The 246,625-nt window shown below is 38.4% G+C and overlaps 13 protein-coding genes, 2 long non-coding RNA genes and 1 other non-coding gene across 30 annotated transcripts in view; 8 read left to right on the plus strand and 8 right to left on the minus strand.

The window, feature by feature from the left end:
* The window catches only part of LOC137183459 (ras-related and estrogen-regulated growth inhibitor-like protein), an 11,160-nt gene extending 4,333 nt beyond the window's left edge, over nucleotides 1-6,827 (minus strand). The window contains exons 1-3 of the mRNA XM_067590542.1: nucleotides 5,965-6,827; nucleotides 2,177-2,233; nucleotides 1,485-1,558 (exon numbers count right to left, since the gene is read on the minus strand). Of these exons, the coding sequence (XP_067446643.1) occupies nucleotides 1,485-1,558; nucleotides 2,177-2,233; nucleotides 5,965-6,016 (183 nt within the window). The 5' untranslated portion in view covers nucleotides 6,017-6,827. The remainder of the gene's footprint in view (nucleotides 1-1,484; nucleotides 1,559-2,176; nucleotides 2,234-5,964) is intronic.
* Nucleotides 6,828-15,744: 8,917 nt separating this feature from the next.
* LOC137183460 (E3 ubiquitin-protein ligase TRIM33-like) lies at nucleotides 15,745-28,200 on the minus strand. Of its 3 annotated transcripts, XM_067590544.1 has the most exons (11): nucleotides 26,589-28,200; nucleotides 26,231-26,432; nucleotides 25,738-25,923; nucleotides 25,480-25,616; nucleotides 24,402-24,582; nucleotides 23,853-24,119; nucleotides 23,144-23,751; nucleotides 21,502-21,625; nucleotides 20,288-20,362; nucleotides 19,032-19,184; nucleotides 15,745-18,010 (listed from the first exon to the last, which is right to left on the minus strand). In XM_067590544.1, exons 3-11 carry the CDS (start codon nucleotides 25,903-25,905, stop codon nucleotides 17,807-17,809), a joined length of 1,917 nt encoding a protein of 638 aa, XP_067446645.1. In that variant the 5' UTR covers nucleotides 25,906-25,923; nucleotides 26,231-26,432; nucleotides 26,589-28,200; the 3' UTR covers nucleotides 15,745-17,806. The 3 variants fall into 3 exon arrangements, with proteins under 3 accessions (XP_067446645.1, XP_067446646.1, XP_067446644.1); XM_067590545.1 differs by lacking the exon at nucleotides 26,589-28,200 and having other exon boundaries at nucleotides 26,231-26,582; XM_067590543.1 differs by lacking the exons at nucleotides 26,231-26,432; nucleotides 26,589-28,200 and having other exon boundaries at nucleotides 25,738-26,224.
* A 90-nt stretch (nucleotides 28,201-28,290) lies between these two features.
* Nucleotides 28,291-33,103, plus strand: rpl27a (ribosomal protein L27a). Of its 2 annotated transcripts, none has more exons than XM_067590546.1 (5): nucleotides 28,291-28,368; nucleotides 28,998-29,061; nucleotides 29,154-29,229; nucleotides 31,443-31,617; nucleotides 32,924-33,103. In XM_067590546.1, exons 1-5 carry the CDS (start codon nucleotides 28,366-28,368, stop codon nucleotides 33,050-33,052), a joined length of 447 nt encoding a protein of 148 aa, XP_067446647.1. In that variant the 5' UTR covers nucleotides 28,291-28,365; the 3' UTR covers nucleotides 33,053-33,103. The 2 variants fall into 2 exon arrangements, with proteins under 2 accessions (XP_067446647.1, XP_067446648.1); XM_067590547.1 differs by lacking the exon at nucleotides 28,291-28,368 and adding an exon at nucleotides 28,768-28,788.
* LOC137183872 (small nucleolar RNA SNORA3/SNORA45 family) lies at nucleotides 30,615-30,744 on the plus strand. Its single transcript, XR_010928569.1, has one exon. It is a non-coding gene; the product is annotated as a small nucleolar RNA SNORA3/SNORA45 family (small nucleolar RNA).
* A 1,228-nt stretch (nucleotides 33,104-34,331) lies between the features above and the next one.
* On the plus strand, nucleotides 34,332-38,178 carry akip1 (A kinase (PRKA) interacting protein 1). 3 transcript variants are annotated; one of them, XM_067590549.1, is made up of 5 exons: nucleotides 34,332-34,442; nucleotides 35,802-35,990; nucleotides 36,113-36,187; nucleotides 36,269-36,385; nucleotides 37,722-38,178. In XM_067590549.1, the coding sequence occupies exons 2-5, from the start codon at nucleotides 35,832-35,834 to the stop codon at nucleotides 37,869-37,871; spliced, it is 501 nt and encodes a 166-aa protein (XP_067446650.1). In that variant the 5' UTR covers nucleotides 34,332-34,442; nucleotides 35,802-35,831; the 3' UTR covers nucleotides 37,872-38,178. The 3 variants fall into 3 exon arrangements, with proteins under 3 accessions (XP_067446650.1, XP_067446651.1, XP_067446652.1); XM_067590550.1 differs by having other exon boundaries at nucleotides 34,355-34,525; XM_067590551.1 differs by lacking the exon at nucleotides 34,332-34,442 and adding an exon at nucleotides 34,598-34,683.
* Nucleotides 38,179-38,246: 68 nt separating this feature from the next.
* On the minus strand, nucleotides 38,247-39,632 carry c5h11orf16 (chromosome 5 C11orf16 homolog). The gene is made up of 2 exons (XM_067590548.1): nucleotides 39,049-39,632; nucleotides 38,247-38,470 (listed from the first exon to the last, which is right to left on the minus strand). The coding sequence occupies exons 1-2, from the start codon at nucleotides 39,548-39,550 to the stop codon at nucleotides 38,247-38,249; spliced, it is 726 nt and encodes a 241-aa protein (XP_067446649.1). The 5' UTR covers nucleotides 39,551-39,632.
* Nucleotides 39,633-46,489: 6,857 nt separating this feature from the next.
* Nucleotides 46,490-53,223, minus strand: LOC137183467 (nuclear receptor-interacting protein 3-like). Of its 2 annotated transcripts, none has more exons than XM_067590559.1 (7): nucleotides 50,488-53,223; nucleotides 49,664-49,840; nucleotides 49,082-49,164; nucleotides 48,782-48,921; nucleotides 48,591-48,643; nucleotides 47,738-47,826; nucleotides 46,490-47,197 (listed from the first exon to the last, which is right to left on the minus strand). In XM_067590559.1, the coding sequence occupies exons 1-7, from the start codon at nucleotides 50,653-50,655 to the stop codon at nucleotides 47,173-47,175; spliced, it is 735 nt and encodes a 244-aa protein (XP_067446660.1). In that variant the 5' UTR covers nucleotides 50,656-53,223; the 3' UTR covers nucleotides 46,490-47,172. The 2 variants fall into 2 exon arrangements, with proteins under 2 accessions (XP_067446660.1, XP_067446659.1); XM_067590558.1 differs by having other exon boundaries at nucleotides 46,490-47,200.
* A 121-nt stretch (nucleotides 53,224-53,344) lies between these two features.
* Nucleotides 53,345-65,779, plus strand: znf143b (zinc finger protein 143b). Of its 5 annotated transcripts, none has more exons than XM_067590555.1 (15): nucleotides 53,345-53,476; nucleotides 55,728-55,843; nucleotides 57,046-57,234; nucleotides 57,474-57,554; nucleotides 58,307-58,503; nucleotides 58,930-58,998; nucleotides 59,087-59,203; nucleotides 59,361-59,436; nucleotides 59,834-59,959; nucleotides 61,176-61,355; nucleotides 61,469-61,696; nucleotides 61,940-62,088; nucleotides 63,104-63,256; nucleotides 64,135-64,302; nucleotides 65,418-65,779. In XM_067590555.1, exons 2-14 carry the CDS (start codon nucleotides 55,738-55,740, stop codon nucleotides 64,288-64,290), a joined length of 1,827 nt encoding a protein of 608 aa, XP_067446656.1. In that variant the 5' UTR covers nucleotides 53,345-53,476; nucleotides 55,728-55,737; the 3' UTR covers nucleotides 64,291-64,302; nucleotides 65,418-65,779. The 5 variants fall into 5 exon arrangements, with proteins under 5 accessions (XP_067446656.1, XP_067446657.1, XP_067446653.1 ...); XM_067590556.1 differs by having other exon boundaries at nucleotides 64,135-64,298; XM_067590552.1 differs by having other exon boundaries at nucleotides 64,135-64,263.
* Nucleotides 65,780-67,255: 1,476 nt separating this feature from the next.
* On the plus strand, nucleotides 67,256-74,652 carry wee1 (WEE1 G2 checkpoint kinase). Its single transcript, XM_067590557.1, has 10 exons — nucleotides 67,256-68,208; nucleotides 69,010-69,224; nucleotides 69,689-69,755; nucleotides 70,528-70,700; nucleotides 71,131-71,399; nucleotides 71,823-71,912; nucleotides 72,045-72,130; nucleotides 72,234-72,404; nucleotides 73,020-73,165; nucleotides 73,388-74,652. The coding sequence occupies exons 1-10, from the start codon at nucleotides 67,738-67,740 to the stop codon at nucleotides 73,542-73,544; spliced, it is 1,845 nt and encodes a 614-aa protein (XP_067446658.1). The 5' UTR covers nucleotides 67,256-67,737; the 3' UTR covers nucleotides 73,545-74,652.
* Nucleotides 74,653-77,127: 2,475 nt separating this feature from the next.
* swap70b (switching B cell complex subunit SWAP70b) lies at nucleotides 77,128-110,059 on the plus strand. Its single transcript, XM_067590563.1, has 12 exons — nucleotides 77,128-77,357; nucleotides 80,751-80,891; nucleotides 91,798-91,971; nucleotides 93,142-93,369; nucleotides 94,741-94,887; nucleotides 95,249-95,357; nucleotides 96,339-96,520; nucleotides 101,504-101,611; nucleotides 102,726-102,892; nucleotides 105,230-105,428; nucleotides 106,293-106,389; nucleotides 108,256-110,059. The coding sequence occupies exons 1-12, from the start codon at nucleotides 77,262-77,264 to the stop codon at nucleotides 108,372-108,374; spliced, it is 1,767 nt and encodes a 588-aa protein (XP_067446664.1). The 5' UTR covers nucleotides 77,128-77,261; the 3' UTR covers nucleotides 108,375-110,059.
* Nucleotides 93,263-96,359, minus strand: LOC137183474 (uncharacterized). The gene is made up of 3 exons (XR_010928476.1): nucleotides 96,271-96,359; nucleotides 94,711-94,836; nucleotides 93,263-93,351 (listed from the first exon to the last, which is right to left on the minus strand). It is a non-coding gene; the product is annotated as an uncharacterized lncRNA (long non-coding RNA).
* On the minus strand, nucleotides 96,395-157,191 carry LOC137183473 (uncharacterized). Its single transcript, XR_010928475.1, has 4 exons — nucleotides 156,728-157,191; nucleotides 149,927-150,047; nucleotides 108,218-108,320; nucleotides 96,395-96,502 (listed from the first exon to the last, which is right to left on the minus strand). It is a non-coding gene; the product is annotated as an uncharacterized lncRNA (long non-coding RNA).
* On the plus strand, nucleotides 128,973-132,494 carry admb (adrenomedullin b). The gene is made up of 4 exons (XM_067590560.1): nucleotides 128,973-129,215; nucleotides 129,624-129,739; nucleotides 130,492-130,626; nucleotides 130,897-132,494. Exons 2-4 carry the CDS (start codon nucleotides 129,636-129,638, stop codon nucleotides 131,177-131,179), a joined length of 522 nt encoding a protein of 173 aa, XP_067446661.1. The 5' UTR covers nucleotides 128,973-129,215; nucleotides 129,624-129,635; the 3' UTR covers nucleotides 131,180-132,494.
* On the plus strand, nucleotides 135,524-156,502 carry ampd3b (adenosine monophosphate deaminase 3b). 2 transcript variants are annotated; one of them, XM_067590561.1, is made up of 16 exons: nucleotides 135,524-135,766; nucleotides 141,514-141,587; nucleotides 145,624-145,843; nucleotides 146,006-146,183; nucleotides 146,506-146,671; nucleotides 149,194-149,413; nucleotides 149,558-149,687; nucleotides 149,855-150,049; nucleotides 150,439-150,570; nucleotides 151,347-151,510; nucleotides 152,167-152,293; nucleotides 152,523-152,686; nucleotides 152,961-153,081; nucleotides 153,856-154,029; nucleotides 154,618-154,728; nucleotides 155,644-156,502. In XM_067590561.1, the coding sequence occupies exons 2-16, from the start codon at nucleotides 141,530-141,532 to the stop codon at nucleotides 155,818-155,820; spliced, it is 2,337 nt and encodes a 778-aa protein (XP_067446662.1). In that variant the 5' UTR covers nucleotides 135,524-135,766; nucleotides 141,514-141,529; the 3' UTR covers nucleotides 155,821-156,502. The 2 variants fall into 2 exon arrangements, with proteins under 2 accessions (XP_067446662.1, XP_067446663.1); XM_067590562.1 differs by lacking the exons at nucleotides 135,524-135,766; nucleotides 141,514-141,587 and adding an exon at nucleotides 142,933-143,270.
* A 1,530-nt stretch (nucleotides 157,192-158,721) lies between the features above and the next one.
* Nucleotides 158,722-168,576, minus strand: rnf141 (ring finger protein 141). Its single transcript, XM_067590564.1, has 6 exons — nucleotides 168,457-168,576; nucleotides 165,582-165,782; nucleotides 164,691-164,799; nucleotides 162,462-162,643; nucleotides 161,467-161,574; nucleotides 158,722-160,938 (listed from the first exon to the last, which is right to left on the minus strand). The coding sequence occupies exons 2-6, from the start codon at nucleotides 165,716-165,718 to the stop codon at nucleotides 160,788-160,790; spliced, it is 687 nt and encodes a 228-aa protein (XP_067446665.1). The 5' UTR covers nucleotides 165,719-165,782; nucleotides 168,457-168,576; the 3' UTR covers nucleotides 158,722-160,787.
* A 4,263-nt stretch (nucleotides 168,577-172,839) lies between these two features.
* Nucleotides 172,840-238,092, minus strand: LOC137183475 (alpha-1,3-mannosyl-glycoprotein 4-beta-N-acetylglucosaminyltransferase C-like). 4 transcript variants are annotated; one of them, XM_067590567.1, is made up of 6 exons: nucleotides 237,914-238,092; nucleotides 223,666-223,764; nucleotides 180,555-180,656; nucleotides 174,674-174,816; nucleotides 174,392-174,539; nucleotides 172,840-174,260 (listed from the first exon to the last, which is right to left on the minus strand). In XM_067590567.1, exons 4-6 carry the CDS (start codon nucleotides 174,800-174,802, stop codon nucleotides 173,092-173,094), a joined length of 1,446 nt encoding a protein of 481 aa, XP_067446668.1. In that variant the 5' UTR covers nucleotides 174,803-174,816; nucleotides 180,555-180,656; nucleotides 223,666-223,764; nucleotides 237,914-238,092; the 3' UTR covers nucleotides 172,840-173,091. The 4 variants fall into 4 exon arrangements, with proteins under 4 accessions (XP_067446668.1, XP_067446670.1, XP_067446666.1 ...); XM_067590569.1 differs by having other exon boundaries at nucleotides 237,906-238,092; XM_067590565.1 differs by lacking the exon at nucleotides 237,914-238,092 and adding an exon at nucleotides 232,793-233,121.
* Between the last annotated feature and the right edge of the window lie 8,533 nt (nucleotides 238,093-246,625).

The following is a 246,625-nucleotide window of genomic DNA, read 5'->3' on the forward strand; positions in this document are numbered from 1 at the left end:
TAAAGATGGCAATCGTTACAAAACATACCTTTTTTTTTTCTTGATGGTCCTTATTATAATGCACAGCAACACGTTCTGATACAGAAAATAACGGACTTGGTCAACAACTAGTGCATTATTTTCTCATGTAGGACACTTTGTTGTGTTCTTTATCTCACTAATCTGCCCGAGCAACATTTCTTATAGTTAATTCTGTTCAAAAAGGTGATTCAGCTTTAATTTATGACATATCAGGAATATATTCAAGCTAGAACCTCACAGTATTCACTACATTACCTTCTGTATGTACTGTATGGTAAGTATACTGTGTATTACACTTCTTCCAGAGCTGTTTTTACTGCTGTTCTTCCCTGAACAACATGTGCAGAACAAGAATAGGAAGAAGTTTTAGTGACCTTGAGGAGAGGTAAACAGTGCAGGAGGGACGAGGAGCCCGAGGACATGTCTGAGCCCTCGACACTGTAAAAACCCACTCATCCTTCTCGCTTTATTGACTCCACAGTTTCTTTGTGCACCATAGGTCAGAAGAGCAGGACATCGACAGTGTTACAGTGAGTTTAACCGATAAACACAATGACCAGCTCTTGTTCTGCTGAGCCTGAGGGTATTCCAATAAAACACTAACTTTGTAGTAAAAGTCCTCTTTGGTCTTGTTAAAGGAGAAGTAGGCAGGTTGGTGTGGCTCTTTTCTTCAAAGACACAGCCATTGCCACACATCGCCTCGGGATACTCTCATAAATCCCCTTGGATTCCCGACTTTATGTGCAGGACGAATCGTACACGTGCCGACCCAAGGTAAATATCTGACCACAGTTCATTCCAGGTCATGAGCGTGAACCGCTGTTTTCCCGGCAGCCTGGAGTCGGTCCAGTGTTTTACTGTTGTTATGTGAGACCCTTGTAGCTCCAGAACCAGACATTACTATGTTTTTGCCAAAGAGTTTTATCATATTTGGTGGATTGAGAAAATTCTACCATACTTGGGCTTTAAAAAGTCTTTCAACAACAGTGGATAAACTGAAAGATAACGCTAATTATGGGAGAGCTTCACTTGGCCCTCGACTAGCTGGAGATGGCAGGCTTTTCCTCAACAGTGAGGATTTGTAGACATTTTATATTGGCAATGATGTCATCATAGGGAAAATTAATGTTAATTAATGTGGAGATCTGGCCTCTAACTGTTGACAATCATTCAAACTGTATATTAAATTTACCTTCATAAGGATTACTTTGGTGTACACTAGGTTCTTGGAAAACGTCAGTCAGATACTCGTTGGTTAAACATACTGTACTGTGTTCCTTTTTAGGGTCAACCATGCACGCAAGGCAGGAAGCACTGAGTACATTTCCACCCCCATCTGATGCAATGTAAGAGGAAACAAAGAACTCTGGGCTCTGCTTTTCCAATTAAAAACAAAATATGTAGTCAACCTATCCTATAAGTTTAGATAGCTTAGCAATGTTAGGTGTGTTGTGATGTTGTACCTGAGAGCAGGGGTCAAAAACTTCCAGATTCAGCTGCCTGCCATCGATCGACAACCTTTTATGGTAAAGGGAATCTGCAAAGAGGATTAGAAATGGTCAAAAATAAATAACCTTGCAATATTGATTAAAAATATTGAGTGATGTACATGAATCTATTTTTGTGTGTTTTGTACTCTGTTGTTTTTTTTAATCATGTATAAATTTATAGATATGCTACATGTATGTTTTGTTTGGAATTTTTGTCAACTTGAGTTTAACTTGGCTTGACAGATACAATGTTAGAAATAGTAAAATAACAGGAGATGTATTCTGATGTATTATATAATTAACAATTTTAGTGAGATTAACAGATTAACATTAACAGAAATTAGACCAGAAATTCATCTGTGTCTTGAAGGAATAGTTTAACATTTTGGGAAACATGTTTATTTATTTTGCCAACAGTTAGATAAGAAGATTGATAACAACCAGGTATCAATCTTCTCATCTAACTCACAGCAAAAAAGCAATTAAGCTTAATTCCCAAAATGTCAAACTATTATCTTTAAACCCATGGATGCTCAGATAAAATGTATGCACCTCTAAGTGACTGAAGCAGCAACATCGGTGATGTCTGCTGATAAACTCTGTGCTCCGGGATCAAAACCAAATCCTCACCAAAGTTTCATTTCATCAAATCTGGAAACACTTACTGGCGTTTGAGGCATATTCGCCGATGAAGCGTCTGGTCAGGAACCGCACAAGGACAGCTGGAGGAAACAGACGAAATTGAAAACAACTAAGTGAATCATGGCATCATTACACTCATCCCTCACAGGTGGCAGCAGTGGGGAGAAAATGACTCTCATTCACTCCTGCAGGCTCAACACCGTGCCAACAGTCTCTAGGACTGGAGGGGTGAAACTGTAGCCTCACATTAAAGAGGCTGCATGGCTTTACTGGAAGGTCTGTGTGCATATTTGGCAAGAGGAATGGTTATATTTCCCCTCTGTTTCGCCTCCAGAATGCGAGCAATACATAAAACTGACTGTGTGAGCCAGTTTTGGTCCCACAGACAATCAGTTTCAATTAAAGGCTGAAGTTTCAAGTGCTGAACCCTGGAGCACTGTTGCTGATGATGGTCATGGGCCTCTGGAGGGGTTATACTTAGGCTATAGAGACACATAAATATGGACACAGAGTAAAACAGGTGCAAGGAATTCACACACGCCTTCTTAAAAAAGCAAAGGCAATGAAACATGCAAGACATTAAGACCCATTAGCAAATATTTTTGGGACATTTCTTCATGCTAAAATTGATTTATTTGGAGAGCAGTGAGCAAAACAGCATAGCAATAGCAATAAGTAAAAGCAGCAAAAGGCACAAAAAAACATACAGGACGCACACGTGCACACACAGCATCTCCACAGTAACAACTCTGCTTCACTGCCACGCAGCGAGACTGGGGATGTCCCATTGTTTTATGAAGCTCTTACACAGCAAGGAGCCAGTCAGTCTTAACCACCACCACAGAGATTGAATACTGATACATGCAACAAGACGCCAGGCAGCAACAAAGGTCCTATAACTTCCACCTTTGCGTGCCTCGACAGCATTTTTCACTACAAGTTTAAAAATACAACGTGGAATGTGCTTGACCTTGCAGATTTCAGGTACAGTCACATTAACTGTTGAAAGTCCTGGAAACATTTTACTTGAAGTCCCCATTTTTTGCACTTACAGTCTGTGTATAAACTGTTAATAAATGACATATAACACACTATAATGTAGTTGTAATCAGATATAAGTGTTTAATTAATTAAACATTTATTTAACTTAATTAAATTATTTGTCAGCAACTATAACTCCTCCTGTGGGCATCTATAACTTGATGCTGATGTATAACGAATGACATTTGTAATAATATAAAATATGTCTTCATAAGAGAAGTTATAATGGTTGACACTAAGTGGTTACTTAAAAATGTCATTATATCTGTTAATGGTTACTTTATATGTTAGAGACCATTTATTAAATGTTTTTATTGCTTATAAACACTAAATATGGGGACTTAAAAGGCTGATCTATTTAGTCACAACATAAACTAAACCAGTGGTGGGGTATTTTAGATCGCCTACAGAAAAGAGTGCCGACTCTGATGGATAAAACCTTAATACATCGTAATTTCCTTTCTCCGGCCTAAATCAGCTCTGTGACAGATGAGTTTTAATTTTACAAAGGTCTTCCAAAGGCAGAGATTTCCTGTAATTTCATTATTTCAGTTAAACCTCAACGTCTGAAGCCAATAAATCATTTTTTCTTGTTATGTAACATGAAACTGAAATCCATGGTGAAAAGGGAAGTTTAGCTTACATGAAAACATGCAGCTAGTTAGCTTAGCTTAACATCCTCAAACTAGCTAAATCAGCCTTTAAAGATGATTTTTTTATTTTTTTATTTTTTCACTTTTTTCACTTTAGGACCAGTTTTTCTTAGACTGCTGTTTTTAAGGTCAAGAACAACCTAATCACCAGAACAAAACACTGGCATTGAACATTTCTGCAAACCACGGATACGTTGAATGTCTATGTTTCAATGTTGGCCATAATAATGATGTTATATGATGTGGCAACGCTATGGTTAAGGTCTGGTTAGCTTTAGGCACAAAGACCACTTGGTTAGGATTAGGGAAAGATCATGGTTTGGGTTAAAATAAAATAAAAATAAAATAAAAACAGCTGCAAATGTCCCGACGTCTCACTAAAAACACCTGGTTTTGTCAGTTGAAACAGGAAGCGGGCATTGTTTTCGAGGTGGTCTTGATCTGTGCTCTCTGCTGATTTCCAACTTTCTGCCAAGAAACTTCCTAACCATCCACCGACCCCTCCTCCTCCTAATAAGAAAGTCAGCTCATATAGATCTCATGTGAACTACGTCACTTTAGAAATGTTGTTATGATACATACTGATGAAATGTTAATATGCTATGTATTTCACATGTTGAAGCGTAGATACTCAACGCTTCTGTGGTTTGCAGAAACGTACAATGCCAACGTTTTATTCTGGCGACCAGGCTGTCAAGAATGAACTTTAAACAATGAACATTGTTAGCAGTTAGTTAGTTAACTATAGTAACTGTATATTCAGCCACCTGAAAACACTGTAACATGTTCATCTAAGGATATATCCATAAGCCTCAGGTTTCCTTTGAGAGAATGATAGAGGAAGAAATAGAAACCAATGCCATCATTCAGATAGACCTGTACAGGTTATGATGTGTTACAGTTACTATATGAGCAGTATCAACAGGTTTTTCGACCAGAAAGTTACAAATCTCTGGAGCTTCTGGGAAAATATGGAGCACTTTGTTTTGTCTCAAAAAACATTCACACAGATTTCCTGGATAAATTAAATCTTAAAATCCCCCAGACAGAGCAGATCATGTTACATTATTATGTCATTCTGGACATTTAGTAAAACATCAAAACAACCGCAAACAGCATTAAGCATTCCACCTCACCCTTTGGTCCATCTTTAATTCAATGTCCTCAATGCTGTTCAACACACATTTGGAAAGTTTTGTCTTAAATATTTATACACACTCACTCAGACATTGAGCTCAAACTGATTTTTACTCCCTTTTTTACATCTGTGGTCGACACACAGTACAGAACAGTCACTGCTTGTTGAAGGAGACTCTGATAAGACTAAATCCTCCCAAAATATGCAGGACAGGATCATACACAGATCTGTGAGATGGATTCATGTTTATTACATCTAAACAAATCACCAACCTACAGTCCCATAATTGTAATGAAACTCATTTATCTGGAGGAGAAACCAAGCGTGTTAACTCAGGTATAGCTACAGTAATTTGTCAGTTAATTGCTTAATCGACCGGTGGAAGGTTAATCAGACAAATCTAATAATCAATTGATATCCATTTGATTTAACTTTTTTTTTTTTCTTTTCTGTTTTATATTCTTGTAACAAATTAATATCTTTGAGCTCTGGATTGTTGGTTGGACAAAACAACTTGTTTTTTCACATCACCTTGAAATCTGGAAACTTTTAGAATATTTTCAGACATTTTGGTGACTAAATGACTAAGCAAGAAAATAATCTGCTAAAATCTGTTAGTTGCAGCATAAAAATTAGGTGTGATGCCTTTCAGCTTCCTTTCTACTTTTCAGGAAGCTCACTACACTTATAAGCTCCCTGCACGTAATTTTTACTCAAATAAATGTAAACAAGTCTAACACTACTGTTGTTCTGTTTCAATATACAATATAAGGTAAAGGTAATACTAAAACAGCTATTTATTATGCACCAAAATAATATATTTACCTTTTGAAAGACTCTTGCACACTGTCAGCACAGATTAATAGCAGCTTACAGCATTTTTAAAATGCATCATATACAGTACAGTGATGTTGACTGATGAACCAGAGGTATTTTTTTCTTTAGCTGTTGAAAATAAAAACCACTTCTAGCCTCTCACCTGATTTCCCAGCCCCCTGGCTTCCCAGCAGGGCCAGCTTGATGTCGTTCATGCCTGTGGTCTGTCAGGTCCTCAGCTGGCTCTCTGGCTGCAGCTCTGTGTTGTGTCTGGTATCTGGGTTAGCGTCGGCACACTAAATGCTCCTAACAGTCCAGGCTGGATGGGAATACAGGACTGCCCCCCTCTCTTTTTTCTCTTCAAAGGGCTGTTTCACTTTTTAAAGCCAGAGGGAGAGGCGAGAGGGGAAAACAAGCACCCCCCTCCTCTTTCTCTCTCTCGCTCTCTGTCCTTGCTCTCTCTCGATCACCTCTCTTTTCTCTGCCCCTCTGTTTTCTCTCTCTCTCTATTCTGTACCCAGCATATCTCTCTCTCTACCCTCCTTTTGCCCTCAATACATGTTTTACTTCTTTCTGTCCTTTCTTGCGCCTATGTATCTGCCTTTTTCTGTCTCTTCTCCCTCCTACAGAGAGATTACTCAAAGGTCATGACTGAGTAAACCTACTGTGTGCTGTTCCTTCTCTTGTAACTATGGTCTGGATGTCATCTATGGATATGTATGCTATTCTTCATAATCTTATGGAAGCCCATTCATGCCAGGAAAAGAAAAAGTGGAACAAATGAAAGGTTAGGAATGATAAATATATATATAACTCATGTTAAGTCAAAAATATGAGAAATATGAGAGTCAAATTAATACTTTAGAGAGATGTGATGCCACCTGAATTCCAACATCATGAGGAACGTATCTGCAAAGTTGCAAAATGTACAAACAAAACCTATCTGCAAAATCCAAAATGTAAGTAATGCATGATTAACATTTTTTTGTGGTTATAATGGTACCAAAATCCTGCACATTGTATCCGGTCAAATTGAGGAGACACTACTGTAAGTTAAATTTATGACATAAAAAGTCACATTTTTGACTTACTAATTCAAATTATGAGATTTACAAGAGCAAATTTACAGATACTGAGTAAAAATCAGAACTTTTCAAGTCAAAATTATAAGACAGTTTTGACTTACTATAATGATTTTAATATAAAACTTTAATATAATATAAAAAATAAGTATAATATAAATGTTTTGACTTATTATCTGATAACTATTACTTAGTATTTCTCTTACTATGTAATAATCTTTACTTGAAAAGTAAAAAGTTTGAATTATCTTAAAATTTATGACTTTGTGTCTCACAATTTTCAGCCCTGTCTCCCATATACTACTAATGAGATGTAATAACTGCAAATACATTTAAAGAGAATGTTATGCCACCTTACCTTACATTTTTATCAACACAATAAGAAAATATTTTAATGAACATACCTGCAATCTTGCAAAATATTCATACTGATCATATCTGCAAATCATCCACTGATAATGTATTTTATTTGTTTTTCCTAGTTTAGTATATGCTCTTGCAATACGAGATAAGAAGTTTTTTATGGTTATGTTTTGGCACTCAAAGCACTTTTTTAAGGGTTAAGTATTGAGGAAAATCACTGACTTGAGGTGTGAGACACAATCAGTTTATTAACATTTAACCAAAACTAAAATGTTTTCTTGACCTTAACCAAAGTGTTCAAACGTGGGATGTGAACCCCAGTCTCTGGTGTTAAAGTCCTTCACTTCGTACGGACTCAGTAAGTTAAAATCATTACTTGTAATATGAAAATATGACTTAGTTTTCCCATAATTATAACCTTACAATTATAATGTTTTTATTTTTTATCTTTCACAACTTTTCATCTTTTTTTCTTCTTTCTGGCAGAAATGAGCTTCCATATAATGTGGCTTCTTATTCAGTTAAAATCAAGAAAGCGGCATCTTTATTTCCTTAGGTGGCGGAGTTATTGTTGACCTCTCTGTGATAAGATCTGACAACATCCTGCTGAGTCCAGTGTTAATAAAACTCTGGCTTGAAGAAAAAGTCATTTTACTAAAATAGTTTGATGTATTTTCATGAAGGGAAGGCAGTGATATGATGGGGAAAAAATGTTGATGACTTTGGTTACGTACTTTATCATCCATACAGTCCCAGCTCACCAGACTGAAGCAATGTAGTAAAGTCAGGGCTTGGGGTATGGTGTAAAAGCAAAACCATGAGTGGGCCTGCAATAAAAACACTGATTAGAGCATCAGTCATATTCGACATCAAACTGAATAGATTCAGAGAAGCAATCCATCTCCTTCAGCTTCAGCCGCCACACAAAATGTGGCACATACAGCCAATAAATCATCTTGCAGTAGCTTCGATTTCACAGACACAAACATGAGCCAACAAAAGGAATATTCTTTAGACTAAAAACACATTTTTTGTTCCCCCCTCACCCCTCTCACGTGCTTGTTCTGGGCATTTTGGGCCCATTTCCAAACTGGCTCCATTTGATCTTGTATCTGTTTGCGTGCAAAGTCAGTGACCCTTTTCCAAAAGAAAGCCTTAATTTTTACCCTCGTCTTTAGAGAGGGATAGCATGACTTGCCTTGGTGTTAACAGCATTTCACACAAAAAAATTACAGCACTGTTTTAAGCCTAAATTTGGGGTTGGTTTAGTCTATTTACATAGTTTCTTTATGATTAGAATGGTTGGATTGAATACCCCAGAATTTAGGATTGTGAGGCCCAGTCCTCTCCAGCATTTCAAATGTAAACAGGTCTTCATCCACATGTTAGTCAATGCATTGAGACCCCTGTCAGTCAATTTCAGAGTGAAAAATGTTTCCAAACACCACTTTTTTGGAGTATGGGCTACTCTCTTTTTGTTGATTTTAGGATCATACATTTAAATCCCATGAAACAAAAGCCCTAACAATGAAATGAAAACAGCCTGACCATATTATTGCGTCGAAATCAATATGCACAACATGTAGACTGGATGGGCTTTTGAAATGTTTACCAAGTTATGCTCTTTTCATTCAGTGATGTTTAGATATCATATATACTCTGCAAATCAGCTTGCATGAGGCAAAGTAATTGGTACCAGATAGCTTTACATAATACTGGGAGTTCAGATAAGGACTGAAATCAGCAGCATATCACCTACATTTTTGTAATGCTTCATGAGAACACAGGAAAATGCTGAGAAATAGAGATTAATAATGCTTATCGGAAAATATGTTTGACTGCCTCAATCAAGTCTAATTCCATACCATTCAAGTAAGAACTTTAATCAGCCCTGAATGCTGAAACACTTGAGCTTGATGACCTCAATCAGCTGCATTCGCTTCGGATCAGAAAAACTACATGATCCATTGATACAAAAATTAAAATAGAACTGCTTTTCCTCTCATGCTTCTCATCACAAAACTTCTCAATGGACATTCCTGCTGTAATCAGGAAGGATCAAATTCGTCTGTTTTATTTCCAGGTGAGCACAGAGTGGAAGGCCCAGCCATCCATAGCAGCTTTTAATCAGACAGAGAGGGAGAAAACGTTTCTCCTGAGCTGATCAACACGTGGTTGCAGAGGGGCTTTCACATGGGACGACGTCATGTGCCCACAAAGTTACACACTCCAAGAAACATGTTATTCTCACCAGCTGCATACACACACACACGCACACATACACATACACACTCGAAACTTCAACAAATCAACATCAAAGGGCACCACAGCACATCAGCAACATCATTACATAACGTCTGTGCACCAGGAATCTGTCTGGAAAGTTTCTGTTTATTCTATAAAATGAGATTATCTGCCAAGTGTGGCATGGGGAAAGTTATGTTAGAGGGGAGATTTCTACATGGCTGTGAGCCAAACGGGAGATGTCATTTCACAACTAAAGGGTTACTGTGACTAAATGTCATTATTGGGTCGTTTACCAGAGATCCTGTAAAAATTAATCATCAGCAATTTTATTTACATAAATCTCCAAATGTGTCTTGTATAGTTTTAGTTTGCTTTGGTGTATTTTAGCTTGTTTTAGTTTAGTTTAGTTTACCTTCTGGTGGTTTATTTTATGTTAAGTTAGTTTAGCCTTAGCTTAATTTAGTTTAACTTTACTCAGCTCAGTAACTTTGTGATGTGATAAAAACAAAATAATAAAATAAACAAAACAAATATGTAAATATGAGAAGTTAACTGGTTGAAACTTCCCTGTAGTGTAGCTTAGCCATCTTAGCTTAGCTTAGGTGTTCAGTTTACTGTCGGTAAACCTAGCCCAATCTTCGTTCAGTGACTAAATGATGTGATGAAAATTAATTAACAAAACAAATATGTAAACATGCAAAGTTAATTGGGTGAAGCTTGTTCATTGTAGTGTAGCTTAGCCATCTTAGCTTAGTTTAGTTGTTCAGTTCACTGTGACTTAGATCAGCCCTAGCTTAACTGGACTTAGTATAGTGACAGTGATCTGTTGATCTGTAGTTTAGTTGTTCAGTTCACTGTGACCTAGATTAGCCCTAGCTTAACTGGACTTAGTTTGTTGACAGTGATCTGTTGATCTGTAGTTTAGTTGTTCAGTTTACTTTAGGTTAGCTTAGCTCTTAACTTAGTTTAGTTGAACTTGACAGTGCCATGCCATTGGTCTGACGGCCCGTTATCCCGTAAACAAAAGCCCACTGCTCTGAAGGCCCGTTGCTCCAAAAATACACACTCGCCCTTGACATGCAAGTGATCATTTTAACCCAAACTATGATCTTTCCGTAACCATAAATTATGGCAGTATGTCATTATTGGTTATCAGACACTGATGTTTCTTACCTGACAAAACAGGTTTCACTCAGTAGAACTCCAATTTAATAAATCAGCTATGAGAATGTGTAAACTGTGTCATTAAGGCAGACAAGCATCATCTGGGAAACATCACATTTATTCACTTTACATGGAGCTAAAACTAATATCGAATTATGTTAAATGTTTGCCAAATGAGTTAGTGTCTGTTTATGAGTCGTAAGGTATTAAAAATTATCTTTTAGAACCGGTTAGCTCGGCACTGTTAGCAACAGGCCTTCAGGGCAGTGGGTTTTTGTTTTTGTTTTCGGGATAATGGGCTGTCAGACTATGGGCAGTCCCCAGCTTCACTTAGTTTAATGACATAGTTATGTGATTTTTTTTTTTAAAAAACGAATTAATAAAGCAAATATGCAAACATGCAAAGTTAATTGGATGAAGTTTGTTTATTGTAGTGTAGTTCAGCCATTTAGTTCAGTTGTTCGGTGTGGGTTAGCTTAGCCTTAGCTTAACTTAACATTTTACCTTAACATTTAGTGACTCAGTGATGTGATAAAAACTACATAATAAACAAACATCCAAAGTAAATTTGGTGGAGTTAATTTACAATCCTAATAGTATTTAAACACGAATACTTGGTAAGAATCTGGCTTACCTCAATTTTATGATTAAAAAGAGGCAACTTCTACCAAAAAAATCAACAAATTTTGAGACAGATGATCACAGAGAGGACAGACTTCTATCAGTCTCTACATGGCATTTTACAATGTGTGCCAGAAAGTCATTTTTGGGGGTAAATACTTTATTACTTAATGGCACAAAACAGGCAGAGGTCACTGTTCTTCAAGTTCGAACTGTAAAAGCTTTCAGGGTTTCCAGCAGCTGCAGATGGTGGAAGGAGTGAATACATGGTAAAATCCCAATTAGGCCTATTTATCAAACAGTAAAAACCTTTGATTTTGTGACAGGAAATGATGGGATTTATGGGAAATATGGTCTTAATTTTGAGGACTTTCTCTGGCTTGAGATGGCAGCTATCGATCATTTTGACGGAGGTCTCACTCTGTAATTGTTCCAAGGAATCACAGTCAATGTGACTTTGATGTTTAATATCACACCTTTGCATTCATCCCATGTTTAACCTTTACTGTCCCATGCTTTTTGGTTCTGTTGTAGTCAATCATTTCCTTTCAGAAATTCACACAAACATCTTGAACATGTTACTGTACTGAACCGTCATCCTCAGAGTAACAGGCACAGGCTGGATTGATGAGGTGCAGAGGCAACGGCTGTCCGACCCCATGACATCATAACACCCTTCATTCTCGTGCTTGGCCCTTCTTCTTCTTCTTCTTCTTCTTCTTCTTCTTCTTCTTCTTCTTCTTCTTCTTCTTCTTCTCTTCCTTTCCCTGATTTGATTCCCAAATTTGGGCATGTTTCGACATGTTTCCAGGGAACAAAATTCAGCCCTGGATTTTTGTCCAACAATTGGATGACACATGCGGCCAATACACAATATTAGCACAACAGTAATGTCCTCCTCCATGTACATACTTTGTCCTCCAGAGGTTTCCAAAAAACAGAGATTCTCACGTCATGACTATCATTTTTTCTTTATTTTTTTAATAGATAACGTTGCAAACGGCTGAATGAATCTTGAATATACATCTGCATGAATAACGTTATTCTTACCACAGCAGCTGGTTCATGACCATTGCCACCTGCACAGCTGCTAGCCTCAGCAGCCTCCACCAGTGGCTGGTCTGCGACATCATGTTTGATGTGTGTTGAGGTTGACACACCTATCAAATGACTTTTCTTTTATATTTAGCTGCCTCTACCTCTACCTCTGGCGTTTTTTCTCTCTTACTTTCCTTTTCGCTTGTCTTTCCAGGCCACATAGTGTCAGTGTTGCAAGTGTTACGACTGTTGTTACAGTTACAAGCCACACAAAAGTTCAACTCATACGGCATGCATACATACCACCCAATCAGAAGACACGTCGAAGTAACGAGTACTAGCCAATCACAGCACAGGAGGCTGGGACTTGGCGAAGAACCGGTGAGGAGAAAAATAACACTGGTAAGCTTCGCTTCTGTCTCACCATAACATATACGGGGCCGCCCTGCAGCCCAACAGGGCCGGCAGTAACTACATATACATATATATATATATATATATATATATATACACAATAAAGAGTTAGAAGAACAGCTGATTCTTCTCTCCTGGTTTGATTTGAGGTTTATGGCTTTAAAAGCATCCAAATCTGTCTTCATCACACAAACATTGTGTGAAGTGTGAGTGTTGTGGATATTCCATAACAGTGAGTGAAATACAAAAATTATGTGCAACATTATCTTGTTTTTCTGTTACATCCCAGATTTTTTTAGGCCGAGATACAGTCAAAAAATAAGGTAAAATACGACTCTGCAGAGTCCTTACTCCTACCATCAACTTTGGTCATAAACTAAAAAGTGGTGAAAACTTTTCCAGAAGGCTCCAACAAACTATCAGCTCTGCTCTTAGTACCATCCAAGTAAAACATCATGCACTTATCCCACTCCCAGGCACGATAATTTAAGAAATGCATGTTTAGACAGTAAGTGAGGAAATGAGTCTTAATGACCCTAAATGACACGGAGAGCAGAAAATCTTGGTCGGCAGTGTTTTGGAATAAGTATACGTCTTAAACAGCTGCTCCAAAATGATGACGCTCCTCTGCAATGAATGAAAAATATTGTGTGTCTAATCGTAGTTAATGCGTGCTCTTGAGTTTGGCCTAAACATTAGATGTAGGTCTTATCTCAATAGAAGATGTTCTCCTGTGCAGCTGGAGGAACGTCAGCCTTTTTCCTCCTTTTTGTGTATATTTGTGATTCACCGAACATCAGACCAGATCAGACAGACAGAGTGAAGGAGGGCTTTTGATGTTCTTAAATGAAACATCTGCACATCACAAAACAGAAAAAAGAGGGAGAAACATGAAGAAAAACTAGAGAGAGAGGGAAAAGAAAGAGAGCAGACATGTGACTGAAGTTTACTGGACTGAATAAAGTGGGTTTAAAAGACACAAGAGGGGAATAAACCTCCCTTTGATAGCATCTCACGGTCAATTTCCCCTATTCTATCTTACATTAGCCACAGGGCTGCTGGTCCTTAAAAGCTCCCTCTCATCTTTCTCTGTATGTCTTCATTCAATGGCTGTACACACAGATCAAAGACAACATATAGTGTTTATGACTGGACCAGAGTGGGTTTTATCAGTGGTTGCACCAGATTCTGTCCATTGGAAAGTCTTTTTATGGGTTCACAAAGTAAGAGCACTCATGGTGCAGCTTTCTTGACAGATTATATTACAAAGAAGTGCATTTTTGAAGTTGACAAAGTGTATGAAAGTATGAGCTGTCTAGAACAAACGGGATAAACTGTCCAAAGCAGTCACTTCATGCTGTTTCTTGTCTGACAAATTACGCTGGACCTGGATTTTGGAAGAACAAAATGTCCTGAAACGCTTGAAAAAGAGAAATCATATTTGTATGATGAAAATTGAAATCCGCAATTGAAAGCTGACAGCAACAACACACAGTGAGCAGACCACCAAGAACTCCTCCAAAGAAAACACAAGAGGAAATCAACATGTCCTCCTTAAGATATTAGACTGACACTCAGTTTAGATATTCTAATAGTAAAAATTATGTATTAGATTCCTGTGGCATTATTCCCACCACAAAAATCTAACCAGGGACTACAGATGAAGACTATTTTTAACCATATTTGTTGCAATAGTGTATCTTGTTAAAAGAAACATGTATGGAGCGCAAACACATAACCTCAACATCCCTGGTTTGACTCGGGCTAGGGGTCTTTGTTACATGTCATGCCACTTTTTCACGCCTTCTTTTCACTATGAATTGTCCAATAATCATGAAAATGCCCAAAAACAAAACTTGAAAAAAAACACATTTCTTGTTTTAATGACGTACCAAGTCATCTCATTAAAACAATATGTGTTTTCTTATCATAATTTGATAAATTGGTATATTCTTATGACAGGAAAACTTCCAGGTAAAGGCCAGAATGTGAGCAAATGTCCAGATAAATTAATTTTGTTTGATATGTATGATTTTTGTTGGTTGGTTGGTTTATTTAACAGGGACAGTACTGATTAACACTGTTACATCTGTAAGAAGAAGCAATGCAGCAGATGAATTGTATATAAGGCGTCTAGTTGAAGCTAATTAGCAGTTTCTGTCCTTGTTAGACTTTTAAATTTAAGTTGAAACAATAAATTGCTGCAGCAGATTCAGGATAAAAACAGCCAACTAGATAAAGTACAGTGTATGTTCATGTGTCTGTCTTCCCCCCACTGACGCCTTATCATATCCCTAACAAGATATATAGTTCATGTTGACGTAAAGCATTTCATCTAAGCCATCAAAGTGTTTTAATGATATTGCTCTGGTTGATGTTGTCCAGCACTCATAGTTGGACGACATAATCATAGACAGAGACATTACTGTCCAGACAGAATGATGAAGTTAATAGTTATCAGCTTCCATGGAAAAAAGAGTAAGAAAGTTTATTCTACTCCAGTTAGTGTCAACCTGCTTTGATGGAGAACATTACTGTCAGATTGAGTTATATTACTGTTATTTACTGTCTGTAATTTACGTTTCATTTCATTTTTCAGTGTGGGCTGTAGGCCTGTGTAAATTCCTTGTTTTCATTCATTTTTAAAATCCAGATCATGTGGTGTCAGATAGAGATGAGCTGCTCTGCTGGTCAGTAGAGATGCTTCAAATGGAAAGAAAATGAATGTGAAGGTAAGTTTCTGAGGAGCCATAATTTCCCAGAAGTTATCTTCATTTTCATTGCTGTTGTTGTCAGGTAGTTGGCTGGAAGCAGAGTTTCAACATTTTTCTGTAGTTTTATCTACTTTAACCTGTGTCCACAATGAGACAAGCCCACCATCAAGCCTCTATCATCCAATCAAAGACCCTAAAGAGTCCAATAAGTATGCTGGCACCAAGGTGCAAAAAAACCATAAATGTAAAACCAAAACACAATAAAATAGAAAACACAACAATATTTAAGAAAACACAAAAACCTTTTACTGAACATAAAAAAACCAGACAATTCAACAACTTTAATTGTTGTTGTGTTTTGCAGGTTTAGGACATCGTAAATAAGAAGTCTCTAAATCCAAAGACTGATATGAACACAGTCCACTCGGGCACGATGAACAACAGAGAACTGAAGCAAATTGTGGCTTCATATTTATTGTCATGGATTGTCTGTCTCTGTGGTACTTTTTTTGCCATTACAAACAAGAGTGAATGACCATCTTCTAAGAGGAGGAAAACAGATGATCCTCCAGATGTGCTGAGTGAGTTCAACTGGCAGGAAAATAAGAAAAGTGAAGTAGTAATCTAAATATGTATAGAAAAAAATGAAAGAAGACAATATTAAACATAATTTTCCTTCAAAAGTCTCACTGACTGCAAGTATTGTAACTTCAAACCTTTGACTGAATGATCCAACATCAGTGTGAAGGTTCAGATACAAGCACACCCCCTGGTGGTCATTTATATAACAATAACCATAATAACTATTTTTTAAAGCACCTTCCATACATTAGATAAAGCTCAAAGTACAAAGTATATAAAATTGCAAAAAAACTGACAAATTTAAAGGTTGCAACAAACAATAAAACAAACAAACTAAAATATTTCAGTAGGATACAATAAAATAGGATATATGTATAGTAACAAAAAGAGGGAATTTGGTAATAAAAAGATAGTAACTTTGCAAGATATTAACTCGATTTGACTAATTTGGATGGCTGAAGCTTCATATTAGCTTCGGGTAAACTTACATTTTTGCACAGAAGGAGGACTATGGATTTTGTCCCCAATCACTTACTATAAAGGCACGTTTGGAGGGGATCCTCTAACAGCCGGTATGTACAGGAAGAATGATTACAGCAAGAAAAACCTTCTTGCTCAGACTTGAAAAATTGTGAACCCGCCCTTTAAGTCTTATTGTACTAGAATTAAGACGTTTTACAGCTGAATTCATCTTGTTGAAATTAATTTAGTGGCTACCTGCTGCAGGAAAATACAGATCATTTATCCACATTTATTCAACAAGAATCAGTATTTCTCAGCCTGGAAGTTACCTGTAAATGCTGCTTTCACATCTTGTCTTCCTCCTACTCTCTGTCTGTCTTTTGCTATCATCCTTTTAAACAGGTGATCCCATTGTAGGGACATACAGCACATGTAGCTGCTGATAGACACAGATCAATTGTATTATTTCATATATTAGGTACAGCAGGTGATGGGTTAGGGCCTGAAACACAGGTGTAAAAGGTATGCTGCTAGATGCATGATATGCACTATATTATTTAAAGAATTTGAATCTCCTTTATAATCAAACCAAAAATTTAAAAAAGCATTCAGTTTCACTACTGCTCGTGCAAATTCTGAACATAATTAAGAACCATGTATCTAGTGGCAAATCTTTTTCACCAGAAAAATTAGTCTTAAGAGTCTCTGAAAGTGTGCAGGATTAAGAGAATAATTACTAGATATACTTTCACATGGGGATATTTTAGGTTTTTCTTTCTCCTTGTTCTCAATCATTCCTTATAGTAGTTTCATCATATAAACATCTAAAAACCCTGTATGTAACTGTGATTATACACACAAATACACTTTACTTTGGTTGTGAGTTTTGACGCCCAGAATGAATCTCAGTGGAGTTAACTGAAGTCAAAATTCATATTTTTCAAATGTTACCTCATTTCCAGTCAGTTACTTTCAAACATGAAAGGTTTAAATCACCTTTGGTGAGATGTTTTTGACAGTCTACAACTCAGAAAAACAGGAATAATTCATTTATTTCTAATTTGAAGAGTTTATTCTAAAACAGTAAAAAAACAAAAAAACAATCTACCTACTAAAAATTCTGCATAAATACCTGAAATGTGAGAAAAACCCACAACCTTATTAGTTCCTGAAAATGTGATTTTTTTCATGGAAGCAATCTCTTTGTAAAATAGCAAATGGTCGAAATCTGCTTTTGGAATGAAGTACATCACTTCCACATGTTTGATATTGATTAAACGGCTTTAACGTACAACTCTGCAAGTGTTGTTTAAACTAGTTACACATAATATTTTTTCCCTCTAAACACACATCTCTTCTTCCTGTAGTTTTCCTTCCTCTTCCTGTTGAACCACTGGAGGCGAGCTCTGTCCATTCTGTCCTGGCTGGCCGATGGAAACGTCCGGTCAGGAAAAATATCCTTCAGTTTGCTCAAGAAAAACACCTCCAGGTTTCGACCGGCCTGGGCCACCTCTGAGTCTGGCTGCACAGCAGAGGGAGATAGATGTACATACAGGTTTAATTCAAGGAGAGTTGACTCAGAGGACAGGTTCACAATTTTTCAAGTATGTCTTGTCCAAATGATCACTGAAAGAGGTTTTCCTCGCTGTAATCATTCCTCCTGTTCATACTGGCTATTAAAAGATCCCCTTCAAATGCGTGATGGGGACCAAAATCCACAGTCAGTTTGTGTGGAAATGCATTTAAAAGTTTATCTGAAGCTTATTTGAGGCTTCATCAGTCCAAGTTAGTCATAACAAGTGGATATCTGCCACATTTACAGTCTTTTTAGCATCAAATTCCCTCTTTGTGTTTCCCTGTTGAGCTGCAGTGGAAGTATAGTAACAAAAAGAAGGACTTTGACACTAAAAAGACTGTGACGTTGAAAGATATCTACTTGATTTGACTAATCTGGACACTGAAGCTTCATATTAGCTTCAGATAAACTTTTAAATACATTTTTGCACAGAAGGAGTCTCGTGGATTTTGGCCTCCCATCACTTACATTGTAAATGCATTATGAAGGGATTTTCTAATGGTCAGTATGAACAGCAAGAAAAACATGTTTCAATGTTAATTTGGGTACCTGACTGTTGTTTTAAACCTGAAAAATTATGAATCCATCCTTTAAAATAGGTTAGATCAACCTGATAAAGTCACTTCATTTCACATTCCTACATACTTTACATTCATCAATAAATATTTGCAGATTTTGGGACAATCAGGGGCAAAACAGTCCCTAAGAGTTTCAAAATTAGACCATAAACCAGGTATTCGTAGAGTTTTAAATGTTGGATCATTCAGTCAAAATGTCTCTTTCTTAGTGGCAGATGGACTCAACCTGATCAGACCCCATGTAAGGAAACTATTGGCATATTATATCATGGCCTCGTTTTCTACATGTGGAACTTATTCCCACAGGCTATATGGCGCAGAAATAATTCAATTACACCAGTAGTTAGATTAAACTGGAAAATCCACTCAGATTCTTATGACAAACTTACGTAATTGAAAGTAGCGCAGTTCTTGAACATCAGCAGGACGTCATCGACAAACTGCTCGGCGGTGAAGTAGTGGAGAGTGTTGCTCTTGTCCAGTTTCCTGCGGATCACTGAAAGGTCAACGGGCCTCTTGATGATCTGGTAGTAGTTTCGGGCCTGGAGGACATTTACAGACATTAGATCACTGTAGTGGAGAATGTTGTCATACTGTATTAACATGACCGTTTGCCATGAAAGTGAAGTGGAACATTTTACATAGAGTCCACTGTTTTCTCTACTTCGGTATGTTGTTATAACAATGACATACTGCTGTCAGAGTTTTAAATGAGGCCAGCAGTTTAACTCTTCCCTTTGTTATTGCTGGATGGATGTGATGGGTGTTATTTATCAGGATAAAAAAAGAAAAGTGAATTTGTTGTTTTCGATTATCTTTCTGACTTTAGGTTTATGTGTTGAATGTTCAAAAGCAAATGTTCTTATATATGTTGTATAAATGTTTTGAAATTTTGAATATGGACACTTGAGTCATGTGATTTGGAGTGACTTGATTTTCTACCCAAGCCATTAGATCCTAAATTTTACATAATAAGTTACAGACAATTACCCAGGTACATCTGGGATTTCAGACAAGCAGACAAACAACAGATTATTATATTCTGAGTGATTAATCAACTTATCAAATGACTGAATAGTTAATTAATTGACAGTTGATATGAATAGATTTCTTTGCCCAGAGACTACACATGGAAATTAGTTCTTAGCTATATCTGGTGCAATGAATGTATTTGTGGATTCATAATAATAATAATAATAATAATAATAATAATAATAATAATGTTTTAAATGTGATACTGATGTGATACTAAATAAGACTTGCTGTATTTTTTATGTATTTTTAATAATAATAATACATTTTATTATAGAGCACTTTTCAAGGTACTCAAAGACGTTTCACACAAAAGAGGAAAAAGGAAAAAAACTATGTATAAAACACACTGAAAGTACATTAAGTAGAAGGGGACATTAAATCAAACATTAAAGTAGCTCTAAACAGGTGAGTTTTGATTAGTTTTTGATATTTAACTAAGTGACTAATGTCTATAAGAAAAAGACTATTATCTTGTTACTGTTGCCTGTATTTGTATTGTTTGTACCGATGTGTTATTCCTTACTGCCAATGGTGATTCATCATTTGATGTGATTTCTGTAAGACACACGTGTTGCAGTAAAAATATTTAATATAAATCTGCAGGACTGACCAGAGGACTGACAGGTTCGTGGAACGGAGCGCTGAGCAGGTGACAGTACAAGAGTAGAGTCAACTTCTCACACCTCTGCAGAAAGAAACACACATACATAAATAAACTGACTTAAACCAGGACAACTTCCACCACCAAACTTAGTTCTCATCTGACACTACGAGTCCACAACAACTCTTGTTAGAAAGAGGCTTGACAGCATGTAACAAAACTGCTGCTGTAGTACAAAACACATACTGTATAAAAGCATTTACTTCACTTTAATTTAGTGATCACAGAGGATTTCATTAATGTTTAAACCTGGTTTTCATCCTTTTTTTATATGGTAATTGTTTCTGTTGGTTCATGTAACATAAATATGTTTTAATTTTCAAAGCTCTCAAAAAGACATGTACAAACATTATGTGTGATAAGAGCTGAACATCAGTACAATTAATCAATCTTTATTTGTACAGCACCTTTCATACAGATTAGTGCAATTCAAAGCGCAGTACAGATGACTGACAAGCCGCTAATAAGTCAGAACAAATGTAAAGAGTAAAACAATTTAAGACTAATGCACACAAGAAAACTATTAAAAAGATGAAAATGCAATAAAACCAATACAATATATTTAAAATTAAATAAGAACTAAATAAAATATATAAAAGACAGTGATAAATAAAACAGATCAGAGGGAATATAACATTTTAAAACATGAATACAATAAAATAAATAATTAAATTAAATAAATAATGGCCATAAGATATTCTAATTAAGTTTATGTTTAATATCAATATCTTTCAGCTGCCATCAGATCCTCAGGCAGACTGTTTTCAACAGCTCAGAGCATAAAAACTAAATGCTACCTCACCAAAAGTTTTTGTCCTGCACTTTGAAACAACTAAAAGACTCGTACCAGAGGACCTGAGAGACCGTCCTGGTTCATACATGGCAAACATGTCAGACAAGTAGGCTGCAAGGCCATGAAGTGCTTTTAATTAAAGAATCAATACAGACACTGACAACCAATGTAAGGTCTTTAAAACAGGTGTTCTCACCAATAAGCATTACTATAGTGCAGCCTGCTGGTAGAAAAGTGTACATTAATCTCTCTGTATCACCCAGAGAGAGAAATTACTACATTTTAGTGATATTTTTGAAATGATAAAAAGCATATTTGGTGACAAACCCCACATGAGCTTCCACATGAGTATAGAAACCAAACTGCTCACCCTCTGGTCCTGGTTGGACAGTGTGTACGGAGCTTTGAATCCTGCGCAGGAGTGCATGTTCTCACAGTCGTAGGCCTCCGCAGGTTCATGGTCAGTTCTGCACAACGTACAAACCCAGTCGCCTCTGTAGGACATACAGTACAGAGCCTCTGTTATTCACAGCTTGGACATGAAAAAATACAGTAATTCATTACAGGGAGCACTGCATGTGAAATACATGTGTAACATTTGAGTATTTTAGAGGATAAGGCTGGAGTTGTTTTATCTTTTTATTGTAATCATTCCATAAAAAGACCAAAACCAACAATTACTTTATCCTTCTTACAAGTATCACTGTGTAGTCAAAGCCTGATGTATCTTCCACTGTTCAAAAAGTATTAAAACATGTCAAAAAGGTCAAAACTCCAGCAATACTTGTATAAAGAACAACTTTATTGTGAGACCAACTTGTTTCAGTTTGCAACCCTCATCAAGGTCATTCCTCTCAGATATTAACAAGGAACCACCAGCATGATAAGTGAGGTCAAGTCAAGTCAAGTTGTCAAAAATACTAAAAAGATGTAAGAACCCCCTTATCTTTTTAAGCTTTTATCTAAAGCTGCTCCAAGCCGGAAGGTTACGTACCACAGTCACAAAATGTGACTGCGTGATGGAGAAGTATGAAATTATTCTACAGATTTCCAGTAAATCCCAAAAAGGAAGCTTTGGTTTGTGGTGAGTTCACAAGCAAAAAACCACAGAAACAGACAAATATCAAATATTACAAATATTGCCTAAATCAGAGGATCCGAACCGGGGGGTCGGATATGTCAGGCCTACAGGAGATTATAAACTATACATATCTTCACCCTTTTGCAACACAAATTTTGTTTTTTTAATGAAATATGACTTTTCTCTTATATTCACTCTTTTGTTGCTAAATACAACTTTACATAAATGTTAAAAGGTCTACTGAGATACATTTATGACTCTAAAATCATTCAAATCAAACAATCTGAGAAGTTAGTCTTGAAAAATAAGCAGTGTCACTCAGGTACGTGTACTTTACTTGAGTATTTCCATTTCAGAGGGAAATATTGTACTTTCTACGAGAAAATGATCCAATATTTCACCAAAAATCAAAAATTAGAGAAAAAGTCCAAAAACTGAAAACAGATTTTTGTATCAGAACTGTGTTTTTTTCTTCTTTCCTCTCCCATTAATCATCTCACAACCCCTCAGATTTATCTGGTGACCCTTTGGAGGGGCCCAACCCCTAGGTTGGGAACCACTGGACTAAACTAGCTAACTGTATATAAAGTAGTTGAAACTAGCTCCACCTCCAGCAGCTACAACAGTAACATGCTGCTCTAACACTGATGCTTCACTATTAATAATCTAATGATGTCATATATAATAATATATCAGTCAGAGGGACCAAACCACTACTTTTACTGCAATACTTTAAGTACATTTTGCTGCTAATACTTATGTATTTTTACTCAAGTGGGAGTTTTCATGGAGGACTTTTACTTGTAATGGAGTATTTTTACATTGCTGTATTGGTACTTTTACTTAAGTAAAGGATCTGAACACTTCTTCCACCACTGGACTCTACTGAAACTCTGTGACACAGGCTGCATATGTGTGTGTTCATACTTACAGTGGGAAGCTGATAAGTGGAGGTATATGACAGGCCAGGTGATAAACTTTAGGGCAGCAGTCGCAGCAGAGCAGATCTCCTCCGTTCAGACACACGGCGCAGAAATCTTCACTCTCAATCTCCTCACTCGCAGCTCCAGTTTCAGGCTTCTGGGTGGATGAGTCGATCACTTCCTGGGTCGGTGAGCAGCTCCGCTCTCTTTGATCTTCACTGTTGTTCATTTGAACTACATTCGCTTCACATTTGGATTCAGACTCATCTTCTAGCTGCAGTGACTGATCCTGATCTGATTCTGGCTCTGGATCCAGTGCGATCACCATGGTCGGTTCCGGGTCTGGATCCAAATAAAGTGTTTCTGAATCTGTTTTCCCGTCCGGGTCCCATTCTTCAGATCCAGAATCAAACAGGATATAAGGCTGATCTGGATTAGAGTCACAGTCGAAGCCTGAGTCCTGCTCTGGTTCTGGAGACGAGGAGCTGTCAGGACAGTACGGCTCAGTCCAGGATGACATTGTTGTTTCTGGGAGATCAAAGGGCTCTGCTGGGTTAGACTGAGGTGTCTCCTCCTCGATATCCAACATGTCTGCCTCATTGTGACTGAATCCATTCTGTGAGCAAACACAAGGAGACACAGTGGTAAAGAAAAGAGTAAAATAACCAAAAAATGATTCAAACTGATCTTTACCCTCCATGAATGAACTCTAAATACCTTGGAGTCCACGTCGACAACAGACTGGACTGGAAATGCAACACAGAGGCTGTCTACAGGAAGGGACAGAGCAGACTCCACATCTTGAGGAAGCTTAGGTCCTTCAATGTGTTCAGTAAGATGTTGCAAATCTTCTACTAGTCCGTTGTGGCAGGTGCAGTATTCTTCGCTGCTGTCTGCTGGAGCAGCAGCATCAGAGCCAGGGACACTAACAAACTCATCAGGAAGCCTGTCTCTGTGCGGAGGACTCCTCTGGATATACTGGAGCTGGTTGTTGAGAGGAGGATGCTGCAAAAACTGTTAAAAATCATGGAGAATATCTCCCATCCCCTCCATGGCCAGCTGGTCTAACAACTAATACTGTATATACCTCTTTGTTTTTGTATTTGATTTGATTTATGTCGCTACTGTGGCATTTTAATTTCCCTTTATATAATTAAAGTATCTGTCTGTCTATCTATCTATCTATCTGTCTATCTATCTATCTATCTATCTATCTATCTATCTGTCTATCTATCTATCTATCTATCTGTCTTTCTGTTTCTGTACCTGCTGAGGAGGATCCCAACAGCAGACATCATTGTGGAGCTCGACACATGCTGATGGCAGTCGTACCAGAGACACCACCGGCTGCAGAGATGATAAGGACACAGACTGGAAGTTCAGACGCTCCAGGCTCACTACAGCTATGGAGGAATTACCCAGAATCCTCTGGGCCTCTGGGTGAATCCTGTGGAAACAGGTAAAGACGGACTTCCTGTGAGCAGGAGAATATTTGACTATATGGCAGGCAGAGGTGCCTCAGTTTTGTTTATGACGTCCCAAATAGTCCAAATCCTAAACTATGTGTTTCAAGTAGACAAATAATTATTAATCTGTCACTTACATAAATATTTTTTAAATATTGCTTTTATAAACTTTATAACATTTAAAAGTAAACTGATCAGGTGTGCCTTGTGACACATTTACAATGTATAGGATTATTTTTTAAGGTATTGGATGAATCATTTGGTCTAATAAAAGGCCAATCATGCTTCCTCAAATCACTTGTTTTAGCAACGCAACAGTTCAAAACTCAAAGATGTTCAAATTACAATAACATAAAACTGAGACAAGCAGAAAATCCTCACATTTGAGAGGCTGGAACCATAGAATATTTGGCACTTCTTGCTTAAATATAACTTTTTTACGATTATTATCTATCAACTAATTCATTAATCAGCTCATTCATTTAAACAGTTGATCAAACAACCCAAATGTGATTATCTGAGGTGTAATTTTATCAGAAAAATTAAGAGTGAGACCTAATAGCTTAGTCAAAAGACTGAAGACCTCGTTAATCCAGGTCATTGGTGTTAAAGTCAAAGTTGAGTTGCAAATATTTTTGGATTTTGTAAAGTCTAAATTCATCAGATTCATGACTCAGGTCTGACTGGAGTCCAAGTCATGTGGCGTGAGTCCACACTTCTGACTGCAGTATGTCTTTCTTAATGATATTTTATGGTCAATAGAGAAATGTTTTACACATTTTATCATCCGACATGCATCATTTTTCATGATTAAAAACATGTTTTCTTGTTGTGTTGTCATGAGAACATGTTTCCCATGTTGTAATTTGTTTTATTACCTTATTCTCTTCAGTAAAGCTGCAACACTTTTGTCAGGATGTTGTTGTTTTTCAGATGATGGAGAAGCTGCTGTGGTTTTTCTGTTGCAACACCAGTTTGGCTCCTTCTCCGTCTCACAGAACTCAGTACTGCTGAGCTATTGAAAAATAGAATCATACCAATAATTGAATTACATTTTAATAACACTTCTCTCTCTTTTTCATCCCTTTTTTCTCTCAAGCCATTTTTCAAAAACACTGCCTATGTCTTTGTATTACGTGTTCTGTGGGGAGGCTTGGCTCCTCTGCTCTGGATGCTGGAATTGGACCAGTCTCAGATGACATGGCCTCCAGTGCCAGCTGTGGTCTACACTTGGCTTCCTGTGGCAACAGGGTGGCCCGCCTTTGGGGAAAGTTGCCATGGCGCCTGTGAGGCAAGTCCTCCATATCCAGGAGATCAGGCCTCTTGGGGTAAAAAAAAAAACAGAAAACAGAAGAGAAAATACAGAAGAAGCTGCTGGTTTGAAATCTCATGTGTGCTGAGTGTTGATGTTAAAATAAACAAATCAAAACAAACAGAATACCGCCAAAGAAGTGGTTGAATTAATTATATTTGTCTTAAGATGAGTGCTCAGATTGCTGCATTCCCTCAAGACAAAACAGTAACGCCTCAAATGTGTAATGATAATACGCACAAAGAAAAAAAGCATTGATGTACTTAACATTTAAACATTATCATCTTGCAAGAATAAAGTCTAAGTTTAAATCTTACCTGAGCGTGAATGAAAGCAATAAAAAAAAAACACAAGATGTCTGCTTCAGAAAGGCAGGTGAATGTGTCTCCAGGTGGGTGAGAGCCGAGGATGACGGGGACGGCACCGTTCCATGAGTCCAGTATCAAGGGGGACACGACAGATTTGATTGGTGGAGAGCTGCTGATCCAACCTCAGCCCCTTGACATTTCACCACTGTACCTGCAAGCAAATGTATCACCTTCTTTCACCCTCACCTGAGGATTTTAACTTAAAAAACAAAGCATGTAGGGAAAAAAAAACTACATGAACATATCTAAAGCTCAACGAATGTAGTACAACATCCATTAGTGAATCATTTAAGACAAATTCCCTTACAGGTTTGATGGATCCCTTCGAGGACGTTTGTCTTTTCTTCAGCTGGAGTTTGAAGTACAGAGTTCATCTCCCGGAAATCCTGACCAATGACAAGTGCCAGGCTGTAATGTTGGTTCATGTTTTGAATAACAGACCTATGTAAATCAACTTTGTCTGATGTAGTATCACCGCAACCCGATAACCTATGCAAAAATGCAGCACATTCCACTTCGACGTGTCACAGTTCATAATGTGTTTTTTATTGTCAGTCACGCAGCCTTCTAGTTATCATATTAATTTACTTCTAGGCTTACTATACTCCATAAAATAGACCCTAAAAGTGTATTTTATTCATGTTATCATGTACACATGCCAACCTCTCTGCTCACTCTTAGCTTATCATCTCTACAAAACATGTCCCTGAAATTTCCTTTCCCCCCCTTGAATTTCTGCTGTCAACTCAACCATGTTTTTTTGGAAATAACTGCTGCCAAAGACATGAATTAATACAATGTAGAAATCCTCCCGTGAAACGTATTGCTCAGTAAATGGCTGTACTCTTTTGTTTGAGGTGGTTGTTGAATGTGTTGCGTCAGCTGTGGAAATCCTCCAGTGATGACTACACTTGATGCTTCCATCCTGTAGTAGACCAAAGGAGTGCTAAAATACGACCATAAGAAGGATTGTACATGAAGATTTATTGACGGTCAGGGGAAGGCAGGTGAAGAAATTCTACAAAAATAATGTAAAACACTTTCAGAAGTTGTGCAAAAACAGATAATTTCCAACATGCGTATAGAAGCTGCTGAGTAATTTTCAGATATAGCTGAATGAACTCTCATGTTTTTATATTTTAATTTTCAATATGTTTTCTTTCCATCTTTTGAGAGCAATAAAAGTGTTTAGATTGATAAGATCTTTAGTTAATTGAGCACAAATTAACTCATTCAACTGATTTATTGTATGAAAATTATTCAAATTTTCATTACTGCATCGAAAGTAAAGCAACACCTCTGAGCTCTGCAGAAAAATATATGTAAAAGGGACTTTGTATTTGTTGAATGAAATGGTTAAGTTATACACAATCCTTTAAACAAATTCTGCTGTGCAAATTTTCAGACGTTTTTCTACAGAAATACCTTTTTAATACTGGACTGGATATCATCATCATCATTGTCGTCATTTTTGCATTTCTAAATTCTTCAGTTACAGGCTTCATGTATTGTAGTCAGATACTAATAAGGTCCAGAAAGCCTTCGGTAAAGATAAGATCTCATCAAACAAGTTCATTCCTGTTAATCTGACCAAAGATAAAACTCCAGGCTGTACTGCTGATTTACAATTTCTAATTCTGTGTAAATCATCACTGACTGTCTGAGTTGGCCTTCACTCCTATAAACAGCTTAACAGTGAGGTGAACATGCCTAGATAACCTGATGATGCAGAAAAAAGCAACACATCCAACTGGTTTTTATCACAGCTGACCTGGTTTCTACTGTATTTTCATATTTGACACAAATAAATTCTGTTTTGGTGACTGTGTAGTTACGTTTCCTCTTACATAACGCATTTGCATCGCTGCGTATGGTGTTGTTAGAATATGAATAGCCAGATTAACCACTTTTTCTCTCCTTTAAAATAATAAATACTGAGATACAGCCTAAACTAACACCCACCACTGGGCGTCGCTGTTGGTTTCTTTGGACTTTTGGAGTCAGGAAGATAACTGATAACTGGCAAATCTCGCACAAAACCGCGTGGTTTCCAAATCCCGTTCCTCTTTCAACTAGCCTCCAAGATGGTAGGTGCTATCACGTATCCCTCCTCTGTGAAATTCAGTGATATCTATGCCCATCCTTGTTCGTTTGTACAAAAAACCACCATCCGATGGCGTTTTATAGTACAATTATCTCTCACGGTCAATGAGCGGCTGTTATTACCGTGATTTTTAAACATAGATGGATATTTTGTGAGGCTCTCCCGGGGCCTCCGGCAGCAGCAGACAGACCGGCGATTTCTGTCTAGTTTAGCATGTTTTTAACCGCGTATACAACTCCTCTTCATGTTTGTCACAAATATGAGAGTGGTAGTAGCTGTTAAAATGCTAAAGTGTCTGGAAGTAACCTGTTCAGTCGTTAAAGTCTGCCGGTTGAAACGGTTGAGTTAGCATTAGCTTCCCGGGATGCTAGGCAGCATGTAAGTTAGATGGATATACTGAATGGTATGTTTAAGCTCGTTTAAGGTGGAAAACTCGCTTTTAGTGTCCGTTTTATAGAAGTTTATAGTAGATATTTATCCAAACTTCTAAGCAGAGGTTTCTTGGTTAGTGTAGTAAGCTAGCTAGCTAGCTCCATGAGTTACGATTCAGACCATGGCAGTTGAAGCTTGCTATAGATAAGATAATCTTTTTATTAAACGTTTCTTTGACAGCCTACCAAGAAGACCAAGACCAGGAAGCTCCGAGGACATGTCAGCCACGGACATGGTCGCATTGGTGAGTATAAACTTGCCTGCATATCACTTCCATGTTGATTGTAGCTGATGTGGAGTTTTGTCAGGGTTAATGAGAGCTTATTCTCCCTACAGGCAAGCACAGAAAGCATCCTGGAGGCCGTGGTAATGCTGGTGGTATGCATCACCACAGAATCAACTTCGACAAATAGTAAGTGCTGAATAACCTGATTTCAGATGTACACATGAACTACTAGCAGCAGCAGCAGTCTGTGCCTCATGTATCAGTAGACATTCATTGTCACAGAGGTAATCATCAGTGTCTCTTAGAGATAATTAATCTGCACAGGTGGTTGTTTAAAAACACTTAGTGTTGTTCTGAAGGTATTTCAAGAATCCCTAAAGACACTTCAAACCATCTGGATGAAAAAATATTTAACCTGCTGATTCATAAGAGTGTATTAAAACAAAGATACCTGGATAGGAAACATCACAATTTGCAAAATAAGTTAAAAATCTTCTATTGTGCAGCAGACAGTTGGGTTTTTTTTTTTATCCAGGTGATTATAAGAGTCTTTAGGGATACTGGAAATACTGTCAGAAAAGCAGTATGAGTTTTTAAATGATCCTCTGAGCTTTTTAAACATTGATCAGAACAGAATCAGGTTTATTGCCAAGCAATTTTACACTGAATTTGCCCTGGTGTTGTGGTGCATAACAATCAAAAAATAGAAGGTAAGAGAGAATACAAGTATCTATTCAAAGTAAGAAAATACAACTGTCTCAAATTACTGGTTAATTATCTGCTGGAGAAACCGATGGTTACCGCTGTAATCCAGATGTATGTTGATACATGAGAAGCACAAACCTACCTGTATGTGTGAGGGATGTGCTGGTATCAAATGGTCACATTACGATTATCGTAGGTGAAAAATGGTATCACGACAGTCATTGTTCTCTGAAGTCCAATTAGTGTTAAAATATAGTTAAATTACTTCACACCATGATCGCCTGGGATTTATTCACTGAGCTATTGTTCAACACTGTAAATAAAAGTTGGTTGTTCAAAGTTTAAGACAGTTGACTGCAAATTGCTTTATATTTTGGAAATCCATGAAATTTTCCTGATGAAACTGATTTTATGGAGGGCGGTAACTTTTTAGTAAGTGTTAATCTCCCCGGTGTTAACAGTCAAATTAATTTTTAAAAGGCATTTGTAAACACATACAGAAGTTATACTGAGATCTTACAGACCACTTGTGGCTAAACAGAATCAAACTGCTAATAGAGGCAGGAACACTGCTGCATTCAGTGTCCTCTGAAAACAACAACAATCACAGAAATGATGGTAATGGTTGGTAGTATTGATACCGTCAATGTTTCACCACAGTCTTTACAGTAAAAAAGGTATATCGGCACATCTCTAGAAGTGTTAAGATGCTCAGGAGGGAAATGTATCTTGAATGTATTTATGTTCTTGTTCATACTTTGGTCAGTGCTGTGCAAAGTTTCAGTTTACTCTTTCTGGGGAAAGTGAGGTCCAACACCTGTGGCCTTGGTAGTGTGTTGGTGTATCTCTGCTGTTAGGATCATGGTTTAGAGACTAGAGTCTCATCTTGACACATATCATTGTCTTGGTGTGCTTGAGTCCTCTTAGAGTAAAGACTGGTCCTATTCACCGACTGCATCTCCTGTAGGTCAGTCAGCCACATGGGCAGTTACAATATATTTATTATAGCTCGATCTATCACTGCTGTCATCGGACTCATTCTGCACTCACATCACACCAAAATCAGAGATACACAGTAGTCAAGAATGTGCTTGTAGAAATATAGAGCCCACTTTGATAAGTGACATGTGCTCTTTAAACAGATGTCTGGAATAATGTGATTTATAAGACAGAATAATGGAGATGAAGCTGCAGCGATTAATGAGTTAGTTGATTGACAGAAAATTATTCAGCAGCTGTTTTCAAGTAAAAATGCCAAATATTTGCTGGTTGCAGCTTCCCAGATGAAGATTGACTCCTTTTTTTATATCTGATAAACTGAATATCTTTGGGTTTTAGTCTGTACAAGTGGTTTGAATAAATCACTTTTGACTGTGGGGAAATGATAATGGATTATCTAACATTTTATTGAAATGAGTAATCAGGAAAATAATTGTCAGACTAATCGATCATAAATAATTGTCAGCTGCAGCCCTAAATGGAAATGAACTTATGGTTGGTGCAAAATTTAAAATGTGCATTCAGATTGTTAGTCTATGTGTTTGCATTTAGAAGAAGCAAAGTTTGGTTTTCATATTCTTAGTATAAAATGAATCTATTACAACAGGAACACCTAAACATAATGATTGATTACCTGTCAATGTGCTAATCTTGCATTGAGTTTAATGTCTGTCCTCCCTGTGTGTCTTCTTCAGCCATCCTGGGTACTTTGGTAAGGTGGGTATGAGACATTACCACCTGAAGAGGAACACAGCCCACTGCCCCACCATCAACCTGGACAAGCTGTGGACTCTGGTGAGCGAGCAGACCAGGCTCAACTATGGCAAGAAGCCCGAAGGACCCGCCCCCATCATCGATGCCGTGCGCGCTGTAAGTTTTAGTCGATATCATCATTACTGACTTGTCTTTAGTCTTCATCACTATGAAATAAAGGGATAGATGGGGCCTGTAAAACCACACTGTGCATGTATCAGGCCAAGCAACAGGAAACTAAATAAACAACACTCTAATGTTGATGTTCATGACGACTGCTGAACATTTGGCTGCACTGGTCTGGCTGCAGTGTGCATGTCGTAGCATAGCTCAGACTGGAAACAGGTGATTTACCTTAATCTGCCAAAGGTTTAAAAATATGCCTTCAAACAACTTTAAAGCCTTTCTGTATTTTATCTTTTATAGTTGCAGATATGGAAAACAAAACTCTAGGTTTTAGGAGTGGATAGTTTGAGCCATTTCTCAATTAACAAAGCCTTATTTGATCGCTATAACTGAACAAAGCAGAGATGATTCTTGTGTGTATTTGTGACAAACTCATTAAAAAGTTAGATATGTTAAGACATTTTTGAGTTTGTTTGAGTTGTATTTTTACTTTAATGGAGATTAGTTTCCCTGCCTGTTCCCAGTCTTGACCTAAACAAGGTTAAATATGTCTAAGATCCTGGATGCAGAGATGCAACTGTAACTGGTCTCTAACATCTGGCTTGTGTAGTTTTCAAATATATTTATTTAAGAATCGAGGTTTCATTTAGTTCTGCCAAGTATTTTTATTCCGAAATATTTAGCATGCATAAATCTTGACCTTTTTTCATTTTTACTTTTCACCAAACTAATTTTCTCCACATTGTCACAGAAGCTTTAATTTTGTTATGTTAACATCAGTATAGTTTATTGTCACGCTTCACACTGACAGGTGTTGCAAACAAACACGACTGAACTGCATCAGCTGACACTGAGACATTGTTTCATACACGCTTTGTTTTGCTGTAGAATCGCTAACATGCAAATGTTTAGTGGAAATTTCTGAAATACATAGATTTATTTTTTTCTAAAGAAAGTCTTGAACTTTTCCATTAATAATACAGTTAGTGGTGTGTTGGATGACCAGTGTTAAAAGGAGGATCGCTCCTAATATGTCCTTTTTTTTGAGGATCGTCTAGTGTGTCACATACTGCATCATTGCGTGGCTTTGAATTTTAGTAACACCTCCAATGTGTCGCTGTATATGAAATATCCTGGAATTTGTTTTGATTTGTCTTTTTACATTTGAGGTTTTCACTGTTCAGTTGTTGCCCTTTTGTTCTTGTATGTTTGAACGGTGTATTATTGTTTACTGGAGTTTGTCATGTAATACAGTGGTCTTTGCCGGTTGCATTAATGTTTGTTTTTTACTTCACAGGGCTACTACAAAGTTCTTGGCAAAGGCAAACTGCCCAAGCAGCCCGTGATCGTCAAGGCCAAGTTCTTCAGCCGAAGGGCCGAGGAGAAGATCAAGGCAGTGGGAGGAGCCTGTGTGCTGATGGCATAATGCTCCTGTCAGTGTGTTTTTTCAAAAATAAACTGTATAAATGGGAGATAAGAGTTTGTCATGTCTGATTTTAACTAGATCTTTGAGTTTTTCTTTGAGTAAAAATGCCAGCAGTTTGTTTGCATATTTTAAAATATAATGCAAATATAAAATTGGCATGTCTCGTCAGATAGTCTTATGCTGAGATGAATGGTCACACTGTTAAAGATGTTAAAAGTATTTGTATTGGCCAAGTTTGGTCGTCAATGAGTCATCTCAAGGTCACTGCAGGTCTTGAATTTGAAAACTGACTTGAACTTCTCTCAAACACTTGATCCTGATGGTCAACTGAAGCAGGTTAAAGGATTTGGCCTCAATAATCAAAAGACTTTGGGAAGTCTTGAAAGTAGAAATTAATGGCACTTCATCCTGGTTAAGCTCTGAAACATGATAAATTATGTAAAATTTATATTTTATGCACACCGTTACCTCTGTTAAGCAGTGATCATAATAGTGCAAAGAGTAGCTATTCCACTCTAATCTAATGAGCAGCTACCACAAGAGATTCAGAATCGTTTTATAAGCCAATGTAAGAATACAAAGAATGTGTCTTTGCATTTGGTTGCACAAAAGACAACATAGAAGAACAAAAATAGAACACAAGAAGGTATAGTGATGATGAAATGAACAAATATCAAAATTATTTACAGAACGAAACAGTTTTGAAATGGGATTTAAAAACCGTACAAAGGAAATATGGACAAAGAAATGAAATAAAAGAAGGTAAAGGGTAAAAAATTTAAAGTGACGTGCATAAATAAATGATGTAACAGTGAAGGTTGGATGCAATGAACAATATAAAGATCAGTTTGATGAAATAAAGTGACAAGTGCAGAGATTAAATGAGGGATGTCAAATGTAAAATCCAGTTTGATAACAAAGCAGTTCAGCTATTTGCAGCGGTAGTCACTGATAGACAGATAGATAGATAGACAGATAGATAGATAGATTTGTGATATTCATTTCTCTAAAGGAACAGAAATGGGAATAATAAATAATGAATACAATAAATAAGACTAAAAATTATATATGTGTATCTGTAGAGTATTAAATAACAGAAGAACCAGTATCTGCAAATTACACTAGAAATTAAGATAACATTTCCAGCACACGTGATTTAGTTTGATGAGCTTCACATTCAAGGAGGAGGAAGGAGAAGAGGAGAGGGAGAGGAGAAGGAGGAGAAGGAGGAGGAGGAGGGAAGGAGGGGAGGAGGAGGAGGAGGAGGAGGGGGGCGGGGTCTTACGTGCAGGATTTCCTGCCCTGTCATTTGAAAACAGCAGCACGGCCGCGGCTGTGTGAAACTCCTCAAACTAAACATGGAGATTATGAGAAGAACCACATTTAAAAGGTAACTATGAAGAGGTGTTGACGTCTGTTAAAGCTCGTGTTTAACTGCTCAGCTCGCGGTGCGCGCGCCGAGGTAAACAACAGGTAAATAAGCTCTTAAACCTTGTTGACTTGTTGGCGCGGCGGTGATCTCATTATGACGAAACGACCACAGAACGTGACGTGAGCAGTTTGAATGTTTTGGCGTCTCTGTGTTTGTGTTGATCAGCTGCAGTAAACGAATGTCTGTCTCAACAGAGAAAGTGAGTAGATCCAGGAAAGTGATAAGTACCTCCTTGTGTGCGCGTTAATCTTCACGCATGCGCTGTTTCACTGCATTTCACACGTTCATTTGTAGGAGTACATGAGGTACATCTCAAGTCTCTTAACTGCATCCACGTTTCCCTCACTTGCGTCTTTTCCTCGCGACTGTGGATACGAGGAGAGACGAAACGAAGAAATAAGTTTTTAGAGAAATGAGACGTCCTTATTTCCTCCGAAGCGTCACGTGAAGCGACGTCCGTTTGTGATGACATCTGATCACAGCTGGATCAGCTGTCAGTCGCCTTTAACAGCTGTAGAGACTTTTGATGGAGTTTGTATCTGCACACATGTTCACTGTGCTCGCACTAATAAAAGATGCACAGTTATCACTGCCAGCAGCTGTTTACTGTGTCCTGCTCAGAGACACAGGAGCCATTTCTACTGGCAGAATGTGTTTATATTATTTATTAATTATTTGCATCTGTATTTAATGATATTCTTACTGTGAATTCATTATTCAATAACCCACAATATGAGCAGGGTGTCTTTTGAACACTGGAAATTATTTATTCGGCTAAATGTTTCAGGGAAAATTGAAATGATGTAACTCATATCAAACCTGACGCCCAGGAATTTTCAGCCTCACATGTGACTAAATGGAAATGATGTAAAATATTAATGTGTTTAAAAAGTGTTTCTTGCTGACTGACAGACTCTCCCTGACTTTAATTTTATCCGTTATAAAAGTTAATGTGGGAAATAACAGATCATGAAAAGAAAAATATTTATAATGAAGGAAGAAAGTTGTTTATGTTTCTTTTGTTGATCAGATTAAACCTAAAGATATTCAGTTTAACATCATAGAAGACAAAGAAAACCAGCAAATATTCACATTTGAGAAGCTGGAACAACTTAATTTTTGGCATTCTTACCTAAAAACGGCTGAAACAATCATCAAAATAGTTGCTGATTAAATTTCTGTTGATTGAATAACCGTTTCATCAAGTTGTTAGAAAAGACAGGTATATTTAGAGCAAAGTCTGTTGAGCTTCACAGTGAGGTTTGTGATACCAGGAAACAGGCTGATTGAGTGCATTTTGTTTCTTCCTTCGCTCAGGTGAAGGTCACCTGTGTTTAACTCAACTTCATGGCAAGCCAAACCTGGCTGGAGTCTTCCCTGCGGCGCTCTGCCAGCCTGGGCCTGGAGGTGCTGCAGCGGGCCTCTAGGCGGAGTGTAGACTGGACGAGCACCAGTGCATCCCAGACCCCCACAACCACAGATGAAGACACACAAACACCTGTCGAGGTTCCTGCATGTCTTTTATATATATATGATCCCCACTTCCATGAATGGATTTTGAATCCTTTGCTGGGTTTTATATCTGCTCATCTCGGCCGTCATGATATTTTCTTATGTCGCTTTTTCAGGGAAGACACATAGAGCTCGATGATGCCTTTGCAACCATCGCAGAGTTCATGGCGCAGACGACCTATCAGTGCAAAGTCAGTAAGTGTTTTCCTGCATCCCAAAGCTTTTAGCTACAGACTTGAAAGACTAAAATGTGACTGTTGTTTGTGCTGCAGAAGTTTTATGAGTCTTGCACTGAGCCCAGCGACAATGAGAGGAAACACGTGTCCAGGTTCCATACACGACCAGCTGCTGGGACGACAACAACATCTGCGCTGCCACCGAGGAAACATGTAAGCACTTTGTACAACAAAAATACCCTGATGATCTGTAAATGTTCAGGTGTGTTAATAGCTCTGTTAAAGCTGCACTACAGGGCAGAAATGCTCTTAAATGAGCCGTGTCAGCTTTTTAAAGTAATCATGGCCGACCTGTTAGCAAACACTGAAACAGTAACATGGACATACTGCTGGAGGTGTGTCTGTCACCATCTTATGAATGCCAGATCAATACTCACTGACATTTTTAGCCTTAGTTTGGTCCCCTAGCCCCTGAACTATACAATATTTAACTCCATTCAATACACCAGGTACTTGTTTCCTTCAGTACAGGCACAGCTTTGCTCAGGACAGATGGCAAATGCTCAGTTTTTGTGAGCTTTTGTGCCTGGAGTGGCTGTGCTGGAGGGTCGTGGAAAGCTCAACCATATGACCAAACAAGCCAGCAAACCGAAACATCAAATGTTGTAGGAAGCCAGTACTGACAGATCTTTCACATCATGGAAAAAATATTGCTTAATGCAGCTCTAAAGAAATTGGTTCTTGAAAGAACAGTGGCCAAAACTGTAGATTTGGTTAATCTAGAATGACACATTGAAAACACCACAGTTGGCTGTGATAGACTGAGACAAATCACATCAAAACATACAAACATATGCAAAAATTTCTAGTATTTCTTTTTAGGTATCAACATCTCCTGAGAATAGTGACTCTTGAAATCAAAACACACACGAGCACATGTGCAATTAACTACTGAGTGCTCAACATCCTGTGGGGTTAAAAAAAATAATTCTGTATTTCAAGAAGAGAGAGAGAGACAGAGAAGTTGGGACTTATTGAAAGGAATTCTATTGCAGATTTCTTAGAGCCAGCAACTAGTAGTCAGTAGAAAAACTTTACAGTAGCTGCTTTGTTAGCAGAAATATCACGGCGAGATGTTTTGATGCCTCACTTCACCCCAAATGAGGCCTTGTTGTGTTACTCTTGTATCAGAGAGGTGTGACTGGATACGAGTTGTGCTTCTCAATCTGCAACAGTATTTAAAAACAGAGCTGTAGACTCTGTTTAAAAGTGATCTATTCTAATAGTATAGACTTTATTGAACAAAATAACAATAATGAAAGCAGCAAGACCAAAACTGTTTCATCATGATCTCATATTAAATCCATCCGTACAAATGCAACACCAGTAGTTTCTCAGCAGATGTCGCTATTTTACTGAATCAAATCTCAGAAAGTTTCCCTCATCACTACCTCACATCACTTCCACATCAGCTTCACTCATCAGCTGCACTTCCTCTCTGGAACCAAAAAGAGAAAACTTCAACATTCAAATCTCGTCGTGTCTTTAGGGTCGTGTGTCGGACGCAGGTGAAGACTTCTACATCGAGGTTTCACCTGGAACGTACGCCATCACTGCCAGCATGCCTGAGTCACATCAGCAGACGCAGCTGGTGAGCATCAATGCTGGGGAGAGTGTCGACCTCACCTTTAACCTCTGACCTCTCACCTGACCAAACTCCTCACCCTTAACCTTCAATTACAAAACCGAGCATTGCTTAAGCTGTGTGTGTTTTATTGCTTCTTTTATACCAGTATCTGCAGTAAGAGTTTACAATTTATTTTTATATCAAAATGTTTTATTTGCTGCACATTGAGACGCCATATTTTGCTGCATTTTACCTGAGTGTTTTATTATGTAGATTGTGTGTCGAAATTCTGCCATAGAACATCATGTACTGCACTTAATATTTGTACCTGCACTAATACCACATCACTGTATTAAAATAAAGTGTTTTTTAATTAATATTTCTGGTGTTTGGTTTGTTTTTCACCAGCTTTATATGGATACATGGTCAACCATCTGTAGTCTGACATTATGTGTAAACAGCACTGGCTTTGTTGGCTGAGAAAGGCCGCAGTCCCACCGGTGGTCGAGGTTTAAACTTAGTCATTCCAAAAACATCTCTGACGTTCGCTCTTCTTCCTTTAGCAGCAGGAAGAGTCTGAAACAGAGAGCTGTGATTGGGCGAGGCGCTCATCTGTGGGGCAGGGAAGCTGAATCTTGCAGGAGGTGATGCCCTTCTTGGCACTGAACCCCCTGGAGATAAATATAGAAATATATAAATATGATCAGACTTCATGCAGATTGAATGGGAGTAAGACACCACTGTGCATTTCACACTGTGCACTGTAACAGCTTTGAGTATAGAGCTACAGATTAGTTGATTAATCAATTAGTTAATCACCAGAAAATTAATTGGCAAATAAAATAATCCAATAATTGCTTTAGTCATTCTTTAAGGGAAATTGCCAAACATTTTTAGGTTGCAGCTTCTCAAATGTGAGGATTTAAACTTTTTTTGTGTCGTATATGATAGTAAATTGAATGTTGTAGAAAAATGGAACAATCCCAGTGAAAATTAGCCTATTCTTTCAGTTGCTTTCCATCTATTCTTGGTCTGAGTCTCCCGGAGGAGGATGATTGGTAGTCTGGTTGTCTCATGCAGGTTGTATCAGTGTGTTTTCCTCAGAATTGAGAATAAAATCAGTCTGTTTATTTAAACTACAGCTAATATGACAATTGTGTCATTGAAATCAAGTTTGGTGGTTTTGGCTTTGAGACTTTAAGAGGAACTTTAGTCAGTGTGTGTGAGTGTGTGTGTGTGTGTGTCCCACCTGGCTGTCTGTGCTGAGGCTCTGGGCCTGTTCTCCTCCAGTACCTCCAGGGAGGACGCTGTTGTTTACTCCCCAGTTTAACTGCAGGAGGAAATGTTGCTCTGGTCTCATCCTCAGAAAGATATGAGGAGGAGGAAGACGGCGCCTCAGGGTCACTTCTCAGTACATCTGTATCTTTGAGTTCCACCTGTTTATCTCGCTCTGCCCTGTCTAATCCATCCATCCTTCCAAGGCTAGACCTGCAAGTGGGTGGAACTATGCAGGACCAGGGGTTTGTGATTGAACAGCAGCAAGATGAAGATGCTGACTGACAGTAGTCGGTGCAGAACAGCTGGGGAGTGCATGAGGAGCTGCGACTGCAAAGCCAAGAACGACTGGGGGCTGATGTTGGGATCTGGAGCTCCCTGACTATTCTGTCATGGTGAGAAACTGAAATGGGCAAAACCAGGCTGTCAGGAACCAGAGACACACAGCTGTTCCACATCAGCACCCGGAGGCTCATTACATCATCAGCTGTAGGAGAGAAGAAGGAGACATGAGAGTGAATTACTGATGATCATAAATAGATATCAGTGATTTTTAACATGAACAATAGTAACTGTATCCTGTCATGGAGAACTTTTAGAAATATAAGTTCAAGACAGAAAAACATGAAACCAACAGAAAAAGTGTTGAAAGTAAGGCGAGAAAAATGTATAAATGGTCCATTTATTGTCTTTCTCTGGTGGTTTCATCAACATTGATGAAGCTCACAACACAGCTAATATGTCAACAGATCCATCTCCATGACAACTGAATAAAATCCATCTGTGGGTGAAGACAATGTGATATGGTAGAAAACCCCAGAAAAAAGCAGACTTTGAGTTTGTCAAACAACTATTAATCAGTACATTTCATTAAAGTTAATACATTCATGTAAACTTAAATTACTTATTATTTACAGAGGAACTGACAAGGATTATCCAAGATTTATTAAATTAAAATGTATCTACTAGAATTCATCAAAAAATACAATCTCTACAGTCATCTTGGATTTTTTACCTCAATTGACACCACTAATATCATAAAAACCGTACCTCTAAAACTATCTCTGTGTTCTGTGGCGGCCATCACTCTCCCCGGCCCATATCTCCTCAGGTCTGGTTCCCATGGCGACAGGACAGTATCTCCAGGTACCAGACCAGACTCACAGTGTGTGTGATCCCTGGTGTGGTTCAGCATGTCGAGGGAGCAAACAAGTTGCTGCTTAGAGGAGACGAAACCCAAACTAGCACTTCCTGGTTGGTCAAACTCGACGACCCAAACTCCTCTGCGGCCCTGAGTTTGGACACATGGGAAGAAGATGTTGACATACACAGCGATAGTTGTCCTCTGCAGGTCAGTATGTACAGTGTACAGTAATCTGTGAGCATCTGGACAAAATGTTTGATGAACTGACTCTGTACTCAAGCACACTGGATTTGAAATTGGATATTGATCAGGAGGCTGGAATTGTTGACTTTCGCCTTTAATCTGAGGATGTTTATGTCCACATCAAAAGGACTGTGTAGAAATGTAGTTCCTGATGGATTCACAGTTGCCCAAGTGAACATTGAAACAGGTTTTTCTTGCTGTAATCATTCCTTTTGTTCATATTGACCATTAAGAGAAATCTTCATAATGCACTTTCGATGTAAATGATGGGGGACAAACTCACATCCCTGCTTCCATGCAAAAAAATATTTAAAGTTTATCTGAAGCTAATATGAGGCTTCAGTCATGCAAATTAGTCAAATTTCACTAAAAAAGTACTTTTAATCCCAAATTCCCTCTTTTGGTTATGATCCTTCCACTGCAGCTGAACAGGAAAACACTGTCCATCAAGACACAAAGACTCATTTTGAAACAAAAAATACTGTAACTGTGGAATTTATCCACTTAATCTGACTAACTCAGACGGCTGAAGCCTCATATTGTCTTCAGATCAACATTTAAATACATTTTTGCACAAACTGAGGACTGTGGATATTGTCCCCCATCAGTTATATTGAAAGTGTACAGTCAGTATGACCAGGAGGAATGATTACAGTGAGAAAATCTATTTCAGCATTCATATGGGCACCTGACTGTTGTTTTAAGACTTTAAAATTATGAACCTATCCTTTAAAATGCAGTCCCTCCATTTTAATGGGCAGAGTAAGTAATTGGACAAGTTAAATTTGTATTGTATTTTAATATTTGGTTACAAATCAAATATCACGAGGTACAGTATCTGATGCTCTGTCAGGCCCGTAATTAAGCCATTTTTTACTTCTTGCTCATTTCAGGGCTTTTTCTGCCTTCAGTCTGGTCCTCAGCAGTGAAACACATGAACAGTTGGATTGAGGTGTTTGACTTGGCCAATCAATAACATTTTTTGTTCCCCAAAATGCTTGTTGGCTGCTTTGCACTGTCCTAAAATTGGTAGACTTTGTATAAAAAGTATTGACCCAATACATTAAACATCATTGTCCTTTTTTAAAATTAAATTCACTGTAGTGGAGTATGCCTAAAACACTAATAATGTGTTTCAGTGGTCTATCACTGTACGTATGTTATAATACACAGGCGTTATATCTTTTCACCTGCACTTGCTGTATCACAGTGCCCAGATAATAAAAGCCGTCCATCTCCCTCCTGGCCAGCACTCTGCCTCCTGGTAAGAACTCTGAGCTGCTCAGAGTTCGACCAGACAGCACGCAGGAAGTAACCGGGCGGTGAAGATTACACAGACTGCACCTGAGGGACCACAGGAAGTCAAAAGACAGTTGAAGTATTACTCATATACAATATGCAATACAGGTATCTCAATGAGCTGATGAGTCTATCCACATCACTCTACAGCACGTTGTGTTTATGTTTGTGTTGTTAGAAATATCACACGTTCAAGACACATCAGATTATTTTAGATTATCTGCTAAGAAGCTGTAATATTGTTTATACTGCATTGTTAAAGATGGTGTAGCCATGGAAACCAACCTGAGCAGAGGTGAGGATGTGTTGTGCTGCTGCGGGATCATGACAGAGGCAGACGGACAGCAACACTTGACCGGAGAGACGTTTGGCACTGATGATTGACTTTTAGCCACATACAGCGGAATCAGCTGACAACATGCATGGAAACACACAGTCACACATTTCTCTGAATTTAAACATTTAACATCACAATGAAGCCCTTTTGATGTGTTGGGGTTACGTTTATTATTATATGTATTGGTTTATTTTTAAGTTTATTATTCAGGTAAGTATTCAATATGTTTTGTCAAACTCTTTTTAAGTTTTCAAAAATGTCAGATTCTCTTCTGAGAAACAAATATTCAAAGATAAGAAAGGCACTGTAACTCTTAAAGACAACAATAACAAAGATTTTGGATTAACTGAATCCACTGGGGAGTACAAAGCTTTTAATTTGACCTTTATGGAACAGAATAAATACCCCTTTGGTGAGTTTACATAAGTTTATTCACCCAAAAACTGATGTAAAGTGGGACCAAATATCTTATTGTGTATTTTCTAGATACATTTTTCTTAAAGTCTGACTCCAGATATACCGAACTCTGTGAAGTGAAGTGAAGTGAAGTGAAGTGAAGTCAGTGTCTGTGCAAAACCTTCTGAGTGGCTGGAAGGCAAACTGGATGAGCTGAAACTTAAAGACAGTTGTCTTACAGTTAATTAGGAGATTTATCTAAAAATGGCGTAACCTGTTGACTTTATTTCATAAAATGAAAGTGTAGATTCTCCTAAATGTCATGTTTAATGTTTAATGTTATGTTTAATGCATGTCAGTTATCATGGCATCAGTCTTCATGACTCCAAAAAGCAGTGCTGTTTCTCCTCTTAGTTTCAGGGTCAAAATGTTGTATTTGACCTTCTGCTTGTGTCCAATAGAGTGTTTTGATATTAATATCACAGAATAATCACAAATTCTTAACTAGTCCTGTCTGATACCAACCAAATTCACTCATATTATACCTTCTCCAGCGCTCCACTCGAATTGACTGAAATCATATAACAGCTCCCTCTTGTGGCGTGGGTCAGACACAGCAGGTAGTCTCGGCTGTTGCTATCCAGCTGGCTGCCCGAGTCCTGCAGGTAGAAGATGTTCACGGGCCTCCAGGCTGCCAGGGCCGGCAGGGCTCTCAGCATGGCCTCCGGCTGGTCGGGGACATCTGTGGTGAGCAGGTGGACGGCCTGGCAGGTAGGGTCAGTAAGGGCCAGACTCAGGGCGGCTAGGAGATCCTTGCCGGGGCTGCAGCTGACAGAGTGAATCCAGGACAGAGTCGTGTACACTGTGTCAGGAGTACAGGGAAGCATGTGGCGGGACCAGCAGTTCACCTACCACATAGGAAGAGAGAATCAATTAATTAAAGTAAAGGTTATACCTAAAATGAAATTTTATTTGGGCTGAAGTGTTGTGTTTTTTTATGTTTTTCAATCAAAGCTTGAAAATGTGGATATTTGCTCAGTTTGATTCCTTCAAATCTAAAGTTTAGAACATAATTTCCTGAAATCTACCTGCCTTGAACTTTGATACAGATATTCATGGTCCTCTATGTATTCAGATGACCTCCTGACCTTTCATCTAGCTGTAGTGACAGCTCAAAATTTCCCCTGGATTAAAACTGCAGTCCTTGGCAAAGTCCGTCTCAAAATTTACAGGCTAGATTTCCATGAGATTCATTGTGGATCTTCATGGTCCACAGAGAATAATTCCTGAGGAGTTTGGTAACAAGATTTTCACTTTGGACAACATTTTCATATTCGTACAACAAATATATAAATGTGTACTGGACAAACTGCCATGAAATGGACTGAGTGCAGTCACGCTCGACAGTTGATGAACTATGGACGCCCCATGAGTTTTCCCTTTGTACCAACCTTAAATGTCAACTTCACACACAAGATATCTCATAATGTATTTGGCAAATTACCATGAAATTCACTAAACACATTCCATTACCCAAAGAAATGAAGCCTTTTGATTTAACAGCCACCTTTTATCCTCAGAAAACTAAGACTTTGTTTTGCAGGTATTAAATCAAGGTACTTTACCAAAGTCAAAGAATCACCAATGTCATTAGCATACATTATGTGGGAACCATGAATGTTGGTACAAAATCTATCTCCACTCCATTAAGTAGATGTTGAGAGATTTTTCACAGGATAGATGAAAACTTTGACCTGCTGGTGGCGCTATATGTAAAGTCAGGGGATCACCAACGTCAGTAAGATTCAACCTCTGGGGATCATGAACATCTGTACAAATTTCATGGCAGTCCATCCAATAGTTGTTGACATATTTCAGTCTTTACCAAAGTGACAAATGTTGCTGTCCATCAAGTCACGCCGCTACTGTAGCTGAAAAACATTTTAGCTACTTGATCTCAGAATATATTAATTGTTTACTTTTTTATCATGGATTGTAATGAACACTTAAACCTCTAGAGGGAGATTTTCCTCATCCTCCGAGATGAAAGACCCTCTTAATGTAGCAGTATCTGGTAGTTGGTGTTGTAATGAGCTTTTAGTCTCACCTCACCTTGCCTGAGAATGTCATGATGTTGAAGAGAGAGTCCCTTAGAGAAGCTTTAGTCAGCAGAGTCTGGATCAGCAGGCGTTTCACTGACTCCAGAGCAGCTCTCATGTTCTCTGAGCTGTCCAGGACAAAAGTGATGTTGCAGCGCCGCTTGCCCAGAAACAGTGGAATTAGTGCAGCCTCAGAGGCCGCTGTCTGCCTGGATGTCATCCTTACACTGTAATTATGTGGGCAGACAGCACTATTTTATTTGGTTTTCAATAGCTTTGGATAATTTGGTAGTTAAGTGACAGGAAAAAAAGCAAAATAGAAGAGCAAGACGACGAAGGATACTGCTACAAATAACCAGCAACACTTTAAATATGTAATTGTTTTGTAAAAATAAAGATGAAAACGTATTAAGGATGTACTATACTTTTAAATAATACTTTTTTCTTTTTCTTTTTAGCCCATTATACGCAGGCTGTGTCTGCTACTATCAGATAGTCTGTAATTTTACAATACATGGGTTTGTTGTTGCCCCACACCTCCAGAGCAAACATATGAACAGTATACACACAAGAGAAACAGAAATATGGACTATAACAACTCCCACGACTCCCCAACCCAGACAACAACACCACAAACAGTTACAAAGAACATGCTCAGTCAACACTCTGCAACAAAAACAAATGCACAAAAAGATTAATCAAGTGATCTTCTTTTCTTATATAACTAAGAATCTGACACATGTTCTTGCACACTGTTCCCTTGTGGTACATGGTTTACAAAATATCTCCATATTTGACTAAATTTCCATTCACTCCCACTCATGACTCTTTAGAAGAAGAATCCTAAATATTTCATTATGCCACGTATGAACTGTAGGGGGCTCAGACTCAAACCCATTTCAGTAACATTTCCTTGCAAGCAACAAAAGTTTTTCCAATTTATTTAGGTTTAATGTTATAAACACAAAGGAGAATAGATTTATGAACATTCATATTTTGAAACTGAACTAATTTCCACTGAGTTACTATGGGACAAGACCAAAAACAATGTAGAAGATGCTCAAAAGTTCATAAGAAATACTGTAAGTTAACCATTTAAGTAATTTTAATAAAAATGGTCATATGTAATCTAAAGTTCATGTTTTTGTTTTATTCTGTTGCTTCCTTAAAATTGTTTTTCATAAAGTGGTTTAATAATATTTTAATGTTTAATAAAACATTTAACTGCCTTTGTGAAGTTTTCAAATTATTCAAACACTTTTCTCTCTCTTAGAGTTCAGCCCCCAGGACGACTTAAAATATGTATCCTCTAAATAAAACATTTCGTCCTCCTTAAACAGACAATAACAACTATTATGTTTCTGTTTCTGTCACTGGAAACAACACAAACAATAAAGGAAGCAGCTAAATACATGACTCCTTTTTTTAATTCTTGTTCTCTGATCTGAAACACAGTGATAAGCAGTAAAGACGAGGTCAGTACATTACCTACAAGTTTAAATGTTTCTCACAGTCAGCTGCAGACGACAACTTCACCTCACTGTTGATGTTGGTTTCCATGGAGAACTCTGAAGGACTGTGGCAGTCTTCTTCATGGCCACTGGAGGGGCTGCTCACCTGCCAATCAGCTAACCGTTACCAAACACTGTTGTCACTTTGTGGTTGCTATGATGAGAAATGACACACATCCCTGCTGGTGTTTTTTTTTTTTTTTGTCCATGTCAAACCTCTTCTTGCTTTCTCTCTTCTGTGTTAACTCTTATTAGCAGCTTTAATTATGTCAACCTTTTGCTGGCCCAGTTTCATAAATGATGCTCGAAATAGCACAGGCACTTGTCTCATTATGTAAGATTTCCTCTGACAAAAAACCCCCCCAAAAAAACACAGAAAGACTCACATCATTTGAGATTTTATTTAATATTCAGTGCTGCACTTTGCTACAGTCAAGTGATAAAACATATCACAAGTGTCACTTTCTCTTTGTAAACATTAAAAGGCAGTGACCTCAATGCAAACACATGTTTCGGACTAGAAAATACATTACAACATTATAAAATACAATAGCTCAACAGTATATATATGTATATATATATATATATATATGATAGCTACTGTATGTGCTAGGCTTATAAACTACATTTCACATGAAATAAAAATCATGCAACCTTTTTATCTGCAAGACTGATCCCCAGTTATAAATGTAGTAATACTTTGTCTGGCAGAACAATACTAATTAGTAGAATACGAGAGCTATAAATCACAATTCTACAAGAATCTTAAAACCTACAGCAACTACATGTTCTGTCAATAATGTGTTTACTAGCTGCACAACACATACTACTGTAGTGACAGATCATATATGATCATACGCTAAGCTACGAGAAATCATTGCCAGTGCTACATGACATGAGGAACTGTTTGTGTCCGCCGCTGCCGATGCCTGCAGCAAACAAACAAACAGAGTGTGAGAGAGTTTATGAAATGAGAAATATGAACTTCTCTAATGAGGCATCTAGTTGTATGAGGAAATAATTCTATTGCTTCTGGTCACTGTGTGTGTTGGCAGCAGGGAAGTCAGTATTACAGGTTTCTGTAGTTAGAGAAACTGCTGTGCAAAAAGGAGAGAAGAAGAAACAGGAGGGATTTGATTAGATTGATTTGTAGAGCATCAACTTCATAGATATCAACTGTCCAATAATGTTGCACATATTGATTAAAATAAAGTCGTCTTGTAGGAACGTTAACAAATCTAAGATACAATTTTTAAAGGAATATTTTGTGTAGAAATTCTACCTTTGCTTCAATTTTCCAGAATGTCTTTCAACAACCCCCAAGAAACCAGTCTGCATTCAAACTGTTCACAACAATATGTTCACGCCCAGTGATGCACAACACTCTCCAACTGTCTAAAACACGCAACTTCCCCAAAACATGCATTCTAAGCACAAAGTGAATTTGACCACACAATTAAAATTTGCACCATGTAACTGTTTGCGCAACAATATGCTCCCTGAGTTTCTATAAAGTGCATTTTGTTCCACTGGTTAAGAATTATTCTAAATCAAACTTGACTGTGAGGAACTGTGTGAACATAAAGGAGGGTATCACTAAAAAACATTTACATGGTCAGCAAACATTCTCTTACCTTTCACTGAATGGCTTTTTGGCAAACTGAACTTGCTCTCTCATGGCTCTCCCAAACACCAACATCTGCTTTTCAGTGTCAATTACACACTGAAACAGAACAACATAAGACACATCAGACAAACCTGCCACAAGTTTAAATTGAAAGAAAAATGTCAGTATTTTAACATCTGTCCAGTGTATTTGTATCTTTTTTTTCAGGTAATCATTGGTCCTTTGGTCCAACACAAACTGAAATGTCTCAACAACTACTGGACTGATGCCATGAAATTTGTTACAGACATTCATGGTTCCAAGAGGATGAATCCTTATTTGACTCGTCCAACATTTTAGTCTGTTAATATCGACATTAGGCTCTTAGGAAAGTTAAGCTAAGCCTGAGAAAGTAGAAGTGAGACTTCTGCCTCTCCGTAACTTCTTTTAAAAGGGTTTCTATTCCTTTAAATTTGCATTTCACTGTTTTATTCTGTTTTGCTTTTTTATGTTGAAATGCAATATATAAAGCACCTTGAATTGCCCTTATGTGTTAAATGCACTATACAAATAAACTTGCCTTGCCTTACAAGCTTGGTCTGACCTCTGACCTTAGTCTGACCTCCTAAAATGCAGAATAAACAATTTTGATTTAGGCTACGTGAGTCCCTTTTCTGAGTCCAAACTCACGGTTTTTCTCTTACTAGTCACAGTCTATCCATCACTTGTATTTTCTGATGTGTAATGAGCATTATTACCTGGTGGAGACCTGATGGATTTGGATTTTTAGCCGTATATCTTCCATTTTTTATGTATCTATGCTGTTGATGATCTTTGTGTTTGAGCATTAGCCAGCAATAATGGAGAGGAAGTAAAATTACCTTGAGTGACTTTAATGTCTTGTTTCCCAGAGACATCAGTGGCTTGTTACAATCTGCAAATAAATCAATGCAATATTGTTGGACATTCATTTTATTTCAAAATACGTCAAATCTTCTTGAAATCCCTGACTACAGTCACAAAATTAGTTGTAATCTTTAATCCCGGCTTTAATGTTACTCTTCGTCCTTACCCACTACAGCAAAGGAACACATTATCCTGAGCTGTCCGATGTTTAGACTGAGTTCCTCGATATAACCGTCGATGTGGAGTTTCCGCTGAAATGGAAAGCCGTCCATCTCCTGTTTGTTCTCCTCGATCAAATCTTTCAAACTTTGAGAAAAACATTAAAAAAACAGTCAAGTGAAGGAAGAAGAAACAATCTTCTCTTCTCTTCTGACACGTCTGCATTCATTGCATACTGAACATTGAAATTGACCCGGTGTCAGTCGAATGGACACATAATGAGCATGTGTGCTCTGAATCATCTCACCCCAATCTGTCCACAGTCTGAGAGGACATCAGGTTCAGTTTGCAGCCAGTGTCAATCAGCACATTCACTTCGTGTCCTAAACACTGTAAACACACAGATAAGGTCGAGGTTTAAGTGGATGTGTGGTGGAGACAACAAGGTGGAAAGAAACACGACAGAAACAGAGACAAAAACATGTTAAGGAATATTTTCTATATTTGAAGAATTATTCTAAATATACAAAACATGTTTTCTATCAGAGTAAATCATTACAACCTCAAGGGAAGCTGCTTGTTTAAGAAACCAAAAATCAGAACAGATATAATAGAAGCACGTATATAACAGGAGTTAATATATGGTACAACCTGGAAACTGAAATAAAACTGTGTAACACAATCACAAAGTTTTTAAAAAATGTATAAAATGTCATTATTTTCATTGCTGAATGAAAGAAATAAAATGTTTTTAAAAAAAAGGAAATGTTTGCTGTTTCAGTCATTTTTGCTTTAGCAGCTGTTATGGAGTACATTTTTAAAATAATCTACCCAGTCTTATTTATATGCTTTCTTTACCAGCTGGTTGGAATAATAACTTGTTGGTCACCTGGCAGGGGACATAGATGAAGTCTTCCTCCTCTTCTTCCTCATTCTCATGTGAATTTAAATGACTGCAGGTCAAAAGCACAGCGTTGTTGTTTGGTGTCGTTACCCCACACATGCTTATCCTTCCTCGGGTCAACTTGGCTTCAAGCAGGCGCTTCTGTAGGATGTGATGCGGCTGCTGCAATAGAAATAAATATTAGAACATGTAAACAAGCTTATAATGCAAAACAAAACTATAATCTATAATGATGACATCTTCAGAGATTCTCAGTGAACATGTAGATGAAAAAAAAAACATATTGATGGTGAATGTTGCATAAACAATATTGTGTATCTACCTATTAACAGTATAAAAAGTACCAAATTTTGATGTCAATAGACTGTAATTTGTCAGTAATGTCACTGCTCGGGATAAAAAGTCAGGGACCATCTCTGAAAAACATTCATTTATTTATTAATTTTCATTGTGTTAAGGTTTATTTTGTTAAAGTGATTAAATATGAATTCAATGCATTTTAAAATATCTCCCACATACTGTCAACACTGTGGCCAATTCATTAGTGTGGGAGCTTATTTTTTCTATTTTTAGTCATCAGGTAGCCTTTTCTCTCATGTATCTGTCACGTGTGCAAACATGCTTTACTTTGAACTGAAACATCCATTTTAGACCATTTATTTTGTCCTTATAGCCACATTAAGCCGCAATATAGCCAAATTCAGCAAAACACATTACTCTCCCATCGTCATCACTTGTATTAGTTTAATATTAATTTGGCTAAGGTGGCTAAACTGTGAGCATTATAAGGCCTCTCATACGGGGCTCACCCCCTGTTTGGATGTCCCAAGCTTCTTCAGTCCATCCAGAGGCAGCAGATCAGCAGAGTCCTTATGGAGGAACTGGATCGCCTGTTTCAGCCTCCTCTGCTGCCTCAGAGCCGCAGCATCCAGGATCCCGGAGTCCCCGCGGTCCTCCGTCCGCATCCCGGTGAACATGTCGGCGGGTATGTGAGTGTAAATATCCTGTCCTGTTTCTCCGGTTCTGTACCTTTACTCAACTGCGTTTAATGAGGAGTCCCCCTGTGATGCGTTCAGCTCAGCGGGGAGGAGGAGACACCCCCATCATCATCATCATCATCATCATCACTGAAGCATGAAGGTAAAGTCAGACAGGTTACAGGTACGACTTCTGGTTACGTATTTCACAATAAAACCCAATAGTCTATTCAAACACATGCATATTTCAGTTAAGCCTCTCTGACATCATCCTCCTTTTAAATAACAGGAGTGGAAAGCAACACAAGGGTTGTTAAACTGCTTTAAAGTCAAAAATCAGATCATATTACATGTGCCTGTTTACAGATATGAGAACTTTAATAAACTGATCTAACAGAAGAAAGAATATAATGACATTTTTTGCAACTAAAAACACAATTTATCTGTCTTTCTTTCTAATTAAACTCACCGCAGAATATGGGCTACACAGTCAGCCTATACAAGATGTCATTAAAACAAAAAGACAAACTCAAATGTATTTGTATAGCCCAATATCACATATTATACATTTGCCTCAGGGAGCTTTAAAATCTATACAGCAATACAACATCTTCTATCCTTAGATCATTGATTCAAATAAGAACTAATCCCCCAAAAACCTTTAACAGGGAATGAAAGGAAGAGCATCAGAGAAGGGATCTGAAATACAGGATGACAAAATTATAGATGTGTTGACAACATATAACACTGTACCATATGGTACAGAAAAGACAATAATAACATGTTTTTGTTGTACTGCCTCTAGAAGTAATTGTTTAGGACATGTAAAGACCCCCTCCACCTAAAAAATATAGGCTGTGTTGCTTTTTGTCTCTCATTCGGATGATGTATGTGTTTGACACTAGAGGGGTGTTTTCACATTCATCCTGTGAGGCTTGTATGTACACGTCTCAAACTCAGATTTATGGTGAGATGAATGTGAAAACAAACTCTGAACAAACATTGTTCTGCACAGAGAAGCTCAAACATCCAAGTGAGGTGACAGAAAACAACACACATTTTTTGGGGTGGAGGGGGACTTTAAATGCACTAAGCAATGAAGCTTCACAAGGCAATACAGTAAAAACATGTTATAATTCACCCCCAGTCTTTGCTGGACTGTAAGGTAGGGTGTCAGTTTAAGTGTTGAATAAGGGCTTTAAATTTACAGACACACACTTCCTGTATCATCCTGTCTCTTCCTGTCTGTTTTTGTGTCTCTTGACCAGACACCTGCCTGAAAATGATGCTCATTGAGACCAAAATACGTCATTTTATTGAATCGTGACTCCCTCAGGAAAAACAAATATGATAGACATGAAGTTTCCTGTTTTTTGAATGTTAAATAGAGCTGTAACTTATGTACATTTCTAGAAATTCAACAAGTTTTAGAGGGATTTTTTACAACATAGATATGAAAACAGATAAAAGGTTTGTGTAAAATGTGTACACAGTCAAAACTGCTAATAAGGGCTGAATAAAAATATAGTTATATTTGGGAATAATACACTCTTATACTATTCTATTGTTGTTCCCCATTATTATACACATCATACGGACATCACATTAAAGAAAGAGGAAAGAAGAAAAAAACAAGTTCTGATACACAAATCTGTTTTCAGTTTTCGGACTTTGTCTCTAATCTTTGATTTTTGGTGAAATATTGGATCATTTGAACATTTATTGAAATGAAACCATGTGACAAGTTTGGAGGGAAAAATCACTATTTGTTGGAGCTGTTAACAACTCATAGACATGTGAAATGTGACCCCGACTACACACTGCTTTTTGTAAGACGTCAAAAGCCAAAAAGGTTGGAAACCACTGGTTTCATCTTTAACAATGTGTTGTATTTTAAAAGCTTGTTATATTATCCATTGTGTCAAATCTTCATCTGAAAAGTAACTAAAGCTGTTAAATAAATGTAGCGGGGTAGAAAGTACAATATTTCCCTCTGAAATGTAGTGGAGTGGAAGTATAAAGTAGCATCTCAAGTAAAGTACAAGTACCTCAAAACTGTTCTTGAGTAAATGTATTTAGTTACTTCCCACCACTGTTTATTTCTTTGCTTATCCACCCTCTTGAGTGTATTTATGTTGTTTTTGTTTGTGATTGATGTGACTTGACTACTGAACCACAACGTTTGGTGTCTATTCATGAGTTGAAATTGTCTTTTAAAGATGTTGTGGGCTTATTTATTTTCAAATGTGATGCTCTGTGTCTCTCTTGTGCGGTCAGATTGATGTCAACAGAACATTTCGTCCCCCATAGCCTCTCTTCTCTTCACTGCATTGCCCACATTCCCCCTTTTCTTCTTTTTACCCACACGACCTTGTTTTCAACATGGATGCCGAAAAACCTCCACACTCACGCGGCTGTTTATGTCGCAGAGGAACAAATCTAACCACATCCTGCGGCACACAGCACCGCGACTCGGAGTTTACAGTCTCAGCTGACTGTCGACTTGTGTTGAAGCTTCAAATATTTATTTTCCACGACGACGCGGCGCGTTTACAGTCACAAAAAGCCCGACACAATACGCAACCCGACGCGGAATGGCGGCTGCTAGGGGCCCGTGAAGCTGAATAGAAATGATGGATGGATGACTCGACCAATCAGAGTGAGGCTTGTGATTGTTCCAGCCAATCGCCGTGTCTGGATTGCCAGATGGGCGGGACATGAGTTGCTGCCATACATGTTCCCGGTGTGTGGACGGCGCCGAGCATTTCCTGCACTGGTGCATGGTGGTCGAACAGGAGGAATTGTTGGAAATTTTTCGGAGGTTAGTATATAAATTGGTTTTTACCCAGTGTGCATTATTCCCACAGCCATCTCTGCGAGAGGGAGTGTCGGGCTGTGCGGCAGGGATTCACAAGGAGAGCTTAACATATCATTTTAGCATGTAAAAAATAAACTTGACACTCCGGGAGTCAAAACGCTCATGTTATCATTAATTAGCTCATCTTGTTTCCGAGCTGCGTCGCTGGTTTTACGAAAGGCGGCTGGAAAAGCTTAATGGAGATAGCTAGCTATCCTTCCAGCTGTTACAGTGAGCTAACCGAGGCTCTAGATACTAAATCTGACCAGTTATTCTCCTGTTAACCTTATAATCTTTACCAAATAGTTTGTTCATAACCGCTAAAAAACAGTCGTGACAGTTAGCATTGCAGCTAGCATGGTGGCTAACCAGCACGGCGCTGAAGTTAGCTTCTGATTCGAAGTTAAGGGAAACATAAATAATCATATTTAGCGGCTGATTCTCCGTTTTTTTTAACGACTTACACTTGTGAAACAGTGTTTAGACATCGTAGCAAAAGCCTTAACGCTGTTTAAACCCACTTTCAGATTTGTGACACATTTATTTTGCTTATGAAATAAGAAAAACGGACGATTTCACTGCTCTTCTCTCCACCCAGATAAGAAACAGTTATACATAGATTTGTCACATCTGGACTAGATCAACAAGGAGACTCCAGAGACTCGTTAAAACACAGTTTCAGATTTGTGAAACCTTTGTTTTGCTTATGAAAACAGAAAAAAAGGGCGATGTCACCTTTTTACCCATCCAGGCCACATTACATCACTTGGACTTGTCAAATCTGGACTAGATAATCATCATCATCATCATTATTATTGTTGTTATTACAATAATAATCATCATCAATAAGATTTGACAAGTCTAAGTATAATCCGGATCTGAGCTGGATGTGGAAAAACAGTGAAATCGCCCTTTTTTCTGTTTCATTTTTAAGCACAATAAAGGTTTCACAAATCTGAAAGTGTGTTTAAACATCGTTGAGGCTTTTGCGACGATATCTAACACTTTTTCAGTAGGGTAAGTGGTAAAAAAAAAAAAACGGAGAATCAGCCGCTAAATATGATTATTTATGTTTCCCTTAACTTTTCCCTTAAACCCGAATCTGAAGCTAACTTCAGCGTCGTCTCCTTTATGACATATCGTTTCGGCGGCTGCAGCTGAGACTGTCTGACCATTCAAACACGCTGTCGGTGTGCGAGCTGACCAGCTACAACAGAGCCGGTCACTTCAATTGTTAGATAATGGCTCTTTACAGTGACAATTATGGCAAGTCATAGTTGTGCTACATCCTTGCTAGCTAGCCCCAAATGCTTTATTCAAACTAATAAACGCCAAAAAACAGACAGTAGACTTGGTTAAGATAAGTTAAGTCATCTTACGACAGCTTGGATAAATCGGTAAAGGTTGTAGTTACATATAAATATAGCTGGCATGTGTAGATGACACTACTGCATATTTTATTTATATTCATTACTTCATGTATCATATACATATACATATATAACCACAACTACACCTACCAGAACCTTCTGCACATATATAGCACAACTTTTTATTTTTACATCCACAAGTCAGGTCATGTATATAGCCTAAGTATTGTAATGTTCATAATGTATATCGATTGACTTCCATCCACTTGACTTCTTATTTTGTTTGCATTTATTAGTACTAGATATTATCTGTTTCTTTCCTGCACTGCTGTAACATGAATTTACCCTCTGGGGATCAATATAGTCTTATCTGAATGGTAGGGACATGTTATTACAAGTGTTGTTTACATCAATCAGTATCAGTGAAAGCAGCATGTTCCTATTTAGGGCCAGGGACTCCAAACTCTAAGCTTACTGTGCGTCAACTGGTTTGTGCTAATTTAATAGAAAACCACTAAAGCACAATGATAGGATGAGGACCTCGAAGTGATGGTTTGTTACCAAATCCTTCATTTATGTGTTTGATTAAATTATGACAGTCAGAAGTTCTGGGTTCATGTATTTCAGCATAGAACAGCTATACACAGTGTATAAGTGTATATGTGGGAGGAACAGAGTTAACAGGGACCCAGGAGTTTATTTTTTGCTTTTGAAGTCATTTGTATGCTCATAAGTGTAAGATATGTATGTCATCAACACACCACTAGCTGTCATGTTTAGCAAAGTATCCTGTGTGTCAAAAAGGCTGAAAAGTTCACGTGTGTTTCCTGCATTTTTCATTCCAGCAGCTAAAGCATGCTCTTGGCCCAGATAAACCGGGACTCCCAGGGAATGGCAGAGTTTCATGATGCTGACGGGCAGCCGGTCACTCTTTGTCTAACAGAGGCCGTGACAGTGGCAGGTAAGTTCCCGTACTTGAACTCGTCATCGTTACAATAAGATTTAGTGTCAATATTAGACTGTGACACTCTTTGAGAAGTACAGCCTGCTAAATTATTCAGTTAAATCAATTCAAACTTAACTTTTTCCAGGGATGTTGAAGTATTGCAACACAAAAAACATCTGCATTATACAACATACACCATGAGGCAATAAAAATAAACAAATAGTTAGTACATAAATAGTAACTACAAAAGTGTATGTAACACAACTACAAATAAAGCAAGAATATAAGGTAATTGCAGTAATAATAATAATAATTAAATACAATAAATTGCACCTGAAGGTAAGGAATAGGGTGGTGGCTGACATGTGTCAGCATGAAACACAGTTATTGTACTTGTAGCAGCAAAAACAAGTGTGTGTAAAAGTCTCTTCATGAAGTTAATAGTTAGGCAGCCTGACTGGCTTTGTAGAGGAATTGTTCCTCTTGACCTTACATGAACAACAATAACATGATTATAGCAGGGCAGTGATTTTAAAGAGGAAGTATATTCATTACATGATGTAAAAATACACCCAAACTGGTCTGGCAGTAAAAGAAACCAATACAAATTTCAGAGGTCTGTTATGGTCTTAGATTCTGATGCAGAAAATGAAAATTTTAAACATACAAGTGAATTCAAACTGTCTCTTAAACAGCGAGTGAAAGCTCCATCTAGAGCTGCAACGATTAGTCGATAAATCAATTCATTCAATTCATTTTTTAAGCAAAAAAAAGTCAGACATTTGCAACCTCTCAAATGTGGGGATGTGATGTTTTTCTTTGTCATACTTGATAGTAAACTGAATATCTAAGTTTTAGACTGTTTGTGATACAAAACATTTGAAGATGTCGCCGTAGGAAATTATAACAGGGTTTTTTTTTTACTTTATACTCAAAAGAAATAATTGATTTATCAAGAAAATAATAATGAATGCAGCCATAGCTCCATACACAGAGAGAAAGATTTTTGTCCTCTTGTTTCTAGCAATGATGCCGTTACAGTTGGTAAATATGAGCGTATATAATATAATAGATATCGAAGTTAAGTGTTGCATTTAGGGCTGTTACAGTCTGAAGTTTGACTTGTGCAGCCATGACACGATCTTCTCACTAGCTGACAATAAATCATATCTTATATATATATATATATATATATATATATATAATTCGTTCCCCAGATGGTGATCAGATGGAGAGCATGGACACAGTGAGCCTGCAGGCTGTTACTCTTGCGGATGGATCCACCGCATACATCCAGCATGACTCCAAAGCATCCTTTTCAGATGGACAGATCATGGACGGTCAGGTGATCCAGCTGGAGGACGGCTCGGCGGCCTACGTTCAGCATGTGTCCATGCCTAAAGCAGGTAAAACACAAATCCCTGCAGGTTCTCAGGAAGGAGAGAATTTGAACATTGCATCACAGTATATGAAGAGTTTGTGGCATGATGGGAAGCAACCGTTCATTTGTATTCTATCTATATGTCACAATGCTGTCGTACATGACCCCAAACATACACAGAGATGTCAGAATAAAACTAAAGCAGAAAATAACCAGTTCCTGTTGGTGAGGTAGTTGTGGCTAACATTGTTTCCTCTGTTGTAGGAGGGGACAGTTTACAGCTCGAGGATGGACAGGCAGTGCAGCTAGAAGACGGGACAACAGCCTACATCCACACACCCAAAGGTAAGAAAAATGTTTAACATCTCTCGCTTAATTTTCTTGAGACTTTTAAGTTTCTTTTCACCTCTTTCTTCACTTTCATTAAACTGCAAAGTGTCTAATTTCTGTAATTTTATGTTAAAACATGCTAATGTAAAGGATTTAACTAATAAAGATGCTAACAGTCTTATTTCTAATCAGTCAGAGAAATTATTAGTGATGAAGAATTTTAATTGAACAGTTTAGTGTTCCTACTTCATCTCGACCTTCCTTGTCTGCTGAGTTACTATAATGCTATTGGTCAAACTCTAGAAAAGTGGTGTTGCAGTAATGTTACTTTTAATCAAATGTCAGCTACCGAGTCAGTTTGTGCACATTCGGTGTGTTTATGATCATGTTATTCACTTTAAATTCAACATACAATGTTCTTGTGGCTGCATTCAGCTCAGATATGTTTCTGTCAGTGTAGGATAAGTAACCAACTGTATGTTTGGCTGTTTATTCATGGCAACAACAAATGAACAGAGGAATTTATATTACTAATAACTATTTACTAACAGTCTTAGCTCATATGATCTCCAAACCTCTTATGTTTTAGCAACTTCTGTCCTATTGCTGAGTGATTTTATACAAAGAAACAGTTATTTTGACTACGGCCATTCAGAAAATCCTCCATCTTCCCTGCGTAAACAACCATCTAAGGTTTCACACTGGAGCCGAGCCCAGTTTCCCCATTCGATTTCTCTCTCTACATCCTTCTTCTTATGTTTGTTCAGATGCTTACGACCAGAGCGGCCTGCAAGAGGTGCAGCTGGAGGACGGCAGCACCGCCTACATCCAGCACACGGTTCATATGCCCCAGTCCAACACCATCCTGGCCATCCAGGCTGATGGAACCATCGCAGACCTGCAGACCGAGGCCACAGCCATCGACCCCGAGACCATCAGTGTACTGGAACAATACACCACCAAGGTAAAGGTCCTTATATCATCTTGATATACATACTTGTGTTCAATTTTTATTATTTTTTTCCTATTGATGCTTTACTGCACATCCTAAAATCATACTGGAACTTTTTTGTGCTTTTTGTACTTTTTATTTATATATATATATATATATATATATATATATATATATATATATATATATATATATATATATATATATATCCTTTTAACATCTTCCATCCACAGTGTGCTTGTTTTTAGACTGAGATGACATTTATCTACTGTAAAGACTTACTTGTGAAATGTTCACCTCTTTGTTTATTCCATGAAACATTTCTTTAGATGTAGATGACATACCTGTGTGTGAATATTTCCCTATATTTACCTCGGTTGTGAATGTTCATAACACCAGCAGTCTATTAAAGGAAGTTTCCATTCTCCTTCCTGTCAGGTGGAGAATATCGAGAACCCCTTGGGGTCCTTCGGCAGAGTGGAAGCAGACAATGGCGTCCACATGCGGGTAGCGTATCCTTTTTCCCCTCCCCTGACTTTTTAATCCTTAGCTCAGGTATAACATTAGAGTCTCACTCATGTTCCTTGTCTTTCAGATTGTCTTGCAGGGTCAAGACAACAGACCAGGAAGGGTCTCAAATGTAGGAGAGAAGTCTTTCCGCTGTGAATATGACGGCTGCGGAAAGCTCTACACCACTGCCCACCATCTCAAGGTCAGTGTGGGTGGTTGTGTGTATGGAAACGTGGTCGCGTGTCTGTGCTTGTTCTTACTCCGGTGTGGGCAGATATTTACTTTACAACACATTCTTATGATGTTGTCAGCTACTTGTTTACTTTTTCAGCCTGAAAAAGCTGTTTGTGTTCCCGCAGGTACACGAGCGCTCCCACACCGGAGACAAACCGTACGTCTGTGACTATCCGGGCTGTGGGAAGAAGTTTGCAACAGGTAATAAACTACTGTGGAGTGTTTAACTTTTCACACAGGGCTCGCTCATTCATTTTAAAGCCATTTACCAGATTAAAAAAGAATTTAGACATAATGGAATGTTAGATTTATTTATTTTTTTGCCAGATTACATTATTTAGAGTACATTCACCTCTATACTCTTGAAAAATCTCAACATTTTCTCAGATTTGTTTGCTATTCTTTGTTGTTTGCTGTAATGCACTGATTGTACTGAATTACCATAGTGGCTTTCTAGACTAATTATCATTTTTAAATAAACATAAAATCAGACTGAGATGTTCTCATGTGGCTAAAACAAGTGTTTGAGCAATGATGTGGATGTGTTAATTAGGTATAAAGGCTTAGCTGAATGTGAATGTTTTTCTGGCTATTTAAGGGTACGGACTGAAGAGTCACTCACGCACACACACTGGGGAGAAGCCATATAGATGTCAGGAGTTGAACTGCTGCAAGTCCTTCAAAACCTCTGGAGATCTTCAAAAGCACACGCGGACTCATACAGGTATACAGCCACACCCAGAAACTCACTGACCAGTCATTATTATATTGCATCATAAGGTTTAAATAATGTGTCATAGGTCTGGCGCAGGGTTTAACTGCAGTTTACTGCTGCTGCTGCAGGGAGCTGAAATCGTGACTGCTAGTTGGCCTCAAGGCCTTTTGTTTAATAAAGGAGTTACTGAGAATGTGCAGCTGAACTTATGTTATTTCGGTCAAAGCCCAGCGTCATGCCCCGCCGATTTTTGAAACAACACAGATTGTGGTGCAGTGCCAGGATTGGCTGAATAAATTGCAAGGTTTTGTTGGTTGGATGTTGGAGAGCTAAATATTTTCAGAGAGCCACTAAAGCACCGGAGGAGTTTTTCAGGCATGTGGTCAACATGAGAAATATGACACTAAGATGCTGCTGCTCATTTTTGAAACGCATGATTTTTGTAGTTTTAATCACTTGTATTTCATAAAGCATTATTGCATAATAGAATAGAGTAGTATTTCACAGAATCTTGTTTTCTACTTCCTCATAAAACTTTTTTTGTGTATTCCATTTTTTTTGTTCTCATCAGGTCCATACAAGAAGTTTTGGAATATTGTGGTAATTTGAACCATGACATTAAAGCAACGATAATCAATATGTATTATAATAACAATCAGTCAAATGACAATGTGTAACAAGGTGCGGCTCGTCGTGATGAAACTACAAAGAATTCTCTCTCAACTCTGCAGCTCCCTTCAGCTTTACGAAGCATTGTAGCAAGTTTCAGCTCATTGTTTAGCTGTCCGGCTGTAACTTTACTGGTTCGGTTCACTCTCATCACTTTTTATAGCGTTGTTTTCAGACGCAGCAGGCAGCTGATTTCAGTAAAAAATCTCTAAAAATCCTCTGTACACTACCTGCTCAGCACCAAATGGCAAACAGACACAGTTAGCGACTAGCTGGTGAACATAGCGGAGCATTTAGCAGCTAAAGAGCCAGATATTTCCCTCAGGGGTTGGTAGAGAGCAAAAACAGCTAAAGAAGAGTGAATGATAATGTTGCACCCTAACTGCTGGATGTGTAAATACGAAACTGCTAACGGGTGCAACATATCAATATTAAAAGGTGATGATATGTTAGTATTATGTTCACAACTTGTTTCCGCTGCCCCCAAGTGGCATAAAAAAAATCATATAATGGATGTTTAAACCCTGACTTTTCTCCTCTTTGTCTTGTGTCCCAGGAGAGAAGCCTTTCAAATGCCCAGTCGAAGGCTGCGGCAGGTCGTTTACCACCTCCAACATCCGCAAAGTTCACATCCGAACACACACCGGAGAGAGGCCGTACTACTGCTCTGAGCCCAGCTGTGGACGGTCCTTTGCCAGTGCCACTAACTACAAGAACCATATGAGGATTCACACTGGTGAGCCCTTTTACATTACACCTGGCTTTTTATTATGTCTCCTCATGAGTCAGGAAGCCATAGTTTAGTGACTAATTTGCATTGTCTGACTATTCTTTGCCTACTTCCTCCAGGTGAAAAACCATATGTGTGCACCGTGCCTGGCTGTGAAAAGCGCTTCACAGAATACTCCAGCCTTTACAAACACCATGTGGTTCATACACCGTGTAAACCTTACAACTGCAACCATTGTGGGAAAACCTACAAGCAGATCTCCACGCTCGCCATGCACAAACGCACAGCACACAACGACACAGAGCCCATCGAGGAGGAGCAGGAGGCTTACTTTGAACCCCCCACAGGTCAGTTTAAATTAAGTTATAGAAAGAGTTTTTAATAAAGATTTACAAGATAGATACTGTAACAGTCACATCAACAGGAAATTGGATACCACAAAGAAACTAAGATTTAATTAAGTGCAGTGCAGTGAAAATTAGTAGGTCATAACACTGAGTGCTGGATAAAAAAGGTTAAAGGAAAGTAAATGAAATGTGAAATTATATACAGGACAATTGTCAAGTTAAAGTCTTCTGTTCTTAATGCAGATGCCATTGATGACCCCAACGTGAGCTACACAACAGCAGTGGTCGAGGCCGATGACTCTGGCTCGGAGCAGGTTCCCGTGGAGAGCTCAGACATGGTTGGTCAGCAGCACGTTGCCTTGGTAACACAGGAGGATGGAACACAACAGCAGGTAATGAAACGCAGTGATGAGATAAACTGTGAATATGGAGTAGTGTCCAGAATCTAAAAAAACAAGGTGTAAACAATCAAAATTATGTTTACATTGAGTGTTACTCACCCAAAATGGATTGTTTGTATGTATCCTTGAGGTCTAACAAACATGTCGAATGCTGCTCATCATTAAACATTTGCAAAGATAATTTTGTTTAAAAGTATTCTGCCTTGTTTACATCCATGTTTACTAGCTCACAGTCTTCTTCCTTGTCTTTGCTGGCGCTTGGCTGCGTTTCTTGGGGCATTAGAGCCTCCTAGAGATCATTTGAACAGTGTAAAGCCATTTGTGTAGGAGCCATTTACAGTTGTATGTACATTATATGCTTGTGTTATTTATGTTTACACGCTTCCTTGTTTTGGGTTAATTGAGAGTTGTTGGAAGTTGAGGTTGATCAGTTTTCAGGTATTGCTAATTTTATGTTTATACCTCTGTGGACAATCCTGAGCGTCATCGGTGAGTTGTAAATAATTGTATAAAACAAAAAATCTGAACTTTGACCATTTACAACCCTGACATTAATTGGAAGCACACATCATTACAAATCTCACAACACATGTATGACATCACCTGCGTTCACGTGCATCCTGCAGCGTGTTCACAAGACAAACAAAACAGTGACTCATTCACAAAATAACAGCTCCACAACGTGACTAAAGGTCAGAGAGTCCACAGGGTTTGAAATTTTTAAATGTAACCTCTCAATATCTATTTTATTGCACTGCAGAATGTGATCTTTACCTTTTCTCAAAACGTTTCTCCCTCCTGGTCACATTTCATGTTTTTCTTGGCAATCAGCAAATCACATCCCAGTTAAACAGCAGCTCTGGATCAAACAAACATCTGATTGGCTGACTGCTGTCCTGGAGGCATTTCTACTTGTGTTTGTCTGCGGTCAGGATAGTTAACAATAAACAAGCGTCGTGTTAGTTAAAATTAAATCTTCTTCACTCTGCGTTGTGTCTCACATCAGGTCAGTATCTCTGAAGCAGACTTACAAGCTATGGGTGGCACAATCACCATGGTAACCCAAGAAGGCACAACCATAACCATCCCAGCCCACGAACTAGCAACACAAGGTGCTCACTCAGTTACCATGGTAACAACAGACGGCTCAGATGAACAGGTAAATAATTGTCCAAGTTCTCTATAGACTAGAGAAATATTGTTAGACTGTCGTCGTGATTTTTTTTTTGTATAAAGGACTCTGTAAGTGATGTAACTCACCATCTGTTGGCTATGATGAAGGTTGACAGTGTAAGAGGACATATCATGCACATTTCCAGGTCTATATTTTCATTCTGGGGCTCTACTGGAAAATCTTTGGATGATTTACAGTTCATTAAACTCCTTATTTATGTTATACTGGCTCTTTATGCAGCCCCTCAGTTCAGCCTCAGTCTGAAACAGGCAGTTTTAGCTCGAGCTTGTGACCGTAAGGTCATTGGTTCAATCCCTGGACCAGCAGGATAGATCTGGGTGAGGAAAAGTGAAAAAGCAGCAGTAGACAGATTTTGCTAATTTTTTCCACTCTTTACTCAAAATGGAAACTTCCTAATACGTTATGCGAATGTGCGAGTGGACAGTGCGAACAACCTTAGCAACAGAGGCTACGGAGCCGTTTGTGGGCATGCAGCGAACAATCTGACATCAGTTCGATGGGGAAGTAGAGGTAACTTTGCAAACGGAGGGTTCAGAGCAGGCTGACTTTCACGTAGATTCACCTCAAATTTTGGAACTGTGACTATATTTAACACAGACATCCAACATTATGACAGTATATGAAGCTTTTTATGTCCCCTTTAATAATTACCTTAATTAACTAAGATGACTGAGACAAAGTGTTACAAACCAATCAAACAGCTACAACACAGTGTGTATTGTATTCAGGTGTTCCAATTCTCTGCTGGACCTTCTTGATTTTGCACCAGATGTTGTTAACTAATCGATTTGTGACCAAACACCAAACCTGTGACTTGACTACGATGTTTCTGTCTCCCTCAGGTGGCCATCATGGCACCCGACATGGCCTCGTTCCAAACTGTGGAGGAGGCAGGCTACAACCAAGAACAGGATGACATTCATCCTGTCACGTTATTGGCCACCTCCAATGGCACTCACATTGCTGTGCAGGTTGGTAGACCGACACCATGGGAGTGAATAGACTGGTGGGTGAGTTACAATCTGTGAATTTGTTCTGTTCACATCATGAAGCAGAAGACTCCGTGTTGTTTTTTTTAAATGCAGAAAATGTGACATTTGTGAAAATGGGAATGCAAGTCAAACAGAAGAGGCCTCTTAAATTCAGAAATATCACTTATAGACTGGACAGAATCTGTTTGATCCCTTTTTGTTTTTGCTTTGTTTTCATGATACTGGCAGGAGTTTCAGTCAGGACTGTAAGGGCACTTAAGTTAGTCCCCCCCCCCCCCAACACACATAACCCCTCCCCAGATCCCACCCTGTTTAGCTATTTGTTTAAATGCTTTGCTGTAAGTCATGTGAAGGTGGGGTTCAGCTAAGGGGATGTCGATGTGTTGCTGCCCTCCTGCTGGTGCATTTCATTAGGGATCCAACTAAACCGAAACTTAAAACCACAGGATGTGTGAGTTTACATGTAATCCAAATTTACAATGATCACCACCGTTTTTTTCTGCAAAAAAGGAAACTGACACTGTAATAATAATTTACAGTTGTGGTTTTAAGTGTGTGTGTGTGTTTTTTTTTTTTTTTTTTTTTGCCTTGACACCAGAACAAAAGCTTATCACTAAAACCAGAAGGAAATTTGTGGAATTTTCCATCAATTAATAGAGATTATATATTGCCAAACTTTGGTTGTCTCTTATTCAAATAAATTCAAAACACTGTAGAAAGATGATAATTAGTTTTATTTTCACAAATTCATGTGTTGTAACTATATATTATACTGTTATATAAAATGTAAGTATTATATTAACTATTCAGGCCTAAAACCCCTGAGGGGTGCCACAGTCGCATCAAAGGGAGGTCTGATGACCAACCTTTATTTATCCTGAAAAACACTGTTTCTATTTACCCCCCTCTGCTCTCTCTATCGTGGTAATTACAACACAAACACTCTTTTACCACCTATTCCCACCGTGTGACAGTCAGCAATGAAATTCAGCAGCCTGTAAAGCAGTCAGAGGTGGTATTGTCTTTTTTAAAGGGGGGGCAGAGTACATAGATTTAATCAGTAGTAGTGATCGATTAACAGCGGTTAACAGTATGTCAGTCAATGTTTGTATTATTCTATCTTTCCTCTGCAGCTCAGTGATCAGCCTTCGCTGGAGGAAGCCATCAGAATAGCATCAAGAATACAGCAAGGGGAGTCACCCGGCCTGGATGATTGATGGACACATTATGGACTATGATTTAGGTTCAAAACCATCTAAATTGGACTATATCTACAAGAGAAATCACGAGTCTTCCTCCAAGGCTTTCTTTTTCCACAAAAGAACTTAGCTTTTATCTGTACATAGGATTTTGATAACTGGAGTTCCGCCATGCTATTTTGTCCCTCGACCAAACAGATGGGAGGAGGGAAAAAATGCTTTCTAATGTTTATGATGCACAGTGCAATGTACAGCTAATGCTATTTCTAATAAAAAAAACAATGATTGTGTGATTATCTTGCTGTATTTGATTTTGAACACCTGAGTCCCTGTTAATCTTTATTCACCTTTACTGTTGTTCAGCTGCAGCAGCCCATAGTAAAGAGTACAATAGGAAAATGTAAAATATAAGTGATATATAATGTGTAAATATTAATTAATAGTATTAATTGATGAATACTACTATAAGTATTTTGCAAAATGTGTATAACTCAAGACAAAAAATAAGTATACTATACAAGTTAAGCACTAACAAATGAATATGAACAACACCTTTACAGATGTTGATGTCATCGGTATAGGTGTGCTTTTGATGTGTTATCAGCTGTCTGCCTTATCAATAATTGATAAGAGACTAGACTACAAGGCACATGCACATTGATGAGTGCATGTGAAGCAATTTATTGATTTAGTTCGACAATTTTCTACTACGAATTAATGGGAAAGTGTGTGTATGTTTTTACCACCATTTTTAGGCAGTGGTTGAAACTGGTTAAGAATATCCACTGAACTACTGTACTTCAGTACAATTTTGAGGTGCTTTACTTGAGTAATTTCTCCTTTTTTGCTACTTTATGCTTCCAGTCCACTACATTTCTGAGGCGAATATTGTATTCCACATTTATTTTGCACTTATAGTTACTACAAACAAATATTTTACATGTAATTTCATAAAATATAATGGCAGCTATGGATTAAAGTCAACAATATGTAAAGTGGTTAAATATGCTCAATATCAACTAGCTACAAAATTACAATTATTTTGATGGATAAGTAAAAAAATTGAATAATACAGTAAGTAAGACGAAAGGGGCATTTCTTCCTAATGAGTAAAATATACTGTTAATTACTTGACTACATTTTTCTGACAATAATTACTCTTAAATAAGAAATTAATATATTTGTGTGGTTATATTGCTACTTTTAAAAAAGCAGAATATTTCTTTCATCTTAAAATGTTATTTTAATAACATTTTCTGATTTCCACAAACAGTGACAACACTCAACATGTATATTAGACACACAATTACCTTTTTAAAAAACTCACATATCACCTTTAATGATTAGATTAAGAGGATTAATCCTATTTAAAGTAACATGATAAGATGATTTTGATAAAGATGGGGGTTTTCAAGGATAAAAAAGAAAAATAAATACAGTTTTTACAGTCTTTTTGACCACTGGAAGCAGTTTTATTACTGTAGAGTTGGTAAATTAAGTAATTGGTTTAAGTATATCTCTGTAAAGTATAAACCGAAATAAATTGGTTATAGTCGGTGTTTTAGCTTGATCTTCTTCTGTACCGCGGCCTCTTTGATCGAGCCGTCTAAATAATGTGTGTATTGTCTCGGAGTTGATGTAATTGAGCGACTCCGGCGACATGAAAGAGACGCGTTCGCGCCAGATTGTTGCTCTGCCACCGGTGACGTAACGCCTCCCGAAACCCCTCTGGCACGCCCATCTTTCAAAATCTTGACTCGCGCTCTGATTGGCTGCTCGGGGACATGTGACCAACGGTCGCGGGAAGTCCTTTGCCACGCGCGTGATAGGAAGACGCTAGTTCTTGACTCATTCAAACTTTTCTTGTAAACATTGGTGTGCGTTTATTGCGGTTAGACGTGTTTCTGTGTCGGTGAGCAATCACCTAGTCACTACCGGATAGTTTCAGTATTTGTTTGTACTTTTACACCGACTTCAGACGTTGTTTTTACGGTGAAATCAAGCCACTCCGGGGCCGTTTCTTCTGCGTTGGATGGGCGTGTAGCAGTTAGCAACAACACGTTAACTTTTTCTGGCATGCTAGCGGAGCTTTAAACGCTTCGCAGCGGATTTTTGGACATTTTGGAAAAACAATACCTTTTATTTCAAGGTATTTAGAAGCTGACTAGCTTTGTGAGAAACGCCACCGCAGCCGTAGTCGGGCTCCAACCGCGTGATTTCTCCCGTCGACGACGCCGGGGTTTAAATCCTGAAAATGTCGAGCTACAGCCGCCACCGACATGGATCGCCCTCTCCGAAATCTCGACCAATTCGACAAAAATTACAGTTTACATCCAGCGACGGAGAGGACGAGCCGATTGAGGACGTTAACAACAGCACCGGAGGCGAGTCTGGCTTCACGGAGCTGGACTCCCCGGTGCCAGGGCGACGGGACACCGCCGATAAACGCCTGGAGGGGAGCAGCAGCCCCCTGAACCACGACGAGCTGTGGGACGAGGAGGGCTTCGGATCCCCGTCTCATCTGCGGTCACCGAGCAGCAGCTTCTTCGCCAACTGCTCGCCGTCACCGAGAAAAGCTTCACGGTTGTACGGAGGGTCACCGGAGAGATCCTACGTCCAGGACGACGGGGAAGGATCCAGCTCACCGATCCCAGACTGCCCCGACACACCTCCGCACAAAACCTTCAGAAAACTCAGACTTTTTGACACACCGCACACACCAAAGGTTGGTATTTGTCTGTAAATAACCTAAATGAATGTTAAAGCTTTGCAAAAAACAAATTAAATGAAATAGTGGATGTATTTAAAATGTGTAATTTGTAATAACCACATATTTTAAACTTTGGGTATCATTCATTCAACCTTTTATTTATCATCTATCATCATTTATCATTATTTATAAAATCAACAAAGTCAGTTCAAACAGTTACAGGCAGGTAGTGGACAGTATTTAGTGTCCAAGAGGTATAATAATATATTCTAACACTAAAAGCAGTCCTGATATGATCTTCAGAAACACATTCACATAACAGATTATAGTGAAATTTCTTCACTAAAAGTGTCTTGAGCATGTTTACATTCCTGAAACTTTGACTTTTAGTGCTTTTTTTTAATGTGGCCAGGTGTTTTGGGTTGTCTGGAAAGAAAAGCTCCAACATACCACCTTATGCAAACAAATCGGTTACATTTTTTGAATTTCAGAGGATAACGACCCGGTGACCCACTTAATGTACAACTGTACTGTTGCATAATGCTCTCACTGTAGAGTAAGCCAGCCAGCTCATTTGGTGATGTGGAATTTTATGTCTGGGCATGTCTTTATCACCGATTACTGTATTACTCAGCAAAATATCTAGAATCTTCACTAGCCTTTTTCTTATCTCAGAACTACCAATCATTGCTTTTTAACTTTTTAGTTGTTAGGCTACTCCTTGCATTGTAAATCTTTGTGTTTTTCATTTGCTGCTGCTGCTGCTCACAAAGAATAACAAGGTACTAAATCTGTCTCTCTTTTCTTTTTTTGCAGAGTTTGTTGTCCAAAGCCAGAGGCTCCGGCCCGGGATCCTCCAGCAGGAGAGTTGCCCTGTTCAAGAATGTGGAGCCTTCAGGAAAGTCAATCACAGACAGCAGCAGGAGACAGCAGACTCCTCTGGTCAACTTTAACCCATTTACCCCCGACTCCCTCCTCATCCAGTCGGCCACACAGCAGAGAAACAACAGGAAGAGGGCACACTGGAATGAGTAAGTTGCTCAGATGTTTTTTTGTTTTTTTTCCCCCAGTCTGACACAGTTTTGTTGAATATAATCTTGTCTTTAGAGAGTGACCGTTCCCAAAACTTCTGTGCTGCTAGTTGTACCGAAACAGATTGTATTACTTTTCAAAAGACAAGCTGCAGTCAGTATTTTGATTAGGACCCTGGTCAGTTGGTGTACTTTTCATCTTTTGACAAAATAATAATGTGAAAGCAGTTAATAACATAGCAGAGCAGTGTTGGACACCCACACCTGCTATCTTGAACACAGATCAAACCCATTGTTAAAATAACCAGATTCGTTAAAGCCGTTGACTAAGGCCAGAGGGTTTGGCTGAGGACCAAGACCTCATGGTTACTGGTGAACTCTGCCGTGTGCTTGTGAACCTCCCAGTGCTGCCCCCTGCTGTACAGAATGTTAACCAACACCCTCTATTGTCTCTGATCTTTCAGCTCATGTGGAGAAGATATGGAGGCAAGTGACGGTGAGGGAGAGGAGGAAATCCTGCCACCATCCAAGGTACTAAAATGTTTCTGTGACATTTGCATTAATTACAGACTTCTTTGTTTAAGAGGATGTATCATCTCAAATTATTCATTTTCTTTTACAAATACTTTTCCTGAAGATAGTTTATACAGTAAACATGTCATAAAAGCACAAGCAGTAAAACTCACAACAGATAGTTCAGCCATATATGCAGATATTGATCAAAATACCAGACACAATAATAGTTGAGTCATAAGCACAAAATCCAAAGGTGACTCTAAATGACCACATGACGTCATTTAATTTGTTAACTCGTCACTCTGGAGTGTGAACGAACAAATTAACAACATTGTAATTCACCTACAGCTTTCTGCTTTTATTTTCCAGTTTCTCTGTGATGGTTCATTAGCATTTTTCACTGAAACCAACTGACAAACTGGTTTTGCTTGGTTTCAGTGATTGTGTTAACTGTCCACCATAGAGAATCTGGAAAACAACTATTATGATGTGACGGGGTTTTCAGCAGGGTTCAAAATTAAGGTTTTTTTTGTCCACCAGCCAAATGACTAGTGAATGTTCAAGTTTTACCAGCCACTCAATAGATTAACATTGGTTTTTTTTGGCTGGTGAGTGAAGCAAATCTACCCACTTGCACTGCACTTGCACTCATTTGCATATTTTACCAGCATGTTGTTGGTGCTAATTTTTTGCCCTGGTTTTCGGAGGAAATCAGATTAAACACAACATGCAAAGTTGTATTATGAACTTGTTGTAAAACTCTTCTCTCTTCCTGTTTTTCCTCCAGAGGATCACCATGATGGAAAGCAACATGATGTCCCGGTACACCTCAGAGTTCCTAGAGCTGGAGAAGATCGGCTGCGGGGAGTTTGGTGCTGTGTTCAAGTGTGTGAAGAGACTTGATGGCTGCATCTACGCCATCAAGAGATCAAAGAAACCTCTGGCGGGATCAGTAGATGAGTAAGTTGACTTCCTAATACTCTAAAGTACACTTGTGTAAATGATTACCTCTCCAGATTCTTTCTTTCTTCTTTTGAGGAGATTGCAACCAGATGTTCAGCTTCAGATATGTATAAATGGTGTAAAGATGACATACTTTTGTTCATCAACTACGTAGATGACATGTGATTCTTTAAACTATCATTTAAACTTTGCAAACACATGATTTTGTAATAAAAGATCACACTTTTCAAGTCTTGTACATACAGCTTTTGACCAGAGCTTATTATAATAATATGCACCCAAAAGGATTCATGTGCTCTCCTGCATAAAGAGTTGATAAAAAATTGTTTACTGGAAAGTCTTGAGGCGATGCTTTATCCTGCATTTTAACTACAAAACTTGCCTCAGACACGTCTTAATTAAAATGGTCTGTTCCTTTCCTCCACAGGCAGAACGCCTTACGGGAGGTGTATGCCCACGCTGTGCTGGGCCAACATCCGCACGTGGTGCGTTACTACTCAGCCTGGGCCGAGGACGACCACATGCTCATCCAGAACGAGTACTGCAACGGTGGCACGCTATCCGACGTCATCGCCGAGAACTACAGACGCCTCAGTTACCTGTCAGAGCTGGAGCTGAAAGATCTGCTGCTGCAAGTCACACGAGGCCTCAAGTACATCCACTCTACCTCCCTGGTGCACATGGACATCAAGCCAAGTGAGTACTTCATGGTGTAAAATGATAAATAACACTAGTGTTTGTGTCTACCTGCTCAGGGACTGCAGATGGTAATTAGCTTGAAGCTAAATCCAGCATGATACATCTGTTTTCTTTGTATGAGATGAATGTTTTTTGTCCCTGTCAAATAAATGTAAGAAACTAAACTAATTATGGCAGTAATAATCGTCAGTAGTAGGGCAACTAACAATTATTTTTATTATCCATAGTAATGTAGATGTAAAGGGCTCATTTAAGTTAACAAAAACACAACAATTCTTATTTTCAGGTGGTTATAAACTAATTTAAACATACTTATGAATATTATATTCCGATAGATGCGACTAAATTCTACACACTGCACCTTTAACGTGAATGTTTTCTGGTCAGAAACTAATGGAAAGGTTAATGTCTTTTTTCTAGGCAACATCTTTATTTCACGGAAATCTGTAGCCAGCTGTGACGAATGTGATGATGACGACGGCTTGACCACCAGTGTCGTCTATAAAATAGGTAAGCTGCTTCTACAGTCCTTTCCTTTCTGTTTTAGTTGTTTTCCTCTTTTATTCAAAGGCATTTTTTTATTGTGCTCACTGAAAGACAGTCTTCCTCAGATGTTAAGTATTTATGTGCTCCCTCTTCCAGGTGATCTCGGTCATGTGACAAGAGTGAACAATCCACAGGTGGAGGAGGGTGACAGCAGATATCTCGCCAATGAAGTTTTGCAAGAGGTTTGTCATCTTGTTAGAAAAATGTCATCCACCTTTTGAATGAGTCAAGGGTCAACAAATCTCATTAACTTTCCTCCCTTTTTGTTCTGATTTACTTTTTTAGAACTACAGTAACTTGATGAAGGCGGACATCTTTGCTCTGGCTCTGACTGTGGTCAGCGCCTCGGGGGCGGAGCCTCTGCCCACCAACGGAGACAAGTGGCACGAGATCCGACAGGGAAAACTCCCTGCTATTCCCCAAGTGCTTTCTCCAGAGTTTCTCAGTCTTCTCAAGGTAACAGTCAACACTATCTTTGTCTTTCTTTTTGAATAATTGCAGCTGTGTTAAGCTTGGAGTTATTTTTATGTCCCCTGTCAGAGGGTGTCCAGAATTGTTTTATTGATATGTTAGATTTTTTTTTTTAAGATTAAGGCCTTAAAGGAAATATTTTTTAATGTTTTTCATTTCACTCCTTTTCCAAAGGTGAAATCTTCCTGTTTGGTGTTTTATTATTGCTCATTTTAACTAGATTGAATTAATAAACATCATTAGAGCTGAAACAATTAGACAGAAAATTAATTGGCAGCAATTTCAGTTGTAATAGTTATTAATCACTAAAGTAATTTTAAGGAAAAAAATTAATTCACTGGTACCAACTTTGCAAATGTGAATATTTGCTGGTTTTATTAGTTCTGTATGATAGTTAACTGAATATATTTTGGTTTTGAACTGTTGGTCAGACAAAACACTTTGAGTCAGTTGAGGCTTTGGGAGATGGCGATGGGCTTTTTAAAAAAAAAACGTTTTCTGACATTTTAAAGATTTTTCTTTCTTATGAAGTCCTTTTTAGTGATGTGTTTTCAGTTTCTTCCCAACATAAAACTTAACTTTTCCCCACATTATTTTCAGCTGATGATTCATCCTGACCCAACTAGACGGCCATCAACCTCTGACCTCATCAAACACCCGGTACTCCTGACGGCAGCCAGAATGAGCGCCGACCAGCTGAGAGTCGAGCTCAACGCTGAGAAGTTCAAGAACGCTCTGCTCCAGAAGTAAGACTCTTGGCAAACTTTGATCACACATCCAAAGCAGTTGGACAACTTGTAACGCCAAAAATACGCCGCACACAGTTTGTCCTGTGATGAAACGTCAGATATATTCAGTATAATTCTTCTGTTCTCGCACTGCGTCATTATAAACAGTATAAATCTGTGAGACCGACCCTGAGCCTTCAGTCTCATCATTGTTTAACTCTCTTGTTTTGTTTCCTGCAGGGAGCTGAAGAAGGCCCAGATGGCCAGAGCTGCAGCAGAGGAGAAGGTTTTGTCCACCGACAGGATCCTGACCCGCTCCACGGTCCAGTCGAACCCCAGAACCTCCAGACTCATCGGCAAGAAGATGAACCGGTCGGTCAGCCTCACCATCTACTGAGACTCTAATCCACCCTGACAGGAAGTTAAAAACACGTGGGCTCATGGACCTTTTTTAATTGGACCTGTTGAGTTGAAACGGTCTTTTTGTTTTTCTTTTCGAGGAGAACCCTGTCGGTCGTGGTGTGGGCTTTTTTCTGCCCAGTTAAAGCTGTAGACTGTTGCCACACTGAACATGGACTCATCTCGATAGATTCTCATTGCCAACATAGTTCAGCCCTGTTGCCAATGGACTTTTTCTTTAAAGGGGGGGAAACAAAAGAACTCATTCATCGAAGGTAGTTACGATACCTTTCACACTCTCTCATTCCTTACGTTTGCATAGACGGCAGACTCTCTCTTCGTTTCTGTCCTTGCACTTCCTTCGACAAAGCCGAAGCCTGTTGGCAACGGATCAAAGCCGCAGTGACTCTTCAGTGTGAATGTACTTGCCGTAGCCGTGCGCACCTTACTGCCTGTCAAATGCCTGATGCTGGGTACCAGAAGATCTGAGGACTGACGATTTCTGTGTTTTGTGATGGAGCACTTTGGAGGCATCAAGTGGAACTTTCCACATTTTAAAAGAAGAAAAAAAGAAAAAACCTGCTGCTATTGATGTTTTGTGTGTATCAGGGTTTGGCCAATTTCAGGTTGGATCGTTCCAGATAGATGCCATTGGCTCTTATTTTCAAGTAGCAGGAGTCCATTTCCCCTTCGTTTAATGTCCGTTTTGTTCTGGTCAGATGGAAAATGGATCATGCCATTTGTGGAAAATAATCCAGTTTGTTTAAAGTACCAAAACCAGTGAGCTACTCATTATCTGTGATGTTAGACTTGATCCATAGTGTTTTGACTTTCCCTGTTATTGGTGCTGCCAGCCCTGTCTGTAGCATTAGAACAATCATTGTCCTGTTCTTTGGATTCTCATGTTCTGTTTTTTTTTTTGTTGTTGTTGTTGTTGTTTTTTTTTTCTCCTGCTGTCATTTCCATGAGGCTTGTCTTCAATTATCGTTTAGGAACGTATTCCTCATCTTGTTCTTGTAAACTTCTAACACACAAAAACTCTTTTTCTGTTGTTGTAACCTGTACATACGTTCTTTTAAATAAATTTTCACCATCTCTACACTTTCTGCTCTGTTCAGTGTCACGTTTTATGGTGTAGTAAGAAAATCCCTCAAACAGTTTCTCCTTGTTTTTGAGTGAAGTGATTTAGTAAAGACAATGTCCACCTTCAGTGTTATTTATCAATTTAAAACATAGTGTAGGAGGCGTTGTAGAAGCTTGAAAAACAGCTTAAACTTGGTGGATGTCATAAAATTTATAAACTTGAACAGGAAATAAGTAAAATTTGGAGTTGTGTCTACCTGCCCAGGGACTGCAGATGGTAATTAGCTAGTAGCTAAATCCAGCACGATACATTTGGATCTGATATGGAAGATCTTGTTTTTCTAGGTTTTGAAATAAACGTAAGACTTATTTCATGAATTAACTACATTTTACACATCTAAAAACAATGAATGTTAGTATTTCTAGCACTTGTTTGATAGTGCTACAGGTGAGGGTTTTGCTGAGAGGGGGGGGGGGGGATTGAGTGGCATATGAAAATAGCAACGTGACACTAAATTAAATAATGGTTTCACAGTTTTTCCAAGTCGATCTTCAATGACTGTGTGGACAAAGTGTGGATTTTGCCCCCCATTGTTCACACTGAAAGCACATTTGAAGGAGATCTTTTAAACAGCCAGTATGAACAGGAGGAAGATTACAGTGAGGAAAACCTCTTTAATTGTTCATATGAGACACCTGACTGTTGAAAAATTGTGAACCTGTCCTTTAAGTTCGTTTGATTTCTAATATATAATGAAAGGTTGGGTTAACGCTTTATATTACAGTTCCATCTGTCCAGAAAGAACTTAATATGTATGTAATTTGGCACTAATTATAGTGAAATTAAAGACAAAGTCCTGAGACATGAGTTTAGTGAGTTATGTTGAGTTGCAGCTGTTTCTTAAGTAAGTAAATACTCAGATATTCATTGACTGAAACCATATTATACAGTATATGTGTGCTGACTTGTTGACAAATGTTATGTTTTTGTTGTTCAGCTGACTCACTTTGCTCTCACTAAAAGACTTAATTGAATTACTAGTTTAGCAGTGTGCCAACTGAACATTTCCATATAATTAAAACCATCCATGGTTCTTTTTAGAAATATTGCTACGAATTGGCAGTTTTGTGTTGTTTCTTTCTTAGAAACAATGCGACTATGCAAGAATAAATCAGACAGCTCTTTAAAATTGCGTTCAAGACTCCTTGACCCGTGAAGATATATTTATTCTGTAGTTTTCTTTCCAGTGTAACCATGGAAGAAAAAAGTATTTTTGGAGCTGTGGGAACCTTGTACACATTCAGCTACAAATACCTGAAGTGAAAACAAACCCGAATCATCACGGCATCAACCTGGAAATCTCACCTCTGTGTGCTTTTTCCTCTCAAGTAATGATCATAATATTAAGAAAACTGATGTTAAAATGTATCTTGTATAAGATAAAAGTTGCATGTAGATACACTCAGTTGCCAGTTTATAAAGTACACCAAGCTAAATGTGATGCAGTCCAGCACAACATCTCTACAGTTAATTCTACTTTCACGAAAGCTATGATGGAGACATCAAGTGGAAGACCGCTTTAGCAAGGCGCTCAGTGGATCATTTGGATTAAGGTTGTAGTTTGTGGAGGTATTTAATTGTACTGTGTTAAACTGAGAGGTTTCTGATATTTACTGAACTGATATAAATGGAGGGGAAAAAATATTAGAATTGTATTTTAAATGTTTTTACAAATAGGAGAATATTTGGCCTTCAGTTAGAGCTCAGCCATATGGGGACCAAGTGTTAAGATAACACATTATGGAATAAATAATCATATGAATAAATACACACAAAGTATGTAAAGTAACCATTAATTGTGAATTGTGAATAATCCAATATTTTTTTTAACTCTATTATTAAATGTTATTTAATCCTAATCATTTTCATAGTAAAATTTGCACTTTTGCCTTGAAAAGCACTTTTCCCAACATTTAAAATTCAGTTCAGCATTTTGAACAAAGCCAACTGTGAAGTAAAAAAACTGCTGTATTATTAAAACAAACAAACAAACAAACAAACAAACAAAAACACATGACCTGCCAATTAAACTGAGATTGTGAAAATTAGCAGGATGAGATAGAATTTTACAATGTATTTCATTGTTTTACAATTTGATGGTCACATTATGCATTTTTTAATGTATTTTGTATTTTTGTATCTATATTCATTCATCCGATAATTTACTTCATTATGTTTTTAAGTGTTTTAATTTTGTACACATTGGGACTCCATACAGCCGGAACTCTCCGGGCAGTTTTATTAAACTAATAAATCAATAAACGGCCAAAGTCTGAGCCATTACTTGACATTGACCTCGCAAGGAACATAAAACACACTGATCATGCTTCACACACGGATTTGATGTATAATTTTCTCTCGCTGAGCGGTGCTGCAGCTCTTAAATCATCATCATCATCATCATCATTACGCCGAACACGCACGGCCAGTGTCTGACAGCGCGTCATGTGACTTCGCCTCATTGTGTCCAACAACAGAAACGGTTCAGACACACACGGAGAGCCAGAGAGGAAGAGAGAGACACACACACAGCAGGACAGAAAAGACGAGGACGAGTTTAATCTGAGCACCATGACCCTCCGGGACGAACTTTTAAAGTCCATATGGCACGCCTTCACAGCTCTGGATGTGGACAAAAGCGGGAAAGTCTCCAAATCTCAGCTGAAGGTAAACTTTACTCTTCTTTTCTGGCAGTGTGAGCGGCATTTTTTTTGACAAGCAGGAAACTCTCAAACCTGCCACAACTTTTGGTATCTTTTGGCAAATGTTCAAAACCTTTGAAGGCTTTTCTTCCTCCTCTGAAATTAATACTAAAACACAAAGTGCGCTTCTGTTTGTGAGCCGCCAGCAGCAGCAGAGACGCACCTGTCTGAAGGCTCAACGACTGATTACCGACGGTCAATTTCAGTAGGTTTCCACAGAGAAACTACAAAACTACAACTCACTGCGAGTACAGGAGATTAAAGGATGAATTATACTAAATTTAAAGTCATGGGAACATTCTTCTGACTTAAAAGAACCAGCATCACTACATGAGGCACCAGAATCTACTGAAAAACTGCAAAAATGATGAATTGATTTTTAACATATGTAGACAATTAAGGTCTTAAAGGACAAATTTACAATTTTTCAAGTCTGTCAGGTGCCAAAATGAACATTGAAGCAGTTTTTTCTTGCTGTAATCGATCGTCCTGTTCATACCGGCCATTAGAAGATCCCTTCATAATGCACTTAGAATGTAAGTGATGGGGGACAAAACCCACAGTCCTCCTTCTGTGCAAAAAGGTATCTAAAAGTTTATCTGAAGCTCAATCGTCCAAATGAGTCAAATCAAGTAGATATCTTTCAACGTTACTGTCTTTTTAGTGCCAAAGTCCCTCTTTTTGTTACTATAGCCTACTTCCACCGCAGCTCAACAGGGAAACACTGTCCGAGGAAACACAACAAAGGAATTTGATGCTGTAAATATGGCAGATATCCACTTGATGTGACTAACTCAGATTGCTGAAACCTCTTATAAGCTTTTTTAATAGCCAGTATGAACAGGAGGAATGATTACAGCAAAGAAAATCTCTTTTGACTGTTGTTTTAAGAGACAGAAGGTGAGTACAAAGTTAATTTAGTGCTCAAACTTAAACAGAATACTGTATTTTCATGAAGGAAGAGCATTCTGTATTTATTATTATGCTGAGTCTCCATGTCAACAACTATACTCAGCTCGTAACCTTTCATGTCAGATATGTGAACTTTAGTAACCTTAAGAGAGGAAAATAGTGAAATATTGTCCTGTTAGGGGTCAACTGGATTGACCCTTATGGAAAAATCCAAATGTAGAACAAAAGTAAACTTTTTTAAATTTCCGTTGATATCACTCAGTGTATATACAACGTTTTGACACACCCACATATTTCAAGCAAAGCTACAATGGAGCCAATCATTGTTTAGCAATGTGGAAAAAAACCCCAACATCAATTAAGGTCATGTTTTGAGGTCAGCTGTTGCTTTATTTTGCACTTAAAAGCATTTAATTATCAGATGAGGAGACGACAGACTGGCAGCCCCAACGGCCCAGAAAGTAATTCAGCTTTGAGCTTTTAAGACACGTTACATCTTTTGAAAGCAGTAAAAAAAAATCCTCTTTTCTGATTGGAAAACCTCTTGCTCATGCTTCCTCTTTGTTATCTTCATTATTTCCATCTCTGTTTACATGTAGTATTTCATGTTCATGTCATATTGCAGTTGTAATTGCAATTGAGAAGCTTTTCTGAAAGCTCTGATTTCCAACTTGGAACTTCATAAAACTGCCTGAAAATCTATTAATGTTCAGGAACGTTTATACTACTTACCAGTGTTTCACCTCATTGAGTGGACCTGTGCATTAAACATTAAATATTAACTTACACTACAAATTGAATAGATCCTCAAATGTGAAGAATGTGCTCCTTTAACGGAGTCCTTCAGTAGATTGTAATATATTCAAGTCCTCGTGGTGATCAGTCAAACTTTACAGATTAGATCGTATCATCAATCAATGCTAAAACAATAACTCAGTTAATCAGGCAAAAATCCTAAACATTCACTGGTCCCAGCAATGTAAATGTTTTAAAGATGTGCTGCTTTTTTCTTGTAAATTGAATCTTTTTGGGTTTTGGACTGTTGGTTGGAGAGAACAAGCAATTTGAAAACATCTTCTTCGGCACTGGAAAATTGTTGTGTTTTTCACTTTTTTTCCTGTAATTTTATGGACTTGACAATTAAAATCTTCCAATTTTACACATCAGAGTATCTCCAGGTGTCAGGCAGTACTGCTGCATATGGGAAAAGTAGTATAAAGCCTTTTCTGACTCCAGAGGGAGCGGTGCAAAATCAGATACATTGGCTCAAGTGATGTCATTTGAGTCGAGACTACGAATTTGAAAATGTAAAAAAATCTATTGATGTGGAGTTAGAAAGAAGGGACGTTACCGGATCTCTGTAGCCCGCTCCACATCTCTGCTTTAGGCTACATTAGCCATGACTAGCATAACACACCTGAATCTCTAACTGTACTGTTGGCAGTTGTAATGTAGGCACTTAGCTCCCCTCCAGTGCGGAGTCCCTCAGGGTTCTGTCTTTGGGCCAATCCTGTTTTCATTGTACATGCTCCCTCTGGGTCAGTTGTTCAGCCATTTTCATGAAATGTCATATCACTGTTATGCCGATGATACTCAGATCTATTTCTCTGACAAAACCAATAACCTGAACCAACTGTCCTCCCTCCATGATTGTTTAGCTGCTACCAAAGAGTGGATGACTCGAACTTTCCTCCATCTAAACCCTGACAAAACTGAAGTTCTTTTAATTGGTCCTGAAATCTCTGTCACTGCTGCTACTCAGTTTATTGGCCCACTTAACTCAAACACTAAATCCACTGTTAAGAATCTTTGTATCATCTTCGACCAGTATACGACATTGGACCATCATGTTGATAAGCTTGTCCAGTCCTGTTTTCTTCAGTTACGAAATATTGCAAAAATAAGACCTATATTGTCCTCTACTGAACAATTAATCCACACATTCATTTTCTCCCGGTTAGACTACAGTAACTCTCCACAATCTGTTAGATCTGCTGAATCCTTGGACTGTTTTAAATGATGTCTCAAAACCCATTTATATCGACAAGCCTTTCTATAGACCTCCCTTTTTCTTCCCATGTCCTGTTTTATTTCATTTTGGTTGATTTCTTTCTGTCGTGTTTGTCTATTTTATTCATCTATCCCTTTCAATTTTGCATGTGTATGTGTCTGTAAAGCACTTTGTAACTGTGTTTTAAAAAGAGCTATATAAATAAACAAATAAAGCTTACTTGTTTTGACAAGGAAGAAGATTGCATGGAATAAAAACATGATATCTCTGGTTCTGCTGATCCTTTTTAGATCCTTTTTAATAACTGTCCACCATGAATCTGACAGTTATAGAAGTGCTCTTTTAATCCAAAAACCTGTTGACAGATGAGCTGATAATGGCAATAATTGTAAGTTGCAGCACTAAAATAACATATTATTTTCCCCATCTGTCCAGGTGTTGTCACACAACTTATGCACAGTGATGAAGATCCCACATGACCCCGTTGCACTGGAGGAACACTTTAAAGATGACGACGAGGGTCCCGTCTCCAACCAGGGATACATGCCATACCTGAACAAGTTCATTCTGGACAAGGTCAGTCAACAGCAGCGAGTCTCGATCAAGTAACAGTGTAGCAACTCTGGACGCAGTCGCATGATACTTCATGTTGAGTTTAAGACATTCAGCTGCTGTTTGTGTCCAACGTGAGAATAAAGCAGCAGTTTAGAGAACAGCTGAGCCCTCAGCTGAACATTCAAGTGTTGTTGGTCAACAGCTTTGTATTTACGTTCACTTAGTAGATTCTGAAAAGGTTTATCCTCCTTCAGTTGAAGTTTAGACAAGAGCTCAGTCTTCCTGTTGGCTGTTTGCTTGATTGAACCCCAAAAACATGCACAGGTGACAATCCTGTCTATGAGTTGGTCCCTGGATGCTGCACTGTGGCCTCCTGCCATCTGAAAGAGTTGTGATGGGTCAAAAAGTTTAAAAGTAAAGCTCAAGTTCAAGTCTGATGTCTTTTAGCGTAAACTTTGATTTATAGTTTTAAGTTGAGGGGTTATTTAACTACCTGCTGGGGCTACGGCGGCTACAGAGATAACACATGGGGTCATTTCAAATGCCGATAGGGATAGTTGATGGTGAAGACAACATTTAGGAAGTTTACGGATTTTCAGTAACATGCATCACTGCTGCAAACCTTTTCATCTTCATGACCACCGCTCTCTATCACAGAACGTATTGCACAGTGGTCATCTGCTATCAGTGATCAGACAAGGCCAGATACAAGTTTCCTGGATGTAACTACAAGTTCTACAAGTGAAGTGAAGTGAAACGGTTACTGTGGGCTGTAATTATAGTACAATATATCCGTTTGGTGTTGTATGGGTGCTGTCACTATAAATAGAGCTACCGAACCGTGACAACAATTGACAAACAGTGATTTCTCCGTTTTACAGCGGAAACAATGAAGGTCATTGGGTTCGACATCTGAGGTTTCTTTGTGCTGAAAGTGACTCATCTCTTTATGGAAAACGATGAGTACAAAAACCCCACAAAAACCAAAGTTGACAGGACTTAAAATAGATGTAACACTGTCCAGAATATATCCACATAATTTCCACTGTACATAGGGGGAAACACTAAAAAATTCTTCTCTATCTGTCCACTGTCTATACAGTGTCCTCTTATTGTCCAGATGTCAAAATCCAGATAAGAGAAGCTTTATTTGACAAAAATGAATTCATCTGGGTCACCTTCAGTTACTGTGTGCTCACAGCAAGAAGCTTCAAGGGTCCAGTATCCTCCATCAGAGGTATTTTTGTCAAAAGTCACCTGGGGCAGTGCAAGTTGAAAATGTTTAAACTCGAGCGAAAAATTTTCACATATGAATCTGCTTCATAAAGAGTACAAAGACGAGAGAGAAAAGAAGAGAGACTGGAGAGAATTAACAGAGAACCTCTGAGTCTCCGGGGAGTTCAGTCAGAGGCTGAACTGAACACAATCACACAGAAACACATTCAGTGCATCCGTTGTTAGCCAGATTGCAGCAAAGGTGCAGCTGGTATTTTGGCTGTTTGGGGCGAATAAAAACAAATGGTCCAGCTGTCAAACTCGTGCAAATTATGCAGGGTGTTAATGCGTTTCACGCTCTGTCTGAACGCATCTTAAGACGCCTTCCAGAAACATTTGCACCTTTACGCCCATATTTAAACTAAATGACAGCTGACTTTTAACTTTGCCTTGAAGTGTTGCTGTTAAAATAAACCATAAACACTTTCGATTTCTGCTGAGGTCAGACAACATGTCGCATGAACCGGTCTTGATGGAACACAAACCGACCCTGATGAGTGGCTACAAGTGTTTTACAGACTTTTTCTGCCTTGTTTCCCTTCCTTCTGATTGTTGGAGCTTGTTGAGTGCATGGGTGGATGTATGCAGCCTGTATTCAGAAATAAAGTCATATAATCTCATATGCTGGATGCTAAATATAACATTTTGTTGGGTTAATTCAGCAGAATTTCAGATAACAACTATTATGGAAAGCGTAATAACTACTTTTAAATAATATGATGTTTGCTAGATTGATATAAATGTATAATTTAGGGAGATAAATCCATCATCGGACTTCTTTTTTGGTCACTTCTACTTGCATGGTGCACAAAGAGGGGAGGCAGTGTTAGTGATTCAGATTGAGAACAACTGTATCAGGAAACCAACATGTCACCTGACTGTCAGTTTAGGAATTGAATTCGTCTAAAACCACTCGACCACCAAACTAAACTCATTTATGACCACGTGTAGATACCAGACTCATGTGTTTGGTTGTCCTTTAATTTAAACCTGTTTAAGTTTAAAAGTTATGTCTCATGATCCAGCAAATCTTTTCTCAAGACGCTGGTGTCCGTAGAGCTCCACTGATTGACACATGGTATTATTATATTGAGCTGGTGTCACACTCTATTGTGTCTGTCAGTCATTGTACTGGTTTGCACTCACACTGCAACACAAACCCAGTCACTGAACACTGAGGCGATTCATTCAGCTGTCTCTGTGTGATGATGTCATAACAGGGGTCACAGCATGAATGGAGCGCTGGTGATTTAGCCCTTTTTCCCTTTTGTGATGTCACAAAAAGCCACAAGCTCCCATGGAATTCTGTTTGGCTGTTTGGAATTCTTGCTGTGTGATGTCACAGTGATGGTTGTTGCCATGGCGAAAGCTTCGGAATTCTGTTGTGTCATAAGAAGAAACAAAAAAATAAACAAACGGAAAGACAAAAACTGAGACATCAGAGTAAATAAACACAAAAAGGGGGAATTGCACATTATAAAAGTAAAAATATAAATATAAAAATACAATAAATTAATCAATAAAACTGAGACTTGATGAGATGTTTGGCAACACTTTTCCCAAACACAAGTGGGCATGTCGTAATGAATGAAAAGGGTTAAAAAAGCATTTTTCATTTCATCTCGACTATCTTTGTAATGAGATAATTCAACCAAAACTTGAACTTTGGACTAGATTTTGAAGATTTTTATATATGTAAGACAAAGTTGCCCAACAATATAATCATATTAATGTCTGTCCAGCAGTTTGGTCCGTGATGTTTTTAATGGTCTTTTCATGTTCTCAGGAGTATTTGAAGCTTATTTTGCTATTTTACTCGTTTGATATCTTCATTATATTATTGGTTGATTAGAGTCTTAAGAGTGCAACCAGAATAATTATAGATTATTTTCAGTGTTTTGTTATAATCTGTTAATAAATGTATCAAATTAAGATGGCTAATGTATACTGACAAACTAAATTAGAATTTTAACTGATGCATTACACATCTTAAAGTTAAAAAAAATCATCATAAGAGGATTTTTGGTTATTATTGATTACTTTGTCTTTAAATGATGAATTGATAGTTTAATGAGCAAAAATGAATGAAATCTGACTGGCCAAACTCCTGCCAACATGTGACACCACCTGGCCTATCAGAGCTTCTGTTTCTGTGCTCTGGGTTGGATTAAAACTCTTAAGAGGCGCGCTGCTTACATGGCTTTAAACTAAGGAGATTTTATTTTTATTAAGTATTCAGAAAATGTGATAATGTGATAGAATATCTGCAGACACATTAAAAAGTATAATAATAATAATTAAAAACCTTTTTATTTTACTTTAGAATAGTAGTAAAGAGTTTAGAGTTTTATATTTAAATGCAAATTTATAGTTTATAAGACTTCTAAAAATTATACCACTTTAATTATTGATTACAGTTAAACAATGTAAAAAGTCTGTGATTGCTCCAAATAGTTAATGTATCTTTTTGGGCTTATTGATTAATTAATTTCTCAATTAATCGATTCTATCATAGCAGGCCAAGAAAACCACAAAATATTGTAACAGAAGCTGTGATTTTTTTTGGGGGGGAGGGGGCATTTTATCTTACAAAATGACAATTGATTAATTTTCTATTTATCTCATTGATTGGATCATTGGATAAAAAATGTTTATCTGTTTACCAGCTGTGTTGTTCTTTGTGTTGCTGTAACATTTCTATTAGAGTCTTTTGTGATGTCTGAAGGGATTGTGACACTTGTCACATGACGTTGAATTTTAGGCCTATGTTGGCGTCTCAACTTAACCTCTGATGGATCTTTTAAAGTGTATTTTGTAAATTTCCCTTGTGGACAAAGACGACAGTTTTCATGGTCAATGGTGAAACTTTTTCTAACCAAAAGTGATTTGTGGGTAATTTTTATGTTTCTTTCTTCATGAATACCGCTAGACTCAGCAATTTCTGAGCAACTTTGGGTTTTATTTTTGTTTAAAAGTTGCTTCATTAGTTCCTTGTTCCAGCTCTTTAAGCAAGTGGATAGATACCAGGAAAATTGTACGACGTCTTTAACCAACATTGCATCAGACCTTGTGAGTATGACGCTCACTTAAAACTTTTAAGTTTCCCTCTTTTTTCCCTTTCAAGTGTCTTATCCACAGTGTCTCATAGTATCATATGTATTCTGTATCATCTTGTGCCAACTCTATAACGAAACTATGTTTTTATTGAGTTAAATATTCAAAGATTCCAATTCAATCAAGTGGAAATACTCTCGATGTTCCTGTGCATCATCCCCCAAATTGATCCTGAAATACTTGGTATTTTTGGAAACTTCTGTATCTCCACTAAAATTTTAAAATGAGTTTCTGTGTGTTTGAGCTAAATTTGGCTTCACAGCTTGACTATGAAATGACCCACTTTCCTGCAGGAAACAAAAATTCTGGATTTAAGTTCAGGAAGAGACATTTGGCAGACTCGAATAACCTCTCTACACACATACACTTTTTTGTACTTTTCCATACACACACACACACACACACGCACACATCTATGACCACCCCACCTCACTCACCCATTGAAGTGGAGGTGACCAGGCGACAGAGAGCGAGGGCGTCGGTCAGTGCATTCAACTGCCCTCACTCCTGAGGAAACTCCACCCGGTCGCACAGGGAAACTGTGTGACCGGGTGGACCCCCCACCACCACCCCTTCCCCACACACACACTAAATTACTCTTTTAAATTGCACTATGTGTGTGTGTGTGTGTGTGTGTATGCTATAGATAGGAAGCAAAGCTGCATGATACATAGTGTTTGTCATCCTCATCCTCACTGACTCACTCCACTTGTTGGGAACAATGCAGCAGAAAATAAAATGCACAACGCCGACAGTTCGCCTCATTCTGAAGCACACAGACAGTCACAGATGTGCCAGTGTGGTCTGATTGTTGAGCTCCGTAATCTGAAACCAAAACTCTGAAGACTGTTGATTTGGCAGACGTGGGCTCAGCACTTTGTGGTTAGATGGAGCGTAGCATTCCACAGAAACAAGAAGATCCTTTGTGACCCTGAAATACCCCGTGTCAGCATGTGTGTGTGTGTGTGTGTGTGTTTCAGAGAAAGAGAGAGAGCATCACAATGACCTGACCTGCTTTAGTTAAATGTCAGACTCTTGTTGTCATATAATTTCCTTTCATGGTTTTTGGTGCATCTGTTTGGCAGTAGTTCTGATATTTTTGTCACTGTGGCTTCATATTTAAATTTCTATACATGTTTTCTGATGTCAAATGTTCATTGTTTTAAAGGGCAAATTCACACGAATTATAAAACAACTCACCAAACTCAGTTTATAAGGTACATCTAGCTTAAACTAATGCAGCCTAAAGTAGTACGACCTATGTGCCTGTATTATAATGTGCAGTTTCTTTTGGAACTGTTTTAGAGAGATGTTGATTCAAACTTCATGGTAATTTTATAATTGTGTTGCAAGGTGAGAAGTGTTTCTAATGTTTACCTTCATTAATATAAATATAAATGAGTTGGATAAAGTATTAACACACCTCTCAGTTGTAACACAGTACAAACCAACAACAGCTTCCAAAATGACAGTTAAGTTAAATTAACACTTCTCTACAACAGTTTAAAAAACATTATAACCTTCATTAAGGTTGGGTGTTTTGAAGGGTTATTGTATTATTGTACAATATTATTGTTATTGTATTGTATTATTGCAATTGTGAGGATTTAGACCGAACACAACCCTGCGTTAAAACAATGAAAGGGGGCTGCGTTGGTGGACATGAAATAGGCTACGATCCAAGAAATCCCATTTGAGTTACATATTTGTGATTTTAAAGGTTTATCAGACACTAAAATACCAAACAGAAGTTTGTAATACTCAGAAACAGGATTTTACAACTTAACAAATTAATCACAGTAGCAACTGTGCGACCATCTGGAGGTGAACAGCAGCATGTATGTGATTGACTAATGCAACACCTTGCTGGATGATGGAGAAGGGTCTATCTGGGGTGTTGCAGTAACGACACAACCACTTCACTACACAACATCCCAACACCCACCTACCCGATATTCACACTGCTCATGCCTAAACCTAACCGAGTGGGAGTGTCATTCAGTAAAGTGAGTGTGTTGTGTAGAGTACTGTGAGTCTGCAGATAGACTTACTTGGGATGATGTTGAACAAAGTTCAACTTTTTTGTTGGAACCTCTGTGTTGACACCCTCAGTGTCGACGGACTGCCCCCGTTCAAATGACTGAGAGGACTGAGAGGGCTAATGTTGGTCTGAATGTGGTCTTAGTGTTGGCTTGGGGTACCTAATAAACTGGCAGCTGAGTGTTTGTAGCCATGCAGATAGTTTTGGTTTTATTTGGCCACATTTTGAGATCTCTATATCTTTGATTCCTGTCTCTAAATCAGCATTGAAAAATGATTTAAACAGCAACACGTCTTTACAGAAACGTTGGATAATCCACAAAACACACTGTGAACTGTTGAACACAAAGACTGTTTCTTCAGCAGAAAGCAGCTGCAGTGAAACCTGTTGAGTGTGTTGTATGGATTATCTAGAGTAAGGCAAGGCACATTTATTTGTATAGCACATTTCAAACACAAGCAATTCAAAGTGCTTTACATAATGCCTTAAAAGCTAACACAGTTTACAGTGCAGTAATATGCTGAAAGTTTCTTCTACTGCAACAAAGGAAAGTGCAGTAGAGAAATGAATCAATCTTTAAAATTTAGATTTGAAAGTGACCAGAGTCACATTTAAGATAATCAGGAAGTTTATTCCATCTGTGTGCAGTGTTGTAGCTAGAAAGCTGATTCACCCAGTTTGGTTCTGACTTAAAGTTCAACCAGTTAAATAAAGAGAAGCAGAAGACAGAAATCTCAAAGACAGAAACCTTAAAACATGGACAAATAAAACCAAAACTAACTGCTAGATACCACTAGAGTTAAGTGAGGACAATATCGTTTCTGTCTCCAGAACTTTTCATGATTTAAGCAACAAAGACCCGTTTTCAGCTTTGTAAAGATGCATTTTTTGGGGATAAATGTTTACGTGACAGAATAAGAAGGGGAACTTTCAACATTTAATCATTCTGTTTCTCCAAAAAATTAAAAATCACCAAATTTCACTGGACAGTGATGATACGTTTTATCATCTTCAAAGCCAGAAGCAGCAGCTGCATTCGTTGAACAACCAACCCAGCAGCACCTGCAGATTATTATGGTAATTTTGTGCTTTGAAGCATTCAAAAACTCATCTCATTTCCCCTTTTTAAAATGACTTTCAATACATGTCATTATTTCATCTTTGCTGAAAACTGGACTGTTCTCTGTCAGTGGTAATGAGTATTTCATCTCTAACAAACCCTATGATACACAGCAGACATCTTGTTGCACTTGTAACAAGCCTTTTCACTGTGTTACTCTAATCTGACACCACTTGTTTCACTTCTCTTCTGTCTGCGGAGCTCCTGGGCGGATTGTAAATGCTACTGCAGGTTTGGGATTCAGGAGATAAGGCCGTTTGGATCCTGAATCCTAATGAACATGTGGCACTGGAGAGGAGGCAGCGCTGACAAGGCTCTCATTGTTGATGAGTAGAGACTGTTAGAGAGAGAGAGTGAGATTGATGGATAGAGTGCGAGGAGGAAAAGAAAGGAACAGAGAAGGCCAGCGAGCTGAGAAGACAAAGACAAACAGGACGAGCATGACACAACAATGTTAGACAAAGAGCTGCTCTTTCATAACAAACCCCACTTTCACAACTTCACTACTGTCCCCTCCCTGTCTGTCATCCTGCCAGCGCCTCGCTCTGCAGTCAGTCTCTCCGCTGACTCATTCAAAGACACCCGTCTAAAACCGGCAGGATGATACAGTCGGGTCCAGCCATCATTTCTCATCCTCACATGATGAGACGCATTCATGCTGCTGAGTGCCGATAAGAGGGAGGAGATGTTTTATTTGAATCAGTTCTGTATCCTGTGTCTGAGGTGTCCACAGTTTGAAATATGATAACATTTATGATGGGAGGAGACTTTTTTTCTTACGGCTGCATGCTACTTTTAAAAACAACACTGCACCCAGAATCTATTTTTAGAGTTTCAAACACCACCTGAAGAGTTGACAGGTGGCTGTAAAGAGTGTGATGTCAGTTTAAGTTCAAGCTTTATGTCATTACAACTGTAAAACTAATACAGTTTAAATAAATGTGACCAGGGTAGAAAAACATAAAAACAACATAAAAAGCAAGTTACGCGTCTTCTAAATTACAAGAAGTCAAGTCTTCCAGATTTCTGAATGATTCATCATTGGGACATTTTCCTTTTTAAAGCTGTTTGAACAGTAGTTGACAGACTAATCTCACAGGTTCGCTCACTAGTTCTTCTGGAGCTTTCAACTGTATCATATTATCCTCCTCAGCAGATGGAGTTTGCCTAGTTGTCATGGAAATGTACTATAAATGTTCAAATTTCCATGTTTTTCTCATCCATGTTGGCTTAAAAGCTTGAGTTCAAGTCCTCAAATGCTCAAATTTTCACAAAAATATGACAAAATACACAAAATCTTCCAGTGAAGCTTCAGAACTTTGAGGAAGCGAATAGCTTGACACAGAAGTAGTGTATTCACTCATATTTTGAGAAAACAATGATTGTTCATAACATACTGAGCATATGACCAGACATAGGAGAAGTGTATTATTCAGCAATTATTTGAGAAGTTTCTATTTCTGTTTTTTTGTTGTGAATATTTGTCATCAGTGGAATCCATTTTATCTGACTGGATTCAACAGGCAATGATCTTGTAGTAAACAAAAAAAAAAAAGTTTTACAGCTACATTCCAAACCTTCAGGGGATGAGTGTTTCAGAGATTTTGGGTGGAGTATCACTTTAACATCCCGCACAGGTTTCCACACAGGCTCTCACCCTAAATTAGCACAATAGAGAGTTGCGTCAGATCCTGTGTGTGTGGTCAAAAGCCTTAGAAAAGTCCAGAGTACTTCACTGCACTCATTCACTTTGGTTGAATGTTTCTCTCTCACACACACACACACACACACACACAGAGCACAGAAAATTAACTAATTGACCAATGAGGAGACTGTATCACTCCAACTGTAACATAAATATCTCCATCACATTTTCCACATTTTTCAATCGTCTGAGGTTAGACAGGCGCTCTTTTCATTACGTGATCTTCTTCATATTTTATTGGCACTGGACCACCAACTGTTGATACAACAGAGTATGGAAATGTGTATTAATTAGCATTTCTTTTGATGATTTTCTGGAAATTTTCACTAAACTTTCGCTACCTCTGGATGGAAATTTGGCCTCTGACAGTTTCAGCTGTTATCAACTTATGTGTTCATGCATGTGTGGCGGAGACCATCTCAGGTTGTGAAACCAGGTTCTGCATCGCTGCCAGATCAAACCACAACTGTAAAGACCACATCACGTTTCTCATCGTTTACTCGTTTTAAATAGCCAAACTTAAACTGTAGACGTGATGGGTGGTGAGAACAGTTTCAGGGTTCACTTCATTTTCAGATCTGTTTTTAGTTAGAGTGAGTTTTGGGGGTTGTTTTGGGGGGTTTACTGGTGGTTTGTTCGATGGGACAACCGCCAGCAGGACGAGATGTGCTTCTAATAGTCAGTCTGCCAGGTGTTTCCATGGAGATGCTACTGTTCACCGGCTCATGAAAACATTTCCCCTCCACAGCTCCGATTCAACCTTTTCAAGAGCTTTCCTCCTATTTTGCACTGGAATTTTAACACTAGAGACGTTTCTTTTTCTTTTAAGCAGACCACCTTTCTGTTTGGCATCAACAGGATTCATGAAATATCTCTGCAAAGCAGAAAAATATACTTTCAATGCACATAAATATACCTGTGATGAGGGTCCTTTTTAATCTTGAAGTGTTTTTCACCTCATGTTGTTTTTATATTATATATTTAATATTTGGATTGCCAGGATGTGAAAAATAATTTTGGCTGTTTATATTCTCTATATTTGGTAACAATACAGTTATAAATGTTGCTAATCTATTAATAAATGTTAAGAAATCTTTTTGATAAGATGTGTTGATGGAGTCAGGGATTTTTCACAGTCTTGCAATCTAAGTTCTTAATAATGGCTTATAACTGATCTATAAAGCATTAGTTACAACTTAAACCACTAAAAAAACCTTTCCAAAAGGTGATTTAACTTTTTAATAACTTCTTTATTTTAACTTATGACCCTTTACCTCGAACAGATCTGACAGCATGTGAGATGATTAGCAATGATCAACATTCTCATTTGTGTCTTAACTATTTGAGAAAAACTCATTGTTGCCTCTTCAGGTCTCTAATAAGTATTAAAATAAAACTATGTGACAGGGGGACATCACTCTTTCAGTCTGCTCACAACTTGTTGAAATATGAAACTAATTCACTTCAGCACTGACAAGAGGAGAGGACCAGCAACAGAGCAGCGGCCTTGAGTCTGCTCATGTTTTCCTGTTTCATGAGATTATCAGCAGGGTGAATGTTTGCCAGCTCAGGGAGTTTTATCTGTGTCCTTTGCTAGATAGACTGTCTCCCTACAAACTGTTTGTATCAAAGCATGACTCACCACCACAGCTTCTGCTCTGCTCTGCCACAGGTGACGGATAACTTCGACCGTCAGGACTTCAACAGAATGTGCTGGACTTTGTGCTCCAGGAAGAACCTGGATCAAAGCCAGCTGTTCATCTCCAACGAGGACGCCTTCAAGATCTGGTGCATCTTCAACTTCCTGTCAGAGGACAGATATCCGCTGATCATCGTCACCGAGGAAGTGAGTGTGAACCACAACATCACTCCTGAAAATCAAAGTACTTATTACTATTGGTATGGCAACTGTCAGTCTAATAAACCTTCCACAAAACATAATAATATATAATATATAATATATATATATTATTATTCATGAACCACTACACTGATTAGCCACAATATGCATAACTGCTCAATGCATCAGTGTTAAATAAAGAACTTTGCTGAAATAAAATGTAGTTGAGAAAGTTTCCTGATTTAGATCAGGAACTGTCTGATCAAAGAGTAAGTACACAAACTTAAGAATCTGACCAAACATCTGGTTTTGTTTTCCGTTAAACTCCCTCTTTAATGCCACTGTCAGTGAAGGCCACAGTTTGTTCTCTTCTCTAAACTCTTTAATAAATTTTCTTCAAAACTACAGAATTGTATAATTTTCACAATTCTGATCTTGAATCAGTTTTTCAGAAATGCTGAGAGTTGATTTTAGGTCCACAGTTTAGGGTTTTAGCAGCTTCATTGTCACCAGGCACTAACCTGTACAATTAACATCTACTGGCTAATAAATCCATAAATTTAATTTACCACCCATTTTCCATAAACAGTCAGCTATTGTAGATCTAGACTGGAGAAGCACTTTCTCAAAACTTGCCAGAATGGAGGAAGACATTGACTAGTGAATAGTATTAACTTCCCACTCATTAGTCATTCAAAGTGGCTACTGCTAATTTTAACGATGACATAGATCATACACAGTAGGGAAGTTTTTTTTTTTTTTTTTTTCAAATGACAGACATGCATTCAGACCTTGACTGCCGCTGCAGTGTTGTGTTGTTGCATGTGGGGCTTGGCTGGTACAGTAACTGACCAATTGAAAATGTCTGTTGCTCAAGAGCAGAAAAGGAAGTTTCCAACTTCCTGTTCTTTAACAAACACTGGGAGATTTATTGTTGGGTATGACAAACATCAGAGCTGAATCACAGGAAGATTGTTTGCAAAAGAAATGTAAATTTATATGCCGCAAGCAGCCCTATCAAAGATGAATAGTAGGGAAAATACAGGACAGGGACTATTATCTTTTGACTGTAAATTATCAGCGGTATGTTTTAATAAAAATCACACCTTTTTTGCCTGTATGTTTGCTGTGTGTGCTTTGCCATATGCTCATGCGTTTGTGTGTCTTCATACACAGATTGAGTACTTCCTGCGAAAGCTGACGGAGGCGATGGGGGGCAGCTGGGTGGAGGAGCGCTTCGAGGACTACAAGCTTCAGCTGAACTGCAAGCAGCAGTGCCTGAACGCCTGGGAGCTCATCATCCTGGTGGGGTCGGGTCACTTCAGTAAAGGCATGGACATCCAGACGCTGTCCATGGGCATCAGCGAGGTCTACCAGGAGCTCATCCTGGACGTCCTCAAACAGGTCTGCAGCACAAAACACAATATTATGAGGGAGTTATATGCCAGACTATTTCTTGATTGGGAGCAGTTGCCAGGCAACCAGTGAAGACTCCAGGAAGTCACTAAGAGTATGTCCAAACTGAGCCGGTTAAATTTGTAAATGCCTCTTTTTCTCTTAGTTTCAGCCATCCGTTAAGACTGAAACAGCATGAACAGAGGGCATCCCAAAACAACCTCCGGAGTTTGTAAATCTTAAAATGCTGGCTTGGTGTTTCAGTGTTCCGGGTAAACTGAGCTTTTACAAAACACTGACGTAAGCTGCTCAGTGAAGGTCGGGCCTGTGTGCCAGGAAAGCTACAAAGAAGACCTTGAGTTGCCTTTTACCTTCTCTGTGATTGTTCATTTTAAATATAGCTGAATATACAGCAGAGTTGTTGTCATATACCTGGATTTATGGATTTTTTGCTGCAATATGATCACAGGGAGAGAAACCTCGTCAAGAAACAGTCCAGCACATAACCTGCATAAAACTGAATTGTTTTTACATTTCAGATTTTGCAAGGAGTAAACAAACAAGATATAACATGTTAATTAGTGAGCTGAAGAGGTGCTGATAGGCTGGGTTTGTTACTTTTGGACAAAGCCAGGCTAGCTGTTTCAGGACTTTATGCTACATATTAGAATCAGTGATTTTGCCAAAAATGTCAAACTATTCCTTTTAAATTTCTAAATGTAGAAGTAGAAAACTTTGTTCTGCATTGTGAGTCTTGTTTCCAAAGTGTCTGGCAAAATGTGCATAAGTAAAGAGGGTCTGTTATTTTGCAATTGTAGACTTTCAAACTATAGAAATATAAAAATCATAATCAGTATTGAACCAGAGTCAGAAAAAGATGCAAATCATATTTCTGCACAAACAGAAATATCACAAATGCATAAGCGGGTCGTAAAATGTGGTACTTCCAAAGAATAACTGCAACACAGACATGGGTGGACCGTTAATGGGGGGAAAAATCAGAGTCAAAACAGCCCCTTGCAATTATAAAAATGGGAAGTGAGAGTTCGTGGTCATGTGAGGCAGGGTTGTATATCTTGGCGTGACAGAGAATGTGAGTGTGTTACTAGAGTCATTTAAAGAGACAAAACCAAAAAAAATGTAGAAAACAATAATGAAAGCAAACTAAAGAGAGAACACAAACGCCTATCTTGTCACTTACTGTAGTAATTATTTTAAAACATATTTCCATTTCAGTTCAAAATGACTCCCAGAGGTTCATCTTTTACTATCATACAGAGAATCCAGTCTGTAAACTATAATTTCACCATAAAATTCAATCATATTCGAGTAGTTGTTGGCTTAATTTACCATGATTCATGTCCCTGTTTCTCTCTGCAGGGCTACATGATGAAGAAAGGTCACAAGAGGAAGAACTGGATGGAGCGCTGGTTCATGCTGAAGCCCAACTCCATCTCCTACTACGTCGGAGAGGACCTGGCAGAAAAGAAAGGAGACATCATTTTGGATGGAAACTGCACTGTGGAGGCAAGAACGTGCTGTTTTTACAAAAACTCTTCCGCCTGTCTCTCAGCTCCCTGGTCTTGATAGTGATCAGTTTGCTATCTGAGGCTGATTAACAAACAAATATTAGAAATATCACTTCCACCAAATACATAAATCTAACCTCAGAGGCAAATCAAATCATATGCGTCTACAACAACACAGTGATGATCAGCTGGCTTATAATAACATTATATTATCACAATTTGGATGTAATCAGAAAATCAACACCCGTGTTATCTTATTTAGTCTTGAGGTAATCAAGATATTTGTTGTACAACTCAATATTGTGACTTATCTTTTGTTTTCATACATTCTTTTTCTCATCAATTGTTTTTGGCTGCAGCCTTTACCAGATAAAGAGGGAAAGAAGTGCCTCTTCTTCATCAAGTCGTCACAAAAAAGCTTTGAAATCAGCGTGTCGGACAAGAAGAAGAAGCAGGAGTGGATCCAGGGTAAGTAGTGAGATGACTTCATTCAAATCTTAACACCACAGATATCATTTCTCCTGTTACTCATCAGACCATCATTGTTTAATTCTGCTGTTGTAAACCTCAATGAGGTGACTCAGTGTGCTGTATCCCATTTATATAATGATTCACTCAATCACTTCCTACCCATTTTTTTAATAGATAATGTTTTAATTTTCTCTAAATTTAGCTTGAGTGATCTTATCATTTGATCAGTGTGACTCGGTGCAAATATATTTGTCGTACAGAGCTGTTAGTTTCTAAAACTCTGCTTCCACAAAAACTTAGACGATACTGTGATATTTATGATAACAATTTAGAACAAGAGGAAATAATTAAATGAATTTAAGATTAAGTGGGGGGTTTTTCACGGCCATTTCAGGATTTTTGTCATTTTTGCCCCCTTTTTTTTTAATGTTTAACATCAACTTTAGTGTTTTCCTACAATTTTACCTCTGTTCATGCTGTTATGTAATTGTTTTAGGGATGAAACTAAAGTTTATTTTTGATGATTAATATGTTGATTATTTTCCAGATAAATCGATTAGTCATTTGGTCTTTAAAATGTTGATCAGTTTCCAAGATCCAAGATGCAACTTTTGTCCTGACCGACAGTCAATGACCCAAAGATATTTAGTTTAATGTGATACATGACCAAAGAAACCAGAAAATATTCACATTTAAAAAGCTGGAATCAGAGAATTTTAGAATTAGTTTTCTTAAAAAAATGACTCAAAATTAATTGATTATCAGAATAGTTGGCAATTAATTTTCTGTCGATTGTTGCAGCTCTAAATTGTTTTGAGGTTATTAATCGTACTTAATCCGTGGCTTCATAGCTCTTCAATTAATCCAGATTATCCAAATTAATCCAAAACACGAAAATCAAAGAACAAACCTCACAGCTCACATTCAAGGTGTAAAACACCCAAATGAGTTTCCTGTCTCGCCAACGTTTCCTCGCAGCCATCCAGACCTGTGTGAACCTGCTGCGTCAGGACCGACCGGCGCCGCACCGCGAGTCCCGTCAGAAGCGCCGCGATCTTCGTCTGAAGCAGCAGGCCGACCAAGAGGAGCTGGAGCTGAGGATGAGGGAGCTGCAGACGGCAAACGAGGTCAAGCAGCTCGAGCTGGAAAACATGAGGAAGGTGAGAACACGCACACTTAAAAAGTTTCCCTGTGAACCCAGTATGGTCAGGAAATGTCTAGTACGTCATTTCCTACTGAGACTTTATTATTCAAAACAGCTCAGTGACGGAGGAGGGCAGGAGTGAGCCATGATGACGCTGTGAAAGGATGACTTTGTGTGCATATTTAAACATATTATCCTCAGTCCAGTCTGTTTTTCAGAGTTTTTCCATATGTAGTAAAAGTCACTTCTGTCTCTACTGACTCTGACAGTGATGTCATGCCCATAAAGTCTGCTAGCTGACAAAAGCTAGATTTATAGCTGTGTTAGGAGCTTACAGTGTAGCTACAGAGCCTAAGTACATCATCACCATGTTGAGACACATTTACTGCTGCAACCCAGCTGTAACAACTGTAAACCTGAAATGACTGCACGCTTTTGTTTTAAACATGTGACCAAACAAATAGAAACGAGCTATCAGGAAGTAATTCGCTAGAATTTGTAAGTCAATGACTGAAACCTGAGGGATTTGCCCAGAGGGAATTTCTAAAGGCAATACCTCAAAGCACCGACCTAGAAAACACAAAAGAATGAGAAGGAGTGCAAAACATTCCATCTCCAGAAATCAATCATGATATGAACTGGAGGAAGAGGACATGTTGTTCCAAATTGTTTTTTGCAGCAGCACAGACGGTGCATCTTTGCAGTTTGATAAGTATTTTATGTCTTATGCTGTGTTGGTATTTAAGACACGCGTTTTCATCTTCATAGCAGACTCAGCTTCACTGTTTGGACATGAAGTGTCCGTTTAGCTGGAAAGTAAACCTCAGGGATCTGTACTCATAGAGTGTACTCTTTGTTCTCAACTTGAATCATAACGCATCAGCAGTCACAACTTGGACTCAAGTCTCAACTTTGATTTGACTATCAGACACTATCATAATGACTACGCAAGTATTCAGGCCAAAGACAGCCCTGTGCTGAAACAATGCAAGTGACTGTGTTGGTAGAGCATGTTGCCTCAGGTGAGACATGAAATATGATCCAAAAAGTCAAGTTTCAGTATCAGAGTTTGAAGCCTTATCAGATGTCAACCACTGCACAGTGATTCAATAAAAATAATTGTGAGGTAAACAGTAGAAATACTGTTTGTGTTACAACTAGGTTGGCGTTGGCACCCGCAGTGTCGGCATACTGCCCTCATCCCTCACTCTTTTCTCTCACTTCTGGTGCCGTCCCGAGTTGCTCTTCGTCATCTTGTCTTTTTCACTCTTTTCTATATATTACTTTTTCAACATCTTGCGCAATATTACCTTTCTATTTTAGTTTACTTATTTTACTAAATTTATCTTACTTCTATTGTTTATTAGACACTGGTGTTTGCATTTACTCCTTTATACACTTTACATTTATTACTCTATTGTTTTTATTCGTATATTGTAATTTTTGAGCAATCTCTTGTACAATAATTTCCTTCGGGATTAATAAAGTTCTATCTTTTTTTATTCAGAGAAATGAATGAAGGAGGGCTTGTTTTTTTTACGCAGTGCTTAAATAGCTCCGTGAAAAAACAGGGATTTGGTGAAGAATATGCATGGTCGTCCAGCAAAGAGGTCGATGTTACGACTGTCCTTAGAAAAGATATAATAATTTCCGCTGTGATAACTTCCCTGAGAACTGAAATTGTACCTCAAAATACTAGAAACTGCTGTTTGGTGTTTAGGTGTTTGTAACTGAAACTGTACTTCCTGTATCATAATTCATTGTCTCAGAAGTACCTGAGGTAACATCCTCCCACCAATGCAGCCGTGTGTTCATGCACGTCACTTTTAAAGTCTGACATCTCTTGACGAGTGCAACATGCTCAGTCACTGTTGAACAGCTGAAGATGAGTCATGAGTCCTGAGGAGCATCATGATATCATGTTGTGTTTGAAATTTTGCTTTGCTTTGCTTCTACTGAGCTAATTCTGGACATCAGAAGGAAAAATACTCAAGGAAATACTCATTTCCCAATCAGATGTATCATCACTGTAACTACAATTACTTCAGCTAATGACATCAGAACCGCAGCTCAAAGCTGATTCAACAACATTCCTTACAGATAACGTCACACCTCAAAGTAACTGACTGACTGAGAGCAGCGTTCATTGTCATTATAACGGACACCATTGTTATACTTTTATAACACACCAGTGGTTTCAGTCACACATTTACATTCATTGCTGCATTTGACACAAACACACAGGTGGGTCTGAAACTCACATGCTGCTGCCAGCTCATGAATACCAATAATAGATCAGCTCCACCCCTCCATCTAATGAATAGTCTGTCACTCACTGCAAACAGAGGAATGTGGATTGGATCAGAAAGGGAGGAGAGGTCGCCATTAGTCTCCATTAATCATGTTTTTCCAGTCAATCTTCCTAAACCTGACCAACACTCCAACCTGTTGAAACTGCTGACTGACCAGTTGTGTCAAAATTCAATGATAATGTGGATTCCCCCAAAGGCCGATGACGAATGGCTGCTTCCTGCAGATAACTGACTCTGATGTTATCAGGAAGTTTCAGCTTTACAAAGAACAGAGAGCTGATGTCATACAGTAAATTGAGACATACTGTAGCTTGACATTTTCAGCCGTTTGGTTTGGTTTATTGACACCATCCTAATATATTTACAACACATCAGACTTTGTCAAGGATAGAATAATTGAGTCCTGGATTAATTTCCAGGTTTGTCCTCAGTGTTTTCACAGTCCAACAACCTTTATCAAGATGGAGATTTACATCCCATTTAGAGCGAAGAAATACTGAAAACTTCAAAATAAATTAGGGCTGCAGCTGACTATTATAATCTAAATTGACCTATTAATTGTTTTGTCTATAAAATGTCAACACAGTGAAAAATGCCCTTTATAATGTCTTACAGTGCAGGTTGACGTCTTCAAATGCCTCGTTTTGTCTGGTCAATAGTCCAAAACTCAAAGATATTCAGTTTACTGTCAGGTATGACACATAAATGTTTCAAATCCTCACATCTGAGAAGCTGCAACTAGCAAATGTTTTGCATTTTTCCTTAAAAAAATGGCTAAAATGATTATTTGACTATAAAAAAAGTTGCAGATTAATTGTCTGTTGATCAACTTTAGAGCTGCAACAATTAAAGTAAATAAAACCTCATTTGATTAACTAGTTTGAGGATTTTGTTACAGCAAAAACACACAATCACTGTTTTGCAAATGCTTGTCTCAAGAACAAAAGCTTTAAAACAGCTATAAAAAATTGAATTTTATAATTTTTAAAATATTGATTTTTGCAGCATTTCAAAAGCTCAGGGGGTCAGAGAAAACTTCTAGGAAGATATCGTCCTTTGACTTAAGTGAAAATACAATTACTACAATTCAGTTGAAAAGATTTCCAGCCCAGTGCAATACTGGGTATGTTGCAGCCACTACTAGTGATGTGATAAACGGTGAGATGCAGCAACATTCAGCTGAGCTAGTTCTCATCATAGTTGTGTAACACATTCAGTGAAGCAGAGGGCAACAGTTTGTCTTTGTCTGGGACGCTGTGTTCTCCTCTGAATGCACAACAATCTGCCATTGAGGTGCAAGTCTCCGTCTCACATAGTTGGTTGCATGAATGCACAATGAACACACATACAGTATATATGGGCACACGCATACACACACACACACACACGTTGACCTAGGTCACCTTTGGGGACATTACATAGGCTCAACTTATTTCCTGGAGACTTACTGTAACCACTACTTGCCCAACGCTAAACCTTAGACTAACTTTTAACCACTGACCCAAAAATCAGTATTTTACCAATTGGAGACATGGCTTTTGTCCCCAATCGTCACCAATTAACTGGTCTTTAGTCTGAAATTTGTCCCCAAAAGTAGCGCATGACAGACAGACAGACAGACAGACAGACAGACAGACAGACACACACACACACACTCATTATACACACACAATGGGCATTCCAGCTCTCACACTGTCTTGCTACATGCAGTGGACTGTCGCACTCTACAGACAGCTCACAGCTGGGTGACAGAAGTCAAAAAAGGGTTACTGCTTAGTCACTCAATATACTTCAACATTTCTCCTCTTATCTCTAATTTAATGTATAAAGAGGGTTTGACATGCAACAAAACAGGAGCCTACACACTACACTGGCTTTGTCATCTTTATAAAACTAGTTTTAAAAATAGAAAATGTGACCCATATACATGCTTAACTCATAGTCACTCATGGAGACCGCAAACCTCTGCCAACTACAACTTTCCTCAATCACTCTTACATCTTAAGCGCTAAAGTCACATGAGAAAACAGACACCAACACACAGAAACGAATGAACAACAGAAGAAGACGGAAGAAAAAAACAGAAACAAAACAAAACCCACAGAGACCTGATAAAGATATGGTTCACAGGAAGACCTGAGTTCATTCTTTGCTAATGTAGAGAGTAGAAATAAGGTGGAGGTTACAACACTGTGTGTTTCACAAAGATTTACAGTTTAAAGTGTGTGACAGGGCTGACAGTATACTGGAAGATACAACAAAAAAAAAGGAACCAGCACTAAAGATATTTAAAAAAAAAAAAAAAAAGTGACTAAGAGTCTAAGTATATTTAGAGTGTCTCACATAATTGCTGTTAATTTTTCTAAAAGTGGAGTGTTAGCCAATTAAGCCAGTGAGTGAGTTTCCAACCGTATTTTAAACAATAGGTTTACAATTTTTTTTAAGTCTTCTGTATGTATAGGCTGCTGCTTGCTGCCAGGCCTTTAAACTAAATAATTACACAGTAATTCCCCCTGATAGAGAGAGGTCTTAAACGTCCTGTAACATCAGTTTAGGTGTTTCTTCCTTTTTAATTTCTGTTACACCTGAATTTAGGTGTAAATACCTTCTAATCTAGAGAAGATTCTTTTATTTACTGGGAATATTTGACCTTTTTTTTGACTGCTGTCTGTTTTTCTTTTGGCCAGGCTCTGGAGGAGGCAGCAGCAAACGCAGCAGAAGAAGAACGAAGGCGTCTCCAGACCCAAACTGAACTCCAAGACCGTTACAGGATGGATCTGGAGAGAGAAAAAATGGTACGTTGCCCTTTGTCGTTTACTAATGAATGATTACATTGGAAGCAGTGGTGTAGCAAGAACAACTTTAATACAACTTCCTCTTTTTGGTGTGAAGTGTTCTGGGAGGTCAACAGACCATGTGAGGCATTTACAATACACACTTCAACGTAACATCTATCTACAGGTGTCAGGTTAAATGAAACATAAAAAATAATAGTCAGGAGATTAACCTGAAATAGAGTTAAACTGAAGAACCACTGCGGTTCCCAGTGAAGCTGAAAATGAAACCACTTGACAGCAGATGAGTCATTTTGTGTCATTCATGTCCTCCATACACATTTAATAATAGCTATGTGGTAAAAAAGTCTCTATGTAGCTCAATTAGTACTAACGGGGTGAATTTGGTGAATCTAACCACCAAAAGGCATCTATACTACTGCTTCACTGCCTCTATTGATAACATCTTGACATGCAGAGTGCACAGCATGTTTGTGGTGCACCAGGAGATGATTTTTATCATCCATTACTGACTGTTTTCTACATCCTGTGTACAGAATGTATCTAATCTCACCTCATCTACTCCTAGTCTTAAAAAAATCTTTCACAATAGTGTGTACAATGTGTGAGCTTTACTACCACTGTCACAGTGTATGCTAAAGAGTTAGCATGGCACACCACGACAAATAATGAACCAAACATAGGCTGTTAGCTGTAAGGATTAGCTGACTAAAAGGACAATCTTTGGAAAATCTGAAGTATTCATTTAAAGGATGAGGCTGTCTCTTTTGTTATTAATCTTCAGAGCTGTTTCTAAACAAACTATGGTATCCGTTGCCTTCAGGGGAAAAGGGTCACCCACTGCAACAGTGTGGCTCATTGACGTGTTTTTAATAGTGTTTGAACCACAGAGGAATAAGATATATCAGGCTTTGGATACATACGCAATACTTGTAAGCAGGATCAATTCATTGTTAGTTTGGCTCTGCACAAGATTTGTTGACAATAAGAAAAATATATAAAATCGCCAGCCTCATATCTTAAGATAACTTTAAGAGCAAAAGGAAACAGTTCAATAGGAATGTTCATCTTGATTTCCAGATTAAGCACTGCTGTGTGTTTCCTGGTTCAACAGGTACGACAGCAGATGGAAGAGCAGGTGGCCCAGAAGTCCACAGAGCTGGAGCAGTACCTGCAGCGAGTCCGGGAGCTGGAGGACATGTACCGACGACTGGAGGACGCTCTGGAGGATGAGAGGCACGCCAGACAGGACGAGGAGGCGGTCCGCAGGCTGCAGGCACGGTCAGTAAACGAGTGGAGGAGGAAGAAATGCCTCATATTTCTAATGTTTTATATGTTTATACTTCTTTATACTACTGGATTGTGGCTGTACCGATATTTTAAAAATACATATTATAAGTAAACTATGGTTCAGTGACATGACACCAATTTTAAAATTCATCCAGCAGGCTAATATAACAAAGCAACATATAACATAAAACTTTTGTTAGGCTGCTTCTGACAATTTCTGTAACTTTTTGAAGCAAACAATCACATCCACTGTACACAGTGATTGGTCGGGTGTAAAGAGGTGTGAAAGAAGGAAAGAAGGAAAGAGATGAACGTCTCAATCAAGCTCTGTATATTTAATTCTTCGCACAATTAACTTCTGTCACTTTCCTTGTGTTCAACTGAGCACAACATCATGAACGTCTTTTAGGAGAGAGTGCACAAAAATGTGTAATCCCCATTTGTTCGATTCATCATGTTGAGACAACAAAGACGTGCAAAAAGACAGTTCTGGGAGAGAGATCTGGGAGGCAACAAACACTTTTTGCCTTTAGATGTGATTGGACGACACATAATGTGCTCTATGAAGCAGAAAGAGACTGAAAAACTATCATGAGGCTTGATGAACCCACAGAGAGCAGTGCAGCATCAGTTTTCTGTTCTATCTGTTGCAGTGTGGATTCAACCATTTAACTAGGCAGTGACCAGATACTAGCCCATACATACAGTATTATTGATTTATTGAATTTTTTGTAAGATCATTTCAATCAAAAATGAATCGAATCTGTTATGTTGAGAGACCTAAGTTGTACACTTAAGAAACACAACCTAGTTGCTCATAGACAGCTGAAATATTCCAGTATGGCCACAAGAAGATGCATTAAATATCATCCAACAGCCGTCTTAAAAGTTTGTGCTTTCACAAACATGACATCATTTCCAAACTGGGTTAGATAAATAGATAAACTTTTGCGGATGTATCAACCTGCTGCTTGTGTTGTGTTATCTGTTTGTCGCTTTCTGTTATCAGCTAGTTAATGTTGTCCACCTTAGGTAAAATAACTTCATATTTAACTGCCAGGGAATCCTTTAACATGAAATCACATCCAAACAAGCCATCTGCTGGAGCTTTTTTTATTTTCTATATTTTTGGAGTCTCACACACAGCCTGACACTGAACTTCTAGTTCCTTCTCTCCACCACATTTCCTCCCTTGTCCTTCCTTCCTCTATGCTGACATTTACTTTCCACCTCACGTTTGACTAACCAGTAGTGAGCATGTCGGCACCATTGTACTCACCATGGTGCTTAAATTATACCAATATGTTAAAAACACAACAATCAGAGTTTTAACATTAAATAATGTATGCCATCTGGTGGATGCCTTCTTCTTCCAGCCCATTGTACAAGAATAGTTCAATCTTCTACCACACTGAGTTTCACAAGCTCAAAATAGCATGATAAGCAGTTCACAGTGAGGTTAGGTTAAGAACAAGGTTCGAGTTACCAGTCTGCAGAGATGTAGCCAACGCTTAGCTTTTCCCTCTGATAATTCAATGATCATACCGAACTGAAGTGTTAACAATTGTCTCACTGTTGAAGTATAATTGTTTCTTACAGATATGATGAGGGGGAGTTTGCAGTAGCCAAGCAGGCAGTGAATGTAGTATGCAGTAACTCTTTTTTTGTAGTATGTGCACAAGGTTTAAGACACTGTGTACTTGTTCTACTTCTTTCAGTGTGTAACTGATGTAAATTTAAGCAGGTAGACCAAAGTACTGTAAATTGAGCTTGGAAACAAATGTTAATGTGCATTATTGTATTGTTCAAACATGCATAATGTGATTTTTTTTGTAAACATTGTAAACTACATTTATCCCCAATCTGTAGCTACATTTCCTTGAACCATATTGTTGAAAGTACAACTATAGCACCACCTGCTGACACACTGCCATTCCACACCCAATTTTTTTATTGCTTCATGTTATTTCTTGGACTGAGGTAACACTTTTATACTCAAGAAGCAAGAAGAACTCAGGTATTTGACAATGGAAATTGCAAAAATGCATGAATTGTACCAGAGGCTAGTAGTGTCCCTAAAATCAATCACAAATCAGAAATGTTGGTTTGCTGCAATTGAAAAAGCACAAACATTGTATGTATGAATGTTCGGTGCTCCATTACCCTCTCTATATCCCTCAGGATGGACATTAACATGTTACTGGCACTCCAGTGAAGAAGCAGAGACCAGCTCTCATTCAAAGATGGATAGGACTAGTCAGCTTATAGTTAATAGTACATACAGCATTACACTCTATACTCACACATGTTAATATCTGTGTCGAGCAGGTTACTGGAGGAAGAGGCCATGAAGAGAGCAGAGCTGGAACAGATCCACCTGCGGCAGCAGCGAGCCATCTCAGAGACGGAAGCTGAGAAGCAGGAGCTGGAGAAGGAGCGTCTGGCCAAGGAGAATGCCCTGCAGGCTGCAATGAAACAACTGGAGCAGCTGGAGCAAGACAGGCAGGGGGCGCTGGAGCAATACCAGGTCAGCTGAGAGCAGTCACAGTGGTGGTGGTGGTTTAGGGATTAGCAGTAGCAAATGGTAATATGAATGATTTCTAAAACACTATACAGTATATAATATCACAATACGGCTCATGTAGAAACTGCAGACTCAGTAGTGCAGGACTTTTGAGCAATGGATGAGAATAAAAGCAGCACATATTTATTTTATCTATCCATTAATCTACCATTTATTTATTTAGTGTATAAATGATGAGGAAAGGCCCATTGTAAATTGAAGGAACACTCCCAGATTATCACCACCAAATCTAAAAAATTTCCTCCCAGCTCACTGTTGATGTTTTTGAAAACTCGAACAGTGAACTGTGTTGTTTCACAACAGTTTCAAACTTCAACAGCGTGTTCGGAGGAATTTGTGTTGTAACAAAATGTGATAGTAATCAGAACACATGGTACAAATACCACACAGAGTGAAGGAAAGCAATGTGAGATATTTATAAAAAAGCTTTTTCCTTCCACACTACTTTGGACAATCCTAAATTTGGTTGCAAGGCATTTGACTAAATATAAAAGACACAATTTGAGAGCTGTAAGTCACATTTTTTAAACATCAAGTTTTAGTTTTGAAATTAAACTGTTGCTTTTCTTTAGGTTTTGCTGTTCGCTGTTCTATGTTTTCCTATGGATAAAATACCTCTAATGAACAACAATGTGGTCTTACACTGCATACCTGTATGTAACAGTCACAAATATCAACAGAAGCTTTCTGTCATTGCCGTTATTTAGGAAAGTTTTCATTGTAAAGTATTGTATTGAAGACATATATTGGCCTTATAACTACTGTGTGTTTTGTCTTTGTGTGTGTGTGTGTGTGTATGTAAACCAGACGGTGGTGAGGAAGCTGGAAGATGCAACCAACAACACAAAGTCCTGGAAGCACAAGGTGGCTGAACACGAAGGCTTGTTACGGCTCATTCAACCAGGTAACAACAGCATACTAAACACTGTCTGGAGTCTAGGGCTGCAACTAACAACTATTTTCATTAACGATTAATCGTTTAGGTCTATAAAACATCAAAACTGACCCAACACCCAAAGATATTCAATTTTTCTGTAATGTAAGATGAGGAAAAACAGCAAATTTGAGAGCCTGAAATAATTACAAATGCTATAGAATAGGCCTAGACCTAAACGATTAATTGATTATCAAAATAGTTGCTGATTAATTTTCTGATGATTGACTAATCGTTGCAGCTCTACCAGAATCTGAGTGTTTTTTCACTGTGTGTTCTTTTTACTTTTATCTGTGTCAGCTTTAGTTTTAGACCTTCAGAGTGAGTACAGTTTGTCTGGTGCTTTGTTCCTCAAATGGTTGTTTGGGAGTTAAGTTTAGAATTAGGTTCAGGGTTGGAAGTTAAAATTCTTAAGCGGGCCGAGCTCTGACAGTAGACCACAGTAGAGCGGACACACCCTTTGCCGTACCTGGCTGTGGGATGGAAACTGACTGTAGCTATAGTCATAGCTGTGATTGCGACTGGCCACCTACCATTATTTTTTAATGGGACCTAAAATGGTAACACTGGCCAAAAGAAGCATTGTAAAGTCAGACACTCCTACCAGGATTTGAACCTGGTACTTCTTTCCAATAGGACAGATGTGTTACATACACCACAGGAGTTCAACAGTAGCTTCACCGCAAAGCTCAACTACTTTAACAATGTCAATGCAGTTGTACAACCTCTTCTAACCTTTAAAACGTTGTGCACGGCCAGCCTCCACTTTTTAGTTTAGCATTAGTCACAGTTTTATGACTGATTTTCATTAACACCATATCAAAACAACAAATATAACCCTACCATCAACTGTAAATGTACTCTAGTTGATCCTATCCCTCCAAATAAACTTCAAAATAAGTTGACTCCTACCATAAATTTCGTAGCACCTTCTTCCTGCATATTGGCCAATAAAGTCTTGTACTTTCTCAGCCAAGTATTTACAGTGTACTCCCTCAAAGGAGGTTACAGCAAAACACAAATGTAAATGGCTGGAAAGAGAAAACCAGATAACAAATCCTGTACATACTTGAGGCTGAAGGCTTCAATCTACTAAAGAGTATTTTTAATAGACACAATATCTGTTTGAAGAATTCATCTAATATGAATGAAATCATGCTCACCTGGGAGGTTAAAATGCAGTTATGTATTTGAAGGTATGGGTTATCTTAAATGTAAAGTCATTAAACTACTAAAGACTTGTCATCACAATACATATTTGGTGTTTTTCCATTACCGTGACTGAACTGTTGTCTGACATAGCTGTGGTCGTGCTACAGCAAACACAACATAACAGTAACCACAATTCTACTTCTGTTTCTACATCGCCGAGGACGTTTTAAACTTCTTCTTTATGAAGACTAACACCTTGTTAATGTTATATGTCCTAAGAATGTTGCCTTTTCAATGACGTATTAACGCTCCTTCGTGGTTTGTAGAATACAATAGAAAGGCGAGGCAGTATCGACCACTTTTGCCCTACAAGTACAAGTACAAGCTCCAGGTTATGAGTTGTCCCTACATCCCTACAAAGTAGCATCAATGTTAGGCTGTTTAGAGGTGCAACAGAGCACATTTCAGAAGACGTTTCAGTGAGGCTATTGAAACAGCGCTTTTCTCCCTGGTATTAAGTTACTCTTTAAATTTCAAATTGGACTCTGTGATGGCTGCCGCTTTGACTTACGATCAGTATTATGTTTCAGCAGCAGATAAGGTGAATTAGTGAAGGTTGTAGTCAAGTTAAATAAAATATTCCTACCACTATGGTGAACAGTCTCTTGAATTTGTCTTCTCCAGGCTCCAAGGGGCAGCAGATGATCACAAACTGGGGCCCAGCAGCCTTTTCTGACGCTGAGCTCAGTCTAAGGCAGAAGAAATGGCAGGAAAGTAAGAACCAGGCAACTCAGGCTCAGTAGAGCCGCTGTAACCTCTGAGCCTTAGACATGTCTACAACTTGGAAGAAAAGACAAGGGAGGGCTGCTGGGATATATGGTGTCTGATAAAACATATCGAAGTCTTGGCTGGAAGCTGTTCTCTGGTAACTGGATTTACAGTTGAATCCAAATTTACTATGATAATATCAGACGTGTTGCAGAAACATGTTAAGGGGCATTAAGTAATCTATTACTTTTATCCCTTTTAGCAATCTTTAGGGCTACCATGTACTGGAGGAAACTCCTCTGGCACCCCCTTTAATTTGAGTTAGCCTGGAATGACAGAGACTTAATCCACATTTCTACATTATGAGGATTAAGCTCACTAATTACTACAGAGATCCAACAAAAATACTAAATAAAAATGTGAGAACACCATGAAAATGCTGGAATAATAATAGCTTTTTTGTTTCCATTTCTAAGTTGTTTCTTAAACGTCACTTGCTGGTTGGTTGTTTTTGTTCCAAAATGGTGTGTGGGAAGTAAAATGAATTGTAAAGGCTCAGTTGAGTCAATAATATATATATTTAATCCTAAGAACCACCACAGATGCAGTACATTAGTCATTTTGGGCTTCAGAGCAGAAAAATAACTTTAAATAATGCCTTGACCCTCTTGATTTTTCAATGGTTTTAACACTGATCCAATATTTATGTTATGTTACCTGACCTGCTGAAACACCAGTCCTAGCAAACAGTGTGAAAATACATAGAACAAACGGACAAAGTTAGAGAGACATGGAGTTCATCTACTATAGATTTTACACAAAGTTGATAGTATTTTATAGTCTATTAACTGCGAAGACTAAAATCCAACCAGGCTAACAATATAGAAAATATTTTAATCTGGTGATTTTAAAATGTGCAGCTTATCTTTAAGTCACGAGTGGAAAAGCCACCACTACCTTTTATCATTTGTTCCATTAAGTCCTGACTGTCTGTTCGTATCTGTGAAATGCACTACTTTTTACCATAGTCAGACCTGTTGCAGTTGACGGATAACAAATGGCTTCAGCATGTTTCAGGTTGTTAAGTAAAGGACAGGTAAAGCTGTAGTCCTCCTCTAAGATCTGTGAGAAAGCATGAACTACTGAAACTGTTACAAACTACTATCTTTTCTGTGATTATCGTCTTCTTAACTCTTTGGGATCATTTTAAATGAAAATAAGGGATTTTTGTAAATATTTTAAGAGTGGTTACCATTATTGGAGCCGTTTATGTTCTCCTTCTTACTAAATAGGCCGAATGAAGGCAGCATCAATAGCACCTGAGGATGACCTGTCTAATGTAAAAATCAATGTTTAACAAAGCTGTCTTCAAAAACACATCCTCTAATTAAGATACGATGTGTGACTCACTCAGTCTCTTATCATCATCATCAAGTGCCTTTTTTCCTGCAGTTTGTCTGACCTTGGTTCATCTGTCTAAATATCGAATTTTTAAACATTTCCTGCTTGTAAACACTGTGCCAGAAATAGGGCATTTTGTCAAAGTGTCACTCCAAACATGAATGCTAACTGCCGAACATTTGTACCGTGTTGTTGTACTGTAACCATCAGTGCCTTTATACTGTCATGAGTGAACGTTGTGATTTCTATTTTGTTTTTATATATATATGTAAAAAGCTGAAGACTGAACTATGTAATAAAACATGTCTTGAATAACTGGCTTACTTATACTCTCTGCATTTTTGTCTTTGCTAGTCCTGAATACAAATCACGGACATAAAACACAGAAGAATTTTAAAACTCGACAAAATACATACTTAAAGTACAATACAACACACAGCCATACATGGATACTGCACAAATCCCAGCTGCACTTTTATAATCAGCATTATCTAAAAAAAAAAAAAAACCTGCCTGAACCATATACAGTATGTACACCAGAGGGCGCTACAGTGCCATAAACGCCACATCTCACCACAGAGATCAGAACTACAGTAATCCTGACAGCAGAATACTTCCAACAGAGCCACACTTACTGTCAAACTGTAGTAAATGTGTAAACTGAAGATCATCTGGGGACAGAATCGTTGTAGAGAAATGGTGACTTCATTTCCATTACTTCACTGTCTAGACCCTCTGTTTTCCAAAATAAAGCTGATCACTGTCAGCAGCACTTTATCTCCTGTCTGGCTATGCACAATACAGACAATATCGTCAGTATTTTGTGCTGTTCTATAATTGTGTAACTCTAACAATGTGTAATTAAATTGTCAGACTCTTTATTTGTTTGGTCGATAAGAGGCTTAACAGTAATTTGAGTTTTTAGGCACACAGGGAAGTGTGAAGGGGACAGAGTGAATGAAATCTACCTGCCAAACAATTAATAATTAAACTATGAATATTTTGGATGATTTCTATTATATGTAATGTATCTTATGTGATTGTTGCTTTCAGTGGGCTGTGCAGTAATTTGGATTTATTGTATGTCGACTAGGAATCACTTGAAATTACTTTATACTGGTGCTGACAGAAAACACTTTTTTTTTTTTTTACACACCTTACCTTAAGAAATATAAACATGTTTTTCTTCTTTCGTTTTACAAAAGAAGCCAAAGTTGTCAAATGTTAATGATGTCAAAAACACAAGCTGCCGTACAGCTAAGCTACAACTCTTTAATTGGGAAAAAAATAAATTTCAATCAAGAACTATTTGATTAAAAAACAAGATGAGGGCCAAAACATTCAGTCAATTAATTAAACATCTTTGCTTTGATGCCTTTCTCTGTTTTATATCCCTTTAACTTGAGTTTTAGACTGTTGGTCGGACAAAACAAGTAATGTTAAGTTACGTCAACTTTGGCTCTAGGAAACTGATATGGCCATTTTTCTCCTGGTTTATGACATTTTACAAACTTGATGATTAATCCAAAAATAAGTATCAGATTAAGCAATAGTGAAAAAAATAGTTGCAGCCCTGAACAAGATGATTAATCTGACCAGACGTTCGATGTTGGCTTTTGGTACTTGGTACTGTTTTTGATACTTCACGCAAGTAAGCATAACACATGGATCAAAGCAAGGAAAGATTTGTGAGCCTGAAAAGTTGTCCAGGAAGAAATCTTTACAATGTACTGAATGTATTATATTTTTTTTATTGTACTATATGAATTTAGAACTGCTCTACGCCTGAAATCAAGCATGGTGCCTTTGACCCCTGATAACAGTCTAAATTTAGCATACATTTGCCGTATCATGTGTATCATCATCATTAGATAATTATTTCAAACATACTGACCATAGTCTGGATTCAGTTAAATATAACTTGATTGGTTTGTCCACTGCTCATTCGGAGCAACAACTGGGGGGGCGGGGGGGTTGATTGCTTCAGGGCATCTTAAGACTGTAAATCACGGGGAACAAAGCTGCCACTCAAAAACATTATTGTGATGAACTGAGCTGGTACATATTGGACTACTATACGATGGTGCTTCAAGCAGAAGCAAGAGGTCGTGTTGACCAGGACCGGGCAGGCAGTGCTTTACTGTCTCTGGAGTCCAACAACTACCCCCCCCCCCCCCCCTTTAAGCAACCTTACTATGAGCATCTAATTCTGACAAGCTTCAATGTGCATAAATGACACCACGAGAATAGAACAACTGTATCCCAACTTCATGCAAAACAGACCACCTCGTAAAATCTCCACTTCCAGATCAGCCCCCCTCGATAGATCCCCAACTAAGTTAATTCACTCCATTCTCCCTCCGTATCGTGCAACAGTCGTTAATTTGAGTGAGACGGGACAGACCAAACAAACACACACAAAATACGTTCCCAAAAATCTGTAGTCCAGATGCGCTCGGCACATACCACAGCTGCACTAACATTGCTTTATGCAACAAGATGGCCTGTCATTAACGCCAAGTGCCGCACCGGATGCTCTCTGTCAAACCCCCCGCCTCCCCCCACCACCCCCCATAACCCCCAGCAACGTCTGTATCCCATCATCCCTCTCTCTTTTAAACATCCTCACACTCATCAGCCTGAGGTTATGAGGCTTGTGGCACGCGTGCCGCATTCCTGGGAGATGATGCGAAACAGAAATGCATTAAATTCCCGATCTGGAATCCATCGCAGGGGGTGTATGTGTATGTGTGTAAGTATGCATGTGTGTGTTTGAGGGGCAGTTGGGGGGGGGTTTAGGTTGGAAAATAAGGATAAGGCGGGGTTATGGGGTCTCACTGCCCCCTTGAGTACCAGAGCATCTGAGATACAAAGTGTCTGAAGGCGTCGGAGGAATTCAAAATATATAGGGTTCGAAAGTTTTAGGAATTCTGGGTATTTACAGCGAATGGGGTTCTCGGGAGCCCCAGGGCCTGCGGAGGTTTACGAAGCAGAGGGGTACTCTTGGGACAGTAAAATAAAACGCCTGCAGTACATTTACCTTCCTTCGCAGTATCACATTTGACAATTCATGGACCCCAGGGGTGTGATATGGGCGTATTAAGAGTTCAGGGAAGCATCTGGCGAGAGAGTCGACAAAAATAGCATATCACTGCATCTTCACATTATAGATCTCCACAGAAGATTAAAAGGTCCCCGGAGAATTCCTGTATGGGTCAACGACGCAAACAGATGTCCTCCTCCGGCTCATAAAAATGAAAAACACCAAAAGTGGGTCCAGAAAGTAAAGAATTAACAGCAGCATTCCACTTCACACTAACTACAGTGACTATTACTGTAAACAGCGGCTCTGCGTTGCTGGTGGAATTTCACCTTCAACCTTATTTCACCTGCGTGTCATCCCGCTTGTCCACCAGCACATGTTTCTCCGCATTGCCCTCCTGACATTTCACAACATCACATTAGAGTTGGATTTGTGTAATGTGGGACTTACACCAATGACTGAAGGTTTTAGTTTAGAGATTTCGTGAGGTTCAAGGGTGCAAGGAGACGGAATTTGGGACAAAGGATCTGGCTCCAATCAGCGCATCTGACTGAGGTTGACTCCGCACCAACAGGAAGGCAGAGCCCGAGGCAACAGCGGGGAAATCAAACCCATCTTTCTCAATTGTTCACTCCAGATATAAATATCTTTTGACAACGCAAAGAGCCAAGTTAAAGGTGAGCCGTGTGCCACTGTGACCTCCCATTTGTATTTTTGCCCTCATAGGTCAGAGGTTACTGTGGATACATGTAAAAGTACACACACACACACACACAACTTCTATAGATCATATGCAATACTCACAAGCATGAATACACACACTTACCTGCATGCGTGTACTGTGTCCACACCTGGATGCACACACACATATACAAATTCATACATGCATGCATTCACTACACATATTCATGGATGAATGGAGTGTGCACATACACTGAAAAAAACACCGAACGCACACAACTAAAGATACCCATAGACACACAAGCAACACACATACACACGCGTTAACCTAAATGTGACCAGTTTTTTTTAAAAATTCATCCCGATATGACCTGAATAAGGCAGTAGTGAGAGGTGACTGGTCGTCTACTCTGTCTGCGTGGAATGCTTTACGTGACAAGACAGAAAGACTTCAAAGTCAGTGTCTCATCCTCTTCCTCCCCCATGAACACCAAAGAATGTGTGGCAAGGCGCAAATATAAAACACAAGTGTTTCTGTGGAAAAGAAAAAAAAAAAAAAAAAAAACTTCAACCCCCATGGACTGTGCTGCACTCCTGTCAGCGCATGAAGTTATTCCTCTTCAGTTGAAACCGTCTGACTTTTGACTGAGCCAAGTTTAGAGCTGGCCTCCTACCAGAGCATTGTTTACCAGCATCCTACTTAATTGCAGGGAGTATATGAAATCATGCTAAAAATACCCGAGTGCAGCAGGCTGTACGGAAGAGACGAATAAGTCCCCGAGTCAGCAAAGTTCTTCTTTACCGGGTGAAAGGCCAAGCGCTTGATGAGGCGATGCTGAGCGTAGAATTACCTGCACGCTCCTGTATCATCATCCTTTCTCTAACCACACACACACACACACACACACACACACTCATTATCTTTATCTGGGATCAGTGTATCATCAAGGTAAAACTGCAGCTGCTATTTATCACCACAGAGCAACACGATCTGCTTTATTCTCCTGTCAAAAGAAGAGATATGACTCAAAGGAGGGAATGGCACCTAATCTTAGCTGTCAAGACACAAGCCTGGAGCTTTGCCATCCCTCCGCCTCCACACTACCTCCCTTGTTGGCCATGTCAAATTATCACAATTTATCTTGAACATCCTTCTGAGTCAATGCGACTCTCCAGGTAATGATGGTGTCAGTTTTGTGGACTACATGAGCGTGTATATTTTGGTAATAAGACCCATCCGCTGACAATATAAAGCTCTTTACATGTCGGTTTCGTATCTGACTACGTGCTCGGCCGCTTTCACATAAACGAGAGCAATCTTATGTCGGACCTGGTAACGTTTCCATATTACTGTACTTCCAACACAGCATAAACTACTGTAACAATTGCCTTCAGGGAGAAGGAACATGTAATATCCTTTTAAGTCTGGACAAAATGTCATGGCAATCCATCTGTAGTTGAGTTATTTCAGTCTGGAAGTAGTGGACTGGCCGACATTGCCATCCATCCAGTAATGCTGCTAACATGTTTTCATTCATTGCCAGCTGCATGGATGGAATGAACACCAGCAATGCTTTACATACAGCATGTGAGTAAATAGGAATTAATTGAATTGAAGTTTAAACTTAAAGTCTTTCCATAAATGTCCCATTATGTCTGAATAAAACTGTGAGGAAAATTTACATAATAGACAAACCGTGCCTGAATGACAAAAAAAGGCATCACTTTAACAAAGAGATGAAGCCACTGATGTTACGTATTTTTTTATCATCTGAAAAGAGCTCAGAACCACCAAAACAAGAGGGGTGAGATATTATTTGAAAGAACATGTCTAAAAAAAGTAACATAAATTCTTGTTACCCAATCCATCCTTCACTTAATTCGAAAGTGATGAAGCATGTCTTAAACTATAAAATCCTAATGAAGACAATGTGACAGTAATCCTTTGGCTCCAACACTGGAGATAAACTCTAATGAAGTGTTATACAATCATTTAGCTCACAAGAGTGCCAGGGTCACATTTCAAAAGGTTCTGAATCACTCAGTGGGGAGACCGGGGTGAGTGATGGCCAGTGATGCTAGCCATATTTTTATTTTTTTGGTACACTATCAACAGAGCATCGGGTGCAGACAGACTGTGGCCTTTCAGCATGCAATACCTCCGTGACAGCGGATGACTCATGACAGCAGAATGTGATGGAGCAGGAAACATCATTGGCAATTACACTGTTAACTTCACAGGGATAACTATAGTAAACATGCTATTTTCGAAACACGTTTATGGGCCACTTGAGGGACATCCATCTGCAGGAATTGGAGAAGACAATGTGGAATAAAGCCCCAAACATCTTGGAAATGTGATCTATGTTTGCTCTGCTTGTTGCCTTAGTACAAAAATAAAAAGGATAATCAATTGTTGACAGTGACCAATATATCACTGAAATTATACTGAGCATACTTGTGTGTGCGTGTATGTGTATGTATGTGTATATGTGTGTGTGAGTGGTACTGGCTTTATTGGCAAAGGACGAGGAAATTATTAAGCTACTTGTAGATGCATATATGCACATGCAATATATATACAACTAGAAAACATTGGAATTAAGAGTAGCCATAAAGCGTGGTATGACTAGATATAAAACGCTGAGTATAACTAGGGGTGGGAATCGAGAACTGGTTCCAGTTGAGAACCGGTTCCAAATTGTCCAATCTGTCAGAATCGTATGCCTCCGAGCTTATCAGTTCCTCTAATCGATGCCCAGATGTGATGTTGATGGAGCGAAAAATGCAGAACTCAACTGCAAGGGAAGAGCAGCCTCCGGACTGTCTGTAACATACACACGCTAGAGTAATTTCACTATTTCTATCTTGTAATTCATCTTCAAAAAAGGCAGCGGTTACAAGCATTTTTTGATTTAATGACTAAATAATAACATTTGCGAGATGAACGTGAAGTATACTACGAACTTTCTACGCCGTCACTCCGAGACTAACGTTAGCAGAGCAGAGCAGAGCAGAGTGGAGCAGCGATCAGCAGTAACGAACGAGACCAGTTGACCAACACACATTGCAGCATTTAACAACTTAAACCAACTCTGAGGTGAGAAAGAGGATAGAAAATAAGAAGAAAATAACTTGGTGCTCAGTCTGTTTCACCTCAAAAACCCTCCGCCCACTCAATGTCTCGGACAGCGATGTCTTTCCCTGGAGCCCTCAACCCTCAAATGTGAAGTTGCTCCGTGACCATCATTTAAGAACAGGTGTGAGTTTATGAAACTTTGTATGTGAAGCAGGGTGTTGTTGGAAAACAGCAAATGCACTTAACTTGTCCCGAATAAAATGTCAGACTATTTTCACATAATTAAGACTTTTAAAGCCAATTTGTTACGTAAGCATCTTTTGCATGTCAGCGTGACTAACAAAGAGGTGTTTTTAAACCGAGTGAAAACACTAACACCCACGCTGAGAACAGAATGGTGGGAGATTTCTATAAATATTTAAAGGACTAAGTAGTAAGATACTTACTGGCAAATAACACAAGACGAACAATCTATCCGTGGGTAGTTGACAGTCTAGCTGATCAATATCAATTGACTGCTCTGCCAGGTGCTTAGACTTCTGGCTTTCAAAATCCACTTTCCATCCCACACCCCACCCACTGGAATTCCAAGACTCTCCAAATCGATCCCTGACGTATTTTCACATCTTAAATGAAATAATGAAAGACAGTGCAAGTGAGAAACCTATATTACCAGGCACGCCAGCTCTAAAAAACAAATATGTGTCAGTCTGAGGTCAAAAAATAAATATCGCAAGGTGATTTATTACCCTCGTCATCCTTTCATTAAATTTCTGCGCTAATTTATGAGGTTAATTTCTCTCCATTGTGAAAATTGGAACTTATGCGTCATAGGGTTAGGAAAGCTAAGTCTAATGACCTCTCACTAAATAACACAACACCGACTACATCAGCGATCACAGGGCGTAATACCTGGCTCATGTCATCTGCATTAGGGGACATTATTCTCTACATTTGTTGTTATTCTGTGTAAGTACATTGAGAGCCACTGAACCAGAGTCAAATTCCTTGTACGCGTAAACACACTTGATCAATAAAGATGATTTTGACACAAATAACAGTGGCAGAAACACATTCATTCCTGCACACTACACTACCTGCCTACCTCAAATGGTACACTTAATTTCAATGAACACGCAATTTTTTGATAAGTCCATAAACAGAGAATCAATCCCAAACAATTTTAATAATCGATTAAATGGGTTTTTAAGTAAAAGTGAAAAAAAAAAATCACTAATTCCAGCTACTAGAATGAGAATATTTGCAGCTTTTCCTTGATTTCCTTAGTCTTCTATGATAGTAAACAGAATATTTTGGGGTTTAAGACTGTTTAAATAGGTCAACTGGGGCTCTGGGAAATTGTGATGAGCATTTTCCTCTATTTTCTGAAATTATAGATGATTAATCTATTAATTGAGAAAATAATTGGCAGATGAATCAACAATGAAAATAGTCTTTAGCTTTAGCCCTAGATACAACAGGGGATAGATTGAAACATTCATGCAAATGCAAATGATAACTCAGATTTATAACACTGGGTCATTTAGTTAACTCCTAGTTAACATCTTAAAAATAGACATAAACAACAGTTGATTCTAAGATGCTTAATGCTTAAGTATTTTACCAAATTGTGAAATTTCCTCAGCTATCTGGACATCTGGTGCATGATGAAGTCAAAAGGTATGAAGCTGAAGGTACAATCTGCTGAAATCATGAAAACACAATTTGCCATCTGTGTTGATATCTATGTTGCAATGTTGCTATTCCCCCCGTTTCATGAAATTACACAGAAAGGCCACTATTTTGGGAAGTACTGACAATGCTTTAAAGTGGAACATAAAAGCCTGTTATGATCCAAAACTACAAAACGGCCAGAATAAATCTGATTAGCTAACAGCTGTGGCTTAACAATGTGTTGAGATTTCTGGCCTTCATAATTTTTTTTCTCTTCTTTTCTCTATCTTTTAGTATTTTTAATGTTATTTATTTAATTTAACTTTTTATTATTTGTAAGTTTTATATATTTGAAATATTCATACACACTATAATTACTAGTAGTACTGTTATTTTCTATACAGAGACAATGACTTGGTGTTCTTGTTATTGAGGCCCTCTTAGAGGCCCCTGGGGATATTCTTGTCATAACAAAAATGGGAAATACTTGTAATTTTACACTTCTGTCCCCTTTTTTGTATCCCTAAAAAAAAACAACAAAAAAAAACTTTCTGGCCTGCAGTGTCTGTTTTGGAACAAAATCCTTCCTCCACCCACCGATATTCTGACACGCTACTCAGCCACATTTATTTTTAATGTCTAATAATAGAGAAGGGTACTCAAAAGCACTTACTGGCAAACATTTTTACCTTAAATGATCTTAATGTTAGGAAAATTATACAACATCAGCTCTCATGCAGCATTAAGTTTAAAATGTGAATATTATATTTCATACTTGGTGGAGATTCACCTCAGATTGTTTAGTGACTACAGGCTCTATATGGTTATGAGTGCCAAAACAAACAGACTGGGTACCGCAGGATGTATATTTTTAGCAGTAAGACACCAAAAGGTAGATACAAAGATAACAAAGCAAAAAGTCTGAACTTCAACACCCCAGAATGACTTAACACATGAGATCATGGATACACAAAAGAGTCGAGTGGGGTAAAAGACATTGGCAAAAGTCCAGCATTCTTATCTGAAAGTGCTTACTCTGCTTTTTACATGAACATTTGGATTTCAAGTTTAAAGTCTGGCACCTGAATCATGATCTCTATTGTAAACTAGTTTGTGATGAAGGATAATGAGGCAAGTTTATTTTGGATAAAAATTCAGAACAGCTCTAAACTAACACAGTCGAATACTAATTCAATTCAGAAATTGTTTTCATGAAACGGAGCAAATGAGACTGAGGTCGTAGTATCCTGTTCACTTTTATTCGGGTGGTATTTAGTAAACTTGTTCACCTGCAGGCAGATGTGGATCATATCGCTGAATATCAAAACTAGGTCAAAACCAAGTATATGGCTGGACTGTGTATGGTCAATGTGCTAAATTGTGGCCGATGTGTTACAGGGATAGTCAGCTGTAGTGTCTATAATGTGAATTCCTGCATATTAAATGTTCATCTGCAATTTTCTGTAGTTGTCCCAGTACTATTTGCTAGTAAAGTGTAGTGAAGTAGCACATCACATGACATGGTTAAGCTCCGTTTGAGTCAAAAAAAGGTTATAAATGCAGTTGCAAAAACAATACTTTCCACTCATATCTTGGGATGTTTGATTTGAAAGAGAACTTATCTTAATCATAACTATTCTAATTAACTCCCCCTGTTCTTTCATCTGTTTCTATCTGCAGATGTCTGTAAACAAATAGTCTCATCCATATGTTTATGTAGGATTAGCATACTAGGCTAACAGCCTGTCAGCTGTGTGACTTTATATCTGCGCCATGACGTCTTTCAGAGCACACAAACATCGCAAACACATGTCTCATATCCCCATGTCCTTTTATTCTTCATCAGCCACCACAGTGATGCAGTGATGGGGAAAAAGGATACAGCTCAACATCTCAACCAGTTGGCTAAAATCTGTTGGGCCGCTCGGCGCCTGATAGGAAGAAGGAAATTTACTGGCCCCAAAGGAAAAGTTTAAGATTTAGCTTCCCATTTATTTCACAGTGAATAAATGGGCAAGATGAATTTCTGTTGCAAAATGATCACACCTTACTCTTTTTGCAAAGAATTCCTAAATGACCTGCAAACTAGGGGGACTAATCAATCCAGCCATCCGTTTTCTGCCACTTCTCCAGGTTTGGGACCTTGTTGCTGCAGCCCAAACATCAATTTCCCATTAACATCCTCAAAGTGTGATACAAAATCTCTCCAGTGTGTTCTGTGTCTGCCTCGGAGGAGCCCTTACTGGAGACCCTACAACTTTACATCATCCAGTTGGAAGAGGGACCAAGCTACAACTTTTGCTTACACACTGTTTAACTACATTTTTCTATCTCAGAATTGGTTCTTGTGACATGCTGTCTGACCACATCAGAAATCAAATATGTTATCATTGTTCTGAACAGCCTCAGTCAAAGATGACTGTCACAGAGAGGAGAGGGGGACAGGAAGATGCGGTATTGTTTCACTACAGAGATAAAGGAGTATATTTAATAATACTTGCACTCGGTCAGTGTTATGGGTCTCTCATTTGTCCTTCTGAAGGCAGCAACACTACAGGGTAACCAGGGTGACCAGGCTACCTTGGCTAAGCCGGCTAGCATACACCTATGAGCATGCTACAGCTAAGAGGTGTGCTGGGTCATACTGAACCAAGGAGATCATTTACCGAACTGAACATCCAATACCGAACGGTTCAGGACAGATACACATACCGTTACATGAATACCACCTGACTCATCGTACCTGACACCATGCCTGTGTCATCCAATCTCAAGCTGCAACTTAAACTGGGATCAGTCAACACAATATTTTGAGTCAGATTAGGCAATCATACAGTCATAAATTCTTGTCAACTCGTTGACCTCAACCAGTCATAACTTGCTGTCTTTCATGACTTGCATGACTTATATAGGTGATCAAGAAAGGAGACCTGATCACCTTTAATGAAGCTTAGCGAAAGTTAAATCAGGAAGAATATCTTCATGCTTTCTCACTCTCTCTCTCTGAATCAGCTGTCTGAGGCATACACTCTTTCAGTTAAACCAAACAGATTTTGCCATGACCTCTGTGAGCCAATCATCTTGTTGCTGTCAAACTGACTGTTCCTCTCTCTGTTGCTGTCAGCTGTCATTTCAGTATTAGATTGATAACCCTCCTCCACCCCATTCACCTCCAGTTTTCATCAGTTCCAGTGCCCTTCCACTGAGCTCATCAGATGCCTGCTCCATATTATACCCATCCAGATCTCCAGCCATTGCCCTCACCCCTTCACCACCACAGTCTATTCCTGTACAACTCATAGCATGACCTCCCCCTTTAAAGGATTACAGCATGATGGGGTCTTATTGCCAAAGACTCCTCAAATATTTCCTCAACTTTCCCTTTTCGCTTCAGCATGTTTACAGTTGTGCGTGAAAGAGCACTCTGTGTACTTCTGCATCATAGAAGTTGCCAAAATAGGCGTGAGAAGGGGAAAAAATTCTGACATGCTACTCTTTTTCTAGAAAGATGAGATCTGGAACACATGGTAATAATAAGAGCTTTTAATAATTTGCAGCAACTAACGTTTCAATGTTAAAATTAACCTCATTAAAAGCATTTATTATTACCGTGTGCTCCAGACCTCATCTTTCCAGATCTTGCCTCAGTTGTCCTGTCTGTTAAAGCACCGGCTTGAGCTTCAGTTGGCTGATGCGCCGAGACTCCTACACCTTTATGCTACTCTTTTTGCTAAGACGTTGTGAGGAGTCCGACAAGCTGCATCTGTTGTCTTCCACCACGACATGCTAAAAAGGATTTTAAAAAGGATTAAAAAAACCACTAATTTTTCTTCTCAATAACCCCGTCTGTCAAGCCATTATCAGGCTGATACTGTGTAGTCTGATCTCAGCGTTACCCTTACTTATGAACAAGCTCCCAGGATACAAGGTAACAACATCACCTGGGGGAAGTTTGAAAGCCCAAAGGTAGAGGAAGCCAGCAATGTTTCCATGTCTGATGGTTTTATTCTCACCCAAGGTGAGGTAAACAAGCCAAGTTGTAGTCCTCGAGGACACTATAGCAGGACTCAAGAGCATATTTCTTTCCAGTTGGTTACCTCGCTACTTTGTACACTGGAAACACTGAATAATATAATCAACAAGATTCAACAAAAGTTTTATCATCCCATTAGAAAACTAGATATACTGCCTTGTGGTTGTCAAGTTGCAGTTTACATCCATGTCTGTCCAGACTTTGAAGGAATTTAATAAAAGGTATTAAGTGTAATTTCCTTGTATGTGTTCACATGCTTGGCTAATAAAACCGATTCTGACAGAACACAAAGTTGTAGCCATGACAGTCGACAAAGCTTCAGATATGGATGTGGCTGCAAAAAAGCTACAAATTCTAACAACACACACACACACACACACACACACACACACACACACACACACACACACACACACACACCTTCAACCCGGCAGCACAGAGGATCTATATAATCACCACAGTTTCAAGGTGGGGACCCAAGATTAGTGTCACCAATTCAGTATCTCAGATAAATGTGAAATATGGTCACAATCTCCCCTTCTGTTCCTGAGTTATGGCGTTGAATAATTATGGCCAGAAAAGTGTTTTTGCAGAACATTATGTTGTCCCAGTGAAGTTGACCTTTGACCTTTTGGATTTAGAGGAGACTTGTGGCCAAAAAACTTGTTATGTGAGGTCACAGTGACCTTAACCTTTGACCACCAAATTCTTATCAGTTCGTCCTTGAATCCGAGTGGACATTTGTGTCAGATGTAATCAACTTCCCCCCCGGTGTTCCTGATATATTGCTTTCATGAGATTGGGAGGGACGTGAGTTCACAGTGGCCTTGACCTTTGACCACCAAAATCTAATCAGTTCATCCTTGAGTCCAAGTGGACGTTTGTGCCAAATCTGAAGAAATTTCCTCATTCAAGGCATTCCTGAGATATCATGTTCATGAGAATGGGACAGATGGACAGACGGAAGGACAGACTTACGGATGGACAGATGGACAACCCGGAAACATAATGCCGCAGCTGTCGCCGGCACGGAGGCATAAAAACAAAAATACACATGTTCTACTGGATCATGGATGGAATCATCAAGACCTTGTTATCCGTGCCAAAGTGAAATCTTTCTCTGACCTCTCACTCACAACACCGCTGGCAGAAAACCTGGAATCTCCACACATCCATCACTTGACACAACATGTAGTTTATATTCTGACTAAAGGTTCTGCCCTGCCTCATCCAGCTCTGATGGACTAGTCTCTCAGGGCAGCTGTTGAGACATTGCATTCTAAGTTTATGTGCTAGAATTCCCATGGCAAAGTTCTCAGGACTCACAGGTGTAAATCTGAAACTCACAGTCATGAGCCCGTCTCTCTCTGGGCAGGAACAGCAATATTTAGATGAGATCTTGAGAAAATCTGAGGATTAAATGTCATCTCTTAACCTCAAGAGTGAAAAAGACCCCCTCAATATATCACTGAGTAAATCTACATACAGCCATAAAATAGCCTGTGCCAGTAAGGCTAATGGAAACATCTTTGGCATTTTGTTCTTCCATATTTCCCGATATATACCGTACCAGTAAAAAGTTCCTTCCCATTCCCTTGAATGAGAAACTGTGTCCAAACTTTTGACTGGTACTGTACTTTATGAAGAAGCTCCAGACTTCAGACTTAGTGTTTTAGTTTTATAAAATATTTTAAAAATCATAATATATTTTGTCCCAATACAGTCGTGGGACAAAATGTTTTTATGAATTGTATAAAAGTCCAAACTTCATAAAGATGTGTTACATTTTGAACTAGAATATAATATAAAAACAACCTAAGCTCTGCTACCTCCAATGTATTTTCTTTATGTCTGTACCTTTGAACATCTGGCAGAGGATTCTTCCAGCACCAGCTGTCAATTAGCTCTTAATGTGAAGTCACATTTTTGGAAAGAGGGTGGCTTACTAAGCTGAAAAAAGATCAACATGACGTCAATCAGCACAACACTTCTTTTTTTTTCTCTCTCCTCAATTAATGCCAGCACATGTGCTATATGTGCTATATGCAATCTGATACTAACAGAAACTGAAGCTTGATGTGGCTGTGAAGTAACGGTGTGGAAATGTTTAATTTCTTATAACAAAAATATTAAACATCTACAGTGTATAAACTAACCCTGAGCTGTTCATCATGTTGTGCTGCTGGCTTTGAGCTGAGCTTATGCAGGGCTGCCATGCATGTTTATTACACTGCTTGTTTCTCTCCCATTGAGAAGTTGATGTCTGTTTTTTGTGTTAAATTGCAGTCTTCAGTTTGATCCAACTGAGACTACACTGTAATCTACAAACTCGGTTGTGGTCAGTCTCCATTGCTCTTACCATGTCTTGTCCATACATGTGCTTGTATATAGGCTGCCGTCCTATCGTACAGACATAGTACATAACACAGACAAAGTCGAGCCTAGTAAACAGTACAGGTTGTTCTGTTATTTCTCTAAAACCATTAACTGTCAGGAATACATGGATCCTCATCCTTCCCTCGGGCACATTTCCCCCTGTAAATGGTAAATATCTGATCCTGTATTTTTCCACTCAAAAAAAAAAAAAAAAAAAAAAAACGTACTCTGGGATTTTCCGTTGTTTGGAAAGGAACTAGGACGAATGTTTGCACCTCACGTTTAGATGAGAGCAAATCACTGCATTTCCAGAGAGTATTTTCTCTCAGACCCATGAGGAGCGCCATGGTATTACATACCAGAGGATCAGAGTTAATAAAATCGCTGTAATTCCTGCCTCTTCTATCTCAGTAGTAATAAAAACACAGAATGAAATGCGGTACTATAAATAGACACGAGTATCTAATAATATCCTATAATGGGTGCCGGCCAATGTTGAGCTCACATTGTGCTCTACTGACCCCTGACTGTGGAAATCAATCACAGCTTCATCCGTACCCTAACCAACACCATATTGTTTTGATTTCTTGTATGTGTAATATAAAAGCTATTCTTGCAGCAACGATTTGAGACAAAAAAAGATCTTGGCTAACTGATATGGATACAAAAACGTTTATCAAACCCATAGGTGCTCGGATGGATTTTGATCAGGAGTGCACCGTGTTTTGGATTAATGAAATTCTGCAGCACGAGAGGCGCCATCACGTTACAGAACAACTACTTTAAGATCTGGAAAGGATCATGTTTGAACACAGATGACTGAATCATCTTTTGGCCTGTGAAAAGTGCTGTGTTGTTGCCACGACAACACTGTGTGCATCTATTCATAGCTACCCATCCGTGACATCCCATGTGTAATGTGCTCATCAGATGTTTATGTACCACTTGGTTTTGTGAAAACACATCAAAACAAACCTGACATTGGAGCAATTGCTACAGAAATGATGATGATGATACTGGTGGCAGTTGTGGTTGTGACATCCTTGCATGAATTTGGAGGAAAAAGATTCTGAACAAAAGTGAAAGGTCTAACAAGGACAACATGGTTCATTGGTATCATAAATTGTAAGTTATTCTGAACATAAGATGCAAATCAGGAATGCATAAGTAAATCATTTTTACAAAAACTTGATAGCTGCTTAAAATCTACTCTTATCTGCAACCAGACAGTAAGAGCTAACATCAAAGAGCAGCTTTATAAAAACTTATCGAAACTCTATTAGATGTGAATTTTCTACATTTAAAAAAAAATGTAAAAATGGCATTGAAGAGAGCAGTCAAGGCTGAGTGCTGAGTTGAAATTCATTCATTCAAAGCAACAGTAGAGCTCCTGCCATCATTTTGAGTTTGAGTCTCGCAGTGCTGACGTTAACATGTTTGTTAGTAACATGTATGAAAGCATAAAAAACAGTAACCTATGTATCGCAGCATCTCTATGAAACACTGCATGAGCCAAACACAGGTCAGGACTTGTCCTGTTAAGTCACGCTCACTTTTGCCAGAGGTAACAAAAGATTCTACTGAAAGGTGTGAGCATGATTGCTGGGTGAGTTTTAGGACTGACAATCCGAGTGCACCCTTGTCTGTACAGTATACCCTGTAGTAAAACCACCACCGGACAATGAAGAAAGTCGTGTGAAGTTGTCTGTTTGACTTTCTCAAATTAGGCTCCAGTCCAACACAAACAGACGAGAACAGCTACAGTGGACATTATTTTTTTAAGCAAAACAAAGTTGCTTTTTAGGTTTAGTTCAGCAGTTGGTGAAAAGTAAACAAACCAGAATTGAACTTCCTCATATTAAAATATGTTGTCATGGAAATTAAATTTCCTGGTTAAGCCAACAAACACAATGACTCTCTGCTGTATGTTACATATACACTTGTGGTGGCTACCTGACACAGGAGCTCATGGGCTGTGTCTGAAATCACTTGCTACATACTATATAGTGCACTATATTTATTGTCTGCCATTTTATTTGATGCTCTGAATTCTAAGTATGTAAATTTATCCACTATATAGTGCCCTCAAAACTTACACAATGAAACAAAAAAATAGTGTCCATGGCTCATACACTTCATTCTGCTAACAATCCCATAAAACTATGCACTGTATTTTTATAGATGCAAGATAGATTGCTGTTGTACGACTCCACAGCTGTTAGTGATGTCACAAACTAGACTTGGGCGGTATCAAGGTATTGCAGTATACCAGGGTATTTATAAATCCTGAAGGTATGATTTTCAATACTGTCAAAAATACAGACTCTCTTATTTCTATTAAACTGATACAGAGATGCTGTATTGAAGCGATGTATTGTAGTGCACAGCACACACCACCAGAGGGCAGTCTCTTCTGGTGGAACAGGCAGCTGGGCTGAGAAAGATGGCGACTGCAAGTAGTGGGGATAACGTTACAGAACCAGTAAAAAAGAAAAATGCCTCTGCCCCTGTTTGGTGGTCTTTTGGGTTCAGTCCCGAACTCCCCATATAACTTTATCTTGAGATGACTTCTCTCAACTACAAAAGTAGTTTATTAGCAACATGATTTTATTCAACTGCCAGTCTGTCACACCACCCGCACATCATCTCCGTTCAGCCCACTGATGTCTCATCGGGTCCTCCAGCAAGAATCTATGGAAGAAGTGCTTATTTCCTATCTGTTCATTATTCTATAAGCCATAAGTATTTAAACCCAGCAAAACTTGTCTAAGTAGGCTAATTGTATATTAGACACACAGCATTGTAGGCTAGACAATGTCAAACATGCTACAAGCTCAGCTTTTACGTTTTTTTCCCTTTAAAACACAAATACCGTCATATACTGCAGACCCCAATGAAATGTCAGGAAGGTATGAAAATATAGATATCACCCAAGTCTAGCATTGAATGTCTGAAGGGAGTAGTGAATGATGGAGTGATTTTGGATACAGGCATGGTGTTTTTAAAGGAATAGTTCACTCAAATTTCAAGTTCAAGTTCCAAAAAAGGCTTAAAAAAAAAAAAGAAAAAAAAAAAAAAAGAAGTAACTCCATAGAGCTCATGCAGCATAATTTATGTGTTCTGAATCCAAAAGTTCAAAAAGTCCTCACTGAAACAGATGGAGTGAAAGGTGGCGTAATAGAGATGTGATCTTTAAAGTCTAATCTTCAGAAAAATATAATTGAAATGGAAAGCGTAGCATAACTACAGCCTAACTACAACCCAGAAATTAGTTTCTGGCTTGAGGAAAATGAGTTGTTTTTTTTTATGTGATGCAAGACTTCTAATTTAACGTCAGGAAGCATAATACAGTCAGAATTTTATGAACTGTCAAAAACACATAATTCAATTAGGTATCATCCCATAACACATCATAAAGCATTTTTAAAAAGACGTAAAAGGTCAACTGACACCACGCCTCACTACAGACGTTTTCACTTTACTTCCCTGACCATGCACGCTCGCTTTCTGCAAGGTCCTGCTTCACATTCCTACAGTCAATTTTATGCATTCACACCTTGAAGTGGCTAACTTTGATTATCAATATATTTCCAAAAACAACTTTGCCTTTTGAACCATCTTCATCTGTAGCTAATGTGGAAAGCTTTAATGCTTGTTCACCTTCACACATGCAGAACACACTGCCCTTATTCAGAATTCTTGGAAGTAACTACTGGAGTGTGTAAGTGCTTCTCAGTGATTAAACTGGTCATCTGGAGGTGCACCAGTTCAGTATTAAGCACATGTTCCTTCCTTAAATTTCCACTGTGCATGCAGTTGCTATAACAACACAGCACTGATTTAAATATACTTAGCATTTTATAGCAATTTAGAATCAAAGATGGCCAATTTAAACTGAAACAGAGCCATTCAAAAAACACATCTCCTCGAGAATTAATTCAGCTATTAACGACATTTACACCTAACTTAACTGCCTTAAAGCTTGCATGGCCAATGAACTTAGCCTCATAACCCCCACCCCCAACTCCCCCCCAAAAAACAGACTAGACAAATGCTCAAAATGACAAAAAAAGTACATAAAGGGACTTAGTGCACATAGGAGTCCCATTTGCATAACTAGAAATAAACCTTAGAGTAAAAAAACAAGAACAAAAACACAATTTAGGTCAATTGACAAAACTCTGAAATGCACAAAACCATTTGCAACTTTCTCAAAGAAAAATGTTGCATTATCATCAGAATTAACATTTACAAAAACAACATTAGTCACACTATTTTGGGGTTGCTGCGTGTTTTTAAAATCTCTATCTGCATGTTTTTGGTTTGACTGTCTACATGTGGGGTGGACGGGGTTGACATGAACTGTCCCACAGTCCCTCCCACTGGGTCTGGTATTCAGGTACAGCTCCCTCCCTCTTTCTATAAAGCCTCTCATGTTTGCAGTGTAAACTTCAGACTTCAACTCATGGTAAACTCTTTACAACCTTGGAAAAAAACAAAACAAAACACCAAAATCTGCTAAACTGTAAACAACACACTTGGATGTGCACCATAAATTCTCCTCATCACGTTGTAAGTTAGAGCCTGAGGTAAGTGACTATTTCCATCATTTTAATTTAAGTTCAGACATTTTTTGAAAGGTTTTTTAACATTTTTCCAAGGGTAAAAAAAATGCAAATTGATGTCCTGTTAAATTTGGGGTAAGGAGTTTGAAGGACAAGGGGTTAAATTTGTGGGGGGGGGGGGTGGTTTAATAATCTGTGCATTCTGATGTATGGATGTTTATGTTGGATGGATGTTCAAAACTTTTCCTTACAAATCCATCAATACTGATTTGTATTTGATTAATCAACAGATGCCACTCGTTATGAAGCTAAAAAGGCTATAAATACATTTAATACCAATTCAATGCAAACTAATCAATCATCAGTCATGTCTTTGGCAGACGTCCAGAGCTAACTTCCTCAATGCAATTACTGTTTCTTTAACACTAACAGCTCCCAGCCAAAATGAGATTAGCCCTGCACACTGTCATCTGCTGCTGTGTTTTCACCATGGTGCTGCCACTGGTTAAAGGTGCCACAGGGGACTTCAACAGCAGCCTGAAAAAAAGGTGAGCTGCCTGATAAACAAGCACATGAGAACATTGTGTTCATTCTTAATAAAAGCCTATTTTTATCTCCTCTGTAAGAGATATTTATATCAAGTCATGTCTATTATCAAATGAGTAAATTAATAAATTAAGTGAATAATTGACTTAAGTGAAGAAAATGTCCCAGAGAATTTGAGTTTTACTAGAGGTTGACAGATACTGGATTTTTGAGGCTGATACTGATATCGATATTTGAAATCTAGCAACTATATATCGACCAATATTGGTTTTTGTTGTTGTTGATAAGAATCCCATAAATTTGGTTACTACAGAATTGTGGCCAAGATATGCACTGAGTGGAACATTTTACAGTTGAAAAATGAAATTTTTAGTGTTCTCTGGTGCACAAACTGTTACAGAGACACTGTTTGTCTTTGGCTTTTCTATACTGCAATAAGTAATTTCTTGTTACTTACTGGCGGACATATATATTTGTGATAAGCTTTTATCACCCAAAATATCTGCCTGGCAGATTTTATCAGTTGGGTAATTGCTTGCTTGTCAAGAATCAAATGCTATTTTCTTGAGACAACTGAAGATCTGCAGCCTTCCATGATAATGCCAACTAAGCTAAGCTGGCATCATATGAAACCATGCCATTTTTGAATGTGCAATGCTGTGTTTTTCTCTAATGTTGTCACATAATGAAAGTACAAGACAATTTGTCTGAATTAGTCAGTTCCTTCCATCACAATTTCTGTGCTCTGTGGCAGGTTCAGAGTATGGATGCAGAGCCGTATGAGGAGAGACCTGCGCAACAGTGTCGAGACAGCCAGTGAGCAGTACTCTGACATCCACATGGGACCACAGCAGGACGGAAATGCGAAAACTGTCTCACTCTCATCAAGGTAAAAAGAGATGCTGCATTCGTTATGCATTTGAATGTGTCACAGATGCTGCTGCGAAAAGGTTTTATATTAAAAAGGAGTTTGAATATTCAAAATCCACATTTTAAAAGGGAGGACAGTCAAGATTTTGGATGAAACTTTTACATGAATCTAGATTCATCTTGATGATAAATTGGATTTAAACGCGGTTAACATAATGAGTGAACAGATCACATTTAATAACCATGGGAAGCATCAACAATCTAAAAATACAGCATCTTCTTCTTCCAGCTTTGGGTTAAATATCAGACCCAGGAGGTCAACATCAACCAAATCATCCGGCTGTGTCCTATTCACATGCTCATACCACGACCTGCTCCACCGACTGCACCAGATTAGCCAGCAGAAAGATGCCAATGCCCCTGAGAACAAGATCAGCTCGAAAGGCTACGGGCGCCGACGCCGCTCACTCCCGGATGTCACTCAGCTTGCCCTCCTGACAGGAAGACAGAGATGGAGCACTGAAGCTGGTCAACGAGTCTACATTCACAAACGCACAGGCACAGTGGCCTAAGACCGGCACGGAAAGGCAGAGGAGAATCCTTGTTGGGGTTATTTGCTCACAGCAGATGAAGATAAGTCCCCTCAGAGGTTTTTTTCCAGAGACTTACTACTAGATATGCAGAAAGAACAGCTGCTCTATCTGTACAGCCCATCAGAGGAAACTTTGCTCAGGTCACTCTGGGAGATTCCACTAATAGATACTGTGTGTGCATGCTTAGGTGCAGGTTTCAGTATGTCTGAACAAGTGTGTGATTTATGGTTGAATTCAAGTCAGACCTGTGGGACTTCACAGGAATGTCTGTCTCTTCTTTAGCTTCCAAAGTGAACTTGGCTGCTGAGACTGAAGACAATTCCTGAAGATCTTCTCCGAAACACTCATGAACTGAGGAGGAACCGAGGCTGAGACAGGGGAGTCTTTTTTTTTTTTTTTCCTTATGAAACTGACATTACTGGACCCCAAACTGTCACACGCAGGATTCTCCCAAAAAGGAACTGAATAGGATGAACTGCTTGTAAAGTGCAATTTATAAAATACGTACTAAGCATATTCATAGTTAAAAATGTAATTAACAGCTTGTATATAAGGAAATATAAAGTTTCCTTATATTTAATCATATAATACAACTATATTTTTATACAGCCAATACACATATTAAACATGTTATTTTTAACTTCAATGAAGTATCTGGTGTATCGTAACTGTGTAAATAGTTATTTTGTCCTATATTCTTCATGTGCATTAAGTATCTTATCACTGAGTTAGGTGTTATATAAACTGTGTTATTGTGTTGATTATACCTTACTGGAAATTAATCATATTAGAGACATTTTAAGGTCATTTGTTTGGATGGTGAAAGTCAAACATGAAATTGTTAAAAACAAAAACAAACAAAAAAAAACCCAACTCAAGCAAAAGGGGTTAGTTAGTTTTTGGCTGGACTTTGGATGTCATGGAAAGTGACTGAGAGTCTCTTTTTACTATAAACTAGAAGAACCGATGATCTGATCAAAGTGTTGTGCTGCCATCTAGCTTTAAAGTAGGCTACATGTTAACAAATCAAGGCCAAGCTATTTTGAAATCAATGTGGCCTCAACAAAGCACTTAGTATGTTAAATGTTTCATCTTAAAAGACTTAGTTTTGACATTTATCTGCTTCTTTATTTGAATGTAATAAATCCTAATTTAGCCATAATTCAGTTGAAATTACTTGAAATGGTATTAGGTAACATGATTTGTGTCCTCTTGTGGTAAACACAGCAGGAATTGTAATAGTTTTCAGCTGGCAGTGAAGTCCTTGTTTCAGAAATAAATGAATGAACTTAAAGCAACTTTGATGTCATTTGGTGACCTAATACTAGTAATATTCTGCTTGTGCGTGTGTGTGTGTGTGTGTGCCAGTGTTAGAGGATTCACAGGCAACACAGTGTCCTGTGTAATTTTATGATGTACGTGTAGAAAACAGGATTAAACCCTGAGTTTTTAAAGTCAAAAAAGCTGTGCATGCCATTCTAAAAATAAGAACTTCATCAGAAGAAACGTCTAAAAGCAACACATGAAATTAAATTAATTTGACTTGGGCCGACATACAATTGTGTAATCACGACATTTCAGCAATATTAATTACCCTTTGGCAAAGACAAAATCTAAGTTTTGATGAATGGACAGCAGTTTATTCCTCAGCAAATCAGGAACACTGAGGAGGACCAGATAGAAATATTAAATCACTATGGAATTTGACCTCCACTGATAGTGCAGAGTGGCCACTCTCTCCGGAAATTACACACAATTTCATCATAAATCTGGTTATTTTCATTAAAACATCAAAACCTCCACTGGAATAAGCTAATCAAATTAATGGTTTACATCTCTGGGACTTTGTACATGTTTGTTTGCAAAGAAATTTTTAAAAAGCTGTTACTTCAATCGGGAAAATCTTATTTTAATTTCCTCCATCAATAATATGTGTTGACCGCTGCTGTTTTCCACGCTATGCACTGTGCTGCAGGAGAAAATATGACACAATGCAAATAAAATATAGTTTTCTCTGCTACTTAAATGTCCCTTTATTACCCACTGACAACCCTAAAGCCCATTACTGCAGGGACGGCATTCACGGTCTGTTGACCGCTTTGGCCCAGACTGAAATATCTCAATAGCTACTTAATCACTTGCCATGAAATTTGGTGCAGACATTCATGGTTCCAAGACCAGAGCCATCAGAAGCATCTGGGTCAACTTAAACAATTCATCATACATGTACTGTACACATATAACCTACAAGGCATTACTTGCTTAGTTCTTTCTGGCCAATGGGAAATATTGTAGTCCTTAGAAATTCCTGATATCACCTACTCAAAATTACACCTACAACAGTGATATACATGTTTTTCTCACTTGTCTGGTCATATGTAAGGTCTGCATGACATGTAAAGAGCTCCCAGAGGAATCCCTGCTGTGGTGCTCCATTACTTTGTAAACTACTTCTCTGAAATCGACCCTTCAAGGGCGGAGGATCACGTGTAATGTAATAACTGCTTATGCCTTTATTGGACAGCTAGTGGAAAGCAGCAGCAAATATTTTTGTTTACATAATATTTACTTACACTTGACAACAATGGCACCAATACTTTTTGCAAATGCAATAACTTTAAAAGGACCACTGTGTAGGATTTAGGGGGAATCTATTGGCAGAAATGGAATATAATATTCACAAGTATGTTTTCATTAGTGTATAATCACCCGAAACTGAGAATTGTTGTGTTTTCGTTACCTTAGAATGAGCCCTTTATATCTACGTAGGGAGCGGGTCCTCTTCCACGGAGCCCGCCATGTTGCACCGAAATGTTTCTACAGTAGCCCAGAATGGACAAACCAAACACTGGCTCTAGAGGGGGACTTTCGCATTTTTTGCGAGTTTCGCGGTCACCGTAGGTTCTCCCACACTTAGAAGGGGAGGGTGGGGGGAGGGGCATACAGTTGGTTGCAATATGAAACCTAACCGCTACATTCCACTAAATCCTACACACTGGTCTTTTAAATCAAGTCTCTTGAATTAATTTAAATTTACTGGTGTTATTAAAATAGTCTATGATATAAACACTATATTGTATATTCTTTATCAAGAACTACCATAACTATGGAAAGGTTGAGGGCTAAGTATCAGAGAATTCAAACTCTCATCAGGGGCCATGAGAGGGTCTAAACTACTGTTGGCAGATCTTCCTTCACTGTCCAGATGGTGGTGTCATAAGCCTTATTCCACAACTCTGAAACCACACAGAATAAAGGTAGTCCACAGACATATCCGTACCACTGATGTTCATTAGAATAGATCACATAAACAATAATTTTGCCAAAACATGTATTTCAGGAAAGGTATTCTTTTTCTTTTAAAAATGATTATTTCCTCTCTAATTAAGAACTGTACCAGTAGAATTTGTACTGCAAGTAAATAAAAATTCAAAAGGTAAAATGGCTGGAATTAATGATTATTTTCATTATATTAATCTGATTCATTATTTTCTCAATGAATCATTTGGCCAATAAAATATCAGATAACAGTGAAAAACACCCATCACAATTTACTAGAATCCAAAATGACATCTTCAAATGTCTTGTTTTGTCTAACCAACTCAAAATCCCAAAGATGTTCAGTTTACAACCATTTAAGAAGATCAAATGTTTGTCATTTTTGCTTCAAAATGAATCAAAAAATTCATGAATTATCAAAATATTTGCCGATTAATTTTCAGCAACTATTAGGTCAATTGACTAATTGAATAATCTTCTGATCATTGTAGCTCCACCGTATAGTTTTGATAAGGTAACTATAAAACAAAGTAGCTCTGGAAAAGTTATTCACAAGTTGTTCATCACAAAGGAAATGATTCAAAGAAATACACCCTATGGTGCACTGTCAGAGATGTAACGAGGTGTCATCGGGTCTTTCAATACCAGACAACCTCAACACCCAGCCAGGGTCAGTCAGACCTGTGTCACAGGAGCACAGGTCAAGACAAACTTAAATGAATTTAATTCTCTTTCCTGTTATTGTGAGAACTTCCCTCTATTCATACTTTCCTGTGTGGAAAACTACCAATATTTTTTTTAAAAAGGCTAGCCTACCCTAACTTTAGATAAAACGTACTATTTATCTATAAATACTATTCGACACAGGTCTTTATGTACATTTTCAGTTTATATCCCCTGTAAAGTGACAGTGAGATGCTGCCAACACAATGAACTGCACATACATCCTAAATAAACAAAGTGGGTGTGGTCTATAATAGTTCTCTTGCTCTTCAAAATTCACATAAGTACTTGTGCCAACACAAGCTTCCTCTCGTACTTCCTCTAACACACTGAGCAACAGTGGTAGAGATCACTTCCTGAAACTCCTTTTGGGCGCTGCAACTCCATGTATTTAAACTGTGCAGCCTTTTGGCTTGTTTCAAACTGGCAGTGAAAGAGTAAACTGGCTGTGTGTCTGCATGCTGAAGAGGCTGCTCTGACAAGACCTTTCTTTTGTCGTGTGACACCTAGCAGGGGTGTGTGTAGGGTCGAGGACAGTGTTAACACTTCTTGGTACTGCAAACAGTAAGTAGACTTCTGCTTTTAAACTCTTTTCTATTCTTTGGCTTTTCTATATATGTAAATTGCTTCTTATAATTTATATCACTTTGCATTCTTTCTAGTAGCTGCCCTACTTTGTATGGTAGTATCTGTTGACAGAAATACCATTGCTGTATTTGGCCTTAGTTGTCATTACAGTTAAAATTTTCTGAGGTTAAGATGAACATTTCTGGAGAGTGGAAGATGATTTTCAGCTCTATATTTATGTCTTCCACACTAGCAAGTAAATTGACATATTGGAGACTAACATATTAAGTTGTGACTCGTACCAAAAAGTTTTTATTATTCAGCCGCAGATCTTTCTCTGTGTGTCCTGTGCATTCTACCACCTCTGTAGGTGTATTCTTACATCTTCAAAAACAAGCCAGGTCACGTACCCTAGAGACTATAAATATTCCACAGGTATGAATGTGAGTCAGTGTCTCTCTCAGTATTACCTCTCGTATATTACAGGTAATGTAAATAGGATTATGGGACAACAGCAAAAATTTGACAAGTCACATTTACTTGTTCATGTTCATGACATGAAAGGGGAACTCAACATTTTTACACATCGATGTCTATTTACAGGTCTTCGGGAACACTACTGCTCAGTGAAAAGTTGTATAAAGCCTTCCGTGGCTCCAGAGGGAGCTGCGCGAAATATGATAAACTGCCTTAAGTGATGTCACGTGTCGTGACCTTTTGTTGCAGGGAAAGTACTTGTTTGCCTTTCTGCCCAGGGCTTTGTTCTATTTTGTTGTTGTTTCGCAAGGACATAATCTTCATCTTCTCAGAAATGGCGGGCTTGACACGCCCTGGCACTTCTGCATGTCTGAACAGTTTGTGCAGTTCAATAAAGTAAATGAGCCACTGACACCCACAAAGTCTACAAATGTCCTGGGAAAATTCCCTGAACTGCCAAAGTGTGACAATTTCCTTACAGTATAATCAGTTATTTCTCCATTAAACATCTACTGTAACATGGTGACAATAAAACACTGAAAGAGGAAGACTGAACTTGAGTCTATTGCAGTTGTGTTTGTTTATGCCCATTCTGCAGATAATAATAACCATCTAACTGATAAGGTAAGAAGCACAGTCCAACCAGAGACACTGAGATTTTAAGTTTCCATCCAGTTCTGTTTACAAACCATTTTCATGTTGTTCCCAAAAACATTTGGTTTGGGAATAAATTCAGTATTTTTATGGTCTCAATGGCTAAAATTTGCACGTCCATGAGCACTTTTAAGTTATCCTGTGCCACAAGCAATGGAAGATGTTGAATAATGAAAATCATATAACAAATATAAATGCATTTTATAAAGATTTTTTTGGGGAAAACACTTTTTTTGTACGGTAATAATAAAACCATAAGTCTTGCTTTATGTATAGTACAGTATAATATAGTATAGTATCTTTGTTATCTTTGTGATCACATTTTTTCTACACTTCCACACGCTCTGCAAATGCACACAGTCATCATTAGTTGAAAAAAAACCAAAGGAAATATCTTGCAACAGCCATGCCACTTCCTTCAGTGAAACATGATGAAAACAAACGGCCATATACACTCAGCAGTTCATATCAGATTATACTATACAGTACAATTTGTACACTCAGCCATTATGTAGATTGCCATAAGTAGTGTTATGTCATTACATTCCACTATCTGACCCGGACTTTCTGTGCAGGCATTCCTCAGAGCTGCAACCCGCCCAGACATGCCTTTAAAAGAAAAGACCACCAAAACAGTGGCCTGAGATTGGCTGTATAATTTTGAAGAAGAATGATTACTGTCATACTGGCTGGAGAAATACTCACAGAAATTAGTCTACAGCATTTTAACTGTTCATGTTTCCTGTGTCAAAGTATATTCATATTTACATATTTGTTGCATGCTGGATGTTGGGAAGATTTGAATATCTAAATATACACAAACCTGATGCAGTGATCTTAGTACAATGACATAGCATTCAGTGCAGAGCTTCCTAATACTCTAAAGAGTTATGAGACTCAATGTTGCAATGTTTGGTTGTGTGTGTATTAGTCTACCGGAAAGCACAAACAGGAAATTCCAAAACCAAAATGTCAACTAATGTGAAACTCTCTCAACCACCTGCTAGCTACCCACCACAAGCCCTGAGAAGTGTACCTTAACAGATTCTGGCTGTCACCCCCCCTCCTGAGTAAAGGTACAAGGGCTCTAAATAATGTGTGAGGAATGGGACACTACTTTGTGAAATCAAACGTTATGTGGGCAGATACATTTCTGATTATATTTCATATGTACTTCCACAAAACTGAATATGTTGATTACTTCCTGAATATAATAACAGTATAATAACAAACAAATATAACTGTACCTTCATAGAATAAAGAATGAGTGCTTCCTGCTATATACCTGTTCCAGACTACAGTTGTTGTTGAGTTATTTGACAAATCTTCTTTCTTTGTATTTATCCACAGCAGTTGGTTTTACATACAAAGACAGTTCATGTAGCTGGAGTTTTAAGGAGTTTGTCAGATTAATAACCTTCTCCTTCTTGGTTTTGTTTGGCATCTTGCCTGTGTTGCAGGGGGGTTTTTTTTTCAGAGGTTCCGTTATAATTCTTAAACATTCCATAATTAGTGTTTCTATTGCAGGTGGTTTACAAATCAACAGAGGAAAACAAACAAGACTGGGTCAAAACCCAGTATATGGCTGGACCGTGTGTGGTCAATGTTATTTGGGGTGCTTTAACTGTGCACTCTCCCTCATGCCTATATGAGCCTTTTTTCTGCCTCTCTCCGAGTCGATTATCATGGAGGCTGCAGTGGAAATTGTAAATGAACGTTTTGACAGCAATTTGGGTGCAAATTCAGGAGGCTTATCTCCACCCAGTTACAGCAGTTAGTCAAATCAAGCACACCAGCAGAGCAGCCACCCCACAATAAACCAATATAATAGCCTAAATGAGTCGCCTGTTGTACCCGCAAGACTCGTGTTTTAATGCTGTTGTTCATCATTTGTGATGTGAAAATATCAGAGAAATAAAAAGCTTGCGTCCTGGTATTAGTTCAGTTATAAAATCCAAACGCACCACAGAGCGTCTCTCCTGCTGGCTGCTGACAGCGCTGTCAGCTTAGAGCAGGAAACACAGTTGCTCTGCGTCGCGCTGCTGTTCTCCGCTTCCATTATCTCGCGCCCAAGCGGGTAGCTCCCGGTCTGAGAAGTAAAGCCAATGCTGAAGTGCCTTAAACCTGCATTCCTTCTAATGGCCAGCAGGGGGCAACACCACTGGCTGCAAAAAGAAGTCCTACTTCTCACTTGATTTATTACCTCAGTAAACTGTTTCCTAGTGAGTTTATGGTCTCAATCGCTAGTTTAAAGTCTTCTTCGATACAGCATGATGTTCATTTTGTAAATTATGGTCCCATTTAGAGTAAAATAGATGATAAAGCAGCGTATGCTTTAAGGTGTGGCTACATTGTGATTGACAAGTCGCTACCACAGCGACAACGTTGATTACTCACGTAACCATGATGTAACCCCAGAGTATAGGCGTAGCTGCTGCACAGTGTGTTTTCAGTTCATGAAGTTCATTGTGACATTTTCGTCACCTAAAAAAAGTCTTGTTCAGCGTTTGGTTGTGATAAAAGACTCTCCAAGGAGTCAAATATTCAGTTTTCCCGGCGAGTACATTTTGTTTTCATGGTTTTAGGCTTGTTTTCGCAAGCGGAAATTAGCATCAGCATTATCACTGTTAACCATAGATTGTAAATGCACCGTACTAACCAAGCTAGCAGCTAGCGCTATAGTCAGCTCAACCCTCTTGTCCACATATGGTCACTTCTGGCTCCAAAAATCAAACATGGCGACGGTGAAATCCAAGATGGTGGTGGTCAAATCACTAAACTCAAGGCTTCAAAACGGCAGTTCACAAACCAATGGGTAACGTCATGGTGACTATGTCCATATTTTTTTTACAGTCTATGCTCGCGCTGAATCATTTTTGAAAGAGCAGCGGCCAATGGTGAAACTTCATCTGCACATTGACGCACACATAATTGCAGTTTTAGGTTTTTTTGTGAACTCCTCAGCTCAGTGCTACCCTCTTGTGCAACATTTCATAAATTACGTAATTGTTTGGCTACTCAAACACAAAGCAATAGGTGATTGACTACCATTGATATTGATAAAGCAACTTAGTTTTGAAAAGGACAATAAATAATTCCATTGACACTTTTGACGTCTATTTCCAGACTATCTCCATGACTTCTCCATCTCCTCTGTAGATGGAGAACTTAAGCAGAGGTCACACTACAAAGTGATATTCACCCGTCTACACATCTGGAAGCTTGGTGATGTAATGATTACTCATTAGCCAGCCCATCGACTCCTGTCTCATAATAACTGCCTGCAAACAATTGCTCTTTTGTCGAATGGTTTTTACTCTGATAAAGGAGATTAAATAAAAGTGAATGGTGCAGCACAGCTAATAAGCTATGATAGCCTCCTACATTTTGGACTCTTCAGCTCTCTGTCCCCTGAAAGATGGTTTAATATATATATATTTTTTTTTTTTAAATCCATCCTGAGTAGAGCTGCAACAATTTGTTGATTAATTGCTAAGTTAAATGAAAGAAAATTTGTCAGCAACTATTTTGATAATCATTCAAACCATTTTGTAAGCAAAGGTGTCAAAAATTCTCTAGTTACAGCTTCTCTAACATGAGGATTTACTGGTTTTGTCATTGTAAACTCATATTCTCGGATTTTGGAGTGTTGGTTGGAGATGACATCAACAAGGACTCTGGGAAAATGTTGTGGGTATTTTTCACTATTTTCAGACGTTTTACAGAACAAACGTTTAATCGTTGAATTGAGACAATGGTCGGCAGATTAATCAGTCATGAAAATGGTTAGCTACAGCCCTAATCTTCAGTATTACAAAACTTTTTTTTGAAGGACATGAAAAGATTTGGCCAAGTTTCAAGGAATTTTTGGATAAAGGGATAAATAACTTGGTAACACGGACACTTTCTGAATAAATGCACTCCTGTTGTTGATTTTGATTTACTGAGAACAGTGTGTGTGTGTGTGTATTGTGAGGAGACCTGTAGTGCATGTCGATCATTATAAACACATGTTGCGTGGGGAAGTACTCTGAAAAAGGCTCAGAATCATACCAGTTAGCATTTTGGCAATTTAACACTGCTGCAACACCAAATATTTCTCATTTCCCTCCTGCAAGGCATAAATATGTTATTTTAAGAATGCTTGGCTGCATCCTGCTCCTGGTTTACATTGCCATTCTTTCTTTATCTGAATCCTCTCACAACCTCATTAAAAACCAAACATGATCTAAATAAGGACCCCCTCTTGGCCATACAATGTCTTTTCCTATAGGTGGTTTCTTTCAGTGTTCCTGACAAACTAAAATATGAGGTTCGGGGTTTTCTGTCAATGTTCTGAATTCAACACTTGGCTCATAATTTTAGCATGTTTTAGCTTTTCAGAGTTATGTCAGGAACCTTCTATGGCAAACTATATAGGCAAACAACAGCAGATAACAGAAGTTAATCCTGAAATGGTGCAGGACTTTTGCTCTCTATACACACTTTTGAAATGTCAATTCATCATAGTACTTTACAATTTTGGGAGGGGTCACTTATTCACCCACTTAACTTTAGTTGTGTGGACTCAACTATAATTAATCCAGTTTTAATCTAATCTTTGTTTCTTCTAGGTAAATAGAGATCAAAATGAAGAGAAGGGACACACCTCTTTATAAGCAGCAGTCTACACCTTGCCTTGGGAAAGGTGAGTAAATACTCGAATGTGGTATGAACATAACATACACAGGCGTATACACGTGCAACATCTCCAACTTCTACTCAGTAAAGATCTATTTATGGTGTTCATCCTGATATGCTAAATTTAATGAATTATGCCAAAGCTCATTGGGCACCTGTTGAGAGTGTGAGTAAATCAACCATTATCTCCACTTAACATTCTTGTTCCACTGCTTTAGTACACTACAACATACTACAGTAAAAAAAAACAACAACAAAAAACTTCTGTTGCTAACATGTTACGAAGAGCTAGCAGGTTTTGAATATGTAGTATATTGACACTGGAAAAGTGACAACAAAATGATAATCAAAACAGTCAGTATGCATACTAAAAGAAAACTAAGTATTCAATATTTGGAAAAATACTTTGCTTTTAAGTTTAACTGGCAGTGACATGCCTTTGTGCAGCACACATTTGGCATCACATGCTGCTGGCATAAAATGGTTGAGTATGTTGATTTCTTGTGCACTAATTGCACAAAACAATATACTATAAAGTGCATAGCATATACATTATGCAATTAGTATGCAGTATGGAATGAGGACACAGCACAAGTGAAAAACTTCTACACCGATCCAAGTCCTCATAATGGTGTGCTCAAAATCAGTGATCCAAGTGCAACAGAACTGTAACAAAAGGCCTTTAAAAGCCTGTACCTATGAGCTTTGTGAACAGATGACAGAGTGCACCATCCACACAAACAGGTTCTACTAGTTTTCTTCAGCAATGTATTTTCAGCATCAAGTGATGAACCAACCAATTTCCTTCCCTTTTCTCAGTAAGAGGACAGCCTCTACTAATGAGAGCATGTACTTTTCCTCTGAATTTCTGAAGTAATTAGTTTACTGCAGAAAGCTGACAGTAAGTCATGTAAACACACCAACTGTGGCTGTATGAACTCCTACATGTTAGCTTAACCATGAGGGCAGTTAAAGTATTTTTAGTGTAATCTTAAAAGAGAATGATTGTTTGCTTTTGGTATAATGGAAAAAATTACAAACCCAAATTAAGACCTCAGTAAAAACTGTTTACACTGAGTAAATGGCTTTGAATGCATGGCCAGTGATTGGAGCTAAACTTACCTCTGTCATCTGGGGGGAAAAAAGTTTTTCTAATGTACTTTCCCAGGGCTTTAATATTATCTAGAGAATCATGGTATTTCACTCCCTCCTTATTGCCCCATCTCACAGAAAGCCGCTCACATGTTAACAGCCAGTTGTGACATACCAGCTTGGATTAGCAGCCCCTGTTGCCATGACGCTCTCAACACCCTAAAATAGGAGGTAGAGAGGGACACTCTAGACAGCAACAACTAGCAGCTGCATTATACATACAAGCACCAGAAGACATAAACAGAGGAGCAAAGCCTGACAGGCGCAGTCGGAGTGAAAACCCAGAGACGCATCACAGATACGACAAAGACACACACATCAGACCTGAGGACAGTCTTGACACTGTCAAGAGGTTTCAGCAACACATAAAGGTGTTCTGTGAGACCCGACATCGAGTGGCCGACATATGAAAATAGTGGCGCCAAAGCTAAGAGCTAGGGAGTCTAGAAGAGACAGAAGCAGACACATGAAAGCTGAAATACTTGATTCAACAGGCAGAGACTGAGACAGCCAAACATGGCACAAATCACTACAGAAGGTAAGAGACAGACAGAGTTACGTTTACTAAGCATGAATCTGACATGCAATGTGATGGCAATTACCGCTTATTATGAAGTTCTTTAATTGTCTACAGTCTGAGGAACTAAAGTGGTGAGATTTGACTGAAATTCACATTCTGATACTAAGATTAAATCTTACATACATACAGCAGTTTGTAGGCAAAAATGAATGAAAAAGAAGAGTGAAATATACTACTAAAATTGATTATTGTGAATTACTGTGACATTTTGATGATGTTGGCCTTTGTGTGATATGTTAGACTACATATTAATTGAAATTTTACTGCATATGTTAAAATACCTTCCTGACATACCAGGACTACTTTGTGTAGCTCAGCTTTCTATAGTTCGGGGGATGTAGGTCAAGGTCATCAAGGCACTGTTCAGCTGTTGCAGTCGAGAGAGCATACACGTGTGGAGAGGCTCTTCAGGAATGACAGCTTCCGGAATGTGCTAGCCAAGTGGCAGGCTGAAAGCTGTGCCAATGCGAGGGCAAATGTTACTGGTGTCATCTGTGAAGGCAGCAAGAAGTTGTCAGATGGATAGAGTTGCATGTAACCATTTGTTAGGATGGCGAGTCAGCAGCAGAGCAGTTTGCTATTTGATACAACGGTCCTGCATATCCAGTTTTATGCTTGTTGATTCAAAGACCTACTGGGGGACTGATTCTAGCAATGGCCGAGTGACCTACACTGGCTGCAATATTATTATTAGTAACAGCGATGAAATGATGATCAGAATAGTCACACGTCCCCATTTCTGCTGGGATGTCAGATAGCAACAGTAGTTTTCACACCAAAGGGGTTAAAAACAACTCGGCTGTCTTTCATCTGAACAGATCAAAATATCAATTCAGAGTCTCAAGTTTAAAAATAGCACCACCGTTCATGCCATGGGTATGTGACATGGCCTTTTTCCCTCTAAAAGGTCTTGAGAACCAAAATTATGGTATGCTAATAACTAGTTTTAACAACAAAGGCTCAGACAGTCCCTTTCCAATTGCAGTAATAGCTGGGAATTGTAATCCTGTGACTTATCTGGATACTTATTAGAGAATGTTTACTTACTTTACTGTTGAACATATCCTTGGCTGTTCTATTTACAGTTTCCACTAAAATGTTAAGTTCTAAATTGTATTGTAGAGAGATATAATTTTGTAAAAATGCAGCAAAAATGAAAAAGCAAATTCATTATCACGTGGGCAATCAGTTGTCAATCGAGCCTCGAAAAATGATTTCCCTCAATAAGTTGTCATATAGTAGGATAATGCAGATAAATTACAAACTCAAATTATATAGTAGCAAAGTTACATGTTGATGTCATGCCATTGGATATAAAGCAACTAGACTGATTTAACTACTGCTGCACTATGTTTCATGCCAAACAGACTGAACACTGAAATGCACCAACAGACAAATAACACACTTCCTTTCATGTTTTCAGTCTTTTCTATACTTTTCCCAGAGGTATGAGGTCCAAGAAAGGGTAATCCTCGACCCCCACAAGGGTTGAGAGGTCACATCGCCAGTCTAGTACACCCAACACAGTGATAAACTGTGTTTACTGTGTCTTGCCTGACACGTTGGCAAAACATGTAGCCAGCAGTGAAACATAAGACAGCCACTCAAGACATGTTTACTGATTTGAGTTAAGATGAGGAGCTGCAAATTGAGCCAAGCTCATCCCTTGCCCCAACCTCCCCCTCCTCAAACTTGAGGTCACAGGTCTCATGTTTATCTCACTGGTATTTGTATTTACTGCTACAATAATAATGTTATTTCTACTTTAAGTTCTGCCACACTTCATCACATTTCTAAGATGAAATATGACATTTTAGCAAGTTGCTCAAGATGATAAATCGGCATTATTACATCGGAGCTATCATCTGACTTTCTAGTAAACCTTCTAGGGAACGTTCTTCAGTAACTACTGCTGACAGCTGTGAGAAATTAACTTCTCAGTAATCTGCAATATACTGCCATAATATCACAATGCTGCAAGCATGTTGTATTTGATAAATTGTAATGTAACTTTTTTGTTTTTCTGGTTGTCAATGAACAATTACCCATTAAACATCAAACTATGTAAACGGAACAAGCAGGAAAATATACCTTTTAACCGAAAAAAAGACAGGAAACAAAAAAGCATAATCAAGCATTTACCTTAGCCCTACAACTAATCCCCTAAACCAACTTAAGATGGATCTTTGCAACTTATGAATAAATGTAACAGAAACCTTCTTCTGAGACATACTTTTAAATGTAGCCTTCCTTGGCAAAACAAAAAGGAAGTATGCACTTGTACTCACTTTTTTTTTTTAAACTCCCTTAGAGCCACGGCTTTTCCCAAGAGTGTCAATGACTGAGGTGGATGAGAAGGTACGGCTGCTAGCAGAAAAGGTTTACGCCTGCGCCCTAAAGGAGGAAGACAACAAGGATGCTCTGGCACTGTTCACCGTGCCAGAGGACTGTCCTATCGGTCTGCATGAGGACAGGGAGCGAGCGCTGAAAAAGGAGCTGGCTGAGCAGCAGTCTCAGGAGACTGCTAAACGGTATCATGTTAAGATTTTTTTGATCAAATGTGTTTGTTTTTCCTCAAAGTATTTGCATCATAAATCCCCAGGCTACAATAATACACAGTTGGTGGCAGTGTACCTTTGTGCTTTTAGTTTTTAAGCAGAGCAATGCTTGTCCCCCCGCTGTGTGTCACCTAGGAAGAAGAATTTCATGTTGAAGCGTTCGCAGTCGGTGTCTTTGCAGATGCCCCCCAGTGGTGACTGGGGCCAGTCCCCGCTGTCCCCACTGTTCTCCCCAAGCACACCTGAGCCTCAACTTCCCAAGTGTTTTCCAGACTTCCAGAGAGTTACCATCAGTGGAGACTACTGTGCAGGGGTAAACAGGATTAACACTCTAGCATTAACAACAAAAAATGGTGCCATCATTGAAACTGACTATATAAAAATAGCATGCTACAACCAGACACGAGGCAACAAAACTTAGAATCTGCTCGTGTCTCAGTGAGGCTTTAGTAGACAAAACACTTTTTTTCCTTTTTTTTAACAATTGTGGGATAAAAACATTTTGGCGTCACGTTAGGAGAGGCCTTGTTGTTGCATAAATCTAAGTAGTTTATCCTGGCCATTTTAAGACAATATCTTAAATTCTTTAATTAAAAGTCTTGTTAAGTGTAAAAATCTTTCCATGATATTTCCAGATTACAGTTGAGGATTATGAGCTGGCAGCTCAGAGTCTCCTGAAAGCTCTATTCATCAGAGAGAAGTACTCCAAACTGGCCTACCATCGTTTCCCCAGGACCATTGCCCGGTTCCTCCGCAATGCTGAAGATGAGAAGTGGCAAGAGGAGGATGAGGTCTTGCCAGGTAGGGGCATTCAGATAACAACTTTTCCTCATTGGAAAAACTCTGCCGATTCATACTCCTGCTAAGTCCTGAAGTATGTATCATACTGCAATTTCTTTGTCTAGCCTTTACACTTGCACACTTAATTAGGGGCACATATAGCTATTTCTCCAGCTCAACTGACCAGTACTGCACTCTTAAGCTCAATTCGTACTTTCCACATCTGCATGTCTGTGAGGGTCACATGATATAAATTTAATTATTTGGCCAAGTCCACAAAAGTCCACATAAAGCCCAGTGTGGATGTCCGGACTACAAGCATGCTAACTGCACATGCACGAGCAAAGAAAAATTGACGCTTGTTTCAAAGAGAGACTGTGCAAGGAGATACTGTACGTCACTACCTACATATTTATAATTCATCTTTACAGTAACAACGTAACAAAGAAACAAAATGGTGTGAAACTCCCTCGTTAAACTCAACTAAACAAAACAGAAGAAGGGGCTCTTCTTGTTTTATAGTGCACCCCTGATTGTAGTATGCATACAAGTGTGTGTGCGTCCTTTGTCCCCATGCAAGCACGCAGCCATTCATGTCCGTATTAACGTATGAAGAAACCTTTACTTAAAGTTACTACTTGAAACTTTCATTTTGTGTTGATTTTGATGGCCCCTGTGGACAAAAGTGGTAGTGTTTCCCTGAAGGAAGACCGCATTTCCCATGAGCGCCACCGCCTCGTGTCGTAAAGAACTTGATCTGGCTAGCACAAGCATCTCTTTATCTCTCTCTCTTTATTCATTCTCTAGCTCACTTGACCACCACTTCTCTCTGTCTTTTTTTTTTTTTAAAAGCGAGTCAGGAAGCCAACCCCAAGTCAAATTTTACTTTTAACGTTATCAAACTGAGAGAAATGTCCTCCCCTCGTCCTAGTAATGCCTGCGTACTCCCTCATGCTACAATGCTACATGTAATGTCAACAAAGGCAAATCCTCCGATCTGCATGCAATATAATCGTTTCATCTGATTTTGCGGGAAATCTGACCCGCAAAACCAGTTAAAAGTTCCTTGTAGTAACTTAAAGTAAGGAATAAAAACATGAGTGACTGGTAGAATCTGGGTCGAGTGACAATGAAACTATTTCCTTCCTGTGTCAAAGAGACACACGGCTGTGGTCAATTCAGATAGAACAGAAACAAGAAGAGGCAACTTTGACTAAAACAACTAAAACAAGTACTGTAATTGTACTGTAATTTAAAGTGTATTATATGATATATTTTATCAGAATCAGAAAAATGTATTGATCCCTGCAGGGAAACTGCTTTGTTACAATTGCTCAACACGCAGTTAGGAAAGAGGAAGGAAATAAGTAAAATGGTAAAAACTACTATACAATAAAATACACAGTAAGTAAATGTAAAAAATGTAAAAATGCAAAAGTGCAAAAAGTGACGTGCAAGGTAGAATCACAGTATGCAAAAGTAATATAACAGTGATTTAACAGTAAATTAACTGTAATGTGCAGAGGCAAACTGAATGAAAAGTGTAATGTGGGTCACCAGTGAATTTCAATACAGCTACTTGAAAGACATGTCCATATATGTACCAGAACTAGTGTGAATAGTCTGTGCAAGCCAAGGTCAGTCAGACAATTCATAACATGCTTCCAGAGGCTTCTGCTGAGTACAACCAAGCTAAAAGCAGCAGACAGAGAGAGAAAATGTGTAATTGATTCTTTTTTTTTTAAAATACATACATATATGAAAGTAATCTTATCTGTGTGTGTTCTACGAAGTGTGTTCTAGGAAGTTAAGGTACCATATCTGAGTTTGTATTTGAGCTGGAGGAAATAGGTGAGCTAAAGCCTGGAAAAAAGATTGGTGGACCAAGCATAGGAATTAAATTTTGGTTGGATTACAGTATACACTGCGATGTCTTAAATTGATGGAATTAAATACAATGAATAAATATAATTTATGAGCTTGTAGGGTTTAAAGGAATACTGATAGTATACTGTACAAAGAACACAATATTTAGAGTTGTGGTTCGCAGAAAAGGTGCTACTAGATACTCTGGACTGCCAGCACTGCTATAGATGGAGATAAAGGATAACAGCTTTATTCCTCTTTCTGATTAACCATGACTCGTAAATACTAAACTACAGCAAACATCGTTTGTTTAGACAAATACAGATAACTGGATAGTTAGCATATACAACAGGATAGTCATTCAATGACCACATGATCAACACCTTCATGAACACAAACGTTAGCAACAGAAAATTCACATTAACATAATATATAACATTATATCACGAAAGGATTACAGATGCAACAACGAACATTCTGACTACACACAACCACTGGCAACATGTCAGTGATGCTGGTGGTGGTCAGAAGAGAAACAGAGGCTATTAAGCCTGGTGTCAAGTTGCTCTTTAAATTATTTCTTATGATTGTCATGATGTTGTTTTAGTCCATATAACTTTTTCACCATCTATAGAATCTAAATGACTGTTTTGTTACTCTATTCCCAACATCTGTAGACATCTGGCCTTTCCCTCATGAAGGGGAGGACCCGTACTCCATGGAGGGTATTCCTGAGAACTTGAACTACGAGTTGCAGATGAAAGATGGCATAGTCCATGTTTACGACGATGCAGAGGCCCTGAAACAAGAGAAGCCCCACAGCCTCCCTTACCCAGACCTAGAGACCTTTGCCATAGACCTGAGCCATGTCCTCGCCATGATAGCTGATGGCCCAACGTAAGTAGCAATGGGCCATCTGCAAAAAAACTGGCATGGACAGTATGCCTTGAGGAAAAGATTAGTCAGCCAGGGGGTCTGAAAATGAAATATTCCTATATTTTCCTATATGATTTGATAATCTTGTGTTGTTATGCTTCACAGGAAAACCTACTGTCACAGGCGGTTGAACTTCTTGGCCTCTAAATTCTACCTTCATGAAATGCTGAATGAGATGGCAGAGCTAAAGGAGCTGAAGAGTGTTCCACACAGAGACTTCTACAATGTCAGAAAGGTTAGATGGTATTTTGTCATTTCGCCGACACTTCTTCAACCTGAGCTCTACATCAGAGGTTATGTTTTATTGACCTCAGTGTAAATGAACTTAAGTTTATGGATGTACTGCAACTCGTCCAATAAAGTCATGCACATTGTCACTGTTTTGCTTTGTGTCAAATATAGGTGGACACACATATACATGCTGCTGCTTGCATGAACCAGAAGCATCTGCTGAAATTTATCAAGACCACATACCAGACAGAGGAAGAACGTGTGGTGCTGGAGAAGGGCTGCCAGAAGATTACACTCAAGCAAGTCTTCAACAACCTCAGCATGGACCCTTACGACCTCACAGTGGACTCGCTGGACGTGCATGCTGTAAGAACAAATTTGAAAAGTCTTTGTCACAATTAAATCCACATTTTTGTCACACTTTTGAGTCTTACATCAGGTTTACCTACTATAATTTATCTAACACGACAATGTCCTTGAGGCAAAAATATCAGGTAATCACATAATGACTGTGTGCCTGCAAAGGTTTAATTTGTCATTTTCAAATATCTAAAGCACATTTCACCAACCTGTATTTGTTGACATAAGGATGCAATTATGGGTGTTCATGCATTTCATATGGTGTTGCGCAATAATTTCCATGCAAAGTCCTGTTAATGCGTGATCTGAAAATAATCAATACAGTCACTTTGTTGGAATGAGAATGTGATCATCAGTACATAAGATTCACCCTCTCTCACGAATGATTCTTTTAGGGAAGACAAACATTTCATCGGTTTGACAAGTTCAACTCCAAATACAACCCTGTGGGAGCCAGCGAGCTGCGGGAGATTTACTTGAAATCAGACAACCACATCCAAGGAGAGTACTTCGCACGTATCATCAAGGTGATAAAATACTAATATCACTTAAAGACACAGGTGTTTTCATTTATCTGGTCTAATTAGACCTCTGCTCTGGCTGAAGCTGTGCTGAAATTACATAGGGGCACCAAACTCCATGAACCAAATCAACCAAACGATGATGACGTTAACTTCTTGGCCCAAAACTTTACCCCAATAAAAAACTAATGGGAAGGTCTGGGTGACGTCAATGAAGGACAGTCTGTATACAACCATTAAGTCTTCAGAAGAGATCTATTTAGGCGAAATAAGTGAAAAATCACTCAATTTGAATTGGCATTTCAAACATTTAGAAAATGAAATATCAATTCTTTAGGATAAAAAATAAAACACATAACATGACATCAAACGTGCATGGGTGCACCTAAAAACCTGACTGCAATGAAAGAGTCTTTATTAGACTTTTTGCACATCATGTATTTAAAGTAAAATCTATCTTTCTATATGAAACATGTAATAATGTTGTGAAGATGCATCATAGACTTGAATCATAATAGTAATAATAATAATAATAACAGTAATAATTGTTGTACGGTTTAGCTGCTATATTATATAATAATAATAATAATAATAATAATAATAATATTACTAGAGTGCATCAAGCTTCTTTTATACGACTAATGTTTCTTGCACTTGCTTTGTTAGCGTCTAAACAGACATGAAAGAATTAAATGTTATCTGTTCAGCGAGCTATTGTGAACGTGCACTTTTGCTTTATCAATAAACATCACCGACTTCCTGTGGTTTGGCGTCTGTTTCAGGAAGTGGCTAAGGATCTGGAGGAGAGTAAGTACCAACATGCTGAGCCCCGTCTGTCGATTTACGGCCGCTGTACCAGCGAGTGGGAGAATCTAGCAACCTGGTTCATCCTGCATAAGGTCCACTCACCCAACATGAGATGGATGATCCAAGTTCCCAGAATCTAGTACGTGCTAACTGAAAGCAGAAGCTGAATATGAGACAGCAGGAACATTCATCACTATAAGAGAAGCATGGTTTTATTAAGACAAGAGGAATGGATAGGCTGTTTTATTGTTTCCTATTTTAAATACTGAGAGATGAAATTCAAGTATTTCTTTTGTACGTTTTAATTTCTTTAAGACACAACACTGTTTAATTAAAACAGTAATTACAACCATATCTGTGACCAATTTTGCAATTTTCTTAACTCATAGTTTAAGAAATCCTGAGCAGATTTATTCTGTCTCTAAAAAAAACAGTTTATGTTTTTTGGCTGGACAACAGCGGGCCAGTCCTATAAACACGAAAGTCTGTCCCTGACTGACTGACTGACTGACTGACTGAATGAGTGATGAAGTTACACCACTGAGGCCGACCAATGGTATAACTTTAGTCAGCCGAATGTCACCACTTCCTGTATCTGTCGTTTCAAGTTAAAATCCCTCTTGTGATTCATACATAGTCCAGTCATATACTAGGTTTTGACCTAGTCTTGTTTATGGATATCCATAAAACTCATAATCAAGTCAGGCTGTTCTGAATAAGCAAATGAATGCTAAAAATGTGTTTTTGTGTTGTTTGCATGAGAAGATAATTGATTTGAGTCCCTTTGTCTTGCAGTGACATTTTCAGGTCAAAGAAACTAGTACCAAACTTTGCCAAGATGCTGGAGAACGTTTTCCTCCCTCTCTTTGAGGCTACAGTCAATCCACAAAAGCACAAAGCGATACATGTATTCTTAAAATACGTAAGTACTTCTGTGACAGGGCGGAACCTGTAACAAATGAGAAAACTTCTCAAGTAAAATAACAGCCATATCTCCCATATCCAGTGATATTTAGAGACACTTTTCAGCTCTTTGGGAACAGACTGAGCAGGCAAAATTAAGCTACATCTTGTACACTAATGACCAGACATGCATGGTTATTTAATATTTGTTTTGCAAATGGACTGAGCTTATCTTTGCTGTTCTGTAGGTGACAGGATTTGACAGCGTGGATGACGAATCCAAACACAGCAACCACATGTTCTCTTACAAAAGCCCCAAGCCGGAGGCGTGGACCACAGATGATAATCCTCCCTACACCTACTACCTGTTCTACATGTACGCCAACATCATGGTGCTCAACAACCTACGCAAGTAAGTCTGTGCATGCGACAACCTTGCAAAAGGTTATAATGGACATGACTGTAGTGACTAAAGTTTTATCCGTCTTCAGTTTATTCTTGTGCAAGCAAACAAGAGTGGGGGATAAAGAGGGAGCTTAATGCTGGCCTTTCAAAAATGTAAACATGTTCACACAGATTCCTCAGGGAGATTTCAGAGTTTCCCAGAAATGGAAAACAGAAATGTGCCTCATTAAATGCTACATATTTCACTACTTGTAACAGTATTATTCTTTGTCCCTCCCCAGGGAGCGAGGACTGAACACTTTCCAGTTTCGTCCCCACTGTGGCGAAGCCGGCTCCATCACCCACCTGGTCTCTGCCTTCCTAACAGCAGACAACATCTCCCATGGCCTCAACCTCAAGAAGGTGAAGTGATATTAGGGTTTGATAAGCACGTTTTTCACAAGGTGCCAATAGTTGATATTTTGTTCCAACATCAGAGCCATCATCATGTCATCACCACGTTTACAAACCAACAACAGAGATAGCACGACATTGCACTTCAGCTGTGAAACAAGCATTGCTTTGGTATTTTAACATTGAATGCCATCTCTCTGTCTGAAAATAATCACAAGAGCCTCTCACAGTAAAACACAGAAACAAGAGTAAAACCTACCACTTCACAAGACAAGAACTTCATCTTTAAGTCCTTTTCATCTTCATACAGCAAAGGCCACATTTATTCCATTCAGAGCTTGAAAATAGTCACAATGACTTAAATGTGTCCAAGTGACATCCCTTTATGTCTTAATCTGCATTTTTGCATTTTTTATTCCATTCAGAGCTTGAAAATAGTCACAATGACTTAAATGTGTTGAAGTGACTTCCCTTTATGTCTTAATCTGTATTTTTGCATTTTTTATTCCATTCAGAGCTTGAAAATAGTCACAATGACTTAAATATGTTGAAGTGACTTCCCTTTATGTCTTAATCTGCATTTCTGCAGATGCCATTCTTGTGTCAGAGTTTTTGTTGCTGGTGATAGAAACAATTTAATGTATCACTTTCTGTGTGCCTTTAATGAAAAATGTTCATATTATTCCTTTAAACTCGGGTAATAAATCTCCTCTAGATTGCCCTTAAAGTGATTTATGGCATTACTAATATTACTGTGGTGTTTCACCTTCTTCTCCTCCCCAGAGTCCAGTGTTGCAGTACCTGTACTACCTGGCCCAGGTCCCTATCGCCATGTCCCCACTGAGCAACAACAGTCTGTTCCTGCAGTACTCCAAGAACCCCCTACGAGAGTTTCTTCAGAAAGGCCTGTGTGTGTCACTGTCCACTGACGACCCCATGCAGTTCCACTACACTAAGGTCAGGACAACAGGAACGGGAATGGATCTAATCATTTATTTTTCTTCACAATCAGAATCACTTCAATCCCCAGTTTAGAGCTGCAACGATTAATCGATCAACAGAAGATTAATCAGCGATTATTTTGATAATTAAATAATTTATAAATTTTCAAGCAAACATGCCAAACATTTTCTAGTTCTAGCTTCTCATATGTGGCAATTTGTTGTTTTCTTTTGGCAGTGAATTGAATATCTGAAGGTTCTGGACTGTTAGTCTGACAAAACAAGCAAATTGAAGACATCACTGTGGCTGCTTAGTAATTGTGAATGCTATTTTTTTGACTATTTTTTAACATTTAATAGACTAACTGATTAAGCAGACCAGAATTTGGAGACAGACGTTTTGGGGACACTAGTCCAGAGAAATTTGAACAACTTTTCAAGTAATTAATATCAGTGTGATGCACAGTGGTACAAGAATAACAGGATCTCACATACAGTACAATCAACTTCCCATTCTTTAAATGAAACACATTTGGCACTTGATCCTAAAATCTACATTATCCCTAATATAACAATTAATCACTGGTGTTCTGTTTCCTTTCAGGAAGCTTTGATGGAGGAGTACGCCATCGCAGCCCAGCTGTGGAAGCTGAGCACCTGTGATGTGTGTGAGATAGCCAGGAACAGTGTGCTGCAGAGCGGCCTCTCACATCAGGTAAAAACTTTTTTGCTCTATTATTAAGATTTTAAGACTGTCTGGAAGACTTCACCAGGGTGAAGAAAGAGGGAAAATGTGGAGAGACCTGCATTGTTACAATCTGTCCCACATATTTTCCTATCACCCTTCTTGCTATTTCCATCGCAGTTGGGTTGACAGGTGTGCAATTTTAACACGAGGCTAGGTTTGGAAACATTTGAAGCTTGCAAATAAAAAAAGTCTGCTGCTTCATCTGATAACATATGATTGATGATATGAATTGGCAACATTTAGGGACTGGCCCTAGACCTCACACACCCTAAACTGTGTCACTGAGTGATCCAGTGAGTGATTAACATTGGCAATTGTCCAGCTACTGGCAGCCGTTCTCACACTGTGGTAGGAGAGGACAATATGGATGAAATCTTCCAATGTGGCATAATGTATGTCAATTTATATTGTGACATCAATATATGCTGTGATATAGTAGATTTTCTGTAAAAAAAAATATTGGAAACCTGTTAGATAAAATAACCAGATTGGAATTTTTGGTTAATTAAGCTGACCTGATTAACAAGGTATTTATCACATTGATGCCAAAATCCTAAAATAATCCAATATTTCCAGTTTCCAATGACATCATCTCATGGTGTATATCAACCCTACACTGTGGCAAATGAAACCTTAAGCTCATATTATTTTTGCAAGTGTCTTACTATGGAGAACAACTACTCAGTCTGGCATTAAGCTGATTAACTGATACCACTAAGTGAAAGGTCAACGATTCAAACCCATTATAGTATCAGCCATGTCCCACATTGAGGTCACTGAAACACTACCTGCTCTGGACAAAAACAGCCTGCCACATTCTGATGTTTATGCCAATAATTGTGCAATATCTGGTCTACATGTGTTTTCCTCTCCCATCCACAGGAGAAGAAACACTTCATTGGCTCCAACTACCTGCAGGATGGACCTGAGGGCAACGACATTCGGCGGACAAACGTGGCACAAATCCGCATGGCCTACCGCCACGAGACGTTGTGCAATGAGCTCAGTTTTCTAGTGGATGCAGTTAAAACTGAAGTTGAATCTTCCCTAGCTGAGTGATTCACCACACTAGGAGGAACTGTGCATGTCCTTAGGAGAAAAGTGGCATAGGTTAAATGGCACATGTTATTTTGTTTTTTGTTTTGTTTTTTACATGTTCTTGGCCCACATCTGAAAAAGTGGGTTGTTACCATTTTATTTAAACCTTGGTGCACATTAGCATAGGATCCTTTACTTGATTTTTAAACTTTTTATGCTGTATAGATTACCTTTGCTAATCACTGTGTGCCTCATTTTATTGGGACAGAGGTAAGAGGTTTTCCATTGAAGGATGTGACATGTACTTGGGGATTCAGACACAATTATGAGAGGACATTAGCCATAAATCCTGATTTAGAATGGACACATTCAGGAGCAGAATGGAAAAATATGTGCACTGAAAATGTGTTTATCATTATAAAATTAGCACTGCTTGGTATTTTTTAATGTCACTTGCATGTTTCAAATTACTTTGTACTGAATTAGTCAACTGAAAGAGAGGCCAGGCAAACATTCACAGAGACAGGTGCAAGCAAGTGTGACTCAGCCTTCAAACTAGTTTTGTGAGATCTGAAACCAGTTTTAAAACCTCTAGTGGTAACTCCCAACTGTGACTAACTGATTACAATGACTGTCTTTTTTATGTTTGTTATTTCTTCATAGTTTTTCATATGTAAATAAAGATTACAGACCAGACAAACAAGTTTTTGCAAAGCGTTTTCTTCCTGTATTACAGACTGTAAAGCCAGTTTCGGCAAATTTTCTATTTGTGCTATTGTGTCATATGAATAAAATCGACAGTTTAATAAGGTTTTTAAGCTAACAGCTAACATTAGCATAGTGAACTGATAGCTTGCTAGTTTAAAAACTCTTATGTTAATGTATATTTAAGTGTATATTTGGTTTTAGTAAAAAATAATTGACTTACCAGATATATCCAGATATTAGGTGGCCAACTTTCCAACCATGTGACTCTTCGGTAATGTTTTGATAAACGAATATGAAATGACCTCGTTAACTTCTAAGTGGCTAAAAAAACGTTTTAACCGTTGATAGTCCAACATTCTTGTCAGCCACCGGTTTAACATGTAAACTCTTGTTTCTGTTATTCACGAGTTAAGTTGCTTACACGTTCGTCGGCCAAATAATTAGCTGCCATTAACTAGTTAGTAATTAGGAGCCCTGAAACCTGGTCAGCTGCATCGCCAGGAAGACCCCCAACCGCGCCACAGGTACTCGCAGTTAGTTGCAATGCTAACGGTCTGAAAACCGTTAGCTTAGCTTCATTTAGCCACATAACTTAACGGTCACGCAGCGCTGCGTAAGCGAACTCACCCGTCTCATATATTTACTGATTATAAACTTACTTAAAAGAAAAAGGTTTCAATACGAACTCACCGGAATAACGGTAACCTTTCCAGCGACCCATCAGGATAAAAAAAGTCTGTCAGGTAGGTTTTAATTAACAGATTCATGACTTGGGGTGATGCGCGGTAAGTTTACATTACAGAAAATTCAACGGTTGTAAAATCAAAGATGGCGCATCATTTCTTCTTCGTCCACCAAGCAGAGTTAGAGCTGCCTGCCACTGAAAGTCCTTAGTATATTACTATTATTAAAGGATAGGTTCATAAGTTTTCAAGTGTGTCTTAAAACAACAGTCAGGTGTCCGTATGAACAATGAAAGAGGTTTTCCTCGCTGTAATCATTCCTCCTGTTCATACTGGCTATTAAAAGATCCCCTTCAAATGTGCTCTCAATGTAAGTGATGGGGGCCAAAATCCACAGTGTGTCCACATAGTCATTTTGTGCAAAAATGTATTTGAAGGTTTATCTGAAGCTTATATAAGGCTTCAGCAGTCTGAGTTATTCCTTTCAAGTGGATATCTGCCATATTTAGTCTTTTTAGCATCAAATTCCTTCTTTGTTTTTCCCTGTAGAAGTACAGACAAGGGAGGTTTATTTGTATAGCACATTTCAACAAGGAAATTCAAAATGCTTTACATAAAACATAAAAGGCATCAAGACAGAATATAAGAAGACATTTGAATACAATTAAAAAGTATTAAATTAGAAATAAAAATAAGCTAAAATGGAACAAGAAATAAAACAGGAGAGTAAAACTTACAGTGCAGCATAAGATATTAATCAGAAGCCTCAAATTTGATTCAATAAAAGGCGACGGCAAACAGGAAAGTCTTCAGCCTTGACTTAAAATTGAACCAAGAGTTGCAGCAGACCTGCAGTTCTCTGGAAGTTTATTCCAGATATGTGGAGCATAGAAACTGAACGCTGCTTCTCCATGTTTAGTTTTAACTCTGGGAACAGAAAGCAGACCTGAGAGGTCTTGATGGTTCATAACGTAGCAGCGGATTGGAAATGTATTTTGGCCCTAAACCATTCAGTGTTTTATAAACCAGGGACTCTAGCACTAAAAAGACTGTAACACTGAAAGACATCTACTTCATTTGACTCATTCATTCATGAAGAGCTTCATGTGTGAATCTTGCTTGATTTTGTGTCTAAAGTGAATTCAACAGAGCTGTGCACCCTTGAGCTAAGGATGAGAAATAATGATTATAAAATATTATGGCTCACATATTATTTCATGTGAGAGTTATTGCCCTGCTGTTGATGTGCTGTAAAATGCAACTACACAGTACTTAGCTGAAATGATGTATGAAATAAAGATGTAAAAAATAACAATAAAAAGACACACACAGATACATAGCTTTAATGCTCCATCACTGATGCATGACAGCATTCAAATTTTCATGCTTAAGACTTTACTTGCACGTTCAAATAAGATGGATAAATGCTTTTTGTATCATCAATTGTGTTTTTCTTCTTTTAAATAAATTCAAGAGATGAAGACAGATGTAGTAACCAACATTTCTTTCAATACAACAAAACACAAAGTCATAAAGTGCAAAAAGTGAGTATCTCTTTATTAAGGATAATACAGTAAGAATGCTTCAATTTTAATTCACCTCCTTTCATTCAATATTACAAATGAAATACCTTCAAAAATGCTGCAAGATCCGTGTCAGAAGATTTTTTGGGTAATGCTACCACCTTAAGGCAGCAACATCTCGTTACACATCAGTTTTGTTTGTGTGTTTTATCAGGGCATGTTTAATATGTACATACAATGTGTCTATGTAGGATCAGAAGCTTAATATTAATCTATTATGAAAAAAAGTTTTTTCTCATTTTTTTAGCTACCATATTTTACAACATTTTAATCATTTTTGATTGGATTCATGCTGCTAAGAGACCAAACTGTGTCCGATTAAATTCCTGTTTAATTTAGTGAAGAAAGTCTCTCGCTGCTACACATATTTTGGTGTGCGTGAGCTCAACTGCACGAGAAGGATTACGGTGTCAGATGATAAACAGAGATAAAATCATCTGTAGTTGCAGTGCACAAACACCAAGAAAGCTACAGTGATGTTTCAAAGTGCAATTTGTCAGCATTGGCAACCAAAAATCTCTTTTGGTCAAGTAAAATTATATTTTTCTGTTGTATTAAATTAACAGAAATCACACAACTATTTAGTAAATGACTCCTGTATACAATGAAATACGATGAGTTACTGTCTTAAACTTAGAAAAATAGGTTAAATCTAAATTTAATCAACTGCAAAACTGATACACTCACTGAATGTCACAAAAAAAGCTGAATCTGCATCCCATGTCACCACCAACCACAACTTTAAATAATGAATCAGATTTCAGTAAAATAGAAATGTATCACTCTATTGAAAATTAAGGGTAATACATTTTCACATTTCATGTGGATCCAGTCCCCATAAATCACAAACAAATCCACTTTAACTAAAAGTGCAGCCTGTGATTTGTAGTATCTGGAAACCAGGCCAGAAATAAAGAATTACTTCTTTTTTTGTGGGATTAAATTATACACAGTTTAATCCTTCAAGGATTCTGTTGTAACTGAAAAGCTGCCTATCTTAAAGAAAACGCTAATTATAAGCATGACAGAGCAGAGCAAAGACAAGACGGGCTGTTTTGGGAGTGTAAACTACAGTACTACTACAGCAGATCTTAATAATCTTAATGAACTTACAGAGTAAAAAAATACATGAGTAAAAAGATGAGAACAGCATAGATGTAAAATAGTGGTTACTTCAGACAGTGAAGAAGACATCACAGCAAGCCAAGTCATTTAAATTATGTAAAACTAGTTAGTCCAGTACACCCAAAAGACTATTAGTCACTATGTCAGTTTATGAACTGGATCAGTACATCAGTTTATAACAGGCTCACATAACACAGCTCATACGGCATGTCATGTGGGATATAAACATGCAGGGTTACATTAGACTGACTACATAACAGCTATACAGGTGGAAAATATTTTGGCTTCACAGTTTCAGCAGAATCTCCGACAAAGGGGGGTCTGTTTGGTTTGCACTTCTATTTTAAGAACAGTATGAGTCATACATATCAACCCTCTCTTTGTTGCAGCATCTGCCCCATTCATATCAACATGAAAGGCAACTTCAGCTTGGATCAGGATTCCTATTACAAATCCTATACCTGCTTAATCTCAGCCCAGGTCTTCTTCTCTTATGTTGGTTAAATCAACCCAAAGATTACAGTAAGAATTGTACTTTTGGTTATTTTGTGTGTAAAATTAATAGTTTGTGTAGCATAACATATTACAAATACTGAATTTCCACTTAGACGAGATATTATAACACACAGTTCCCATAAAGCACCACATCTACAATACATGGGTTTCAGAGAGAGGGTGGGCAAAGAGCATCCGTGGATTTTTAAGACCAGAAAGAGACGGGAGGGGGTCATTTTCTGATTCTGCACATTTGTATCCTACACGAACATAAGAAGCAGGAAACCACGCTGGTTTCTTCCCCTTTGTTAGCTTTAAAAATATTCTCCTCTGTGAAAGTGACATTTTGTGTTGCGACACGTAAAGTCTACTTGATTTCTCTTGCTGTTGTGTGTTAAGGCCTGTGTGGGTGGCCCGCTTCATCAGCCAGGTTGAGGATGTAGCCAGCTATGTCGTCCTCTGTGGGGAAATCAGACATTACCCACGATTCATTGGCAGCAGTCACTTGCAGACGACATATTGGACAGTTACGGCTCTGCCCGCTCCTGCAGAAACAGATGACAGTGTGTTTATGGTTGTTCATATCATGGATGGCTAAAACTTTAAGATCCCCTCCAGACAAGCTGTAAGATATATAAAAGAAATACCCTGCTTGGAATAATAACATGTGTCCATTTTTTTTTTCCACAAGAAAATCCAATTACATCATTAAAATCCTTGTGTCGCCTACTTCGCTGTAAAGTCTATTCTCAGTGTTTGTGCACTGTAGGCTTCAGGTATTCATATCACACTCGTGTAAATGTGCATACTGGACCATGATTAGCCTCCAAACTATTTGAGATGTCAAAAATCCTGCTCACAGGCCCGCTGGACTTTCCCTCGTGAGCAGATGAATGTGAAAACAGCCTTCTAGTGTCAAACTCAGCACATACATCACTCTGCACAGTGAAGCTCAAACATCTAAGTAAAGTAACAATAAGTAAAAAACTATTTTTAAGTGGAGGGGGACATTAAATTTTACAAAACATTATATGAGTTTATGAAACAAACTCAAGCTCGCTCCATCATCTCACCATTTATCGATGCACTTCTGACAGAAACTGTGTGCGCAGGGCAGTATCAGGTCAGCCTTTCCGTCCATGCAGATACAACACTCCTCCTCATCAGTCAGCTGCTTCACTCTGAATGGAAACACAAACAGGACTGGGTTAAAGATTAACTTCCTCTATGAAGGAGGAAATAACCATGTTTTTCAAAACAGTGGAATGAGATGCTTGATGTTGCAGGTTTGCTGGCTGAGGATTTGCCTGAGAAAAATATATTTGAAAAGTTATAAAAATGCATGAACTCTTCCTCCTGGATGGCAATCCATTTTGGGGATAAAGAACAGTCATTCTACCGCAAAATAAGTTGCAAAATCCATCATTTAAGCAGCCTGTGAGACATTTCACAACCCCTTTTTCTGTCTCCCAGCAGTACAGCCACCTGGGGTGAGGAGCAAAAAAAAACCAACTTATTGCTTATTAGTTGCTTATTTACTATTCAAGCAGACACTGAGCAACATTAGCATTCATTTGGAGTTATGTTTGTGTCCACCTGATCAATTTAAATCCAATATTCACTCTCCTTTCATCTCAATTCTGGTCTCTGCCAATTTGTGCTGGAAATATCTGACTCCTTAGCTGATAAATGCTCCATGTTCAGCTAACAGCAGGTTTATCAGACGTTATTTTTTTACTGAAAACAGCCGCAGCTGGTAGAATACCAAATTAATGAGCTAAGAGAGACTAAAAAAGCTCTTTTCTTGTCATTTATGTCATGGTTGAACAGACTGGTCATGATACAATGATAAAAACCAACACCAAGATAGTTAAACCCACAAGCCAATGTTAGAAATACAGGTTTCAGACCCCCAAAATGGCTTTTTTTTTTTAAAATGTAGTACAAAATGCATTCTACATGTTATGTGCACACGAAAACTGTCCTTTCATGTGAAAAAGATCAACTGAGGTAAATACTCTACTAGTAATGGAGTCTTTGCATAAGGGGCTATTTCGTATGCACTGACCTGCCCATCCACATGCTGGCCTGACAGGAGTCGGTGGTGGGGAGCTGGGCAGACGGGCCCTCGGTGGCGCCCTCTGCAGAGAACACCTCAGCAGCCTGGCTGGTGATGTCACGATACAGCTGGATGAACTGGTACAGGTTCATGATACGCGACGCTTCCACCATACCATTCTCCTTGTTGATCTGTCAGGAAGGAAGGGCAGATACATAACTCATATGACACACTGATATAGTTTACTAAACGTATGTAGTGGTGATAGAGGTCATGTGGCTCAGGTCCTTTCTGTTTGGCAGCACTTGGAAAACAGATTCTTCATATATGCGATCAATCCATCTGCAATTTCGTCATCCTGCTTTTCCATGCTGTATTTCTGTAATTTTGCAATCTGGTCTATTCTGTACACACAGCATCTGTTGCACGTCTGTCCGTCCTGGAAGAGGAATCCCTCCCCTGTTGCTCTTCCTGAGGTTTCTTCCTTTTTTTTCCCTGTTAAAGGGTTTTTTGGGAACTTTTGCCCTTATCCGAATCAAGGATATCTAAGGATAGAGGGTGTTGTATTGCTGTACAGATCGTAAAGCCTCCCGAGACAAATTTATGATGTGTGATATTGGGCTATACGAATAAAACTGACCTGACTATGTATATATGCAGTCGCAATCCTACACTGTGGTAGAGTAGTTGGGTTCAACCAGTGTAGGCTTTTGGCAGCCAATTTGGCAGCTAATTCAAGCTGCTGATAGCGGCTAAATATATTCAAGCCTTTCAAAATTGCATCATGTTTTACTTGTCTGTAATAAAAACATGACCATTGTGGGACAGTAAAACATGGTTGGGGTCCCCAGGAAGCCTTGCAGCCATTTTGTGGAAGCTAATGAGGATTCAAATAAAGAATAAATAATAAACAACAAAGGTCTCTCCATGAACAATTCATGCATTTTAAATAGGGATGGAACATTTAACAAAACCCACAGTGCAGTTCATCTCTCAGTTTTGGTTCTGTTTTTTTCATTTACAGCTGGAATGTACATTATGTGTCCAAAGTTAAAGTCCTGTTTTGTTATTTTCTAATAAAAAATGTCATAAATACACGTTGTCAACATGAAATGAAATGCCAAACAATCTCAACAATATGTTCCAGTTAAAATTAAAATACAGAATGACTCAACCACAATGGACTATGGGTGGAATATTGAGAATAGCATGCAATATTTCTACCAATAACTCCTGAAGAAAAATACTGACTCACAATTCCCACATGCAGATGAGAACACGAATTTTGGCAGCCATGTACACCCACATTCCTAAAAGCAAAATCTAACAAGTTTCTTAGTTTTTTTGTATACAAAATGTATTTTACAGATTGTACAAGCGTAGTGGTTGTCCAACAAGAAATGGAGCATTCCATGCAAATAGAGAAGAAATTACAGAAAAAATAAAATGTCTTCACTGAAACTTATGATAGAATAAACAAAATTGAAAGCAAAATGACTTTTTCTCAGTCAGTTTGCTTCAACCAGCTGATAAACTTTTCTGTCAATGATGGGGTTAAAGACAGAGTAAAGACAGAAAGAAGAGAAACAAGAAAACAGGAACAAGCTGTCGCTGCAGACATTGGAAACAGAAATTTAAAAAACAAGTTTTAAACTCATTAAAACTAAGATTTAGACCAATCTTTAATGTGTGTAAGAATTTACACAAACTTGTTAGTCAGGTATGGCTGCAGTACGTGTCCTGGTGGGATCAACGGATATAAATATATATATATATATATATATATATATATATATATATATATATATACACACATACATAATTCAAATCAGGGATGAGTCCTTCAAATAACCTGTGCTTACAATGTTTCCCAAATGCCTGAACCACGAAATCATCGGTCCTGAATTCTTGCAGAGAGGTTTATGTGTGCCGTTAAACAAAACAAACAATCCAACATCTGCATCGTATAAGCTTATCTCCAAACTGATTCACTAAAACCATAATAAAAGCATGCACATTTACTTGAGGATGTCCTTTGCATGCTTTCTCCTTCACATAAACACAAAAACTACGTGCAGAAACATGCTTTAAGCCCACATCTGTCTCTATCTATCTCTCTGCCTCTCTCTCTCCCTGACAGAAAATCAAAGGTGTGGGCAGATGCTCTTGTTGGCATGTGTATGTGTTAGTGTGTGTGTGTGTGTGTGTGTGTGTGTGTAAAAGTGTCTCCAGTCTCACCTTGGTACAGACGATCCTGACAGCCACCTTCCACAAGGCCGTGGCATCGGATCCTGGCTGCACCTCAAACAGCAGGTGCTTCTGCTGTCCAGCAGCTAGCCTGGCCGTCCTGAGAGAAACAGTATGTTCAACTCTCCAAATCATTCTGCATCGTTTTTACTGTTTGTTAAAGTGGTGAACAGTACAGCTTATGCACACAGCAACCAATGCAGATACACAGATGTATACATTCAGCTTAAAGTTATTCCTAATTTTTTAAGGATATTTCTAGGTATGTTGAATAATAATACAGTACGTATGTGTACTATACCAATGATTTTGGACAGTTGCACTGTCATGTAAGTGCTGTACACTCACTCTGAATGTTGTGTTATGAACTGAGCTTTATAGAGTCATCACAGATACATCAATTTTTGGGTCCAGATTGATGATATCTACGTACATTATGCTCTATCATCTGTTTTTCTCATTTCTTAGCAATTTCTCCTATTTTTAGATAAATAACTAATCTAATCACTATTAGAGTTTAATATTGAGACTAACTCATTGCCACCACATTATCCTGCCTCCTAGTTACTTTGTCTAAGAGCTGATATGCAAGTTAAAATTAAATGAGCAGAAGCAGGGGCCTAATGCCTGGGGAGTAAGATGGGCCAAATCCTAGGCAGTGAATAATGCAGCTCTGCAGAGTTTAGCTCTCAGTCGGATAATTCAGTGACGTCCACCTCACAGTTATTTACTTAAAACTGTTTTCTTCCAAATCAAACTTATTCATTCCATTGTCTTTCCCCTATGTTAAAGCAATTGTAAAACAGCTGTAGGTGTGCATGACTGAACATCTGTTATCCCTGATAGACGGTTATTTGTCCCACTGCACAGCGTGCGACTTACACATCATTAAGTTCGGCCACTCTTGCCAGAAACTCCTCATAGGTTAGGTAGCCGCTGTCTCGTACCAGTCCAGCGTGTTTCACCAACTTCTCAGGCAGACGGGTCATCACCGCCTGACCTGAGATCTGCTGGCCCATCCCGGCAGCAGCACTTACAAAACAGCACAGGCAGAAGACCGCACCTCATTCAGTTCTACCGAGCCTGGTGGCAAATAAACAGGCACAAGTCAGTTTTCATAATTTAGATCGGATTGCTTATTTTTTGACTTACACACTTGTAACGCATCAGCCTTAATTTATATTTAAAGCCTATAAGAGAAGGTTGTTGATTAAACAGAGGCAAGCATGTTGTTTTAAAAGTATATAAGGTGTCCACACTGATTGATGATTTGTAACATCAACACTTAAAATGCAAAGTTAAACCATTTTCTGACTTTATTTTGCAGCTGATAAAATAGCAAACTGTAAAGTCAATCTGATAAACTACGACCAGTCATTTATTATTACATTTTCTGCAGCACGCAAAAACTTGCCTTCCATTATACAGACTAATTATGTTGCTTAGAAACTTAATTATACACTACTAAACTATGTGGACTGTTGAACATGTAATTTCAAATGAATGTGCTGCTGTAATAGCCTCCACTCTTCTGAGAATGCTTTTCACCAGATTTTTTTAGAACCTGACTGAAGAGATTTGAGGTCAGGGCACCGTCCAGGCCAACACACAGAAACTAGGAAAACCAAACTGGCCAAAACACCAAACTGGGAAAACTGTTTCTTTAATGGACATCACAAGCAAACAATTGTCTAAAATATGTCATTGTATCGTATTAAAGTATAGGTTCATTCATAACTTTTCAAGTGTGACTTAAAACAATAGTCAGGTGTCCATATCAACACAGAGGTTTTCCTCACTGTAATCATTCCTCCTGTTCATACTGGTTATTAAATTCAAATGTGCTTTCAATGTTAGTGATGGGGGACAAAATGCATTTTGCGCAAAAACACATTTACAAGTTTACAAGCTTGTATAAGTCTGCAGTTCAGCAGTCTGAGTTAGTCATATCAAGTGGATATCTGTCGCATTTACAGTCTTTTTAGCATCAAATTCCCTCTTTGCGTTTCCCTGTCGAGCTGCAGTGGAAGTATAGTAACAAAAAGAGGAACTTTGGCACTAAAAAGACTGTGACGCTGAAAGATATCTACTTGATTTGACTCATTTGGACAACTTCAAGCTTCATATTAGCTTCAGATAAACTTTTAAATACATTTTTGCACTGAAGGAGAACTGTGGATTTTGGCTTCCATCACTTACATTGTAAGTGCATTATGAAGGCATCAGTTCATCTGAACCTGCTTGTTTTGAAAGAGCAATCACACTGAATTTAGCATAAGCATTAGTTTAATTGAACCTGTGCTAAACTGAGCAAGTCGAGTCCTAATTAAAGTTAAAGAAAGACTGTTACTCCATGTGAACTACTGTTAACTTAGTCTGCACCAGAAGTGGAAGAAGTATTCAGATGCTTTACTTAAGTAAAAGTACCAATACAGTAATGTAAACATACTCCATTACAAGTAAAAGTCCTGCATGAAAAACCCTACTACAGTAAAAGTAGATAAGTATTATGAGCTTGATGTAGTTAAAGTATTGCAGTAAAAGTAGTAGTTTGGTCCCTCTGACTGATATATTATTATAAATGACATCATTAGATTATTAATAGTGAAGCATCAGTGTTAGAGCAGCATGTTACTGTTGTAGCTGCTGGAGGTGGAGCTAGTTTCAACTACTTTATATACAGTTAACTAGTTTAGTCCAGTAGTTCCCAACCTAGGGGTCGGGCCCCTCCAAAGGGTCAGATAAATCTGAGGGGTCGTGAGATGATTAATGGGAGAGGAAAGAAGAAAGAAACACAGTTCTGATACAAAAACCTCTTTTCAGTTTTGGGATTTTTTTCTCTATTCTTTGATTTTTGGTGAAATATTGGATCATTTGAACATTTACTGAAATGAAACCATGTGAGAAGTTTAGAGGGAAAAATCACTATTTGGTGGAGCTGTTAACAACTCATAGACATCTGAAACGTGACCCCGACTACACACTGCTTTTTGTAAGACGTCAAAAGCCATAATGGATGGAAACCACTGGTTTCATCTTTAACAAAGTGTTGTATTTTAAAAGCTTGTTATATTATCCATTGTATCAAATCTTCATCTGAAAAGTAACTAATGCTGTCAAATAAATGTAGTGGAGGAGGAAGTACAATATTTCCCTCTGAAATCTAGTGGAGGGGAAGTATAAAGTAGCATCACATGGAAAAACTCAAGTAAAGTACAAGTACCTCAAAATTGCACTTTGGTTACCTTCCAATACTGGTGTGCACACACATCCTGCCACATCAACTAACTACAGTGTCACTTCCTGTAGCTGCTAACTTAACATCTGAACCAGTATTTCTATTAAAATCTGACTAATATGCAGATTTGATAAAAGCAGAAACTGGACCTCAGCTGTAAATTACTAGTTAGCTTAGCATGAAGTGACGTTAATATCCTCCAGTTAACTAACAGTGCGGACATTGCACTGTCACTGCAGTGAATTCAACCATCATTCTTACTTTAGAAACACACAGTGACTCATTTAAAACATCATGATTTTAGGCATAATTCAGAAATTAACCTCAATATTAACTTGCTCATATTAGCAGCAGTGTTCACTTCTCAACAGCAGTTTGCTAACGAGTAGTTTCACTTTGCACGTAGCTAACTGAGCTAACCATTCAAAAAAACTCTATAAAGATAAGACAAGCTCTGTGAAGATAAGAATAATGAAGACGATCGTCTGTGGTGATATTGAGAGAAAGAAGTGTCTTTACCCAGCTGTCAGCATACTGTACAAGGCAGAAACTGGAGTCCAAACTTCACCGCTGTTTCGCCGTTAGCTTCTGTTTGTGTTGACACAACACGGTCGCCGGCTGATGACGTAAGAGAGAGCCGTCTGTCCAGTATCACACAAACGTCACTCCAACTCTTAATGACTGAGAGTACTAAATGGAAAATTTTGTAAAAAATAAATAAATAAATGAATAAAAATAAGTAAATAAATTAAGAAGACAAAACTAAGCATCTATTTTATGAATGTCAGTACATTTCAGGATTCTGGGAAAAATTGAGGATAATTCTGAGACTCAAACCAACCATTTGACTAAGCTGGAGGCTAAGTATGTAATACTACATCATGAAAACAAAAGCCAGGGAGTTCAACAGACTGTCAGTTTGTTTATTTTACTGGGAAATGTTCTCGCAGTCTTGTTTGAATGGTTGAATTTAGAAAGTATTTTGAGTCTATCCAACTTATAAACAATAGGAAATGAGCTCATACAGTTAGTATGAAGAATTTTTTTTAAAGAAATCTGATTTTATTGCCTACCTTTTCTTTGAAGTTATTTGTCTATCTATACATTATTATTACATTTACCCTTTGTTCTGTTACCATGTTGACTGTATCAACATCCTGAAAGTGAAGTCATCTGCTTTATGTTGTTGTTATTTCATTATGATGCCTAATTGTTTTCTGTTATTGTATTATTGTCACACATGTTGTAAGTGAGGCTTTCTGTAAGAGATGTTGGAAAGATTCAAAGTAGACAGTGAATCACAGGACTGCAGAAATAGATTTGTTTATACGTTAAACATGATAGGATGGATGTGACTTAAGATCATTGAAATGATTGTAGAGTTTCCTCTGTTGTTAAGAAAAGCAACCAGTCAAGACTTTTACAGTATTACAGTTAATGATTATTCTAATTTGGTACTCAGTCATTTAACAATCACTTAATACCTTAAAATACAAACTGAACAATATTTTATCAAAGTCTTATCAACATACTGTATGACATACTGTGTGATAACATCACTTAATCTACAGTACATACACACAATTAGATAAATTCAATATATTTTTATTACTAAGACTAAAAAATACTGTCTGAATGATACTTATCAATCCTAAAGCAGTCTTACATAACATCTCTAAGATAAAATATATCATAGATATAAATGTACCCTACAGACTCTTTAAATCATTGCTGTTTTTAAATCTTGTTTTGTGTTTTATTTAATTTCTTACCAATTTTTAGTCTCACTGTCACCATGATGTCAGCACTTTTTACCGGGCACATGCAATATTGCTCTGTTGCTAGTCTTTGTGTACGTCTATGTATTTTGTTTATTTATTTTGTACATCTTTTCTCTTGCTATCGGTTTGTTCTCTAGATGTTTGTCTGATGGTTGTTGTGCAGATGGTGTTTGTGACTGACATAAGCAGCTCTGTGTGCTCTCATGGTCCAAGACAAATTTCCTTTCAGGGGCAATAAAGGTTATCTTATCAAAAAAATGATATCGCACTATGTTGTATCAAATAGATTCACATTATATGAGGATAGAAACACAAATCAATGCAAAAATAATGGTTTTGCTGTGTGTTTTTTTTCCCTCAATGCCATGCCCCCTTGCTGACTGCAGAACATATAGTTTACTATCCTTTTCTTAAACTGCAGGGAAAGAATGATGGGAGATTGATTCAGATTACGCTTGGCTGCAGGAGGCTGGGGAGACAGTGGGAGGTAGAGACAAAAGGAGGTAGAGAATATAATGAGTAGAGAAATAGGAAGAGAGAAATTGCTTTGGACTGCAAGGTAGGAGAGCAGAACAGGCCACCTGGGGACAGCTATAAGGAGAGTGATATAAGATTCAGGAGGACAATATCAGAGTGTAAAAGGAGAGGAAATGTGTGTGAACTGAAATGTGCAGGAAGTGGCTGCAGAAAATAAGATTTAGAAAATTCAGAAAAGCACCAGATCAACAGCTCCAATCATCAGTTCATAATGAAGTGTCACTGTAACCGAGTTAGAGAAGTTGAATGATGGAGGAAAAGTGTATTTGTCACAGAGGAAAAAAACTCATTTTGGGTTTGGCTCTTTCTGTAGCCAAGCCATCTGTTATATACTGGCAACCACAGCACCTGCAGGGGGCTCAAACAAAGAGGAGGCTGCTCACACAGCTGACACCTGTAACACTCTCAGACCTGAAAAGAAGAGAGAGACACAATGAGAGTGATCCGAGAGAGCAGGAAGACTACTCATCCTGCAAATGTCACTGTTTGCTCTTACCAGTTTAGAGAAAGACAGAGAGGAAGACTTTTCATTAAAAGAGAGTTAAGTGAATTTCAGAGTTAATTAAAGTTAAACAGCTTTGACTAAGCTATGACCTGCTGCCATAAAATGTAATAACCAGTCAAAATGATAACACCTGTCTCTTATTGGATTAAAAAATGGTAAATGTAAGTTAATGTAATCAAAGTTAAGGTAAATTAAGTTGAATTGAGCATTTAATTTGTGTAATCAGATGCAATAAGCTGTAGAAATATAGCAGTATGTCTCTCCTAATAGAATATAAACACTTAATGTAATAAACAAGTTAATAAGTAGTAACACCAGATTACATCAGCTTGTGATTCATAAAGGATGCCAAATATGTCAAATTGATGATGCAACAGAAATTTATTCATATTATCTATAATCTATATTTATAGATAACAAAACTTGACTTACAATTATATCACTATTATATTCAATTGCGAAAGTTTTGGAAAGATTTGGAGAATTAGGTAGGGGATAATATATATGTAGGTTACTGTATACAGCTAAGACATAGTCGCTTATTTTGATTGTAATTCCTCCTTCCCAAAAGATACTATTAATTTAGTTATATTAGGCAAATTGCACATACATCAATTTTTCAAATCTACCCCAAAGTTTTCTCTTCTTTGAATGATCTTATTACAAAGATCATTATTTATCATGTTGTTTTTTCAATTTATTTGTAAGCATAAAATTAACGATGGCTGAATTCCATTTTGCTTCGGTTTCAGGGGCCTTGTGAATGCTGGCTCACTGTCACACTGTTGTTATTGTTATTAGTATCACCTGTACTTTTTCTACTTTGACAAGTCAAAATGCCTGCTGTGAAAAGGGCTTCATGGTCACATTAACAAGTGCTTTACAAACCTTATATGAAGTAATATTTGGCAGGTATTGTTATCGAGTGATTTTATAACTTATAGCAATTTATGTGAGGTTTTGTCACATATTCAGTCCAATAATTGGGACTTTTAATATGTAATTGTTACAGACAACTCCCTCAGTTCAATCGCTGCAAAACACAAGACTACGTCTGTGTCAGCTTTTGTAATTACCATCAGAGGGCAGCAAAGGACATCAAACAAAATTCAACTGTTAGTTGAACTCAGAGCCCACAGAATATTAATACTGTATTTAAAAAAAAACAAAAACTCATTGTGTTGTGCATATATATTCTAATATATAGAAAAGGAGCTCCCTCTGCTATAAGTTTGTAAAATGGATGTTAAGAATGTTAACAAGATGCAGCACCTTTGTCATTACATTAAAACAGTCAGCTGTTTGGTCATGTGCAGAAAGTTCCCTTAATAGAGTAAAGATCTTAGTAGGAAGCTTATTTCTAATGCAGGTTGATTTTCCTCCGTAACTCTTGAAGGAATCAAGTAATAATTGCAAAGATATTGGTATTAGATTGTGGTTTTGCAGCGGAAATAAGTCTAATTTCACAGTTAGATGATTTTTTTAAGAACTTGATTCAAGAAATGCATGACTCATTATTATAGGATATTAATGGACCTGATTTTTTTTTTTTTTTTTAGCAATTTCTCACCCTTTCTGATGGGAGATGGAACTTTTATGTCCTTGCACTCATTATCAGGTTTTTTCTGATAGCTCCACTTCTGCCACTTACAAGTCCTGACAACATAACAGTTCAAGTCAGTTTAATTATCTATTAAATCCGTTCCATCCTTGATTTTTACCTCACATAGAAATGTTCAAATTTTCAATTTATAGTTCTGTAGAGAATCCACCCTAATTCATTTCCAGGCTTAAAACACTGTAACAAAAGGCAGTTATCCATTAATTGACCAGGGTTCATGACTTCCTAGAAAAGTTTGCCTGATAATCAGATTATAGCCTCTTTTTTTTTAATTACATTATTCCATTTTGATCACTGCACAAAAATATGTGGGCAGTGATTCAAGAGGTCCTGAACCAGGCTATAAAAATGTCTGTCTGAACTAATAAAACAGCACATTTACAAGATTCAAGCTCATTGTGTTGAAGCTTAGATTTTGTGGTATTATACTTTTGGAGCTATGACAAAAGAAAACAAGATACCAGACAAGTAGGAAGAAATTTTATATACACAGATTTTCAGTTTAGGAAAATGAACATAAGTATAAAGTCTCCATACTGTACAGATCGATCAATTTTAATACATCACATTGAAAACATACAATTAATCTCTGAACCCAAGAAAATATGGATTGTTTTGAACTCCCCAGCAGTAGTCCAAAATGAGCTCATAGCAAACGCATCCAAAATTAATGCCGTACATACAGATGATACATTTAAAAAGATCCTCTGTTACTTCTTTAACTGACTAACCGGCTGTGTGGTCCATAAACTAATAGTTCTTATGATGAGCCATTCTTTCTGACTGGCAGTAACAACAATTCGTACACACTCGATATCAAAGCCGATCTTGTGGTCCACACTGGTAACCTCAATGTTTCCGCCTTTGAATTCTCCCAATGTGATGTAGGATGTACACTGCCTTCCCTGTTTAGTTTCCACAGACCTCTGTCCGACTTCCAGAGCTCCGTGGTGAAGAATGTCATTCTGCCGATCATCGGTACCCGTCACAATTTTAATTCTGCTGATTTTAGTTGATTTATTGAAGATTATGACAAAGAAGTCTCCAGTGCACGGCGGCTTCCCCCAGAAGTATTCATCAACAATACTACTGTAAGCCTTGGTGGCATCATAGTTTTCAAAGACGTTGATGTTTGTGTAAAGGCTGGCAGGAGGGTTGTCAGGAATGTCTATGGAGTCTTCCTCGAAGTCATCGTCCTTCAGCTTGTTCTCTGCTCCTTTGTAAGAGGAGTAGTAGCCCATGTGCTGGAACAGCGAGGGCTTGAATCGGATCACATCCTTCTGGGCCAGCAGGCCCCTGAAGTGGATGAGGAGCCAGTCGCAGGGCATTTCCTGGTAGAACATGAGGAGGAAATGAGCCAGACGTGGCAGGTCTCTGGAGTGGTACAGCTTCCCGATGTAGCCCAGCTTGGAGAACTCCAGCATCACCCAGTAGGAACCTTCTCGGGAGGTGATCACCTTCTTCAGCGCCGTCAGGAAGTTCCTGGAGCAGCGGACATCGTCTTCTAGCATCATGTAGAAGTGAGAGAGGTTTGTGCAGAAGTTGAGGAGGAAAGCGTAGTCTACGTTCTGCTTAGAGCGGAAACGGACTCTGTCCTCTGGATCATTGTAGTTCCTTTTCAACCCATCCAGAGATGGATAGTATTCCTCCGGAGCCTGGATCACCAGGAGGCGTCCGGCTATGATGTGGTGGGCAAACTTCCTGGTGATTTCTTGCACCAAGTTCTCACACCAGACCAAGTCAAAGTCTGCCAGATGGACCACAACCACAATCTCTTTCAGTTCGTCGTAACTGGACTGATCAAAGATGGATTTGATCGTCTCCAGAAGGTAGGTCCCCTTTTTCCTCTTGACAGATGAAAGCCCAATGGTGAGATACTCTGTGAAAACAAATCACTTGAGTCACCTCAGTGTGGAACAATCCTAAAATATTTCCTGAGGCAAGCAGTAAGATATATTCAGACCTCAAAAACTAATATCAAACTAGTATCGTCCTGGTAGAAATACCTACTTTTGCGTGGTAAAGGAAGACCTGCAAGGTAGCGATACGTCACATTAATAGCCCCGGAGAAGTTGGACAGATCTCTGAATGTGTGGATGTATCTCTCAGAGTTTGCAGGATGCATCAGTGTCTCTCCCAGCTGTCTTTTTTCAGCCTCCTAAAATAACGTAAACAAAAACACTGGTAAGAACACATTCAGCAATATTTCAAAGTAAGTATGAAGCACAGTATTTGACAGAGGCAGGATGTTCTGATACCAAAATATCGACTTCTTTAAGGTGAGAAACTCACCAGCACGTATCCATCATCCATGTAAAGGTTAAAAAACAGCAGAAAGATGATGAGGAAGCCGAGGAATGGAAACATGGATCGTTTCCTGAAACACCTCATCTTGTCCATGGACTTCCACATTAGCCTCATGATCACGTCTCTCACTGCAGGAAATCACAGATAAAGCAAAGAGTTGGTCATTAAATGCAAATAAAAATGATGAGACCTTGCCCATATGGCTTACTTTTTAAAATTCCAATCCTTGTAGACATTTGGGTTATGACACTGATAATAAGGATTAGAGGTAGACGTCTGTGAATAGAATAACAAAGACCTCATCACCTGATCTAATCAGAAGACATGAATCAATTGTTCAAGTGAGAGGACTGCCTCACCTATCGATGCAGCTGTGCTAAAACAAAAAGTCCTAAAAGATGCTGCAGCAATTTGCCAATTAATTGATGTATTTGGTTAATTTGATAATCTATAAATCATTTAAGCAAAAGTCCTGAAGATTCAAGTGTGAGAATTTGCTTCTTTTCTCTTATTTATAGTGTTGTATTTGAGTACAACAATATAAATAAGCCGTTTTGGTCTTGGTGTGTTGATCTGACAAAACAAGCATAAACAAGCTTTTTATAGACTAAATAATTCATTCCAAAGAGTACATAAATTAATCATTAAAGTAGCAATAGTTAGCAAAATGTTTTGGCCACTTGGGGGCAGCAAAAGAAACTGTACATTGACATACTATTACCTTATAAAGATGTTATAGCTATTGTACTAGCAAACAATTTCCTATTTCTACATTTAGTAGTCATGGAGCAACATTATCATTCATTTGGAGTTGTGTTTCCAGCCACCTGACAAATGTAAGTCCACCATAAACTCCTTTTAGCTCTGTTTTGGTCTCCACCAACTCCTAAGGGACATATCTGTCCCTTTAGCTGCTAAAATTCTCCACTATCCTCACCAGCAAATTTCTAAATTTTACTGTCTGCCATTTGCTGCTGAGAACAGCTGCCTGCTGCCCCTGAAAACAATGCTGATGTGAACAGTGAGAGTGAACCACAACAGTAAAGTCGTGGGCCGTAAAAGAACAAACAATGAGCTGAAAGATGCCAAAATGCCTCAAAGCACTGCAGTCAGTTGGTAACTCTCTGTGGGTTCATCACAACAAGCGACTCCTTTTACAGTACACAGAGTCATTTCATCCACTGTTAATATAAAACATTAATTAGTGCAGCTTTAATTGAAATAATTGTTAGTTAAAACCATGATGTATCAGCCACAATGTGATGCATGGATATTTATCTTTCACTGGATAATGATGATGAGGTATTGAGTATGACAGATGTGGCCAACGGCACTGACATACAGATACAGCAGGCTGCTCATTTTTAGGTTTATCATTGGATTAAGGAAAATGATTGCCTATAATGGATCATTTATTTTGTTAATCTAACCGCTCACGGGGGGGGGGAAAGTCAGTCATCTGTTCATATTGTGCACAGTAGTCGAAGGCTTGAAACACGAGCCAGATGATGTTTAAAAACTCAATAAACACCAGTGACATCTTCTGATTGGAAACAAAAGCTCTCAGCCCTGTTTATTGTGATATTTACTCCTGGTGTTGACAGTGTTTTAAATTAAAAAGAATTACCCTGCTCACTATCTGTCCTATTTGGCACCTCATCTAAAAAAAACTACTGATCCCATGACACCCTCCCTAATTCTGATGTTGCGTAACACAAAAACGCAGCCTTCGATGTGAGAAACCGTGAGCTCCCCGGTGACAGGGACAATTTCGGCATAGGCCTGTGCGCCACTGGGCCCAATAACTCAATAAACAACTTATTATTCATTGTGTTATTCATTGCTCGAGTTCCATTTTAGGAAAAAAACCATCTGCCATCTGCCAGAGAAGTAAGCCATTTTGTGTCTCTGTCATGAAAAAGCTCCACGGTGGCACCTGAGAGACACAGCGGCAAGAGTAAGTGGAAGCACAATGACAGCTGTGAATCAATATTGTGAAAGTCCTCACAAAAAAAAAAAAAAAAACCCATACCCACAACCCCCCCCCCACACACACACACACACACAGACACACACACACACACACACACACAAACACACTATTATTTGAAAAAGCAGCCTGCAAAATCAGATATTGAGACGATGAAAGAATATCTAACAAGGAGAAATAATGGCCACATGCTCGCTCTGTGAGAGAAAATACTGCTAAGAAATTAGATTTTTGTTTGCTTTCTCTGACTGAATCTAAACAACAAACAAGCCACCCATAGGTCACGTACATTTATATGGAAATGAAGTTACGTCTATGAATAAATAAGCGCCATTTGTGGGGTCTGTTTGCTTTAGTTGAAAATGTGTCTCTGTCAGGTTGTTTTTTCCCTTTTTTTCCCCCCAACATATTATCATCCTGTATGCCCTGCAAGCTCATTTCTACAACTGAAGTAATTTCAGATTAGAGCCAGTAAAATAGTAACAGGTAGAAGTGAATACTAATGAGTTTTAGCATTAAATTAAAATTGTTATGTGTTCTATAGGAGGGTTTATCTTTGCTAGTGCACATTAATAACAGTCTCTCCACAACAGAAATGAGAGGACATTTGTCCTGTCCGCTAATCTTTTGTTTTATAAATGTAAACTCCACAGGAAAAAGGGAATTACAACAGTCCTCAATATTAGTACAAGTGTGGCTCTAATGGCTTACAGGTAAATCTTTTGGATGAAAAGTAAAGTAAGTAAAAACGAAGCTGAAATGGATGATTCAAACAAGCCATTTCTCCTTCCATTAATGTTTCCAGGATCTACAATAGCTTGCGGACAAGGTACAGGCTAAATTGTCCTAAGGGGAACGTGGGAGTGATGCTGCAAATTTACTCTCTTAAATTGCACATTAATGCTGCCGGCAGTCAAGATTCTGTTCCTACTGCGGCTTACATGTGACTTTAATTTGATGTTTTCTGGTCAGTGTGAAGAGCAAAAAGCTGAACTGTCACATTTCTTTAAATTCTGATCTGGAGACACTGGACAAAAACATTCAAAGTGGAATTAACCAAGTGTTTTAGTTTGTTTCCTAACTGTAAACACACATTAATCATAGGTTATTTATGACCACCACAATTTTTTCCTAATCTTAACCCTTGAAAAACAGTAGGAAAGGGCTTTTTCAGTGATAATACAGACTGTATAAAAAAGTAGGGGAGCTGTCCAATGAAGAAAAATGAGAAAATTTAATCTACTAAATATGTGCACAAATGTGCATGTGTACCACTGATGGCATGAGGAACACATAAAAGGCTTGGCTCAACAGCTATTCTGGATTGCAATGTGATTTCCGTTCTTCATCAGGCAACATCAGGAGGTTTATGCCTGCGTGTCTCTGAAAGTAGAGAAAAAACAGGAAGTGACAATAATGTGATGCATAGTGTAAGAATCCCATTATTGTTTCAAGGAGCAGACTTGTGGAATTTGGGAGAGACACATACAGTACGACATAATTGCAACATCTGTGGTTTGATTCTGGCGGTGGATCTTTATTTCATATCATATCACTGTCTTTGTCCCTGTTTCCTGTCTCTCGGCATCTTCCACAATCAAATAAAGACAAAAAAATAAATACATGAAAAATCAGTGCAGCCTTGGCTGAGAAATACTGACATTTAAACACCATACAGACTCAAACCTCAAAAAACATGCAAGCAGTGCCCACCAAGGTGCAACTTCATAACTCATTTTGATCTGTATAGTTGTTTTTTGCTTCATTTGACTACATAAAAGTACAATATGAACAGTTCTTCAGATCTTCTATGATATAATTTTAACAAGCCACTGGAAATTGAATAAGAAAAACAACACATTGCTCTGGAAATTAGCCACCTTTTCCTGTGCTAGTATCAAGCAGCAAACCACCACAGCTTGAGGCTGAAGCCAATTCAGAAACACCTTAAAGTGCAATGTGACTGACGGCTGCTAGATGCTCCAATTAACTCCCATTCAAAAAGCATCAACATCTCTCTAGAAATAAAAAGTCAATCATTTTTTTTCAAGGAGTCATTATGGTCTCAATCACTAAATTCATTCCCTCTAATAAGTGTGCTTAGACTTACAGCAGCTTTGATGTCTGTGTGAGTGTTGGTTGACAGCTGTGATTGACAGCTGGTTCACCTGCTGCTCTACCTGGGACTCGGAGTATTGTCACAATATTTCGGTGTGTTGATTATGCCCTGTTAACACAATTTAGCTAAAATAGCTAAAGTTAGCCCAAATGTCCACTGGGCAATGTTCTGAATAAACTAGCATTTGTTTTGCTCCGAGATAGCGGGATGTGAAAGGCACTGCTGGTCCTGCCTGGGCTTCAAACCAGCTCCCATGCAAACCAACAGGTGACGTCACACCTTGCTACGTCCATCTTTAATGGCTAGTGTAGTAGTATTAGAAAAAAAGTTGTAATGATGTTAGTTTCACGGCAGCTTGGTTGGTATTAGCATGGAGGACAATAAGATGCAACACAGACAGACACCACAGTTGAAATGTGGTCAAAACAAAGAGGACAGGCTCAGGTCCATTATAAATGTCTTTGGCTGGTGTGATTCTCGTCCCTGTCAGTTTGTATTGGTAATGGATCCTAAAATGAAGATTAACAGCCCTCTGAAAAAGCCAGATTCAGGCAGTAATTTGGAAAATGGAAGGCCTGCAGCCAGAACGCGAGTTTGAGGAGACAAGCTTGTGACTGGAGGGTTGCACAGTCAATAAGTAGACCCACTGTGAAAGTCTGATTGCGGAAAATGAACGAGTAATGCTTTAAATTCAACAACTTCTATCAAGGTGCCCTTCAGCAAGGCACTTAATCCTCATTTGCGTCAGTAGCAGCAGCAAAGTCACCACCAGTAGAAGATTGTGGTTGTACTGGGAGGGTCCCTGGTGGGAATGTGTGTAACTGTATGAAATGCTGAAACAGAGTCTGCCTGCTCAGCAAAACCCTTCCCTGAATAAATTAAGAAGTAAAAAAGATAGATGGGATATTTGTTGCTGCAGAGACAAAGCGCTGAGACTCCGCTGTGATGTATCTACACGACAGCTCGCTCACATTATCGAACACAGATAATTTGAGGCAGTGAATGCGTTTGCTTTACGTTGACAATGCGGTGAGTGTATTTTATTTATGTGCTACTTCTGCTGTCAGCTCTGTAAAGAAATCCATCAGAAACAGCATTCAGCTACCACTCATACACACTGTAAATACATTTTAGTTCTGTACAAACTGTAATCTGATTATAGGACGATGTCTTTAAATACCAATAGAGGAGGGAACGCACCCCATTACCCACTGAGGATGCACCCCGCCCCTCTGGGACTAACTGTGAACACATGTATCCACATCCAGCATGTATTTCAGAGTGAAGAGCATCCCTAACTGTATTAAAGTGTGGTCTTTTCTGCTTTGTAGTATTCATATACAACCTTGTCTGTTTGGAGGAAATATATTTCTGCCCAGATTATGTTTTTTATGTTTAGTTAACATATCTGGAGAGCAAATTGTTGATGATGAATGTATTTGCAAAATGTTAACTGACAATTCACTATTTCACTTGTTTTCTGCAAAAAAAAAAATCACTTTTGCAATATCTGCTCCTGGCAAATACAGCAAGATAAAACTTTTTAATGGTCACGTTTAGGTTCTCACAGCACTTGGTTAAGGGAAAGATTGTGGTTTTGGTTTAATACAGAAAAAATCCAAAGCAATTTAAAGTATGAGATAAGACGTGTTCACATTATCAGCATTTAAGCAAAACTACAACCAGAGGGGGTTTTTTTTTTGCTTTTAAACTTAACCATACACAAAAGTCCTGCTCTTTGTACACAAATCATCTACCTCAACCTCCTTCCTGCGACTCCTGTGTGATACACAACTGTAGCACTTCTGTCAATCTAAATAAACGCTACAAGTGATGGAAGATGAGAAGACAGTTGAGGGCTGAAAAACCAAAACAATCACATCATTAATATTCTACTGACAGCATTAACACGTTTATAACATTACAGATGACTGACTCATTGGGCTCACAAGTGCAAGAAGAAATGAAAATAAATGACAACAAATGATAGAAGTTTATCAAACTATGTATGTTTTAATGAAATCATTATATCTTTATCAAAACAACTTATCATAACAAGGTATAAAATGACAATGTGTAATATGAGAGGTGATGAACCTTCAGAGAATTATCAGCGACTCTGCAGCTCCTCTCGGCTTTAGAGCTTTATAGTGAGTTTCAGCTTATCGTTTAGCTGTGCGGCTACAACTTTACTGTTTTGGTTCACTTTCACTCTCATATCAGTATCACTTTCAGCCGCAGCTGTTTTCAGATAAGAAAGCTCTAAAAACCCCACTGTACACTTCCTGCTCAGCACTAAACTAATAAACCAGACACAGTTAGCTGTAGACTAGCTGGTGAACATAGAGGAGCATTTAGCAGCTAAAGAGCCAGATATTTCAGGAGTTGGTAGAGACCAAAAACAGAGCTAAAGAAGAATGAATACTGGACTTAAATTCATAAGGAGGACAGAAACACAACTCAAAATGAATGATAATGTTGCTCCGTAACTGCTGGATGTGTAAAAATAAGCAAATGTTTGCTAACCAGTTCAAAATATCAACTTAAAAGGTGATATATCAGTGTTGTGTTCACATCTTTCCACTGCTCCCAAGTGGCCAAAAAAAAATCTGTTAATGCTGCTTTAAAAGCATTATTGATTTTCACTCCTCAAAATTGTTTTTTTCCCTCCTGTTTTATCTTCATATCCTTTGTAAGCATCCTTGAATCGAAGGTCTTCTCGAAGAATGTCACCTTGTGCAAATAAAGCAGACTGAGGGAGTGATGTTACTTCAAATTTCTTCAAAGTTCAAAGTCCATGGCAACCTGAGCAATAATAAAGGTAATGGCTCTGCGGTATGATACTTCCAGCTCTGTTTTAGAGTAGATCAGCATCGTAGTGCTTAGATGTGCTTGGGAATCTGTGCCAAGGGCTGTTAACGGCTTTTTTTTTTTTTTTTTTAAAATCCCCTCTAGTTTATGAACTTCACACAGTCTTGTGGAACTCTGTGAATATCGTTTAATATACAATGTGCATCTCAGACACTATATCCAGCTATTATTCTCCATCTCCATCCTGCCTCAGCAGGCCTCGGGCAAAGAGCTAATGTGGGTCAAAGCACTGACTGCTGAGGAGAGCCCATCCTCATTACAGTCGCCACCACTGGGACTGCAAAAGCCTTTCATGTTCGTCTTTGACCTGAAAGGTAAATACACTCCAGATGCAATTTACATGTGCTGCAGTCCTGCTGCACAGAACTGTTTAGGCTTTAGAAGTAGAGCATTATGCCTGCTTAAGGCAAAAGGGCCGCTTTAATTGCGACTGTGATCATTAAAGAGATTTGATCATTTTAAACTATGGTAATGATAATCTATAAAAGGTTACAATCAACCACTATGTTGTTACAGTTGGATGGAAGCTTTCTATCCATAAAGGTTTAAAGAAAGCTGCTAAAATCACTTTGTTATATGAAAAATGGGTCAGCTGATTTTGTGTAATGTGAATTTTTTTTTCTCACAGATCATTATCACCTGTCTGCAGTTCTTCTCACCTCTAAGGAGTGCTTCAGTGTCTTTCAGCTCATTGTTACTGGTTACTGTTTATGGTTCTGATTCACTCTCCTCACCATACACTGCCTGCCAGCATCAAACAACAGACAGACACAGTAAGCAACTGGCTGATGAACACAGCGGAGCATTTAGCAGCTAAAGAACCAGATATTTCAGGAGTTTGTAGAGACTTAAAACCGATGTTGTGTAAATAAGCAACTGTATGCCAACAAGTTTGCCAATTAACTTATGTGATGTGATAATTTGTCAGTGTTGTGTTTGCAGATTGTTTCTGCTGTATTGACTGCAGGTAATTTTGTTTTTTTTTCCATTTCTGATTCTATTTGGGTTTTTTTTTGTTTGCATTTTCCGACAAATATAATTCTGACACCTGATCCATTATTATCCATATTATCCATTATTATAATGGAATTATGACCAGATTGGATTAAGATGTTCAACATGACAGGACTAGAGGTTTTATCTGAGCTTTGATGTTTGGAGTTTTGCTAGATTTTGAATGTTTGGGTTTATTTCATTAGTTGTGTACGTTTTAATTCATAATATATGTTTTATATTTGATTTTATTACATATATAGTCATATTTCTTATCATATTTTAGCATTTTTGTCTGTGTATTTCATATTAATGTTATCAAACATCCTAAAAAAGGATGTTTTTACCAGAAGGTTGCCAGTTCAAATCCCTGGAACGGTGCTGCATCATGATACCAGTATGTTAAAAATGATAGAATATCATGTAAGACTTGAATTAATGATTAATAAATGTTTAGCACATTATTATACAAGCCAAACAGTAGTCTAGTGGTATCTTCTGTCTTTTTCAGATATCAGATCTCTAACAAGTGTGATCTCTGTTCTTTACACTATTTTCCATCCTGTGAAATGTTTTTTGAAAGTACTTTTGCTGCCAGAGAAGGAAGTGATGATGATAATTCTGTCTATTTCTTCCCTGCCGTGAAATTGAGGTGAACACATAGCCAGGGGAGTAATACAATACTTTTTAAAGGACAAAATATTGGCTCAACAGCTGTGAAACTCTGAAAAGTGACAGTGAAGAAGAAATGCTCCAAACTCAATCAATAAGTGCTCTTCAGACACTCTTGAGCAAGACACTAAACCCCAAAACTGCTTCCATACTGGAGAAATACTGACATGAAAATGAAGTTAGACATTATACTGGAAAAGAGAATTAGCCGTTTACACTTTATACATTTTGTTCATGTGTCAATATGTATCTTGGTCCCTTTTTAGCAGTTTTGCAGAGACGTGTTCTGATGAATTTGTATGTTTTTCATGACTCATTGTATTCTGTATTTGAAGTAACAAAACGAAACTAATATGAGCACAAGAACAACAATACCAAAACACATTTAGGGACGTGTTTTATAAGCATGAAGACAACTCTTTAGCACTCTATAGCCGAGTAGAATAATGTTGTCTGTCTATAAAAAAAATGATAGGTCACTATAAAGTATTTCTGGGGTTTTAGCGATGATGATGTTTTTAATAAAGCACACTAGAGAATGATGCAACCTACTTTTTACACTCAACAAAGCCAAATAATTATTCATGGTTATGACTCTTGTTCGATATGGACAGTGAAGAGCAATTTGAGCTGCTTTATTCTAAGTAACCTGTAACCTTTTCAAATTACTTTGTGTTGTGTTGGACCAAATCCCTGAACAATAATCTAACTGTGATAACACGAATCGTTTGGTTTAATAGTTAGGCATTAATTTTATACAGTGTTTTAGCAGCCATGTCTCTGCCTATTTTTACTGCCATTTGATCAATTTGGCTATTCCAAGACATTTTAGTATCAACAGTGATCCCTAAAAACTTTCAACATCTATATTTCCTATAGTTAAGTATAAAATTGGTACTACATTTAATGAATATTTTGAACCGAACACCATACATTTTGTCTTTTCTATATTGATCAATTTCTAACCGATTTATTTACCGTTGCCCATTCTTCTATTAACTTTAATTCCTCATTTAAAACCCTTCCAAGTTCTCCAGGTGTGTGTGCTGAAGTATGTATATCGTGGAATCGTCTGCATATATCGCAATGGCGACATAATTCAGAATCAGAGGTCAATCATTTGTAAAAATGGAAAACAAAAGTGACCCTAAACAACTTCCTTGAGGCACTCCACAACTCGCTGCTCTTACCTCAGAATAACTACCATTAAAATGTACAGCATATTTCCTGTACAACTATTGATCCATGCAGCAGCAGATGCTTCAAAGCTATAACAGCTCAACTTAATCAATAACAACTTATGATGAATTACTGAAAATGCTGCACTCAAATCCAACAATACAGCACCAACAACTTTTTTCTAATCAATTTCTTTCATCCAGTCATCAGTCATCTGAGTTAATGCTGTAGTTGTAGAGTTCTCCTTCTTCTATGCATGCCGGTACACCGTATTTAAATCATTTTCAACTAAATACTTTTGGATTTGCTCATGTACTATTCTCTCCATAATTTTACTTAAAGCGGGTAGTAGGCTTATTAGGCGAGAATGTTTTTTTACCATAAAGTATCAGTTGAAAACATTGCTAAATCCTTGTTTTTTGCCACATTTCAGACACGTCCGTTGGAGTTTAGTGTTCCTGCCACATGCTCAGCTTTGGTGCATGCTTAAAAGCTATGAGAGCAGCATTGTTTTATTTCATGAGCAATATTGAATTTAATCTTATGCAGACACAACACAGACCTTTTTTAGCCACCACTTTGGTCCAGACTGAAATATCAGAACAACTAGCAGATGGATTCCCATTAAATTTGGTTCAGTCACGTCTTCCTCAGGATGAACTGTAAAACCTCTGGTGATATTTTAATGCCATAATCAGGTCAAATATCTTATTTGATTTATTAGCATGCAAACACACTAAACTAAGATAGTGAACATGGTAAATAATATACTTGCTAGACATCAGCATGTAAGCATGATCATCGTGAGCATGTTAGCATGCTGACTTTAGCGTTTAGCTTAAAAGTAGCAGCCTCACAGAGCGGCTGTAGTGTAGCGGTAGACTTTTAGACTTCTTGAAGAAGAAAATTGATTTGATGTGACGCTGAATGCAGATGCATATTTGATATATATTACATATTCATACGAAGCTCATGTGATATGATTGAAAACAAGAACAACTGCTAAAAGGGCCTTTTGGTGAGATATTCTGATGTTTCCAAGGTGAAGAATTAACTTTAATCTTCAGCTTTCAAGCCAACATTAGAACCGCTACCATTAGACGATTAATTAATCAGCCAATTAACAGAAAATTTATTGCCAACTATTTTGATAACCGAATAGTTGTTTTGAGTATTTTTTTGAGAAAAACACTGAAATTCTCTGGTTCCAGCATCTTAAATTTGAGTATTTTCTGTTTAATATTTATTTATTTTTTGTAGTCCTCTATGATAGTAAACTTTGAGTTGTAGACTGTCGATTGGTACAGTTGCATTTTTCACTATTTTTTGACATTCTGTAGGCCAAACGACTAATCAATTAATGGAGACAGATTAATCAATAATGAAAATAATTGTTAGTTGCAGCCCTAATAAACACAGATAAGAAGTCCTTGAAGTGTACTGAAAAAAATTCAATGAAATCACCAACAATCAATGAAAAGTCCATCAGCAGGGGAGATTTGTTTTTTCTTCCTCCCAACTGCTGTTTCCAAGGTCAAGAATGAACTTTGAACCTCAGCGCATGTGTACACTCAACAAAGAGCGTGAGCGGACAGTGGAAGAAATATATTGATGTACATTTCATTAATTTATCAGGAAATACACTGGGCTTACTTTCACATCCAGAGAAGAAAAGCTTGTGTTTGAAATTCAGTGCTGGTGTGCACATCAACACGGCTCCGCCTTTGGCTTATTTCCCAACCGAAGCTTCCTGTAATATGAATATGTAGGGCTGTTACGGTCTCAGCAAATCCATATGCAACGCAGAATAATAATGAAGAGAAAGTGCTTCCAAAAAATGCAATTAATCTCTTATAAAATGGCTACTCAGTGCCCATAATGAGATGCCATTTTAATAAGCCTGTGTGTTGAACAACAAAGCCATTTGGTAAACACTATTGTTAATTTGCCTGTTGACATCCAGGCAGCGTATGAACCCACATGGACTCTGCAGAGCAGGTGTGTGTGTGCGTGTGTTTTTGAGTGTGTGGCAGGAAAACAGGCAGCAGGAAAGCTATTGACAGGGTGTCACTGATGAGAAGGTTTTGGTGCTTTTTCGTTCAGACAGTGTTTCAGTGATTTAATTTGATGAGCTCTTAAAATTCATTTATTTTTATTTATTGTGCTGAACTGATGAACGTGATGAATATTCACACCAAAGACTCTACAGCCCATCTTTAACCTTGAGTCTATTATCAGTGGAGTCTGTTTACACTGTCGTCACCGCGACTCGATTAATCTCTGAATAAATGAGAAGGAGATGAAACTAAACAGACACTGATTTATGATATAGTTTATCAAAAACTGAAAATGATAAGAGTTAATTCAATTAAATTTTACTTTATTTCAGACACTTTGGTCCATATCAGTATAAAAACAATTAAATACAATATGTTGACAACAACACAGAGATCTAATCATTGCAGATCAAGTCCACAGTGATCAAAACACATACAGACATTTGTTTCAATGTTTCTATACCTTGCGTCACTTCGCATAGGCTCAGTTAAGGCCATAATCATTACACTTTCTAAATCAATTAATCGACACATAAATTTGTACATAAAATTCCTCAACGCAGCAGAAAAAGGTGAGAACATTACTAGTCACAAACTTATGACTTGCACTTGTCCATCTTGGGAGGTTAATCAAGATTCTGAATGCATCGTTTAACACCACCTGAAGCTTTTTCGTTTTTGCTAAAAAGGGCTGTTTTAACTTGAAATTTGTGTGCCAGCATATTGGCTTTTTAACACTAGCGCTGCACATCGTCATCATCATCACTTAGATCATTCCTGATGATGTGACCCAAATATTTTACTTTGTTCACCACATTTAGCGCTTGGTCTGCCATAAAGAATGAGGGAAAAAATTTTTTGCTTCTGATCTTCCTGGGTTCAGCAATCATGACAACACTCCTTTTATTAGAGTTCAATTTAATGTCATACTGCACACCATAACTTGAGCAGACTCTGAGAAGCAGCTGTAAGCCAAATATCCAGTCTTACACTCTTCTAACCTTTTAGAAAGCTCATCCACTTTCACTAGGAAGGGTGCAGATATACTCTTACCCCATCAAGCTTGCACGGTTTGACGCAAATTACCAAAAGTGCACAATCCTTATCAAATATGAGGATATACCCCCCCCATGCTCTCGTAGTTTAACAAACAATTTACCATGATTCATTTGGTCAAAAGCTTTGGACTCATCCAGGAAACACATACATATTGTAGTGTTTATGTCTTCTATACTTACTAACAACTTCCTTCCGTGCATACAAACACAAATCTGTGCCGTGTTATTTTTAAAACCCAATTGATTGTCAGTGGTTATTATGTATTCTCGAAGCCTATTCAAGAGAATTTCTTCTAATACTTGTATGCTGGCCTGGGAAATTGTTCTGTAATTTTCTCGTCTCTTTCTTGCTGGATATTTTACCGGTTTTGCTTCTGACTACCGGCACTAATAAGACAGATAACACAGAGTCAGGTAGTATGCCATACATTATTTGGTCAAGGTCACATGCTTTGTTCACTGCCAATTTCTCAATGTCACAGCACACTTCATCGGGTCTAATAACCACACCGCCAACATTAAATTCATCACTCTTTACACAGTTAAAAATATCCCTATAATGTTTTCTCCACAGTTCAGCAATATTTTCAGACCCTGTAACCCAATCAATACCGGTTGGCAAGGGAATCTGACTGTTATTGATAACCTTAACTTCTTTCCAGAATTCATAAACATTATTCTGCTGAAGCTTTTTGGCCATGGAGTTTGTGGCCTGCTCACTTCTTTTAATAAAGTGTACGGCATATTTAAATCTAGCATTTGTGTGTTTCTTGTGTTCACACTCTGGGCCATGCTTAGCTTTTCCTCATAAATCCCAGTTTTTAAAAGTTTTCTTTGGCCTCCACACAGAGTTCAGACGCATATTCATTCCATCCTGACCTGAAATTATGTTGTTTAGCCCTTTTTTTTGGCAGAATGGTTTACTGTCATTATTTAGACAATTCACAATTTTATCATACATCAGACAAAGATCACTATTGTGGTTTTGGTTCTTACAGTTAATGTTGCAGTAGTATCAAGTTGTATATCAATATTATTTAGGCTCTTGTCAGTCAGTCAATTGTAATGCCAGATGCCATCTTCTGTAAGCCTTGACCAATCTAATTTCCCACTTTATTCGTGGTTATCATAATTGGTCGACTCAGGTAGACTCAACATTTAATATCATAGAGACAGTGTGATCTGTTGTAGCCAGACTTTACAAAATCTCTCTAGATAATCATGAGTGTCGGCTGTACATATACAGTGATCCAGCCAAGATGTTGAATGCGTGCTTCACTGGTATATGTGTAGCTATCTAATGACTACAGTGCTTAAATGTTGGCCAAATAGGGAGTTATTTTATATTTTAAGATATTCATCCTTGTTTCAGTAACATTCATAAGGAGTGTAGACATTTAAAATTACAAAAACATTCTTGTTATGTACAACTTTAATTGCTATGCACCAGTCCTCCTCTAACCTAATCACGCTGATCGGTGGATCATATTTCATATGCCAAAGAATGGTCAATCCCTGAGGTATTCTGCCACGCTCTATTCTTGTGCTTAGATCTGTTGTGGAAAAACAACAGAATTGTCAATAACGAGGCGTCGTGCTTTCTCTCCAGCGCTCTGTCGTAGGTGCAAACCATGTGAGTTATATGACACAACTCTAATAGTCATGAATCACGATCATATCTACATTTCAGCAGATACTGCAGCCTCAGGCACACACACTTTCCTTGCAGCATTAAGTATTTTTACATGTGCTGGCCCTGCGGGAGCCCTGAGTTTGTGTGCTTCATAGAAACACTGTACAAAAGTCCCTTCTGGCCAAAGCTGTGGCTCATACACCTCGCCCACCTCATTGTGCTCAGCGGTTATGTTGAAGGAGGTGAACTGACTTTGAGCAGCGTCTGTCTTTTGACACTTTACATCACGGTGGAGTTTGTCTTTCAGCTAATTAGCCAGTGTCTCCGCATCTAAGTCAGGATTGGGGTTAAGTTCCACCAATGCTGCTTGTCTTCTTCTCTCTGGGAGGATTCAGACGGGGTTTTGACTGTATAGTAATATTTCCAGTGACATGTTTTAGACAGCGGTCCCTTCTTTACTACACAGCTCCACACAGGCAACATCGCCGTGCCGTCACTCCGCTCCCCGCTCAAGACTCCCTCCACTGTGCTGGTATCCAGGACCGAGGCTCCAAGCGCCTGTGTTACATTCTTCACACCGCGGCTCGGGGCCTCCCGCTGACCCCGGGAATGGACAATCACACACAAGCGTTGGTTTATAGCCGCTGTTACCGTACGGAGATCCTCACAGACATTCGTCTACACAAACAGCCTGTTTCATGGTAGAAATGTCCGTTCTTAGATGTTCAATTTTCCCAAGCCAGTAAGAAAGGTTGAAAGTCACAGGCAAAGTTCATCTAAATAATGAGACACAAGGTGAAGGATGTTTTCACCAGCCTCGTTAAGTAATTTAAAAAAAAACTCTTAACATTAATTAACACCTTTTTGCAGCCCGTTATGTGCTACACAGCGATGAGTGGAGCTTGGGCAAAGTTCAAAAACAACTTTCTTGGAACTCTCAATCCCGTCCGACCTGAAGTGGTTCACAGCCAGTAAAATAATGTCATCCTGACTCAGAGTTTTCATTTTGATGATGAGGAAGTTTAAAAGTTCATCTTCCACAGTTCCATAGTTAAGAAAAATAAACCACAATCTTTGCAAAAATGGCTCTAATGATGTTATTAAAGTTCCTCAGATGTCAGAATCACTGTCCACATCTGCGATTTTCTCAGTGAAATTTTCTCCACATTAAAAGTGCATTAATTGATTTTTTGGCCACTTGGCAACAAGCTGTAAACACTACATTGACATATTAACACCTTTTAAAGTTGTTGTGGCAAATAAGTTTGTCAGCAGTTGCATATTTACACACCCGGCAAACACAGAGCAACATTGTCATTCATTTGGAGTCATATTTCAACAAGTCCTGTTACTCTTTTTTTTAGCTTCATCTTACTCTCTACCGACTATGATCTGGCTCTTTAGCTGCTAAATGCTCCACTCTGTTCACCAGCTAGACGCTAAACTTTTCTATTTTTTCGCTTGGTGCTGACAACAAGCTAGTGAAGCTCTGTAAACTGAACCACGTTCCCACACATGCGCAGTGGTGTCTGCCATACAAAGGACTATCTTATCCCTATTTTTACTCTTTGGAGCCATTTATAAACAAACTACAGTAGCCACTGTCTTCAGGGATGAAGAATGACGTCAGCCAGCGCAGCGGTGTGGCTCATTGACACGTTTTTAATAGTTTTTGGACAACAACAGAAATCTACGGCACAGAGGATTATGATATATCAGGCTTTGGATAAAAACACAATACTTGTAAGTAGGATGAGTTCATTGTTGGTTTGAGTCTGATCATGAGATTTGTTGACAATAAGAAAAATATGGAAAATTGCCAGCCTTATCCTTTAAAGTTAATCTTTCATTGATTTTTTTTTTCTTAATTTGATGACATAACCGTTTAAAGAGAAATGAGACACATGGAGATGACACAATAATTCCCAGTTGGAATCAAACATTGCGGTTACATGGTGTGTGTCCTAACCGCCAGACTACCAGGACGCCCCGATAAATTATTCATTGAAAGAAAATAAAGACACTTAAGTAAAACCTAAAAACCACAACTTTTAACAGCCATACATCAGTGCTGAGCCAACATTTCTGCTCGCTTTACTGAAGGGTTGCTGGGGGTTTGAATGAAGCACTGAAATGCAATCTCCTGACTAAAATTATAGTTGATGCATGGATCCAGACTCAGAGGAAAATGTTAATGGAGTTCAGAGGGAGCAAGCTGTGGAATCATCAGCGAGTAAACAGCATTTCTTCCAGAAGAAAGCAAATCTTCTTGCTTCCAGCTGGGAGTTTTACTGACTGCATCTCTGCCTGGTTCAATGTGTTTACTTATTCATCAAGGTAGAAGGGGCCAGCTAGTTTCTCAGACTCCAGGCTCCAGCAGTTACCCTCTTCTTGGTGTTGGACAAGAGGGGCAGACATGATTAAAAATGCATGAGAACAGCATCTGTTCTGCAGCTGCAACACCTGTGCCATATATTCATGCACCTACACTGCATGTTTGATTGTCAGCATGCAGAGCTGAAGCCTTTCTCTCAGCAGAGGAGGGATTGAAGTCTATGATACAGACTGTCTTTTTCTTTTTTTTTATTAATTTTGCACAGGCATTATAAGGTAGGTTCAAAGGCACAAAAGAAAATGCACCTGTACTACATTTTTCAAAAGTAATGAGGAGCAAAGAGTGTCTTTCTGAGAAATTGAAGTTCAAAGAGCAATAATGTAGTTTCACAAAAGGAACCAATGCCCCCTAAACCAGATTAAGGTGGTTTAAAAAAGGCAACTATGCCTTGTCAAAAGCAGTGTGAGTCTCTGAGGGAGAATGTAATCTTTTCCAATTGAATACAGTAAAAAATGTCTTTAAGCCTGGTATAATATAAAAGTGGAGTGTTTTCATTTAAATAAAATAAGATGCCTAGCCAGCAGATCCCCTGCGACTGTTTTTCTCTCCAACCACATTTCAAATTGTGGTGGTGTTAAAAATAGTTAGAGTGTAGTTTTCCTCACCTTGCTTGATCATTCTCGATTCGTTCTCTGGCTAGCTGCTAGCAACTGGCTATAGGAGCTGTTTAGCTCAAACTTGCAGGGTTCGCCTTGCAGTTGGGTCAGATTGAGCTCACGTTCCCACCGCAAGCAAACTGCTCCAGAGTTGGACCACTTCCTCAGACCTTTTCCAAACGAAACGCACTGCGCAGGTCTGAAAAAACGCCCAAAGAGTCTACAACCATGCTAGCACCTCTGTTAAACTGTACTTAGGCACAGCTTTGCTCTGGGCTAAATGCTAACGTCAGTATGCTAAAAGGTTCATAGTTAAAATGCTCACATGCTGATATTTACCAGGTTATTTTAAGCATGTTCACCATCTTAGTTTAGCATGTTAGGATGTTAACATTTGTTAATTAAAACTAAACACAAAGTACAGCTGAGGCTGATGGGACTGTCATTAGTTTTGCAGGTATTTGGTCATAAACCAAAGTGTTTGTATTTGAAATTTTGACCTGATGATGGCGCTAAATGAAAAGCTGAAGGATCACCAAAGTTATTACAGTTCACCCTGAGGCGGACATGAATGTCTGTGCCAAATATCATGGCAATTCATCAGCTACTGTCAATGCATATCACTCAAAACCACCTTATTGTGGCACTAGATGAAAAGTAATGGGATCATTTTCACTTAGGAGACGTCTGGGAACCATTACTGTCTCTACCAAATTTCATGGTTATCCATCAGTTAGTTACTGAGATATGTCAGTCTGGACCAAAGTGGTGGAGCAACCAACTGGGAACATTACCGTCAAGAACCACTCTGCTAGCACGGCAAAAAAAATGGTCAGCAAAAAAATCCATACTTTGTAGTGTAGGAGCTAAAAGTTGCAAACACACACATTAGTATGGTATTTTAAGGGATGATGAAAGGAGTATTTTCTCTCTCATTAACACTCCTGCTAACACATAAAAGGCAGTATAACCACCAGTTGAATAAAGAGAGGGTTAAAACACTTAATTGAAGTCATGAGCTTTTTCCTGTGACAGCAGTTATTTCTTCTGTAGCTGAGAGAAGACAAGGAATCACAGCAGGGAGGCAGTGATGCAAGTTTCATGTTTGGTATCGGTGAAAAACAGCGATCAAAACAAGACCTGACAACCCAGACCTGATTTGCATGAGTAAAAAATGACATCATATCTCTATCAAACCACATCAGATTTTTTACCTTCATGAAGCTCTCAACATTAATGCCGTTTTTACACCTCATAAGAACTGGCTAGACCTATAACCATATTCCTCTGTTGGCCAGTGAGCTTCTCCACCAAAGCAGCTATGCGCTAAAACTCTGTGTTGAAGTGAGATGTAGGTGTTAAGGGGAAGGAAAATAAAATGTACTTACAGCTAGTAGATTTTGTCTCCAGGTTTATGAGTTCTTACAGTAATAATTTTCAACATTTTCCTGCCTGTTTTGCAGCTCCCATCAGTGATTTATGTAACTCAGCATTGATTCAACCTGTAGCTTTTTCCATTTTGTTAAACACCAAATAAGGGCCAAAATGGGGAAGTGTAAAAGATGCTTTAGAAAGACTCCAAAACTAGTTTGATTCATGATTTCATTCAGCCTGTTGTCAGTAACTCTAATACAAGCTCAACATTATCGATCAAATCGTTGTAGAGATTAAATATTCATACTGTTGTTTGAGTTTACACCAGTGATGTGAAGTTACTGAAAGCAGAGGCCGTTAGTGCCAAGGGCTTAAACATATCTCCCCACAATATCACACTCATTATTTTCACATCATTATATGTGTGTTACTTTTTCTAACAAAGCGTTCAAAGATCTGCTTCCAAACTTGTAGCAAAACACTGATACAAGTGGATTTTATAGGTAATCAGTCAGTCTTCTTATACTATGCATCTAAAACACTTTGTGATATATTTGCTTTGATCATTTGTCAGTCAGCAAAACACACTTGACAACATTTTAAATGTAAATGATGAGGAGTTTCAGCTGAGCAGCAGAGAGAAGGAAAGCTGTCCTGCCCTTGAAGTAACAGCAGAAATATGTCCGTTACAATATGAGACATGGTTTAAAATAGTTAAACATAGTCGGGTTTTTAAGTGCTTTGTTATTCATGGTCCTCGCAATCTTAAAAATGCTCTTTTTTGAATGATGCAGAAAGGACTTTGATTTCGGTGAACAGCCCCAGTATTTCGACTTCATGTGTCACTCCGTCTATTCGAGGCAGGATCCAAGCAGCTTGTCTGATTATTATGTAGTGTTTAGGATGAGTGGTGGTTTTTGCAGGTTTGTGTGACGTCAAAGCCGAGCTGAATGGTGGAAAATGACTGGTTTGGTCGAGAAGCGGTCGACAAGTGGTGGGTGGTTGAGGAGGGGGCAGGGGGGCATTTTGAGAAACTTGGTCGCCTTGGAAACGTCAATATACTTTGAGAACTTTGATTTTCTTCTTGTGTGGACTTATCCAGGGAAAGTTGGCTGGCGTTCTGTTTACAGCGAGACTTCTGACACATTGTGAGAGCTGTCCAGGATGAAAAACAATGAGGGTCAGGAGCCTTGCTCAAAGGCACATCAGAACATTTCAAAGCTGACAAAAGATGTAACTTAAAGGGGACATAACATGCTTTTTGTGATTTTCTGTCATTTAAATATTGTTATAATGTTGGATGTCTATGTTAAACTTGGTCAAAAGCTTGAGGTGAATGTATGTAAAAATTCGCCCTGAAAGCAAGTCAAAAGCAAGGGCTTCAGTCTGCTCTGAACGCTTCGTTTGCAAAGTTACCTCTACGTCCCCCTCCTGATGTTGTCAGATTGTTCACAGATGCCCACAAACGGCCGTCCTCTCAGTAGCCATTGTTGCTAAGGTTGTTGCTAAGGTAGTTGTTCACATTGTCCACTTGCTTGCACTTCAGGCTCAAACATGTACGGATGTATTTGACAAGTTGACATTTCGAGTAAAGAACGAGAAAAAGAAGTGAAATCTGACTACTACTGTTTGTTTACGTAGCTTCCCGATTTGCCGAAGGTCTGCTGAGGGGCGGCTTCTGACAGCTGACCAATCAGAACAGAGTGGGCTCATCGGGAGGGGGGGCTTAAAGAGACTGGTGCTAAAACGTATAAGTTAAATAAGGAGTGTTTTTGAACTGTAAATCATGCAAAGATATTCCAGTAGAGCTCCAGAATATAAATATAGACCTGAAAATGTGCATGATACGTCCTCTTCAAGTAGGAGTTGGAGACAGAAAGAGAGAGAAAGTGAGTCAAATTACATGTTTTTATGTTTCATTTTGTCAGATTTCACTCTGCTACTACACATAAAGGTTTCAGCTCCATTCAATTTTACTGATTCTGTTTGCTTGACGTGCTCTGACAGACAATAAAATGTTTATATGTTAGAGACACACTCCACGTGAATGTTAGTCAGTGTGGACTGAACCGAGTGTTGAAAGAAGTACTCGAATCAATTTACTTAAAAAGGTCCTGCATTTGAAGTGATTTTGTGTGTGTGTATGAGAGTGTGTGTGTGTGTGAAATTCATTATCAAGTATAAAGTACTGAAGAATTCTGTCAGCGTGTTAAATTATTGACGGCGCCAAGAAATACTGAAAAAAAAACACCCAAAACTGGAGATATGAAATGAAAATAAAATCCCTGATATTGGAGGAAAGAGGGTGAAAACGCATCTATAATTTTAACGCTGTCGTAAAAGTTGAGGAAGAAGATAAAGAATAAACAAAGCAGGGCAGAAAAGGACAATAAAAAGCTACAAAGCACAAAAGAGAAACCAGTTAAAAATACAGTATTTTAGATATTTTGTGAACGTATCTCATATCAAAACAATATAACAATTAACCACAGCGATCAGATAAAGGTAGTGGAGTCAAAAATGTACATTTCACTCTGAAATATAACAAATTAAAAGTAAAAAGTCTCTCTAAATACTTGAGCAAGAATTTCAAAACCGCCCTTAAATCCAATATTTCAGTAAATGTCTCAGAGGAGTTTGTGCAGGTGTGTGGCCGAGTTTCTCATCACTTTCAAGTCTTCCACCACGGTCCACTGAGCTTGGGCAGGTTTGTGTTCTTTGAGGCAGCTTCAGTAGTAATTAGTGTGCTAATTCAATTTTTTTTCCTGCTTTATGACAGAGATTGTATGTCTTTTTAGTGCAGAGGAAGCAGGAACAAAAACCTAACAGATCTGATCTTTTGGCTCACACCTAGCAGATGGAGCACTGTGTGGTTTTTATGTTTCTCTCCATGAGAAAGATCACTGTGTACATTTGAGGACTGAGGACATTTATTTGCCTAGAGAAACACGGAGCTTAATGTCTCGAGTAGCCGGTGGTGAACTCACAAATTCAAAGGAGAATTCAATCACATACACAAAGATGCACATGCATGCCTCAAGCACAGGGTTGAGATAATACATATTTCATCCTTGGTCTCTGACCAAAGCCTTGAGATATAGATGAATACAGAATTAGAGGATTTACAAAATGATGACTTTGTATTCTGTAATGAAGGGATGTGATGAGAATTTAAATAGCAACAGCAAACATTCGAGTATGCAACTGATGGCCCTCTTTACACTGCGTCATTTTGGGCCCTCTGAGACGACAGTTGACAATCGTGACAGAATCATAGTAAACTCTTCGGTTGTCAATCCTAGATTACACAGTGAGACGCTGACTGAAGAGCTTTGGTGACTAAAGACAGCCTGCGGCAAAATTCTGACTGACAGAAATTTAAGACCAAATTATAACGATGTGACTGCTGCTTACGACCCACGTCTCCAAGACAACAAATGAGAATGCAACATGAAATGACTCAGAGCGCACCGTCCGGCATGACATTTCATAAGTGCAGTTTTTTGAGTTTATGGAAAAAACAAAATTATTCTCCTTAATATGTTCATGGCACATTTGCGTGACTTTGCTCCATTTTCAAAACATATGAGTGGTGCAGATGGATGAGGCGAGCTGATGACGTGCCTCTGCTCTCTGCTCTCATATATTTTTGTCCATTTACATCATAGCACTACGAGTCACTGAGCATTCAGTGCACAATCTGACAGCCTCAAATTGATATTATACAGTCTGACTCAGATTGTGACCAAGATTTTAATACAGCTATAAACTTACACAGTCGTTGATGTCGCACAGTCTAAAGGCGCCTTTTTCTTTGTTTTTTTCCACATTTTTTTCCACATTTTGATGCTAAACATGAATCAGTTAAGCTAATACAGGTAATTTCCATGTACATTGAATGAGCACTGAGCTACCAAAAAACACATTGGTTGATGACATTCTTACCTCAGGGGTCAAGGTTATGAAAACATCTAGCAAGGTCTAAACTAAATATGCAAATAGAGTTCGACATACCAACTGTTGGTGCATTGATGCACCAACCATGAGCCAGTATAAGAGTAGAAGAAGACTGTAAGCCAATAAAAACAACATAGGTTTCAAAACAGTAAAAAAAAAAAAAAAAAAGCAAACATTTTATGATGTATAAAACATGTTACACCTTGAATGCGTTTTGGTAAAAAAACAACATCAGCAGTAAACAAAACTGTTTCTGTTTGAAATGAAAATTCACAGGGTGCCTTTAGTCTAATGACTGGTGGAATCAAAATGCACGGTAAATCATCCTGACTGCCTGTCAAAATCAGACTTCATCTAAGTATTCTGTTGTTTATCAGGAAAGTCATCTTCTCTATTAAACCTGAATCCTTTTGGGCTCAACTTAAAGAAACCAAAAACGTTTTACTGGGATTGTTAAGAAGGGTCAACTAAGTCTTCCAAGACCTAAAACAAATTATTTAAAAGATACCGAGTTCCCTCAAACTGGAACCTTTTACCAACCAACATCAAACACATCTAATCCAAAAAGTTTCAAACTTCAAATCCAATATATACTAGTTAATAAGATGTAATGTTAATATCTAAAATCTATCTCTTTTTAGTTATATATCTGTCTTATTTTATATTGACTTTGTTATTCATTCTTTTAATTTTGTTTTATTTATATTCCTCCTGAAACCTTCTGTCCTTTAATATCTGTTAATGTACAGTATACATCTTGTCTGATGTATATTTGTGTGAACTACTAACAGACCCGAGGAAGATGAGCAACCGCATAAGTGAAAGCTAATAGGGATCCTTGCTCATCTGACTTGAGTATAAACTGTGTGAACGCAGCGTCTTCTATATTTCCCCAGCTGGATCAAGGATCGAAACCAGCAACGTTTCACTTAAGTCTCCAATTCTAAAAACATAAGCTGCTGCATCTCCCCTTTCGCTGCCAAAGGGCTGACACACCGCTGATTTACCTGGGTGGAAATTTGTTTGTGTGGCCAGTTATGGAAGCACTCTGACTCATTAATCATTCATCGGGCAGAGGGGCGTCTGTGGAGAGCTGATTCTTGGCATTTAGACGAAGGGGAGACTACAGTAAACACATTTTCTGAGTGCTGCTCTGTGGTCCACATATAATCAATTCTCCTGTTATTGCGTTTCACTTGCTGTGGGGCGATAGGGCGAAAGGATATGATAGGACTTGCCAATAATAAATTTCTATCAGCGAGAAAGCACCAGGGGGGTACTGGGAAGTGTCAAGCTAGTCTGAGCCACATTTCCAATAACAAACAGCCCTCTTGTGAGAAGTCAACAATGCCCCAAGGTGAGACGTGTGCTATTTGTCACTCCAGATGCATGACAATTGCGTTGCATCAATGCAAAATATGTGCTATCCACCCACAGGGGGAACATCTGAAATGAAAGTGCCTGAGAGGGAAATACAGAAGTCATTAAGTATTCTCAAAGCCCATCGCGCTCCCTCAGCTCTGCAGAAACTGGGGAAATCCGTGTCGAAGCAGACGGCAGTGAAAAAGGGTGCAGTCTCATTGCTACTAGTTTGGGAGGTTTATAAGGGAAAGACACAGATTTAGAGATGCACTGGAATATGGGGGAGAAGATGTTGGTCTCCATGGCGACAAGTGTAATGGAAACATCAGTGCGAGCTCAGCGGCAGAGTGGCAAAGAGTGGTGAGACGCCCAGAATCTTTGTGACTCGGGAACGATACCGTTCGCTGTAAAAACATCCCACAGCTCAGTTTCACAAAGAGGGAGAGAGAGAGAGAGAGAGAGAGTGGGGAAAAGGTGTCGGAGTGCACAAAGCTCTCCTCTAAAGCTCGCTCCGTTGTTGGTTTTTTTTTTTTTTTTCTCCAAGAGGTGATGATTCCTTCCATTAGAGCAGTTACCCACCCAAAACCCCATAGAAACTGTGTCTGCCCCCCCCCAACCACTTAAATCACTTAAATCAATTAAATCTAAAGTAGACAGGAGTTCTACATAAAAATCTAATAAAAAATTAGCTGCGTTCACACAACTAACAACATAGGAGAGTCATCTAAAGCCGTGTTAATAAACGATCTAATATCAGATTACTTTGTCTTTCTGAAACCTGAAGAACACGTCAGTCTAAGTGAATCCACTCCCCCAGTCATATTAATACTCACACTCCTCGAGACTCTGGCTGAGGAGCCAACTCAAGCCTTATAATCAACCCTAGACCTGAATTTATTTATAACTCATTCAAAAGCCTCGTTCTTAGTTTTTCACACCCAACCTGGAAAACTTTACAGCCAATTCTATTTGTTATAGTGTACTGTCCTCCTGGTCCATACTCTGAATATTTATCTGAATTCTCTGAGTTTTTATGAAACTTAGTCCTTAGGACAGATAAAGTAATTACTGTAGGTGACTTTAATATTCATATGGACGTTGATAGCCTTAGCACTGCGTTTATCTCATTATTAAACTCAAATGGCTTCTCTCAGAGTGTAAATAAACCCACTCACTGTTTTACTCGCACCCTCGACATTGTTCTGGTTCATATGGCGTCGAAATTAAACATTTAATAGTTTTTCCACAAAATCCTATTTTATCAGATCATTACTTTATAACTTTTGAATTCCTATTATTGGACTACACGCCATTAGACAAAAATGTCTTCACTAGATGTCTATCTGATAGTGCTGTAGCTAAATTTAAGGAAGTGATTCCATAAGCATTGAATTCAATGCCATGTCAATACAACAGAGGACTCTTATGCTAACTTTAGTCCTGCTGAAACTGATCATCTTATTGATAGTGCCATAGGGTCACTGCGAATGACACTCGACTCCATTGCCCCTTTAAAGAAGAAGATAATAAAACAGAAGAGGTTAGCTCCATGATATAACTCCCAAACCTTCAAATTAAAGCAAACATCGCAAAAATTCTCTAATTCTCTATAAACCCCAACTGGGCTGCTTAAAGAAGCCTTACCCTTAGTTAGCACTTCTGGACTGCTGGACTTCCCATGATGCACTGAGCTCCTCCTTCCCCTCTCCATCTATATGCATTCATGCACCATTAATGCATGTCACTAACTTGGCTTCTTCCTCAGAGTTTTTGTGTTTTCTCATCTCACAGGTTTCTACAGATCATGGTCACGGACTGCCTGGTTATGGATTGTGGGCTTCCGTGGATCATGGTTGCGGACCAACCGCTGCCCCTGTGGTCCTGCTTGGCACCCACACCTGCTATTATTAGTCATATTTCTATTATTATTGTTGTTGTTACTTTTATTATTGTTGTTGCTGTGCCTCTCTGTGTCTCTCTCCCCTCTCCTCCTCCCTCTTTCTCTCTTAACCCTCACGGTCGATGCAGATGGCCACCAACCTAGAGCCCGGTTCAGCTCAAGGTTTTCCTTGCCACTGTTGCCGAGTGCTTGCTCATGGGGGGAATGTTGGGTCTAGACCTGCTCTATGCGAAAAGTGCCCTCAGATAACTTTTTATCTATTTGACTAGACGTGATAATTAATGAAAGCAGCGCTCCGTTCACACTACAGCTGAACATATCACACTTCAGATTCAGATCTTTTTCCTTGGAAGTGTGAGAGAAAGTGAGGACTTGTAATTATTGTGAACAGCATGACAAAAAAACAAGAGCGTGAAAAGATTTTACAAGTCAAATGAGCAAAAGTAGAAATATGTATTCAATATGTGAAAAATTAAGCTAAAGCTTGGTTATGTCAAAAGCTTCATATGGAGGAGACAGTAATTAGAAATGAATCGGAGGCTTTGAATTTGAGTTTTAGTTGCCTAAATTTAAATGATGATTCCAGTTAATTCTATCTTGGGTGTTTTTTAGTAGCTCTGACCATTGCTTTCATCAGACAACATTGTACTTCACCAAGTAATTTCTGTGATCTGGAAACACGGTGACATCGCTACAAGAAAGTCCAGCAGGGCAAAGAACAGGCAAGAAAGGCTGCAAACAAGCAGTTTATCCAGATTATCCAAACCACTTAATTTGAAGGTAAAACTAAAATTGAGTCCTACACTACACTATAGAACTACAGTAACTACTACAGCTGGTCTGTTAAGTGGTGGATGTTTACTACAGACACTTTGAGTAATAATTTTAATGTTTGCTTTCAGAAAATGTGGCTAAACTGTTGGTTTGTTTCTTTAGCATCTGTCTGATCATCTGACAGCTTGTGTTTTTTGCCCTGTCAGATTTGTTTTTAGCAACATCTCCATGTTCCTAGATCTCATAAATAAACTTGTTGAGTTTTTATCACCAATACGAATGATTGGCAAAACTATAAAATTAAGATGTAATTTGTAAGAATCTTAATTATCCTTTAAATCTGTGATGACCCCTGGTGTCATCTGAGTTTGGTCTTAGGATTTATCTGTCTGCCTTGTTTCTGCAGGTGCTTGTTAGGGCGACTGGCGACCCCTGAGGGCCCGCGGTGTGTCCAGGTTATTAACACTGGGCTCCAGCTGAGGCAGTGCTCTCTCAGTCTCCTCTGACTGCTTGTTGCTGCTGCTGCTGCTGATTGCAGCTCTCTGCTCTCCTCTACAGTTACCCATTTTGGTTTGGTTTAGTGATGTTGCCTTAGTTTGATTATACTTATTATTATACACCCACACACTCACACACTATCCATTCATGCATCATGCACCTCACACAGATTTCACTCATCTCCACACCTCATACTGTAAATATTTAGTTTGCTATTTAATTTGGCTTATTAAACTTATCTTTTGTTGACTCTTAAACATGGTTTGTCTCCTCTTTGTTGCGGCCACTTGAACCAGATCATAACAAACGGGGGCTCGTCCATTATGGTTATTTTGGCAAAAAGTTTGTTTTGTGCCTCAGGTAAGCGGGTGGGCGCGTGGTGTGATTGTGCAGCTGATGAGGTGATTTGGTCCAGCTGTGCTGCTGTGTGCTTTGTTGCCAGAGCTTCTCTGGTCTTTGGTTTTGATTTGATTTAGCTCTGGTTTTCTGATTTTGGGAGATATATCATGTTTTTCTGCAGGAAGGGTTTGGTTCTGACCCGATGTTGGGTTGTTGTGTGCTGTTCAGAAGGTGTTTGTTACTGTCCTGATACACTGTATACAGAGTCTTCCCCATTAGGCTGTTCCCCTTTGTTTGTTTTGGGGTTTTTTTAGTGTTGTGGTGACATGGTTAGTATCGGCTGTTTTTGGACGTCTGTGTCTGGAGCATATCTGCGTGATTTTGTGGGGTTGCCTGCTTGCAGGTCGCTTTACAAGTTCGCTGATTTTCATTGCGTAAATACCTGCCGCAAACCACATGAAGACTAGCGGTGAGTTGTTGGTAAATTTTGGTTAGGCAGTTAGGGGATAATTCTCTGCTGGGGGTTGGTATTTGTCCAAGTGCGTGTCTGTCAGTGAACACATCACTCTCTGTATCTGTATTTGTAATTAAGGCTTCCTTGACGGGGTTTTTTTGAGGCACCTACAGTGGCGTTTGTAAATGGCTGTAAAAAGGAGCAGCTGGTGCAAACATCTGACCATTATGACATTATTGTTGCAGAGAAAAAAGGTAAGGATGAGATTAGAAATGAGGTTTTGTTGTTTTTGTTTGAACGAGGGATATTACATAAAAGTGAATTTTGTCCAGCCGTGGTGGAGCCAGCATTCGTGCCGGTGTTAGAGACAGTTACAGTTAGTTACAGAGACATATGGACAGGGGTTTACAGATCCTGAGGTTCCTGCTGTGTGTTTGGATGGTGAGAGGGAACTAAAAACTCCTAAACCTGATGTTCCTGTCACATGCGGTAGGATAACAAAGTCTCATTTAACGCTGCCGGCCAGGATCTGTCTGTCACCTGTTGTTAAAGCCTCAGGTTCCCTCAGTTGTTGGCCAAACTTTTGTTCCAGCTGGGGTTGGGGGGGGGGGGGGTTGATGACCCCTGGTGTCATCTGTGTTTGGCCTTGGGATATACCTGTCTTTCTGTTCCTGCAGATGCTCGTTAGGGCGACTGGCGACCCCTGAGGGCCCACAGTGTGTCCAGGTTATTAACACTGGGCAGCAACTGAGGCAGTGCTCTCTCACTCTGCTCTGACTGTTTGTTGCTGCTGCTGATTGCAGCTCTCTGCTCTCCTCTACAGTTACCCATTTTGGTTTGGTTTAGTGATGTTGCCTTAGTTTGATTATACTTATTATTATACACCCACACACACACACACTACCCATTCATGCATCATGCACCTCACATGGATTTCACTCATCTCCACACCCCACTGTAAATATTTAGTTCGCTATTTAATTTGGCTTAATTTGTTTAATACATTTATCTCTTGTTAACCTTAAACATGGTGTATCTCCTCCAGATCATAAAAAATCTAATGTTCAACAAAGTTGCTTTGTTTGTGTAACCTTAGCTACAATACTATTACATTTTAGTTGATTTTATTTACTTAAGTTTAACTTACTAATTCATGTTTTGTTAATGGGCTGTACAGTATATTTTGCTAAATAATGTATTTTTAGTAGTAATAATAATAATGGAATATTGCAGAAATTACATTTTATTATTACTCCAATAGCTATGATTTCATTACCACTTAAAGCACTTTAACTAATATTATTTGTGTGTAAGCATGAAGTAGATTGGCTCTTCTGAAAATGAGCCCCTTTACCTTCTTAGCACTTTGTTGATTGTTGCACTACTTTCTTGTTGTTTATATTTTTTTGTATTTTTTATGAACTTGTCTACTTCCATGGGTTTCTTACTTTAATTAAAAACAACAAAAAACCTCTCTAAGTCTAGAGCTCTCTCTCATTGCACTTGTACCAGAGGCTTGTGCTACGAAGCAGGGTTTGGGATTAACAAGGTAACTTATGGTTTAACTCTGGGTTTTCAGGGTTATGATGGTGGTTCACCTCTTACCGGGGTACATCACCATAGTAACTTATGCTGAGCAGTTAATCTGCTCCGGACCAGGTTAACCTGTCAACACTCTGACCACTGACCAATCAGATCACTGGAGATAACGGGTCTACAGGATCCCAACATGGACAAAAGTCCTGAGTTACAATAAAGTGACAAGTAAAAAAAGAGCAATATAAATTTTTATAGGTCAGTAGAAACATTTTATTGTTCCAGGCTTTTTATTTCCACTCTGGTTTTAAAACAGAACTTATTCTCTAATATCTCAGTTTGATGTAAATAATCCACATTTGATGACTATTGCTATACGATCTTTTACCGCTTCAGTTACTAACAGCACTTCTTGCCTCCAAGTTGACACTGTTCAAACTGTCTTGTTTTCTCCTGTTTTGTTGTGTTTTGTCTTGTTGTGCTGAGACACTTATAAAGTCCTGAGTTACAATAAAGTGACAAGTAAAAAAGAGCAATATAAATTTTTATAGGTCAGTACAAACATTTAATTGTTCCAGGCTTTTTATTTCCACTCTGGTTTTAAAACAGAGCTTCTAACAAACGGAGAGATCGTTTACGACACTGAACACATAACGATGATTTTAGCTGCATTTTAATTGTGCAAAGTGGATTTTATCCCCGGAGTGACAGCTGACAGTGGGGATGATTTTACACTCTGATTCCATCACTGCAGCTCAGAATAACATGAGACAACCGTGTGATGATAATTGGAAATAAACACGAAAAATAACCCACACACTGTTAATTGGCTCCCATGATTATATATGCAATATTTCTGTCAGATAGACCTCGTCAGTCATTAACAGCTTCTCCACTCTTTGCTTCAGTAGCAGAAACAGTCTGGCATTACGTTTAAGTTTTTGTTATGTGACATATTCAGAATAGTTTCTTCATCATCCAACTACATAGCAAAAAATGCTCACTCTATACTTAAGTATAATAATACCTACATGTACTTTAAGCCTCAGTCTTTTTTAATATGTGGAAATTATTTCTTGTGTTTCTGCATCTTCTTATTCTGTTGTATGGTTACAGGCTCGTTTACATTTCACTTTGTTGAATATGACTTTTTTCTGTCCCTAAAACACAAGTTTCCTGTATGTACTTTATATCACTGTTTCATATCATATCATATGAAGTACTATTCATAATACTACTCTTAAAATACTCATTCATGGTCCTGATAATGTTGCTTGTAATTAACAACCCCACCTCTTCTACATGAACGCACTGGAAACCCTGGAGTTGACTGAGTTAGTTGATAACCAGCCTCATAGTACTGGTTATCTGGAGGGCCGATGTTAGGCTCAGTGAAGCCAGATAAGGAAAATATATCCTGGTTATGTTGAACTTGCTTCTTAGTACAGGCCTCAGGTCAGCTACTTGAGAATTTGTACCACGGCTCTTTTGAGTCACTGTCCTCTAATGCTTGATTGTCTTGCCTCGCTTGTAAGTCACTTTGGATAAAAACATCTGCCAAATGACAAAATGTAACTATAAAATGTTAATCATGCCCCCTTACCTAAGAATAATTCAAGAGCAGTTCCTGTTTTGAGTGTACAGTAACGGTAATGTGTGCAAAAGGAGTCAGACTTGCCGTGTTGATGTTGATTAATGAAGAATATTTAAAAATAAACTTGCTTGCTTATTACCCACAACACAGAGTGACTGGAGAATGCTATCAAGATATTAGGGATACACTTGTCTAAACTTAACAGTTAGTAAAATAAACTTTACATGAGACACAGCGTCCAAAAAAAAAGAAAAATTGGATAAAGTGATTGCTGAAGTGATAACTTTAGTGAATTGTAAGATTCTGTGTCATAGTCTTAATAAACTGCTGTGCAGTACTGTTCTTTGGTATCTGATAAAAACTTAAAATCTGATAAAACTTAAAACAAATTTTACTTAAATCGTATTTCATCTTCTCAGTGCTACCTGTAGCAACACACACATATCAATGGAGTGCTAAACACTGTCTCATTTTCCAATATAATCCAATTTCCAATCTTTGATAGTTTCATATCATTTGTGTACAATATGTAGTCTGCATTTCAGAGTTCATATTCATTTCCCTGTGTTGTTCATCCATCTTTCATTTGACACACGGTCATAATTTTGGTTATGACTAACACGGGTGTAAATTTGGCAGCAGTGAGGCTTTTCTTACCCTCTGAATGTTTCCTGTCATCGCTGTCAGCTCATACTGATATCAGATATTTATTACATCCATGCAGAGATGTGAACAGTGATCCAAAAAATCAGATAGGAGCAGTAATTTGGAACCGAGCCCGAAAGCCTTGTGTTGTGAATGTAGCCGCAGAGTGCGTAGCAACAAAACCATCATTACTCAGCTGCCTGCCAAGAGTGTACAAGGGAAGCTGCTACTATAAGATGAACATAATAGGATGCTAATAAATCCTCATTGGGATCACTGGGAGTTCAAAATGATGTTTCCCAGAATGCTCATCAATCAGACAAGCAGGAGGCTGACTTGCTTTTGGAAGGCATCCTGATTCAGCACGGTTTTGCTTTGTCTAGCGAACAACCAACCATCATGTTATTCTCTAATATCTCAGTTTGATGTAAATAATCCACATTTGATGACTATTGCTACACAGTCTTTTACCGCTTCAGTTACTGGCAGCACTTCTTGCCTCCGAGTTGACACTGTTCAAACTGTCTTGTTTTCTCCTGTTTTGTCTTGTTGTGCTGAGACACTAACACATTTACTTAAAAACATATAAATTTGTATAAACCCCTGGAACAAATGGGATTAAAGGCGGATAGAAGGCTAAAAGCTTGTAAGTCTGGAACTGAATGGACAAACTTAAAGATCCCCTCCAGACATGTTTTAGATGTATATAAAATACTCTACTTTTAATAATAATTTGTGTTTTTTCCACAAAAATTGAAGAATCTTTTATATGCAAATATATTTCATTTCAGAAGTTTAACTGCTGGACACAAGATGTCTCCTAGTTCACTGTAAAGTCCATTCTCATTGTTTGTGCACTGGAGGTAAGTTGAATATAACCAGGATTGGTGCAACATATTTATTCAGTTAAAACTGCTCCATGTGAAAAGTGCCCTGAGATGACTTTTGTTGTGATTTGGCGTTATATGAATAAAATTGAATTGAATTGAAATTGATTGGCTTCCAAAGTATTTGTGATGTCACAAATCATGCTCGTAGGCCCGCCCGTTAAAATTGGATTTTCAATGAGAGACAGAAACAGCAGCTGAATGTGAAAACAGACTTCTGGTGTCAAACTCTGCACATACATCATTCTGCACAGTGAAGCTCAAAAATCCAACTGTAGCAACAAGAAGAAAAACATATTTTTTTTTAGCAGAGGGGGACTTCAAACAATATTAAGTCTAAAAGTCAGTGGCATATCCAGGACATTTTGACTCGGGTGGGACACAGAGCTAGTGTGGGGTGGCCATGGCATAGTGAACTTTAATGAATGGCAGGTGATCAAAATGTGTAAATACAGATGTTCAATGCATTGCTTTGCTTCAACTTATGCACAGATAAACTCATGTTAGCATCCACTGTAATGTTTGTCCTCAAGGCCTGGTTGTTGTTTTTACATTTTATAATACAGCATTAAACTAAAGGTGCCATGTTGACCACCCACAACAACTACATGTAATATTACAACCTAGAACAGCACTAACATGCAGATACCTTTCTATTCAGTTCTCTATTCCATGCACTTTACATTTTTTTCATTCTCACCAATCACAGTCTCTGGGAAGCTGTGTTTATTCACACATGTCTATTTCCAATCAGTAATTCTGTTCAGGATAGGCTACACATTGTCTAAGAGCCGTTTCCCTGTAGTGGAGTAAATATGTTATATGTTACAGGTTCAGAATGAAGCTCTGGGTCCTCTATCTCTGAACTGTGAACTTCACTGTAATAACTTTAGCTTACAGTCCTGCTTTAAGGTTCTCAATGGACTTCACTTACCTTGAACATCCCATACACAATGCTACAAATACCTCCATGTATAAACTGCTCATTTTCTACACAATACAGAAACGATATGGAGCATACACAATCATAAACATATTTCTCATCTGCGTGAGTTAAACTTGCTTATGTTCCATAGATATCACTTAATCAGTTTAACTAATTGAAAACATCACATTACACCTTTAACTGTGTTTATTGAATGACCTCGACAGTCTCCAACAACGTCTGGGAAATACAATAAACCTCACTTTCCAGCCTACATCTCCACAGGCCCGCAGGTTTAACTTTGCTGGTTAACTGCCTGTATCCTAGCAATAATCTCGCTCTCATACACTCTGAACACAAATCATCATCGAAATGGCCGTTAATGCTGTCTATTAACACACATTAGACTGTGAATTACATATGCTAATTGTTAATCGCTAATGCTTCCAGCACATATACACATCCCAGCCCCACGTGTACATTCAAATTCACATTGTATGCGACCCCAAATCAATGTCCACAACACTTACAGGAGTTTACTCTATTTTGTCACCATAACAGTCCCATTATTGTTTTCTTACTGGTGCAAAACATATTTAAAACAGTTGTCAGCAGTGTTATTCATATCATTGTGGCGTTAGCTCAGCTTGTGGTCACTGTGACTGGAGTCCTGACGGCCATCACATGCTTTTGATTTGAGACCTGCTTTTTTTTCTGACTCATGGTCAAAAGTCCTCTGACTACAGATCAGCTCTCACGGCCTCAGTCTAACCATTACTATAGTAGAAAGAAATGGCAAACTGGCCCTATATCAGCTGATCAGCTGTCGTCATTGATTAACCAGTGTTTGTCCCGCCTATTTGTATTGATGGACTTGATCAATGACCTATCAGATGTGGGGTGGACACAGGGACCCCTAAATTCACCACTGGCTAAAATAGTGATGTTTAGTGCATATAATGTTTACCATGTTCACCATATTGGTTTGACGTGTTAGCATGCTAGCATTTGCTAATTCACATTAAACACAAATTAGTTTTGCAGGTATTTGGGCATAAAACAAAAATATTGGACAAACTGAATTACCTGACGGTGGAGATAAAGGACAAGTGAAAGGATCACCAGGATACATTGACTGGGCGATAGTCGCTGAGATATTTCAGTCTGGACCAAAGTGGTGGAAAACCTACTGACAGACACTTCCATCCATTAAGCCATTATCACTATCATGGTTAAAAATGAAGGCTGCAAGCACAGACCTGACCTGAGTGTACAGGTACGCACTTAAATGTGCAAGTTAAGCACATTCAAACTCTGTTTCAAGCACAACTTTTTCAACATATTAATGCAATTCATTTTTTGTAATTCTTTCCTGTTTTATCCTTTCAATCTCATCATGCCGACATGAAAATCACCCGGAAACTCAGATTATATTGGAAATGTGTGTAAGACGCCACAAATTTGACAACATGAGCCTTTCACATGTGTGAAAATGCCATGTAGACTTTTGATCTTTTTTGATAGAAATGGACTGAATTGAATTGGACTGGGTTTGATTGAATTGGATTAGGCCGGATTGAATTGGATTAGACTAAATTAGATTGAATAGGATTTGAAGAATTATGACTTAAGCTTAAGAAAAAAAGGAAAAATTAGATTTTATCTCAGAGGATAAAATGAAAAACCTCCATAGTTTCTACTTTGGTCCTCAAAGACAAGAATAACTTGACACGCTACACCAAACACAACACCATGAAAAGATCACAACAGGCAGTTGCTATCTTAATTTTTCCCACTTTCACTGCTCTGCTTTTAAATGAATAGCTGCATAATGAAAAAACATCAAAGATTAAATGGTATATCTGGTGTGTAATATATTATTGTACATTAACATTGCACCAACCTATTTAGGGACACATTTTAATTTGTGCAGCTTATTGTATTATCTGTCAGTTAATGCATTAGTAGCTGCTTTAAGCCTTCCTGTTGCAGAAACAGAATGTAAGTTATTCCATTACAGAATTTCATCTACATTAAAAAGGCATTTTTCTGGATGGGATTTTGTTTTGGTGTTCTTAAAAGGATTAGCTGAGGACAGCGCTCAGTCTCAGAGTTCATCTTTTAGCCTTTAAAGTGGAGATATGGAAGTGCTGGGAGAACGCATTTTTTATTTTGTTTGTTGAGTTTCTCTCTTGGCTGAGAGCAGCAGCAGCAGCAGCAGCAGCAGCAGCTCTCTCCGTGACTGTTTTTCTTTACAGAGAAGCTGTTTTGATGAGAAGAGAATGTGACACCGCTGAAGGACCTCCACACCAACCCCCGCTTTATCAATTAAGATTTTTAAGCCATCTGAAGTCACTCTCATTTCCAATCTGAAGCCTCCATGCCTGCCTGGAAGAATAATGAGAGGCCGGCTCTGCCAGAGGTTTAGTCTGACTACTACCATAACAATTCACTGCAGGAAGTGTAAAGCATCTTCCCTCTGCTCACCAGATCAATTCTAATTTTGTTCCTGAAGTCAATACTCTTCTCATATCCCTCTTTTTCTTCAGCTACCTTATTTATCGGACCTTTGCGTGCATGTAGAAGGTTAAATCAAATCTCATTTTCAGACTGAGATCATAATGTATGATGTACATGGTTTCATAATAGCAGTTTTTCACTTCCGTTGTAGGATTTAAGATGACACCTTTCATGTTCGGAGACACTGTTGTGATGAACTTGTCTGATCCACTGTGATACTATTTCTTTCATATTTATTGGGCCATTAACACTCAGATTGGTCTCCTTTTAAGAGAACCAACTTTGACAAACCCTGCAGTAAATATACACAGAGGAACTGTAGAAGAGGGAAACCTGAAGTCTCAAACTATATTTGCAAAATCCAGTTATAGACACCCAGTGAACATTTCTGCTGCACCTCAACAAAACCTTTTTTTTTTTTAAAACAGCTTTGAAACAAGCTTTACAATGATCGTTACACCTGAACTGCAGGCAAGGTAGTCAGCTAACAAGTGATCTTCATGTCTCTAAAACTCTGGACGTGATCTGAAACAGACCCGTGGAAAACTCATCCAGAACTATTGTGCATAAATTAATAGTAATTTAGAAAAAGAGAGCAACTCTATCAGAATTGGAATTGAGGACCAGTCCAAAACAGACCCGAGGATAATCAGACCACATCTAAAATGCGGTTGACCCGAACAGGTGCAGATAGAGAAAGAGAACAGCAACACTGGCAGCAGCACGATGCTCCAACAATTAACGAGGAGCCACAATCGAACAGACAATCCAGCTCAATCCAGTTTCCAAAAACACATTTTGAGACACGTTTCCTGAGAGGTTGTAACACATGCAGAGGTTCATGCTATCAGAGAGATCTAACTCTCTGCAAGAAAGCGTATTTCACATAATGTCAAACTATTCCTAATAATTTTGTGATTTCACTCTGTTTACTGGAAATGTCAACATAAAATACTCATTTTGGATCATTGGCAACCTCTGAGAAAGGCAGCGCCAATTTAACTACCCTACTAAAATGTTAACCTAGCCGGTTAACATTTTAAACACAGTGGCGAGCCAATTGTTGAAAAGACCTAATGGGGAATGTAGCAACTAGTGATGCAATTATAGCAAAATAATGTAATAACTGGTCTCCAAAGGTGTAGGAAACAGGCAAAAAACATTGATGCAATCATTATCCATCATCCTGTTAGTGGTGATCACAAATCATGAGGCTTTTTATTGTTTTGCACTTATTTCTTTAAGAGACAATAATAAAGAAATAAATGTAGTACACCCTTATACCTTAATGTCAGGTTGTTTTACATTATCTGATTGATATTATGTTCAGAAAAGTTGCTATAAAGTACCAACAATGGACTATTGTATTTGCTGTGTTGCTGGTTTAGGCTGTTTAGACAGTCACGTGTGACATATCAACATTTTAAAGGTTTTTCTTTTACACCTTGGCTTAAAGACAACTGGATCTGTACCAACGGATCTGGCACAAGATGAATATTTTTTTAAAACAATTCCCATCATGATCACTTTAAAGTCTGCAGAGAGTTTCAAGTTGTTCCAAGAATGAGTCGAGCCTCAGACTCTGTGCTGTTAGAACATAACACTCGGACGCTTTTTGTCGCATGTTGCCGCCATCCGCGATAATCAAAAGGTTTTGTCAGGAAACGATGAAACTGAGTCCTCCAAAGGCGGGGACGTCTGGCGTGCCTGCCACCTTCAGGCGAGACAGGCTCAGCTTATTAAGATTTGAGGAGCTGTGTATTGTATGTAGCTGCCTGTTGGGACACTTTAAGCAGCGTGGCGCCTCAATTCGCATCATCATACACACCATAACTCAAAGAGATGTTGAACAAAGCATAAAAAGAAAAAAAAAAAAAACACTGAACAGTCAGTCCCTGTCAGTTTAAGAAGAATCTGCTTTATGTTATGCATGTCTGCTAAAGCTGACAGAAGAAAACTGTCTGCAGCTGTAAGTGTTTTTGAAACGACTGTGCTGTTCTTGTCCTATTTGCTTTTATGTTTATGTTGTACAGTTTTGTTGAATGCAGGTATGCTAGCAAACAGGAGGACTCTGCGTATTCTGTCCACTTTCAAAGGATGCTGGTAGAGATGTAATCACCACAATAAGACTGTCAAGGGCAAAATATAAAAGAAATACAGCCACCTGAATTACAAAGAGGGGTCTGGAATAAAGCATATTGTCCCATCTGTTTACTCTACGCCAACTGAGATTGGTGAAAAAATTCGATTTTCCCAAATGAGGTAGTCGCTGACAGGACATTGGGCCTCATGCAAGAACATTTTCGTATTCTTCTCCTAAAACTCTCTTACTTTTTTCATATTGTGCATCACTCATTTCATGTAAAAATCATAAAAACAATATTTCGGTATGATATTTAAACTCCAAATTCATTCAGATTAAGACATAACTCGAAGTCAAATAAGTGTTTCTCCCTTTGTGAAGATCTGTTCATGACTCGTATGACAGGTCTGAACCAACTCTCATTAGTACCAAAGAGAAAATTCTAAGTACGAGTCAAATTGATGAATACCATAAATTTTCTTTAACCCCTCGTACCTGCCTCCTAAGAATGAATCTGTTCGTATGAGTGGTTCTTGCATGAGACCAAGTGTCTCCTAAAGTTGCTTGAAACTTCATAATAAAATCCAAACTGTCTCCAGAGAGCAATCACTTCAATTTCGACCTTTTTCCTCTCTCATTTCTTTGGTATAAAACATCCAACACTGTCTGGGAAGGTAAACATGAATGATGCTGTGCGCAGTTTACTGACAGCTATAGCTGTGCACCAAACAGCTAAATCCTCAAAACAACACAGCCCTTGAAAGCTGTGTTCTTTGTTAGACCTGAAGGCCAGATGAAGTCGTCTAGTCTCAGAGACAGCTAAACTAAAGGTGCATTCAGGCACTCTTTATAGACTTGTAACGTCATACATTTACAGATTTATTACCAGGAGATGGCAATCAAGAAACTGACAAAACATACCATGATACCTACAACTGTTAAACAGTACCAGGTTAGCAAGTGTAAATATCTTATATATATCTTCTGCAACTTCCTGTCATAAACAACATGTTTAAGTTGCTAACATGGTTTCCTTTCATTCTGCAGCGGCTCTTTTATTGCTTAGGTTAATATGATTCATTTACTGGAGATTATTATCTGAATAACTTGTTGATGAGTTGATGAGGACCACGTGAATCCGATAGCTGACCAATACACAATAGATTGTGAGATACCGAGGGACGGTTGTGCCACGGATGTAGCTCCTGATTTGGGATGCAGAAGTTCACATTCACAAAGATGGGTTTTTTTGCTGCTATTTGGGGGAGCAGAAATACATTTTAACACCATGGGATGCAGTGCTACCCGTTGCCTATACTGTCATGTGATCAAAGGAAGCGTTGCACTCTCAAATGCAGCCCTCACTCAGCTGTGCTCGGTTGTTCCCTCCAATTCCACAAGTGAAAACAGACTTCACACTAAAATAGTTTATTGTGGAGCCCAGGAGGGGCCATGGAGAAAAAAAAAACGTAATTTGTGCTCTCGATTTAACTATTTTGCCAGTTCCCCTCTTGCAGATAGCACCAGACGCATTCACTCAGTTGGAAGATTGAAGAAAGTGACGAAGAAGACGCTTCTCTAACGTCAGCTACTGATCTAAACCGGATCCGAGGCAGCCAGGAAGTGCTTCACAACCATTGATGAATTAAGAGAATACAGGAAACGTATTCTACGGGATATTATTATATCCACATATCTTAGTCCAAGATTAAAATAAAACCATATTAAATCCAAGTGATCCAGAGTGAGGGTGTACGCCAGACGCAGAGAGAACGGCATGAGGGTGAATCGTTAAATCAAGAGCACGAATTATTAAATCGAGAGCGCAAATTACTTAATTGAGAGCACATATGAGTTGTTTTCTTTCTCTATTGGGCTCATGAAACTAATATTAACAGATGAAACTAATATAAATGCCATTTCTGTTTGTTTAAGGTTTGACTGCCACGTTTTTCAATAATGCTGTCTTGTAATATTTGTCTCCTTGTTTTTATAGATCATTCGATCATTACTACAACTACCAGTATGCACGAAACTCCACCTACACTAGAAATGAATAGCAAGCAAGGAAATCACACCCATGGTGTACTGCTCAGTATTCCTTTGGAAAACATAAGGGTGATGACACTGTACCATAACCACAGTAGGACCAACGCTGCTGCAGCAGAGTACAACTGCAGGGTAGAAAAAGAAAAGAAGAAAATAGAATTTGAGAGCTCACTAGCAGGCAGGCAGAAGTCTGTGATGAAATCCGCTCTGGGATTTGCAAAACGAGGAGTAAAAGCGAGCTCTGAATGTCAAAACCACTGACGAGGTGCAGTTTGTGTCAAAGAAGAAGAGCGTATCTCTGCTAATTAGCGAAATAATCCTCCGATCTGAATCACCGTCGTAAGCGCAGCACAGAGCATGTGTTGGGAATTTGACTCATGTGCTCTTCACGGTTCACCAGGTTGATGGTATAAATGGAGGATTGATAAGCTCCCATCTGATTGTCCTTCTGCCTTCAAATTGATGGCACACTCAGAGTCTATTGAACTGTTAAGTGGCTGATATGTTTATTGCTCATTATGAACAATATTATTACATCTTAATCTTTATTGATATGTTTTTTTTGTGTTGGTATATTCTAACTGTCACATTGTTTTTGTGGAATTTCTTTTCTGGCCGCAAATACATATTGTCGCATCGTATGACGCACTTCAACTGCTTATTATGATAATTATTTTTTATGATTCTGATTATCATTATTATTAGTGGTAGTTGCTGTAGTAGTAGTATTATTGCCAGCCAGTAACAGTGGTGGAAAGTACATATACTCAAGTACAGTACAGCACTGAAGAGCAACTTTGAAGTACTTTGAGGTACATTTTCCGCTACATAATACTTACTTACCACTCCGTTTCATTTCAGAGGGAAATATTGTACTTTTTACTCCCCTACATTTATTTGACTGTGATGATTACTAATTACTTTACAGATTAAGATTTTACAAACACAATACATGATCAATTTATAAAATGTGATGCATTGTTACTGATTAAACAAACCAATTTGCTCCACCACAACCCACTATAACATAAAAATGCTGTTTACATAGTAATAATAATACATTATTACAACTACAGAGACATTCTGGATTATGTACATGACACTGATTGTACTTTTGTACTTTTACTTAAGCAACCTTTTGAATGCAGGACTTTTATTTGTAATGGGATGTTTTTTACAGTGTGTTATTGCTACTTTTACTTAATTTAGGGCCTTGAAGGGCAACTCGGTGGTGGTAATGAGTGAGAGGTGCTGCACCTTCACTTTCCACACCCAGTTTAATTAAACAATAATAAATAATCTATTATTTAGAACAAATTGGTAATGTTTGGTGGACATTTGCAATAAATTTGTACATCTATTTTTCAAGGATTTATTACACTGTTGGACTGCCAAACATCAAATGTTCAAGGTTTTCGTCTCGCACTGTACCTGCATTGCACCTGGATTATTTTCATGATACAAGGTTCTTTCTGAAAACGACCACAACAACCAAAAAGACGAGACTCATATCTATCAAAACATATATTACATATTCATATTTATGAAACTTTTCATAGTACTAACAGTGAATGTACTACATATTGCTAGAGTTTATGAAGGAAACAGTGGGTGATAAAAAATACTAATTAGTAATATTAGCCACACACCTTATAAATACCCGTCAGAAAATGACAAAAAGGACAAATGTGTGTATTTTAAGGTTATATCAGGGGCTTGGCTGTTTTCTGTGACCATTTTAAACATATGTAAGTAACTCATTGAACAATACTTTCTACTCCTCTACTCAAATAAAACAGATTTTCCCTCCTTAAGCAATATCTCATAAGTACATGCTTTTAAATCATCGCTCCTTACACTGTTTTGGAGTGAATATAACAGTCACTTGAATTTGAGGAGCACTGTGAGAGGAAATGTTGAGCTTCCTGGCCTCTTAAATGGCTGATTATCTCCTCTTCAGTCAGATGGATGGTGTGTTTCTGTGGTGTTGGTACTCGTCCACTCACTCTCTTCCAGCCCCGCATGACTTTGTCATAATTACTTTTGCCAACAGAGGTGAAAGCGGATATTTGAATCATTAGACACGGACACTCGGCTCACCTCTCCTCATATCTGATATCATCATATATCATCATTTGATATCATCTCTAAAGGTTAACCCTCAGTGAGGAGAAGGGTCACACTGAGGAAATTACTGTTTCCTGAGATATGAACCCATTCAACAATAGACACTTATCCAAACATCAGGGAAATCAATTATGACAATATTTTTGACAAAGTTATCACTGGGAAGATTATTGAGGATGAGATTAACGCTCTCAAATGCCAACTCAAATCGGCTTTTGCTGCTTTTTCTATGTTTTAAGCAGATTACATCATGACATCTAACTTCAGGGATGAGTTTGCTGTTTTTCAATCCACACTTTAAGCGAAGCTTCCCCCGGATTCAAAATGTGTGTTTTATTTAAATAGTTTTTATTTTGAGAAATCGACCAATGCTGTACCTCCTCACTGGGTTTTAAAGAGAATCATTCAAGGTAATCTTTAAGTCTTTTAAAAAACATGTATACATCTTGTTTTGCAGGAAGCTGACAGCACACTCAGATTTCAAAAATGTCTATATATTTTACCGATAAAAAAAGGGTTGCAAACCACTTTCCATCAGGTTTTGACTTTATTATTCTTGGCTTTATCTGTGCCAGCAGCAGACAGTTCTGCAGAAATACATTCAATAAGATCTAATAGCGAGCATAGATTGTGATTTTTTTTTTTCAATAGAAGATATAAAGACATGTCTGATTGCACAGTGAGCTTCCAGTTTTAAGAACAGGATTTACTGTGGTTCTTGAAGGCCATATGATTGGCCCCATTGGACAGTCTTTTACCAGAGTGAGAAGCTGCAGCAGCTTGATTCTAGTTTCTCTATTTAAAAAGGTTTAAGTGTCCTCTGAATACAGACTATAAATCATTTTTCTCTCTGCAGATATCATTCTATATTAAGATAAAAGAGAAAACCATCAACCCAGTCAGACACAGCCAGAACAGGCATTAGTGTATGATAAGTTGTCAGTCGGGCGGCAGGCATGGGTGGAGACCAAGGAGACCAGGCTGACCCCAGGCACTGTAAACTGGTTCTAGGGACGTGGAATACCACCTCTCTGGTGGGGAAGGAACCAGAGCTCATGCAGAAGGTGGAGTGGTATCAACTAGATATAGTTGAGCTCACCTCTGCACACAGCAGCATGTCCAGAAGTCTCTGGCTGGGTTCAGTATAGTTCTGCGGGGGGCCTTCAACACTCACTGTGGGCAAGAATGGAGAAACCTGGAGGGGGTTGACTGGGAGTTACGGACTGGCTGATCTGGACCAGAGTGATGCTTTGTTATTGGACTTAAAAAGACAATAACAAACATCATGTTCGAGCACAAGGTGATTCATAAATGTACCCGGTACCAGAACACCTTAGGTCAAAGATTGATGATCAACTTTGTAGTCGTATCATTAGATCTACGGCCAAATGTCTTAGACACTTGGGTTAATAGAGGAGCAGGGCTGTCAGCTGATCACCACCTGGTGGTGAGTAGGATCAGGTGGCGGGGGAGTCTGCCAGACAGACCTGTTAACCCAAACATGTAGTGAGGATGAACTGGGAGTGTCTGGGGGAGGTCCCTGTCCGCAAGGTGTTTAACTCACACCTCCTGTCCTGTGCAGGGTGCTGCAGGAGTACCAAAGGTGTTGCCACAAGCCATTAATTCTATATTTAATTCAGCTTAATGAAGGATTGCTCTTCCAGGTTGGGAGCGAGTTGCTGCCCCAAGTGAAGGAGTTCAAGTATCTCGGGGTCTTGTACACGAGTGACCGAAAGAATGAGATCGTGAATACAAGTAGCCAAAGTTATTTTCCCCTGTAGGTTGGCTGGGCTCACCCTTAGAGACAGGGTGAGGAGCTCAGACATCCGGTGGGTGCTCCTTCACTTCAAAAAGAGCCAGCTGAGGTGGTTCAGGCATCTGATAAAGATGACTCCCGGATGTCCCCCTTTGAAGGTTTACCTGGCATGTTCCAAGTGGCAGGAGAACCCCGGGGGGATTATATGTCCCATCTTGCTTGGGAAAACCTCAGGATCCCCCAGGAGGAGCTCGAAGAACGTGCTGGGAAGAAGGATATCTGTACTACCTTTGCTTGACCTGCTGCCTCCACCACTAGGCCCGGACAAATGGCAGAAAATGGATGGATGGGTGCTTGTCTTTTGAGTACTTCTCTCTTAAAAGCATCCCTGGTCTTTTTCCTTTAATACAAAAATTTTAAAATGTCCATGAAAAAAAATCCTAATAACATTTCTGAGAACTTTGACCAGGCTTCCTGCAGCAGAGATGCTCTTTAGAAGAGCGAAAGATGATGGTGAAAAAAGACATTTTGTCCAGAGTGCCTGTCCTTGAATAAAATTGAGCAAAATGAAATAATGGACTGGCTTATTAAATTGCAACAAGCAAAGCTCTGAAAATTTTGTCAATATTAAGAAATATCAAAGTAATACCACTGCAAAATCTCACGCTGTTCCAGACCTGTGAGGTTGGTACTCTGACCTGTGCTGATTGATGAAAGCTTTAATGTGATTCAAGTCTTCAGATGTGTATTTACAGTAGTATGAATGTTCCCAGTGGGAGCAGGCTGGTCAGTAATGTCTTGCTCTGCCCATTGAGATACAAAGCACCAGCAGTTTTTGGCACCGACACGAGAGTTTGAGAGGCTTATGTGCTCCACCTGCCAACACAGTCTTTTGATCAGACGCCAGGTAATATCAGACAGTCTACATTAATCCTACCATCTCTATCTCCCCTTGGTTCCTTTTATCTTCCCAGCCTCCCCTCTTACCAGGTTGTTATCAGTCTGAGGGATAATTAAGCCTTGTGGGACTGCTGTAGGCCTTCCTCTTCTAAGTTGTCAAAAGTTAGGGAGAGGCAGATCAAACGCCTTTGAAACACAAGTGAAAATAAAAAGCTAATCTGCCAGAGACAACAGACATGTTGTTGAAGAGACTTCACTTTCCTTTGACCCCTCAGCCTGCACTTCAAAATCAAAGTTCAATCAGACTCTGGACAGAATTAGAAATCATAGAAATCTAAATAAATGTACAAGTTGCTGGCAGGAAGTGTTTGATATTGAAATACCACATCAAAAAAAAAAAAGAAAAAAAAGAAAGAAGAAAGAAAAAACAAATTTGGTTTAGTGCTGAATCGTTCAGCCAATTAACCAATTAGTCCATCAACAGAAAATAAATCAACAATTCTGACATTTGTCAAAAAAGATTTGCTGATTTTTTCCATTTCATATCATTGTAAACTGAATAACATTCAGATTTTGGACTGTTTGTGGGATAAAACATGAAATTTCAAGAGGTCTCCTTGGGCTCTGGGAACTTGTGATGGGACATCTGTGTGTGTGAGTAATTACAAAAACACCGTGACACCTGCTTACATCAGAGGCTCCGTTGTAGCCCTACAGCCGTCACTACGGTTGCGGCTGTAAAACTGTGGATAAATTGTTTTGAGCGTCACACAACCCCTTCGAAATGACTCGTTTCACCATCAGAATTTAAACCATTCAGTCCGATAACATTTGGAAAGTCTAGAAGAGCCGCACAATTAAATGATTTTATCCCAATTCAAGTTAGCAGCGAGCTAACCGGAAGTTAGCTGCTCGGCCAGCGGAAATCTCCAGTGTGCATGCTCTGCCCAGAGAGCATGTGCAGTAATTATTCATCCAGTCAGTGCGGGAATGTCTAACCCGACACCAGACTTAAAAACTCTGGTTTACTGTGAAATACAGAGAGATTTACCTGGCGGTGACAGGCTTAATCAGCATTGTGTGAACTTGTTTGGCGAGGATGTTCATCTATATCAGAAGTTCCACACTGCAGGTATAGTTGATCCCATCAGTCAGAGTTTGGATTTATAAGTCAAGAATTTAACGGACAGGAATCCACATATTTAAGCATCTGGCAAAGTTATCTCAGATTAATATTAATCCGCAACCCTATAAAAACCCCATAAATATACAGGACAGAAGACTTCTACTGTCTTTAAAGAAGAATCAGAATGAGAATCTAACAACAGTTGCGGAGTTGTCGCCACATCCACAGTTTTGATGAAACAGATGAGTTTTTGAGTATTAACCTCTTATAATTTGCGTAGGATTTTCTTCTCTAAAACTGACTGATTGATTTAGCCATATTCGGTTATTTATTGTTAAAGAGAAATACTTGAAGAATAATAAGATTTTTTTTTTGCTCTCCTCAAACCTTGCTGCAGACCTCTCCGACTCACCACCAATATCTCTTATTTATTCAGTCATTCATATACTGTTGGTCTGGTGTCTGGCTGACAGTTGTTTTCGCCAGTTGAAGAAACAATCAGGGCTTTGTTTGAAGGATTGAGAATGGAGAGGTCATCTTCCTGCTACATCCATGTGAAATAATGACAAAAAAAATGCTGGAGAGGATGAGTGTGATCCATTACTGCAGATTCAGTTGACAGAAATCCAACAAAAAAAAATCAGATAACAGAAACACAAAGTCAGCAGTGTGCAAACTATACCGTGGCTTTCAGGGGAGCTCACTTTTTTTGGGACTATTTTCAGCTGCGTATTAATATACATATGGTGCTCTAGTGAGTATTTCTGGCAACAGGATGGTGTATGTCGGATTGAGTCACAATAAACTGCAATGTGTGTGTTCAAGGTAATGAAGGAAAATGTCACCCAGTGCAACGGTGAGGATCACTGATGTATTTTTAATCTATGATCTAAGATATGTCAGGCTGCAGGATCAAGTCATTGTTGGTTTTGGCCTTTTTTATGAGATTTGTGGACAATAAAAGACACTGTATAGAATATCACAGGCCCTATCCTCTCAAATTTTCTATAGAGCCAGAATATGTTTTTGTGTTATCAGTCATTTTATAAACAACTTTCACTGACTTCAAGTTGTCTACAGTACAAAATCATCTAGGTTGAAAGGTGCATTCCTGCTTTATGCTTCTCCTATTAAAGTCTATGTAAAGGTTGTTTTGCAAAGGAAGTTCCCACTGGAGACGAGGGTATGACAATAGAAAGAATAAAAGAAGACAACATGCTTTACTTTGTACTGATCTTAGGAAAACAACTGTTTTTCCTTTGGCTACCTAATTTTAGGGGCTGATATCTTCATGTGTAGCTGCATAATGAACAGGGAGAGGTAGCTTGTGATGAGATTTCTCCATCAAAAAAAAAAGAAAAAAAAAAAAAGAAAGCTGTTATTTCCTTTGAGGATTCAAGTGCTTATTACCGTTATCTTCATCAGGAATAGCTCAGCAAAGGTCGCAACAACATGCCTCAACTTATCAGCTGCAAGGAGGCTGAAATGAGGATTTGATCTGCCTGTAAATCCTCGATATGAGTGCGAATTTCACTTTTGCAGTAATGGAGCAACATTTTTATCAAAGGCAAAATATGCTCTAAGATAAGACAGGTAAATTGTTGTTGGACAGTTTAGTTTTGCTAATCCCGCAGGCAACTGGACAAATAAATTGGAACGGAGATACGTTCTTTCAGCAATATAAAACACTAAGTGAAAATGTCATGTCATGTCTACTACTGCTTTCCTACTTTTAGTGAGGTCAGAGGTCAGGATCAGACCCTGGAGCTATCATGTAGGGATTCAGAGTTTTGCAAATCAGTACAGCAGATGCCTGCCGATACAGTTGTTGCTCTCTAAACAAATATGACAGCCTCTGCACCAATTAAGTTTCTCCACTCAGTTTCAATATAAGTTTAAAAACTGCTAGGTTTTTTTTTTTTTTTCCAAAAAATACCTGTGATTTTTTTCCTGCTCTGACACAGGAACACATGCTGTCCTGAACCAGGAGCAGCTGTTTAGATTAATCTTTAATGCACACGTCCATCACAGTCTCTCCACAGCAGAGCAGTGTACCGAACCACGGGAAACTTTTTAACTGTTTGAAGCTATCGTCATTTACAAAGATTGAGCTCCTCTGAATAATTAATTTCATGAACTTTATGTAAGTGATTTATCAGTTTTTTTTTGAGGTGTCAACTTTTGCTTGAACTACACAGAGCACTCTGTAACCTTGTGTTTTAGAGGGTACCAAATGAGCAAAAGATCTTCTACCTCAGTTAATCAGATCAGAGGAAAAGCAAAAAACAGTCCAGTTTCTATAAATCAAATGAAAATTCATCCCTGCTGCTCTTCCTTCCCTGTTATTCTGATGCAAAACGCACCATTTCAATGCAAAGGCTTTTCATTGATTTAGCGTATAATTAAAGCTGAAAACTGTCACATTGGGATGAAATGATGTCAGACTGATAAGTGGCGCTACTGTTGTTCTGGTGTCACATTTGTGGCAACAATTAAAATGTGCCATCAGAGCCAGATCTCACAATAATGTGAGAAAACGCTTCCCGAACACTGATACAATTTTAAAAATAGCATTTGAAAACAAAGTGTGACAGTTTTAAACTCTTACCTGCCAGCTGATGTTGTTAGGTTGTATGTTGTTTGTGGGGGTGTTTCTTCTGTTTGCTTTGTGGATTGGCATGGATCCTCAATCATACAATGAGACGGTCTGAAAGGAAAAAGAAAAAGCAGAGAAAGAAAAAACAATATACGGTGATGCAATTTGTCTTTATAATTCAAAAGACCGTGATGCATATTCACCCACGCATCCTCTAATGAACTGTCTGGCCATTTGAGACAGAGGACTGCATATTCAGTCAGACTACAGCATCAGACTCTAACAAACAGAGCATCCTCCAGTGGAAATGTTGTTTTCTAAAATATCACATCTGTGTTTAAGAGGAGGAAGAAAAAACAGGTTCATTTTCAACCATCTGTAAAACAGAGCTGTCCTTTTTAATTCTAAATCTGAGCCACTTTCTACAATCTGAAACATGATTTGACTTTGAATGGTGCAGAAAATCACAGTATTGTATTAAAGTATGCACACAGAATGTCATTTGAACACTATATGATTAAAAACTACTTAATTAAATTGCACGTAGTACCCAAAAATACTCACGTTTTCAGGAAAATGTCATTTTTAGATAATATGCTTAAACAGGGTGTTAACTGTACTAACATACAGTCATCATATAATTCAACAAGACTACTGTTATGTGTTTCTAATATTTGTTTTTATAAGAAAGTTAGAACATTTCTAAAAATAAAACAGGAATTAACAAGTTGCTCAGGAAGTGTCGACACTCGGCAACCTGCAGTAAATCTTGGACTAATTTGTCAAATGCAGCATCTGTTTATGGCTCCGGAGCCATGCTTGGATTTTAACATGGGTTTGATGTAACTAACATGTTATGCTGTGTGTTCTGTTCCTTCTTAAGACAAGATGCTAAATTGCAGGAGTGAGAGAGTCTGGTTTCTGCGAGGCTGCAGCCTCGATTCAAAGGAAATTCTGGTGCGAGCAGATGGCCGTGTAGACTTTGCTCGCTTGTTTAAAAGTAGGCAGTCCACCCACCTTCCATATTTCTCACACTTAATTTTGTCGAAGGGAAAGCTGAAAAGTGGACAGACAAGAAAAGAGCACACCCATTGTTCAAATGCAGACAAATAATTATGGAGTTATGTGGTTGTTTTTGACCATTTTACAAATCAAAATTGAGTTTTCCAAATACTTGTGACCTTTGAATGTTGGTTGAGTGGTATTTTGTTAGTGATACATATTGAAATTGATTATTTTAATGATATGGACTGCAGATAGGAAGTACATAATAGTTTTGCCAGCTGGAAGATGACTCAGACCTGTCTTATAAATCCAAGAAGATTAACAACAAATTTAATCAGTAATCAGTCTGCAACCCTGTCTCCTAATAAAACTACTTGTCTATGCTAAGTGCGTTTTAAAGGAAATGTATTTGCTGGCTGGATTAAATTCACTGGCAACATTTTTTTCTTGTCCAGCTATATTCTTGTACTATACAGAAGGGTGATGCTGGACATATTAAGTGCAGGACTTTGACACCCGGAGACAAGGCTTTGCACCCTGAGTTACATATATAATTAGGTTCTGTCTTTAAATTAAACATTCAGGTTAGGATTGAGAAAGATTGTGGTTTTGGTTAAATTTAGAAAAAGTCTGTCTCGTGCTTCCAGTCAGTGTTGGTGTTTTTGTTTTTATTGATTTCGAGTGGTTTAACTTCTCACCTTGCTGAAGTGATGTAGAAATGTACTCTGGGGGTGTGTCAGTACACCGTGACATCACAGTTGGGTGTGGTTTCAGGTGCAACAGAGCACACTTCTACTCACACCCGACGGTGAAGCTGGGTGTGGTCAGAGGTCAAACCGGCTTGAAACGCTCAGAGTAGTAAAATACTGCTTTTATTGTTTTTATTGTGTTATTTACTTTCTTAACCAAGCCCACAATCTGTCCCCAACCTAAACCAAGTGCTTCCAGCTCCTAAACATAACCATGAAAATGTTGATGATGGTTAAGGTGCAGACAGTGAACTGTAACATCCCGAGTTTGAGTCCAGCTGGAGATCCAAAAAATACTAACAAAACCAGACATTAATAGTGCTTTAGTGCTACAAATGGACATTGTGTTGAAAACAAATTAAGTTTGTTGTAAGCGAACATTTTGTAGATATTTTTTACAACCTTGCATATACTGTACGTTCATTAAAAATTATTTTTATAATGTTGACAAAGACACACAATACAGACAGCATTAAAGTTCTCTGATATACCGATACCAATGATCTTATCCCAAATTTAAAATCTGTATACTTCACTGTATGGAAGTCATTGGAACACTTTTTATTGTAGATAGATAGATAGATAGATAGATAGATAGATAGATAGATAGATAGATATCATAATTAAACTGACAAAGAAACTGTATTTAGTGGTTGGTTATGTCATGGCCAATACTCAATCCACTTATTAAGATCAGTATCCGACGTATCGGATCAGTGCTTTCCTAGTAACATATAAACATAATTTCTAGGAGACTGGGCTGCAATCTGTCAGCAAAATTTTTAAAATACATAGTAACAAATTCAGACACAGAAAATAAACCTTGAGAACATGTAAAACCAGAATCCGGGTTGCATATTTTGCACCCACAAGAACAGTGCTACAAGATCTGAGAGAGTCAGAAATTCAAGCTTCTTTTGCTTGCAATCGTTAAATTTGGATGCTGTCTGGAGAAATCAGTGGGAGCAGATTTTGAGGTGAGTGCACATGAAAGAAGAAAGAAATTGTCCCCACACACTCTGAAATCTTTATTTGTCCATTTTTTTTTTTGTGCTCATTCAATATTTTTGACATTAGCAAAATCACACAGATTTATATGTCCACCTTTCTTGGCACAAGTTGTTAAATCTGTTTACGAGCTGTATGGCTTCCCCCTCAACGCTGTTTCTGCCTGTTCATCGATCCTTGAGCGTGAATTATTTCACCAACAGCTGTGTTCCTGAAACTTTAATATGATGTCTTGAAAAAGAGAGATAATTAAGGTTTTGAAAAGTCCAAGGTGGCTCACACACAGAGAAAAGAAAAAACATCACTACACTGATACTAAAAAAAAAAAAAAAAACCTGCCAGGGACGCTTTCTCCTTCCATGAAGCACACTGATGAGGTCAATCCAGGTAAAATCCATTTTCCTGTATTGATTCTCCGTATTAAATCTATACCAATCACAACAGAAGGGGACGCAGGTAAAGAGAAGCAGACAAATCAATGAAAAGGATTTTTAAGCTGAGAGACAACAGGGATGTGGAGAGGGGGGTAGATCAATATCACAGAGACGACCCTAATATTTTGTACATTTAATCAAGGCCTATGTTGAGGACTGTTTTGTGGGCCAGCCAACAAAGATAAAAATATTCTTTGGAGTTGTCCTTTACGGAGAGAGAGTGATGGAGGTCCTTGCTGACAGTAAATCCAGCCTGCAATAAATGTAATTTCTAATTTTAAGGGGTCCATTAATTCTTGTCCAGCACTTCTGCCAGTAGTAGTTTTGATGGGGGTCATGAGGAGAGCTAACATTAATAACAACTGCCATATTACAACTGGATGTGGCTGGCGAGAGGGTCCTGTTTGACAGTGTCCTCTTGGAAATAACATATGATGCCATTAGGTGCCATTATAGGTCAAACCCCACACAAACACACCCCGGCTGACAAGGAGCAACAGTAAATCACTCTAATCCAGCCGTGAGATGAAGGCAGGTTATTCCCACATCGCTGAGGGGATGGGAATTTGTGTCACAGGCTGAGCTGCAGTTTACCAGCTTGAGTCATGATGAAAGCTGTGATAGAGCTCAGCTGTCACTCAGGAGGGCTGAGCCACAAATCTCCACAAACCTGCCTTCTATACTTCCAAAACCCACGGACCGCATGCCTCAGTCAGCGTGGACGTGAAGGGATGCCCAAAGAAAGATCCAGCTCTTGAGCCAATGTGGTTTTTCAGTCGCACGCAGAATCCCGATGCAGAGGGGGGAAAAAAAAAATCACTTTACCTCGATTGTGTTACGAAACCACAAAAAAAATACAGCGTAACATCTAACAAGCAGCCAGAGCTTATTTGTGTAGGATTATCTTTTCTTTCTCTGCTCTCATACAGATTGGGATCATCATCTCTGATGCTGTAACCCTCCTGGTCCCTCAAGCAGAGATTTGACTCATCTCCCTCTCATCCTCTTCCAACCCTCAGCCCCGCTGAACCCGCCTGTCAATACAGAGACACTAAATGTTGCTCAGAATGTCAGAGAGAAACTGCAGCGTGCCTCTTACACTTTAAACTGTACAGCCTGCATGAAAGCACAAACTATCCTGTCACTGAGAGGAGAAATACAGAAAATTAAGTGTATTAGAGGGTTGGGATTGGGGAGAAGGACAAGCAAACTGAACAAGAGCCAAACTCTGCAGAAGTTGTTTGCTCCTCTTCACGGGAGACAAAAAAGGAGGAAAAAGATAAAAGAAAAAAAAAAAGCAGTATAAAATTACACCCATAGAGATGCAGAGTGAGCTTACCTGCCCACGGTGCAGACACAAACAGATCTGTGGCTTTCTGCTGCCGCTCCGTGCTGCTCCACTCACCTAAATCACTTCCATGACTCACGCAGAGGGAAGATAACCGGCTCTCAGGAAATGTGAAGTAAACACTCGTTGCAAAGGCAGGCAGGGCTCTCGCTGCAGCGCTGCTATCTCTCATCCTCGTTTCTCCTCCTCTGTCTCTTCCTTTGCTTTGATCTCTCTCTCTCTCTCCCTCTCTCTTTCCAGTGGTGCCCCCCTCTCTCTCTCCATCTCTGCCACCCCCTCACTCTCCACCACAAGGTGTCACAAACAGAGTGTGCCTGCACCCACTGCCTTATTGGCTCTCACTTCTCTCTCTTTTTCTCTCTCTCTCTCTCTCTCTCTCTCTACCCCCCCACACAACCCCTCTCCAACCCACCACCCCTCTCTCCCTCTCTCTCGCTCTCACTTTCTGTTTGGATTGTCTGCCTTAAAGAGGCAATACATCACACCACAGCTGCACAACTCAGAATATGTCCACAAGCAGGCTAAATATGAAGGCGCCGTATATGTGTTAAAAAAAACAACAACAACCCAACAACACATAAACAGCATTTTCACATCCTTTTTGTAAAGACTTCTGTCCGCACTGAAACCTATAAATAATTGAAAACCATTTCTTCTTCTCTCCTGTCTCAGTTGACAAACAACAAAACTATTCGTCTCAGCTGGTTAAAGCTCCATTCTATCCCGTCCTGCTCTCCTTCGTCTTGTTTTAATGCAGCTAAACTTACAATTTAGTTGTTTTGATACATAATTTTCTGTTTCTGTTGTTGTCATCGTATAAAATACTGATTTGATCGCGACCCAGATGCTAACTGTTAACCAGGCACTGCTGCGCCGATGCACGGTGGCACCGATCTAATGTACGATCTCAAAGTCGTCTGACAAAATAAACATAAACACGGATTAAAGACGACATCTGTTTCATGTGATTGGCTACACTGAGATTTAAAATGAGTGATCAACGTTTGGTGATACCTTTGGTTACTGGCAGCAACAGCGAATAATGTTTAATACTACAGCGAACTTTGTCGAAAGAACAGCAGAGGAACAGTCGGTGTATCTGTTTACAGCGCAGCCAAACAAACTACACCTGTTTTAAAAAAAATTACGATGATGCAATGAGCAACTGCAACCTGATTTCATGCGGCACACGCTGTAGTTTTCCAAACAACTGCAGGACTCTGCAGGATTTTAGAAACTGAGCCGTTGTCAAAAAAAAATGCAGAAAATGTCCATGGCTTGTTTTGTAGACACATTTTTGAATGACTGGCTGTCAGCACTAACCTCTATGAGAAACCCTGTGTGTTTCCTGTGACTGCTTCACAGTTGAATGCTTTTGATGTGCACTAGCAGCAGTAGGAAAATGTTCAGGAGAGTGAATAGTAAACAGAGCGACTGTTAAATTACAGTATTAACAGTAACGCTAGATTACATGCTGCATCGTTTCCTGTCGGCTTGATGGAAATCTCCAGGATTAATATTTTAACTTTAATGCCACAAATCCCCAAACGTTTCTAGAGTAAGCTTTGTTTTTTTTTTTTTCAAAAGCTCAGTTTTCCTTGTCCACTCTAAAGAGAGAGAGAAAGACTACAGAGACATCTTAGCGTGGATGTACTCTGAAGCAGCAATTACGCTTCGGCGAAGATACATCTAAACATCTTTGTGGATCCACACGAAGAAGAGTGGTGCATTTATGGGTAATCATAGAAGAGCTGGCACGCAAACCTCCTAGCTCTCTACATCACGTCACGAAGGCCTGAGTGTCAAGCAAGCTGACGCGTTGATACAACTCCTGTTGGGAGACGAGTTCAAAACGGAAAAGGAAAAACATGTACAGTATATACAACCTCGGTTTAAAAGAAACAGCCATGACAGTGTCTCAGAATGACCCCATGTGCATGTTCGCCTACGTGCGGCGCGGAGAAGCAGGTTCCACAAGGACCTAACTTACACTGCAGGAGTCATTTCAGAAAGCTTTTGTTAACAATCCTGTTTGTTGCAGCCATTAATAATACATGTGGATTCAAAAAGTGGTGAAATTTTATGAGGTGGAGCAAACAACACACGCCATACTAAGGCTCCAAAAGACTAAATTTATAAATAAGTGAAGTCTTGTGATGGTCCTGTTGTCATTTAGTGTATTTTAGACTTTATTAGATATTTTCTAATAACAAATAATTCCCTCCCTCTTTCTGTTTTATTTGTTTTTTGTCTTTCATATCTGTGTTACTCAATGTAACTGGTTTCTTTGAATGTTTTATATATTCATAGCTTAAAAATTGACATGTGAAAATGTGAAATTGTATGAAGACACTAAAAAAAACAAACTCTCCTAACTGAGAGAATCTAAGGATTGTGAATTTTGAGTGGATGTAGCCTTTAATGATCAGTTCAAACCGGGTCTGCACCATACCAAGAATGAAAGAGGGCCAGGAGTCAAGTTAACCAATTTGCAATTATAATTAGCCTTCAAGCTCCTTAAAATGTAGATTGCATATATTCTCCATGCTACCATGTCCTCATGTGATTTTTGTTGTAATTCAGCATGAAAAACTGATTAATGGCAGAATCAGAGATGTGCTCGTGCTGAAGGCGTGAAGTGCTCTCCATGTTGTCGTGTTTGGGTATCCGAGAAATGTGCTGCAGCTGTTTTAAAATGTAAGCGTCCTAAATCATTCAGATCACACCGTGTAACACCACGCGCCAACACAGGGTCCCTGCTGTTAAAATACTCCTGTAAGCATTAGCCTAATTCAAATGCAGCAGCTGTGATATGAACAGGACAAGAAATTAAAGAGGAAATGCTGGAACATCTGTCTTGTTCTAATTGGGAACTGGAGTGTCTGTCATCATCTTATTGTCCTTCATTCTCGCTTTTATTTGCAGGTTTATATTGGCCTCAAGTACATACATTTAAACTTGATATTTGGTGGACATGCTCGAGTGGAAGAGTGCAGAAGCTTAATGTCAACTATTCGGCCTTCATCCATGTGCTTTTTTTTATCTGAAAATAAAAACTGAGAGGAATTTGGCGCTCTAACGAGTCTCTTTGTAGATGCTGTAATAAAATTATTATTGTAGAATTATTTTTGACTTCTAGCAGCTGTCTGGTATTTTAGACTTATGTTTTTAATTTTTTGTCTTCTCAAAAATATGTTTAGCTTCAGTGTTTGCATGTTTGCAGGGAGGCTTTTGGGGACTTGAAGAATGATAGTGATGCCTTTGCACATTTTAACTACCAAATATTCAAACTACAAATCACATATACTTCATTATATTGCATGGTTGCATTTATATTGTTATTCCAAATAATATTTAATGGTTTTTTAGATTTATTTCCTACCATCTAGGCGGCTACTTGTTCCTTTTGCATTTCAAATGGACCCATAGACACTTAAAGACAGCCTGATATAGATAATTAATGCACAGAACAATCATGTCATTTTCCTCTCGCTTGCTTAGACCAATTTGAAAACTTTCCTTATTGATGCATTGAAGGACACACAGTCCTTCACTGCATCAATAAGGATATTTGAGTCAGTTGCAGGAAAGCATTACGTTCATGCCCTTTTATATTAGAAAATCAAACCTAGAAGAGAAATTATAAGAAATGTGGATGCTGGATGTGTATTTAGTTTTCCTTGCATTATGCTGTTTAGCAGCTAACTGTAGACTTAAATTTAGGATGTCTGAGCGTTCTTGAATGCAGCAACAGAGTTTTCTGTGAGCTGAAACCAATGTCTGCCTGACAGTGATAAAAATTAGTGTACATGTGGGAAAATGGTCACCAGTAATGTTACGTATTTGCAATTTGTAAGTTAATGGGCTACAATTTTCCAAACCACTTTTATGGCTCTTTAACACATAATAGTTTTTAAATGTGATCTGATATTAGCCAGAGCCTGACAAGTTATTATGTTTTATAATTTTGATATAATTTTAAAAATAGCGCAACAGTCCTATATAACATTTTTTAATCAAACAAGACTAACAATCCGCAGCCTACAGCGGCTCTGTGAGACTGTATTTGCACAGTCGTGACTTTAGCTGAATGCTAACGTCAGTTTGCTAACATGCTGCCGAAACATTTCACAAAAAAACCCCCCCAAAAAACATGTCAACCTGACAGAGGCACTTGAGGAGAAGTCAGGATTAGTGGGATTCATCCTCTGGAGACCATGAATATCTGAACACGCCAATCTATTTAATATTTGATGAGGCTAACATTGTCATCCCTGCACCGCTAGCTAAAAATGATCACACACACCTTAATTCTGAAGCATGTTTTAAGTGAAATCAAACTGTTGAGTAACTTTGTAATGCAGCATTTATTTCAGTCATATTTAGGTTAAGTAACAGAGTAAATAATTACTTTTATTCAGTCCTAAGAGTCGCTGTGAGAGAAATAATGCAGTGAGAGTTAACATGGTGATTACATCAGGAGCCGAAAGCTACTGTCAGAGTTTAGTCCAGTCAAACAGAAAACACATTCAGTACCCAGCAGACCCATCAATGTCCTGGTATTCTCCACTCGCCTGATTAAAGCCATTACTTACTGTATTTTGTCTCAGGAATATAGATGTTGATTCTAATTTCAACAATCTTCTCTCAGGAGGAGATTCATTAAGGGCAAAAGTTCTCCGTCAGCTTCCCTGAGCAGCAAACAACCTGGAACCATTAGCAGCCATGATGATGAGTGACAGTCAGCTGACTATTGATACAACAAAAGAATGCAATTATACATCAGGGGCCTGGTGTATACTTTAGATATTCATGTGTGCTTTGGAGACAAGCTAAGCTAATTCGTGAATAGATGAATAAATCAATTAAAAATTGATGAGGCGATACAAAGTCCTGCTCAAAGACATCCACGGGTGACTGGTCTCTTGGCATTGCGCTGCATGACCTTCTTCTCTCTGAAATATGAATATGGATTTCCTGCCTGAGAAATCAGCGCTGAATGTGTCAGAACAAGTCTTAATTAACTGTTTTAAAAGTTCAAGTTGCTCTGAGAGCATCTTGAGAGGTCGACGTGTGACAGTTCTGACTATTGCAAATATAGAAGTAAAGGGAGGAGGGTGAGGAGAGAGAAAGAGGCTGATTTTTTTTTTCAAGCAGTTTGACACAGCCTCGTCTTGTCTCGCTGATAACGGATGCAAATGACTATTTCCTCCATCTGGGATGAATTAGAAAGAAGATCCCATCATATTTAGCTGCCAAACAAAGTTAGAAGTATGACAACTCGGTGTATGGCAACCCTTGCAGCCAGATACGAGAATGAGTAACGGCCAAACGGTTACATACTGTACACACAAGTCTAATGTTAGCGTCTGATTCATGTCGTCACTGGGCGAATTTTACAGTTTTAAAACCTATTTTTCTCAAGGGACTCTGCTCTAAGTTTACTCTATTTCTTTCACATATAAAAATAGCATTATTTCAAAACTTGATGAAAATGAATGATGAATACTGGACCATGAGAGCGATGATTGTGCGAGGTACAGAAGTCAATACTTTCCCTCATCTCCTCCATACATCATGAGATTTCCAATCACCACTACGACCCAAACTGAGCTCCATCCATTAGCTTGTCAGAAACTTTGAATTGGAATTGATTCCTCTTCCTGTAATTATTCATCTGTCTCGGTTATTTATTGTTGTGACAATAGTGTTGGTGCTTTTGTGTTGGGTGTTTGGGTTGATTTTGGGTGCAGAATTAGAATTCAGACAAAGGCCCCTGAAACACCAGATAAACATCTGTCTAGGCGACGTCTACGATTAGAAGCTAGGTCAAAGTCAGGTGGCTACAATGCATTTACTTCAGTGATTTACTATGTCTATGTCTGGTTTGCATTTCCCCCAAAGTGATTCACTATATACTCTTTGGGTTTTCAGTCATTTGTCATAGTTGTAGCTGTTCCAGCTAACAAGCCGAGCCTGAATAAAACGACGAGGATGTAAACAGAGTTTGTAAAGTGAAGTGTTTTTCCAGCATTATTTCCTCGAGGAGACTTCTCTTTATTTATGTGAGTGATAGGCGATTGACAGGGACTATAATGCAGCCCTGATTATTGAAAACACGATGAAAACACAAAGCAAACCAGCAATTTTTGGTTTACTCTGATGAATATGTCACTCTGGGGAAGTTGTTTTTTTTTTGAATGGCAGTGAATGGCTGCTTCTGAATGGAGGACAATGAGCTTTAATCTTGTGCAAAGAATTGCAAACAGTGCAGTAATCTAAATGATTGGGACGTAACGTAAACAAGGACACGGTGTCATGGAGGTGAAGCAGACGACACGGTTCAACCTCACTGCAGAGAGGAGGAGGTGCAGTGAAATTATCCTGGATGAATGATGTCTGCAGACAATGTCACAGCAGGTATCTTAACCTAACTATCTGCCCTCTAACAGACTAACTGTGAGTCCCTGAATGATGAATGAATGGATAAATGAATGAATGAGTATATGAGTGAGTTACTTTTTGGATCCGTGAGATGCTTTGGCATCTTAAAAACACACAGGGATGTTATTTGACATGCTGAAAACCTCAATACTTGCTTCCTTTTCAGATTTTTATATTCACTTTAAAATTGCAATGGAGTCAATACAGTCTGTGAGGCACAAGAAAGGCAAAGCAGAACCTCTGCTGGACCTCTGGGGGGAAAAGTGGAGGCTAACATTAGGAGGTAGGTGAATGTCAGCAATATTTAGGCTTTTTGGATGCCATCAAAATCACGCTAGACACATCTTTTTCTGTCCTTTTTGGATTCTGACCACAGAGAGTAGATGATTTTACACCCAAAAAGGGATTGAACTGGATATTCTCATTGGATGTTGTTGGATGCGACCATTACGACTTCTAGTACTGTGAAAAGTTACATAAATATGAACACGTAATTTATGTATTGATAGATCATCAGCGTTATCTTTTTGGCTTTAAAAAAAAGGGTGTCTCCAGGGGGTTAAAGGGTTAATCTGTAGAGCTCTAACGATTAACTGATTAGCCGATTAAAAGAAAATTTATCAGCAACTATTTTGATAATCGAATAATCGTTAAAGTAATTTTTTTAAGCAAAATGCCAAAAATTTGATGGTTCCAGGTTCTTAAATATGAGAATTTGCTGCTTTTCTTCGTCTTACATTATAGTTATTTGGATATTTTGGGGTTTTGGACTGTATGTAGGACAAAATATGACATCTGAAGGTGTCACCTGTGCACTAGGACATTATGATGAACATTTTTCTGATGCTTTAGAGACAATTGATTAATTGAGAAAATGATCGGCAGATTAAACAATTATGAGAATAACTGTTAGATGCAGTTCTGTTAGTCTGTATTTGATGTGAAGTTAAACTGACAACTTTGTGATTATGAAATTGTCATTTGGTCGACATCTCAGTGCAGGTGCCTGATTCACAGGTAACATTTATGAGTTGCGATCAAATCATTATTTTCTGCTCATTCACTGGTCGAACAAACAGAAACGAAAAAAAGAATCACATCAGATCAGCTGTACTGAAACATGGTTCACTTATTTTATCTTATCACGTGTACATTTTCCCAACTCTGCAACACCTGGAAGTCCAAGAAATACAACCACAAGACAAAGATCAATCTATATAACAGCAACAGCAAGTCCATCCTAATGTGTGACACTGAATGATGGTGGGAAACCAAAGCTGATATGAAAAGGACTGAAGCATCGAACAAAAAAAGAAGAGGACATCGTCACTGAAATAAGGCGACTGTGATGATTGGGCCATGTGTTTTGAATGAAGGCAGATTGCACTGGGACGGACTCCTCCAGGTAAAAGAAAATCTGAAATACCAAAAATGATGCTGGTCTGGGTAGTTCCAGCTGTTCATAAATCCATCTCTAAACTTGTATGTAAAGTCCTTCCTAAGTTACAAGCTAGTTTCAAACTAGTGATTCACTAAATCAGGTTGCACCATTAAGACTTCTTTCTGACTAGAAATGTCACTTCAATCACTTATGTTGCACTAAATAAAAATAAATTAAAAATAAATACATAAAAACTATTAAAAAACAAACAGTGTAACTGGTAAAAAAAAAAAAAAGACTTGTGAAATGTCTTAGCAAGTAAAATAAGAAACCAACCATGTAAACAGGAAGTCACTGTAGCTTCACGAGTTGTAACACAACTTCCAAAAGTAACAGTTTTAGGGACCAAAAGATAAAATAAACTTACCTGCCGATCCTGTGTGAATGACTTTGTTTTATTTATCTCTGCACACCCGGAGAAATACGTGTTTTAGAATCAGTAGTATTTATGAATTTTGCAGGGAAATATCCGATTATGCTGACTTAAGTGTTGTTATTTGGTCATTTAGTCTGATGTTATTGGCATAAAGTTTTGTAATTTGAGGTTTTTTTCTGTAAAATATAAAATGTCATGTCGACCATATTCAATATCATCTCTTTTACTCTTTAGTCTTAACGGGTCAGATATTAGGAAGCTTACTTTTGCTTTGTGAGTTGGTTAATTCAACACAAGAGTCCCAGGTGGCAGTAAGTAGCTGTAAATATTTAGTAACAACTCATCTCTACGTAAGAACTAGTTTGTGTGTTGCAACCGGTTTTAATTTAGTGATGAGCAAACACTGACGTTAAAATGAGGCTAAATCTGAACTTACAAACAGCTGGTTACTGTGACAGTCAAACTAGTCAAGATGAATCCAGATGGGGGGTTTGGCTCAGCATGTTACCAAGAACAGGGAACCATGGAGGAAGCTCATTGTATGTTGCTCTGTCCCACAGGGAACAAGAGGATTAAGTAAGTTAGTATTTATGAACTGCACTCAAATCACTATTTCATGCTTGTTCAGAGTATTTAAATGTGAACAACTAAAGTGATTGAGCTTTAAAACACAGTGTAGTGGATCCATGCAGTTTCTATGATTATGTATTTAAAAAAAAAGAAAAAAAGGCTTAAGCCAGCCATTGGTTTTCTTCACACAGTGATTATTTTTTTGTGTGATCTGACCTTTTTGTGGAGAGTCTGACTGAAAATCCAGCCTGAGTTTCAGCAATGTTTCAAGACAAGACGTTGATTTTGAAATAAAATACTTACTTTGTATTTACACATCTAACTCTTCTCAGATTGTGGTCAATTAAACTGCTGTTTGTATGTTTAATAATTGATCGCTGTCAGCAGTTTCTAAAACTTTTTCTGCATAGGATGCAATACCAGCTGGCAAATCTGATACTCTGTGTGCTTTATTTATAACATTCAAACATAATTAATATTTAAATTTATATTAAAAGGTCAGACTAAACCTTTTTAATTTAAAGCTAACATTTGCTTCAATGTTATTTTCATCATAGGTAATGCGTAACAGTTCACTCGGTTCCAATGCTCCCCTCTCTAAACTGCCAATTACTGTATTTTCTAACTGCCTGCACCATAATTACATGCTTGACAGGCATGAAGGGTATCCATTAACGTCAGCCTTGTCAGTGTAAAATGTGAATGCCGAGCTACAACGTGAGCTACAGGGAACTCTATCACCCAATCAGTTGTCGAAGCTCCCGCTGCGTTCCTGCTCCGTCTCCGCAGAGGCAGGGACTGAATATTTCATAACCATTAATGTGAAGGGTTGTATGAGCTCCCAGTGTGACTAAACATTCAGTGAATCACCACTCACATCCTAACCTGGTGGAACGGGATGAAAGGCTCCTGTTCACCTGGAGGACTGGCCAGAGTTGCCTCTCACGCTGATATTCAGGATCGGATTTTCTGAAATGGGATGAATTATTCAGTGTTGAATTTAAAATATCACTACAAACAGATACATAATAGTGGTGGCAAACATTTAATCAGAGTTAAACTGTCAGGGTGTGACCGTAAGGTGCACTCGCTATGCAGACAGAGTTAAAGAATATTCAAGACTGATATAAGACTGGTTTTAGTGCTAAAAAAAACCCTCAACACTTTCATTAATCAGTCAGTCAACAAACAGTTTTGATAATTTATTAATCATTCAGGTCATTTATCAAGCAAAAAGTGCCAAACAGCACCTGGTTCCAGCTTGTTAAATAGGAAGATTTGCTGCTTTTCTCTGTTTTTTTTTATCATTATAAACTAAATTTCTTTGAAGACTTCACATGGGGTATGAGAAATTGTCATGTGCATTTTACAGACTAAATGATGAATCAGTTAATTAAAGCATTGTCAAAAAAAAATCATGAAATAATGACTATTTACAGTCATAATCGGTATTTAATTGCTATATTTTTTAATTTATTACTTCTTATTTGTATATAATCAATTTTGAGCTCCCGCTGTGTTTTTGAAAACAAATTACAACAGCATGTCATTCTAAATAATAACCAACTCGTTTCACACTCCATTTTTAAAATTACAACTCAGGTGTGAAAGCCAAAACTATAAAAAAGGTGAAAAAGTCAAAATAACACATAAAAATCCTGTAAGACTTATACTGTGGTCTCTGGCTGCTGGGATTATAACCGTTTTAGGGCGTAAGAATTGAATCACAGGCCAGAAAAAATGGAATATGTGTAACAAAAATGATCGACACTCAGTTAGAGAGTCTGGCTTCAAGCAGCAGCTCCTTTAATGTTTCCTTGAAGAAGACACTGATACGCTTCGGAGCACTGGAGGCTCTATTCTGTTTCTCAACCTTTACTTATGATATTCTTGGAGGCGGGCAAGAAGATACCAATAAAGTCTCACACTATTATAATAGTGGAACAGAGGCTCAGTGGTTTGTACTGCACAGCAAGGTGGACCTGCTAGTGAATCTTGGTGCCGTGGACCTAAAGACATGCAGACCACGTGTTTGGATGTACTGTAGACTCTGCTCTGGTATGAACTCAGGCTTCTAGCTTAATGGATGCATTAAGGGGCTTCAGCAGCCTGTGATGGAAGAGCCGACTGAGATATTTACTCTCTGATGAAACTCACATTGCCAACAAAAATGATGCTAATGGTTCATCTCCTCCTGGTTTTTAACACAACAAATCCATTTCTAAACTGTCAACAATACAATCTTTAATCTAATTTGTAATCAAAACCATTTTTTAACAATAGCCTCTTAATATCCACCCTTTTTAAAAAAAAAAAATTCGCCTTTTTGGCATACCCAAATGAAAAAGCTTATTAGAGAAGAGCTGTAAGGCTAAAATGCATGTATTAGGCTTCATTTGAAAGGTTTCTGGAAATGTTTGTGTCTAGTTTTTTTGTTTAGCATGTGGCTAAAACACAACCAAAACTACATCAGTTCAAATATGGCTCAAAAAAGTGCCTTTGGTCCTTGTCTATAATGAGTCATACGTGAATAACAATAACTAGGACATGCTTTATGCCAGAACTATGCAGACATTTCACTACATACATTCTACATCTTCCAGACCTCTAGACCTAACTTTATCAGATCTAAGGAGTTTTTAGTTTGTGGTGTCAATGGTGTCCCCGAACCTCTCCAAAACATCTCCAAGAGGCCAAAATTGTGCCAAATTGCTTTTATTCATTACTGTATGATGCTAAGCCAATTACAATTGGCTTAAGTGGCGACCTGGTGGATGTTTTGAGGTTAACTCTGACTGCATTAAACATAAAACCTCCACACAGATGCAACTATTCTAAAACTAGCATCCCTGACAGAGTGATCAGACATAACCAAGTCACAAAACCCAACATACAGGCTTCTTTCTGACAAACAAGTCTTCAGCTGCAGTACTTTTATCCCGATGACATTGATAAAGGCAGACTCCTGTTACTTTCATTGGCCAGGTGGTTTTCCATCATATTTGCCCCTGTAGAGTCTGTGACCCTGAATAAGAAAAGTAAACAATTAGTCTGCAATGTTGCACTTTAGCTTTACAGATAGTTCAAAATGCTCAAGCACTTTTAAAAGCATCTGACATTCTAGTCATACTTGACTGGAAAGTGTAATAACCTTAATCAAATAGATAAACACCAAGTTTTCTCACCACCATGCCATCTTTCTCCTTGTGGAGTGAGTCATTTATTTGAGGTTGTGCTCATAAAGTGAAAACAAGACAAACTCAAATATGTTCTTGCTGCTGAGGATTTTAGGTTCAACATGCCAATACTGGCACATCATAATTTGATTTTATGCAATATTTTTGTATAATACATTGTTCCACTCATAGCTCAGTAAGTAGCTAAGCTTTTTTTTAATACACTCAATCACTTTTTACTTTACTGCCTACCATTTTCTAAGGCATACCTATGTTTTAAATCTGTTTTTACTGCCTTTCAGAAGCATTTAAGTTTAGTACAGTATTAAAATCAGTAATCACTGTGAACATCTTACCTTTTATTGTTTGTGATTTTATTGTAATACAGCATAAACTTTCCAATCAGCCTACGCTTTCATGTCATTACTGTCACCATGCATGATGTTCACTGTAATGGCTTATTTGACTCAAAGGTTTCACATCATTTGGCAATACAGTAAATAGAAACCAGTGGCTGTTTGAAAGGCTGGAAAAAATTATTTGAAATGTCAAAAACATATAAGGAGCTTCATTTTTACAGTATTCACACACACACAAAAAACTCTAGATTTTATGGTTACTCATACCCCAGTAGTTATCTTTCCTGCTACTTCTTGGTCCTCTTGTGACGCTGACAGCTCAAAAAAAATGTTTCCAGTAATAAAAAATTGACAAGGAACAATTGAGAGAAAATGCAAATGAGCTGCTGGTTTCGCACCGATTTTCACCAAAATGAATTCTGACAAAATGATGATTTAAAAAAAGAAAAGAAATAATGAACAATTATTATAATACTTAAAATACATACTTTGCAGCTACAATATTAATAAATGGTGCTTTTAAGAACACATTCACTCTGGTCCACTTTCAGATGGAAGCAGCAGAAATCACATTACTGTCCAGTGACGTCTGGCATAAACAGATAATGTGTTGTTAGCGAAAGGTGTGGGTTTTTTTGGTTTTGTTTTAAATCATTTGGATATTTGTTCATGTTTACAAAACGGGTAAACACAGGACATTTTACTTTAGGCTCGTCCAGCTCTCTGTTCAAGCCAACAGGTTCAAACCTCGAGGGTCCTCCATTGCCTTTTCACCGACTCACACAAACCCATCTGTCCACTGTACGTCTCTCTCTGGAACAAAGCATTTGGCTCAACCTCTTATCTGGTAATCAATGTGAAGAGACCACTCAACATAATTGATATAAGATGTGCTGATGGGTTTTTTTTTTAGACTCAAGCACGCACAGATACACAAAGCTGGAGCACCCAGCTAAGAGGAGACTGAAGAGGAGGGCGTTATTGTACAGGATAAGTTCGCATTTGCATATGACTGAGAGCGAATAATGAATTTCTCCTACTTGTTATTGTTTGAGGAGAAGCAGTACATGTGTTCCCTCTTGTATGAAGCCGTAATGAACAGCGTAGAACTAACTGGCATTGTTTGAGATGCATCGCCATTGTGTTACTTCTGAGTAAAACCATAACATACATATGATAACATTTCATACTTTAGTGTTATATCCACAACAGGATACGCTACAAAGTAACTGGCTTTTCTACATGTGTATGACACTGATGATAATAAATATTTGATGTATTTTTTTTGGTTTGAAGCACCCATTAAGATGAAGAAAACAGAAGAAACATGCTGTAAACAAAAAGGCAGATTTGTAACTGACAGTTATACACTGAAAAACAAAGTCCTACATTAAGTAGCACTAAGCTTTTGCACTGAGAGAGAGAGAGAGCAGAACTCCCAGCGGCTTGTTTGACTCACTCATCTGAGCGAGTCAAACACAACAGAGCAGTGATGGACGTAGCTCCTGTCTCACAGGGTTTCCTCCGCTCGACTATGAATTATGGATGAAATATTTAGTCTTCACAAAAACGGCTGTTTGGAAAAGTTCTTTCAGCGCACACAACAAGTGCCATGTCTGTGTAACACATTTAAGCTTAAAGGCTTCAGCATGCTTCAAACAAAGGACTTGTTTACCCTTTCCACTGGCAAAATCGGGGTATGTTGTTTCCAAAAAGCCTTGTAACTTTTGCTTAACGCAGTGATTGGTCAAGTTTGCAGCTATGACAAAGTAGGCAGGGACTGACCTCCTTTCTCAAACTCTTTTGTTTTTAGTTAGTTAGTCATACAAACACTTTTGACACTATTTGTATCTACAATGGTCAACACCATGAACGCCTTCGAGCTGAAACTGTCCAAAAGGATGCGCCGTTTTCCCCGTTAGTTAGGGATACATCATCCCTAACTATGACAACTTTTCAGCATATGATACTCCAAGGGTGTTCAAAACTTTACTGTTCATCATGTGTGGAATTATTTATGTAAACAAAGCATAGCTTTACCAAGATCTTTTGAACCGAATGGTTGAAGCAATGGGAGCAGAAAAAGCTCCTGTCACTGATATATGTAGCAGCAGCACCCAGGAGAGTCTCCAGTGATCAGCTTTCTAGCCCCTAAGTGGCTAAAAAGTGTTCACCAAGTTGCTATCTTAACTATAGTATCACAGTTGACAGTGAATTTTGTGTGCGTGCTCTTGTATCATGCTACCAGGTGCTGGTAGTAGATATATTTTTTACTATATTTATGATATTTCACCATGGAAAGCCCATAGGGTACTTCATTAAAATGGTAATGTAAACTTGAAAATGTAATTCCACAATAGAATCATAATTTTTCACATATGTATGTGTTATTTGAGCAAAAATAAAAATGCAATAATCCAATTTACATTTTCATTTTCACATACTCGTACGGGTGTTCTATGACCATATTAAAATGATAATGGAAAAGCTGTTTAACATTTAATTTTCAAAGTTGTACCCTGCTGTACAGTGGACAATATTCAAATGCCCAGCGCCCCCAGTCTATTACATTTACATTTATTTTGGTGTCAAAATGAACTATATGTGCAGATATCACCACATTTCAATAAATATAAATGTATTAAAATGAACAGATCAGTCTGTATTACATTTCTTTTTATTTTATTAAGCGTCTTCCCGTCCTCGGAAGTTTGTACCCCCAAGTCGAACTTGCCATGTCCTCACCGCACCTACCTGACTACTGTGACAAAATACTTTCAACTCAAAGCTTCACTAACACTTTTTTCTCACAAAAAATAACCTCATTGACAGAGAGATGCAGTTTGCAATGTAGCTATAATAAAAATCCAGAGTTATGTAGCTCAATAAAATAAAAAGAAATTGAATATAGATTGATCTGTTCATTTTGATACCTTTATATTTATGTAAATGTGGTGATATCTGTACATATAGAGACCCAGAAGCAGTGCTGTTGTTCTGTCCAGTAAAAACATGAAGCTTCACTTTACAGTCAGACAAACTAATGTGGCAGCTACAATGTCTAGATTTCATCTGTGAGACCAACATTTATCTTCCAAAAGGAATTATATCACATATCAAAATGCTACGGAGACATTAGAGCCGGCAGTAAATCACCAAAGAGCCGCACAGATCAGTTCATCAGATCATGTCGACCGGCCGATCATCTCAGGAGTCGGGCTGCTATCAGCTGAGATGACCGTGGGTGAGGTGAACGTTGCTTGCATAAAAGGAAAATCTGGTTACATTGTGTACATTGCATTTTAATTTTCATTTGAATATGGTCCACTGTACAGCAGGGTACGACTTTGAAAATCAAATGTCAAACAACTTTTCCATTTTCATATTAATTATACATACATATTAATGTGCTCACAGAAAGCCCATACGAGTATATGAAAATGAAAATGTAAATTTCATCGCATTTTCATTTTAATTTTTACTTAAATAACACTTTCAAGTTTACATTTTCATTCTAATAAAGTCTCCTATGGGCTTCCATAATTTCACATTTTAATTGTAAAGTTTTATTTATATAGTTATATCACCTATGTTTTGTGGTATTTTTCTTTTACCTTCTATTTTCTGACTGTTACGCACCACAACGCAAAGGCAAAGTCCTTGTATATGTGAACCTACTTGGCAATAAACCTGTTTCTAATTCTGGTCATGACAATGGCACATATCAAAGGCAAGACGGCCATCTTTTATATCGAAGGCAAGACGACCATCTTTTATATCGGAGGCAAGATGACCATCTTTTATATCGAAGACAAGACGACCATCTTTTATATCGGAGGCAAGATGACCATCTTTCCTTAAAGGGAAATTCACCGCTGTGAATATGATGATTTCTTAAAACTAGGTCACTTGTGTAGCAGAAATGTGCATTTTTTTTCAAATTGGTGCCATATGACTACAGAAAACTGAGAGAAAGGCTGTAGATTCCCTGTACCGCTTTTAAGGGGGAATCCTACAACAACCAGAATGCATTGCATGCATCCCGTCCATTCCGCTACTGATGGTGTGTTTACGGAACGCAGCCAGCGAGTACAGTAAAGTACCAGTACTTTACTGAGGCTTATTTTCATTTACAAAACGTTTTTCCTCATCAAATCTGGATATTGTACCAGTGTGCAAGGATCAAAACACAAACGGTGCACTGGAGTTAGTTATCATTGCAAACTTTTCAAGAGCTGTAATGTTACACAAGCCAGCGTGCTGCCAGAGCTGCAGGTGCCGGTGGACACTCAAAAAACCTCCCACTCTGCCGTCTCCATTTCAGCTTGGTTTGGGAAACAATCGTGGATGAAAAGGTGAAAAACCGCAACCAAATACGGTTTCAGTGTGGGCAAAACATCGGTTATATCATAAAATCATGGAGTCATGGATATTCAAATGCATCAGAAAGCCCAATGACATAACAGGTGCTAGCTTGTACACTCAGTACCATCTGTAACGTCTGTACTCTCAGTACACTGGCTGTTTGTGACGACTTAACTGCACAAGCAGTCAAATTCACACAAATAACACAAGGCGAAAATGTGTTTTACTTGCTGTCTGAACACACGTTAAGGGCACAAGTGTTTATAAGTGTTCCAAATGCCCACACTTGAAAAAGCTGAAGTTATTATTATTAATATTATTATAATGTCCCCTCCCCCCCTTCAACACGCCTCAAACCTCTGACCTAGATTGTTTGAAGCACACCAAAACTGACTGAACAGTGCAGCTTCCTGGGAATTTTTGCATGCGTGGATCGCATCAGTTATCAAACAGGGACTTGGCTGCAGTTCCTGATGAGGTTCTTTTCCTTTGATACTCAGAAGCTGGTGCATCTAAAGTTCAAGTACCTTTGGTTTAAGCTAGTATGACCGCCGAGACGTAAAGAAACATTAAACAATTTATGGCAACACGCTGCCCCCCCCCCCCCAGCACATACCCTTCCCCCCACTGCGCATTGTGAGCCAATGTCACCTCTCCCCCATTCAGAGATCCAAACTGATGCTGTAATGAGCTGCTGTTTGTTTGGCTACCGGCTGTCTCAGATGAGACATGATGCTGTCACTCATGGCAGCGGGCCCGGTGGCAATGAATCACCATCTGAGTCTCTCACCATTCACGTGTGATCAAAGGAAAGTTCTCAAACAATTTAAATGTTATCACTGGTGTATAATGTGATTATTCTGGGTTTTTATTTCTTCTTTTCACTACTGTTGTTAAACCTTTCTTTATCCAAACAAGGCCAGAACACGTCCTTATCTACACCACTCTCAGGGAGTCAACTGTAAGAGAGGATGTGTTACACATCATACATTTGCCAATACCCACCATCCTTGATGGTTTTGTACTTCTGGCTGCTTTGTGAGCTCTGCTGGAGCAGTTGGGGCCAGAGCCATGCTCAAGGGCACATAAATCATAGTTTTTGACATTCAGCCACACTGACTGGAGCTGTACAGTGGCCAGAGAGCTCAATGTGTTACATTTTAAGTTAAAAGTTATACATTTAAGCTTGCAACAGGGAAAAATGCTGTCAAATAAAGCAAAATGGGCTGGCACATGAAACTAAAACTCTTCTTTCTTTCTGTAATATTTTTTAGGTGTAAACATGTTTGTGTGCTTTCTATTTAATAAAACTGTTCATTTGTGTTATTAGTTGAACATTTCCCAATAAATATTCAGGCAAAAAGCCTCATTGTAATAGCATCTCATGTTTGAGATTTCCACTCTGCTGCCCACACAGGTTCGCTCTAATTCATGATGTCAGCACCTCTGTGAGGGTACTTAACTATACCTGTCATTACATAAACACCTGTGTGGCAAATAGTTAAAAATATGAATGTGAAAGGTAACGTTACACTCAGTTGTTAACGCTTAGATGCACATGAATGAGTATTTAAAAGTAAATAATTGAGTAAATTCACTTTTTCTGTTTCTGTATTGATAACCTAAGCTCAAAGGTACACTTGCTAGATTTCTGAACCTTCAGTCACATCTCACTCTTCATTCAGCGAATGGAGAAA

This window comes from Thunnus thynnus, chromosome 5 (genome assembly GCF_963924715.1).
Source record: "Thunnus thynnus chromosome 5, fThuThy2.1, whole genome shotgun sequence".
Lineage (NCBI taxonomy): Eukaryota > Metazoa > Chordata > Actinopteri > Scombriformes > Scombridae > Thunnus > Thunnus thynnus.

Coding starts and splice junctions, on each gene's coding strand:
- LOC137183460 (XM_067590543.1), bottom strand. CDS start 25,992: ATGAGATTTCAAACCAGCAGCTTCTTCTGTATTTTCTCTTCTGTTTTC. Junction 21,626..23,143: donor CCACTTATCAGCTTCCCACT/GTAAGTATGAAC, acceptor TATGTCCTACAG/AGGCGACTGGGTTTGTACGT. Junction 18,011..19,031: donor ACTGCGCTACTTTCAATTAC/GTAAGTTTGTCA, acceptor TCTGCTGTGCAG/CCAGACTCAGAGGTGGCCCA.
- rpl27a (XM_067590546.1), top strand. Junction 29,062..29,153: donor CCACGGACATGGTCGCATTG/GTGAGTATAAAC, acceptor TTCTCCCTACAG/GCAAGCACAGAAAGCATCCT. Junction 31,618..32,923: donor TCATCGATGCCGTGCGCGCT/GTAAGTTTTAGT, acceptor TTTACTTCACAG/GGCTACTACAAAGTTCTTGG.
- akip1 (XM_067590549.1), top strand. CDS start 35,832: ATGGCAAGCCAAACCTGGCTGGAGTCTTCCCTGCGGCGCTCTGCCAGC. Junction 36,188..36,268: donor AGACGACCTATCAGTGCAAA/GTCAGTAAGTGT, acceptor TTTGTGCTGCAG/AAGTTTTATGAGTCTTGCAC. Junction 36,386..37,721: donor CGCTGCCACCGAGGAAACAT/GTAAGCACTTTG, acceptor TCGTGTCTTTAG/GGTCGTGTGTCGGACGCAGG.
- c5h11orf16 (XM_067590548.1), bottom strand. CDS start 39,550: ATGAGCCTCCGGGTGCTGATGTGGAACAGCTGTGTGTCTCTGGTTCCT. Junction 38,471..39,048: donor GCCTCAGCACAGACAGCCAG/GTGGGACACACA, acceptor ATTTATCTCCAG/GGGGTTCAGTGCCAAGAAGG.
- LOC137183467 (XM_067590558.1), bottom strand. CDS start 50,655: ATGTTCACCGGGATGCGGACGGAGGACCGCGGGGACTCCGGGATCCTG. Junction 48,922..49,081: donor CAGACTGTGGACAGATTGGG/GTGAGATGATTC, acceptor TTTTTCTCAAAG/TTTGAAAGATTTGATCGAGG. Junction 47,201..47,737: donor AAAAAGCCATTCAGTGAAAG/GTAAGAGAATGT, acceptor CTTTTTGCACAG/CAGTTTCTCTAACTACAGAA.
- znf143b (XM_067590552.1), top strand. CDS start 55,738: ATGCTCTTGGCCCAGATAAACCGGGACTCCCAGGGAATGGCAGAGTTT. Junction 61,697..61,939: donor TTACTTTGAACCCCCCACAG/GTCAGTTTAAAT, acceptor TTCTTAATGCAG/ATGCCATTGATGACCCCAAC. Junction 63,257..64,134: donor CAGACGGCTCAGATGAACAG/GTAAATAATTGT, acceptor TGTCTCCCTCAG/GTGGCCATCATGGCACCCGA.
- wee1 (XM_067590557.1), top strand. CDS start 67,738: ATGTCGAGCTACAGCCGCCACCGACATGGATCGCCCTCTCCGAAATCT. Junction 69,225..69,688: donor AAGAGGGCACACTGGAATGA/GTAAGTTGCTCA, acceptor CTGATCTTTCAG/CTCATGTGGAGAAGATATGG. Junction 73,166..73,387: donor AAGAACGCTCTGCTCCAGAA/GTAAGACTCTTG, acceptor TGTTTCCTGCAG/GGAGCTGAAGAAGGCCCAGA.
- swap70b (XM_067590563.1), top strand. CDS start 77,262: ATGACCCTCCGGGACGAACTTTTAAAGTCCATATGGCACGCCTTCACA. Junction 77,358..80,750: donor TCTCCAAATCTCAGCTGAAG/GTAAACTTTACT, acceptor CCATCTGTCCAG/GTGTTGTCACACAACTTATG. Junction 105,429..106,292: donor GGGCGCTGGAGCAATACCAG/GTCAGCTGAGAG, acceptor TATGTAAACCAG/ACGGTGGTGAGGAAGCTGGA.
- admb (XM_067590560.1), top strand. CDS start 129,636: ATGAGATTAGCCCTGCACACTGTCATCTGCTGCTGTGTTTTCACCATG. Junction 129,740..130,491: donor AACAGCAGCCTGAAAAAAAG/GTGAGCTGCCTG, acceptor GCTCTGTGGCAG/GTTCAGAGTATGGATGCAGA. Junction 130,627..130,896: donor ACTGTCTCACTCTCATCAAG/GTAAAAAGAGAT, acceptor TTCTTCTTCCAG/CTTTGGGTTAAATATCAGAC.
- ampd3b (XM_067590561.1), top strand. CDS start 141,530: ATGAAGAGAAGGGACACACCTCTTTATAAGCAGCAGTCTACACCTTGC. Junction 149,414..149,557: donor ATGATAGCTGATGGCCCAAC/GTAAGTAGCAAT, acceptor TATGCTTCACAG/GAAAACCTACTGTCACAGGC. Junction 152,687..152,960: donor GTGCTCAACAACCTACGCAA/GTAAGTCTGTGC, acceptor GTCCCTCCCCAG/GGAGCGAGGACTGAACACTT.
- rnf141 (XM_067590564.1), bottom strand. CDS start 165,718: ATGGGCCAGCAGATCTCAGGTCAGGCGGTGATGACCCGTCTGCCTGAG. Junction 164,800..165,581: donor GTGGCCGAACTTAATGATGT/GTAAGTCGCACG, acceptor TGTTTCTCTCAG/GACGGCCAGGCTAGCTGCTG. Junction 161,575..162,461: donor GCCAGCATGTGGATGGGCAG/GTCAGTGCATAC, acceptor GTTTCCATTCAG/AGTGAAGCAGCTGACTGATG.
- LOC137183475 (XM_067590567.1), bottom strand. CDS start 174,802: ATGAGGCTAATGTGGAAGTCCATGGACAAGATGAGGTGTTTCAGGAAA. Junction 174,540..174,673: donor TGGATGATGGATACGTGCTG/GTGAGTTTCTCA, acceptor ACGTTATTTTAG/GAGGCTGAAAAAAGACAGCT. Junction 174,261..174,391: donor TCTTCCTTTACCACGCAAAA/GTAGGTATTTCT, acceptor TTGTTTTCACAG/AGTATCTCACCATTGGGCTT.